At 36.6% G+C, this 214,549-nt stretch overlaps 11 protein-coding genes across 14 annotated transcripts; 7 read left to right on the top strand and 4 right to left on the bottom strand.

Moving 5' to 3' along the window:
- The first annotated feature begins 14,040 nt into the window (after positions 1 to 14,040).
- LOC137393529 (actin-15B-like) lies at positions 14,041 to 24,026 on the top strand. Its single transcript, XM_068080112.1, is given in 14 exon segments — positions 14,041 to 14,177; positions 14,629 to 15,007; positions 15,129 to 15,236; positions 16,221 to 16,412; positions 16,520 to 16,639; positions 16,846 to 17,043; positions 19,520 to 19,533; positions 21,745 to 21,885; positions 22,335 to 22,713; positions 22,835 to 22,942; positions 23,184 to 23,254; positions 23,256 to 23,376; positions 23,484 to 23,603; positions 23,804 to 24,026. Coding segments are annotated over 14 exon segments (2,235 nt in total). The 5' UTR covers positions 14,041 to 14,099; the 3' UTR covers positions 24,010 to 24,026.
- A 4,466-nt stretch (positions 24,027 to 28,492) lies between these two features.
- LOC137394084 (uncharacterized) lies at positions 28,493 to 29,269 on the top strand. The gene has a single exon (XM_068080803.1). It carries the CDS (start codon positions 28,493 to 28,495, stop codon positions 29,267 to 29,269), a length of 777 nt encoding a protein of 258 aa, XP_067936904.1.
- A 2,205-nt stretch (positions 29,270 to 31,474) lies between these two features.
- LOC137394083 (uncharacterized) lies at positions 31,475 to 32,343 on the top strand. Its single transcript, XM_068080802.1, has 2 exons — positions 31,475 to 31,538; positions 31,706 to 32,343. The coding sequence occupies exons 1-2, from the start codon at positions 31,475 to 31,477 to the stop codon at positions 32,341 to 32,343; spliced, it is 702 nt and encodes a 233-aa protein (XP_067936903.1).
- A 10,538-nt stretch (positions 32,344 to 42,881) lies between these two features.
- LOC137393283 (uncharacterized) lies at positions 42,882 to 50,420 on the top strand. Its single transcript, XM_068079767.1, has 7 exons — positions 42,882 to 43,021; positions 43,718 to 43,858; positions 44,020 to 44,389; positions 45,685 to 45,792; positions 46,207 to 46,398; positions 48,357 to 48,488; positions 49,891 to 50,420. The coding sequence occupies exons 1-7, from the start codon at positions 43,019 to 43,021 to the stop codon at positions 50,091 to 50,093; spliced, it is 1,149 nt and encodes a 382-aa protein (XP_067935868.1). The 5' UTR covers positions 42,882 to 43,018; the 3' UTR covers positions 50,094 to 50,420.
- A 1,507-nt stretch (positions 50,421 to 51,927) lies between these two features.
- Positions 51,928 to 55,293, top strand: LOC137394082 (uncharacterized). Its single transcript, XM_068080801.1, has 4 exons — positions 51,928 to 52,030; positions 52,346 to 52,434; positions 54,305 to 54,479; positions 55,070 to 55,293. Exons 1-4 carry the CDS (start codon positions 52,027 to 52,029, stop codon positions 55,291 to 55,293), a joined length of 492 nt encoding a protein of 163 aa, XP_067936902.1. The 5' UTR covers positions 51,928 to 52,026.
- A 117-nt stretch (positions 55,294 to 55,410) lies between these two features.
- On the bottom strand, positions 55,411 to 90,767 carry LOC137393202 (liprin-beta-1-like). Of its 3 annotated transcripts, XM_068079648.1 has the most exons (19): positions 90,720 to 90,767; positions 90,200 to 90,247; positions 89,587 to 89,698; positions 74,985 to 75,187; positions 69,157 to 69,273; positions 68,352 to 68,471; positions 65,567 to 65,698; positions 64,894 to 65,029; positions 64,732 to 64,782; positions 62,852 to 62,941; positions 62,480 to 62,677; positions 61,818 to 61,957; positions 61,102 to 61,274; positions 59,163 to 59,352; positions 58,731 to 58,896; positions 58,146 to 58,297; positions 57,098 to 57,370; positions 56,704 to 56,908; positions 55,411 to 56,047 (listed from the first exon to the last, which is right to left on the bottom strand). In XM_068079648.1, exons 3-19 carry the CDS (start codon positions 89,636 to 89,638, stop codon positions 55,905 to 55,907), a joined length of 2,541 nt encoding a protein of 846 aa, XP_067935749.1. In that variant the 5' UTR covers positions 89,639 to 89,698; positions 90,200 to 90,247; positions 90,720 to 90,767; the 3' UTR covers positions 55,411 to 55,904. The 3 variants fall into 3 exon arrangements, with proteins under 3 accessions (XP_067935749.1, XP_067935750.1, XP_067935751.1); XM_068079649.1 differs by lacking the exon at positions 64,732 to 64,782; XM_068079650.1 differs by lacking the exons at positions 68,352 to 68,471; positions 69,157 to 69,273; positions 74,985 to 75,187; ... (1 more) ...; positions 90,200 to 90,247; positions 90,720 to 90,767 and adding an exon at positions 67,719 to 67,775.
- A 2,734-nt stretch (positions 90,768 to 93,501) lies between these two features.
- Positions 93,502 to 129,357, bottom strand: LOC137393019 (integrator complex subunit 3-like). The gene is made up of 28 exons (XM_068079400.1): positions 129,175 to 129,357; positions 122,148 to 122,226; positions 121,836 to 121,919; positions 121,171 to 121,254; positions 120,947 to 121,060; positions 120,556 to 120,640; positions 119,289 to 119,355; positions 118,852 to 118,999; positions 117,092 to 117,221; positions 113,843 to 113,988; positions 113,217 to 113,360; positions 112,943 to 113,116; positions 110,770 to 110,861; positions 110,431 to 110,537; positions 109,957 to 110,127; positions 107,751 to 107,925; positions 107,305 to 107,359; positions 106,760 to 106,911; positions 106,335 to 106,454; positions 106,094 to 106,190; positions 105,724 to 105,928; positions 104,227 to 104,340; positions 102,278 to 102,326; positions 101,893 to 102,066; positions 99,231 to 99,310; positions 96,100 to 96,172; positions 94,430 to 94,595; positions 93,502 to 93,820 (listed from the first exon to the last, which is right to left on the bottom strand). Exons 2-28 carry the CDS (start codon positions 122,217 to 122,219, stop codon positions 93,752 to 93,754), a joined length of 3,147 nt encoding a protein of 1,048 aa, XP_067935501.1. The 5' UTR covers positions 122,220 to 122,226; positions 129,175 to 129,357; the 3' UTR covers positions 93,502 to 93,751.
- A 568-nt stretch (positions 129,358 to 129,925) lies between these two features.
- Positions 129,926 to 156,905, top strand: LOC137393442 (uncharacterized). Its single transcript, XM_068079995.1, has 10 exons — positions 129,926 to 130,021; positions 135,031 to 135,511; positions 137,139 to 137,384; positions 137,700 to 137,875; positions 138,548 to 138,691; positions 139,861 to 139,963; positions 141,206 to 141,336; positions 150,241 to 150,356; positions 151,911 to 151,988; positions 155,309 to 156,905. The coding sequence occupies exons 1-10, from the start codon at positions 129,926 to 129,928 to the stop codon at positions 155,499 to 155,501; spliced, it is 1,764 nt and encodes a 587-aa protein (XP_067936096.1). The 3' UTR covers positions 155,502 to 156,905.
- A 1,904-nt stretch (positions 156,906 to 158,809) lies between these two features.
- On the bottom strand, positions 158,810 to 160,651 carry LOC137393747 (uncharacterized). Its single transcript, XM_068080433.1, has 2 exons — positions 160,541 to 160,651; positions 158,810 to 160,344 (listed from the first exon to the last, which is right to left on the bottom strand). The coding sequence occupies exon 2, from the start codon at positions 160,325 to 160,327 to the stop codon at positions 159,017 to 159,019; it is 1,311 nt and encodes a 436-aa protein (XP_067936534.1). The 5' UTR covers positions 160,328 to 160,344; positions 160,541 to 160,651; the 3' UTR covers positions 158,810 to 159,016.
- A 10,472-nt stretch (positions 160,652 to 171,123) lies between these two features.
- LOC137393728 (ankyrin repeat domain-containing protein 50-like) lies at positions 171,124 to 185,464 on the bottom strand. Of its 2 annotated transcripts, none has more exons than XM_068080403.1 (11): positions 185,349 to 185,464; positions 182,365 to 182,527; positions 182,146 to 182,279; positions 180,730 to 180,886; positions 180,299 to 180,466; positions 178,881 to 179,090; positions 177,723 to 177,933; positions 177,385 to 177,592; positions 176,275 to 176,520; positions 175,132 to 175,308; positions 171,124 to 172,059 (listed from the first exon to the last, which is right to left on the bottom strand). In XM_068080403.1, the coding sequence occupies exons 2-11, from the start codon at positions 182,518 to 182,520 to the stop codon at positions 171,780 to 171,782; spliced, it is 1,947 nt and encodes a 648-aa protein (XP_067936504.1). In that variant the 5' UTR covers positions 182,521 to 182,527; positions 185,349 to 185,464; the 3' UTR covers positions 171,124 to 171,779. The 2 variants fall into 2 exon arrangements, with proteins under 2 accessions (XP_067936504.1, XP_067936505.1); XM_068080404.1 differs by having other exon boundaries at positions 171,124 to 172,029.
- Positions 185,465 to 188,434: 2,970 nt separating this feature from the next.
- On the top strand, positions 188,435 to 212,980 carry LOC137394081 (uncharacterized). Its single transcript, XM_068080800.1, has 7 exons — positions 188,435 to 188,652; positions 199,265 to 199,353; positions 200,579 to 200,798; positions 201,079 to 201,170; positions 201,275 to 201,658; positions 207,436 to 207,717; positions 212,883 to 212,980. The coding sequence occupies exons 1-7, from the start codon at positions 188,435 to 188,437 to the stop codon at positions 212,978 to 212,980; spliced, it is 1,383 nt and encodes a 460-aa protein (XP_067936901.1).
- The last annotated feature ends 1,569 nt before the right edge of the window (positions 212,981 to 214,549 follow it).

The following is a 214,549-nucleotide window of genomic DNA, read 5'->3' as shown; positions in this document are numbered from 1 at the left end:
TTAAAACAAAGCATATAAATAATACCTCACTGATTATCATTATTCTTGGACATACTTTATTGGTTACAAAGAAGATGAACTGAGATTTCTACTATAAAAGGCAACGGATACCCCTGCGCTATCTTTATAAAATTATAAGGGTTTTAGCAATTTTAGAATAATTATATGTTACATAATCAGACCTGCCAACGCAAGAATGGGGCAATGCGTGAGATTTGGTTTCGGGGCAATTGATGTATCAATGATAGTATATATAAAATTGTGGAAATTGGGGCAAAAATCTCACGCATTTTCATTTTTTCTTTGGGGTGATTGCGTGAGTCTCACGCCCAATGCGTGAGAGTTGGCAGGTATGTACATAATCCCACGACCAAACAAGAGTGAAACGATTGATTGGGAGAATTATGATAAATGCACATGTGCACACAACTCCCGAAAAATTATCCGTTAACGGCCGTCACCAAACCCTTGCAACGAAATCCTATCAACAAATTTACCTATTTTTCAGTAAAGTCGTTTAAGTATAATAATGATGATACAAAACGCCTATAAACCTATTTAAATATGTTACCAAGCCTTTGAAAGGTTGACGCAAATTCCTAAAACTAACTCATCTGATCGGATTATACATAAATAGACAGATTTATTAGGACGAAAATCGTCACAAAACGCTTGAAAATCTTCGTTTAATAAAAGTTAAGACCGGAAATTGAAATGCCGAGCGACAGAGAATAGAACGATAAAGTCTTGCCACAAATCGCCACAAAACGCTTGAACAGCTTGGTTTATTAATAGTTTCGACCGACCTACGAAACGCCAAAAAAGCCGTGCGACAGATAGTAGAACTGTTTACTGTGTACTGTTTGTCTACTGTTAGAGGCGTAGACCGATTTACAGGTACGAAAATGTGGTACACAGTTTATCAGCCTACGGTTTTGTCCAATTACCGAAGGTTTTTCAAATTATTTAGAACATCCGCCAGATTTCTTTACATCTTATCTAAAAGGTAGGGCGTTACTACAACGCCCTTTGATGACAAGAATATTTCTTTATTTCACTCCAGTTTGCATAAAACTTCCAGACGCGTAAATGCCAACGCTTGCTCTCTGTTACATATCGCTGTCAAAACCATTCTACATTCATCGCAACACAACCAACTTTCAAACTGTATATTACACATCAGTTTGCCGTTTAATATTGGATTTAGATTTACATTTGCAGAGATATAATAAACATATTTCTTTATTGTTGGCATTGTTGTTGTTAGTTAAATTACGTACAGTAGGTTAGGTCTACGGCTTGAATTAATGTTTATTTTATGATTGTAAAACATAAGTTTGAGATAGTTAAATATTTATTTAATTAATATTTATTTCTGTTACATATCGCTGTCAAAACCGTTCTACATTCAACACAACCAACTTTCAAGCCGTATATTACAATATATTTTACTTTTAACATTGCATTTCAGATATGTAATAAACATATTTGATTATTGCTGTTGTTAGTTTAATTACTTAAAGTAATTTAGGTCTACAGCTTGAATTAATATTTATTTTAACCACCAAACAACTTTCAAATTGTATATTACACGGCAGCTTGCCATTTACTTTTAATATTGCATTTCAATATAATAAGAGATATAATAAACATATATCATTATTGCTGTTGTTATTTAAATTACGTACGGTAGTTTGAGTCTACAGCTTGAATTAATATTTATTTTATTATTGTAAAACATAAGTTTGAAATAGTTAATTATTTATTTTATTAATATTTATTTCTGTTACATTTCTGTTGCGCCTTTTTAGAGTCGTGCTCCCTCAAATTTATTTTATATCATCTCAAACAAGTCTCATTTACATTATACTCTGTCAATTCCTGCTGAGAACTACTTTTTCGACAACCATCAGTACCCTTTCTTTTTCCCATTACTACTTTGGTCGTGGGCTTTATGACAGTGGAATTTCTAGTATTATATGTTACATGATAACAGAATTTACTGATCAAGGCCAACTTTTACCTTATGTGTTTTGTGTAATTTACTACGTTTAACAAAATATAAATTGTTTCTTACAACAGATAAATAGTCAAAACAATTTTTTCAAAACAAAAATGTTCCGTGCATCCTCATATAACCGAATATGGAGCCTTTTTCCAACTACATATTTTGCGAATTCGAATAAATATTTTGTGAATCGAATAAATAACGCCATTGCGAAAATGAGTGTGAAACGGACTCGCCACTGAAAACACTTAATCTCAATAAATCATCCAATCACGAGACACGTAGCGTTTGATTTGATTCGTTATCTAATGTGAGGGGTATTGCACATCCCCGCAATTGTGGCAATGCAGAAACAAGTGCACATTTAGAACACATGTCCTCGATTGTCATTGCTAATACCGTTGATATGTACTGTATCGCTAAAATATTTTAACCATGTAATTTATTTCTGTCGTTGTTCTATTACGTTCACGAAAAAACGAAGGGATCATTCGTTATTTCGTGACGAGACGTCATTTGATCGTTGTCGGCCATATTTATAGACAATTTTATCGTTAGTTAATTCTTTATTTCAAACAATCAACAAGAAAGAAAAATTAAAAATTGCCTCTATTTGCATGCCTGATATTACATATGATTTATGAAATAAATTTATGTTTACACTCACATATACTCTAAGCATATATTATTTCATTATGTATAGTTAGAGTATTACACTTCCTCTATCACTGTAAGGACTACAAAGTAGTCAGAACTCGCCCAAGTCCAGATGTAAACAACTGGCAAACAGTTATTGAATACATAAGTCTTACTAAAAGATTATCACCTTGACTAACCCCACATAGATGTGCCCTGGTCAGGCAAAAAAATGGACTATTACCTCCACCCTGGATTGGCTATCAGTGAAATCAGCTACATAGTCATGAACGGGTGCTTGAGGTTTGGGTATGCGGTGACTAGGGCCGCGGACACAGACCAATAAGAAGGACCTGAAATCTCATCAAAGACCCAAATACTCAACATAGTAGTAATATATATAGATACTCAAACCGAACAATTTCATTATATAGCTTTAGTGCAACAATATATTCATTTTTATTAGCATATTATATGACAATCACTTAGCGCATTTTCATCAAATGCCACATAGAGTAATACATTACAGTACAAATACTCATATATATTATATTATTATATAACAGTTTCTTTTTATCTTGCCTGCAAATAGAGGCGTTGTTGTTTTCTTAATTCTATATATAAAATAAAGATTTCTCTCTCTCATAGTTAGAGTATATACAGACCTGCCAACCCAAGAGTCGGGCAATGCGTGAGATTTGGTTTTGGGGCAGTTGATGTATCAATGATAATATATATAAAGTTGTGGAAATTGGGGCAAAAATCTCACGCATTTCTCATGCATTTTCATTTTTTCTTTGGGGTGATTGCGTGAGTCTCACGCCCAATGCGTGAGAGTTGGCAGGTATGAGTATATAGAGTATATTTATGTAGCACTATATAAGTGTATTGTCTTTACGTAAACGAGTTTTAATAGTATAGGCGTTCTGTTTTGTCGATGAATTTAATAACAGTGTCCAATTTCATAGTGTTTCGATGTATCTGTTGTCGAGGAGTATTATAGTCTGAGCATTGGTAGAGGTAGTGTATACTAGTTTCGTCAGTTCGTCTTCCAACAAACATGTGCTTGTAGGTGTATAAGTTGCTCCAATGGTAAATTGGAATAGTTGCAGCCGTAGAATTGTATAGTAAGTATACCTTTATAAGTATCTATCCAGGCTTAGTGCACGTCCGTACAAGTTAACCATCAGTATCGAAGCCCCCTCCATTGAGCATGCGCTGTCATTCCATATCCGGTTGACGTCACATCCGGGATATACTACATCCTCCCTTTAAGACCATTTTCCGTCTCTTCCACAGGTGCCAACACACCTGCTATACACAGAACAACAAACCGCAGCAGTATCATAATCCATCAATGAATGCATACGGTCTAAACTCATTACTTAAACGAGTCTGACAGTAATACACAACGTCATCTACTCAATTGTTCAATTTAACATAACGGACATAACAAATTGTCAAATCTAACACAACGCAATATACATTCATAACATTACGCTTTTTTTTCCTCTTTTTTTGAACTGTATGGCCACGCTATGTACAAGGTGTATGAGTAGTGCCTACACTCTCAATAGTACTAAATCTACAGTTTGTGTCCATACATATTAACTATATACAATCAGTGTCTGTGCACTATATTAATTACTATTTACAATGAGACTGGGTGTTTGATGCCCACACATCAATTACACAGACCTCCGTCGACTCTGACGATGACCATCTAGGTCTAGGGTTTCCTGATTGATCTGATTCACCCTAAGTATTTCTGATTTCCAGTCACTAACAATTCTGCTACTTGGATGTACTCCGTCTGTCAGAAAATCATCTCTAAATACATATATGAAATTTGTTAATACCATCTACTATAAGTTGAGTTTTTGTACTGGTTTAGATATCCTCCCAGACTTAGTACGCTTAGCCATATTTGCTGGTTCTGGACTTGTTGAAGGCGACGAGCTTTTACGTTGAGTGGTTGCAGGCAAAGAGTTTTTCCGTTGAACCGCCACTCTGCTCTGACTTGATACAACATTCTCTGATTGCGATGTCATAAGTGATGGCTCAACTTCTTTGTCTGTAACTGCTGGAGGAACTTCTGGAACTCCCTCAGTTTCACTTGCATTATCTTCCAACCTATCTTGCACTTTAGCTATTTGTGATCTATTTCTCCTAATTAGATTCTGTTGCTGATTTTCCACTACTACTTCCCGTCCTTGTGCAGCAACTACTAAAGCTGGTGTGGTTGCTTTCTGTGGTTCTCTCACCACTTCTTTCTGACCAATACATATCGGGCTTCTATCTCTAGCAGCATGTCGGCGGTTATAATTGAATGCTTGTTTTTCCCTCCTGTCTTGTTCAAATGTCTTCAATCTTTCCACATCAACTTGTTTTCCAGTCATCAATCCCATCGAATTCATCGATCTGCTGAATAGTAGTTGAGAAGGAGAGTATCCATTGGCAAGAGGTGTATCTCTATAAGCACACAGTGCTGCCTGTATATTGAGATTCTTTCTCATTAGATTTTTCACCGTTTGGACAGCCCTCTCCGCCTCTCCATTACTCTGGGGAAACACTCCGCCAACTTCTGCCTAACAACCTGTAAATCATATCCCTGAACCACATAGAGCTGAGACGACACTGGTACTCTATCTCACAGCGTTCTACCTTGGAGTAACTGCGCGGGAGAAGGCAAACCCTCATCCACTGGTTTATTTCTTATCGCTAACAAACCTTCCCAGCACTGACCCCGGGACTTCATCACTATTTTCATCATAGCCTTAACTGTGCCTATGCAATGTTCCACCTGTCCATTGCCGGATGGATGTAGCGGAGAACTGGTAGTGTGCTTAATGCCTTTGGACTTGAGAAACTCCTGGAATTTACGACTGGTCAGCTGTGTACCATTATCAGATATGATATGGCAAGGCACTCCAAAATCAGCAAACACTTCTCTCAAGGCCTGAATTAATGAGTCAGACCTCACAAACTCCAGCAACTTAACTACAGGCCATTTCGTCACGTAATCTACAACTGCTAGGTAGCTCTTACCGGAAATTTCAAAAGGATCGATACCTATTACTTCAAAAGAAAACTTGGGGATTGGCATGGAAATCAAGGGCTCTTTAGTGTTAGCCCGCTCTACACTAGCACAAGCCTCACAAGACATACACTTCTCCTCGAGTCTTTTTCGCAAGCCCGGCCAGTACACTGATGATCGGGCTCTTTGTAGAGTCTTAGTCACCCCTTGATGTCCTGAATGCAAACTTTCTATCAATTCTGACCGACAAGCGTTCGGCACCACTAGATGAGAACCATAGAAAAGAAGACCCTCAGCTACCGACAACAAATGCCTAATGCCCCAGTACGGTAGGGCACGTGTGGCACATCGTTTTCTCTCCTTAGGCCAGCCACTCTGAGTAAGTTTTGTAACCACAGACAACTCTTCATCCGCAGCTGTGTAATGCTTGTACTTCTCAGTGGTATCCTCAGAGCCAAAAACCTCACAAACAACAAAAGACATCGAATCTGTATCTACAACTGAATTACTCTGCTCGTGCTCCGGCAGACACGATCTAGAGAGGGTGTCCGCTAACACTAACTCCTTGCCAGGCTTGTACTCGAGAACAACACCAGGATACGCCATCGTCTGCAAACGCATTTTTGCTAGACGAGGAGTGAGGACCCTTACTTCCTTCTTCACAATACCCAAAAGCGGTTTATGATCCGTCTCAACTATTACCTCTGCACGACCCACAATTTAGAATTGAAAACGCTGACAAGCAAAAACTATAGCCAGGAACTCCTTTTCCACTTGAGAGTAATTCTGTTGACTTACAGACAGTGACTTCGCAACAAATTCTATAGGCCTACCATTCTGCATCAGCACTGCACCCAGAGCATGTGAGCTGGCATCACTCTGAACCGTTATAGGCAATGCAGAGTCATACAAAGCTAGCTCAGGCGACTTAGCAACAGCAACAACTCCGCCTGAGCCGACTCCCATATGAACTCTTTGTCCTTCTTACACACCTCCCTAAGTGGGTGAGTCAATTCAGAAAGATTGGGAATAAACTTGGCTAGGTAAGTAATGAAACCTAAATACCTGTGCACAGCCTCTTTGTCTGTCGGCACAACCATGTTCATAACTGCCTCCACTTTAGACCTCTGCGGCTGCACACCTGTACCTGTGAGCGTGTGACCTAAGAAATCAACCTTATCCTGCAAGAACACACTCTTCCTCCTGTTCATCGTTAGTCCTGCCTTCTGCAGCCTATCGAGAACCTGTCTAAGCCTTTGATTGTGCTCAGACACACTAGCACTATGAACTAGAACATCATCAATATAAACGCAAACTCTTGGAATACCCTTCAAGTTGTCAACCATGATCAGGTGAAACAACTCGGGCAAATTACATGTACCCATCGGCAGCCTCACGTACCTGTATTTGCCAAACGGTGTCACAAAACAGAGCAAACGAGAAGATGCCTCATCCAAACAAATCTGGTGAAACCCCTGTTTGGTATCAAGACAGCTAAAGAATTTGCTACCATGCACGTCAGCGAAAATCTCTGTTGTAGTAGGAATATGACACTGTGCTCTGATCAACTGTGTGTTTAGATATGCAGGATCAAGACAGATGCTAGTAGACCCATCTGGTTTTCCAACCAGGACCAGCAGGCATAGTTATTCCGAAAGCTCACTATCAGGCACAATAACACCTTGACTCACCAGACTGTCCAACTCAGCTTTCAGACTGGCTTTCTTGCTATGAGGTACAGATCTTGGTGGAACTGCCTTGGGAATTGCTGTGGACTTTAGATGCAGTTTCACTGGTTCTCTGAACTTGCCTAGGCCCTGAAACACTGATTCAAACTCCTCTAGAATCGAATCTACAGACTCTGAAACTTCAAAAACCCGATCAGGCTCAGAATCAACTATCTGTAGCTCACGAGTAGTATGTAATCCCAATAGAGTTATATCAGATGCCAAATACTCATCGTCTACTATATAGAAAGTAGCAGTAACTGTACAGTCGAGAATATCTGCGCGCGAAACTTTCAAAACGGTCTTACCAATGACTGGTATCTTATGACTTGTGAATCCTACCAATGACGATTAGGACTTTGTTGCTTCCCTCTGACCAATGGACTTCAGGACCGACTTGGGAATTACATTCACTTCAGCGCCTGTATCGATTCTTACAGAAACCAATGAGTCATTCACATACAAGGACTTACGCCACTCATTCTCGTTTACAGAAAAAACATAAAATTTGTCATCATTATCTTCAGACTCTACTACATTACAAGCATGTATTCTAGGTTTAGTACTGGGTTTACTACCACTAGATTTAGAGCTCTTACACACTTTAGCAAAATGATTGAAAGATTTACAGTTATTACAGCGTTTACCATACGCTGGGCACTGTCCATATACATGATCTCTGCCACAATACTTGCAGTTGGCAACACGTCTTGTCTCTTTACATTTTTCTTCACCCCACCCCTGACCAGGGACTTTTGACCAGACGGGTTAGTCTTGGTATAATACCCTTGATACTCGGTCTGCTTACAATTATTCACTGCAGCGACAGACTTCTCACCGTTGATTTCAATTCTTTGGTTTTTTAGAATTGTCTCTTTTGCTCGCATTTTTGTCTTAATAGTCTCTAGTGTGATGTTTGCATCTAACTGCAGCTCTCGTGAAAGTGCTTTGTCTTTCATTCCCGCTAATAGTCGCATCTTTATCAAAATATTGTGCTGGGCATTGTCAAAGTCGCACTTACTTCCCAGCTCATACAACTCGCGGATAAATTCCTCATTAGTCTGACCTGCTTTCTGCTCGCAGCCACTTAGAAGAATAGAGTAATGAAGAGAGTTGCTAGTCGGGTTGAAGTAGTTTGTGAACGCAATTACTGTGTTGTCATGCAGTACGTTAGCATTATCTGCTATCTGTTGCTCTGTTGGAGCTGTTATAGTTAACTGTGTATACACTTTCTCTGACTCTTCGCCCATTACATATATCAAAGTATCTATCTGCTGTTGCACTGGCTTTCCTGCCAGTCCACTGGCTGTTCTGTAGCGACTGAACCCCTTTATCCAGTCTCCCCAGGTCTCCTGGGCGTGAGAAAAGTTCAAGGGATTAGGTGGTTTTATGTCGGGCATTCTTACTCAGTTACTGTCTTTACTCCTGCTAAACTGCTTTATTGAACAGTTTAATATGTGTATTGTTAGTAATGCTGAATTATTTTTTGACTAATGGTTTTTACACAATCCTGCCTACGACGCCATGTCACAGCTTAGCTGGTATTAAGTTTTTATTTAGCAGATATGTCCATGCAACTTGCACGCGGTCAGCAAAAAATAAAAATACGCAGATCAACTCTGCTCCCACAAGGGTAAAGGTTATCTGCAGAATATTACTATGTATAGAAAAGGAGACAACTCCGATATGTAGCACAAGTATATAACATACAGTACATCTTATGGTGTAAAATGTTGAAAACATACTTTACCGAAGTATATCTCCGAATTTACGTAAGTTTTTCCTCATCTTGGAACGGATTAAAATCTATATAATTTTATTTTAATGGGAAAAATTGTTTGGATCTCGAAAAACTCGGTTTGCAACGCTAGAACAACCTAACACATAACGTAACCTAACAAGTAACACATAACAACCTTTTGGAACGATTATGTTCGATAACATAAACTACGCTATACGTCGCTGAAAGCTATGAACTTTTAAGTTTATAGTGGTTTGAAAACATTTACAGTTTTTTTATTTATTTTTAATTTATTTGTCCTGCACAAAACCTTTTCCTCATGATATGAAGTTTGAAAGTTACAGTTGTTTGAAAAATTTTGGAAACCTTTTCAGTTGTTTTTATTGTGTTAAATGTTATTCATTTTGTTAATTAGCGTTTATTTTAATAGCGATATAGTATAGTAACAAGCGATATTTCCTTTCCTCAACAGCCAAATGTTTTGTTCGTGAAATACGTGTTTCAAAAATATTTCTGTCAGTGCTCACTTTGTGTCTTAGCTTTCACATCTTTCCTTCTAAACCTAACCAATTAGTAATTCGTAATTATTTTCACATTTTACAAAAATCATTTGTAAGATTAATGTAAGATTATTTGTAAGATTTATCGTTAGTATCAGTTATTCCTCACTCTCTTATATTTACATACATTTACATACTTTGAGAAATATATATATAGGTAGATTTACATTCTCTTATTACATTTATAAACTTTGTATAACTTTTGAAGTTTATAATACAAGTTTTCACAATTTGTTACGTTATCGTTTTTATTGCAACTTGCATTTTTTAAACATAATTTGAGTTTAATATCTGTTTGAAGTTTAACTATTATTCATTGACCTATCACTGTTACCTATTCTTAGTTAGTTTCCAACCTATTAATATTAATTTTTGATTCAACCATTTTTGCAGACATTGTTCTAATAATATTTCAACCACAAAATACTACCATGTTCTGTCATATTTTTTTATTAACATGTATTATCAGAAGTTACAAATTGTCTAATACATCCAAAGAAAAGAACCTGCTCTGCACAAAATCATTCCCTCATGATATAAAGTTTGAAAGTTACAGTTTGACAAAGTTAAAAAACTTTTACAGACTTTGTTTTTTCTCCTAATTTATTTCAACTACAGAAGCACTTCTCTCATGTTATGTAGTTTGAAAGTTAGATTGGTAAATGTTGTTATCTGTTAAGGACAAATCAATTTTCTGTCCATAGACTTTTTATTACCCAGGCAACGCCGGGTGGTACAGCTAGTCTACTATATAAACGGCAATCGTTGTCAGTGTGTGTGTCCGCCTTATAGAGTACCGTACCTTTCGGACTATCAGCGGCTACTAGGTATCTAGGGCGCATTAACGGGAATCTCCGGTTAGTACACGCCTCTATACATAACCTATTCATCGTTTTTACACAAAAACACGTCATCTCCGGTTAGCACGTAGTAATTTACACACAATTAATATTTACTGCCAACGTGTACCGGGAAGGTCGCGTAAACGTTTGTTTCTTGCGGCCACTTGAAAAACGCAATTCTCACCTACTATATTTCCACATTAAAAAGGTAAGTGCTTCTTATTCAATATTGTATTGTCTATGAATTGCCACACTTTCAATACGTAACCCTTTCACGTGCGTCCATGTACAAATTTAGCTATCGGCCTACTGCCAGCCATTTTGCCGATATTGCTTCATATTTTTTCAGTTTGAATCTCTATCTAGAACGTTTGTTTTATCTGTGTAATCACAAAATTCTGAATCGGCTCTAATGTCATCAACATAAGTAGTTATTTGTTTTCTAATTCGGACACCTTTGATCGACTTACACAAAAATGTTCGTTTTTAAGTTGAAAATCCCCAAACTAAGATTAAAATATTAAACTTTAGGCTAATTTTATAGAGAAATCTTAAAACAACACTGTCACTACCATAAAAGTCCTAAAGGCCGTTGGTTATGTTATCAACGAATAATAAAATTCAGTTACTAGCAATTGCTGGTAAAGTCGCAAAATTTATCTACGGCGGTCGACCATAGAAAACGCATAAATGAGTCTACTTCAGTGAAAGGGTTAAAAACGTTGGATTTGCCACTGTTTGTGTTAGTAAACAAGTTCATTTCCTTCTGAGTTACTTTTACTTTTTCTCCAGCTACGAGTACTACAGAACTACGGCTACTACAGAACTTGCACGGGCACTCCGAGCGTTGCGATAGGCGACGGTGAGAAGAAAGCGAACAGTGTAAATTTCAAAAAAAAGCACACCATCTCATTCAATTTTAGAAATGCTTGAAGCAGTACAATGCCTTCCAAAAAGCCTACTGCCCAAACGCAAGAACAGATTGATTTCCGTAGAGAAAGAGACCGAATTCGCAAAGCAGCAGCTAGACGAGCAGAAACTGCAGAGAAAACACAGCTACGCCCGCAACGAAACGGAACTGCTACTGCAGCTGCTAGAAGTGCAGAAACTGCAGAGCAAACACAGCTACGCCTACAACGAAACAGAATAGCAGCTGCTAGAAGAGCAGAAACCGCTGAACAAACACAGGTACATTGAGAACAGGCCAAAATAGATGCTGCAGCCGCTAGAAGTGCAGAGACTACTGAACCAACCCAGCGGCAACTCAAACAGCTCAGAGCAGCCGCTACATCGGCCAGACGTGCAGAAGCCTCCGTGCAGATGCATCTGCGACAAGAACAGGATGCACTAGCTACAACAGCTGCTCGGCAAGCTGAAATTTCAGAACAGATGAAACGGCGACAACAGCGAGATGCACTAACTACAGCAGCTGCTACCAGGCGCCGTGTATGGACAGAAAACTTCGCACTTGGCTACAGTCCTGCAACACAGTATAGGGCCAAATTTTTCTATGGGACGAATGTCCAAAAATGCTTCAGATGTAATGCCTTACGTTGGAAAGGCGAGAGGCCATATATGTAGTTTATATAGTAGATTTTATTAATAATAAATTTTATCAACACGACCACATTACTGCTGCACAGTTTGTATATACCATGTCAAAACACAGGCTATAGACGAAAAACTGGTGAGTCATGATTAGTGTTTCAAGCATGTAGAAGTCTCAATTCAATAAATGCTGGCGATAGAAAAATGTTTTGTATAAGTTTTTAAAAGATGCAAAACTTTTCAATATTGTCAGTTTGAAGAACTTCAGTTTGTCTAGCAGTGTCAATTTCATTATCAATTTAGCTATCGGCCTACTGCCAGCCATTTTGCCGATAATGCGTCATATGTATACAATATTTTTTTCAATTTCAAACTCCATCTAGAACGTTTGTTTTGGTTATATATTTCCTTTTGCCAACGTGTTAACCAGCACTGCCATGCAAAAATTCATTGTATCTATACTCTGTGCATTGATAGAGCGATGTGAAGCTACAAAGCTAAAACGATCCTCTACAATGTTCCTTATTCTCGCAAAACCATTACATTCACCACCATGAGAGTCAGTGCTGCTATTGCTGTTTTAATTATTTGTTTAATCACACAAATGTGAATCGTCTATAATGTCATCAACATATGTAGTTATTTGTTTTCTAAGTCGGACGCATTTAATGAACTTGCACAAAAAATCTTCATTTTTAAGCTGGAAATTCTCAAACAAAAATTTAAAATTAAACTTTAGGCTAATTTTATGGACAAATCTCTGTACACAAATAGGGCAACTCTGATTTGAATGGTTTGAGACTGGTGCATTGTAGACTAGCTGTAAAACGTATTGCAGATTTCCATTGTTCTCCCCAACATTATTGACATATATGACTGCATATGTGTATACATAGTGTGATCAGGCCAAAAAGTTTCAGTAAACTGCATATTTGGAGTTGTTTTACAGTATGAAAGACAACTCTCAATAAACATCTTGCTGTACATGAATCTGTTCCCATGGACGGGTAATGCAGCTAGCGGTTTGGGGCCGTGGCGTCACTCGGGGATGCGTGAGAGACTTTTTTCACCCCGAGTGCAGCGAGAGTATCCAGGCGCGGCTTTCCGGATGAATGAGTTGACGAGTGCGAGGCGATTGATTGCGAAGTGGGTGTCGGTCGATTGATTGCGAAGCGATTGATTGGGAGGCGAGTGCAAGAGCGCGATAGTCAACTGCTCGGCGGGTAAAGACTGGTAAGCCAAGGCGGGGGCTCGGCGGCAGAAGTGCGCGATCGTCAACTGCAAATATAGACGGGTATGAACGGATGCATGAATCTAGACACATAAATCTAGAATATTTACTATATTTTACACGCATCTAGCTGTAAAACACATTGCAGATTTCCATTGTTCTCCCCAACATTATTGACACGTACATGTTTATGTTTATATTCAGGGCAACAATTTCAGTAGTCAATTTACATAATAATAAATCAGGGCAACAATTTCAGTACACTGCATATTTGGAATTGTTTTACAGTATGAAAGACAACTCTCAATAAACCTTATGCTGCACGTGAATTTGTTCCTGTAGGCGGGTAATGCAGCTAGTTCCTTTATAAGTTATAAAATAGCGCATAAGATAAAACTATTAATAGTTCAGGCTGGTGCATATAACTAGGAAGGCAGTTTACTGCAGAACAGAACACAGTCAAGCAGAGTTGGGGACAATGTACCAAAAGAATAACAATATTACAAAGGACGCCAATAATTTGTTCTATTATTTTGTATCTAACAGAACTTGAATAAAAAGGTAAAAAGTTGTTACATATACAACCATTGTTTTTTTGCTATATCTAAATATTGTTCAATTAGTTTATGTTGTTATATACTGTATATATTATAAATACTCACTATTGGCCTGTTAGCTGTAGGTTTTTTTTATTGGGCTATTGCAGATGGCAGACATAGATAACGAATCGGATGGAATCAATGGGTTGGTTATTGACAATGGATCCGGGATGGTAAAAGCAGGATTTGCAGGAGAAGATGCTCCTAGAGTAGTATTTCCCTCAATAGTAGGACGACCAAAGCGCTGGGTACATTCAACTTACCTGAAGACATCTCGTGAGATCTCATAGACATAGATAGCAGTCTGGTTATAATGACCTCACCTAGGAACAGCAACAATGTGTTTAGAGAATACATAGTGGAGCTCCTTTTACCGATGCTCAACTACCTGATGAACCTGTTAATATACAAGTAGATAAAATGTATCAAGTACAAGAATATGTGCTCATGGACCTGGTTCATCCTGTACGGGTTCTGAAATATCTTTTTAACCTCTTTACGATCTGACTAGCTCATGGTATTCACTCAGATTGTATTAGTTTCCTCCACTTCTCAGAAAATTACTTCTAGCTTCAAAAAATATTTTTACTAAATCTCTTGTAGCAAAATAGCAAAGCTTTTTGGCTTTACAAGTCATTTTATTTATATGCATGAATGGTGTGTTAGTCGATCATCTTTGACATGTCTTTTCCTACACAGATATGCATGCCTCCGATGGGAGCTAAAGACAGCTGGGTCGGAGATGAAGCGCAATCTAAAAGAGGAATATTAAGAATGAAATACCCGATAGAACATGGCATCGTCACTAATTGGGACGACATGGAAAAGATTTGGCATCACACATTCTACAATGAGCTGAGAGTCGATCCAGAGGAGCACCCAGTATTGCTAACGGAAGCTCCCCTCAATCCTAAGGCTAACCGAGAAAAGATGACACAGATTATGTTTGAGACGTTCAACACACCTGCGTTGTATGTCGCCATTCAAGCTGTCATGTCCTTATACAGCAGTGGCAGAACCACAGGCATTGTATTTGATGCTGGAGATGGGGTATCACACGTCGTGCCCATTTACAAGGGTGAGTTGCATTGACCGCAGTCTATTCACAGAAACTAACTACAAACCAAATTAATTTTTGTTTGCTTGTCAATCCTTACATAGTTTAAGTCATTCTTATACCTGCTGCCATCTTTACATAGGCTATGCTCTTCCTCATGCCATCAAGAGAGTTGATCTTGCTGGGAGAGATCTGACAGCTTACATGGCGAGGGTGCTTCATGAGAGAGGATATAGTTTCACTACTACAGGTACAAATTATAACTCTATTGTTTTTATATACAAAATATTGCATATCAAATAGTTAGTGGGGAATTCCTATTAGTAACATCTATATTGTCTAGCATTGTAACCTGTGCAAGTTGATGAAATAATCCTTTTTTTTAGTTTAGTATTTTCCAAAGATGTTTCAAACTTTATAAAGTACAATAGAGTTATGCTACATTTTAACTGAGTAAAATTCTAAAGATTTTTTATATTATGGACAACTTATTAACCCTTTGACAGGGGAAACGACCAGAATGTCGTTTACCGGTTGCGTGGGAAAACGACATTTATGTCTATTTCGGTACACGTTTATAAAGCTGTCATCTAGTAACGTTAAACAAAGGATATGAACACTAGTAAGTTTTAAATATTATCAACAAGATATCAGTCAATGATTTACAATATGAAACGATTATCTGAGAGGCGTTGCCTTGTGCTGAAAGCTAAACAAATCGCGATTCCTTGGAAAAGATTAAAAGTTGGAAAAACCAGTCAACATCGGCTCGACTTTCAAAACGGTAAAATAAAAGATTATTTTATCCTGCGATCGTTAGTGATTTTTTGTCTGATCAGAATAAAATTAATTCAAATAATAAAAGTGATGTAAACTTTTTTGGACTTTTAATATACTTGGAATATGCAGAGAAAACGATCGTTATGGTGGCTCGCACGGCTACGTTATAGCGTTTGACTTTACCGAAAAAGATGCTTCCAAGCATTTCATACAGGGACAATTGCACATGGTTGTAATTTTTTTTGAGTAGTAGATATGTGAATGAATGTATATGTACAAAAAGTTTTGTTCATTGAACTAAATTTAAGATTTGAGCTATGCATGTTCATAAAATATCGATTTTATTGAATTTTCGAAAATAAATTACACGAGTCTCGGTTGTTTTTGGGGTGGCTTATACCTGGTCAAAGGGTTAACTGTCTAAAATATTTAAAGAGTCATGTTGTGTTTTTAGCTGAGATGGAAATAGTGAGAGACATGAAGGAAAAACTCTGTTACACAGCTCTAGACTTTGAACAGGAGATGATAGCCTCTAGTACCTCCTCATCTACTGAGAAATCTTATGAGCTTCCGGATGGTTCCGTCATGACAGTAGGCAACGAGAGGTTCAGAGTTCCGGAGTGCATGTTCCAACCAGCTTTTACTGGTAAGTTTTCAGATCATTGGGTTGTAAGTGCATAACATTGTCAGACAAGAGTAAATGCACAGCATTGCAGCGGAACCGCGTCTAGACTGATATGGTTGGTATTACAGGTATGGAGGATGGAGGGATACATGAGATGATCTACAACAGCATAAGGGCTTGTGATGTTGACATAAGAAAAGACATGTACAACAGTATCGTACTTTCTGGTGGAAGTACGATGTACCCTGGTAAGTACGCTGTAGATCAACTTATCTTTATCTTTATATTTATGTTGGCAATCTTAGTGATATTATATATGTTCTAGCTAAATGTACCATGTTGAACATTAGTTGGAGTGAGTGACCATGTTTATGTTGTTTAATTGACACAAACAATAAATTTGAAACATTTTCAAGGATTCTTTTGAAGTCGCAATATTTGAAATATTTTTTAGGTTTTGGCGATCGGGTCAACAAGGAAATGACATCATTATGTCCGTCAACGATGAAAGTGAAAGTGATAGCGGCCCCTGATAGGAAATATTCAGCGTGGATTGGAGGCTCCATCTTGTCTTCTCTTTCTGCCTTCCAGCAAATGTGGATCAGCAAAGAGGAATATGATGAATGTGGACCTGGTATTGTCCACCGCAAGTGTTTCTAACCATCTTTAGTCACCTCTAATTCCTACTCGGTGTGAGCAGTTGACTCAAAGTATTATATTGTATATAGTTGACTCACGGGTTTACTCTGTGGATATAGGATACACTGTGTTACTAACATTCTATGGGTAATATTTGTGCATAACACTCAACAGCAAACTTAATGTTCTTGGAATTATTTGTTAACTTTCAATGGTGCTGTTATATTGTTAAATTATACATATTCAGTATTATATATGCATACATGTTATGCATACACACATTACATAATAATACATGTATTTTTATATACTTTTATACCTTTATACTGTTTTTGAGCATATTTTATCATTCCCAAAAGCATATAGCTCTGTTGTTAATAAATACTTGTTATCTATTGTTATAATCTTCCCTTGTGTTTTTCACAATTCAATATTGTTTAAATCCACCAAAGTAGCTTATATTCCTAGTAGCCTAAAAACTATCAAACAAGCATACACAATAGTAGGCGTAAAATAGAAGAAATACAAAACAGATTAAAAGAAATTATGCAAAAATTGCACAAATTTGGTCTGAAAAAAGATTAAGTAGCCAAATAAAATTTTTGTTGCATATTACCAATTTGTTAGCAGGTCTTTTTCAAATTCTTGCTTTTGTAATAATATGCCGTTTCAGGAGTTGTGTTCACTTTAGCACAGCAACGCATACACAGCAAACAAAAAATCCTTTTTACCTACAAACCCGCCTCCTTCAGTCTTAAGCAGTTGTCTTGTAGATTTTTCTATCACGACATTTCCTTTATATGAATGACTTCTACTAATAAGGGTAAATTTCAAGAATGGTAGCTCTAATAATAAACATACACTTACGATGCGCACGCTGATTTCATAGTCTGTTGTGGCTTAAAGAAGTCAATGCTATAAAAATTTATATTATATGTGCTAGTTATTGAATATGGCAACCACTACATACTTCACTAATAATCTAGTAACTTTGTGAATACCTCCTACTCTACCACCTATTCACAAATACATATTCACTGCTATGTGTTTAGCACACACCACTCACTCCTCTTACTCTGAACTTTATAGCAAACTGTCTACAGCTCAAACTCATGAATATACCTTCTCTGCGAGCAAGTTTATTAAGATGACAACTTTTAACACCAACTCCATTGTATCAGCAATGACTCACCTTAACTCTTGTTATATAGAACAGTATTTACCTAGTAATATTCCAACCTTCTGCTCCTCTTCAGTCAACTTCAGTCAATCTGCTGTCTGTAACAGCGCTATAATGATGATGGTTGTTCATATATATTATTAACCTTAAACTTATTAACCAGTAATAAATTCCATCCAGTTCTCTATTTGTAAAATCACAATATCTCAATAAAATATAAAACATGTTGTTGACTATTCTATGAATTGTGAGGGTATTTAGAGGGTAGGATGACCTAGTTAAAGAGTATGATGACCTATTTAGTGGGTGGGATGAACCAAAATTGTTTTCTTATTAGGTCTGCAACTGAAAGTGAGATGAGCTCTGAGCCAATAAAGTGGCAAATATTTAGCTGAAGAAAGTGGACTACTGTGTTAATCTTCAAGTCATCTCTCAATCAGTCTTCCTTAATAACTTTCTGAAAAACAGAGCCTAGATGAGCAAGCTCGATCATATTCTATTTTTCAGTGTTTTGATTGCTAAGATTGTATCCTAAAATTGCATCTTAAAGCTCCTCAGGTCCTCCATTAAACTCCTCATTTTTACGGAGTTGCTTGCTCACTCATTCTTCCTTGTTTACTACTGAGATTAAATATGCTTCAAGACACTTTCAACAATGCATCAAAGTGCTCTATTTCATTAGCTGAACAGAGTTTAGACTGCTTGTGGTATTTTCAATCAACCCAATAAGATAATATAGTGACCCCGACTAACTGTCAATAGCTACCAACTGTGTTTGATTGATTTGTATGTGTGAAATTTTGTATATGCTTTTGCATAGCTTCAGCTAAGCCATGATAACTGGCACTGCTAGGAATAGATATTCTACCTTTTTCTACATTTTCTTTCCTTTTCAGACACCGCTGAGACACCGATATATGACTATCTTACTTTTATGTTGGCTTTGAAAGGCTCGCAGGTGTCTCTACAAATAGGATAATATATACATTCACCTAGTAACTGCACACGCTTCCATCATATTTCTACAATTTTTATTAACTATTAAATTTATATTAATTTTACAATTAGCATTTTGCTAAAGCATCCAAACAAGGCTTGTGCTATTTCCAAAAATATAAAATCATCAATAAAATCCAACGCTTGAGAGCTGGTCAAGGGCTGTTGTTTTATTGTTTAAAGTCTATTGCTTGATGAGTGTTTTCAATCCTTCAATATTATATTATTTAATTATATTTATATTATTATGTTTAATATTACAGAGAGTAAAAAATTAACAATACTTATTATCTTGTTTAAAATAGAACTGTAGTGAGAGCTGTTTCTGTCATAACAAAAAGGACATGGTATTGCATGTTGATTAGAATAAATGCATGGCATATAGTGCACAGTGCACATTACATATTGTGTAGTGTATAATGTATAGCTTGATGTGTTCTCAGCCTAGACAGAGGGGGGAGAGGCATGAAGGAATTTAGTACATAAAATGTCATGCATAATGTACAGTTTGTAGTGTTTTTCAGCTGAGATGGATAGTTTGCATAGTGTGTGGTGAATCTACTACCCGGTATGTAGCGCTTAGCGTTTAGTGCTTAGGGTGTATTGTGTATCAGATAGTGCATAGTTCATAGTGCATTGTTTGTAATGTATTGTATACCATGTCACACAGTTTATACAGTGTATAGTGGGAGCTACCAAATGAACAAGTTGCAGCTTGCTAATAGTCAATAATAATAATATGCCAGTATTGAAAGCTATTCAGATACACTAGTTTTACAGATGCTTACACTGCAAGTAGCAATCCTTTCCTTACCTTATAAGGCAGTTGTTTATGATTGGCTATTGTAACAGTTGACTAGACTAGTGACAAGCAATGATGCAATAACTCAGCCCACTGCTAGTATTCATTCAACACAAGTACGCTTGATAAACTAAAGGAGTTGGGGACAGTTCACTTAAAAACTTTATTTAGAATTCTAATTTATTAAACAATACATAAATATTCATTGTCTACATTTTATTGACTAGACTCCAAATACAACAGAATGTTACACTTGATAGAATGCTGTGAGAACTTTAATTGATGGATGTAATAGATAGAGAAAACACCCATTTAGACTTCATCAGTTTCCTAAAAAAAATCTTAAATTCTCTCCTCTAATGCTAGTTACACGTATATGTGATTAGTTGTTGCGATGTGAACTCGGCAACTTCTTCATTCTCTAAAAATGTTTGATTCAAATTGTTTATCAGTAATTACACACAACTCTACAGTAAGGTTGAACAAGGATGTATTGCTTATTATAAAAATGTTTGACAAATGGTTGCTGGCAAAAGAATTTAGCTATTCTGGGTGTTATTTATACACAGAATACTATCATTATTCTTGGACATACTCTATTGGTTACAAAGAAGATGAACTGAGATTTCTACTATAAAAGGCAATAGAGTCATCTAACCCAACGATGACAGATATTTACCTCAAATGTGAAAAGTTGACAAATGAAAATGAAAAGAAATATACATACCCCTGCACTATATTTATAAAATTATAAGCGTTTTTAAAACTTTAGAATAATTACATGCTAAATTTAAATTAGGCTTCAAACAGTGAGACGCCAAAATTATTTTAAGAGTTAGCTATACTTCTGATAGACAGCAGATGGGAGCTTTTATGTCTAGTTTTCTTCCTGTAAACATTCTCTCAAGTCAAATAATCTATTGTCATAGACCAGGCAGCACTCTATTTCATGAAAATCACAGCCTCGGCCGTTAGAAGAATTCTAAATTAACAACTTAGCCCTTGAACAAACTACTAATCATTTCAACACTATCATAAGCTCCTATCATCAGTGTGGTATATAGTAACAGAGGCTACTCACTGCTTGTACAACAGAAATAATCTTTCCCTAATATTAACAGTTTAAAGAAACCTCTTCCATTCCTACAGCTACTGTATATTACCAAATAATGGTTGAATGATTAGGTGATTTTGAGTGTGACACATGCGCTTATGAAAGAGTGATTAATCCTGGCTCAGAGCCATTGCTTACATTGATAAGACAACGTACTGTTACAATCAATATGGTCAACAGTAATGTGATTGGTCCAGTGCTTGCATCACTGCGTGTCACTGATGTTATGATGCAGCCAAGCTAAGAGGCACCTCGCCAGGACATTCAAGGATTGCAACTTTACTAACTCCTTATAAGGTAGCGAATAAGATAAGACTATTAATAGTTCAGACTGGTGCATATAAATAGGGCCGCAGTTTTACTGAAGAACAGAACACAGCTAAGCAGAGTTGGGATCAACATACCAAAAGAATAACAATATTACAAAGGACTTCAACAATTTATTTTATTATTTTGTGTCTAACAGAACCTGAATAAAAAGGTAAGAAATTATAGCATATACAACCATTATTTTTTTGCTATATCTAAATATTGTTCAATTGGTTTACGTTGTTATATACATAATATAAATATTCACTATTGGCCTATTAGCTGTAAGGATTTTCTTACTCTGCTGTTGCAGATGGCAGACTTAGATTACGGATCGGATGGAATCAATGGGTTGGTTATCGACAATGGATCCGGGATGGTAAAAGCAGGATTTGCAGGAGAAGACGCTCCTAGAGCAGTATTTCCATCAATAGTAGGACGACCAAAGCACCAGGTACATTCAACTTACCTAAAGACATCTCATGATATCTCATAGACATAGACAATGGTCTGGTTATAATGACCTCACCTAGGAACAGCAACAGTGTGTTTAGAGAATACATAGTGGAGCTCCTTTTACCGATGCTCAACTACCTGATGAACCTTTTATTATACAAGTAGATAAAATGTGTCAAGTACAAGAATATGTGCTCATGGACCTGGTTCATCCTGTACCGGTTCTGAAATATCTTTTTAACCTCTACGATCTGACTAGCTCATGGTATTCACTCAGATTGTATTAATTTCGTTCACTTCTCAGAAAACTCCTTCGTTGCATAGAGATAATTTTATTAAATCTCTTATAGCAAATTAGCAGAGCCTTTTTGGCTTTACAAGTCATTTTATTTATATGCATGAATGGTGTGTTAGTCGATCACCTTTAACATGTCTTTTCTTACACAGATTGTCATGGCTGGGATGGGAGCTAAAGACAGCTATGTCGGAGATGAAGCGCAATCTAAAGGAGGAATCCTAACAATGAAATACCCGATAGAACATGGCATCGTCACTAATTGGGATGACATGGAAAAGATTTGGCATCACACATTCTACAATGAGTTGAGGATCGCGCCAGAGGAGCACCCAGTATTGCTGACGGAAGCTCCCCTCAACCCTAAGGCTAACCGAGAAAAGATGACTCAGATTATGTTTGAGACGTTCAACACACCTGCGATGTATGTTGCCATTCAAGCTGTTATGTCCTTATACAGCAGTGGCAGGACCACAGGCATTGTATTCGATGCTGGAGATGGGGTATCGCACGTCGTGCCCATCTACGAAGGTGAGTTACATTGACCTCAGTCTATTCACAGAAACTAACTACAAACCAAATTAATTTTTGTTTGTTTGTCAATCCTTACATAGTTTAAGTCATTCTTATACCTGCTGCCATCTTTACATAGGCTATGCACTTCCTCATGCCATCAAGAGAGTTGATCTTGCTGGGAGAGATCTGACAGCTTACATGGCGAGGGTGCTTCATGAGAGAGGATATAACTTTACTACTACAGGTAAATATTATAACTCTATTGTTTTTATATACAAAATATTGCATATCAAGTAGTTAGTGGTGAATTCCTGCTATTAACATCTATATCTTTTAGCATTGGAACCTGTGCAAGTTTGAGAAATAATCCATTTTTTTAGAGTTTAGTGTTTTTCAAAGATGTGAGTAAAATTCAAAAGGTTTTTTATATTATTGATAAATTATTACCTGTTTAAAATATTTAAAGAGTCATGTTGTGTTTTTAGCTGAGATGGAAATAGTGAGAGACATGAAGGAAAAACTCTGTTACACAGCTCTAGACTTTGAACAGGAGATGACAGCCTCTAGTACACTCCTCATCTACTGAGAAATCTTATGAGCTTCCGGATGGTTCCGTCGTGACAGTAGGCAATGAGAGGTTCAGAGTTCCGGAGTGCATGTTCCAACCAGCTTTTACTGGTAAGTTTTCAGATCATTGGGTTGTAAGTGCATAACATTGTCAGACAAGATTAAATGCACAGCATTGCAGTGGAACCGTATCTGGACTGATATGGTTGGTATTACAGGTATGGAGGATGGAGGGATACATGAGATGATCTACAACAGTATAATGGCTTGTGATGTTGACATAAGAAAAGACATGTACAACAGTATCGTACTTTCTGGTGGAAGTACGATGTACCCTGGTAAGTACACTGTAGATCAGCTTACCTTTATATTTATGTTGGCAATCTTAGTGATGTTATATATGTTCTAGCTAAATGTACCATGTTGAACATTAATTGGAGAGAGTGATCATTTTTATGTTGTTTAACTGACACAAACAATAAATTTGAAACATTCTCATGAATTCTTCTAGAGTCACAATATACGAACTATTTTTTAGGTTTTGGCGATCGGGTCACCAAGGAAGTGACATCATTATGTCCGTCAACGATGAAAGTGAAAGTGATAGCGGCCCCTGAAAGGAAATATTCAGTGTGGATTGGAGGCTCCATCTTGTCTTCTCTTTCTACCTTCCAGCAAATGTGGATCAGCAAGGCGGAATATGATGAATGTGGACCTGGTATTGTCCACCGCAAGTGTTTCTAACCATCTTCAATTACCTCTAATTCTTACTCGGTGTGAGCGGTTGACTCAAAGTATTATATTGTATATAGTTGACTCACGGGTTTACTCTGTGGATAGGATACACTGTGTTACTAGCATTCTATAGGTACTATTTGTGCATAACATTCAACAGGAAACTTTATGTTCTTGGAATTATTCGTTAACTTTCACTGTTGCTGTTATATTGTTATACATAAAAATTAAACGTATAATTATAATTTATATGTACATTAAAATATGTACATATAAATTATACATATTCAATATTATACATGCATACATGTTATGCATACACACATTACATATAATAATACATGTATTTTTATATACTTTTATATCTGTACACAGTTTCTGAGCATATTTTATCATTCCCAATAGCAGATAGCTCTGTTGTTTAATAAATACTTGTTATCTATCATTATCATCTCCTGTTGTGTTTTCCACAGTTCAATATTGTCTACATTAATCAAGGTATCTCAGATTTCTGGTACCCTAAAAACTATAAAACAAACATATAGGATTAAATACAAGAAATACAAAAATACATGAAATTAAGACCTTCTCCAGCAAATATAATTTAAGCAGCTAAATAAAAAGTCTTGCTCTCTTTTGACAATTTTGTTCTGTGTTTCTCCTTCGACATCACTTCCGTTGTGATATGCCATTTCAGGAGTTGTGTCCCCTTTCGCATGAAAAAGTGTACATCACAAACAAAAAGTCTTTTGTATCCGCCTAACCCCGCCTCCTTTCGTCTTGATCAAATCTTTTAGCTATACCCCGGCAGTTTCTACATAAGAAAAACTGATTATCTGTTAATAAGAGTAAATTTCAAGTAAGATAACTCTATTAATAAACCTAAACTCAAATGCTCACGTTGTTTCCTAGTCTGCTTTTGCCTAAAGAAGTCAATGCTATAAAAAATATACTGCATGCTCTAGTTAATAAATATGGCAACCATTACATATTAAAGTATGTAATGGTTGCCATATTTAATAACTAGAGCATGCAGTATATTTTTTATAACATTGACTTCTTTAGGCAAAAGCAGACTAGGAAACAACGTCTGCTTTTGCCTAAAGTAATAATCTAGTGACTTTGTAAATACCTCCTACTCTACCATCTATTCACAAATACACATTCACTGCTATGTGTTTAGCACACACCACTCACACCTCTTACTTTGAACTTCATAGCAAACTGTATGCAGCTCAAACTCATGAATATACCTTCTCTGCGAGCAAGTTGATTAAGATGACAACTCTTAACACCAACTCCATTGTATCAGCAATGACTCACCTTAATCCTTGTTATATAGAACAGTATTTACCTAGTAATATTCCAACCTTCTGTTCCTCTTCAGTCAACTTCTGCTGCCTGTCACAGCGCTATAATGGTGATGGTTCTTCATATATAGTAGACAGTTATACAGTACATGGTATAGTAAACAGTTATATAGTACATGGTGTACTAAAAAGTTATACAGTAAATGGTGTGCTAAACAGTTATAAAGTACATGGTCTAGTAGACAGTTATACAGTACAGAGTGTAGTAGACAGTTAAACAGTGCTTGGTGTAGAAGACAGTTATACAGTACATGGTGTAGTATACAGTTATACAGTACATGGTGTAGTAGACAGTTATACAGTACATGGTGTAGTGGACAGTTATACAGTACATGGTGTAGTATACAGTTATACAGTACATAGTGTAGTATACAGTTATACAGTACATGGTGTAGTCTACAGTTATACAGTACATGGTGTAGTATACAGTTATACAGTACATGGTGTAGTAGACACCATGTACGGTATAACTGTATCCTGGGAATAGGCCAATTAGCATAGTAATATGCAAGCCAGCTTTCATGGAAAGCTAATGGACTCACATAACACTGTATATAAGTATATGTAAGCCAGTGTATAATAGGATGGGTAAGAATAAGTAACGAAGGAAGATACACTAGTGAGACAGAAGTACAAAGAGCACGAGATACTGTCTACAAGCGACGAAACTATATATGGACATTTGTGGATTATTTGAACATCAACTCATTAACATGAACTGTGGAAAACATTGTAAAATATGACTACTGATTACCACAGTAAAGATTGCTCATATATAACTCATCTCTGTGCAGCTTTAGCTTGCGTAATAAAGAGCCATACTCATTCACCAGTCATCTTGCTTGCAACAATTATAGTTGTGCATGAGAGCTAATACTCATTCAGTATAAGACAACTTGTAACCAGAACCCACTTAGTAGTGATTGCAAGTGCCGTAAGTCGGTATATTAGCGAGAGGCAAGCGCAAAAATTCACTACGACTACGGGTATGCAATCGCTTACTAAACACTATTATAGTGTTTAGTATACTAGAAATTCCCCTGTCATACAGCCCACGACCAAAGTGATATTGGAAAAAAGAAAGGGTACTGATGGTTGAGAAATGCAATATTAGCAGTCAAATGGCACTGCAGTGTAATAGGATAACTGCAATGGTAGCTGTAATGTACTGGGTGTGGGTGTTATTATTTACAACAAACAGCAATAATGAAAGGAAAAGATTATGTTTATATCTTTCCCCCAGCAATAGGAGAAATGCATATTGGCCAATATTAGAAGTCAAATGCACTGATATTATTAGAATAACCAATATTATTAATATAGTAATAGTATAAAACCAATGCACAATTTTGTTTACATTTCAAAACGTCATAGCTAACAATATCAAGAAGTGATATTTATATAGATTTTTAGAAAATCTATTTAAAAAAGTGTTTGGTCATGACAAACAGCAATAATGAAAGGAAAAGATTATATGTTTATATCTCTCCCGCTGCAATAGGAGAAATGCAATATTGGAAGTAAAATGCACTAATATTATTAGAATAACCAATATTATTAATATAGTAATACAGTAATAATAGAAAACCAATGCACAATTTTGTTTACATTTCAAAACGTCATAGCTAACAATATCAAGAAGTATCAAGAATAATATCCAAACTTATAATGAAATATCGTAATCTCATAAAAATCGTTAAAAAAATATCATCGTCATTTCCTTTACTTACACTGCGTTGGACATCAGTTAGAATACCACAGTACTCGAATGTTTCTAAAAAGTCAGATACATGTACTTTGAAATCGGCAAAGATGAAACGATTTCAGTACTCCTACGTTAGTTACAGAAATCTTCGGCAATTCGAGAATGCTATTGACTGGTGAAATGTGCACATTTTTTTTTTGTGAACTGCGCATGACTTAATCGTTCTATTCTCTGTCGCTCGGCGTTTCAATTTCGGGTGAAAAGGGATAAAAGTGAGGCTTAGCAAGTTTTAATAACGATTTTCGGCCAGATGAATCTGTCTATTTGTGTATAATCCGATCAAATGGGTAAGTTTTAAGAAAAATTCGATAATTTACAAAGACTTGGTGACATATTTAAATAGGTTTGTATGTGTTTTGTATCGTTATTATACTTTAACTAATCTACAAAACGATGGTTAAATTTGTTGATGAAATTTTGATACAATGGTTCGTCTCAATGTTGATGAATAATTCTTGTAAGTTGTGTGCACATGCATTTATCATAAAAACTCTCAAACTTCGCTTCCGCTCGTTTGGTCGTGGGAATACTACACGTATGTACATGTAACGCAGAGGTAATGGAAACAGAAATTGTGGACGCCTATTTAAAGCTGTTTCAGATTTGGTTTGAAGCATTTACGGGATGGGAAAACCCGTGTCCTACAAAAATATGCGCTTTAATATTAACTACTAGCGAATCCATTAACTAAACCAGTACAAGATACTTTTTGTGCGTGATTTTCTATGTATAGTCTGTCGTCATTTAGCTGTTGAAGGAGGCTATCTCTAGTAATGTTTTCGTGCTATTTTGCTATTTTATGATAAAGATTTTATCTCAGGTGTTTTTATCAAAAAAATGCTTTGTTGTTTTCAAGGTATGACTATGAAACCGTTTTACAAATTTTCCGAGTTAAAAAACGCTGACAATATATCCGATGTAATGATTTGTTGTATGAGTTGAACGATTTACTGATTGACAATCAGTTTTACCATCTAATATGTTCTTAATTTGTATTTTATTGGTGCTGCAGGCTGTTGTGCCGAACTATTACCGACGCCAATATAGACTATGTTTTGCACATGCGTAAAAAGTCCATGCTCGATAAAATGGCAGCTTGACAAGTAGAGTATTTATTTAGGGATTTAGCCTGGCCAGGTTTATCATTAAGATTTTCATAGTCACACATATACTGCATACATATTCTACATAACTCAAACAGGTAAGACTCAACATGGTGTCTGAAGTGAACTGGTAATAGCCCACTGAATATACTACCAATATCCTGATGCAAACGAGTACGATGCTAATTTAAGCTAATGAAAATAAATAAATAAAAGATCTAGTCACAGAAGATCTAAAAGACTTATACTAAGCTATGGCTCGCAGGTTTGACCCTCCTAATGCACTGTTGTTAGATGAACATCGTGAAGAAACGTTTCGGGTGTTCAAGAAACAATGGGAGAGATATGCTATAGTAAGTAAATTAAGCAAGGAAGACGAGGACTACCGTTCTGCATTGTTACTATACACAGTTGGTGAACCTGCAGTAAAGCTAGTAGAATCTAGTGGAAAAGAACGCACGACTGTTACACAAATACTAGATATTCTTGAGTCACATTGTGTTGGAACAAAGAATGAGCTGTACCACGACTTTGTGTTTGGTACTGCTGACCAGAAGGAGGGAGAGGATTTCGACACTCTCTTAGCAAGACTGCGCAGTCTGGAAAAAGTGTGCAACTTTGAAGAGTTGAAGGATAGAATGCTGCGCAACAGACTTGTGTTAGGCATTCAAAACAATGACACAAGAAGAAAACTGCTGGCTTCTACTGAGCAAACACTTGAGTCTGTAATTAAGCTCTGTAAGAGTGAGAAACGTGCTACTACTACTCTTCAAAAAATACAAGCAGAGGAAGCAGTTAATGTGAATGAAATCTCAAAGAGAAGTCATCGTTCCTTTAAGGACACAAAATCGGCAACTAGGTCGGTGGATTGCAAATACTGTGGCAGAAGGCATGCTGCCAGGAAGGAATCTTGCAAAGCTTTTGGCAAGATTTGCAATTTTTGCAAGGCAGAAAATCATTTTGAAGCTGTCTGTCTTAAAAAGAAAGCTGGTGCGCATGCATCGACACATGCGATAGCAGGGGGAGACTAGTGATCATGAATCAATAGACCAGATCACAACAAAAAGCAGCTCTCAAAAGGTTTTCGCACGCTTGGTTTTCATAAACTCAGGCGCAGAGGCCAAGTTTCAGGTAGACAGTGGCTCGACTGCCAATATCTTGAGGCGGGATATGTTACCACAGGGGGTACCAATCACAGCAGACAAAACAATACTAACTTCATGGACCAACGATGTGCAGACAGTCTTGGGTACCGCTAGGATAATGGTTCGTAATCCCAAAAACAACAAAAAGTACAAAGTGACGTTTCATATTGTAGACAAAGAACGATCACTCATTTTAGGCTTAAGAGCTTCTGTGGCAATGGGCATGATAACCATTAACCAGGGAAATATCAATGCTATGAATACGAGCGGTCAGATTGACATCTTGAAAGAATTTCCAGGTGCTTTCGACGACAAGTTAGGTTCTCTACCTGGTGTTCAGCACTTGAAAGTGGCAGAAGTCAGACCACATGCCTCACCAGTGCGCCACGTGCCACATGCTATACACACAGAGGTTGAAGCTGAGCTAGATGCTATGGTGAAGAAAAGGGTCATTGAGGCTGTGGATACACCTACTCCTTGGGAAAGCAACATGGTAGTGGTAAAGAAGCCTAATGGCAAGCTGAGGATATGCATAGACCCACAGAGATTAAATGAAGCGTTGCAGAGGGAATCTTACCTTATGCCCACCTTGGAGGATGTACTTCCACAGTTCAAAAATGCTCGACTGTTCTCTGTAGTAGACTTGAAGGCTGGATACTGGCATGTGAATCTTGACGAAGAATCATCTCTACTGACATGCATGAACACACCTTTTGGTCGTTATAAATGGCTACGTCTGCCATTTGGTCTGAAAGTCTCTTCTGAGATATTTCAGAAACAACTTCATCGTGCACTGCAAGGTGTAGATGGTGTAGTCTGCGTAGCTGATGACATCGTAGTGATAGGCTGCGGCTCAGACGATGTAGAAGCGCGCATAAATCATGATGCAAGAATGAGATTGCTTCTTGAGAGCTGTGGGGATCTAGGAATTAAGCTAAACGCAGACAAAGTACAGTTATGTCAGAAATCGATCAAATGTCTAGGCCACATAGTAACAGACAAAGGGTTCCTGCATGATCCCATGAAAATCAAGAGTGTGGCAGAAATGAAAGAACCTCAAAATGAAAAGGAACTGAAAAGTTTCCTTGGTTTCCTTCAATATCTATCCAAGTTCCTCACCAACCTAGCAGAGATTGCAGTTCGTCTGCGAGAGGCAAACAATAAGGGAATTTGGAACTGGACCAAAGCTCAAAGTGAGGCCTGTTTGGAAGCCAAAGCACTAGTAGCAGCTGAGCCAGTGATGCTAAAATACTATGATCCAAAGAAAGAGTTGACTGTGCAGTGTGATGCTAGTGACAAGGCTATAGGAGCAACCTTACTACAGGATGATCAACCTCTTGAGTTTAGCAGTAGAGCTCTTCGAGATGCAGAGACCCGGTACGCTATCATCGAGAAAGAACTTCTTGCCATTGTGTGGGCAATTGAAAGGTATCATCAATACACATATGGCAGGCACACAACTGTACTTTCAGACCACAGATGTCTACAAAGAATCATGCTCAAACCTCTTAGAGATGTCCCTAAAAGACTGCAAGGTCTACGTATGCGGCTTCAGCAGTATGATGTTACTGTAACATACCACCCAGGAGCGCAGCAACATATTGCAGACATGCTTAGTAGACACGGATGTCACCTGAATGATCCAGCAGACAGTGCAAGGGAGAATGAAACAATAAACTGTCTCACAAAAACTGTTCAAGCCTTAACTGAAACAATAGCTTGTCCATGGAAAAAAGATCTAAAAATGGAAACTGCAAACTGTCCGATTCTACAAGCTGTTATGAAAGTTATAGCGAAGGGGTGGCCAGAAGAGAAAGAGAGAATAAACATGCTAGCAAAACCATTTCATAGCATGAGAGATGAAATGGCTGTGCATGATGGACTTGCCTACAGAGGGGAGAGAATTGTGATTCCCAGCTCACTGAGAGCTGAAGTAAAACAAGAACTACACTCATCCCATCAAGGGGTCAAGGCCATGTTGAGAAGAGCTAGAGAGTGTCTCTACTGGCCTGGAATGACGCTGAAATTGAAGACTTTATAGCCCAATGTGACATTTGTCAAAGATATAGTGCAAGACAACAGAACGAACCAATGATGAGGACAGACCTACCAGATCGTCCATGGCAGATTGTGTCTAGTGATCTCTTCACATGTGGTGAAAAAGAGTATATGATCACTGTTGACCACTAGAGCAACTTTATTGAAGTAGATAGAGTTGAGTCAAAAGACGCTAGAACTATAGTAAAGAAATTGAAAAGACACATGGCTCGATATGGTCTTACTGAAACTGTTATAACTGACCATGGCCCTAATTTACATCAGAATTAATTGAAAAGTTCACTCAAAAGTATGACATTAGACATCAAACCTCAAGTCCACATCATCAACAGGGGGATGGCAAGGCGGAATCAGCAGTCAAGACAGCAAAAAGACTAATAACTAAAGCTAACGAAGATGGGACTGATGCCTATTTAGCGCTACTAGCCCATAGAAACACACCTCAAGAAGGGCTTGATTACAGTCCAGCTCAGCGAATTTTTGGTCGTCGTTGCAGGACAAGGTTGCCAACTACTGCATCATTACTAAGCCCATCAAATCCAAATACTGATAGTGTAAAATCTGCACTTGAACAAAAACAATCTGTAGACAAGGCTGTGTATGACCAGCACACAAAGGAACTAAAACCTCTGCAGGATGGGGATGTAGTTCGACTTGGACCAGTGACCTTGGGTCAGAAAGTTTGGCGACGTGCTCAAGTCACACAACGTCTGGATGAACGATCTTATATGGTGCAACCAGAGAGAGGAGCTCCTGTTCGTAGGAACAGAGTGGATATTAGAAAAGTCACTCATCCAACAAAGTCTGAACCAAAAGTACTCAGCACTCCTGAAACAACAACATCAGAACCAGTGATAGACAACTCAACATCTACCAACACTAAAGAGAGGGAGGTACAGTAATACTTCAACTTTCGAGTGCTCCAACGTACGGGAAACTTGAGATACGAGCCAGCTTTTAAGCAAGTTTAGCACTAACATACGAGCCATGTTTGAGATACGAGCACGTGAGTCAGTTGCCAAGTATGCCGGAGGTGTTTTATGACAACAGCATCAATCTGTATTTTCAACTGCACAGGTTATACTTTTGTACCGTGTTTTTGTGCACGCTTTTCAGTGCAGAATTATGTGAATTAAAAGTACTGTGCGTAGACCGAAAGTTTGCCAGTAAAATGAAAAATAATGCAAAGAAAAAGCGAATGATAACAATTGATATTAAACGGAAAATTATTGAAAAATATGCGAAATGTGTATGCATGATTGAGCTAGCTCAGCAATATGACAGAAATACATCCACAATTATCAAACAGAAGGATTATATTCAGGGCATTTAGCTCGCAAAAGTGCTAACCGTAGTTTTTAAACGGCGCGGCGATCTTCACCACCGCTGATGGAGAGCCCGCTCAGGCATTGGATATAAGATAAACAATTGGCCGGTGACAGCGTAACTGAAACGACGCTATTTGAAAAGGCCGTTGCTATCTATCAAAACTATAAAAATAGACATTCGAACAAGTTGGCTAGTGACCACTAGCCAACTTGTCCGAATGGCTATTTTTATAGTTTTGATAGATAGCAACGGCCTTTTCAAATGTAGTGCATTAAACCAGTGGTGCATTAAATGTCGTGCATTAAACCTTTGTGACGACACCTGTGTTCGTCCTAATCGCGACATGTTGAAAGGGCGACAAAGGCAAACACCCTTAGATAGGTTCATCTTAAAACAGCCGGCTAGTTGTGAAAGCGAAACAAAGGAAAAATTAGCTAACTAGCAAGAAACTTCAAACTATGAATGCCGAAGAAATTTTAATTACTTTAAGTTAATAATGAAAGTTTGCTTTTAGATTTGCTTCTAAGTTTGTCTTTTAAGACTTTGATAAAATCCAAATTTATTAAAGTCAACTGTTGTAATGAAGGATAACTTATATATCTCTCTCTGGCAAATGCTAGCGTTAGCTGCTATTGTATGTATTTAATTTTACATTTTAATTTAACACATTTCCTTGCATTATTTTTTATTTGTTGCTTTTTGAAAGCATGTGGTAAGTCAGGACAATAACCAACATGTTCTTTCTGTTACAATATCTTGTTTTGAGTGTTTTATTTGCATTTTACAGAGTATGGAAACCAATAAATATATATTTAATTGTTCTATATATAAATAAATTGCACCAACATGCGAGTAAATTGACATACGAGCTCAGTCTCGGAACGCATTAAGCTCGTAAGTTGAAGTATGACTGTATCAGAGGCAACGCCTATCAGAATCACACGCTACGGAAGAACAATTAATCCTCATCGTCGCTACCTAGAGTAGCGGGCTGTCTTTTGGGACAGCACTGTACATACTATATTACTCTACTACTTACCTTACATATTATTACATCAATACTCACATCTTACTCAACTTGCTAATTACTAGCGTCGATCATATGGACAATCAACGGGGAACACAACAATCAACATATAAACAGTTCTCTACATAACAGATAGACTCAACACATTATTAAGAGAAGGGAGGATGTTGTGACGAACTATTACCGACGCCAATATAGACTATGTTTTGCACATGCGTAAAAAGTCCATGCTCGATAAAATGGCAACTTGACAAGTAGAGTATATATTTAGGGATTTAGCCTGGCCAGGTTTATCTTTAAGATTTTCATAGTCACACATATACTGCATACACATTCTACATAACTCAAACAGGTAAGACTCAACCAAGGCTGGGTAAATCGTGATCTTAACTTTTCTTACCCCTTTGGCAACAGAGGCCACGGCAATTAACTTGAAGGAAATGTTTCGATAATTTGTCAGTCTTGTGACTAATTTTTCTCAATAGGTAGTTAAAATTTACCATAGATGGAACTTTGGCAAAGCATTGGTTTTCAGCTTGTAGCACCTTTAAAGAAGTTTCAATTTACAGTTAGCTTTGTATTTTCTAAAGAAAAAATGATTTACTAATGAGTCTACAGGTAGAGGTGGAACGAGAAACGAGACGTCTCGAGTATCGACCTGTCTCGTATCTGTCTCGTCTCGACTTAACTATTGCCAAACTCGAGACAGGAAATAGAGCTAAAGCGCCTGGGCACGGTTGTTAAAACATGGCTTCTTGCGGTAGCAACAACTCCATATATTGTAATGGATTGCGGGCAACCTCCTTTAAAGTTATACCCGGTCCGTTACTACCTGTTGTTATTGATTATGTTGGCCGCTGAGTCTAATCATGTAGTCCGGACAACGGCCCTGTTATATTTTAGTTCGGTTCTGTGTCCTTAAAACATATACCGGGTCGTATCTAATTACTCTTCGGATAATCCAATTTAATAAATAAGACTTGCGGGTAAAATGTCTGTATTTTATCGTATCGTGTCTAAACACCAACTGTCCTTCATAAAATTCGGGCCTCTTTTGCGTATATACTACCAATCGCGGGTAAAACTTGCCCGGACACAGAGAAACGAACGAAAGGCCGTGTCGACCATAGTCCGTGTTCGGTTAACAATGACGTTTCGTTAGCTCCATATAAGAATATACATGTGCATGTATACAGTAATTAATATAATTTCATGAGTACAATTTAAATATAATTCACATACTATAGTTAATACACAAACAACACTTAACATTAATGAAACGATAAGAATGAAAGTGTTATCGTGTGTTCTTTTAGTTGCGGTATTTCTTTGTAGAGCGACGGCTATAGGTTTCATTACATTAAAAAGTAAGAACTATTCAATAGATGGTAAAAATATACATGTACAAAGCAACATGTTTATAATAATTATGATCAATCAAGCTCAAAATTCTTAGAATATATAACTTCGGTATTTTAGAGCTGTTTGTGTCACTTTTGTTTACAAAAACTACATGCATATCACTATTAAAATGTTCTATTTAAATCGTTTACACCAGGTGAAAATTCAATTTAAAAATAGTTTTATTAATTTTATATATACCAAGTAGCTAGTACTTGTGTAGTGAAATCATCACCAAATGCTCATTATTTTACTGTCTCGTGTCTCGAGTCTCGACTTTTTACAAGACAGAGTCTCGTCTCGAACCTAAAAAACCTGTCTCGTTCCACCTCTATCTACAGGTGCTGGTCATTTCATGCTTTTTTAAAATTGCGTGTATGTGAAATTTGTACATTTGCTTAGTATGAACGTTGACCAACTCACCTCTTCTTTTGAACACACAAGAGCAAATGCAAGGGTGTGCCTCTCAAGTTTAAGTTACTAGCCAACATTTAGTAGTTATATCGCAGTGGGGCTCACGACTGGGGTATAAGCTTAACCTTAAGCTATACTTTAAATAGTAGATGTCTTGTATAAGCCTTCAAAGCAGGTCCAGCAAGTTCACCATTCCTGGCAAGAAGCGCTTCGGCTATCTCCGTCAGTTATTGTCTAGCTTCGCCAGTACTTCGTGACTTTCCATTAGGGTCAATGCCTGATCTTACTATATCCTACACCTCCCCTTTAAGGACCCTTCCAGGGTGCCATCACACCCTCTCTACAACATAAATACAAACAGCCAGCCGTAACTTCTTTTTTTTAAATTTTATATATATATATGTACACCTCTATTTAGATGAACCTCTTCCTTAATTTTCCCATATTAATTTTGTTCACTCTCCTTATTTCTCTGGCCCAGTCTTTCGTTATATCTCTCGTTGGGTGAATACCATCCCTCAGCAGTTGTGGTCTGAATCTATACATGTGGTTCCTTCTAGTTTTTATCCTCCTATTCATATAGGGGGGTTGCCATATTTCTACCCATACTGAAATCCATTAGTCGGTTCTTGACCACAACCATCCTTCTCACCATCCTAGTACCACGTCCATTGTCATTTCTAACACTGCTGTCCCTACTTCTTGCCCTTAAAGCTAGATGATTGTTATAACTGGCAAAGTCCATGGGATAGATTGTACAAATAACTTTAGTAACGTCATTTTTGAACATCCATATATTATAAGGTTCATATATCTCATCCAAAGTACCATTATTGGGTCTATCTAAACTATATTGTCTTAAACTACCCAAATAATTAATCCTACTAAACCTTACAGGCTTTACATGAACATAGATAATAGAATTGCAAAACCTTCCAAAGTCTGATGTTATATATTGTAACGCCTCACTCCACGTCAGACGGGTATTGATATAGTCTCAAACGAGGAGTCCTCCAACTCCCTCACAATGCAGTTTCGCAGAACAAAAGTTTTCATGTTTACAACAAATTATATCAGTTATATAACAATGCATTTAAAACAACATTAAAAAAAAACCTGAGAAACTATCAAGATAAACCAAGGAAATCAGATAATTATAAATCAAACTTCTTTGGAGGTTTCAATTGCCTTTCTGATTTTGTGATGTACACTGGTTTGGGGTCGCTCTGTCATTTAGTAGATCTTCTTTTTCTAGGTGATGACTGTGTCTGTTGTTGTGGTTCCTCCCTTTCTTGTGGAGCTTGTTGTCTCTGAAGAATTAGACTCTGTTGTCTTGATGTGCATCTATTTACCGGACTGTTTCCTGTTGGTAACTCATTCTCCCGCCTGCTCTCACTAGTATATGTACTCGTTGTCTCCTGAGTAATTTCTCTATCATCCTCCTGTCCCCTTTTTGTATGTTCTTCATGTACTGGCCTTGACTCTTTAGGGCATCCTGCTGCTGTCTGTCCCCTTTCTCTGGTCAGTTCTGGAGAAGCCTGCACTTCTTCTGACTCCGTATTCACTTCACCTCTTCCTACTACAAGAGCCCGATTCTTCCTAAAAAGTATATCATTAGAACTTCTAGCTACTATTTTCCTTCCTCTAGTAGCAACTACTCGAGTTGGAACACTCTGACCTCCTAGATTTTTACAATAACTGGCTGATTTATAGTTAAATCTGATCTTGGTTTTGTCGCGTATCGTTTGTTATACCATGAGCTTCTTTTGGCTCGAATTTGTGCCTCTTTATCCTTCAGCTTTTTCAAGTCAATTCTCCCTTCGGGCATAATGCCCATCGAATTCATCGATCTGTTGAACAATAATTGTGCTGGTGAATAACCTTATGACAATAGTGTGTCCCTATACACACACAACGCTGCTTGCAACTTGTTCATCAGTCCTTTTACTGTTCCTACTGCCCTTTCGGCTTCACCATTGCTTCAGGGATAACTTGACGCACTCGTAATGTGTTCGATGTCCCATTTTCTGAAAATAAAATTTTATTCTTCTCGAAACAAACTGTGGACCATTGTCACTGACCATGGTGTTTGGAATCCCTATGGTATAAAATAGTTCTTCCAGAATCCTTATGACTACAGATGAGCTGGACGAGTCCTTCAACTCATGCACTGTAACAAATTTCCTAAAATAATCTATCAGCAACAGATATTATTTTTCATTTTTTTCAAATATATCCATTGCCAATCTCCACCAGGGTCTCTCTGGTATCGAAGTAGTTACCAATGGTTCCCTTGGTTTCAACCGAAACTGTTCGCATTTGTCACAATTCTCAACCATTGTTCTAATTTCTGCTGTCATACCCGGTCACCAGACTATCTCTGTTGCTCTTTGGATGCTTTTTGTTTCTCTTTGATGTCCTTTATGTATATCTTCTAACACTTTCTGCTTTTCCAGCAATGGAATAAATACACGATTGTTGTCTAGAACCATACCATCAATGTATGTCAGAAAATCCCTAAACGTGTAACACTGTTCAGCTACTTCCGGCAATCTCTTCAAGTCCGGCCATCCATCTGCGATTTATTTACGTAACAGCACTACTAATTCATCTTCTAGTAGTATTGCGTTGATTCTGTTTAATGTTCGTAGCAATTGGGATTGCTGCTATCATTTCAAATACCATCTTTGAGTCCTTCAACTCGTCTACGTCTTTTCCTATCTCTTCCACTAGACCCTTTGACAACGCATCAGTCAGCACTAACTTTTTACCAGGTGTATATGTGATCGAGTACCTATATGCCATCATTCGTAGTCGGAAACGTTGCACTTTAACTGGTAGCTTGGCCAGTTCCTTGTTACCTTGTACTGCTAGTAGTGGCTTGTGATCAGTTTCTATTGCAAAATCTTTCCTGTCACATAGTAGTTGAACTTGTCGCATGCCCAGGCTATAGCCAAGGCTTCCTTTTGTATTTGTGCATGGTGTTTTTCTGCCGAAGTGAGGGTCCTCGAAGCATAAGCTACAGGTCTCCACTCTTCCTCGATCTTTTGTAATACAGCTGCACCCAATCCAGAGGACGACGAGTCAGCGCTGATCATTGTGTCAGCAGACAGAGTACAGAACCAATACTGGGGTATTTGTTAAAATCTCTTTGACATTTTTAAACTGTTTATTTTGTAGTTCTCTCCACACCCAATTACAGGCTTTGCCTAATAGCTGATGTTAATGATGAGTCCTATCTGCTAATAGCGAAGTAAATTTTCCCAAGTAGTTGACCGTTCCAAAAAAACATTTTAATTCTGTTGTATTGGATGGCTTCGGAAAATTTGTCACGGCTTTGGTTTTTTCCGCATCAGTTCTTATTCCCTTTTCGTCAATTATGTGGCCTATAAATTTAGTTTTGTTCACTTCAAACTCACATATTTGAATTAAGTGTAATGTCTGCTTTTTCCAACCTATCGAGTACTTTTCTCAGTCTCGTACCATGTTCTTCTTTCGATGAGCAATGAACCAAGATGTCATCCATTTGACAAATAACTCCTTCAAGACCCATTAACACCTCCTGCATTTCTCTTTGGAATGTTTCTGGGACGGAACTTATTCCAAACGGCAATCTTTTACAAAAGATTCTGCCAAACGGTGTAATAAATGTTGTCATCTTCTGTGATTCAGGGTGTAATTCCAACTGCCAATAGCCACAATAGGCACCTCATTTACTGATCACTTTGGAGTTTCCTAGCTCTGCCAGTGTCTCCTCTGAAGTTGGAAGTGGGTGGTATTCTGTTCTTACTGCTCTGTTAAGGTTAGTGAAGTATATACAGACACAAAGCTTTCTATTTTTTTTGGGCACTGTGATGCAAGGGGCGCACCATTCTGTTGGCTCTTCAATTTTCTCAATTACTTTAAGTCGTTCCATTCTTCGCAGTTCTTCTTTCAATGGTTTTTTTTGCGCTGCTGCGACCCTTCGAGGGACCCTTGGTACGAATGGGTCAATCTTTTCATTTATTAATATTTTCACTTTAGTGTCTAATGATCCTAACCCTACAAACAGTTTAGAATACTCCTTTTTCCAATCACTTCCTTTCGCTTTTTCTACAGTTCCTACAAACTATCAACCTAACGTTGCTATTGCTGGCTTTCCCGACAATGGCGAAACTACATAGATTGTCTACAAAGTACACAGTTTTCTCAACTTGTCTACTTCCAGTAGACAACTTTACAACTGCCTGACCAATAACAACCAATTCATGGTTTATTGCTCCTCTCAATCTTTTATTCGAGTGTCTTGTATTGCTCACAACTTTTTAAATTCTGATAGAATAGCTGTTACTGCTGCTACAGTATCTATTTTAAATTTAATTTTTTAGGTATTTACCTTAATATCTGCTAACCAAGCTTTTGACGTTTCAGTTAGTGATTCAGACACTCCATCTAGTCCTTCGGAGTCGCCCAAAAATAGACCTTCTAGTTCATCACACTCAACGTCCTCAGCTCTATTTTTGTAGCCTACTTTACAGACCTTAGCCCTTGCCCAATGTCCACGACCTTTGCACATGTAACAAATTCCGGGCCGGATATCTATCTTTTGGATGAGCTGGTTTATTGCTAAAGTCACACTTGGCCATTATTTGGCATGGCCAAGTGTGACTTTCTTTACCATTATTTTGTCCTTGTCTTCTCTGACTACTAAATCTATCCTGACGATAATCATCATTTGACCTAGCTTGATATCCTGTCCTATATTGTCTAACAGAATCTAAGCTTTGGGACTGTTTGACTGTATCCAAATTTTTCATACCCAGCTCCTGACTTGTCATCTTTGATGCCTGAGCATGGTGGCTTACATACTGTTTAGCTTTGGTTATGCATTTATTCAGGTCTAAGTCCTCTACATCTATTAAATATTCCCTAATTTTATCGTCAGCAACTCCTACAACTATCCTATCCTTCACCATTTCATCACGAATTGTTCCATAGTCGCAGTTGTCTGCTTGTGACTGTATTTGTGTAATAAACTGATGGATAGACTGAGTTCCTTGCTTGATATTGTTAAACTTAACTCGTTCAAAAATAAAAAATTTTACCTGTTCAAAATGCCGATCAAATATGGCTATTACATTATCTAATGTCTTGGTTCTTCCTTCTTCCATAGCATGAAAGGTGAATTTGATTATATATCGGCACACTATCATATCCCATTAAGAGTAGCAAATTGGCAATCTGTTGATCAGGCTCTATTTCTGAATATTTTTTATCAATTTTCAATATTTCAAATTGAGCTTTAAAAACTTTCCAATTGAGTACTAAATTTTCACCTTTAAAATTTAATCTCTGCACAAAACGATCTTCTCTACTTTCAGTCATGTCAATTTCTTGCACAACCCCAATCAATATGATTTATTTGTACCAGAGTTCCTAAAAACTTGTTATAATTGAGTTCTTACAAATTCGCTACTAAGCACCTCAGCAGAAACAGTAGCAACTCAATACAATGTACCAATGTTAACAACAGAAGTTCCTACAAACTTTCTGATTATGATTCGTATCTTAAATATACCACGAATTCCTACAAATTCGCCAACTAGGCTTCTAGTAGTTCACTTCTGACACCATGTAGTATATGCTTAACCTTAAGCTATACCTTAAATAGTAGAAGTCTTGTATAAGCCTCCGAAGCATGTCCAGTAGGCTCACCATTCTAGACAAGAAGCGCTTCGGGTATCTCAGTCAGTTATCATCTAGCTTTGCCAGTACTTCGTGACTTTTCGTTATGGTCAATGCCGTTCTTACTATATCCTACAGTTAGGGGCAGTGTGTTAGAAATGTTAGTTTATGGATTATGTGCGGGGTTAAAAGATCTCTGATTTAAGTTCTCCAACGGTTTGTGCTAAGCAGCTGTTGTGGTAGGCAGATTTCTTGGTGTATATTGTATGTGGTTTTCTATTGACCATAGCTCTGGTGGAAACCATGGATGTCAATCGGCCTTGTATCAGATCATCATATGAATTTGACAGTGCAGTGTGTTTTTTTTCGTTAGATGGAATACGCAGTAGGAGGGTGTGTCTCGTTTTCTTGCGTCTTTCAGCAAGTGTGTCAATTTCAAAGACTTGTCTGATCATTTGTGCATGTAATTAACCTGGTTTGTAATTAATAGGAAGTTACATGTTAGAGAATAGTTTTCAATGGTTCCATTGTATCATTCATGAACATCTCCCTTTAATGAAATAGAAAATCAAAATAGTGAATGTATGATGCGATTTTTGTTAATTAGTGTAACAAAGTTACTGTATCAAAGTGATTTATCAGTTATTTGGTCATCTTGTATGCTCAGTACTTGAGTGGTAAGTGAGTGTTGTAGTTTGATATGGGACAAGATAGATTCATCAGGTTGTTGCTGCATGTGCAATTAGGGTTTTTGTTCAAATTTCATGATGTTGTCAGGATCAATGTAGGTATGGGGAACATCATCTGTAGTAGTAGTGTATCGTTTGTGTGGTATCATCAACCGTGGTATACGCCTCTGCCACAGATGGTTGGGTTTGATCGGCAATGGCATTGTTCACCATTTCATCTTTCATTTCCATTTGTTCTCATTTCATATCACTGTCACTGCTGGCATATTTGGTTCTGACATCAGCTCTCTCAGGTCAACTCAATTTTTTTCTAATTATGTTGCCTATTTTTTTGTTCAAAACAATGTGATTATGATCTTATGAAAAGTCAATAAGTTTCCCTTTTTCTGCCTATTTATCAATTCATTGGGAATTTTTGTTTTGTGAGACCCATTGATCGCAAAATTGAAACAACAATATAGGCCATTTGAGTTCTAGCAAAACTTAAGACGTTAAGAAAAGATAAATTACCATTTGCACTCTCATTGATTGTACTGAAAGTGCCACCTGAGGTATTTTGTCAATACCCTGCTTAACCATTTTTTAATTATACATGTATATGTTTTGGGGAAGGTTGTTTTAATAATCTGTCATACAGACTATTTTGGGCAGATATTTACGGAGTCATATTCCCACAAGACTCACACACTCTATCACTCAAAACGTTAATTTGACTCGTATCATACAGTCATATGTATGGTATTAGCCATCTACTCTATGATATACTTGAGCTTGCGTCAAACTGCAATAGCACATGTAATTTTCAGCACAAAGGCATGTTTAAAGATCTAATGTGCAATGATAATAAATGCACTGCATTGTGGGCAGGCATGAGTATTTACAACAGAGGTTAGTGGCACTTTTCAACCTCTTGTAGGTTTATAACTGTCTGATAAAAGTATTAGTGCATGGAGGTTGCTTACTGCCATTCTCTACTGTTACACAATCGGTGCTGACCAGGGGATATGAGAGGACTGGTACTGGCCACTTAGAGCTGATAGTTGCGAGAGAGTCATGGTAGGAAGTTTAGAAAGGGCAAGGCCATTGCTTTTAGCTCGTCATTATTTTGGATTTTTATGCACTAGGGCTACTCGCTCTAGAAGATGGTTAACATATTTAGCCATATTACTTTTATATTTATTTATATATTTAACATATAAAAGTGTGAAACCTAAAGAAAATTACATTGCAAGTTTGTATATGATTCACTAACGATTTGCAGTAAAAGATTCTTTGTGGTCAGCTAGTAAAATACAGTCTGGAATAGCTATTACTATTCCAGAATGGCAATAGCTAGCTATAGTAGAATAATTTAATTTCAAATCAAAATAAATGGAACTGATAATTTAGTAAATGTATTTTTAATAAGTAATTTGTTTAAAGCGAGAATAAATTCGAATAAAGTTGTACCACCAATAAATGTGCAAGGGCTCATAAATAACTATAGTTTGCTATTGGTTCACTAGCCGGGACGAGCATTTTCAAATCAACATTGACAGTGTCAGTTTAACAAATGATGTGATGTTAACGCCCGCAAACTTTTGTCATATGCATTATGGGACTGCCAAATCACTTAGAAAACTGCTTATTAAGCGCTTTTCAAACAGGGTAGCAGGTTTTTCACTCCACATTGTATTGATTCAATCTTCCTTCACATAATGAACCATGATGATGGCCACGGGAGCTGCCTTCCTATTTGCTTTCGTTTGTTAGAGCTTAGAAGATGCAGAAGAACCCCATGTCGTTCTTGATAATGGCTCTAGAAACATCAAGGCAGGCATGGCTGGTTTGGAAGCCCCCACTGTTCTCTTTCCTAATGTAGTTGGCAATGCTAGGACACTGAAGCAGGCTGAGGTGGGTGTCAAGGAAATGTATACTATAAAATAAAATTGCGTTTAGTTTCTAACAAACTTTTATAACGTGAGGGAAGGGTTGTGAAGTTTTTAATACACAAGTTTCATTCTCACTCCACTTCTACACACCGTAGATACTCTGATACTGTGCGTTGTACTCAGGGCATTGAAGCAGCAGCTGACCGGTATATTGGAGATCACGCTCAGTCACAGAGGCATATGTTGAGCCTTGCATATCCTATGGAACATGGTATTGTCAGAGACTGGTGCGCGATGGAAGAAGTTTGGAACTATCTGTACAATTCAAAGCTGCAGGTCTCTCCCTCAGAAGCCTCTCTCCTAATAACCGAACCGTCACTTAACCCCAGGTGTAACAGGGAGAAGATGTCAGAGGTGTTGTTTGAAAAATTCCAAGTACCCCGAATGGCTATAGCCAATCCGGGTATGCTGGCTGTGTATGCTGCTGGCAGGGTCTCGGCTGTGTCCCTTGAATGCGGTGATGGAGTGTGCCAGGTTGTACCTATCTATGAAGGTATGTCATAAATCAATCTTTTTATATTGATAGACCTTTAGTTGTTTGTTCAAGAGTTTCTAATAACTTCTGATTTAGAGATTCTGTGATCCAATAAGGCAGAGTCAGCAGAAGAAACTATGATACTTTAGAATTTAAAGTTTGATCTATTAACAGCTTCTCTGTGAGTGCCATACACTATATATATTGCTAGTTTGGCATGTGTAGTGAGTGCCATACACTATATATACTGCTAGTTTGGTATGTGTAGTGAGTGCCATACACTATATATACTGCTAGTTTGGTATGTGCAGTGAGTGCCATACACTATATATACTGCTAGTTTGGTATGTGTAGTGAGTGCCATACACTATATACACTGCTAGTTTGGTATGTGTAGTGAGCCCCATACACTATATATACTGCTAGTTTGGTATGTGTTGTGAGTGCCATACACTATATATACTGCTAGTTTGGTATGTGTAGTGAGCGCCATACACTATATATACTGCTAGTTTGGTATGTGTAGTGAGTGCCATACACTATATATACTGTTAGTTTGGTATGTGTAGTGAGTGCCATACACTATATATACTGCTAGTTTGGTATGTGTAGTGAGTGCCATACACTATATATACTGCTAGTTTGGTATGTGTAGGCTCCACAGATTTATACTGATCCACATGTTGTTACAGGTTATACTGGTATACGTATTGTTACAGGTTATACTGATCTACATATTGTTACAGGTTATACTGGTATACATCTTGTTACAGGTTATACTGGTATACGTATTGTTACAGGTTATACTGATATACATATTGTTACAAGTTATACTGATATACATGTTGTTACAGGTTATACTGATATACATATTGTTACAGGTTATGCTGATCAACATGCTGTTACAGGTTATACTGATATACATATTGTTACAGGTTATACTGGTATAAATATTGTTACAGGTTATACTGATATACAAGTTGTTACAGGTTATACTGATATACATATTGTTACAGGTTATGCTGATCAACATGCTGTTACAGGTTATACTGATATACATATTGTTACAGGTTATACTGGTATAAATATTGTTACAGGTTATACTGATATACACGTTGTTACAGGTTATACTAATATACATGCTGTTACAGGTTATACTGATCTACATGTTATTACAGGTTATACTGATCTACATGTTGTTACAGGTTATACTAATATACATGCTGTTACAGGTTCTACTGATCCACATGTTTTTACAGGTTGTACTGATCCACTTGTTGCTACAGGTTGTACTGATCCACTTGTTGTTACAGGTTATACTGATCCACACGCTATTAAGAGGTTTGACTTTGGAGGTAGAGATTTAACCACTCATCTCTCCACACTGCTGAGATCTAAGGGATTTACGTTTTCTACTACAGGTGAGTTTCACGTCTTTTTTGTGAACTGTCCTTCTGTTATTATTTGTTGTTCTGGAACATTCTTATGTGATGTAGCATGTGCACTGAGCTGATCCTGCCCATCAACATTGCTGTGGGATTTCACTTTTTATACAAGAGTGTTCATTAAAAGGCTTCTTATAGTTACAGACTATTTGTTATAATAAAATTAATTTTAATACAGCTAACGATATCGTTTTCACTAATGCTGTAACACCATGCAATCAGCTGAGATGGAAATAATGAGAAAATGAATAGAAATACAATAGAGTTATGCTATGTGTTCAACAGTTTAAAATACAATAATATTAGTTACAGTTAATATTAAAATACAGTTAATATTATGATATATTATTAACTGTCTAAAATATTTAAAGAGTCGTGTTGTGTTTTCAGCTGAGATGGAAATAGTGAGAGACATGAAGGAAAAACTCTGTTACACAGCTTTAGACTTTGAACAGGAAATGATAGCCTCTAGTACCTCCTCATCTACTGAGAAATCTTATGAGCTTCCGGATGGTTCCGTCGTGACAGTAGGCAACGAGAGGTTCAGGGTTCCAGAGTGCATGTTCCAGCCAGCTTTGCACAGTAAGTAAATCAAAGTAGTCACATTGTTAGTAGTTCTTTCTAGCAGCCTCCATAGAAGTCTATCCATTAGGTACTTATTAGAAACATACTTGACTACAGCGATTGCTGGCATCATGTGTGTGATTGCAGTTGGTATGTTAACATGAGTGTACTGCTATACAAGGTGTACACCTTCATCTCGGTTGTCTTGGTGCACTTGTTGGAGTGTTTAGACATGTCCTTATAGACCTATCAAACGGCACTCATCTGCGTGCTTGCTTATTTGTTTGCATGTGTATGGGTACAATTTGTATATCATTACGTGAATACCATAAAACCTCTTATTAAATGCCATGGCGCTCTATTTTTAACCCATCTGTCAAGGTGGCGGTCAAATAGTGGTGGCGTTCAATTGAACATTGTACGGTATGCTTGTTTGTGCTAAAACAAAGTGTGCTAAAACAATGTGACACGACATCTTGCATTGGTAAATTAAGTCTGGTCACTAACTTCCTGAGATCATACAACTACTGAGATTGTTTGTATGGAGTTATCACTTCTTGGATGAAAGTTATTGTATACTTGATTTATTGGCTAAATATCACCAGTAGGTGTGAAATAAGGGAAACTGTGGATCATTTCCTTCTATAAACTTTTGAACAATAAATGATGAAAAGCAGAGAGTCCATATGAAGTTGTACATAAAGCTTTTTACATCTTCACTTGAAACCCTGAAGCACCTCAAATGATGAGCACTGCTTTGGTAGAAATCATCATGCAAACATGTTTAGTTTTATACAGAACCCTGTTTAATTGTATCACAGAATTTAAGCCCTTCGAAAGGATTTATACTTGTTGATGAGCCTGAGGTGCATAATTATGAGTTTGAGATGAAGTTGGACCTTTCATTAGATATCACCTTGAAAACTAAAACTGGCACCTTGCAATCTGCAATAACAACATTCTTTTAGGTTTTTTTACTGTGAGTGACTTTCATAGATCAACAGAAATCTGGTCTGTGTGCAGTGAATAGCTTACCAGGTTGAAGAAACCAAACTTTAGTCACTCAGGTATATGACCTTGACCATGAGCGCTTCATCACAACTATTTTGTGTTGTGCTATACTCCATGCACCCGCATGTAGAGTGGACATATTCACTCTGTGAAATAATATACCAATTAGAAACCGTAGCATCTGGGCATTCAGATAAAATGCAAGAGTAACATGCAACTTGGAACATTGCAACTCCACTCGACTTGAGTGGACACGCCTTAACAAATGGTCGCAACTTGAGTGGACACGATAGGAGTGACATGCCTTAACAAATGGTCGCAACTTGAGTGGACACCATAGGAGTGACATGCCTTAACAAATGGTCGCAACTTGAGTGGACACGATAGGAGTGACATGCCTTAACAAATGGTCGCAACTTGAGTGGACACGACAGGAGTGACATGCCTTAACAAATGGCCGCAACTTGAGTGGACATGATAGGAGTGACATGCCTTAACAAATGGTCGCAACTTGAGTGGACATGATAGGAGTGACATGCCTTAACAAATGGTCGCAACTTGAGTGGACACGACAGGAGTGACATGCCTTAACAAATGGTCGCAACTTGAGTGGACATGATAGGAGTGACATGCCTTAACAAATGGTCGCAACTTGAGAGGACACGTATTACTTTCCAAAGAGATGAATTTATGGGAAAAGATGGAAAAAGGTTACCAGTAGTCTGTGATAAAGTTTTGTAACTTAAGGTCAAAGGGCATGAGCCTGGCTAATAAGTTTAAGATAACTCAATTCATTAAGATTCCTTTCATAAGGAACATAAACGCATAAAGACAGTAGTGCAGTTGAATGCTGTGTTCTCTGATAGAAATTATGGCCTTCCTTCCAATCCTTCCTCTTTATTTGCCAATGCATAGAGGAGTTGTACTAGGCATGAATTGATATATATGTTTGGTGCATTTTACAGGTCCAGAGGCCGGAGAGGCAGTCCTAGGTGTACATCAAATGGTATCCGCTTGTCTCCAAGACTGTGATATCGACATGAGACGTGATCTTTCCGTCAACATCATCGTGTCCGGGGGCGGTACTCTCTTTCCAGGTGAGCTTATAACTGGATCTCTGGCTTCGTAGTACTGCCCCTTATTATAGGGCTTTCAACTGTAATTTCCTGATAGCGCCTTAGCTCAACTATACCTTATCTAAACCTTATATAGCTCGCTGTTTGTTATTGGCAGCATTGACACGAGATAGAGGTGACTGGCTGTGAGTGTGAAATAGGTCTCGCTGTTTGTTATTGGCAGCATTGACACGAGATAGAGTTGACTGGCTGTGAGTGTGAAGTAGGTCTCGTTGTTTGTTATTGGCAGCATTGACACGAGATAGAGGTGACTGGCTGTGAGTGAGAAGTAGGTCTCGCTGTTTGTTATTGGCAGCATTGACACGAGATAGAGTTGACTGGCTGTGAGTGTGAAGTTGGTCTCGCTGTTTGTTATTGGCAGCATTGACACGAGATAGAGGTGACTGGCTGTGAGTGAGAAGTAGGTAGCACCAGTAGGTACTGGCCAGCTTCTGCACCAGAGTATAATATAGCCAGTGGCCAAGGAGTCGTTCACCTCTCTCATTGCATTCTCATAGATTATGAGTGCCTCGCTATTCCTCTTTGGCATAGATATTACTTATGTCTAAACATAAGGGTTCTTATGTCATTCATTACTTCTTATTGCTACAATTAAAGCTTTAGTCTGTAAAGTGGCGAGTTGGTAATAACGTTAAAATGCTGATTACATCATCTCTGAAAAGATAAATGCAAAAGTTTTACCACATTTGTCAATTTCAGTGCTTTCACAGTTAAGAGCTTCGTTCTTTTTTAATATAATTGTGTTGTGTAAATACAGATAATGGTTTCCATATTAATAAATGCCATTTTATCATTTTGCATGTGTGCATGCGTGTGTGTGCGTGCGTGCGTGCGTGTGTGTGTGTGTCCAATTAAACGCTGTGTTTCTTTTTTGGCCAATTTCATCCAAACTTCACACACATATACTCCGCCAGGTCGCTAAAAATACTTTATTTTAAAACTTTGTCTGGTTCCTAGAGAACTAGTCTGAAAATCCATCTGCTGGCTCTGATTGTGAAAATCCATCTGCCGGTTCTGATTGTGAAAATCCATCTGCTCTCTGATTGTGAAAATGAAAGCAATTTCAGGAATTGCTGGGCTTACTGCTAGTTTGTATAAAAGAGGAGTTGTTTTATCTTACTATCATCTAAATAGTACTTGAAGCAGTTTGTATATGACTGAAGCCATATTGGTTGCAGCCCATAAAACAGGTTCAGTAAATAATGCAAGTGTAAAAGCCTATAAATAAAATACTCAATAATAATAATAATGGTGTGTGGAAAACGCTGTGCGATGTGACATTGACTAATACTTGGCTTGTCTTTTTAAATGATCCTGTCATTCCTGCTATAATTTGATAAGGTTAGATTTGATTGAATTTTAGGGTTTGCTGAGCGGCTAGACATCGAGATAAGAAAACTCATGTTTGGAAAGCGGAGGCTTCGTGTTGTCGCTAGAGATGGAGCCTATTTGGTCTGGATTGGTGGTTCGGTGTTGGCCTCTCTGTCCGTGTTCCCCAACCTCTGCAGGACTAAAGCAGACTATGAGGAATATGGTCCGGTAGTCTTAGAACGGCAACTATTCTGATTGTATTTACTGAAGAGTATATATTATTCTCTATTATATATTATTCTATATTATTCCCTGTAAAGACTGTTAAAACTTTAGAGCTTAGATTACCCGAGTGAGATGCTTTATAGAGTTTGACAGGAGAGTTCTTGGGAGCTGCCACTTTACAATTGTTTTGCGGCTTTTCAAACGTGAGCCGTAATATTTATATATTTTTCGATTTACTATGACTTTTTTATTATTTTATGATATTTCCTGAATTATCATCTACTATAGAAAGCTTTGTATCGATGTTATTAAAAACCTACATATGTTTTTATGTTTTTGAAACTGTACAATATAGAACCGTGTCATCATACTTTTTCATTTTGCTAGTCAAGTATGGTAGGGCTATCGGCTTATTAGGTAAAGTCTATTTGAAGAAGCTTTGTGGCAGTATCAGCTATTTAGTTTCAACCCTTGTAAACCCCTATACAAGTATGTATGATCATCTTCCACCACTGGTTCAAGTGTATCTCAGCTGTCAGGTCAGAGAGGTTGTGTGCAACTTTATGCAATACTCTCTGTTGTCGGGGTTCAAACAGGGATCCAGTCACTGATGGTCAGGCTACAAAGGGTAGGTGTGGTTTGCCTGTTTCTTTCCTGTTCTTGTTCTGAGGAAAGAAGGGGTACTATATATACTGAAATAAATGGCAGTAGCTGCAATATAGTCAGCATTACGTCGGTTGATATATACATGTAGGTGTGCAGCAAACTTGAGATATGCTCATGACTATTGTTTCGAAGAATTTCACTGTACTACATAGCAGGGGTGAATATTCTATTATTAAAATGCATGTCTGCGTATGCCTGAGTGTGTTGAAGGATTCTACTGATTCAAACAATTGCATTTTAATCAATGGTTGAGAGTGTAGTTTAGTGGCACTGGGTCTTGTAGCTGCAGTGGGCACACATGGCACTCATAGCTAGCCGTGGGTATATACAGTACATACAGCCATCAGTGGGCATATACAGTACATACAGCTGTCAGTGGGCATATACAGTACTCATAGCTAGTGGTGAGCATATACAGTACATACATCTATCAGTGGGCATATACGGTATTCATAGCTAGTGGTGGGCATATACAGTACTCAGCTAACAGTGGGCACATACAGTATTGTGCTCATAACTAACAATGAACAGTTCACTCTAACTTAATCATTTGTTGACTTGCACAACATTAGTGAAACAAGAGGTCTTTAATATATACATTTATATATATATATGTATACACATTTATATATATGTGTATATGTATATATGTATGTATTTGATTGTGGTAATATGCAAAGGAGGTCAATTTTATTCTCCACTTGTAAGTGCATAAGATAAGCTTATTGGGACACTAAATATATAGCACTGTTTATAGTAATATTTCCTATAAGTTAAAGAGAAACCAAGTCATATAAATTTCATGTTATAGACATAGAACCCTCTAGAATTATTTAGGTACAGGATGTGCATCATCACTGATAAGCTGCTGGTTTAAAATTGCTTAAGCAAGTTGGAGCTGCAATGACAGGCCACAAACTTGATTTTATAGTTTTCCAGCAGTTCTGCAGGAATATACAGTACAGAATAAGACCGCTGCCTGTCACGCGCAGAACTTATCATGCTCAATGTATTGAATCTGGCTTACGTAAACAGTTACCATTGTATTATTCTATGATAAAACAAACTGTAAACATAAAGGGTTCAACAAACCATTCTCCTTAACTTTATCTCAACATAATTCGAGGTAAAATATAGTAATAGAATGCAGTAGCTAGAAGCATTCTATGACAAGACAGACCGTCGCATAAGGGTGCCAACGAGTACGAGCGATTTGTATATTTGGCGTGGATGTCCTCTGCAGGCGATCATCTGGTCACCAAAGCTGAGCAGAGACGGTTCTGATCTATTCTCCCTGATGGGTAAGCACATTTAACATACATGTAGGTATTTGAAATAACAAACTAGCTAAAGATAACATCCTAGAAACTTTAAAGCAGTCTATGCATTTACCACTTTTCTTAGGAGATAATTTGCTTTAGTTGCCAGGCCAATCAGATTCACATGCAGTAGGTAACAGTTTACTTTTTGTAATTACTGTAGTTGTTATTCTCACCTGCTATGTATGTACTATGTAGTCAAAAAACTTTTTATAGCCTTAGACCTCAAGCTTCAAATCATTTTAATTGACTTTAAAACTGTGACAGGCCCCTTACCATCATTTTTGTGTATTTTAGAGGAGACTTCAGCGATACGACAATCTTTCAGTATGGTGGCACATCTTATAGGTCCTACTAAGTGGATACAGCTAGCCAAGGAAATGCAGGTACTTGTTCCTAATGCTAACCTAATCCATAATAGTAGTTCAGTAAAGGCAGGTGCTTTTCCGTTAACGGCTGATAAACAGCTACCTGTTCATGCAGGAGATTGCTGCTAATTTATCAGTTTGGTATCAGCAGGAGATTGCTGCTAATTTATCAGTTTGGTATCAGCAGGAGATTGCTGCTAATTTATCAGTTTGGTATCAGCAGGAGATTGCTGCTAATTTATCAGTTTGGTATCAGCAGGAGATTGCTGCTAATTTATCAGTTTGGTATCAGCAGGAGATTGCTGCTAATTTATCAGTTTGGTATCAGCAGGAGATTGCTGCTAATAACTAACAACCATTTTATAATTTTTATATTTGTTATTATTTTGAAGCTTGAACGCTGATTATTATATTTTGTGTCTTTTGTCTAATAGCTTATGCAACACAATGTCCAAAACCTCATTTTCTATCTTTAGAATCCAAATTAAATTTTGAGAGAATTATTAAATTTAGAAAAACACCATATGACTTATAAGTGTACATAATATTAGGATATGAAGATAGATGTTTATTACAATAGATGTTTATTAGGATAGATATTTGTTAGGATAGATATTTACTAAGTTACATGTTTATTAGAATAGATATTTATTAGGATACTTGTTTATTAGGATACATGTTTATTAGGATACATGTTTATTAGGATACATGTTTATTACGATACATGTTTATTAGGATAGATCTATATTAGGATAGATGATCTGTCTATCTATGGTTATTAGGATAGGTGTTGATTTGGATACCCTCTAAAGTTGATAACTAGTGGGCTCGTCACAATCTTTTGGTAATCTCGCATACATGTATTCTCACATATTCTTGCTTTTTTAACCTGCCTAATGATAAGATTCCTACATACTCAATGTAAAAGGTAAAACTTGAATAAAACTTCTATTGGTCACCGCTCTCTAAATTTTTCGAACTTTCTCAGCCAGATGTGTTATAGTGTTACACATATATAAAATAAAAAAAATTAGTGTTTTCTCTTTTTGTAAACTCTAATGGGTTCACACAGCCTATGCTAAGATTTCCTACAGACACCTGGATTCGAGAGCACTCATTTTCAAATCTCAGTTGTTCACAACAATGTACGATTCTGCAACTAGTTTACATTAATCTCTGTGGGAACTTTCAAAAGTCACACTCATTGTGCAGGCTGCATGCAGTGAGATTGATAATGCTGGCCTCCTTTGATATCTGAGTGTTGATTTTGCTATGGGTTGTTTTGCTATGTAAATCTACATTATTTATGGCGATTATAGTAAATGTAGGCTACTTGTATGTCCAGAGTGTGTGACCTGCAGACAATAGATAATCATATGCATGGTCAAGTGCAGTTAAGTGCGCTAAGTCTTTCATATCCACTTCATTTGGGTAAAAAAATTTTAATATAATATATTGGTAACATGCGTTACATTCGCTATACATGTAGATATACGTGTAGATATACATGTAGATATACGTGTATACGCCAGATATATGTATCATCTCTCTAATTGTGCAGTCATAAGCAATCAAATACGGTCTGTTCTCTCGTGTGAGCTTCTATTTGGTGTTGTTATGTACTTATCTTTATTAAATTTATGATTAGCAATGAAAATCGTTGGTCTCGAGCTGGTAGCAGGTCGTTCAGGTGCTTCTCACTGCTGCCACACTCTACGGTCATTCCTAAGTGATTTTTAATCTACTCAATAAAAAGCATTATTTTACTTAACAAAGATCAATAAATTTACAATTGGTAATTTCCGACTCAAACAAATTACTGATCCGGCCTCTTATAAGCTCATTGACTAGTCTAAAAAAAATTATGATTCTTTATAAATATTAACAGATCTATGCCGACAAGGACTTTGATGAGGAAATCGGCAAATTAAAGAAGAGATATCGAAATACGCCTGACCGCATCTGGACCTGCCTTATGGATTGGAAACTCACTCTAGGCCGAAATGCAAAGATAGAATACCTCATATGCAGCTTGCATGCCATAGACATCCACTGGCTCGCAGGTAAATTTACTATACACCTTGCTTGCCATAGACATCTACTGGCTCGCAGGTGAATTTACTATGCGACATGGTTGGTGTAGACATCCACTGACTTGCAGGTAAATTTGCTAAACACCTTGCGTACCATAGACACCCGCAGGCTGCAGGTAAATTTGCAATACACCTTGCGTGCCATAGCCATTCGCAGGCTGCAGGTAAATTTTCTATACATCTTGCGTGCCACAGACATCCGCAGGCTGCAAGCAAGCTTACTATATACCTTGCCTGTCATAGACACCCATCAGTCCACGAGTTCACACGTAAACATAGCTTGCACATCACAAACAAGTTAGCTATGTATCTAACATGTCATATGCCTCCAACAGCTTGCAGGTAAAGTTGCTGACCAATTACTCGGTCTCCCAAATAAAAACAGGAAATTTTTAGCCATATAACTTGAAGGATTATTTAATCTCACATCATACGTACTGATTCACTCGCACTCAACCAGCCTACTAATAGCTGTTATTATTAATAGCATGCAATACTTATACCTAGCTGAAATTAACTTTCTTTCAACAACTGTACGTTACCTATATGGCTTGTTACAGGAAGCATCCACAGACATCTAGATGCAGCAGGCTATGCACTCAACAAATCGATGCTAGAGTTCAACTTGGCTCCTTCAATAAATATTGATGGAAGGGGTTCTGTTGATCATCCGTTTACCCACCCCTCTTCCACCCACCCCTCTTCCACCCACCCTTTTTCCACCCAACCCTCTTCCATCTGTGATGTAGACTATAGCGCCTATGAAGATGTTGGCTTACGATAATTTCAGCATGAGTAAGTGTGCCTAGCACTTATTATGCACGCTGTCTAGCTATCGATAATCCGAGGAATTAATTTTTTTCAATTTTAGGCAATAATAACAATATTTTTTTTATAAATGTATCGTGTATGTTTATTATTATTATTTGCATCACAAACTGTATTACAGATTGCTGATTGGTTGGGTATATAAACTTAAAAAACTATATGTTCATTCAAACTTGGATGAGTGACTACGTTGATATACATGTATGTTCAGAAAAACTGTATTTAGCAGGGATTGCTAGTCAGTAGAGAGAAATTAGGAGCAGATAACTACCATGTGCAGTCACTAGGGAAATGCACTTCTATTAGCTCACACGAGGATAACAAAGTCCAAACACTGTCATTTGTATAGAGATTATACAGTGCACTAATTTACCATTGTTAGGTCTAAAACCTATAGATCATGTTGAAACAGAAACATGTGTGGGCATTATGTGATAAAACATATACATTGTACATTGTACAGTAATATTAGCTTGTAAAATGTAGACTATCGTATTTTGTACAAGATGATGTAAGGGTAAAAATCTAAAGACTCTACATTTAAAATGTCAACAATATGATCAGTCATCAGACTTGGCGATCTGGCTTTTCAGTTTTGTTAAGTTCCTGTTTGTACATTGCAACAGCTTCCTTGATGCGTTTGTCCTCTGCTCTAGCATCTATCGGCTCAAGGTCAAGAGGGCAGAGATAGTCTGTAGTAGGTATGCGGCCTAAAAATTTGTGATTTTAAGACAATGAAAAGCAATGAATGTAAATGACATGAAAAGGCAGACATCTCCTGCATCATTTACTCCTACATAATTAAGCAACTTGTCTTTTTTACTGCTGCTCTCTCCGCTACAGATTGCAAATTAACTATAACGAATGCGACCACCCTAACGTGATTTTCCTAACAACTTTGTTTTTTTTAATCAATAGGGATTATATTTTTATTTAATCAATGCCTACTTTTAGTACATGGTGCTGGTTGAACTTCATGGTAGGCTGGATACTGATTTCGCCTATAAAGAAAATTATCAAAAACACCGCGAAGAATTTTAAAGTAATGCTTAGGAGTCGTCTGTCCATATTTACAAAATCAATTTGCACCTAATATCTATAGAACTTGTGTCAATACAAGCTGAAAATTGCAATAGGGCAAGGCAATTGCGAGGCAATAGTGGCAATAGCTATCATGAAATGTGCCACTTTCTTTATCTAAATTCCCATGGGATCTATTAAATGGGCTGGCTCATGCATTCCTACCAAACGCACAGTTCTGGCTCACATTAGCTTATATGAAGAAACATAACATATGACATATGAAACTTTTCAACATTTCAAAGGTACAAAATGAAACAGCCGGTATAAAATACTTGCACTTTACCTTTTTTGAAAATATTTTTCTTTGGTTTGATTTTCGTGTTGAGTTCAAGACGGAGACCATGTTCCGCCTCAGTCTTTTGGTCTTGCAGCTCTTTGGTGATGAGGTTGATAAAGTGTGCGGTAAGGTGTCGACGCAAAAGAGTTTTACTAGCTGGTATGTTGAGTATAGAGGCAAGGTGCTCTACCGTGAATTTGGGTTCCAATACCTTCAAATTGTACTCATATCACAGTAAGCTTGAAAACCAAATATTTTTAATAGCAGCAAGGAGATTTGATTAAGACCAACCAATGCATGAATATAAAATAATTCACTCTAAAAAAAGTTTTTTTTCAATTCATCAAGTTTAACACTTGAATAAAATGTCTCAGCACTCGCTCGGAAATGAGGAACTTACAATGAGAGCTCCATGCACACCGCTGCCTCTAAGGTTGGCTGCATATTCACTGAGGTCTACAGAACGCAGCCATTCCATCACTCGGTGGTTGGTCCATAGCATCACGTCCTCTACAGATGCTGAGTTAGTTTGTGTATCTGAGCTAGTACTGCCAGCGACGGGACGTCTCTTTAATGCCGACAAGTTGAAATTTTGCTTGCGCAGGACTTCGATACCCCGTCTGATACTTGAATGATGGATAGCGTTGGTGATTTTCATGTAGAGCAAGTCCTCCTATCAGAATAACAGCATTGGAATGTTATCTAATTATAGGGTAAAAGCTGGTTAATTTCCGGCCAGCCTCCGTGTATGCTACAAATAGACATCTGGTAGCCTTCCATCAACACAGTTGGGAGCAAACATCTTTAACCAAAGTTGTCAAAGACAAAACTTATCAATGTATACATTCAACCCAATTTACCTAATTGGCCTGTAAGCATTACATGTATTTTAATGGAGTCTAAGGGTAAAATAACAAGGATGGCACAGACGAAACTGCAAATAACAAATCTTTATTCTGTAGTTGTCTTTTTATTACAGTACATTTCATGTAATACAGTGTAGAACCTGAAATATCCATAAACATACATACTTCTAGATTTTGTTTAAAAACTCAAACATGCTGTAATATTTAAATGGCGCAGTGTGTTTGTGACGCAGTGTGTTTGTGACGCAGTGTTTGTGACGCAGTGTGTTTGTGATGCAATGCATTTGTGACGCAGTGTGTTTGTGACGCAATGCATTTGTGACGCAGTGTGTTTGTGACGCAATGCATTTGTGACGCAGTGTGTTTGTGACGCAATGCATTTGTGAAGCAGTGTGTTTGTGATGCAGTGTGTTTGTGACGCAATGCATTTGTGATGCAGTGTGTTTGTGATGCAGTGTGTTTGTGAGGCAGTGCGTTTGTGACGGGGTGTGTTTGTGACGCGATGTGTTTGTCACAAATCATCAGTATAAAAAGAGATACTTACTGCTGTTAGTAAGTAACTGGAAGTAGCCTAGTACATACCACAGTAATATAGTTGAGCATCCGAGAGTCAACTCGTGCCTGAAAGAACTGATCTTTGTACTGAGGTAGTCCGATGTCATCCAACCATTTGGACACCCAATCAGTTTGGAGATTGTAAAGCAGCTTGTCTTTTCTGCTGCCGCTTCTCTCCGCTACAGATTTGAAAGCTAATTGTAAACGACGCGACTACCAGCCTACACCAAAATGATATGAGTTTATGACTTTTTTCATGATCTTTAAAGCAAATTGGATATTTTCATTTTGTCAGTGCCTACTCTTAGTACATGCTACTGGCTAAACTTTCTCATGCACTGGCTACTAATTATGCTTATACAGAAAATTATTAGAACTACTTGAGTAAATGTGTCAGTTTTCCACAGTACGACTCTCAAACCTGGAGATGGAAGCAAACTTAAACATTTTAGACTTACATATGACACTTAAACATCAATAGTTAGATAGAAAACTACAATTTCTGGAGCCAAGGCTAAATGTAGCATGTACAGACTGATTGCAACGCAGTGACAGACAACTCTCGACCCAAAGCCAGAAAAATTAACCATTTTCTCTTGCACTAGAACCAACCTTCCAATGCCAGATGTAACTTCTTTCTGTGCAGAGGATTATGTATTCTAAGTTCTTTGTCTACTTCCTGGTGGTTTGCCTCCAGGAGTTGTTTACCCGTGCGGTTCCATCTTCGGCATTCTGCTGAGTAAAGACTCAGTCCCATGTTGTTTAGCCACCGTGCAACCTGAAATTTAGCAAAACATTTGTACTTAGAAAGGGAAGGCAATTACTCTTCTGTGATCATTCAGATACCACTCAAGGAAATAAGCTCAACCAGGGCCACTGCCAATAGCATGTGCACTCAGACTACAGCCATAGATTGTCATGTGCATATTTGATTCACTTTTCAGACTAAGATAGACATTTTATCGAGTAACCTAAAATTGCGTGTACATACACTTGGCTAGACACAAACGATGACATAGATATGCAGTATAATAGCTCTGGTACCTCCTCGCAGTCCCATTGATGAAAGGGAGTTCGTGGCTCCTCCACCCCTTGCGTACGTTGACCTGTGCTACGACTATGAGATCCCCAGCCAAGCCTCGGACCAGCGGTGGCTCTCGTACCTCCTCTCTTAAATGCATTGTTAGTTCCAGCCATTTCATCGAGCGCTTCCTGAGAAGAACTTCTCTTGAGTCTGATACAAGCGGAAGATGTGTATATAGATATATATATATATATCTATATATATATATATATAATAGAGAGAGAGAAGAGACAAAAACATAGAGATACTTAGAAAGAGGGAGTGATGACAACAGGAGAGAATGATAGGAAGTCAGTAACTATGAGTAATCACATGTACAGTGAAAAAGAAGAGATAATCATGTTATTATGTAACAGCTTAACATTGAATAGAAACGTACATATAACGTTTGCACAGCTAAAAGGTTAACTGACTGCACAAATTTTATTGCATTAACAGTAGCAGACAACATTACAGTCTGTTGTTTGAGTGATGCTTTTGTATAATTGCAACCGAATAACTAGGTTTTATCAAAATTTCCAAGTTGTGAAAATGAACAAAAATATTCATGATTTTTGCAAAATATTGTCCAGAAACAGTTGTGACGCTATATAATTGTAGTAAAATTCCTCATTTTTTGAAGGAGATTATTTAAAACTGGCATTCAAAATTCTTATTTATGAAAGCAATGCATGCGTTAATAGGTTTTACACAGATCACCTCAGAGAATAGCTAATTTTCATGGACAATTTTGTAAATTTCCCTATTATGTGGAAAAAGAATTTCTTGCTTGCATACACCACAAAATATATGTACAAGCCAATTGGTGTGATTCTATAATGAATAGTCAAAAATTAATGCGAGACGTATAAGTACAGCGTAGACTTTTTCAGTACATTTTTACGGCATCTGCTTCGACCTTGCATTATAATTATCTGCCATGTTGGGTCATAGAAAGTACATTAGAATAGCGGCCAACGAAAGCATTTTTGTTTTACATCGGTTAATCATCGGCACTGACATCCTAATTTATATGTCAATGTGCTTTGGCCAACAAAATGGCCTCATGTCAAAGCTGAGCGCTTCCAGCGCTTGAGCGCTGAGTGTTTTTGTCTCCAATACAGTTTTTTGTTCTTCTACCATCAAAATCATTTCTGAAAATGAAATTTCAAGATTATAATGGCATAAATAGATGTAATTTTAAAATTCTGTCAGTTAACCTTTAACAGACATGATTTAATAAATTGAGGAATAATAAAAAAAGATAAAACGTAAAAAAGAATACATGTTACTTAAGAAAAAAAGTCGCATATCCTTAAAATGGTTAGCGACAGAATATAAACATATGAGCAGTCTTAAACACAGGTCTTACGATCTTATACAGACACAGTCTTAATCACGAGTACAGACACATGAGAGTACAGACACATGAGAGTACAGACACACGAGAGTACAGACACACGAGAGTACAGATACACGAGAGGACAGAGACACGAGAGTACAGAGACACGAGAGTACAGAGACACGAGAGTACAGAGACAGGAGAGTACAGAGACAGGAGAGTACAGAGACAGGAGAGTACAGAGACAGGAGAGTACAAATACACGAGAGTACAAATACACGAGAGTACAGAGACACGAGAGTACAGAGACACGAGAGTACAGAGACACGAGAGTGAAGAGACACGAGAGTGCAAAGACACGAGAGTACAGAGACACGAGAGTACAGAGACACAAGAGTACAGAGACAAAGTGCAAGAGCAAGTAAGAAAGCACTTGACTCTTAAATAACCCCTGAAATCAGTGAGCTGAAAAACTCAAGGACTGTAATAAACGTGTCTGGCCTTCAATCAACCTTAACATTTAACTGTGTGAGAAAAGAAGAAGCCATGCAGCAACAAGCAATCAGATTATCACTCACTTGGCAAAGAACTTCCTGATGCCAGCCTTCTTTTTCTTATGGTCTTCCTTGTGGGCGTCGTCTTCGTCAGTAGAAGCCTCCGCTTCAGCGTTTCCATTGCATGCCTCCGGGGCATCCGCTATCACTGTTCTGTTCGCACTCACCTTCCTTATTGTCCCCGGAGTCCTTGCTAGCTGTAAGTCAGACGCTCCAAACTTCACAAGCATAATTATGGACTGTGAGCCAACTCTTGACAAGTGATGGATTAGATAAGCGACACACCGATTACAGATGACAACTGAGAAAACTCATGCTAATATATATGTAGGTAACGCATGCATAGATTTCTGGATAAGGCCTGGTTCCCATATCGAATGCGAGACCCCAGCGATAATCTCACACAGCAAAACACTTGCGGCGCTAGGCTCGGTGGCTAATGTTCACATAAAGCTGCGTCGCTAGTGATCGCGTAAAAATGGCCGCTAGTCATACCGTTTCGAAAGTGCTGACCTTCACCTGTACAGTGCATTTTGGGAAAGCTTTGCCTGCGGCTCTTTGCCGAAGTTGAACAGCGCTGACCTCTTGCTTTGACCTCCGGCAACTACCCGCGATACTCGGCGCATAGGTTCACATTTCACCGCTGATAGCCCTTGGGTGCTGTCGCCGGGGCTTGCGGCGTTTATGGGAACCAGGCTTTACTGACCAAATACCTCAAGAAAAATAAATAGCAAAATTACCGGCTTGTCTTCGATGATAACTTTGTGAAACCTGCCGGCATCATAACTGTTCGACCTTTTTACAGTGCTATTGCTTGGTGTGGGAGTAGATGTGATAGCAGAGATCTCTGTACCAGGATATTTACTCTGTCCTCCTGAGACTGCAAAACACCTGACATTGCGGATCTGTCTCACTGCTCTATAAACGTCTCTAGTATTTAGTTAATTATTTCCACTGCCAGACCAGCTCCTAATACTAAACAAACACTTGCAAGAATTTCCCAAAAAGTAATTTGATTAGCGCTCAAATAAACGTGGAAAGAAAGAGTCTTCCTATTTCACGAGCGCTTGTCACATAAAATGCCAGCTCTGTCTAATACGTGACAGTAACTCGCTGTCATAAGATAGGAATTTATAGGGAACATTTGATACAGCAGCTCCATGTGCGCATCATGTGTTAATATCTTGTAACCACGACCATGCTGAGAGAGATACATTCTATAATAAGTCTGAGTGGCGCTGCTTACGCTAGATGAAAGCTTTTGCAACTCGGACAACAGAGGTTCATCATAGCCTCTTCTTAAAAGAATGGGTCAATTTTAAACAAATAAAAAGCTAATCATCTTACAGCTGATACAATGAATGACATGCTTCACATAGATTAATCTAACTGCTGCAGTCACCTGGAGTGCTTGTCATAGCTGGCTGGCCATTAGGTTTACCACTATTCATCTGCCTTTCAACAATTCCACCCGGTGGTCTCTCAGTCGCCTCCTTGATGACTCTATCATTGCTTGAACCGCATGACTCACTCCCCGAAGAGCGTGGCCGGCCCTGCGACTGAAGAATTATCTCCTCGACCCTTTGATAAGTGCTGACAGCTAATACAAACAGAAAAGCATATAATCTAGTGATCATTGCTTCTTTTAAAACATTGACCTGTGACAAGGTTCAATGACTAGATGCTACTTCGCTCGCTGACAACAGCTGACAGGTGACAGACTGATATACAAAGAGGTAGAGGTCAAAGACCGTATATCTGCAGCGGTACCCACCTTTCCTGAGCTCTGTAATCTTTCTGTCCTTCTCATGACCAGCGGTTAACAGCTCATTGACCATCTTCTTCAACTTCTGCACCTCGGCGTCTACAATCGTGGTAAAAATTTTAAGCTTTGCTTTACCAAGGCTGTATTTCACCATTCATCAATCACACAAGTGACTAGTACATGCGCTTGGCAAGAGAGTGCATGCAGAAACTATGCTAAGCTACACATCAAACCAACAGACACAATATCTACAAAAGAAGTTTATGGCAGCCTATAGTTTATAGTCAGCCTATAAGAAACAGCTTACTACATTGGTCAGTTTAAAGTCCTATCAAACATGAGCCCCATTATGTAGAGAATGGTTAGTATTACTGTTTCTTATCTCCTATCAATTCTCGATCGAATGTGGCGAAATTTTAGAGTTATCAGCCACCTGTGATTTATTATTAAATTACTTCAGCAACAATATTGGACTCGCCTACATATGTATATTAACTGTTATAATATATTTCCACTGTACTCCGTTAATATGGTTGACGATGCAGAAACTATTACCGCCAGAATAGACCGAGGCAATACTCTCCTCATCTATCCAGACAATCAGTCATAATTTTTACTATAATAAGAGACATATTATCTTTCATATTACTTGGATGGAAGTTAAAAAAATAATTACATCATGTGGGATTCAACGTCGCAACAATTTTCTTGGCAGCTCGGCACTCCACCATCTGCACAAATCATTCACCTTCATGAATTTTTGAGCAGTTGTGCACATACTTATTCTCTGTGCTTTATCGGCACTCCTGACGATCTCTCACACAGCACACCAGACTACCAGGGTACTGGTAAACAATAACACACCTGACAATCTCTGACACAGCACACCGGACTACCAAGGTACTGGTGAACAATAGCAGACCTGACAATCTCTGACACAGCACACCGGACTACCAGGGCACTGGTAAACAATAGCACACCTGACAATCTCTGACACAGCACACCGGACTACCAGGGTACTGGTAAACAATAGCACTCCCGACAATCTCTCACACAGCACACCGGACTACCAGGGTACTGGTAAACAATAGCACTCCTGACAATCTCTCACATAGCACACCGGACTACCAGGGTACTGGTAAACAATAGCACACCTGACAGCCTCTGACACAGCACACCGGACTACCAGGGTACCGGTAAACAATAGCACACCTAACAATCTCTGACACAGCACACCGGACTACCAGGGTACTGGTAAACAATAGCACTCCCGACAATCTCTTACACAGCACACCGGACTACCAGGGTACTGGTAAACAATAGCACACCTGACAATCTCTCACACAGCACAGCAGACTACCAGGGTACTGGTAAACAATAGCACTCCCGACAATCTCTCACACAGCACACCGGACCACCAGGGTACTGGTAAACAATAGCACACCTGACAATCTCTCACACAGCACACTGGACTACCAGGGTACCGGTAAACAATAGCACTCCTGACAATCTTTCACACAGCAAACCAGACTACCAGGGTACTGGTAAACAATAGCACACCTGACAATCTCTGACACAGCACACCAGATTACCAGGGTACTGGTAAACAACAGCACACCTGACAATCTCTCACACAGCACACCGGACTACCAGGGTACCGGTAAACAATAGCACTCCTGACAATCTTTCACACAGCAAACCAGACTACCAGGGTACCGGTAAACAATAGCACACCTGACAATCTCTGACACAGCACACCGGACTACCAGGGTACTGGTAAAGGATAAGTATCAAATAGGGAATGAGAAATGAAGTGACTAAACTATAAACAGCACCCAATGAGCTGGTGATGACAAGTCTAACAAAAACAGCATGCGGTGTGACCTTACTTTGACGCCTAAGTCTCAAGCCTTCCCTGTCGAGACTTCTCACGTAGGCCCCTGTACACACCAACAGTTAACATGGCGAATAGCTTAATATCACGCAAAGCAAACATTTCCGTATACACTCTTCAGCATCGACTCAAATTTAAACATGGCCTTAGCTTCTACCTGAAAGGGCGTCAGCAGAAGGGTGGTGAGAACCACCATTCATGTGTTGGTAACCATTCCTGTTGAGCTGAGTCCGCAGTTCAGATATCTCTCGCTCTCTTTGTAGTAGTTTCTCATGCAATTCCTGAATTTGGTTCTACAGATTTGACAATGTTTACATAAGATGAAGGCGCTGGAGTGCGTGAAATCCAATACACAAACAAACACGCTTTTATTGCTATTGGATTTAAAAGTAAGAGGTGAAATCCTCAGTCTTTCAATATTTTTACCAAGTTCAGTTTAAGACAGATTTGGTTTTATCAGCAACATGATAAATGTGGCAGCATGCCAACAGCACAGTCAACCGAATACAAAGTTGAAAATTCAAAGCTAGCTATGACTAGCGCCCTTGCCCTTCCACCGACTGACCCAATGAGCTGACAAAAGAAGTGAAACATAAACAAACTGGGCGGGTAACCAAACTTGCTGCTAGTAATGCTCTAACAATATTGATTGTTTGGTTTCGTCTGTGAAGGCGACAGCGATATGGCTGCAATGCTTACTTTAAAAAAATTCAATTCAACTTTCCTGCCTGGTAGTTGAACACGCGTTTTGTTCAAGTTTAAGATTAACACTGAGAAGTCAGCTTTCCCAAGGAAAGGAATACCCTGCAGAGTGTAGCCAGGGGTCTCACCTGCAGACCCTCATATCTATCCTTGTACTGTATACGTTCCCCATCTGTAGTCTGTAACCTCAGTCTAAGCTCAGCAACTTCAGCCATCAAGTCTAACTTGTGGGATTCCATGTACGTCTTGTTCACCTGCTCCTATAGATACACAATGACACCTGTCAAACACAATCTCTCCTGTAACTTCCTGTCACCTACATACTTTAAAACTACTTCTTCAGAGGAGTTGGTTTGTGCAAAGAGGAAACTTTGGCAGCCATGTCTCACGCATGGTGAATATTCCAGCCACACATGGTGCGTGCACTGGTCACATGAGGTACACACTACACTGTTCATAGTATGCGCATTACACTGGTGACATGTAGTGCGTATACTTGTCACATGTGCCATGTACACTGCTCACACGTAGTTTGTACACTGCTTACGTGTAGTGCGTACACAGCTCACATATGGTAGCATGCCCTGTTCATATGTACTGCATGCAAGCTAGTGAAAGAAGTTATTAACTACAAAAAAAATAAAGGTCGTGTCATACATTTTTTAAATACTTCTAGTAAATTAAGAGAATTGGAATAAAAAAAGACTTGACTATTCGATGCTTTTCCATCTCAGCAACATAAATTCAGCAAATAACCTACTAGCTGCGGGCTTGACGTAATAGTAACCTCTCTCCTCAATGCCTCTGTAAAGGCTTAGATAGCTTGGAGATGCGTGCACACAAAAGGCCTGATGGAGCAAATGTTACCATGAAAGCAGTTGAGTAAATGGTCATAGCTCATAATCGGCGGCCATGTAATAGGCAATTACGAGCTACGAGCGCCTCGCTAGCAAGATATGTGGCCATTATTCATCTCTAACTGTGCCCTCAGCTACTCGATGACTACGCTGAACACACTGAGTGGACTTAAAGAGGTACTAGTTCAAACAGCTATTATCAACATTTGCTTTGCCACAAATGGACAATCAGGAGTGTCCATTATCAATTCACCAGTGTATTCTTAGGGTGAGTGACTGTAGATTAAAAGCACTCGCTACTACTTGTCACTCGCGCGGGCATTGATACTGAGAGTGTATACATGTAGTTGATTCAAACCTCAATACGCTATTGGCTACACCAATGCTACATGTAGCCCTATGCTGCCAAAGACAGCCAACATATCCAGATTATTATCATTGGTGAAGAGAATAGCTGTGATGAGCAGAGAAACAAGACAACAATAAGACTGTGTAAGAGAATGGAGCAAGAGTGTCTATGACACTGTAGATTAATAAAGCTTCAGCATGATTACCCACACATTACATGAATTCTAATAACATTATTTCAAATAAGCATAGGAGAAACACCACTGAAACATGCATGGCAGATACCTGAAAATTCATTTATGTGGATTGAATTGAAAAACACAAAGTGCTGAATAGGACATCAAGAATTTCTGACCAGCAGATGGCGCTGCGAAATGCTTACCAAAGCCTCCACTAGCCAACCAACCAGTAATCATGATAGAATTAGGATGCTCATCTGTTTACCTATTCAGAACACTCTTAGGGAGAAAGTGAAGCCTACCTCGTATTTCTGAGCGACTCCTTGTAGAGATATGAACGCTATAGAAAGATCTTTCAATCATAGACAAATATGCAATGCTGGCATGAGCCGAGCTTGAACACAATGTAACACGAAACTAGCAACCCCACTCGTACTACTCACCTTTTGCTTGCACTCTTATTGTCTTTTTATGAACCCATAACGAGCTCTCGGCTTTGTCTCGCTACGAACATTGATTTGCTTTGTAGACCCGCGGATGTAACAATGACATCAAATGGCGCAAAGAAGGCGCGAGTTAAGCAATGATAACTGTTTCTCCGGCATGAGGCTTATTATTCGGTTCAGTAACAGTGCAGATGATAACGACTGATATAGATTAGCTCAAATAGACCGAGTGCTGTAAGAAAGACAGAGGGCACACGTGACAGCTTGTCAACCTGGCCGTATCTGACTCACCTCTCTCATATGTTTACATAAACTAATAAGCATTAGTCAGCTGACAAAGCCGGCCCCTCAGAAATTGGTATGATTAGGATAAACATTAGATATTGCTAACGACAACTCGTTTATGTTTAGAATCCAGTACAGGTTATAGAGATGAAATAGGGAACCCACCTGACTTGCAACTGTCAGTAGAAGAAGATTCGCTACACTCATGCAGAGGTGTAATGCCCACCCTTGAGCTTAAGAAAAAACATTCTCCTGTTTAGGTAGTTATGGAGTCGAGAAGGGCTGTAGATCAGCCGTGCCCATTAGCTAACAGCTGCTCAGTCTATATCGTGGCTACGTAAAAAGGCAGCACCAGCTTGACATAAGTGCAATTATCAATGGCCTAGCGTGCCAACAATCCTTCAACCACCCTTTTCTACGCTGCTTGTGTTGTTGTTTACAACGTTGTTGGCCAGTAATTGTCCAGTGCACTAATTGAAACTGTGCAACATAAAGGACCCGGAGTGGCCTAGAATTGGGAATGTCCCCAGCTGACCTCAAGAGGGTGCCAGACAACAAACTGAGTCTGTCCCTCTATGAATAGCAAGAAGTGAAATCAACTTTTGCAGTACTCTCACTATTTCCAGGTTCACATAGAGGATGAAGTCAAATACTCAGCAAGTCAATACAGGTATGGCTAGCATGGCTAAGCCTAGCCTGTGCCACAGCATTACCCTCATTACAAAAAACCCTCATTAGAAACATCTAGCAAGGCGGAGGCATTCAAGTATCTTAGCCTACTTATCCAGCCACACCAACCTTATGCAATCGATCTTCTGCCTTCATTAGCTTCTCATTGCTGTTGGCGAGCCTCGTTTCAATGACCTTGAGTTGACCTTTATTGTCCTGTATCTGAGACTGTAGTGACCAAATTTGCCTCTGCAACATGCAAATTGTCTGTTGACCAAACTGCTCTGATAATTGACCTCATGTTAGCCTCAAGTTATCATCTCTCATGTGTTTGTCTGTTATTCTTGCTAATCAGTCAATTTGCTCATTGACCGAATTCCTTCATCAACTTTAAAGTTGAACCTACACCATTGAAGTGATGCAAATTAAAATAATATCGGTATAAAGCTAAGACGTCAAGCTTTAGTTCGATGCAATTTTTGTCTTTGCCAACCTATCCAGTCCAGAGATACACACGTAATAGTTAAAACGAGATCCTTTCTTGGAATGCTCAGATTCAAGTGGATGTATGATTATGTTTATAGTTGCACTTTGGCCAAGAGACGACAGAATAGGGACGCGTAATGCTACACCCTGAATGTACCGTAATAGCTGATAGCAATAACGAGCGACAGACAGCCCGGTGAAGGCGACTAGGGAAGTCAATTTGGTGAATTTTTTTCTTCTAATCATTTTAACCTAAGAACAACAACAACCTCAAATGATAGAAAAATACCGATACTTTCTAATAAAATTTACTAAAGTTTTGTGTCAGTACATCTTTAAACATCAAGATGATATATACGGTAGCCGCCGTGAGTGGGAATACCATAGGACCAGACAGTACGTTAAAAATTTTTGCAAGTATGGGAGTGGAATGAGTAGCGTAGCATACCTTGAGGTTATCATTGTCCGACTCAAGCTGTTTCATGTCTGCACTCGAGGAACTGGAGTGGTTGCTCGAAGCGTATCCTGTCTCATCGCTATACTGCCCACCATAAACCAAATTCATCTGAAAATACATAGAGTTATCAGTTGGTGCCTTCATATAATGATCTGAACAAATACTCATTGAGTGAAAGAAAGCATAGTATGATGATGAAAGAGGAGACAACTCCTGTGGCAATCGCCGCCTAGCAGGTGATATTAAAGAAAACAGCATCCAATTGCTCTAGCTGCTACTTTGTGCATAAGAGATCACTAATATCAACTACATGTTGTTATAATTGTAAAATAAGCGTAGGCACAAAAGGCAGAGCTCGCAAAACAATTTAATAACACCTCGTCTCTCGTTCTAAGGAACTTCTAACACATCTATTATACTCAGACTCCGCGTCGAGAAAAAGGATGACCAGAAGATCTATGACAATAGCAGTTGGTCAATGAAAGGATCACAGTCTATTCTATTGAGTAGCTCACTAAGAGCAGGTGGCTGGTCATGAAATTTGGCTAAAGCTAACACCTGGTCTCCTGCTAAATTGCTAGTGACAGATGAAGCAGCTGCACAATATCAGGCGATAACCAGGTTTGTCCACCTCGGACTATGACCAACCATGATGTCAATCTATAGCCGAACTGTCAAGACCTCAGGGCGTGTGCCTGCTAATCCTTATTATTTCATCATATACAATAATTACTGCCAGAAACAATCTCCAGATGTAGCAACTACCTGGATCTATCTTCCTCTGACAGGCTTCATGAGTTAACACTAAGAGCTATACCAGGGTGACCAGCCGAGTAGCGCACAGGTGCAGGCCGGGTAGCCCTACACCCTACCTATTCTAATATTCATAGTCTAGCGAAACAACATTAGCACCATGCATTAAAATTTTATTTAAAATAGCAATTAAAAATTTTCTACTTAAAACCTAACATTTCGAAAATAACAGTAAATATGTAATTAACCAACACGGTATATCTGTAACAGTAGGTCGTGTACCAATGCTTTTCCTATAAATGAGATGACACAGTGAAGGTGAGTGTGTTTATTGGTGGTGTGTGTATATTATACAGTCTTCAAGCCATAGTTACAGCGCGTATAATAATGATAAAGACTTAGTATTTATTGTATATAATAAAGCTAATATATGGTACCTCTATGGTATGAGGTGAATCCATTTGAATGCTGCTCAATAGAACGCAACATGAAAGCAGAGTAAAACTAGTTGCTGCTCCCACATTGGTGGACGACTCACTGTTACAAAATCTGTAATTACATTTTAATTTAATTTTATAAACAAACTTTCGTAACCAAAAATTGCTGCGTACTTGCAACTGGCCTGATGCAGAGACTGAGTTCATGACCTTCAGAAAGGCCTGATGCAGAGACTGAGTTCATGACCTTCAGAAAGGCCTGATGCAGAGACTGAGTTCATGACCTTCAGAAAGGCCTGATACAGAGACTGAGTTCATGACCTTCAGAAAGGCCTGATACACAGTGTCGTATAGTTTCACAGAGTTCCGTGACCAAGAGCCGGAAACAAAAACGCTTGATTCCAAACAAACCCGATCGACATACTGATCTCTAATGGAATATTCTTACCGCGCTCTCAACATCTCACTCTTTTGCATTTACTTCACTTTAATACAAAAAATCACTGGTAGTTTCTTGTAAAGAATTTTGTTTTTTTTCAAATGGTGTATAATACAACAATCAATCTCATAGCGACTGCCAATGGGAGTAATTTTTGTTGGTTAGTGTTGGGGCTTCTCCATTATAACTTATATAAAACAATAGTGGGCGCAGCTTATTTGTTTGGAGCCGTGCGAGCTCCGATATGCGCATCCGTTAGCGGCGAAACTCTGTGAAGTTATACAGCTCTGTACTTGCAAAGTCATATAGCTTTAAAAAGTCTCGCGACCAAAACCGGAAACAAAAACGTCGGATTCCAAACAAACCCGATCGACATACTGATCTCTAATGGAATATTCATACCTTGCACTCAATACCGCGCTTTTTTGCATTTACTTTACGTTTTTACAAAAACGTTATTAGCAGCTTTTTGTAGGAGATTTTGTTTTCTTTCAAATGGTTCATGATACAACAATCAATTTTAAAGTGACTGCTAATGGGAGTAGTTTTTGTTGATTAATGTTGCGACCTCTCCATTATAACTTATATAAAAATAGTAGGCGCGGCCTGTTTGTTTGGAATCGAGCGAGCTCCCGTATACGCTTCTGTTAGTCGCGGGACTCTGTGAAACTATACGGCTCTCCTGATACAGAGACTGAGTTCATGACCTTCAGAAAGCTGACAAAGATATCTACATTTAAGCCTGGTTTCCATATGACAGCGCAATGATCGTGAGTGGCCCCAGTGATCGTGCGCAATGCATTGCTTGGGCTGCGATACAGTGTTTCCATAGCGCGCATAGGCGCCATGCTTGCATTGGACATGGTGGTTAATTTCCTTACGCTTTCGTACGGAAGACCGATTTCTTTAGCGAACAGCTTTCCGTTTGAATTGTGGGATAGGTTAAAAAGGTCGAGCTGTGTATTGTGAGATACATCATCGCACGCACCCGTCGCAAGGATCCATTCTGTTGGATCCTTGCGATCAGCGTACACACGTCGCGTGATCGTAGTGCGTTGACGTCTCCACATCACAGCCGGCTTACGCATGACGTCGTGCGCCTTGTTACGCACTTTGCACGGTCATATGGAAACCAGGCTTTACCAGCAAGTGTAAGTGAGGAGTTGTCCTATTTACAGACGATTACTGACCTTTCGACGTGACATGAACCGCGGTGAAAGAAGCCCCTCAGCAACAGATCCCTTCTCACATTTAACTGGTCTAGCCGAAAAAGCGGCCATCTCGCTCAGACGATTTACTAAATAAGCCTCAAATTGTGCCGACCCACTACAAGCTCACCGACCCAATATGAACTGCATATTGCCAAAATGCTGTCACTCAGGATGAGAACTATACCCGAAGCCTGAAATTCTACCACCAAATGCTAGTGATGCCGGGAGTCTTTCCCCACCCCGAACCAGAAGATAATATCTTGAGACCTCCGACAACTATCGCAGATCCGATTGCAAGTAAAACATACAAAATGAGTACCTGTTTGTTTGTAACTCGTCCAGAAGACAAGTGCTTAATCCTTATCCGTGCGCCGGAGTCAGCCATTATGAGCCCGAGCATATACATTCACGCCTGCGTATCTACTGAACAACTTGAATGCGTGGAGTTCGAAATGAGAGGAGTCGTCTGACTTTAGAGCATGTCGAGGGTAGAAGACGTCGATAGTCTCCCACATACGCATGACCTTTTACTGTAACCACCTCAATACCTTCTGACCAGCACACGTATCTAGGGTTCGACTAGTTACATATGCAGCGATGAACAGCTGCATGTAGACGCCGCTGTAGAGAGCTTTGCAGCGTATAATTGCTGGCATTCACTCGAGGCCCTCAGAGCTCATACCTTTTGTAACTTATTTCATCCCTTTGTTTCAACCAACTCAACTGTGTAAAGATCATGTAATGAGAGAATCAAGAGGCTAGATTAAAATTCTCCGCCAATGAACTATAATCAGTTCCATCCTTTTTACTAGCTAATGCTATGACGTAATGCTATGACGTAAAGCAATGCGGAAAAAGAAAGCAACGCAGCCATTTCAGAACAAGCAGTTTAGTTTTAATCACATACAGAGTTCATGACCTTAATGGAAATCATCAGGATCACATATAGGAACAATGTTACCATATACGACACAAACACCGGTGGCAGGATCGCGGCGATGAAATGGGAACCTACACGCAGAGTACTGCCGGTAGTTATCGACAGTCAACGCAAGAGTTTAGCGGTATTCAACTTTCGCAAGGAGCCGCAGGCAAAACCTTCCCAAAATGCCCTGTACAGGTGAAGGAAGGTCGGCACCTTCGAAACAGAAAGGCGAGCGGCCATTTTTATGCGATCATCAACTACGCAGCTTCATGTGAACATTAGCCTGCAAGCGTGTTGCGCGAGATTACTCTCGGGATTCCAAAATAGGACTGGGGCCGATATGGGAATCACGCTTTAGAGGAACACTTTGTGATATAAAATGGAGGCACCCATTTATATATATTGGATAGTCCAGCTAGTATATATATTGGATGACTCCTCATACTGATGTGTAAACTAATAAATTGCAGCCACCAGATGGAGTTCAGCAGACAAACATGAGGTGTTAAAAGGCTTAGGAGTGTTCATCGAGATAAGAAACGTTTCCCAAGGTGATAAAAATTGTTAGCTTTTGGAAGTATCCATTTAAAGATGAACTTGCACCAAACCTTGAGTAAACGTTAGCAAAAAGTATTGATATTTCTCTATCAGTTGCGATTGTTTTTCATGTTTGAGATGATTTGATTGTCAGGATTAAAATTTATAAAATGCTCAGATCAAGTGAAAGTGCTAATATGATGTCTGTAGTAGCAAAGAGATGACAGAATACAGACGTATAATGCTTCAACTTGAACACAATAGCCGATAGCTATTATCGCAATGATAACAGCTAATGATGTAATTTCGTATCTATTTTTTTCTGAGTGTTATAATTATGATCAAGATTTATCAATTTTAATTTTGAAACATCCTGGCAGTCAGATCATCTCAAACATAAAAACAATTACAAATGATAGAAAAATACTGATACTTTCTGATAAAATCTATTAAAATTTTGTGTAAGTTCATCTTAAAAGGTTGACTTACAACAAAATTCACATTACAGTTATTTGGTATCAAAATGTTTACCATGTCTCACTCTGTTGTGTTGTAGCTGCAAAATATATGGAAATGTGATTACAAACTCTTGAAAGCTAAAAAATGAACAGTTAATCGCTGCCGTAGGTTGAAATCTCTCTCAAAACGGCTGAAATATACCGTAGTTGAACACAATCGCTTCTGTTTGCACTTTCATGCAATCTCATTCGTCGAAATACTTTCATAAATTTACTTCACGCATTCAATAAAACCATGTCTATTGTCCTTATGCGTCAATGTCAATTTAATTAGCATTGTAATGCTGTCATGTTGAGCACTGATATCCCAAAACCTTGCTTAAAAATTAGTTTGATTTTGTAACCTTAGCTCGAAAAGGGGCATATCATCCTCTGATAAGCATGAGGGAGCCTGTTGGTCACCTGCGATGGTCGAAAAATGCTGCAAAAATTGTTCGCGCCATTTGATGGAAAATATGGGTCACGCGATCAGATTATGACTAGATGATTAGACCAAGCTGAAACGAAACTGCAAAGTAGCGAGCATCTTTCCGGTAAAACCTGAAGTATTTGTCATAAACTAGTGCTACAAGAAGTGTTATATTGAGCCTTTTATTGGCTTTTCATTTCACGTGATAACATTACGTGTCACAACAATAATCACCTCGAGTTGAGTATGTCATCAAAATAAAGGGATTCTAACCTACAGCAGTTTTTTTTAGCTTTTAAGAGCTTGTAATCACATTTCCACATATTTTGCACCCATAATACAGCAGAGTAAGACATGGTGAACCTTTTGATACCAAATAACTCTAATGTAAATTTTGTTGCAAGTGAACCTTTAAACAGCACAGATATTTGGTTGTCTAAGGGTTGTCTTCTCATTCCCCATAAGGTGCTGGGTGTTTATGAGTTCATTGCTTGACTAAATATAAAGGACTCAACGATGTAATTTATAGCAGCATCGGTGAAGGCTCTTAATGTTCTTATGGACACTCTGCTAAAACAAAAATGTATTACCTCGCCATTGCTGCCATGAACTGATGAGCTGTTTCGCTGACCAGGGAGAAGCCAGGACTTGAGATAGAGGATGGTAGGAGCAGGGAGTCTTTCGAGAGCCCTCTGGGCGTTATTACAGCTTTTGAGCTGCTTAAGCAAATCATCAGTATGACCTTTGACCCGCGTGTAACATTCTTCGTCTTGCTCACTCCCATCAAAGCTGACTGCGAGTTATAAAAAATAGTGGTACCTAAGGAACATCCAACAAAGTAAGCACGACTCTGAATTAGTAACATTTAGGGTGACCCCTTTATATTTTAAGGTTTCAAACAAAGAGGGGCTAATGCTAAACAGTAGCATTTTCTAATGATACTTTTAGCATCAGAATAATATAATGCTGTAACAACAGTAAAACAATACATTCCCAATAAAGGGTTGAGTGTTGCAGTAGACCTGACCATCTGATAAATGGTCTTGGCTCACCACCGCCATATACAGTTTCATCAAACATTCCAGAGCCACAATGAATCATCACACAATTTCTACTTGAAGTTCCTATTCTGTGGAATGGGGATAATATGATGTGATGATACCTACATGATCACAAATTCTAGGAAAAGGTGGGAGTTGAAGAGTACTCAAAGCGATGAAACTATGCAATCCAATCATGCAACTGAGTGAGCTTGGATACTCGCTACAACTACAACTCCAATTCTGGATACTACATACTACCAGTCCCAAGCCATGAGAGCACAACTACTGACTTATAACGCAACACGCAACTGCATTACAAGGCACTAAACGGGATATTGACATTGACAACACACCTAAGGGGATAGCGAGGAGGTAGTGAGTCTAAAGGGCGCAAGTTCATATTATAACTATTTATCATGCCCGGCAATGTTACCATATGTTTTAGCTAAAAGACATACATATATAAAACGTATATATAATCAGCGATATAATGAGGAAAAGAGTGGAGGCAATGCTCAATCAGGAACATTTACCAGCAATGGCTTCTCAACGTCTTCCTTCCGAATTATCATGCCAGGAAATGATTATATTTAAATTTGCCAAAAGGAGTGTTAAGTATGGGTAGCCAGGGATTGACAGGAAGTGACTTGTAACTATTTGTCATCAAGACAGTGTTCTTTAAGCAGAGTCAACAATCAGAAACTCATGTTGGCCAGCTATACGCATGCATACGATATGGCTATGAAAGATAAGCTAAAATGATCAGACACTCATCGACTCCTTTTACTATAACATGTACAATATCAGGTATATCTATAAACAATAGCTATAGACAATTATGTTACTACATCACTATTAGGTGAGGATGAGGATGTACAGGGTCTGCCGTGCAAAGGCATCTCAAATCTGCCATAAATGAGAGAAAACAAGAACCACTTGAAATTTACACACAAGAAACTACAGAGAAAACAAGTGTGACAAGCATCAAACATGCACTACAGCTCACTACCACATCTCTATTCTACCTATCCACAGTGATACAACATGCACTACAGCTCACTACCACATCTCTAATCTACCTACCCACAGTGATACAACATGCACTACAGCTCACTACCACATCTCTAACCTACCTACCCACAGTGATACAACATGCACTACAGCTCACTACCACATCTCTGATCTACCTACCCACAGTGATACAACATGCACTACAGCTTACTACCACATCTCTAATCTACCTACCCACAGTAATACAACATGCGCATACTTACATGGTACCCAAGCGTATACTTACACTCTGTTGGGGAACAAATTAAAGGTGTAAAATAAAAAACACTTGTGTCGTATTTAATTCTAATACAAATAGAAGTTATACAAACGATGAAACAGAGTAAAATAAGGAATAAGATCAGAAAAAAATCAGGAATAAGATATTAACTCTAATAGCCTCCTCTTGAGATATTACTACATAATTGTATGTATCCTAATAAGGAATGTCTAGCCTGTCTCGAAGAAAGCCAAGGTTCTGCAGGTGACTATTAGCATCCATTAGCGGAGTCGCTAGACAAAGGCCATATAGGAAACTATGACCTTTGTTCTGTCACATACATGAACTACAGTCTGCCCCTCTTGAGTTGATGGCTTGTCTGATATATTTGTGTTTTATAATACTGCACTTATAAATTATAATGGATACTAGCAATCCTAGTTCGTGCCTATATATAAGAATTGTTTCCACCATAACGTTATTATGACCAAATAAATAATAGCAAAATAATTTTATCTGGAGTATTAAAATACATATTGTAAAAGCAGGCTAAGGGGCAGCTCACACACTCGCGTACAGCCGACCAAAGCCTGTATGCTACACAATTCGGAGATACACATTTGGCAGTAAGATTCGGAGATACACATTTGGCAGTAAGATCTTATGGAAAAATCACAAAACAAGTAGACTCGTGATTCAGCTGATTGTATGAACCATTTGAGAAGCAATTTGTTCAATTTTTGACATTGGCCGGCAGATTTCAACATAGAAACCACCGAAGGTAACAAGAATAAGACTACCAATAGTAATCAGAGAGTTACTGCTCGGCCGATTGATTATAAGTCCGTAATACTCGTGAACAGAAACAGGATTATGATAATACTGATTAATAAGAAAGGTCTAGCTGTCTAGCGGCATTGCAACAAATTGCTTCAATTGGATAGCGGTAGGTGGGCGTCCCTTCATTTACTGATTACGTGGAGACCTTGCAAGGAGTGAACTGTAGCCGTAAACCAACCACCTAGTTTAACTACCCTAATAAACTGTTATACGGCCTAATAGCCTGTTAGTGACGTCAAAGCGGGACAACTCCCAATCAAGCGAAGACAAAAGTAGAACAAATTACGAGTGAAAAGTGTTTACAGAAGTGAATTTCTCAAAGAGAAGTGTGTGTTTATCTATAACATGCCAGTCATCATGTGTGACATGTTGCCTGTTTGACACCTGCCTACACTACGGTTGTTGACATGTCTAATCCTAGTGCCTCTGAGCCAAGGATTAATCTACTCCGTGAGGGTCATTGCCGTTTGACAACTGTACAAACTGCAAAGTGTAGCCATGAGCAGTACACTAGAAAGTTAACAGCCTGTGAACTTTGAATCATTCCTCAGATTTCGAATGTAGGATGACCATATGAGAGAAGGAGCAGTATGCTCCATCATATCTTAGAACTTGCAATATTGCTGAGACCGGAAACGGAATTGTAAAATGGTGTATGGATAATAACATAACGCCTTTGTTAGAGAGCTTTCAAATTGCTTCCACCTATGGAGTATGTACATGGGTAGCCTGTCTTGACAAACTGTTGTTTTTGCGGAGTTGTCCACCGGCGAGCGGGGCGAGCAAAACAACAGCTTGTCACAAGACGTACCGCACCTGATGCATCAGCTGCACTGAAAAGGAGTTGTTCTCTACTGTTTATGTGGCTTGGCTGCGATGTTATGTTGGTAGCTCCATAGGTAATCATAACGGATTTAGAGCAAAAATGTATGTAGAAAAAAATAAGATAGCATCGTTTAACCAGAGACCAGTCTCTGCGGTAAACTTAGTAGAACTTAAAAACTTAGGCAACAACAGCACCTGAACATGTTATTTGTGCGTTCACTCAGTTGTATTTGTATGTCTGTATCAGTCAGTTTTATTTGTTCCAATTGATTTTTTTTTTTAAATTTATTTTATTTTCAAGTTTTCCGCAGAGACTGGTCTCTGGTTAAACGTTGTCATCTTATTTTTTTTTACAAAAATTTTTGAGCGAAATCCGTTATGATTACCAATGGAACAACCGACATAACATCGCAACCAAGCCGCATAGACAGAAGAGAACAACTCCCTTTCAGTGCAACGGATGGATCAGGTGCAGTGCGTCTTGTGACAAGCTGTTGTTTTGCTCACTCCGCTCAATGGGGGCTCACTCCGCTCAACGGTGGACAACTCCGCAAAAACAACAGTTTGTCAAGACAGGCTAGTATACGGGGTACGCTTACACCATATGCATACCACGTATGCATATGGGCACACATACCCCATATCTTGTATGCATATGTGGTGTGCATATGGGTATGCATGCCTCATATGCATATGGAGTTTAGCATTAGGTAGGTGCCTACCCTCGACATAACTGCGGACTGAGATCTAAATAAACAGCTATTAATATTTGGAGGTTAACATAACAGCCAGCTTTCCACATAGCAAACAGGTTCGATGAACAATAAAAATATTTTCTTTGGATCCATCGAAAGTTATCTGCACATCGATGGAGTGATTACCATGGTAATCATTAATCATTCAATGTGGTGTATAGATAATTCCAAATTTATAAATACGCATAGGCCTAAACAACAGCTACCTTTGAAAGTGACACGAGAAGACAATCACGAGATAAAGGATACTCGCGCACTTACACGATTATTTATTGTGTAACGAAGGTGAAACGAGGGTTTACAACAAAATTAATATCAAAAGAACTTACAAAAACAAGGAACCGCTGGCCAACAAGCATAAAGGAGCGTTTTGCAAGAAACCAAATATGTATGCTATGATTCAGCATAACGACTTATATTATAATGCAAATCCTGTGTGAATATAGCTGATATACCGAATATAGCTTATATACCGAATATAGCTTATATACCGAATATAGCTTATATACCGAATATAGCTTATATACCGAATATAGCTTATATGCCGAATATAACTTATATATCGAATATAGCTTATATATCGAATATAGCTTATATACCGAATATAGCTTATATACCGAATATAGCTTATATACCGAATATAGCTTATATACCGAATATAGCTTATATACCGAATATAGCTTATATACCGAATATAGCTTATATACCGAATATAGCTTGTATACTGAATATAGCTTGTATACCGAATATAGCTTGTATACTGAATATAGCTGAATATATACTGAATACATTTGACGTGACAGAATTAGAACATCCCACAATAATGAATCAATATACTGTATCTGACATGCAGGCGGATATCGGCTGGGACATCTTGGGGAGATTGTGTATAGCCATATGATAGCTCAATTTTGTGCAGCATGTTTGCGAAGAAATTTAATCATTGAAGACATTTTTAGCTCTGAATGTATCTTATAAGTGGTGGAACAGTTTAAATATTAGTCTGTTCAATTCCCTTTCAGCTGAAGAACACTTGTACCCCATAGACAACTGCTAACCTCTCAGGGTTCAATTACCAATATACTCTGATGGCCATAGTTACTGCTTGGTCCGAGTATTTGGCCTTACATACTGAGTGTTCAGATTAAAAGAATAGAAATAGCTTTATGAACTGAATTGGTAGAGATGGGAGCTCCTAGAGATGGCAACTGCCCAGTGGCGACACACTCATTCATGAATTTAGGGCTATGCACTGTTTTAAGACTTGTAGCTAAACAGTCACACATCTATTATAGAAATTTTCCGGAGACGTAGATGTTGTGCAAGGCATAACTGTGAATAATCCATTTTTTATCTTCAGGGTGTCGATGTGGCAACTAGCCATGAAGCTGTATTCAAATTGAACGTCTGGTTGCAATGGCCATACGGTATATCGCAACTTATCTCAACTCTACTGTGTGATGACAAGCATGAAATAAAGCGGGAGTGGTCGTGCTGGTCATCAAGAGATAAGAGTGAGGAAATTCCTTCGACATCAAACATAAAATAGGAAAAGACCCACTCCAATACCAAAGTTTAAATTATTGACTGAGTGCCAGAGCTTTTGGTTTTTTAATAGAGTACCTAGTTTACGAGTGTCAAATGAATGAGGTCATCTAGATATACAGGTAATCTGGATATATGTCATTAAAATATATAGGTCATCTAGATATACAGGTCATCTAGATATACAGGTCATCTAGATATATAGGTCATCCAGATATACAGGTCATCTTAATACTGTAAAACCTCTAATTGAACACCATGGCGCTCTATTTTTCGACCCTTGCTCTCTAGTGGTGGTCAATTGGAGATGGCACTAAATTAGAAGCTGGCAGTTTATTTTTCTAATGGCTCGTCAGAATTTTGGGAAAATAACTTTAGCCATTTTATGGGCGAAGCAAATGTCGCCTATATTTTGCCCTCTTGTTCCGATAGAGCGATGTTAACCCCTTTGTATGCAATAAATCGGCTAACTTACCTCCAACTTGTCAAATATCTGTAAATAAAATATGCATTGCGAAACTGAGAAATATATAGCCTATACCAGTTGTTATTTATGGCTTGCAATTAATCTGCGATGATATTATCACCTGTACCTTGCTTTGCAATTTGTTGAAGCTTTCAATTTTTTATTTCATTCTAAATTTGAAGACATATCTTTATTTTATATATAGACTAGTTGTGCCTCCCGGCGTTGCCCGGGTATTAAAAATCGGCTTATAAACAATGACAAGTGATGAGAGTTGCCTACCACTTGCTATTAGCCTGGCACATTGCCAATGGAAAATTCCAATAAGCTAGTTAATAAGCGCTAGGCTTGTAATGTCAGTAAGACATGATGTTGTGTCAGCGTTGTCCAGCTAAAGCTATTCTAATAATAGCTAGAGCTGGAGGGACACACATACTTTCACATTTATATATATATAGATTTAACAATGCCGAATAAAAGCTCATAGCATTCATTGATATTTTTGCTACAGTTTGCAGCCAAAGCTGGCAATTTATGTGCTATAGAAGAGGAGTTATGAGCGTCGATCCATTGTAAGACTGTATTACGATAACCGCAAGGATGCTATTAACTAATATGCAAATTTATAAATTGCTTTCGATGGAACGAGCTTCTTCTGGTTGTCCAATACCTTTCACAATGTCTTCCAACCTCAACCCTTCTTCTGTACTGCCGAATTAGTCGATACTAGCGTCAAAACCATTTTTGGCAGATCTATAGTTTTAATCGTTGCGCTTAGAACAAATGTAACGCGTAAAAGTTTTGCTCACTAAACGCAACCTTCACCCTAAAGCTAGTCGTTCATCTACCATTGTAAATGTAAATCATTTTTTTTATACAGTACATGTGCAGCGGAAACTCGGTTTTCGACCAAAATCTGTTCCAGGTTGGTCGAAAACTGAGTTGTTTGAGATCCGAAACAGGTTTTCCCATTAGAATTAATATATGTAAGTTTTAATCCGTTCCAAGACGATTTAACAACTTCAGTAAAGTATTTTTTAACATTTTACACCATAAACTGTACTGTATACTGCATACTATAAAAACGGGTAGATATAGATCGTGTTTAACTTTAATAAAGGATTTTTCATCTATGATGATGAAAAAGAAAACAAAGTAAACATTCAAGGTTACGATAAAATACCAAAAATCGCAAAAATTTTATAATGAAGCAGCAAAAAAAATGCAACAGATCAGTTACATCAACATCGTGTAAAAAAGAAAATAGAAACAGCAATGGCACGTTTATTTCATTCATATCTTTGAAGAAGAATCCTCCTCCAAAACAATTTAGGGTAACTCGACTGGAGGAGTTGTGTCCATAGAAAGTCTCTTCGGTAGAGGCGACGTCCTCCTAAATGGTTCCTTTTTGTAAACAATTAATGACGCGAAACTTCTCCCTTTTTTGAGAACCTTCCGCAAGTGGCTCATAACAACGTAGATAAACGTATAAACATGCTGTTTCCGGAGCTGCTCCGAATGTTTAATTCAAATGCGCATGTTCCGGTTTGGTCGAGAATCGAATTTATAGTCAAGATCCGAGACGAACAAATCTCTAATATTTTGGTTGAAAACCGAGTTGGTCGAGGACTGAAGCATTCAAGAACTGAGGTTCCACTGTACTTTGAAGTATCAAGACAGTGTTAACAAGGAACTACTATTAGCCTGAGACAGTTATTAATTATTTCTATGGTGTTGCTTTCAAAGTTTTTATTAAAAAAACAAAGCTTTGGAATTGGACAACGAGAAAATTAATTGTTGTTGATGTGAACAATCGTTCACATTAATACGATTTTGTGGATACTTTTCAACTGATCAATTGATATTATGAGCTCGTGAAAAAGAAATAATGTCAAAGTGGTAATTAAAAGGAAGTAGAGTTCAATTAGAGAGTGGCGCTTTATTTTTCAACCCTTCTCTCAGGATGGCAGTGAAATAGAGGTGACGTTCAAATAGAGGTTTTACGGTATTTAGGAAAAAGTAAAACAGTGACATCCATTCTTAGTTCGTAATCTGCAAGTTTTCATACAAAGGGAAAGTTTAACCACGCTAAAAGGACACTGGATATATTCCCAACCCATTTATACTAGATATACTCACAACCAGTTTATACTGGATATATTCACAACCAGTTTATATTGGATACATTCACAACCAGTTCATACTGGATATATTCACAACCAGTTTATAGTAGATATATTCACAACCAGTTTATAGTAGATATATTCACAACCAGTTTATACCGGATGTATTCACAACCAGTTCATACTGGATATATTCAAAACCAGTTTATACTGGATATATTCACTACCAGTTTATACTAGATATATTCATAACCAGCTTACCCTGCATATAATAACAACCAGTTTATACTAGAGATATTCACAAACAATCCAAGCAGGATATCCAAACTGCTAACTTACAATACAACAGCCATAGTAACTGTTTTCTGAACAGCAAAGGAAACACTTGACAAATGTTTAAAATAACTTAGTTCAAAGCAGCCGACTGGGCAGGCTCTTCTAAAGTGTTGTAATCATTATACACATACAACGATGCGTTAGACATCACTGCTTTAGCAGCCTACCACACATAGCAATGCCTAAACACACTTGTCTGCAAATATTGGTCGTAATTCCCCACATCATAAGACCCAGTGCAATATTACCAGCTGGTATTACCAGCGCAATACCTAGAACCTTTGAGTTATTTCATAGTCATACAGATGTGGAAGGTGGGAGTTTTCTGCCATTGAAAAGAACAATTGTGCAACATACTTTTAAAAATATTAGATACATTTTTAAAAGTATATCTAACCATACACCAACCCATATATCATATACCTAACCATATATCATATATCTAACCATATATCATATACCTAACTATATACCTATACCTAACCATATACCCTATACCATATATCCAACTTTTAACCTCATTACGCGCATCTAAGTTTTTATTTCTGTTTAGTCATTTTAGTTTGAGGGTTCCAACTGAGCTCTTCAGTAGGCTACATAAAAGATACAATTGTCCCGAAGGTAACCAACACAGATGGCGGCATACAGATCAGCTTAAGATTGTTGAAGCCTCTCTTAAGGGGTGAGATCACCACAGATTCTTGTAACTGATCCATGGACTAAATGGCAGTGATGCTCAGTTCATTAGACACACTTATAATTGCTTGAACTAGTGACAGCTTTACCAATAGGGAGGATTAGCTAAATCTGACCAATGAGCTATTGTTAGTGGCCACACTGAAACCAGTATGTTCCGTGGCATGGCAACGACTGGGGTATTGAGAAATATTATATTAAGTACAAGAATGAATGGACAAGCTATAGATTTGAAAAGTTTAGTAGTGGTACAAAATGAGCCATTAAAATGATAAATGAAATCGTACCTGAAATGACAAGAATACCACCTGCTTGTTCATTATACAGGTGTACCTCTTTGGTTTTTACGGTGAATTCTTTTCAGTCTGATAATGCGTTTTTCAATCATTTGTTCATAGCATGCTTTATTCTATTAAAGATAGAAACCGACAATTTCAAATGACCCTATTATTTGTCGGTACTCAACTTGTGCCAGCACTGACGAAAACTTGTTACTAATTACTGTTCCGAAGCTTTGAGGAATGGCCTTTGGTAGCATCATTCCATACTTAGAAATCACCAAGATTTGAATTTTCAAAGAACATATTTTTATGACAGTCCTCAAAGAATTGATCCTATGAAGAAATCTTCAACAAATGAAAGTAGTAATCTTCAAAACTTCCGACTACATTGAGTGACATTGACTACATCTAGTTTATATAAAATAGCGAGTGTTATCATTTCTGTTCTGACCAGTCATATATTGTTGATGTGATAATAGAAAACAATCTAATTTAATTTCAAGCTAAAACTAAAAATTGAAAAAAAAGTTTCTAACAAACTTTTAAACATAAAAAATTGTTAACATTTCGAATTAATGGCGATAAATGACCGGGAAATGTGAACAACTACATGTACATAAAATGCTGTATATTAGTTCCTGAGTCTATTAAACTTTTCTATTAATTTTATAGAATTCTGCTTGTCTATGATCTGCTAATTGTATAAAAATCTAAGTATAATTGCTGCTTTAAACTAATAAAAAAATTTTACGAAGGATATCTTCAAAGCATAGAAAAGCAACGCATATAAGAAACGAACCAAGCATGGCTGTCATCAAGTGTCACTTAGTATAGACGATATTTTATATGAAAGACTACAGCATTAGCTGGATGAACCAACTCTACAAAAATGCTGGTGATACACCATAATAAATATAATACTGCAATCACCATAGCTCTAGATATGACATTTTTGATCATAACATGGGTCCTTGTTGTCCCCATTCTACTCACCAGACCTGATGTTGAACCATAGCTGTACTATATGTACCCAACCAGATACCTAAATGTTGGGTCAGCTAATATGATTGTCATACAAACTAATTCCATCGAGACAGTAAAATTCTTGCTTTGTCTTTCAAAAAAAATGTATTCGCCATAAAAGTGCTAAAGCTGGTTACATAATACTTTGGTTTTACAGGAAAAACAAAATGATATAAATTGATATACAAAAAGAAAACATGTTTACATGTGGGCTCATATTTTGTGGGCTAAAATACACATGAGCCCACATGTGGGCTTATGTGTTTACATGTAGGCTTAGATGTTTACATGTAGGCTTAGATGTTTACATGTGGGCTTATGTGTTTACATGTGCACTTATGTGTTTACATGTGGGCTCATTTTACATGTGGGCTTATATGTTTACATGTGGGCTTATATGTTTACAGATGGGCTTATATGTTTACAGGTAGGCTTATATGTTTAAAGTTGGGCTGATATGTTTACAGGTGGCCTGATATGTTTACAGGTGGGCTTATATGTTTAAAGTTGGGCTTACCATGAAACCTCTATTTGAATGCCGTGGCACTCTATTTTACAACCCTCCCCTATAGTGGCGGGCAAATGGAGGTGGCGGTCAAATGGATGTGGCGGTCAAATGGATGTGGCGGTCAAATGGATGTGGCGGTCAAATGGAGGTGGCGGTCAAATGGAGGTGGCGTTGTATTTTTCAAATGGCTTGTCAAACTTCGGGAAGAATTACGCCTGCGTATTAAGACCGCATTAAACAAGGAGCTACTATTAGCCTGATACAGTTATCACGTATTTTTTATGGTGCTGCTTTCAAAGTTTTAACAAAAAACTGAAAAGCTTTGAAGTTGGCAAACAGACTTTGATACGAACAGAAACAAGGTAAGAATTAATTGTTATTGCTGTAACCGAGTCATTATTAGTACAATTTTGTGGACACTTTTCCACTGATGACTTGCTATTATGGGTTTGTAAATATCAAAGAGTGTCAAGATGGCAGTCAAATGGAGGTGGCGCAAAGGGTTTCGCTCTATTTGTCAATTCTTCTCCTATAGTGGCGTTCAAATGGAGGTGAAGGCCAAATAGAGGTGATCAAATAAAGGCGACGTTCAAATAAAGGTTTTATGGTATATGTTTAAAGATGTGCTGATATGTTTAAAGATGGGCTTATATGTTCAAAAATTCACTGGTATGTTCCAAAGTGAACATATATGTTCAAAGGCCGGCTCATGCACTAGAGCAGGGGTTCCCAACCTGGGGTACAAGTACCCCTGGGGGTACATTTTAGAAATTTCGGGGTACAATACAAGTTAGAAACCTAATAAATTTTTGGTTAGTTTGGCTTTAATTATTAATAACTTTGCTGAAACCACTACTATAGAGCGATTATTGGTATCATTTTAAAACCAATTAGTTTTGCCATTCAGGCAAACTTAAGCATGAATGGTACAATGCTTATTATGATTGTAAGTAGACAAAGGGTAGATCTTTGTGTCATGGCATAATTTCCAGCTGCGTATCAAGTTGCACCCCAAAAGTGGTAGGCTGGCAGTTTACTCTTAAGGCTCCTGGTGATCGGTGAGTTTACTAACAGCTCTGGCCTTTTACTAGTGGTAATATTGTTACATTCTATTGAACCCAACTCACAGTATTTACCAGCAGTTTCTGTATTAAAATTGAAGATTAGTAAATAAATTTTTAGATTCATTTTCAATTTTTAGATTTGACGATACAACACAATGCCAGCAAAGAAACGTTCGTATCACACCGAGTACATGAAATACGGTTTCACAGAGTTTGAAAGACAAGGGAAGCAATTGCCACAGTGTGTTTAGTGTCTGAAGATCTTTTCTGAATCTAGTATGAAACCGAGCTTTCTTAAACGCCGTCTAGAAACAAGACACGCTGACAAGGCCAAAAAGGATATTGCATATTTTCAGAGACACGAACAAAGCGCTAAAATGGCCCGCTTGGATGAGTCAGGTCATTTTGCTTAGGAATACAGGACAGCGGTACATGCTTCCTATCTAGTGGGGCTCAGGGTGGCAAAAAAAGAAGCCACATACAATTGGGTAGAGATTAATATTACCCTGTTGTAAGGATATAGTTCTTTGTATTATTGGAGATAGTGCTGAAGCCAAACTAAATAAATTGTCACTATCAAAGGCTATCACTATCAGAGTTTCATTATCTCTTACTGAACAGGACCTCAAACAGCTCACTGATGTGAAGCAGGCACAGCCTTCCCATTAGACTGGCCAAAATAAGTGGGAAAGTAACAAAACACTACGATGTATAAAAGTTGTACAGCATAGTTATCATTATTCTAATAAAATAGCAATTTCATACAAGACCATATTTCTTCACCTGTTTAAGTGACACATTTTAATAATGCACACTTGTCATATTAATAAAGTTAAACCAATAATACCCTTGATTGAACTGTGTTTTCGAAAGGGGTACATTTTTTGCCATATGACTCCCAAGGGGTACCTAGGTCAAAAAAGGTTAGGAACCCCTGCACTAGAATGAGGCTGAAATCTACGCTTCAGGATGCACAGATGAAATCTTCACTGCCTTAGAACGTCACAAAGTTGTTAAGTGAAGAAATCAGTGCCCCCTGAGACTGAGCAGGTGAAACACTAACAATGAGCATCATGATAAACACAACAAGTCAGTCTCAATCGTGAAGGGTGAATGTTTCATAGATATAGTAAACCCATAGATATAGTAAGAGTTTACTATATCTATGGTTTGTTCTAATTTCGAATGAAGAGGAACAACATTTTAACCGTAGTTTCCTGATAACTTCCATATGCCACAGCAAACAACTTTTAAAGTTTACCAATGGCTGTAGTAGTTCGCATCTGTTAGGCAGAGGTTCCAGAAACATAAGACAGGTCTGTGCTAGTTGAACACAAATTCTCAAGTCTGCAAGGAAAGTTAGCATGCAAACACCCGCTGACAGTTAAAATTAATTACATACCATCCAAAACAATGCTAGTGGAAATACTCCAACACTTATGATAACAATAATAAATTTGTTAGAGTTCATACTGTGTTGTATTATAAAACTCTGACAAATTAGCGACCAACGGTTTCAATGAATTATCCGGTTAAAAACTATCACAATCTGCAGATTGGTCAATTGTCTATAAACAGCTATTGTAGCCCAACACCAGTTGACAGCAGGAGATTATTAAGCCCACAGTGCAGTCAACCAGATTTGAAGCTAGGAGTTCATATAGCAAACGATTTGAGCCACTAAAGTTACTGTCAAGATGGCCTAGCAAAGTATAGAAGCTATCCTATGTCTGCTGTTACATGCAAATACTATTGGATCAGGGATTCCTCCATGGCCGGTCACAAAACCACTTCCATGGCTTGTTACATGGACATCTCCGTGGCTTGTCACAAAAACAGCTTCAAAGCAAGTCAGATTAGCCCTTGCTAATTAGTAAGCCATGCCAGAATTGTTTTATAAAATGCTCTTAGAGTGTTCCAGCCATCTAAAGTGCATTAGAATGGGTGAACCGCTAGTGGTCCCCACATATGAGGAAAGAAAAGGCAATCTTATTATAGGCAATTATAAGGCAATCTTTTCAAAAGCTGCAGGACTGTTTCTGCTAGCAATCATGATAAAAGGACAAAATACATGTATGCCAAAAGTGCAAGAAATAATAAACATAATAATACTATGTTATTACAACTGAAAACAAAAAAGTATATTGCACTGTACATACTACCTCACCTTCATATGAATAATAATACCTCTATTTCATTTACGCTGCTCACCTAGAATTTAATAGTACCCATATCATATAAGAGTTTCCTCATTAGAAAGATGGTTAGGAATAATGGCTAGCAGGCGAGCCTCAGTATTCTTTGTAGCAATGGGAATAGTCACTCTGTTGCCTAATTTCCAGACAAATAACTTGAAAGACTCAAATAAAAAATTACTGTCAAATGTATTCTAAATTACGAAAAATAGGATAACAAACCTTTCATGATGTCATCCATCTCCTGCAGCGCGGCTCGCAGCTTTTCATCCATTTTGTTACTCTGGTTGGCAGCTTGAGCAGCTGTACGCCAAGATAGGCCAGGTGTACCGATCTGCAATAAAAAGATTCATTGACAAAAGGTATGGTACAGAGATAAGCCGTCAGACGAAATGCTGCAAGCTGGAGCAGGTGCTTGTATGCAGTAGCTTTGGCATTGTGTTGTGACAGGTTGACATGACTGAACTGAGATTGCTACGTATTAGAGATAATGTACACATGTGTGACTGGTCTTAGCCTTAGTTCCTAAAAGAGAAAGGCTAAAAAAGTGTTATATTAGTTTAATAAGTATGGACAAACTATGGTCCAAAATTGTATAATCTTTGTTGCAATTGATATCGATGGTTAAGTGTTCTTATTGTTGAAAGCAATCTAATGACGGAAGCGATTACTTGACGAGCTGTTGGAGCCTGGCCTATATTTAAATGCGCCGTAATTAACAGTTTCAACGAGAGCTCGCAGCGTGTAGGATTAACTGCGAAGTGCTCGAGTCTGACTGAGTGGCTACGCTGGGAGTGTTCAGTACCTAAAAGCAGAATAAAAGCTAAAGACTCACCTGTTCCTTTCTTTCGAATGACTCCGCAATACTAATCAACTTGTAAATCTATAATGAAGAATACAAAAACAAATTAACGTATCAATTTATGCGGGAGTCCAATACAAACAAATCGCGCACACAAGGCTCGAGGTTCCACAGAGCACACTCCTTGTCAGTCTCCATGAACAATGAGCCAAAACAATTAGAGTGGCAAACACTCAATAATAGGAGATACAATAAAACAAACGTTCAAGTACAAAGGAAACTACAGGTTGTCTTTGGTCACACAGTGCAGATGATGGTCAAATAGCTAGAGTCCAGCCAGGAGTGTGATATGATTAAGCGATTGTCAAAGACTGGTGTCAGACTACAGGACGCCACCACGGTGGAGACTTACAGCAGTGAGTAGAACTAAATGTGCTCTCTATGAATAGAGGAGCAAGTTATAAATGGTCATCCCAAGCAATTTTTCCCGTAATGTCAAAAAACCTTTGCCAGCAATGTGTTTAATACAACTGTATCAGTTCAATAAACTTACAAGAGAGTGGAGAAGCGAACGAAATATGAGCGAACTGACAGAACCAACACAGATCAACCAAGTGAACCAGAGATCTAAGAACGTGGCTAGTCACACTCCAGTAAACAGGACCCACCTCCAGTCTAACTTAAAGCAACTATGATTTATGTCAGGGAGCCCTGCAGGATCAAGAGAAAGGAACCTTTACAAGTATTGGCTAATTATTGTTTACCAGCTGCTTGTAGGACAACATAATGAGACGGCTGAGAGTGATACATGACATAATATAAGCCAATTTGCAGCCACTTTGGCTGGCAAGTAGTGAGTGGGATGTTGTGAGAATGTTGGGTTTCATAAAACATAATAATAAAATGTGATATTCTACGCATACTTCATATGTCTGGCGCCACACATTTCAATCATGGAAATGCTCAAAAGAAAGGTAGTTTTTGTGCACTGCTCCAAACTTATAATCAAAGTTAAACCTACAACACCAGCTGGAAGGCGGATGATGTTTAAAAGATTTTCCCAAGTTGACCTCACTAAAGTTTTTTGGCATCTTGCGACAATCAAGTTGACGAAAAGTTTGATCTTTAGCGATTTTGCCAGTAATTGACCTGAAGGTCGGTGTCAAACGAGAGCATGTAGTGGACATGATAAGGGAACCAAGGATTGATTATTAACCTATCGGACTTGTTCTCTGGTTCAACGCAAAATGTGTTACGCGTGTTGCCTTATCTCTCGTAGAAGCTCATGCACATAGTCCACTCACATAAAGACTCATTTTTAAAAGCTATCAGCAAATGCTGTTTTTAAGCAATTAGCACCGATACGATGCCAATTAGAGCGCCAGAACAAACTTACAAATGCCAGAACAACTCTCTCCTCTCTAATGGCCCGACAAAGGATAGATATCTGTCAATGAGCAGCCTGCTATGACCCAAGACTGCTTGTATATAGTCTTAGCCAATATATAAACATAAGCGTAAATAGCTCATCAATATATATTTGAGAGGATGCAATGGCTAGACTTTGTCTGCAGTTAGATAAACTTGAGCCATTATACCAATTATGAGCGCATAGCACTGAGTTGTCCTGAGTGATAAACTGGTGCTGCAATAGCGCGACTTCAGTGATGATCATCCGACACATTGTTGAACTACTTTCCTCTTCTTTAATGATAGTACCACACGCGTAGTTGGAAGACCAATATTCTTAAAAGCAACACAATATACTGCAATTCTAAATCAGAATGATTCTTGTACTGACAACAAGAGTAACACAGACCAGCCACAATAAAATCGGTACAATGATGATAACATAGTAGAATGGCAGGACACTTAGTCATTCTATCTAACGCGCCTCAAAAGCTTTGTTACAATGAAATATAAAATAAAACTACCTCATTGAAGTGAAAGCGGTAAAGTCACACTTTTAAACATCCCAAATGTTTACAATTAACTACTTTATCTCAGTTTAGTATCTCAGTCAAGGTAGAACTTTCGAGCAACTCATTTCCAAGTCTTAGGGAAGACTCTAGCTTGTTAAAACTGTTTTACGACAAATTGCGCATGTGTAGCAATACATGATTGTTCAGGGCTTTCCATAAACTGGTTGGCGTTTCAGATAATGAATAGTGGCCCAATAGTGCAAGAAAGAAAGCTTTGATAAAAATGTATTTGTTTGTGGTCAAGTATATCAAAATCATTTTCGTATGATTCATGCACTGATAATGATGCAAAGTTATCTGCAAACTGCAAAAAAACATGATGCAGACGCCTTGAATGCAATATACATATACAGGTACAAAAAATTGACGCAAGAAAATTGAAGCACTGAAACTCTACGCAAACCAACATTGCTGCACGGAGTTGAATTATTTTTTCAAACAACGATTTTGCTATTTGTGTCATTATTAGTTATGACGTAAATGCAAAAGATAAAACGTAAAAAATCTTAAAATGCTATAAAAATTCAAATTGCAATTAGATTAATGGAACAGACTGGACATAAAAAAATTTGTAAAGTATTACAAGCAGAACCAGAAAAAAAACAATACAGTACTATACACCTGCTTTAACAAAAAAAATGTATAACAAATCTTCTCTGAGTAAATAATCTATTTTTAGATTCTTACCTGCAGTGGTTACAAACTGTAGAGTCTGTATAGAGTGTCTACGACCACCAACTTCTATAATTTCTCGTGGCATGGAAACACTAGTATTTCACGAGGAACGAACAAAATTGAAATGAAACCGAAAGCGCGCATATGGAGCTATATAAACCATGTTCTATACGGACGTACATTATTGTTGATTAAATATACTGTTAATCAAAGCTATTTTTACGTGAAGAAAAGCTAACGTTAACTGGCGAGTCCAGCAAATTATTTGTAAATGTAAATAAGAGAACGGACAACTCCTTAATTATGATGTTACGACAAATAACAAAAGGTTATGGAGCGATGGCGGGTGACAAGCATCGGGTTGTTGTGAACACCTCATCTCCAATTACTCACCTACTTTACTGTAGGTGAGTAATTTAACGTGAGGTGTGCATAAATAATAATAAAACAATAACACGCTTGTGCATATACAATACCTGTTTACCACGATTCCGTCAGATATGTTGCCCTATACTCAATGGAGCAAAAAGCTCAGAGTGAAACACAGCAGGGTAAACAAAATTTTTGATAGCAATCTAATGAGTGTTTAAAGAAAATTATATTCAAATGCACTTAATGCTTTAACTTGTAAACAGCACCAACTAAAAACTTGAGATTTTAAAGCAAGATAACATGAGAGATCTTTCACAATATTTGTATTACTCTTTACAGGCAGCATAATTATGTACATCATGTACAGTTCCATAGGTAACAAGACATTGCTCTCACGACCACTCCATATATACATTATATAAAATATATATCATCCTTTGCACATAAGCACTCCAAAAAGAAATTATATCGAGAAATCAGACTCGAGTAACTCAGATGTCATACACAGACATCTGCAACAGTACCACATATGCTGACGGAGTTGCATAATTTACCATCAGTCACTGTCATCTAGCTCTATAACAGATGTCTTTTTCTTTTTTTTAGCCGGCACTCTCAAGTCTTCCTGCAATTAATTCAACACCTTAAAAACTCAAAGCTGAGGAGGATGTTATAAACCTACCGAGTGATTGATAATGCATGAGTGGGTTTGCAAAGAAGTAAGAAAGCCCTGTCAGGGGCTTTTTCACTCACCATTGGGCTTTACAGAGAGTAAAAGCCGGCTTATACTCACCGGCTTAAAATCTGGTGAGTATAAGTCAGAGTAAATTTTACTTTCGAAAAAGTGAGTAAAAGTATTTACTTTTACTCAGTATTTACTCAGTAAATGCTGAGTAAATACTGATTTTTGTAGCTGTAATGCAACAGACACAACTGGTCAATGCTAAGAAGAAATTGCGATAAAAAACAAAGTTTATGCAAAGCGAAATACTGATTTACTCAGTATTTACAGAGTAAGTACTTACTTACTCAGTAAGCGAGTACAAGTGAGTAAAAATTAGAACACAGGCCAATTTGGCAAACGATGTCACAAAAAAGAGCAACAAAGTTTGCAGTAACTAAAACACTGAATTGCCAGGCTTTCTTATCATTAAGTGCAACTCTAAAGATGTTATCATATAAAAATCATTATTCATGTAAAAAGTACTAATAGCTTTAGTAGCCGCCTGCTTACATCTTCAGAGTCGCTGGAAGAGCTGCTCTGCCTTCGCCTCCGATCATTCGGTAACTTTGGACTAGCATTGTTGGCTCTCCTGGCAGCTGTTTGTCGCAAGTTCCTTTTTGAAGGAACTTCCTCCTCATCTTCATCATCCATAATGAGAGCAAACAACTCAGAAAATCTACAGCCAGATGGGTGGTCACATAGGAGTGTCTGCTACACGTACTCACAGACTACCCCCTTATCAGGAACATTGCTAACTTCGAGAAAGTCTCTGTAATTTGCCTTAACTCTTTCGCTACCAAATAATTAATTTCTTTACCGGGACATAATTGCTATTTGGTAAAACCTAATATTTGATAAGAGCGCGTATATATATATCGTCATAACTTGTGAACCAAACAATTTATAAAAAATGTTTTGATACCAAAGTAATCAGCGTAAAATTTTACAGCAGCTGATGCCATAAAAATGTCACAAATCTGTTGCAAAATGAGCTCAGATAAGTTTTCTGCCATTTTTGCTCTGACTGTGAGCGTGTTCAAGTCAAGTTTATTAATGTTCTTACAACCTACGGCATTATTATTACTACTAAAACGAAAAATAATCACTCTCAGTAGTACTATTGTTCAATAAAAATCACCCAGAGTCCATAAATCTACAATTAGTGAAGGCTGTAATGCATCTGACACAACTGGTCAATGCTACGAAGAAACTGCGATAAAAAACCAAGTTTATGCAAAGCGAAACTACACCCAGGATGGGCTGTGAACATATTTTCTATTGGCTCAACGCATGCAGAGATCGTTTCTTTTTATTTACATACAGATATGATAGGCTAATTAATTAACTACTTGCTAATCAGAAGCGTTGTGTACAAAGCCTACTAGAGCTGCATCATGCGGCTTTTGGTTATATGCAAACGCTTTGCCAAGCCATACTTTGCGGCTCATGATAGCGAAAGAGTTAACATTTCAACAAAAGAGCTAACCACACCAATGTAAAAAGCTGACCGAAGAACAGAACAAAGCGCTTGGATCAAAAGCCACTGTGGATGAATAACTCCTCGTTTATCATGTTGAAAAAAGCCAAAATATTTAACTAAAGGGCGACTTATTGATTGACTTTCCAAGCTGCTGATGTCAGACGCAGTAAACAGTAACGATAAAGACGTGATCTTTGGCACAAACTTTTGAACAAACAAAATTTTATTGGCACTCTTAAACGCAATAAATAATTTAGTTGACAAATAGTAATTATTGGCCAAATACGAATAAAGAATCAATAAAAATAAGTCAACAAGTCACATGGTCAAGGGATGACTTATTTATAGCATCTAGCAACTAAATCATTAATTTAGGTAATATAATTATTACATGACTGTCATTCTCAGACTACTCAGTTACGAGATCTCCCGCATCACCACATAAACATCAAGTGTGTGACCAACACTTTTGGCATGCGCTATTTTTAACAGGGAAAAATGGGGGTAAATGAACATTGAAAAGGGTGGCATACATACTCTACAAGTAAGAATTATATGCATAAACAACTACAATCACACAAGCCCTAAATCGCCAGTGCATTCACTGCAACATATCCGCTTGACTCTAGACAAAAGCAAGCTTGCCAAATGTACAACTTATTGGTATGTAGCCAGCCAAGAGCAGACAATTGCAAATTACCTTTGTCTTTGTTGCTCCGAGCTTGTTTGTTGTACTTGCTGAAGAGACGTCTGGATTGAATCATTTGTTAGAACTAAAAAGTAAAACTTTCTAACTCATCAAAAGATAGTAACATACTTTAGACTTTATAACTCATCATAAGATAGTAACATACTTTAGACTTTATAACACATCATAAGACAGTAACATACTTTAGACTTTATAACTCATCATAAGATAGTAACATACTTTAGACTTTATAACTCATCATAAGATAGTAACATACTTTAGACTTTATAACTCATCATAAGACAGTTACATACTTTAGACTTTATAACTCATCATAAGATAGTAACATACTTTAGACTTTATAACTCATCATAAGACAGTAACATACTTTAGACTTTATAACTCATCATAAGATAGTAACATACTTTAGACTTTATAACTAATGATAAGACAGTAACAAACTTTAGACTTTATAACACATCATAAGATAGTAACATACTTTAGACTTTATAACTCATCATAAGACAGTAACATACTTTAGACTTTATAACACATCATAAGACAGTAACATACTTTAGACTTTATAACTAATCATAAGACAGTAACAAACTTTAGACTTTATAACTCATCATAAGATAGTAACAAACTTTAGACTTTATAACTAATCATAAGATAGTAACATACTTTAGACTTTATAACTCATCATAAGATAGTAACATACTTTAGACTTTATAATTCGTCATAAGACAGTAACAAACTTTAGACTTTATAACACATCATAAGACAGTAACATACTTTAGACTTTATAACTCATCATAAGACAGTAACATACTTTAGACTTTATAACTCATCATAAGATAGTAACATACTTTAGACTTTATAACTCATCATAAGATAGTAACATACTTTATACGTTATAACTAATCATAAGATAGTAACATACTTTATACGTTATAACTAATCATAAGATAGTAACATACTTTAGACTTTATAACTCATCATAAGATAGTAACAAACTTTAGACTTTATAACTCATCATAAGATAGTAACATACTTTAGACTTTATAACTCATCATAAGATAGTAACAAACTTTATACGTTATAACTAATCATAAGATAGTAACATACTTTAGATTTTATAACTCATCATAAGATAGTAACATACTTTAGACTTTATAATTCGTCATAAGACAGTAACATACTTTATACGTTATAACTAATCATAAGATAGTAACATACTTTAGACTTTATAACTCATCATAAGATAGTAACAAACTTTAGACTTTATAACTCATCATAAGATAGTAACATACTTTAGACTTTATAACTCATCATAAGATAGTAACAAACTTTATACGTTATAACTAATCATAAGATAGTAACATACTTTAGACTTTATAACTCATCATAAGATAGTAACATACTTTAGACTTTATAATTCGTCATAAGACAGTAACAAACTTTAGACTTTATAACACATCATAAGACAGTAACATACTTTAGACTTTATAACTCATCATAAGACAGTAACATAGTTTAGACTTTATAACACATCATAAGACAGTAACATACTTTAGACTTTATAACTAATCATAAGACAGTAACAAACTTTAGACTTTATAACTCATCATAAGATAGTAACAAACTTTAGACTTTATAACACATCATAAGACAGTAACATACTTTAGACTGGATAACTCATCATAAGACAGTAACATAGTTTAGACTTTATAACACATCATAAGACAGTAACATACTTTAGACTTTATAACTAATCATAAGACAGTAACAAACTTTAGACTTTATAACTCATCATAAGATAGTAACAAACTTTAGACTTTATAACTAACCATAAGATAGTAACATACTTTAGACTTTATAACTCATCATAAGATAGTAACATACTTTAGACTTTATAATTCGTCATAAGACAGTAACAAACTTTAGACTTTATAACACATCATAAGACAGTAACATACTTTAGACTTTATAACTCATCATAAGACAGTAACATACTTTAGACTTTATAACTCATCATAAGATAGTAACAAACTTTAGACTTTATAACTCATCATAAGATAGTAACATACTTTATACGTTATAACTCATCATAAGATAGTAACATACTTTATACGTTATAACTAATCATAAGATAGTAACATACTTTAGACTTTATAACTCATCATAAGATAGTAACAAACTTTAGACTTTATAACTCATCATAAGATAGTAACATACTTTATACGTTATAACTCATCATAAGATAGTAACATACTTTATACGTTATAACTAATCATAAAAAGATAGTAACCTACTTTAGACTTTATAACTCATCATAAGATAGTAACAAACTTTAGACTTTATAACTCATCATAAGATAGTAACATACTTTAGACTTTATAACTCATCATAAGATAGTAACAAACTTTATACGTTATAACTAATCATAAGATAGTAACATACTTTAGACTTTATAACTCATCATAAGATAGTAACATACTTTAGACTTTATAATTCGTCATAAGACAGTAACATACTTTATACGTTATAACTAATCATAAGATAGTAACATACTTTAGACTTTATAACTCATCATAAGATAGTAACAAACTTTAGACTTTATAACTCATCATAAGATAGTAACATACTTTAGACTTTATAACTCATCATAAGATAGTAACAAACTTTATACGTTATAACTAATCATAAGATAGTAACATACTTTAGACTTTATAACTCATCATAAGATAGTAACATACTTTAGACTTTATAATTCGTCATAAGACAGTAACAAACTTTAGACTTTATAACACATCATAAGACAGTAACATACTTTAGACTTTATAACTCATCATAAGACAGTAACATAGTTTAGACTTTATAACTCATCATAAGACAGTAACATACTTTAGACTTTATAACTCATCATAAGATAGTAACATACTTTAGACTTTACAACTCATCATAAGATAGTAACATACTTTAGACTTTATAACTCATCATAAGACAGCAACATACTTTAGACTTTATAACTCATCATATAACAGTAACATACTTTAGACTTTATAACTCATCATAAGACAGTAACAACCTTTCGAGCCCAATGAAATTAGAGCGAATATAAGGCATGTGAAATTTCTTACAAGAAATATTTTTGCATAGTTGCCTCATTATGTCCAGGTGAGTGAGAATGTTATCTGTGCTAGGCATTTCCTTTTTGGACCTGTTGATAGGAGAAGAGAATAAAGAGTAACAATAGAGAGAAAATACAGATCAACATATTACACACTTTACACACGAGATTCCACTGTAGCATGTAGAGCTGAAAACTACTACATCAGTTATTTTAAAAATAAATCAGTATTTAGGAGAAAAATTTCCCAGTGATTACAGTAGACGCTCCAATGACGTATACCTCCTATAACGCAACTTCCAGATCACATAAAGAATTCATGTGAAGTTTTTGCTTTGTACTACGTAAAAAATTCCATATAACGTAAAGTGTGAAGTCGGGCGAGTTTTCAAATTCGATGTGAATTTTAATCCATCTCGCCGCACTTGCAAAAGAAAAAATGACAAACATCTAGCATTATATCTATTATAAAAACAACTTTCGCGACATATTAGTTCGTCATGATAGATCATCGAACAAATAGATCATTTTCTCGATCGTGTCGAGAAAATATAGAATAGGTAGCTGAGTAATTGTTCCTAAATACTTGAAGGCGATCGATTGGTGCAGGTGTTACAGCGTCGAACTACCAAACTGAATGTGATGAGTTGGAGTATCGTCGATAGTTCATTTTTATCCTAACCTCGACCACTGGGTATGGATAGACTACGAACAGGTGGTACCACTTTTTATAATAAAAAAATTTTGTTGTTTTGCTTTATTGTAGACGTATAAAATATTTGTCATTAGTTTTACTTTGAAGAATAGACTGCTATTTAAAAAAAATAAGCAAATCGTTGTAAATGAACTTCAAAGATGTGCGCTCTCATCAACTTATTATAAGAATTATCACAATCATGGCTTATAAAATCAATGGGATTCATCAGAAGAAGGTGTCGATGCAAACTAATAATACTGCAGTTATGATGCAGCCCACAAATTAAAAGAGTTAAGTCAAGCTTTTTTTGCATTGCCAAAAGGGTGAATTTGGAAAGATCTTGGAACAGATTAGGCAATTTACATGTATTTTACTGTCCATTTAATGTAAAATCCCTACAACGCAAATGTTCCTGGAATGGATTATTTATGTTGTAAGAGCGCCTACTGTATTTACCAAATAGAGCTTTTAGCTTGTGTACTACCCTAGGACACTTAGGTATTCGCCTCATCTAACTTTTGCGTTCTCGCGGTGTCATCCTCTCGCGAAAATTTCATGTGTGAAACTAAACTATCATAACAAACGAGCAAAAAAGCAAAACTAAATATCTTTGTTCATTGATACTGTAGAATGGAATTTTATAACGACATTTATTTTAACGTTTTTAACGACCACTATAGCATCGTTAAAATATAAACCAACAAAATAATTTGACTGTCAAAATCTATAACGTTATTATTTTGCAATTAATTATGATTATTTTCCCATTAAGAATGATTTATAATGATAGGAATTTGATGTCAATGCACACGCTTTAGTAGCGTTATCGTTTGTTGGGGACATCAATCAATGCAGTGACCACCGTGTGTTGAAAGAAAATAAGACACACTGACACTCACAGTACTACACAAGCAGCATGGCTCTGGAAAGGTTTGGATTCACCGCTGACACCTCTTCAATAACTTGTAATTGTTTGAGATTTATTTTGTTTTAGGTGATGTGACTGACGAGACGTTTTTAAATTAAAATAGGCAAAACTTGACCGCAGTTAAAACGCTCAGAAAAAAGACATCTTTTTCTTTTGAGCGTTTTAACAAAGATCAATTTTGCAGATTTTATTTTAAGTTCATTCGGAGGCTTTTACGCTTTCGATGGGACATGGCCAAGCGGATGTTTGATAAAACTTAATCTTTTGCAAACCTTTATAAAAGTCGTTAACAAAAATATTTTGCCTCTGATGATAATAATGATGCCTAAGAACTACTAGAAGTTGATGTTTGTCTCTATGGCTTGGAATGAAGTGATATTCTACAGCGATAAAAACCGTGTCCATGGCCGTTGGGCAAATAACTTTTCGAATAAATTATGTTGAGGTCGAGTTATCTGAAACAATTTATCATTGCGTTGGAACTGACCAAACAAATCCGTTCGAGTTAACCTTGTGTTTGAGATGAAATGTTACATTTTATCCGAGGGCGAGTTATCCGAGTTGGACTGTACTTACCGTAAAAAATTCCCAAAAAGTTGGGGCGGCTCAGCTGGCCAGTCGCCCCAGTGAAAACGGGCCTGTTGATAGTCCAAGAAACAAATGGCAGCAAGCGATCAAATTGCATTATCGACCTTGCCCACACCATTCTACCTGCGGTTCACAATTACAAACTAGTCGCAAATTGAATTTTTTTTTATCGGTGAACTGAACCTGAGGAATCTAATTATGTTTGTTCCACTGCATTTATTTTCACATCACTATATTTTTGCACTCATCAGAGCTGCGAAATTAAGTTGCTGCGAAATTTTATTCTGTGAGCTACTCACGAAACTAAATACTAGCGAAATATAAGTTTCCTAGGGTAGCTTAAGAAAAATAATTCCATGATGAAGGGGCATCGGTTTGTTTACAATCTTCAATAGACATGGATTAAACAAATGATCTGAGGATTCTGGTGCAGATTTTGTGTACGGCTCAAGCACTAACCTAGCTTTTGTAGTCTTCTTAGGAGTGGCGAGGTTGTGCGAGATGAAGTGGGCAAGGCTCTCAGCTGTCTTGTCCTCATCCTCATGCGCCCAGTGCTTAATGATAGAGGTTGTGAAAAGATCAAATTTGGAGGGGCGCCGACACAGTACTAGCCTCATCATGTCATTGTTGGGACTGAAAGGTGTATAGCAAACACCCAGTAAGATATGTACAGCAAACACCCAGTAGATATAGCTGAGAATATAGGGAACATGAGAAGGTGACTACATGTCAACTATACTACCATTATAAAGATAGAACATAGTATTTATATGAAGTGAACATACAATCCCACAACCATCATTGTACTGCAAGACTGCAATAAGAAAGCTAAGAAGCTGGTTACCTTTTCTGTTTGAGAAGACCTAGTAAGCTTGTGATTGCCTCTGCATGTTCTGAAACAACAGATGACATTAGGTATAAGGGTCAGATTCGTAGTTCACTGTAACAACTATACTTGAGTGAAAAGCAACAATACAGTGCAATTCTCCACAGAAATGGCCCTTTTTCAAGTACATGTAAATCAAGTTAATATGGTCAGCCAGAAAATGTAAAAACATACTTGGTACTGAACAATGAAATCCAAAGACAGCTAGAGTCAAAGTTCATCAATATATGAAATACCTGAATCTGAAATACCTGAGTCTGATATACCTAAATCTGAAATACCCAAGCATGATATACCCGAGTCTGATATACCCGAGTCTGATATACCTGATATGACATACCCGAGTCTGATATACCCGAGCCTGATATACCCGAGCCTGATATACCCGAGCCTGATATACCCGAGCCTGATATACCCGAGTCTGATATACCCGAGTCTGATATACCCGAGTCTGATATACCCGAGTCTGATATGCCCGAGTCTGATATGCCCGAGTCTGATATACCTAATATATACATCCACAAATACTAAACAGTTGTGGATAATATATTTCTAATACATATCCACAAATATATACAATTTCTAATTGGGTTTTTTAAGGGTTTGGGGTGCTAAATTAATGTCACACTTCCGTGCCTTATTGCCTTTAGCACATAATCAAGTAAGATAATAAAAAGACAATGTTTGCACTGCATTAGTGTTTTTAAAGCAGCGTGTCCACAAGTGATTACTCTGTTCCAACTATCAACATTCTCAAGCTGCACACCTTGACCAATGAAGTCATTGATCCACTACTAAATAAGATCTCAAGCCGTTACTAATCAGCTCAACAAACCAAGCGTGCAAGTAGATAGAGTAGAATAAAGTAGAATAAAGAGTTGATGTAGTAGCAATGTCAACTATTATCATCTTATCATAATCATTCACTCTCTGAGCAGCAGCATAATAAAATACCATTCCAGGTCACGATTACCCTGTTATACAGCTCTTTGCCTTACAATGTGGAACACCATGTTTTTTACCCCGCCATATGAAATCAACAAACATTTCTCTTGAAATTTTAATTTGGCAGTCGGCGTGCTGAATATATCGGAATAATAAAAATGCCGATATGCTATTCGCCGAAATTCTTCCCACAACGCCTGAAAAAGGTACAATGCTCGCTCTCGCTTTCAGTTCAACGTTATTCGTTATATATACGTTATAGTGAAAACGAAACCAAAAACAGATAGGTAATAAAATTTTAGCCGACGACAAAGTTGAAGTTTAGTAAAATACGTACTAAAACTTAGCTGTAAGTATGTTTAGTAATCTAAATTCATTAAAGTTAAATTCAACATTTATGTTATACATCTGTCTCAAAGGTAAGAACTTTCTACGGTATGTACCGCACATAGTACACATGATGTTACATTTTATAGCAGATCAAAACCGCGAAATACACTAAAGTTACTGTAGGTAACTATAGTTACCAAGGTTAACATACTATTTTGTTACTAATTTTTAATATGTACAGAATATATATAACATTTTGATATTTTCTATCAGGAGCGTTGGCATTAGATAATTACTATGATTTTTTATACCCATCTATACAACATTTTTATCTTACGACGCCCTGAAATGAATGAATGTCGTATAGCGACAGTTCACTGTATTGTAAACCATCATTTTTAATGAAAATAGTGATGGTTGGTTGATTGGTTAATTGGTTGATTGGTTAATTCAATTAGAAACTTCACACATACCTGCTAAAGGAGAATGTGCAACAGGAGACGACCAGTATAATGGGGTGACATCATAACTAGCTCAAGGTACCTCTCACGAGCAAATCCACTATAATAAGGTAAGGTGTTTGGCAAATTCATTAACCATTTTATAGCCATAATATTAGCTAGCAAACTCACTGGGAAATTCTAGTTTGGATAGAATAGGTAGAATGTGTTCCGCTGGTAAGTCATGGGAGATGAGGAGCTGCCATAAGAAGTACTGTTCTATTGTCTCCCACTCTAAGCTATGATCTGCCATACAAAGACAAAAAACATATTCTGGAATATACATGTATGTATTCATATCCCACTTATTTCGATAATTCTATTAATAAAGCTAGATTGATCTATTTTGCCAAAGCTATGATAAAGTTCTTAGTCTACAAAATCTTTGAACAAAATTTTCAAAATATCCAAAGCTATTTCAATGCATAAAAGCTGACATTATAAATTCATAGTTTAACAATGGAACATTGAAGAATTGTCTTCTCCAGACAGCTAAATGAAACTAACTGTATCTTTGTTGCTATATATATTAGGATGATAACTTCTTTACGTACAGTCAAACCTCAACTTACTATTGCCCTAGCATACATTTTTCCATCATACGATGGAACAATTTCATCAAATGCGTTACTCTACACCCAATATAATTTTCAGCATACGGCTTTGGGCGCTTCTCAAAGCACTATAGCCTCACAAGTAAAAATGCAAAAATGTTTGAAAAAAACAATTTTAAATACAAAAAATATTAAAACATATTTTGGTTAAGTTAGTTCAAACTTGACTTAGTCCACGGTAGAATGAGTTGCACAACAAACCGTTATCATCACATTCAGCTCTGAACTCATGTATAGCCAACCGTTATCATCACATTCAGCTCTGAACTCATGTATAGCCAACCGTTATCATCACATTCAGCTCTGAACTCATGTATAGCCAACCGTTATCATCACATTCAGCTCTGAACCCATGTATAGCCAAACTTACACTTCCATTCATCTGGCTCGAAGGTAGAGTAGCAAGTAAGGTCTCTTATTATTGATTATTACTGCAGTAATGTAAGTTTTACATATAATTTAGTTTATTATATTAAATTGTCTACATAGTTTTATATAACATTATTGTTTCAATATTGGGTGTAATTACCTGCAGTATTATTACCTGCAGTATTATTACCTGCAGTATTATTACCTGCAGTATTATTACCTGCAGTATTATTACCTGCAGTATGTATTTATTAAGGATCCTGAAATGTGAAATGAAATTATATTGTTATATTACAGAAATATTTCTCCAACAGATGACGGCCGGTTTTAACCTAAGAAGCGTGTATCGGAACACATTAAGTTCATGCATAGAGGTCTGACTGCACATGACTTGGATTGTGGTGCAATAGCCGATGTCACAATATAACAATATTTATCAATATTCAGGATGAAGTAGTAAATCTATCAATCATAGCATGTTAATGACATGTAAACACAGCTAGCCATCATTACATAGTTTGTATAGCCTAAGGATGGATGCTAAGGAAAGGTGCTAGCTTGGCCCTACCATGGCGACTATAACATGGTGATGAACTATTGCCCTCCCAACATGGCTAATCAGCAGATAACACTCAACTAGACTCACTCAGCACAGCAAGAATAGAGTCTTTGCGGAACATGAGAAGATGACCCTGTAGGATCTGGCACATGAAAGAGAGGAGCTGTGTGCCATCTATTGTTGAACATATGAGTAGCATAAGCTCGGGGTTGGTCACAGTCGCTGAGAGGAAGTTATTGTACACATCTGGCACAAGGTATGTGAACATGCGCATATCATCCTCTTGACAGAGCTGGATAATTGAAAGAGTGTGCCCAATTAGTACATCGAATATAGTTTTTAGGACTATGAGAGTGGAGCGGATACTCCAGAGCAATCAGTCAATGCATAACCATATTGAGTGACATGAAGCCCATTGGACAGATAGTTTCCTAAACATAGATAGAACAGGTCGTACCTTCAAATCGTCAAGTATAAAAGTTTTAAAATCTTTTTCATCGGCAGCAAAGTGTGCCATATTTTTGTAAGTCAGCATCTTTTCATCAGTTGACTTGCTACAACAGATACATTCACCTGCTAAACTATATATACATCCTAGCAGTTGACTTGCTACAACAGATATGTTCACCTGCTAAACTATATACACATCATAGCAGTGTGATGAATGATCATAACATAAAACAGTTGATTGAAATTACCTGACTTTGAGATAATAAAGGAGGAGATATCCGACACGAGGCTCAAACGCGTGCATCACGTAGAGGAAGTAGGTGAGATCTTCTCGACTCGGCTCATCCATTGGAAGAGAGCAAATATTTCTAAAAGCATGAATTACAATGATTGGCCCTGGTTGTTTTTGTCTGCTGCAATAAATGTCTAGTCGCAAGCTGTGTTAGCGAGTTACAGACAGCATGACATGCATGGCAGATACAGTACACAGGGCAGATACAGTATACAGGGCAGATACAGTATACAGGGCAAATACAGTATGCGGAGACTGACCAACCGTCAGACTAATACATGATAGAATAGCACAAGCAAGTTAATAGTGCCTTACAAAGAGAAACTTCAAAACACACAAAGATCCAACATATGAACTCACTCTCACCAAGGGAAGACTTACCTGAATATAACAAAAAGAGGAGAGACAATGGAATCTTCCAGTGTCTCCTCGTTGATTTCTTGAGGCAATGAAACAGAAGTGAAGATTGGACCAAACATTGTACAGAGCGCAGAGGCCACGGCGGGAGCTAAAGGATCATCAAAGTCCTCAGTCTAAATTTGAACCAAATTAATGTAGCAAAACAAAACTTTGGTTAACGCAAAGTGGCAGCCAAGTGAATATATCGCGTTTTCAATTAGATAATACAAGCGAACATATACTGAGCTAAAAATTTCTACATAAATTTGTACTAATATACAAATTAATCTGATACTTCAATGACGCTAAAACAACTCATATCATTTATTACGACTTGGATTGCAAACGAAATTGCTTTCAGACCCAACAGACTATGTTTCCACTTATCAGCATTTGTAAGTTATCCACATATCCCAGTGTAGATCTAGGAATCTAAGGCTAAGAAAGGATTCAGCATAGAACATTATCAAGCGAATAAAACAGGTCTATTGACCATAAAACAATGAATAGACAGATATACACCGCACCTCGTCTATGCACTGCAGCAACTTCTCAGTCAATTCACACTTCTTTTCATCATCACTACAAACAAAGACTCGCACTATGAAGCATCAACATAACACCACTAGTTCACTTAGACTGGAGTTACACTCAGTTACAGTAGAGTACATGCAGCTCCTATAGACAAACTACACCGTGTGGGTAATAAATAAATATACATGGCTAATCAAGTTTATGATCAACTCTCCATATATAACGTCTGCCTAACTGAATGATAACAGAAATACACAACTCTTGCAAACAGGTTTACTTTGATCAACAAAAGTTGCCTAACTTAGAACACAGGCTTCTAAATATGATCAAGATAATTATTCAGTAGAATAAAGGCTACGGAGAAATACATTACATAAAGAGTGTAGAGGTGAATATCTTTTATACAGACTGCCTAGTTTTATTAAGAGAATTACTTAACCTTTCATTTTTGAGCTGCTCGAGGACTGTTTTAAAGTCACCAGTAATTTTGTTCATGTAGTCATCGAGAGTCTCACGAGGCCGCTCCGTCAATGACGACAACCTCCGAGTCCTGGGTACCTCTATGGGCTTGAAGACCAATGGTGAGACGTCAGTATTATTGGCATTTGCTAGCTCTATAATGACATAAGCATGAAGTTACGATCAACAACTGAGAGACTGACACCTTCAACCCCTAGTCATGATAATCATCCATAAAATATTTTAACTAAATTTATTGAAAAAGATACGATGTAGATAGCTGGATACAAATGAAATAAGGTATGACAACAAAACTTACAAAGAAACAATAACTGACACATTTCATTATTTCATATGCTGAAATTGGAAATCAAACAAAGACCGCACATGCTGATTGGTGCATTCAAAAGCTACCAGCAGCAAATTATTAAAGCTCATGAAATGATTACACAATGCTATGTTGAAAATTTGATATTCAATTTTATGATGTTTTCTACGCAAAGAAAATAAAAAACTTTAAAAATTAGTGGAAATAAACTGTGCCGATTAGTGGAATGCTGAAAGAAAATATGACATGGTTTGCAATGGTATGTGCAAACATAAACCTAAACTCCTAAGCTTTGCCAAAGTACTCACAACTTGTAGAAAATATTGCATATGATAATGAGATAGAAATAGGCGCCCATCAGCTGTGGTAAACACAACAGTGGCATTTTGGTCCTACACTCATGAGAAAGCAAACTGTTTGAGGTATATCAAAGGATATCATTCCAAATCACTAATCAAGTCAGTTTCCCACACTCTGCTATAACTAATGCTAGATAACGATTCGAGTGCATCCAGTTTTGCGAGAGTTGTTCTCTCTCGGTTCACCAATTCAGAAGGAGAAGACAACTGCATATAAACCGAATTGTATATCACGATTGAATTCAGTGTTTGCGCATGCCCGCACAGCAGCTTTCCGAGCAAATTTTCGTGATATCATTGATCGGTCAGCAAATGTGTTTAGATTTCTTTTTCATCCAAATTGTAGCAATAGTCTTGACTCTTGCCAAATTAACTCATGTGATGTTTTGTAGTTAAGAGAATTATATTTATAATATCTTATTATGGCATTAATCTTCATTGATTGTATTTGTTCTTAGCATATTGTAATTTTTTTCATTTATATTTATTCAATTTTTTTAAATCAATTAATTTGATCTTGATTCATTAAATTTTAAAGAGGATAACATTTTTCAAATTGTATTGGTTAATATTAATATAATTGAAAATGTCACCATAACTTAATCATTTTTTGCAAATATTAATTATTAGTTTATTATTTATTAATAAATATACAAATCTCGGTTCGATGCGGTCCACAATGCCCATCTGAGTAAACCGAAGTAACAAATGAAGATTCAATTTCATTCAGTTTTCGGAAGAAAACAACTCTGAAATTGAATGCATAGTGCAGGTAGACATTGAACAGCTCTAGCTATATCACCTTTTTGTGGTTCATATATAAGAAGCCTAAAAAGCAATCTCTCGAGTCAGCTTAAAGTAAGCTGCCTCGACAGATCATGCCTTAGAAGCCATAAAGTAACTATCACTATGTTTCCATGACTCGCATAATCCGCATGATTCACATAATTCGAACGATCCGCAAGTTGAGTTACTTAGCAATCGAGCGTTTCCATGAACACCTGGCGATGCGGATTTAACACCAGTACTTGACCCCATAGGTCAAGTATTAGCCTAATTAAGGACTCAATAAATAGCTAAGCAGTCTTGTCACGCTTAGCTTAGCAGCGATCGTTCGGAACCTTGGCGCATTGAGACTGCTGAAATCGAAATAAAAACGACTGAAGCGTGAAAATGTTGTTAATGTAATAGCCAACGATATTGTAATGCGCATTAATTCGAAAGCACGATGGATTCGATAAAGTTTTGCGGATCGCAAAACTCGCTTAGCTTGCGAATTTATGCGGATAGCTTGCGGATTTATGCCGTTTCGATGACGCGGATAACTTGCGGATTGGCTCTAATTTGCGAATTATGCGGGTCATGGAAACGCAGTGAATGAAGCATTCTCGAAAGCTGCTCTGCTCTACTTGAAGGCTTAGAACTTGGTAAGACATAAAAATAAAACTATACAGTGCCTCAAGTAATGATAGAACAATGGGAGGAACAAGTGACCCTACCAGTTTCATCATCGCTAAATGTTGAGGCCGTGTCTGTAGGTGAGAGAGGGCGATCAGATGGGTAGTTGAGTATTGCAGCTGGAGACAACTCTACTGGACTTGTGGGAGGCATGAGAAGGTCAAGGGGTGTCTCCAACTTGTTTGGATCCTTCTTTATTAGCTGTGGTGGGCCTGAAAGAAGGTTACTGTTACAGGTGTTGTACTTACTCTAATTTAGTGCTAATTAGGTGCTACTCTGAAGAGAAGGAATAAAAACTGGTAAGAATAGGCAAGACAATTTGTGGCATTGAGACCATGGCCGGTAGGAGTTGTGTACTCATGATCCGCATGTCTATAACGCAGTGCACGGGGAACAAACAGCAATCACAGCCACTTAAACAGATATGGTTGATTTCAGGTGTCAAGACCCTTCCAGAGAACAACAACTAGATGTAACATTCAGATCTCCACAATATTATTAGAAGTAGTGCCAACCTTCTGTAGGAGTGCTGGGTTGAATGCAGAATTGTGGGAACGCCTCTCGTAGGTGTCCTCTCAGTTCTCGGTCTAAACGGGCACTGTCAAACAATGCTGACAGGGACCTAAAAAATGATATAAAATCAACAGAGAATCACATGATTAGTAACTATCTACTAAGCATTTGTAGCATTGCCACTAAACGAAAAGCAGATCTAGTACTATCATTACACTAGTAACAGATCTAGTACTATCATTACACTAGTAACAGATCTAGTACTATCATTACACTAGTAACAGATCTAGTACTATCATTACACTAGTAATATACTTTATGTATGTTAACCAAGTACTTACGGAAGAACCTTCTTGCTAGCAATGTCAGCAAGAGCCGCATGTATTCCTGCTCTCACATTAGACTTCAAGGGAGGACAGAATGCTGGAATTATCTGGAGTAAAATCAATACAATTCATCCAGGCAATCAGGTACTCAAGGTGATGAGCCAGATGACAACACAACACGTAATCAGGAGACTATTTGGTGTATCATACCACTGGCTGTTACTAAGGGCAAGATAGGCACCACCTAACAAGATTTACACAGTAGTCTGCTGACGAGAAGTGTTGCATCACCTGACAGGGGATAAACCCGTGGCAGCTCAGCAACCGATTTCAAGCGATTTTAAGCACGGCTCAAACCTAAGCACGGGTCAAACCATCAACATGGGTCAAAACTAAACTCAATGAATTAATGCCACTCTATTTCCTGTCAGATGGTTGCGCGATTCCATATGTTGCATTTTGGATAAACATTGAATAAAGTGTTTGTAGAGAAATAAAATTAATAACGCAAATGCTGATAACATATTGTTACGCCTGCGGCAGGTGTCGGCTATGTCTAGTCAAACAGAACTGAGCGTTACCGAAGTTGTTCATCTGCAAACTGTTAGGCTTCTGTTACTTCTCATGTCTCGTCCAACTGAACCTTTCAATGTCAAAAGATACGGTTGTCCGCACCCTAGCGTATCGTATGGATCAAACAACCTAGGTGATTGGCCGATTAGATAGCGGCAGGGGAGATAACCTCAGTGACATAGAATATTGCTGAATACTAAGGAATTAGAAGAAAGATGACTAGAGTCGGGTGCTTCAAAAATGTTTTTGCAGCATTTTCATGTGTTTATGGATGATAAATAATTTACTTTAATATGTGCAAACAATCAATAATTTTATCTCTGAAATAAGAAACTACTAATTTAAAAAATACTTGCGAGATGTTAAAACTGAAGTTCAACCTGCTGGATTTCATGGCAACAAAATGTATATAATTATGGGAGTCTAACAATAGTAAGTATTGTAAGACGGGGTATAGTGAGTGTTTCACATGTGCAGATGTGTGTGTGTGTGTGTGCGTGTGTGTGTGTGTGCGTGCGTTTTATAAGACAGTCTATAGCAAGTACAGACACTCCCAAACTTACGAACGAGTTACGTTCCAAACGATCGTTTGTAAAGTGAATTTGTTCGTAAGTTGCTTCAGTGCTATATTTTGTATTATAATTTATGTTTAAGGCCTATATAAGTATATTGAAGGTTTATATAAGTATGTTTAAGGCTTGTATAAGTAACCTGTAGTGGTTTGAACTGAACAAATATTTAATAAAATGGAGATAATACTGTGGTGGACGCCGGGCCATGACACTGCATTTCTTATTTATTGTATGTGTTGTCCTTTTTATTATATCGTTGTTTTAATCGTTATGCTATCACTTATCGTTGTTGTCTTATTTTTTTGTATGTGTTGTCTTTTTATTATATCGTTGTTTCAGTCGTTATGCTATTGTTATATCTGATATCCCGTCATAACACTATCACTTATCGTCACTTATATTGTTGTCATACCAACGCGCTAGTGGTCCTATTTATTCACCTTGTTAGCCGGTGTTCTTACCGTTTGCCGTTAGCTGGAACGGTTGATATTATTGTATATAAAGGAGCGCGCTCACTTAGTTGAGCAGAGCAGATAGCCGTACGCTCCTCAGCTAGTGAAATTTCCTTCGCTAATAAAAAGCTGAATGAAACTACACGCACTCTTTTCTCTTTATTTATTAGTCTAGATCAAGCCAAGTAAAGACCGGCAAATTCCTTTACAATACGTACAAAATAAAAAAGTTCTTTGCGCACTGGAGATTTGTTCACGCACTTATGCACTGCAACGAACTGGGCAGAGGAAGGTGGATGCTGGGTGGTGCTTCTGAGTAGTGCCTTTTTCCGCCGCTACTACATTGGTAATACCGTCACTAATAGCTTCATTAGTAATACCGTCACTAATAGCGTCGGACATACGTGCAGACATGTTCGTATGTACCGTTGTTCGTAACTCGAATGTTCGTAAATAGGGGAGCGTCTGTACTGCACTATAGCTGCAGATGCGTATGCTATATTAGACCGTGTATAGCAAGGGCTATAGGTGCAGAAGCGTATGCTATATTAGAGAGTTTACAGCGAGTACTACCTGTGTGTAAGGTCTTACCCTAACAAGAAAGTCTAGGAGACTGACAGTGATCTGTAAGTGAGGTTTCATGGAGTGCTGCATGACGAGGATGGCTGGCTCTATGTTCATTATGCTGCTATTGTCTGCCTTCTTCTCATAAAACAACCAATCCCAGAAGAGAGCCAACTTGGCAGTGGAAGCAGCAACATTAGACTACAACAAAACCAGAATGACTAAATTCGACTGAACTAACTAACACCTGCTTCAACGCCATATGACATATGAATTCAGGATAGCTGTAGAGGTGACCTACTGTACAAGTGGTGAGGAGCCAGCCAATCACAGCCCACCTAGGGATGATCTCAGATTGAAGCATATCATTGCTCGGATGTATGACAGCACAGATGAATCTAATAAGGTCATTCCTTAGAGACTGACTCTCCGGAGTCGACAGGTACTGCAATGTGAGAATTATAGACAAGCATAGCATCTGATGCCTCAGACCATGCCCTGACAATTTTAATACTCATTAAAAGAATGCTTCACGATCTTCCTCATATAGGAGCATTAACAACACTACGTATCTAAACTGGCAGCACTAAAACAGCTAGGCGCTTCTAAAACAGATGAACATAACAAATTCACTTTGTTATGTTCATCTGTTTGCCAGCCTTATGTTGCCTTCTTTGGATATGAAAATTTACTAACACCGGAGACCATTTGTATCCTTGATTAACAAGAACATGTTCATCAAGAAAGTATTTAATGATAGAGCGTTCAACAATAGAGCGTCCAACAATAGAGCTATCTTGACTCAAGAACAAGAGGAAATATGGCACTACTACCTGCATATCTCTCACAATAACAAACACTGACATCTCATCGTAAGGACAATCAAACAAGTATGATTGGCAGGAAATACAGTCATAGCTAAGGTACCTGCCGCTGAAACCAGTCCTGGTACCGTTTGTGATTGCCAAACTTGACCTTAGTCGTGAGGTAGACGAGCTTGTTCTCCATTTCAGGGGTTAGCCTCAATACCAGAAATCTCTTTGGAGTTTTGAGAGCCATGATTTGAGGAAGACCTGCATCAATAGGAACTATGGAGTTACCAAGTGTAGCTAATTGGTTAACAGGAACTATCTGCTTACGAAAGGTGTACCTGATTGGTTAACAGGAACTAACCACTTACGAAAGGTGTGCCTGATTGGTTAACAGGAACTATCCGCTTACGAAAGGTGTGCCTGATTGGTTAACAGGAACTATCCACTTACGAAAGGTGTGCCTGATTGGTTAACAAGAACTATCCGCTTACGAAAGGTGTGCCTGATTGGTTAACAGGAACTATCCGCTTATAAAAGGTGTGCCTGATTGATTAACAGGAACTATCCACTTACAAACAGTGTGCCTGATTGATTAACAGGAACTATCCACTTACGAACAGTGTGCCTGATTGATTAACAGGAACTATCCACTTACGAACAGTGTGCCTGATTGGTTAACAGGAACTATCCACTTACGAAAGGTGTGCCTGATCGATTAACCTCAATATGGGTACGTGACTAGTTAGCTTTGGTAAATATGCAGTTTTGATATTTTATTTCTTAATCTCGGAAAATATGTGTATACAGTCCAACCTCTACTGAAGATCTCTGACAGAGTATGTATTTTTCAACATATGATGTAAAAATTGATTTAATATTTGTCTCTACTCCACCATTGGATGTCTGAAGTACATTGAGTCATTATAGTTTCACAGCAAGTAAAAATTGAAAGTAAAATATAAACAGCAGAAATTATACTATATGGTAAGTTAGTTAAAACTCAATCTATTCTGTGCTACAAGGTATACCCTGTATCTCAACCACACCCTCAAACACCCTCACCTACAAACACTGAGCCAACAAAGTCAATTGCATGTCTCTAAAGTAACAATAAAAATCTTTACATATATAAAACTCAAAGCTTGTATGTGATTCGGTTTGTCCAGTTATAGCTATTAAAATTATGGAATGAAAAATCCGTATCGCGAAAGATTTGATCTCAGAATCTCTCGTACCCAAACGATATGCTAAACCATTGAGCTACGTGAGATCGATGGATTCATTGGGCGATAGGAGTCCATATCTGGGTGAAAATACAAATAGCGATATGCGTTACGCAGGTCATTAAAGCTTACTCTCACGGCTCTTATTAGTAAGTTACTAGCTTACTCAAATTAGCCATTGGCAATGTGACAGGCTAATGGCAAGCAACTACATTACCCGTTACTGTCTATAAATTGATTTTTAATACCGGTGCAACGCCGACCATTCCACTAGTTTTTTTTATATTGTTTCTTTAAAGACTCGCCGATCAAATTGTGCATGGAACGATAAAATTCAAACTAATCTATCATATATTAATGCTACATTAATTTAATTTTTAATATATAATTTCTCATGAATTTAATTATTTACATAGTCTAATACATGAAATGTCTTAAAACTAAAATGTTAGCGTTTAATACGGCTACTATGATACCGCTGCTACGATCTGCTACTACGATACCGCTACTACGATACCGTTACTACGATACCGCTACTACGATACCGCTACTACGATACTGCTGCTACGATACCGCTACTACGATACCGCTGCTACGATACCGCTACTACGATACTGCTACTACGATACCGCTACAATGATACCGCTACAATGATACCGCTACAATGATACCGCTACTACGATACTGCTACTACGATACTGCTACTATGAGTGTAATACTACAACACCAGGAGTTACTTCCAATAAAACCTGATTAAGGTTAATTATAATTTAGCATCATGCAGAGAACTAATCAAGCCCAAGCTATGGTTACATGTAATGTAATCAAACTTTTTTAAGTGAAACTGCATCCAAATGTTTACCAGCAGACAAGGTGTATTAAGGCAGCTACACACAGGGTGCCAGTTAAATTAAGTTTCAGTTTACGCGAGTAAAAAGTAATGTTCTCATGCACACCTCTTGAGGTAGCATTGCGGGGTCTTCTATGTCCTGCATAGTCTTAGCATCACCAAAACTCTGTCTATAGCAGCAGGCCAGGATGAATAAAGGGACTTCAATATTTTAGGTTAATTACTTTTGCTCATGACCAAAACTTAGATTCACACTTTCACACTATGAAAGTGGGAATGTAAGTTCACACTATGGATTCACCTTATGGAGATTGTAGATACGAACTTTGTAAAAAAACAGACAGTTACATAGACAGAATTAATCAATCTGATTAGATTTATTGAAGATTTGAGATATATTGAAAGATGTTATTTTATATTTAAGCTATATTTTTGAAATCTACAAAAATATGAATCTATTCGCACTCCTTTATGAATAGTACTCCCAGTTCAAACTGTTTCTATGATCAAAATATAGAAAAATAAAAACTATTAACATAGTGATAATGAATTGAAACCTTGAATGTTTGGAGAGATTGAAATTCATTTCAAGGTAGCAGATATGATGTAACTAGTGAAAGAGCTGCAGTTTGACACTATCAATGTTTACATACATGTAGGTATAACCGCGTAGAAAATTTTATTCATGCCAGACAATCATGTTTACAATGTAGGACAGATGTACATTTAATACACAATTAAGTATCGTTAGTAAACCAACAGTACAGAATTTGAAAGATATCAGCCGGCACATGCAATGTTTTAATGTCAAACCAGTGGGCAAGGCAGCAAGTAAGTCTCCTAATGTTCACTCTACACGTAAGCATACACGCCGTAAGGGCTTATATGAAATTATGCTTAAAACCAACTTTTTTCAATTTGTACAAGTGACATTGATATCAAATAGACCACATGTTCCAACAAAATCTACTGTAAGTTAACTACAGTCATGTATTATGATGGAATGAAATTTATTTTTATAATTTATCAAAAAATAATCTATTCATCTAAATCAATTGTTTTTTCCACTTTTAAATACTTTAAGCGTAGTGTCTATGAGAGGAGGAAAAGTACAACATACCATGGTGAATGAATCAAAAAAGACAACAACTCCTTCATTAGATTGTATGTTGCATTTACGCTTTCTAAAAACGTGACACAGAGAGCTCCCTGTAAAAGCTAAACTGTAATCATAGAAGCTACGTGATTGTTAAACCTGAGATGTTCATATGACAACCGAATAAAAGCATACCTTTAAAGCTGGGGTCAAGCTTGGCAGGGTCTGTTAGAATCAGTTTCCAGACGGGCTCCATGTCTGGTATTTTACAGACAGCCTGGAGCAGCCTGATAAGGTCTCTGCCTATGACCATACACTCTGACCACTACAACGGAGGGCTACTTGTTAACTTGGTACGCCGACAACTGCAGTGGAGGTCCTAAGGCTAAACCAGATCTAATAAGACTAAACTAAAACATTTGAGGATATGCAAGGGCCATTCAATAGATAAGGTGAATTGGTTTATAAAAAGTGTTGTATTGTAAGTAAAAGCTTACAATTTGTTTTTATTATTCAACATAATCACTATGCTATGATACAGACTTTCGTAATCGAGGTACCAGCTCTTCAATGTCTTCAGCATAGAAATCTTTAGACTGATTTTTTAAAAAGTCGCCGCAATTTCAACCTCGTCTTCTCTGTGCGGTCGACTCAGAAACTCCTTAACAGGCCCAAATAGGTAGAAATCAGATGGTGCAAGATGAGGACTGCAGGGAGGATGGGGTAGAAATTCCAAATAAAAATTTGTTGTGTCTATTGTTTTGGCATCTGTATGGGTCCTCGCATTGTTGTGATGAAAGATGAACCCAGCTGAATGTAAATCTTGCCATTTATGAAATCTTTGTAAATAAAATGTTTGTTTTTTACATCCATTTTAACCTGCTTTAAAAATTGACAGTAGGCGGTACTGTTGAAAATAGCACCTTTTTAAAGATAGGAAGTACTCATGGGCCCTTGCATGTCCCAAAAACAGCAAGCATGATTTTATGGGTAGACCGTCGTGACCAAAACCTTTTCTTGACAAGTCTTCACCATGTTTTCACTGCCTCGAGTGACGCTTGGATTCTGGTTCATAGTGCCAAATCCAGGTATCATCACAAGAGACAGCTTTTCTCGAGAATTATTGTCTTCCCTTTTATATCCGAAAAGGTTTGGTTGACATTTCTCAACCCTCTTCTGTCTGTGCACAGACAGAAGAGGGTTGACACATCTCAACCCTCTTCTGTCTGTGCACAGACAGAAGAGGGTTGAGTTGAAAAGAGGACCAACTGTTTGGGAACCCAGCGACAGCCAACTTTAGAGGAAGCCAGGTTCTCAGGAATAATTTTTGTGGGCTGTAATTTTTGTGGCTGGAATAATTTTTATCCTTCTCTCAGACTAAACCAGCTCATCAACAGCTTCAATCATGTGAGAGATTCTCACATCAACAAGACTATCTGATATCTCTTTATAACCAATATTTGTCCTGTCGTCTCTAACCAACTATGCCCATTTGTGGACATTTTTTGGCTAAAACTGTCTTCTGCATAAACATTTCCCATTCTCCAGCAAATCTTAATGGGTTTACACCCTTCAGCTAGCAGAAATCTGATAAATGATCTCTGTTCAATTCTAGAGCATGTGTCTTGGTCGGCCATTTTTGAAAACCTTACAAAAAGGATCACACGACCATATAATGAGTCATCAGTAGAGATTATATAAACTTTCAAAAACAATTAGGCTTCTACTGATAATAGAACTAATTTTTATAAATACATTTACCTTATTTATTGAATGGCCGTCGTATGAGAATCCTAAAGTTACGTAGCCTAATCCATAAAGCTAGTGCTAAAGCTAGGGTTTGAAAAAGTGCGCTAAAGCCCCTAGAAATATGCCAGCGTCTCAAAGGCTATGCTAGAGCTTCTAAACTAGTTGTAATGCTCCAACACATAAATCCATAGAGAGATCTCACTCACTCTGTTCATGAGTATGGATGAGCAGAAGGTCACCTCCTTCATTCGAAGATTGGATAGACTGGGATCCAAATGGTCTGCTAGGACTCGTAGAAATGTGTAAACAGCCATAGCATTGGCATTCATTGCCGCTTGTTTATCCAGCCATGCTCTGCAACAAAAAATGGCCAAATGAAGCCACCCCAACACGCCGCTAGCCTCTGGCTAAGGAATTACTGTAATAGTTGAATTGAAAAACTTTAGTGCGCAAAATAACAAAATAAAGGAAATACATATAACTGAGTGCACATAAAACATGCCTATCATAAATACACCTACAAACTAGACCCAGCTAGTCTCTTATATTACATATAAAGCATGCCACAGACTTATATTACATATACTACAAACAATTTGGTCCAGTACGTCTATGGCTTCCAAAACTCTTGTACTTTGCCAACCTGTTTTCTGATAAGATATCCAGGAGTCTGTCAATCAAGGTCAGGTTTTTTGGGCTGACATCTCCTCCTAGGAAAATATGATAGGAGAGAGTTGTAATGCTGAGCATGAACATAGGTTTATACTCACACAACCAGGGCAAATCAGAGCCTCTAATTATTTAGATCATGAAAGAAAACACCGAAAGGAAAAGCAAGTAGAAAAAGAGGAAAAGGGAGCTCAACACATTTGTATGAAGCAAATCAAAGACATTTTTAGTAACATTATTACTCCCTAGCCTGTCTGCTGCAGTACACCTTATCATGTAAATAGTGTGTCAATTGAACACTTGATCATGGAAATAGTGTGTCTACTGTTTACTTGATCATGGAAATAGTGTGTCTACTGTACACTTGATCATGAAAATAGTGCGTCCACTTGATCAAAGAAATAGTGTGTCAATTGTACACTTGATCATAGAAATAGTGTGTCTACTGTACATTTGATCATGGAAATAGTGTGTCTACTGTACACTTGATTATGGAAACAGTGTGTCTACTGTACACTGGATTATGGAAATAGTGTGTCAACTGTACACTGGATTATGGAAACAGTGAGTCTACTGTACACCTTATTATGGAAATAGTGTGTCTACTGTACACGTGATTATGGAAACAGTGTGTCTACTGTACACTGGATTATGGAAATAGTGTGTCTACTGTACACTTGATTATGGAAATAATGTGTCTACTGTACATTTGATCATAGAAATAGTGTGCCTACTGTACATTTGATTATGGAAATAATGTGTCTACTGTACACTTGATTATGGGAATAATGTGTCTACTGTACATTTGATTATGGGAATAATGTGTCTACTGTACACTTGATTATGGAAATAATGTGTCTACTGTACACTTGATTATGGGAATAATGTGTCTACTGTACACTTGATTATGGGAATAATGTGTCTACTGTACACTTGATTATGGGAATAGTCTTTCTATTATACACTTGATTATGACCTTCCCTATTGGATTTTGTAAGTCAAATAAATAGAAAACTCACAATAGCATGTACTTTTCTTGCCATTCCTTCATATGCAGCTCAATGTCATTATTGTTGCCATAAAATATCCTCTTAGGGCGTAAGTGGTATGCAACAACAATCAAGGAAAAGATATAAGAGTATGAAGGAAGACCTCACATGAACTGACACACTTAGCAGGTGTAGCAAGCACCTGGTATAAAATGTCTGAAAATGACTGTGAACCTAAAAGGACGAACTCACCAGCCACCTGCCTGAGAAGAACATGATATACAGGCTCAATGCCAGGAACTGAGCTGTTCACCATCTGTCTGAATAGCCAGAGACACTACAATACAAGCACATTAGTGTATGGAGCAGTTCAGTTATACACCTTTCGGAAGCTATCTCAGCTGAATGTACATTAGTTTCATCTTTTTCTATTCTCCAGTCATGCACGCATCGACTAGGAGCCACTTTTTAAAGGCATAGCTAGAGCCATCTCTTTAAAATCATGGATCGTGAAAGCTAGTTTATATTCCTTCTCAGACATGAGCAGTGTAAATTGGAAGTAAACTATAAGCTATGCCTAACAAACATCACAGATAAACAGAGCAAAATATAATAGTCATAATGCAATGAATCAATTGCTGACCCTTGCGTGAGAAAGTTCAGTGAGACGGGTCCACTTTTCAGTTGTAATAAGATGGAGCCTAGATGTGACAAGAACATGTCCATCTCTGCACACAGAAGTCATGTGCTTGTAGTACTGCAAACACAAAGGGGAACATTTACAGACAAATTCAAATCTATCGAAAAATCACTAAAATAGTAACCTCAAGAAAATGGGTTTTTAAAATGACGAAACGTGTGACCAACCATGTGCTCAGAGTTTGGTGTTGGGTCGACGAGAATGCCGAAGAGAAGTCCTAGCTGTATTACTTCATGATTACCAGAGTGTGTCTAAAACATGAGGAACGATAGTCTACACAACAGACTATAAACATGAGAGGGAGGTACTCTACATGACATACTATAAACATGAGGAGAGAGATAGTCTACATGACAGACTATAAACATGAGGAGAGAGATAGTCTACATGACAGACTATAAACATGAGGAGAGATAGTCTACATGACAGACTATAAACATGAGGAGAGAGATAGTCTACATGACATACTATAAACATGAGAGAGAGGTACTCTACATGACATACTATAAACATGAGGAGAGAGATAGTCTACATGACAGACTATAAACATGAGGAGAGAGATAGTCTACATGACAGACTATAAACATGAGGAGAGATAGTCTACATGACAGACTATAAACATGAGGAGAGAGATAGTCTACATGACAGACTATAAACATGAGGAGAGAGATAGTCTACATGACAGACTATAAACATGAGGAGAGAGATAGTCTACATGACAGACTATAAACATGAGAAAGATAGTTTATATGACATACAATAAACGTGAGGGAGAGATAGTTTATATATCAGACTGAAAAAAAGTGAATTGACATAAGTAAGCTTCACCAACCTGTTTAGAGAGAGTGTCATTGATCTCCCTGTCAGATAAACCATTCATTGATTCTTTTACATGTAGATAATTTTTCAGCATTTTCTATAAATGTTAAATAAAATTGGCTGAGTTAAGTCATTAATACATATTTAGAAGCTATCACACTAAACCGCAAAGGCAGAAACAGCAATAAAATAAATTAGTACATGGCAAATGTTACGCAGCTCATGAGGTCCAAACATAACAGTTTAATAATAATGTTGATATGACTTTTTACAGGTTATGATCAGCAGTAGACAATAGATTTAGTATGGAACTGTTATATTATACCTCTTCTATCTCATCCTTCATTTCAATCCCAGAGTTCATCAACATTCTTGGGCCGGATTGTAGAGCTGCCATTTCGAGTCTGTTAAAAACAAATACCTGTATTTCCTCAGAAGTTACAGTTACATACTTAGCACATAAATGCATAGTGTTGCATTCTCCAAATGAATGTTGTAACTGTACTAGAAAATTAGTGGTTTTCTACTTAATCACACACGGAAGTACATACAATATATAATTATAGTTTTAATTCCTTCCAGTGTTGGCACGGTGAAACAAAAATGTCTCATAGATTGGTATAGAAACTCATAGTAATGTGGGTATGCAATGTGGGTATGCAATGTGGGTATGCAATGTGGGTATGGTAATGGGTATCTAATGCAAACACCCCCTGGTAAAAAACATGAAAAAGTTTATATATTTACTTCGAATATTAAAAGTTAGTAGCAAAATAGCTTGTTAACCTTAATAAATATAGTTACATACAGTAACTTTAGTGTATTTAGTGGTTATGATCTGCAATAAAATGTAACATTACAATGTACTTCGTGCAGTATGTACCGCAGAGAGTTCTTACATTCGAGACGGGCATATAAAATAAAGGTTGAATTTAGCTTACTAAACACATACTTTCAGCTAAGCTTTAGTATGTTTTTACTAAACTAAATTTCAACTTTGTCATTTTTTAAAATTGTATTTGTTTCCGGTTTCGTTTTCACTATAACTTGTAACGAATAACGCTGCACTGAGAGAGAGAGAGTGAGCATTGTATCTTTTTGAAGTGTTGTGAGAGAAATTGCGGCGAATATTATATTATTATTATTATTATTCTGACGCATTCGGCGGATCGACTGCCAAATTTTAATTTTGAGTAAAATCTTTGTTGATATCGCACGGCGAAAAACATGTCGAATGATGGGGAGGAAAAAAACATGCTCCAAATCGTAAGGTGAAACAATCGTACAACAGGAACATCGTAACCCGGAGGCGCACTGTATATGATACTTTTAAATTCTCTGTGTCATGCATCAATAATTAATATGTTAATAATGAGTGAATGACAACGATAAGCTTATAAGTGTACATAAGTCTGTTTATTGATGTAATATTGAGGGAGAGCCGTATACATAAGTCTGTTTATTGATGTAATATTGAGATAGAGCCGTACAAATGTCAATAATGTACTTACTTAGTGCTAAGGTTTTCCAATAGCCAAGTGAATTCTAACAAAAATTATTGTTTTCACAGAAAAGAATGTTCACAAATATTGCAGTTGATGGAAAACCAAATGCAATGAGCAAACTTTTTTAAGACTGCACAACAAAATATGCATTCACACGAGTCCTGCTTTAATTTTTATATGTTCAATAATCAGTCATAAATCTGCTTAGCAAGCATTGTTGTTATCTTGTAGGTTAAGCTACTTTTGATCAGTTACAGGGTTTATTTACCGAGGGTTGAAGATGTTAGATCACATGATACTGTAGTACAAACTTGGAGCTGTTTTAGAAAGGTATATGGAAGAAAATAGATGACCATTTACTATGTACTGTCTATTTACACAACACAACAGTGTAAAAACTGAAACTGGACAAACATTTACTCATAATTAGTAGCTTAATTTATTTCAGAAAGGAGATAAAAAGAATTCAAACTAGGTGCAGCCAATTGTTGCTGGTTTACAAATTTGAGACAGTGAAATAAGCAGCGATTAAAAACTTTCATTTTCATATTGTTTGAGTTTTATAGGATGATTAAATAATTCTACATAAATATAAAATTTTGTAGATTTTAGGAGTTTTCCAGATTAAACTTAATTCCTTACAAAAATTAGTTCCATGAAACTTCTTTGACTGTCCAAATGAGTAGAAAAATGTGAGAGCATTGGCTTTTTCATGGAGCTCTATGGAATTCCTTTGTAAAAAGCAGCTGGAGTGTTAACCATAGATCATTAATGCTACTCACTGCTCAGTGTTTGTAAATGACCAAATGGTTAATGTAATACTGGAGGTGTTTAGCATCATAGCAGCTTGTAGCTACAAGCTTTGTCTTCATGGTCATTGTATCACTATGCTTCGTATCATAAGTGCATCGTATTAAATATACAGACCACATAGTCATCAACTAAGAGACCAATTACTTATGGTGTTATTTGTTGCACACAGCCATATAGACTAATCACTATGGAAAAAAGAAGCAGTTATTTTATCGTATCGCGAAACAATTTAAATTACTAACTTTTTAAAATTGCATTGCCATTTGAGATATAAATTTTTTGCTTGGCTGTAGATAACCTGGTCTTGCAACCTTTTTAAAAGTAAAAACACTTTTTAGACAATTTGACTTTAAAGTTAATGATGTGCTGCAAGCAGATTTTAATGCAATCTGCTTTAGTGGTGAGTTGGTGTATAGAACAATATGTTACCAATAGTGTGCATATGCTTCTTGTCTAGATATTAATGTATTTATTTAAAGGCTCTGTATGGTATTTAAATTTATAATACCCAACCTGATGCAATAGTAATTAATTGTGAGTGACAGTAGAGCTATATATTGTACTGAAATGGACTCTAATGAAAACATTCATGATGTTTTATTCAAATACATTTGAACAGTTGCTTTGGTTAGCCAAATTTATGTTGATTTGACAAATCTTCATCTCCAATTTAAAAGAAAATTTTAATTTCTTAAGGTTTGATTATATCATTGATGCATGAAGTTATCAGTTGCTGTGAACTTTTGGTGATATCGTGAGATGTACCTCTACAATGGGCATTTACTAAATAAATTTGACGAAATTATATATTTAATGTTTATATTATTTCACTCCAAATAATAATTGAGCATAGAGCTTTCTAATGAACTTGTAAAACTGAAAAAATCTGTGAGTTGTACAAAATTAATTTGCACCACCAACCACACCACACAAGGTACAGATATGATAATATAGCTATAGAATTGCACATTATTATTATTATTTTCACAATCCATCATTGTGGCTTCAATCATCTTTTCATTTACAAAACTTTTATCTTTAGAATTCACCAACAAAAGGTTATACTTTAATTGGTTTGGGAAATGATTTGGATTGCACTGAACTTTTGTCAAATATTTGATTGTATGGTATTTGATACAATAAATTATCATGATTACAATGCGTTAGATTATGCCAACATGTCCGAGACTCCAGGTTCTACGCTAGTAGCTAGACTCATTAGTACTCTTCATGCTTAAATTTGAGAAAACCTATTCCAATACTCAGCATTCTCAGTTATGATCTCAAGAGCATAGTTCTTTATAGCATTATTATTTTAGTGATGATCAACTATAACTATCATAAATCATAGAATGATAAACAAGCAAATTCCTGACAATCAGTGCAATATGGTACGCTATTAAAGTGAATAAATACCCTTTTTTCGCAACTATGACGACTTAGTGTCTATGTTATATATGCATGTATGTGTTTCGTATTTGATTGGTCATGCCTCAAAGTATGTGGACCTATTATAGGAGCCCGATGTCTGCACAGGCTTGGACGCCCAAATCAAATACAGTAGACCCCGACCAAATGGCATTAATTCGTTTCAGTGTTGACATAAGCGAAAACGCCATATAGAAGTACTATAGAGTTTCTATACGGCGTATAGAAACTCATAGTACTGTAAAATCTGTATTTGAACGTCACCTTTATTTGAACATCTCCTCTATTTGAGAGCCACTACAAGAGAAGGGTTGAAAAATAAAGCGCCACCCTTTAATTTAACACCGCTTACTTTTAAATGCCACGTCTATTTGACCGATACTATTTGACATTCTTAATGTTCGGGAACCCATAATAGCAGGTGATTAGAAGAAAAGTGTCCACAAAACCGTACTAATAATGACTTGATTACACCGATAACAATTCGTTAGTTTTTTCTGTTTGTGTCGAAGTCCCTTTTCCAACCCTTTAGGTCTTTTTGAAGAAACCAAGTCTAGGTTTTTGTGACAGTTAAATCAGAATGCGATCGTATGTATTTCTTTCTCACTACTACCCAACTCTCAACCCCTCAGACACCGTTATCACGTAACATCCAGCTATTCAAGTGAGTTAACAATAACCTAATAGAGGAAAAAATAACACTAGTAACTTAACCATGAAAATAGTAGAAAACCAGTATTTACAAATAATATAATGAATGTCATATAAACGAGGGATAATCCATAGCCAGTTTTTCGTTGGAAACAAATTGCATCACCATAGAAATAGTTAGTAATTGTATCAGGCTAATAGTAGTTCCTTTTTTAGAGTGGTATTGATACTTTGATGTATGTGGGGGTAAAGCTTTCGCATTTACCATGGAAATGTGCCACTACGTATTTTGAGGCTAACATTCGAAGCTATTTGTATTACACACAGTTTCTCTCTATTCTCGCCAGAAGTCTATTTAAATGGCTTCCTGTGAGCTCAGCTGTGCAGAAGAGTAGTTGAAGTCAGAAGACACTGAGTAAGGTAGTGAACAGCCAAAAAAATATGAAAGGGCTTCAAACAGAGGCAACAATCGGTATGTAACTGGCTTGGCAAACGATGCTAATATTTTTGTTTTAAAAATATTAAAATTTGTTTTGAAATGTCAATTTTTGTTGTCGCATGTATTATATTTATGGTTTGTTTATGTCACTTGTTTTTTAATATACATTTGTAGCACTTAAAAGATTATTATTAATGGAAAACTTATCAATTTGCATATTTATAGCATATTATTTGATAGTATGATTGCGGTAATCTAAACTCAGCTTACAATGGCTCGACGCTCGTAACTCCTGTTCTATTGCACATAAAAAGCCAGTTGTGGCCACGAATTGTAGCAAACATATCGATGATTGCAATGAGCTTTATACAGCCTTGTTAAATATAATTATAAAATGAAAATATAATTTAAAATGGAAAAAAAAACTTGAATGCTCCAACAAATTGCAACGCAGGCTATAAGATCATCATTGGTTAGTTGCAAGCAAGATATATCAACCGGTAAAGACATGTATCAGCTTCCTCGTGCATATTTATTGTAAAAGAACCTATGACAAGTTGGAGGTAAGTTAGCAAATTTCTTGCCTCCAAAAGGGTTAATGTCGCACTGCCCAAAGGAGAGTCCAAAATATGGCGACATTCAATTCGCCTGCGAAAGGGTTAAATTTATCTACTCAACATCCTGACGAAGTGTTTAAAAAATACAACGCCAATCTTAATTTGAACGTCACCTCAAATAAAGCATCACTCGAAGAGAAAGGTTGGAGTGGTTTCTAAAGAGAAAAATGGAGCGCCATGGCGTTCCAATAAAGTTTTTACAGTAAGTAACTCATGTAAACACCCCCTAGTGAAAAAACATCAAAATTTTATATACGTCCTGTACATATTAAAAATTAATAACCAAATAGTATATTAATCTTAGTAACTATAGTTACTAAGAGAAAACTTTAGTGCATTTAGTGGTTATGATCTGCAAATAAATGTAACACTACTATGTACAGTATGTACCGTATGGAGCTTTTACCTTCGAAACAGATGTATAACATAACTTTGAATGTAACTTAAATGGATTTAGCTACTAAACACGCACACACAGCTAATTTTTGCTATGTATTTTACAAAACCAAACTAATTTTGTCCTCGTCTTAATCTTTATTACCTGTTTCTGGTTTCAGAAACAGATTTGCAGAAAGCGATGGGCAGCTAAAACTGTCTATGAGAGGAATCTGGCTAGGCGTGAGGAAGAAAAAAACAACCTTTTTTCTACTGACAGCAAAAGGGACAGGCAGACATAACAGGCCCTGGAGCGCCTAGCCAAGATGATGAGCACCATATGAGGTCCCAGTATGACTGTCAGCAGTGAGGAAGAGAGTGAAGCTAGTTGGAACATTGGTAAAGCAGTTATGGTCACCAAGATACTGCAAGTGGCAACACTAGCAGAAGTAGAAGCACACCCCCTAAATTGGAGAGCGCTGATGAGGTCAAGGCTATCCATGATTCGAACACAGGTAAGGGACCGGCTCATTCAGGGAAGTTGAGGCCATAGAATCATTTGCTGCTGGTAGCAGCAGCAAACTGTATGCGGCACCAGTTCAGAGTCTTTCACACCGGAGAGAGTATGGTGAAGACAAGGCCTATGGGGCTGAGCTTTGGCGATGCTGCTATTTCAAGTCATGAGAATCTACTAGAGGAGTTCCAAGGCTTCTACTCTGATGCCTCATGGAAGGCACTTGAACAAGCGAGATTAGGAGCAGTGAAAGAATACAGCCTTTAAAGATCTGTTGGAATGATCTTGGAAAAAATCAACAATGAAAAAGATGTTTATTTGCATTTGTTGTCTTGGAAATAAATCGATCCACTGTGTTTATTGGTGTACGAGGTGTTTTATTACACCAGTTTAAATGACTAAAAGAAGAAAGGGCATGTTATATATGCATGTGTCTGTTGCGTGCTTGATTGAGTTGCAGGAACTTGAGTTTAAAATGCCAGGTGGGCATTGGGAGGTCATCACTCTATGTACATCAACCTATAGGAGTCTGATGCCTGTACAGATTTGGGCGCCCGAATCAAATATATGTGGCGGTGTATTTAGAAACCTTATATCTAATTGAGTTGAGTGCTTATATAACCGTTCAACCACTTATGAGAGGTAGACAAATTAGTAAAAGTTGATAAAACTAGATAATTCAGAACCATTTTTTTAAAAGTATGTACATTGTACCATTATTTATCCCCAGAAAATATATCAATCAGTTAAAAAAAACATACAAAACTCGATATAACAAGTTTAGCGAGTAGGCCTACATAAAAAACAAATATTTTTGGTTGGATAACTAGGCTGTTGAACTGTGATGTGAAAATAGGTGAATACTTGCTACATATGATATCGTTAAAATGAAAGTGCATCGACGGAAAATTATATAAATGTTAACTAAAACTAACACAATGCTGTAATAATTTACACCAAGTTCTGACCAATAAATGAAGTGCATAAAATTAAACATTTTGATAGGACACCTTGTTCATGTAGGATGTGAAGCTTGTGAGTGACAGCTATGAGCCTTCGGATTAAAATATGTGACATGCAATCTAAATCAATTAAATTGCATGTCTTGAGAAAAACAACAATCTAACATGGAGGTGTTGGAATCATTGGTCGAGACATCCAGAATAGGCAGACATGCACACTACTTAATCTAACGTAACATAACCGTTTGAGCCCGAGTTAGGTTTTACGTGCACATGAAGTACTGGCTTAATAATCTAGTTACTTGAAAACATAATTTGTACAATTTTTTTAATTAATTTAGCAATTAAAAAAATAAAACTGTTATTAGGTATTAAAAACAAATACTTTTATTAAAACTTGCAGTTGTATATGCACATATAATATCCTTGACACCTAGCAACATTTTCGATGCCTAAGATAAAAAAATATTGTACGGGTTTCGCCAGTGACGCTAGGTCGGAAGGAGCGTTTTTCATGGAGGACGTCAACACGCTTCACTAGATTAACCATAACTTCGTTTCTGTAAGTGTCTACGTCTATGTTAGTGTCTGGCTCGAGTGAACTCTGGCCGCCTATTTTTAGTCTACCTTTATAATGTATTGACGACGTTCGTTCTATCAGAATCGACGTATGTGTTTGACGACGCTCAGTAAAACTTTGTTAAAATACTGACCCTTATTGCATTCTGATGTGGAACTTCGACTACAAAGGGGCTTGTTGGCCAAATATATTGGTGCTTTGACCGTTAAATAGATAGTAATGGGAAGTAGTGAATCCGCTATACCGAGAAGACATGAATCCAATAGTAAAGTGCTAGACATAAGTCGACATGTTTCTCATAAGGCATTTGTCAAGGTATGCATAATCATTGGCCTGTTGTTTCAGTTAAGTAAACGATTTATTGTTGAAATTTGATCGGCCTTTTTATTGTTAAATGATCCAACTCATTAGAAATTGACTTTGCTTAATTTGTTGTATATTTTCTTATATACACAGCAGTAGCTAACAGTATTTTTAACTACATGCTTCCGTATTGATTATTTTCAAATCATGTTAATTATCAGTCACGGTTTTTTATGGAGCCAAGTTCTGTTTTTTTATTTATTGTTTTGCAGGTATTGACTGTTTTATTACTATAAATTAAAAAGCAGTTTTGGACTGGTTTGTTGCAAGACCAACTTGCACAGTTGATTGCTTTATCACAAAAATTTTTGTGATAAAGCCAACCTTTATGACCTGCAAATGTGTAAAGCTGTTATGTTCTTTTTGTTGCTTCTAAACCTTGATCGATATTGACATTGAGCCAACTACAAAGTAACATATGCTAGTCAGAGCACTGTTTCTCTTACCATACTAGTAGGTAATAACTTGAACTTTTTCAGAAAGTTGACATTTAGATTATGACCAGTTTTTGAAAACTATGTATTTTTTGTTTGTATTTAAGGCCTGTTGCTTATTTTTCATACTGCTAGTAAACTTTAAACAAACACGCGGTAAATAGAAATTTAGCCAAATAGATAATGGCTGAAACCATTGTTGCCGACAGACTTAGTCGAATGCTTGGATTATTAGTCGAAATTGGAGACTGCCAAACATCCTTGTTTTATAACACTATCATTTTGCTACAATTTCTAAAAAAGTGCACATGTAGCCCATGGGCTCGCCTAGTCTCACACTCAAAGATTTCCGCCACATCCACTAATCCCCACACCCACAAAACACGCAACACACACAAAACATGCAATACGAACAAACAAGTTGTTTGTGTTGCGTGTTTTGTGGGGGTGGGTGTGGCGAAAAACCTTGAGTGCGAGACTAGACTAGTCCATGATGTAGCCATAACATGAATATTATGTCATCTCAAAAGATTTCACTATATAGCCTATATAAAGATATATCTACAAATGTATATATAAATCTCAAAGTTTGTCTGTCGCCTGTCCAGCTATAGCGATTAAAATCTAGGAGTGAAAAATGCACTTCGTATTAGATTTGAACTCACAAAGATTGCAACTGCAAGTTTGTATACAAGTGCATTTAACCAACAGCCTAAGACATTCTTACCATTCTCAATGCACTTTTACCATATACTGTACAAGTATATCCTTTTCTCCATTGCACATGCTAAATTATTAATTAATACAGTGTGCCCACGCGTTACGTTGCCCCTGTTATAAGATTTTTTTGCCTTACTCCATGAAACACGATGCTTTTTCATCCTTGCCATACTAGAGCAAATTTGTTTGCCGCCATATGATATCAACAAAATTTTCTATTGAATTTAACATTTGGCAGTCGGTGTATTGATTACGACCAAAATGCCGATATGCTGTTCACCGAAATTCTTCCCACAACGTCTGAAAAAGATTCACGATGCTCATTATTTCAGTTTAGCGTTATTTGTTATGTTTTAGTAAAAATGAATTCGAAAACAAATAAGTGATAAAATTTTAGCCCATGACAAAGTTGAAGTTTAGTTTAGTAAAATACTTACTATAACCAATGATATAAACCTCCATGATATAAATGATATGAAGTGGGGTTGTATATCATTGCTAAAACTTAGCTTCAAGTATGTATTTAGGAAGCTAAATTCATTTAAGTTAATTAAATGTTTATGTAATACGTCTGTCTCAAAGGTAAAACCTCCCAACGGTATGTACTGCACGTAGTACATTGTAATGTTACATTTTTTTACAGATCATAACCACTAAATACACTAAAAAGTTAATGTACGTAATTACAATAACTGTAGGTAACTACAGTAACACATTTAAGCACATTTGCAGCTGTTTTATTTTTTCTCCTAATTGATTTCGACAAAACATTTTCTCATGATATGAAGTTTGAAAATGAGAATGGTAACTGTGATTAGGTAAAAATAAATCTACTATCCAAAGAATTTTTTATCACCCGAGCAATGTCGGGTATTTATATATATATATATATATATATATATATATATATATATATGCTAGGTGAATGCTCGGCGTTGCCAAGGTAATAAAAAAGTCTTTGCACAAAAAACTTAATTTTTATTTCACATTTAACAACAATTACCATTTTAACTTTCAAACATCATACGGTATCATGAAGAAAGTGTTTTGTGCAGTTAAAATAATGTAAGAGATAAAATAAGACAACTGTAAACATGTTGAAATGTAGATGTGAAATAGTTAGCAAGTAATGGCTAAATGAAATCTATTTTGCTGCGATTACAATAAAAATGATTTGGTATATAATTATGTGGTTTTAGTGTTGGCGTCGTATGACAAAAATTTTGTATAGAGAGATATAGAAACTTATAGTAAATATCTAAAGCAAACACTCTCTGGTAAAAATCGTCAAAAATTTTATATACACTACATACCATATTTTTAAAAAGTGCATGTATAGTAAAAATTACTAACAAAATAATATGTTAACCGTAGTAACTATAGTTACCTACAGCGACTTTATTGTATTTAGTGGTTATGATCTGGAATAAAGTGTAATATTACCATGTACTACGTTCAATACATACTGTAGAGAGTTCTTACCTTTGAAACAAACGTATAACATAAACCTTGAATTTAACTTAAATGAATTTAATTTACTAAACACATACTTGAAGCTAAGGTTTAGTATGTAGTTTACTAAACTTCAACTTTCTCAACGGCTAAATTTTTATCACCTAACTGTTTTCGGTTTCGTTTTCACTATAACTTATAATGAATAACGGTGAGCTGAACTGTGATAGAGAGAGCGGGCATCGTATTACTTTCAGGCGTTGTGAGTAGGATATCGGCGAATAACTTATCGGCATCATCGTTATTTCGACATAATCAGCACACCGACTACCACATTTTAATTTCGAGACAATTTCTTGTTGATATTGTATGGCGGAAAACAGTCGAACAAAATTTTCGCTTTCATATGGCAAGGTTGACGAGAAGTTGTTTTCCACTTACTAAGGCAAAAAATAAATAAAGGTAATAAATATTACACATTTAGTGTTGCGACTGTGTAAACGCAGTGTGTAAACACACTGCACACACTAAATGTGCTCAAAAGGAAATGGGTTTACTGTATATACTTTTTACACATGTTTAGTGTGTGAAAGCATCTACAGTATATGGTAAAAGCCATGGCTGTGATAAGAACGGCGAAGCCTTATGGTTAGGCGCGCTTGTGAGTAGACTTGCGATTTGAATGTCGCGAGGTCAAATCCAGTAGGTCATTTTTCGCTACTAAAACTTTATTGCTTCAACTGAACAAACGAATAACAAAGACTTGTATATAAATAATCTATATTTCTCAATAATATAAACAAACTTTGAGAAATACGTTCGTCGTCTGTTTTGGTATATCCAGCTATTGCTATTATTAGTCTTGAAATGAAGAATCTGTACTTAAATATCGCTATTGTTTTAATAAATATTTGAGACTACCAGCTTATGACGTAAGTTAGTCAAATTTCTTGGGTAATCATTTTATTACTCGTGCAATACAGCGCATTCACCTAGTATATATTTATATACTAGGTGAATGCCCTGAATTGAACGAGTAATAAACAAACCGCTTATAAACATTACATTACCTACATTCCCTTACCTACTACATTACCTTTACACTACATTACCTGCAATCGTTTATAAGCCGTTTTTATTACCTTTGCAACACCAGGCGTTTGCTTAATGAGGCTAGCTGGTCATTGTTAGGTGTTATCGCAACATCGTTATTGGTATTTTAACCGATGTATTGAGTATGTTCACTTTTCTTAATCTCCATGCTTAGTTGACCATGTAGTCTAATGGAGAAGTCTTGGTTCCGAGTTCAAATCCTCTGCAAAACGGATATGTTGTTCTTAAAACTTGTTACTGTAACTGGACAGACAGCGGGACACTGAGATATAAATAGATACTGTACATAAATGTAAGATATATATATAGCTTGTTGAACAAGTAAACATGCATGTCGGTAAAGTTTGTTCAGCTTTCAACAAGTCAAATTTTGCATAAAAACTGGAATCTTTAATCAAAGGAACACACAATATGTTGTCTATGTATATATTATTACAGTCATGTGTTTCCAAATGACATAAAAATGATTTGCATGCTTATCAACAAAATTATCTATGTGAAATATTTTACCGGTACATCAATTATAACATAGCATATGTTTAGCTGTTAGAGTTTGCAGAAAACTATAAAGCTAAACTAACGCTAAGCTAAATATAAATTTAAGTAACAGGTAAAAATTTAATATTAACATAATAATATTTTTGTCCAATATTATTTTTTTTGTCTAAATGGTTTGAGTTTCTGACTAATAGCCTAAATTTTTCAAAAGGCTTTAATTTCAACAAACGCCATTTCGGAAAATGTATATTTTGATCAATAAACTCTCAGTAAAATAACCATAAACCAAACCCAGGCACTCAACTGATCATAAATACATTCTTGAGGAAATATTTTGAATATGGTGACTCGTCTTATGCAGCTCTCTTTATAAGTTCTGTTTAGGCGAGGAAAAGGTCAAACTCGCCTTTTAACCCTGTTAACTTGCAATTTATTGGTATTTAGTGTTTTTGTTTCAAAACATACCGGCATATGTGGAAATGAATTTCACTATTTTATCTGGCACTGTTGGTTATGTTAAGATTAAGTCTATAATATCTCTGCATTATTACTGCCATCTGTCCACAATATTATGTAGTTCTGTTGATCTTCTTGCATATCTGTCTAATGTTTCTTATGTAGATAGATTGATTATGGCTTGCTAGTGTATTTATTGATAGTTAACCCGCAGTAAAGCATACGCAAGTGAATTCATTGTGATTGAAAAATTTTCTTTACCAAATAATGTATCTGTTATGGCTACAGCATTCACGAGGGGAGATAAACTATAATTGTCTCACCGAAATTCCTTGGGACCTGAGAGACAGCACAACCATGTATGAGAAAATTGATGCATCATTTAACCACATCAGTGATATCCCCGAGGAGGTCCCACTCAGGATTCCTCATCTTACTCAACTGATTTTAAGTTACAACAAAATCTCTTCACTTCCAGAAACTTTCGCACTGTTTTTTCACCTGCAAGAGCTGCGCTTGGACCACAATGAACTGGATGCTGTGCCTATATCTGTAACTAAGCTTGTCACTCTAGAAAAATTAGACCTATCAGACAATCTTATAAAGGAGTTGCCGGAAGAGATTGGTGAGATGAACTCATTGGCTAGGCTTAATCTCTGTAATAATAGATTACGACAGCTTCCTGTAGAATTGGCACAATGTCCTCTACAAGTCATTCTTGTACAAAACAATCGTTTACAGAAGCCTTCTCAAGAGGTTTGTGATTTGGGTGAGTACAGTTGAAAAAGCTTAACTAATACTGCTACGTGGCATGTGAGAGCACTATTACATAACATGAGCTAATACTGAGTGAGTGTACATTTTTACAGTCATGTGATCTTAGTTGATATTGGTGGATACTTTGAAATGACACCAATGAGTGCTTCTCTACTATGATTTAAATAGTTATAGTGTACACAGACTATACGAATAGATTTATCTATATAAATCTCCAAGTTTGTCATTGTCTGTTCAGATGTCTGTCTGTTCAGATGTCTGCCTGTCCAGTTATAGCTATTAAAATCTGTGATTGAAGAGCTCGCTGACTGCTGGATTTGAACTCACAGAGATTACAACCGCAAAATTCAAACCACATATTTAACCACTGAGCTATACAATGCTCAGCATTCTATCATATACCGTATGCCCACTCTTACGGTGCAAAATTGCATGCTAAATGTGCACTTTTGATTATCAACCAATATTAGCTTTTGAATTTGTTATTGTTTTAAATTGTTTAAAAACTAATTTTTAGCTACTACCACCTATTTTTTTAATTTTGTAGTTTTTAAATGTGCCGTTACAATTTCAAATGTGGCATTACATTTTTATTTCTGGTTTTCGCAAGGTCTGATAGCTACATCGGTAAAAGCTAATACATTTCATGTGGACAATTGTATTATCTCGAGTAGGAATAGCCTCTACATTCTCTCTCCATTCGGTCAGACAAAGTACCAGACAAAGAAACTCCGATATCTTATTTTTGCATTTGTACCAGTGTCAAGAGGTACCAGTATCATCGTATTCAAAGTTTTGATGGATAGCTTTTGCTGGAACAGTAATTATACACACATTTTTATGCACGATTTGTTATGATTAATTCAACATATTTAGGATTTTTATTTTGTTTTTTCAGTTCGTATTAATCGTATCATTACCAAATCATCTTTTATTGTAATTGTAGCAAAACAGGCTTAATTTAGCCATTACTTGCTAATCATTTCACATTTACATTTAAACCCTTTTATCTTTGTTTATTTTGTTTCTTAATTTATTTGACCTGCACAAAACATTTTCCTCATGATATGAAGTTTGAAAGGTACAGTTGCTTGACAAAGTTTAAAAACCTTGACAGTTGTTTTATTTTTTCTCTTAATTCATTTAAACTGCACGAAACACTTTTCTCATGATATGAAGTTTGAAGGTGAGAATGGGAACTATTGTTATATGTTAAATAAAAATAAATTTTCTGTGCACAGACTTATTACCTGGGCAATGCCAGGCATTCATTTAGTAAATACAGTATATGAAAACCAAAATGTTTTTCAATGAGTGTTAGTAGCAGTGCTTTGAGAGGTACAATAAAAAATTGTCGTTTGTTGATTCAACACTTGCTTTTTAGCTGTAGCAGAAATGTAATATCGATGTGTATGACAGAAGTGCTGTACTGCCATCAGCTTTAAAATTGTTTAGATTTATTCGCAAATCCTAATTCTTAAGCTAGCAAGCAGGCTCTAACAGGCTGACAGCAGGATCTAAATTTTTATATTGGTTTTATTGCATTTTCACCTGAAGCGATTCAGTTATTAAAAAAGCTATCAACTTATAGTGTAAATTAAAGTACAATATATTTGCAGGAAGTTGGAAGACAATTGAAGCATTGAGGTCAATGTCAAGCGGTCTTCCCACTCAACAAGTGACATATACTCTCGAGTTTCCTAGGATACTGAGTCCACATTTGCTTATGTCCAGCCACAACGCTAGTGTTAGGAATCTTGAATATTCCCAGCTGCAAATATTCCCTGATAAAGTTAAGACACCCTTAATACCACCTATTGGTTCATCTACTCTCGTCGCAGCAGATCTTAGAGACAGAATTGTCGGCAAGTAATTTTTTCTCATATTTTCAATTTTTTTGTCAACTATTCGCTGTTGCCTTGTCTTACTAATCAGTGCCAAGGTCAAGGTTGAGAAAAACTATTTTCAATATATTATGAGATTTTCCTCTGTGACTTCAACAGAGTTAGGGTGAACCAGCATCTTTTCTAGTCAATGGTTATTCTACTTATGATGGTGTTGATAAAGCAGGCACGCATAGACGTAGCTAGCATAGACGTGTTTATCGTAGCTGATAAATAGGAGATAAATCCTGTGACTGTCTGCAGACGAAAATAATGTTGGAACGCTTATTTGTTCAGGTTTGATATATGGAGCTGCTATTGGTGATGCATTAGCCTTAGCTACGGAACAATTATCAGTGGATGAGTGTCTTTTTCACTACAAGCCTTTGACACTGTGCTACGATGATATAATCAGAGATGAGCACAGGACACACTGGAAGAAGGGGGATTGGACTACTGCCTTTGATCAAATGGTGAGAGTTACTCAACTATTAAAATACAGACAGATGTAATAAAGAGTTGAGCATATTGTAATAAAGCATTTTTAATTAATATGGCGGTGGCTTGTCATGTTGTACAAAGATTTTAATCTCCCTAATGCTGTTTTCTGCCATCTAATCTAATAAAAAGAGGCAGACATTTGCTGAGTCATCTTAATCTATTTATTTCTTTTCTACTTTTCTTTATTTTCTTTTTCTAAGTAGTCTTTTTTTAGTTGTAGTATTTATTTATGTCACAAGCAAAGCAAGACACCCTTATTTGAATAAGGTTGATATTTTGGATTTGTCCTCTCTCTTCTACTCCAAAATTATAGTCAACACATTTGGTATGCCGCAATCTATTCGAATGAAATAATGAGAAACTGATTTTCTTATTAAATTCTATAGATGGGTTACATTGATGTTTGCAGTGAGTAATGAAGCATCAATAGATGCACTGTGTAATAGTAACTCTATAATCATCATCTTAATGTAATAAACCTACCATTTCTGGTTCTCACTGCCAGTCTTAGGTGAAAAACAAGAGTGCACTTTCTTTTCTTTGAGGAGCGGAATGTGCAGACTACTAGTCTTTTATTTGAGGAGTGGAATGTGCAGGTTACTAGTCAGCCTTTGTAGCTCTATTATTTTCTGTTGTTTGCGCAGGCTTTGGTTATGGATGGCATCATTCAGTGGGCAGGTGTGGTGGATGAACTCGAGTTTGCCAAGAGACTCTTAGCCTGGCGTTATTCGGGGTTCCCTGAGCTTGGCGATAAGCATGGCTTCTGTCTGTCCAAATCAACGGATGAGGTACAAATATTTATTCATTAGTGCTTTGCTTTCACAGGCTAGGCATTAATGTTTACAGACAAGATAAAAGGCAGATATCTTTCATCTACCAAAGTAACCAAAGTAGCTGTCTAGTATTTTGGCATTGAGTGATTTTTGTGTATATTCATTGCTTACATGAAGAATAAACTAAAATACTGTAATTGAATACTACTATTAAATAAGAGTTGCTCCAGCGTGTACTCCGTATTCATATCTTCTTGTCATCTTCTCTTCTCTTGCACGCATGCTAGAGTCATCTTCTCTTGCACGCATGCTAGAATCAGTCATCTGCTTTAAACAGAAAGGGTAATTTTATTTAGAGCTTTTAGCTTTTCCAAATAAATGATCAATGAATATTTATCAAGTAAATATTCTTATAAAGAATTAATTTTAGGAAGCTGTAGTTTCACAGCAGATGCATTTTATTTTTTATGGTTTAGCATCGTATTGCATGTGAGACGCATTGAAATTCTGTAAGATAAATCATCGTTCATTTTAGTTAACAATTTCTATTTTATGATACACATTGTGCTTCATCTTTGCCAGAATTATAAATGAATTTGTGCTCACATGAAGTGAGGGGCGTGATGACAATAGCCAGTGCTCCTAATGATAGTTTGTGGTGAGAATGGATTGAGATCTTAGCGGTATATGAGCTAAGAATGAACTTACTACTTTGTCTGACGCTCGTAGTTAAGTTGTAACATCTATAATTTTTCTGTTTTATCACTGCAATCTGTTCACAATATTATATAATTCTATTGATCTGCTTGCATATCTGTCAAATGTCGTCTGGAATATACCTTTTTTGGATGAGTTAGTTATGGCTTGCTTACGTACATGTATTTATCAATATTTAACCTGCAGTAAAGCATACGCAGGTAAGTTCATTGTGATTAACCAACTCTTTTTATCAAATAATGTATATGTTATGGCTACAGCATTTACGGGCATGTCATGAATGCTGTAGCCAAGATCCTAGCAAGACGGCATACTAAGCATAGCCGAGTTGCTCATGGAAGAATAAGCTAAGAATGAATTTATTTTTTATAAAAGTAGAAAAGGTGCTAAAAGTGATTGATATGTTGTATTGAACACGTGGTAATTCTCTGCTTTGCTTTAATATTTAATTTGCCGGTCTTCTTAAGATAATGTGTGATTCTGAGTTTACCACCGACCCCCATCGTGTTGCTGCCAGTCAAGATTCTGAGGTTGAAGATGATGTTGCCCTTGTACGAGCGCTCATTACAGGTTGGAATAATGGAAAATATATTTTACAAGCTCATCAAGTATGCCAGCACCTTGCATACCATTTCTGAGCTGGAGCAAGTGTAGTTGCATATCCTCATATATAATATAGACTGTTTAGAAACTGTCTCATATCCAAGATGGTCCTGTCCCAGTACCATCTTGCAACCTTTCCGCGCATATTCTCAGGGCCTGCTTTAAATAGTTTAATTTGCACGAAGCATCATTTGTAACGACGAGTGTTTGACATGCGTGTAACTGTGTTCAAGGTATGAACACACTAGTAAGTTTTTGCTAACACTTTGTGTTAGCCATTGCTCTCCCGCATGTCAAAAATATGCTCATGTAAAACCACGTTTGAGACATATTGATATGCTTCTATTTGAAATCAACCAAGTCATCAATCTACTTCGACATGCGTACCTCGCAAAAAATAAATTAATTGTGCTTTTATTTGTTACCGCGCAGCGAGCATCAAGAAAAGGAGCACAGAAAGTTCGAAATACAAAAATACATAAAATATTACACAAATTAGGCAGTAAAAGATGGCAAATTAGTATAATGAATAAGATAACTTGTTGGTTTTTAGCATTTCTGGTTGTTAGAAAAACATTTTTCAGAAAGATGAGTTTAAAATACGGTTTTTCCTTCTTTGCTACGTGACTTCATCGCATATTTAATTAACCGAGTATTTAATTAAATATTCATCTGTTTTACACACTGTTTCTATTAATCAAATTTCCTACTAATGTGTCACCCGTCCCAGGGTCTTTGTGCATTTTTATCATTTAGCTTATCCCTTTAAAGATCCGCCTGTGACTTTTTTGCAGTCTAAAAATGCTTTGAAAATGATAGACAGATGCTTGATGTCACTATATCAGTGATATTAAGTCTGGACGGCTCAACTAAACACACTCTTATACTCTGTATAGCTGCTGTCACTATCTAACATCATTAGTTTTATTTCAAGTGCATGCACGATTTACTAGGCAAACCTTTTTTTATCATCTACAGTTGTCTACTCCTGCGAATACTACACTTGCTCAATATCAGTCGGCAGCTATTTGTTAAAAATGTTAAACTGCTGCTTGGTGCTGCTGCCCAATGATAAGCTAAGCTGTCAAATATTCCTTTTACTTAGAAAATGGACTGTGCTACTGCACGAACGTCAGACCCCCGTAAATAGCATTACCTCTCGAGTTCCTTGCTCTAAATAGATGAAGTTTGGATTGTTTCTAACACCAGGTATTCCTCACTTTCACGATTTGGAGGAAGTGATGGCAAACTCAGTCAGACTTTGTAAAGTGACTCACAGTTCTTCCACATGCGTCACAGCTTCTGCTTTTCTCTCAGGGATTGTTGCTCTCCTTCTGCAGGTACGACGCATTTACCTTTTCGAAAAATGTGAACAAAGTGTGAGCTCTCTCTAGAAGGCAAATAAAGTTCACTGACCGTCTGCTGGTTTGAATACAATACACGGTCTATATATCTTTGATGCAATCAAAGTGATTGATGTCCTAGCCAGCTAGCTGCATGCTAATAATCGCCTCAAACGGTATCCGATGGTACATCCGCATTCTCAAATGTTTCCAGGTGTAATCTGAGGTTAGCACATCCGTAATACCTGTATCATTTATTTTGCGTGCGATGTAAGGTTGAAGAAAAATTGATGTGTGTACCTGAAGTGTACCTGAAGTGTACTTGCGTATACCTGAAGTGTACCTGTGTGTACCTGAAGTGTACCTGCGTGCACCTGAAGTGTACCTGTACATGTGGGTAAGTGAAGGCGCGCCAATGCTGTGTGAAACACTCTCATAGAACTGATCTTCAGTTATCTTCACTTTCTACCTGCTTTTTGTGTCTACATCGGTTTCCTATTCCTACACATATGTTACGGTCGAAGTTGCAGATAGACCAATTTTCAACACAAGAATATATATCGTTGGACCAGAGATACTTTGCAGAGTATAAATAGACATGGTGTAACTCCGCTAAAAACTTGTCTACTGTCTAGTCTTTGCTTTCGTTTCTTTTTGGAGTTTTGCATCTTCAAAAGACGTTATTATAGTAACTTACACTCTACTTTTGTAAAAACATAAAACAATTTATCTATTGTGGAATAATTATAAATGTTGTTCATTTTAATTTATTTATTATGGCGCATGCTTGGTACAGGCCAGTGTTGGGTTTTATATTTAAGCTAATTTATTGTGTAATCTCATTTAATTTCCTAATCAATATTCATCCATAATCAATAATTCATAATCTAGTATATAAATATTTCTATTTAGTCTATTTTATGTGCGCTCATTGAGAAGCTTGTTTCACCAAAAAAGCAGCTCAATTTGTTAATAATTACAGTAGTATAGTAATCTTAATAGCAATAACACTGATTGAAAATGGTTCACAGGAAATCAGTTAATTGAGGTCGATGAGTTCATTGTACGAACAGATATGATGCGGTGCTTTACATCTGAAGTCATAAATGTTTTGAGTTATATAATGTATTTAAAAACTTCAGAACTCAATAAAAGTGACTAACACTACAAAGTGGAGATGACAATGTATCGATCAGACAGAGAATATTCCATTGAGATCACTTTTCACTGTTGCTTTTTGACAGATAATAATTCTGACTAGTTGCTAGATCAAATTGTTAATAAAACATTAAGTATATTAACATCTACATCAATTTACGCTGATATCATAAAAATGTTCTACTCACAAAAATGTATTAACCAGCAGTCGGTATAAACATTTTAATATTGTTCTCTCTCTGCCAATGACATACATGAACTTAGACATCTCTCTTTAGCGATTCCCACACGATGTTAAGCTGATAGAGAAATTTTATACCTGCTCACTGAAACATTGAATCCAATGACTATCAGTTCATCAGTTTAACAAGCATTCATAATAGTTTGATGTCAAATATGACATATTTTGTTGTCTACTTTTTGTTTAAATTACAAGAAAAGATAACTCTTACTTTTTGTACTTCATATCTGGTAATGCACTGTTTGTGTAGCATTCTCAACCCATTTACCAAACGGCTAAAACATAGATAATACATGTGAAGAACATTTTTTTCTAATGAACTATGGACCAACTCTCAGAAACAACATCATTCAAAATACTAGAAGACTAGTTTCAATTTAAATTTATTGAAAGCTATAGCCAAACATGTTTAAAAGCAAAGCAGCCATTGGTATGAAAGATAGGCGTGCCGTCATAGCGCTTACGTCACTAACTGCTGAAATTCAAAGTATGTAATGATTCATCATGCACTTCAGTCTCAGACAATAACATCACAATATAATTCTGTACTTGTTCCAAAGGAATGTTCAAAATCTACAAAACACTAATCTGATGACCTCAAAATCTTCTCTCAAGGCTTGTCAGATCAATTAAACAATTGATGAATATAGCGAAATCTCTCCGTTTGTAGATTGATAGTGTCCCTAACTCCGCAGCATTAACTCTCTTAACTCCGCAGCATTAACTCTCTTAATTCCGCTGCATTAACTCTCTTAATTCCGCGGCATTAACTCTCTTAACTCCGCAGCATTAACTCTTTTAACTCCGCAGCATTAACTCTCTTAACTCCGCGGCATTAACTCTCTTAACTCCGCGGCATTAACTCTCTTAACTCCGCAGCATTAACTCTTTTAACTCCGCAGCATTAACTCTCTTAACTCCGCTGCATTAACTCTCTTAACTCCCGCGGCATTAACTCCCTTAACTCCGCAGCATTAACTCTCTTAACTCCGCTGCATTAACTCTCTTAACTCCCGCGGCATTAACTCTCTTAACTCCGCAGCATTAACTCTCTTAACTCCGCGGCATTAGCTCTCTTAACTCCCGCGGCATTAACTCTCTTAACTCCGCAGCATTAACTCTCTTAACTCCGCGGCATTAACTCTTTTAACTCCGCAGCATTAACTCTCTTAACTCCGCGGCATTAGCTCTCTTAACTCCGCGGCATTAACTCTCTTAACTCCGCAGCATTAACTCTCTCAACTCCGCGGCATTAACTCTCTTAACTCCGCGGCATTAACTCTCTTAACTCCGCGGCATTAGCTCTCTTAACTCCCGCGGCATTAACTCTCTTAACTCCGCAGCATTAACTCTCTTAACTCCCGCGGCATTAACTCTTTTAACTCTGTAGCATTAACTCTCTTAACTCCGCGGCATTAACTCTCTTAACTCCGCAGCATTAACTCTCTTAACTCCGCAGCATTAACTCTCTTAACTCCGCAGCATTAACTCTCTTAACTCCGCAGCATTAACTTTCTTAACTCCGCAGCATTAACTCTCTTAACTCCGCAGCATTAACTCTCTTAACTCCGCAGCATTAGCTCTCTTAACTCCCGCGGCATTAACTCTCTTAACTCCGCAGCATTAACTCTCTTAACTCCCGCGGCATTAACTCTTTTAACTCTGTAGCATTAACTCTCTTAACTCCGCGGCATTAACTCTCTTAACTCCGCAGCATTAACTCTCTTAACTCCGCGGCATTAACTCTTTTAACTCTGTAGCATTAACTCTCTTAACTCCGCGGCATTAACTCTCTTAACTCCGCAGCATTAACTCTCTTAACTCCGCAGCATTAACTCTCTTAACTCCGCAGCATTACCTCTCTTAACTCCGCTGCATTAACTCTCTTAACTCCGCGGCATTAACTCTCTTAACTCCGCAGCATTAACTCTCTTAACTCCGCAGCATTAACTCTCTTAACTCCGCGGCATTAACTCTCTTAACTCCGCGGCATTAACTCTCTTAACTCCGCTGCATTAACTCTCTTAACTCCCGCGGCATTAACTCTTTTAACTCTGTAGCATTAACTCTCTTAACTCCGCAGCATTAACTCTTTTAACTCCGCAGCATTAACTCTCTTAACTCCGCGGCATTAGCTCTCTTAACTCCCGCGGCATTAACTCTCTTAACTCCGCAGCATTAACTCTCTTAACTCCCGCGGCATTAACTCTTTTAACTCTGTAGCATTAACTCTCTTAACTCCGCGGCATTAACTCTCTTAACTCCGCAGCATTAACTCTCTTAACTCCGCAGCATTAACTCTCTTAACTCCGCAGCATTAACTCTCTTAACTCCGCAGCATTAACTCTCTTAACTCCGCTGCATTAACTCTCTTAACTCCCGCGGCATTAACTCTTTTAACTCTGTAGCATTAACTCTCTTAACTCCGCAGCATTAACTCTTTTAACTCCGCAGCATTAACTCTCTTAACTCCGCGGCATTAGCTCTCTTAACTCTGTAGCATTAACTCTCTTAACTCCGCAGCATTAACTCTCTTAACTCCGCTGCATTAACTCTCTTAACTCCGCAGCATTAACTCTCTTAACTCTGTAGCATTAACTCTCTTAACTCCGCAGCATTAACTCTTTTAACTCCGCAGCATTAAGTCTCTTAACTCCGCGGCATTAGCTCTCTTAACTCTGTAGCATTAACTCTTTTAACTCCGCAGTATTAACTCTCTTAACTCCGCGGCATTAGCTCTCTTAACTCTGTAGCATTAACTCTCTTAACTCCGCAGCATTAACTCTCTTAACTCCGCTGCATTAACTCTCTTAACTCCGCAGCATTAACTCTCTTAACTCCGCAGCATTAACTCTCTTAACTCCGCAGCATTAACTCTCTTAACTCCGCTGCATTAACTCTCTTAACTCCGCAGCATTAACTCTCTTAACTCCGCAGCATTAACTCTCTTAACTCCGCAGCATTAACTCTCTTAACTCCGCTGCATTAACTCTCTTAACTCCGCAGCATTAACTCTCTTAACTCCGCAGCATTAACTCTCTTAACTCCGCAGCATTAACTCTCTTAATTCCGCAGCATTAACTCTCTTAACTCCGCAGCATTAACTCTCTTAACTCCGCTGCATTAACTCTCTTAACTCCGCAGCATTAACTCTCTTAACTCCGCGGCATTAACTCTCTTAACTCCCGCGGCATTAACTTTCTTAACTCCGCGGCATTAACTCTCTTAACTCCGCAGCATTAACTCTCTTAACTCCGCAGCATTAACTCTCTTAATTCCGCAGCATTAACTCTCTTAACTCCGCAGCATTAACTCTCTTAACTCCGCTGCATTAACTCTCTTAATTCCGCAGCATTAACTCTCTTAACTCCGCAGCATTAACTCTCTTAACTCCGCTGCATTAACTCTCTTAACTCCGCAGCATTAACTCTCTTAACTCCGCAGCATTAACTCTCTTAACTCCGCGGCATTAACTCTCTTAACTCTGCAGCATTAACTCTCTTAATTCCGCAGCATTAACTCTCTTAACTCCGCAGCATTAACTCTCTTAACTCCGCTGCATTAACTCTCTTAATTCCGCAGCATTAACTCTCTTAACTCCGCAGCATTAACTCTCTTAACTCCGCTGCATTAACTCTCTTAACTCCGCAGCATTAACTCTCTTAACTCCGCAGCATTAACTCTCTTAACTCCGCGGCATTAACTCTTTTAACTCTGTAGCATTAACTCTCTTAACTCCGCAGCATTAACTCTCTTAACTCCGCTGCATTAACTCTCTTAACTCCGCTGCATTAACTCTCTTAACTCCGCAGCATTAACTCTCTTAACTCCGCAGCATTAACTCTCTTAACTCCGCGGCATTAACTCTTTTAACTCTGTAGCATTAACTCTCTTAACTCCGCAGCATTAACTCTCTTAACTCCGCTGCATTAACTCTCTTAACTCCGCTGCATTAACTCTCTTAATTCCGCAGCATTAACTCTCTTAACTCCGCAGCATTAACTCTCTTAATTCCGCAGCATTAACTCTCTTAACTCCGCAGCATTAACTCTCTTAACTCCGCTGCATTAACTCTCTTAATTCCGCAGCATTAACTCTCTTAACTCCGCAGCATTAACTCTCTTAACTCCGCTGCATTAACTCTCTTAACTCCGCAGCATTAACTCTCTTAACTCCGCAGCATTAACTCTCTTAACTCCGCAGCATTAACTCTCTTAACTCCGCAGCATTAACTCTCTTAATTCCGCGGCATTAACTCTCTTAACTCCGCGGCATTAACTCTCTTAACTCCGCAGCATTAACTCTCTTAACTCCGCAGCATTAACTCTCTTAACTCCGTGGCATTAACTCTCTTAATTCCGCAGCATTAACTCTCTTAACTCCGCGGCATTAACTCTCTTAACTCCGCAGCATTAACTCTCTTAACTCCGCAGCATTAACTCTCTTAACTCCGTGGCATTAACTCTCTTAACTCCGCAGCATTATCCAGTTACATAAGCGGGGTTGTCAGCCTTCTTACTAAGTGATTTTATAGAATATCTAGTCAAACGTCAAGTTAATATATTCTGATATTTACCTGATACGTACATGTGTGTCAAAACTGGCATAGTTCGCAGCAAATGTGCGTTTAAGAAGGAATTGTATTTTGATAATTCACTTTAGAGCTTAAAAAATAATGATCAGTAGTACTTGAAGTAAAAATGTATATAGTATTATATTATATATAATAAAATATAAATTTTATTAAATATGATATAATAAGTTTATATAATTTTTATATATTTATTTCATTTTATAAAATAAAAAGAAGTAAATATATATAGTACTAACTGAATACCCAGCGTTGCCCGAGTAATAAAAAATTCTTTGGACAGAAAATTTATATTTATTTAACATATACAACAATTACCATTCTAGCTTTTAAACTTCATATCATGAGAAAAGTGTTTTTGTGCAGTTCAAATGAATTAAGCAAAATAAACCACTGTAAAGGTTTTCAAACTTTTTCAAACAACTGTAACTTTTAAATTTCTTATCCTGAGAATAGTGTTTTGTTGAAATAAATTAGGAGGAGAAATAAAGCCGTAAAGGAATTAAAATGCAAATGAGAAATCATTAGCAAATAATGGCTAAATACGGTCTATTTTGCTATGACTACAATGAAAATTTATTTGGTATACAACTATATGATTTTAGTTTGTTTCAACGTTGGCATCACAAGGCGAAAATATCACATAGACATACAGAGTGGTATAGAAACCCATAGTGATTATCTAATGCGATTACATCCTGGTAAAAATCATCAAAATCATCATCATTAAAAAGTAGTAACAAAACAATATGTTAACCTTGATAACTATAGTTACCTACAATAGCTTGAGTGCATTTTGTCGTTATGGTCTGCAAGCAGATGTAACATTACAATGTACTACATGCAGAGTTCTTACCTTCAAGACATATGTGTAACATAAACGCTGTATCTAACTTAAATGAATTTAGCTCACTAAAAACATACTTGAAGGAAGTTTTAGTATGTATTTTAGTAATCTTCTAATTTTTAACTAAAATGTTATCACTTATTTGTTAGCGAATACGTTCAGAACCGTAACGCTGAACTGAGATAGCGGAAAAATAGCATATCGACATTTTTGTTATTTTATCATAATAAGTGCAACAATTGCCAAATTTTAATTTCGAAAGAAATTATTGTTGATATCGTATGATGGAAAACAAATTCGCCCCATTATGGCGAGGACAGAAAGCATCGTGTTTCATAGCGTCAGGCAAAAAATATTTTTTAACAGGGGCATTGTAACCCGTGGCGCAATGTATCAATTATTAAATCATTTATTTAGCTGGTGCAGTCGCGTAAAGGGTGTACCGTATATAATTAGAGCGATAGTATTTTTAAGAACTGTGTAGATCAGTGGTTAAAGGCGTGGTTAGAAACTTGTGGTTGCAATCTCTGTGAGTTCAAATCTAGTATGTAGTGAGCTTTTCACTCCAAGATTTTAATAGCTACAACTGGACTGAAAAATAATTATAATATAAGCATAAATATGGATACAAACTAAATTAAGTATAAATTAGTAAAATGAATTTTTGGGGGTTTCATTGAGACACAATAATCATAGCAACTTTGGAAATAGAGTGGATGGTAAAAACAGAAACTGTAACTTACTTTAGCTTACACTGTAAATACTTTAAATCAATTTAATTTATACGTTTTTATAGCTTTCATATTTAGTTTTTACCACCCTTTTAACTTGCAATTTAATATTTTTTGAAAAGTTTTGAATGTCACATGTTGGAAATTACTATCCGTATCGAGACAAATATTTCCTTAGATTTTGTATCATATGTTAAGAAATCAATATGGAATGGTGTTCATCATGAGGCCAAGCTTGACTGTAACTTCTTCTGGTTCTGATTTGGTCACTGATGACACAATTGAGATGTGTCCACACATAAAACATTTTTATTCAAAACTATCATGTTTTAATTCTAAAAGGTATCTCAAATCTAAAGTAATATCAAGCTTAAAATTGGTACTTTTTGTGACTAAATTAACCAAAATTATATACGATTATCATTTACAATTGTCACTTGACAGCAAAAACCAAATAATTTGTGATGCATTCTGAATTCCTTTTTAATATTCTATAAAATACTCCCAAAATTGCTGTTAACATTTCCGAACATTGGCCAACGAACTTTTCTACTACAAATGGTCATTTCACTGATCTCTGGTCTCTATGCTGATTGGTCAATTAATACAGAGAGGTGCTGATTCTGGATGACGAGCAAGTCATAGTATTCCATTACTTACAGAACCACTACTTGCTCAGCCCTCATTATTTACTGCTGTAGTAATCATATGCCGGAGCATGTGCAGGGATGACACGGGTCGTCATTTCTCTACTCAACGCTTGCTATAGCCATGAATTATTTATGCATTTTGGGTGCTTCCACTTGAGGCATTGTATGCTAAGTTGTAGTTCCTTTCTACATCGGCACCTTATTTTACATATGCACTTCTTTTTGAGTAAACTCCTTGGTGTCTTTAGCTTGTAAAATACATCTGAAATTTTCTCCTAAAGTTACTGATTGAATGTTGTGAATATATATGTAAAATCATTGCTGTAAATATGGCAGTATGGAGGCAGACAGGTTGTTTTCTAACGCTGAAAGAGTTTTTTGGTTCCTCACTGCACAAAATTACCTACATAGTTAAGCATGCAGTGACCTGGTTTGGTACACGGTGACCTAGTTTAGCATGACCTGGTTTGGTACATGGTGACCTAGTTTAGCATGACCTGTTTTGGTACATGGTGACCTAGTTTAGCATGACCTGGTTTGGTACATGGTGACCTAGTTTAGCATGACCTGGTTTGGTAAACGGTGACCTAATTTAGCATGACCTGGTTTGGTATATGGTGACCTAGTTTACCAGAGCTGTCTTTGGCTCCTGTAAATTTTGATCTATTATATTATGTTGTTAGGGAACTAACTGCCAACCAGATCATTTGGCCAAGGAGGCATTCATAGCAGCACAACAATATTTACCCAACGAAGAAAGTAGGAATAAATTTGCAGCCATTTTCGAGAATCCAGCCAAGTAAGCATTGTATTTGTGTGGATACACTCATAAAAAGTATTTGTTCATAAATTTACCTCCTCTCTCATATTTCTTTTCTGCCTTTTCATTTTTTGTTACTTAGATTTATTTTCCGATCTCACTCAACCACCTTGCCGCTACCTCCAGTCTTCCCTGATTGTTTAGCTTTCAAAATTGATCCTTCTCACATTCACAGTATTTCACACTCATAAAAGACGAAATTCAACGTAAAATGAAGCATTTCACTACACTCAACTTTTGCCAATCTTCGTTGACCTAGTTAGTAAACACAGGAAGTCAATAAAAAACTTGCTGCTCATTTACCATGCCTTCTGGTTATTTATTTGTCTTCGGAGTGGAGCGTATGAAAGACTTAGTTTCTTCACAAGCCTATTCTAACGATGAGGGAGGTGTTATATTCTATTCGTAAGTTATCTGTAATGAGAACTGTTTATGGGCTAAGAATGACCCAGTAGACTAGGAACATGATGGACTGACTGCTCTATTCCTGATATTTGTTGCTCTTAGCTGAACTCTATCTTAGTCAAGATACGCATGGCTTAGCGACAAATAATAGCACTTCCTATTGACTACATAGCCAATGGTAACACAGATCTGATATCATGGTAGATTGACACTCATTAGCAGATATTTTAGTTTTAGTTGAGACCTATTTGTTTATTAAGGGAATATGCATTCCTACTTACCACTGGCTTTAATGTACCAAACCTCTATTTAGACTTAGGCCCATTTTAACTGCACTCATAACTGCAGCCTGTAAGGTTTGATGCAGGGTGTAAGGGCTAAGAAGGCTAATGTGAGTAAAAAAGAAAGACAATAAGGAAAATGAAAGAGGGAATTTAGATTATTAATAGAATAAAAAGGCCAGAGCTAAAGCTGCCAATAGCATAGTCTTACATCTTACAGCAAAGTATGGTTCCACAAATATCTTCATCACCTCTCTTTCCCCCTTCTCTCACCTTTTTGTTCTCTCCTTCCCTCCTCATATTCAACACCCCTTTCTATCACTCTCACCACACCCTCTTCTCGCTTTTGGTGTGCACAAAATTCTGTCCCAAGCAGCCATTTTGAATCCCTTGTCTATCAAAACACGACTGACCAGGGGAGGCTCTGACCTGTCTCATTGTCACCTGCTATGGATATCCTAACGCTACTAGCTCTGGACGGTGTAATGTTAGTTTCCTTCATTTTTGCTGTAAATCCTAACAAAAGTTTTGATAATCTCAGCCCGAAAACTATAATTAGCTGCGTTATTTTTAGGTTACTAGCGAACCTTTCTGGGAGGCATTATAAATATGTAGCGATGACACACTTAAACCTCTAGCCTCAGTTCCCTTAATCCTCTGAGCACTCGTATAGGACTACACCTTCTCTAATAGTAACAGTTACTCCGCATGTCATTTTATTTTGTTGTATTATCATGCCACAGCAGCCAACAGACCAGTCTGTGCTCGAAAGGCAGTGCTGGTCATACGTGACTAATTTCTTTTTTATGTTAAGTTGCGACCACAGATGTTGTGTTATTATTTGAAGGGGAATGGAAGAGAAAGAGGGATGTATGAAAGCATTGCGTGTGGCGCTGCAGTCTCTGAGATGGGGTAGAGATTTCAGGTGAATATTCTTGCCTTACTATTAATGGCAGGATTTCAAGTTGAGCCACATTTTATTTCTGGCCATACCCCTTATGAAGAAGAGTGTTGGCTTAGCTCGCTGCAAATGAAGTCAGGCGGAGGTGTCAAATATATACCTGATGAAATACCAGATGAATAGGGTATCACCTCTTGTGCTTGCTCTTCTACTTGCGCCTGTACTTCTACCTGCGTGCACCCACACCAGTGTTCGCACATCTACACCGACATAAGTATCTATGTTTATCAATGGACTGTACCAGCTTCATATCACTGTATCACTGCTTCATATATCTGTATCACTTCATAGACTTATGCCTATTGCTTGTTCGTGTAGACCCATTTTTGTCTTGATTGGCACCTCTATCTGACTTAGTGATACACATACGTGTGCCGGCACCAGCTGTCATACTTGTATCTGTACTCTGTGTGAGATCAGGAGAGGTACTAGTACTTCTCCTGATCTATTCAATACTTCTACAGGCTAGATAATGTACTGAGTTATTAATAATTACTCACTTGGTGTTAGCTTAGTAGTGGCTTTAGCATTTTTAGGTCAAACATGTCAGCTTATGTGGTGGTCTCATATTGAAAACAAGGTCTGGCCTGATCTGACGTCAATGTGAACATTAAGCTGGCACTTATATATCATCAAATTAGTCTCTCAGGAGTTTTTATGGATAAACATTGAGTGCTGAATCGTCCAACCGAATTATACTTAATAGTTAGACTACCGTCACACAACCAGTTTGTCAGATGGTTTACTTTTAGCTCTGAATCTTCCTGCTGTGATTTTTGAAAACATCTGCTAAAATCTGTTGTGCATCTGCTGGCTCTCTGTCGACCAGCTATAGTTGTGAATTTAAAAATATTTATATGATGTTTGGAAAGGCCCGTTTCACTCTGACCTTGGGCTGTTTTAGAGGTTGTCGTAATCTGGTTTGCTGGGGATGTATTCGGTGGTTCACACTAGCGCGTCTGTCTTTCTTGGAAATTTCTCATACTTTGGTCTATATTCCCTTCCTCTCTTAATGCATCTCTCAGATACATTTTATCAACTTTAACCTTTGTCCTGATTAGTAAGATGGTTAGAAACATCAAATGCTAGTTGATAGCACTGGTTGGTTATGACAGCAATAAACATAACATTTATGTTGCCGTATATCCCTGTTTCAACGTGAAATAGCATACCGATGGTAAGTAAGGCGGACACTCTTCTTTGTGTTTTATTGTCTTAAAAAGTATTTTTTATTGTGCCACTTCTATTTCCTTCCCTATTGTTTATAAAAGTATTGGGTGATAAATCAATAGCCAAATTATTATGAGTAGGCCTAGTTGTTGGATGTATTGGCATGATCAACAAATGAAACTTGTAAAAACATCCCCCAACATATAGGTCATTTTATTCGAGACGCTATCTGTTACAGACACCAGTTCTTATCAAGCCTTCATTTAAAAGGTATCCTCCCAGGACTGTGGGCGAGAATGTCATAATTTTAGGTGTAGATGATATACTTGTGATCTGTTTGGTCAGGAGAAACAGGTTTACACTTAGCCGGAACTATTAGCCTGATGCTCTGACCATTCTAGAGATTGTTAGAAGTCTCGAGATATACATGTTGGGTGTGTTTCTATCTTCCTTGAAGTGCTATATCTATTTTTAACATATCTTCTATGACACGTCATAGAAAGTGACAGACCTATTGTGTTTTAATAGATGACAAAAGAGAGAGTGGGCGGAGTTTCAGATTAGTGTATGTGGGTGTGTCATTCACGTATGTGGGTGTGTCTTTCACGCAGTTATATTGCACTCCTTCCAGCCATCCAACTCAACCATACTGTAATGCCAGAGCTGAGTGATTATCTAGCTTGGTTCACATTTGATTAAACAAACCAAATCAAAGTACAGAATGGATTTCATACTGAGTATAGACAACTCCACATGCTAATCATTATCTTCTAGATTTGAACTTCATATCAAGTTCCGCACATCAATTGTACCATCTTACATGTCCTTGCTTCAAGGACAAAACTATTTGATAGTTATTTAATCAGTGAGGGCGTTTCCTGCTCCACCCCACCAGTGCCAATCATGTGAACTTAAACTATCTTCAGCATTAAAAGTACTGCTTGCTACTGAAGTGTATAGTGTGGTTGGTGTAGATGGCTTGCTGGTCGATAAGACACAGTTTATATCTGTAGTTGAGAACTCTTTTGTGTCGGAGTGAAAGTTTCTGAAGGATGGCATCATAGAATGTAAAATTTTTGATGAGATCAGAATTTTGGTGTTTTGGTGATTGATATCACCAAGAATTGTTATTTTTGGTGATATCACAATATCAAAAGATTTTTAATAAAGTCATGACATGCAAAACAACCATTAATAGTTGCAGTCATGCATGAAGTATGAGTGCAACAAGGATGTTCTCTGTTTTTATATCAGATTCAGCAAAGTATTATAAGCTAATGCTCCTCGGCATTCATTGCCTTCATGTAGCAGTGGAAGAGCTGCATCGATTGGACAAGTGCTATATCTTGGAGGCACACTTTCCTTTAATGGCCGTAAAAGTCAGAAATCGAATATGGTACTACTTTATGACGATGCATGAGGCTATTTTTTTATTTTTCCTACATTGTTTAAATTGTCTCAGATTTAGTTTCTAGTTTTGAAGTTTAAAATGGTAAACCAAAAGCCAATAGCATTGTACATGTACTTGCAAAAACTGTTATCGACAGTATGGACTCAATCTCGTTTCTTGGAAAATACAATTCCTTGGCGAATCTCTAAAACACAATGAAAGCCCAAGATTTGATCCGCTCTTTATTTTAAAAGGCTTCTTTGGTCAAACCATAGCTGATAGTGGCTCACGCCAAGTTTGTTTATCATTCTAAAATATGCAGCCTCATTAGGAGTAAGTTGAATCAGACAAATGTTGGCAAACTTTATGTTTTGCTTCATTTTTGGTAAAAGAAATGTAATTATGTTGCTAACTTTTGCCTTTCATGTCAGAAAATAGCATTTTGTAGAAAACTTAGAAGTTGGTGTTCAACCGTCTAGAATCTCTAAACGGAAAAATAACACGTAAAAATAATGATTGCTAGCAGCTACCGTAATGATCAATAGCAATTTTTGTCAAAAAGATTCTTTTGTAAAATTTAATCTTGGTTAGTTGGCTTAGAATAAATTAACACAACATGTAACACGATATTTAATCAAACCACTTGTGAGGTGATTTCTATATAGGCTAATGATGTAGGCTTTCATCAGTGGCTAGACATTGCATACATTTGCTGGCTATGTAGGCTGACTATGATGAAAGTTGTGATGGCTGGAGGAGACTGCAAGGCAGCGGCTACTATTACAGGTGCCGTTCATGGTGGTCTCACAGGCTACAGCCATCTGCCACGAGATTATGTTCTCCAATTACTTCCTCAACAGACTGATTGGCTCAATGTGAAAATTAATCACCTCCTTGACCTTATGGCCATCCCCTGAGTTTACTCGTTGCAGACTAGAAAACACCATAATGCTCTTTAATTTTACATTTGTTACCACTAGCCATATATCGTGTCATTTGTGGGCATTTCCAGAGACCTACTTACAATTCTGGTTTTTACTGATGGTCGTTGCCCCGTCATGACAACTACCAGCGAGTGAAACATCCTGTATGTCCCTACGCTTGTAACTTGGGACTTATCATGTGACACTCATTGGTGCTTGAGACTGAATATTTATTGAGTTTATATGTATTCTGAAACCTGACTGCATACAGACACCTTGTATACTTCTCTCTCACTAATACTTGTACTAACAGAACATTTTAGGTAGGCACAAAATGCTGACAGCCCTTACTGGGGAAGTTCTAGTGCTCAGGATATCTACGATACTTATAAAACTGTGTTAAGTATTATAAATATATCCTATTGAGTATCCATTTATATCTTTAGTATAAATATTAATTCTGTCTGGCAAAGCTTTTTTTGAAAACTCTAACATTCCTTTGAAATAGTCACAATTATTATGCCTAATTATATAATATAATTAATATGCTTGTGATTAGCTTCTCATCAATATTTCAAGTTTAAACCATATTTCAGTCTTGCATATCTCATATTAGATTTTAGTGTTTATTCTCCATTTCTTGCTCAAGATTTCCGATTTCTCTGGAACGTAACTAACTGTGCAATTTCTTTGGGTGTATTTCGTTCTTTCTTGATAGTGGCTTATGACTCATGTTTTATTTCAAGTCGTGTTTGTATTGTTATGATATTATCAACATCAATTTTTATAACGGAATTCATGCGTCTGTTGCTCTTTATTGTAAAGTGTAAGATTCCAGTGACAAACTCAAACATTTGGAGTAAAGCTAGGTGTTCGATGTTTCACAGATCATAACGAATGGCGAAAAATATACCAAGATGAATTGTCCTTAAGTTTAGTTTTGTTTAATTATGTATAGGACTATCTTTTGAACATAAAACAGTGTATTTCATTATTTCTAGCATATGCTATAGACACCTGTCAAATCATTCCAGTAGTAGAAAGTGACTGAAATATGAATGAAAACAATCTGAGTCCACTTGAGAGTTGTGACTAACTTGTCACCTAACATTTACTCTTATCTATAGCAAATGTTCCTGGTTCATTCCCTTTGTTTGAATTATGCATTTGAGGCACTTTCTTGTTTTTTCAATTATTTTTATTATTATCAAGCAGTGCAATTCGATCTTAGTTATACATTTATGTAATTGTCTTGCCATTTATTGATTGAATATGCAAATAGCAACATATTGCCATGTTCGAATATCTTTTTCTCTTCTCGCCATTCAGCATGACTTGTTTTATCAAAGACATTTTTTGTACTGAACAGATTGTTACAACGCTGAATTACTGAATAAATGTGAAATACTAAAGAATAACTCTTACATGATTGTCAAGTTTGAGTTGAACTTATTTTACACCCAACCCGACACATTTTACACATGCAATAAAATTTCTGCGCTGATAATAATAATAATAACGTTAACAATAATAGTCTGGTCCGCTCATCCATCCATATAATAGTTCACATTTCTGTAGGGTACTTGAAGGTGATACACACTAACCTTGACAGGTAACTGTTGAGTAGAGAATGACCTACATTTCTCACTCTAGGAAGTAGCTAGAAGAGGTAGGAACCTGCAAGACAAGCTTTTTAAAGTGGTTCTTGTGATACTAGCTGGTTGGTTTAAACATGAAGAATAACACTTCATCTAGAGTACCCTTAATGTATATCTGAGGTGGTTAAATTTATCAAGCCAGCAGGTGGAAACTGAAGTTAATACGTGATTGGTATTGCTCTGTCGTGCGACGTGGATACTGAGATAATGGTACTATACACTATAATTGTAGCAGAGCTAGTTGACAGAACACAAACTACATATATATGTATATGAAAGCATAGATGTTTCCGATAAACATTTAGATGTGTATGACAATTAATGAACTAAGACCTTCACCATGAGTATGTAACTGATGGACATAGAATCGTGTTTTTAAATATGTGACAGATCGGTGTGTAAATATTGTAGTGGAGATGAAATGTAGTGGCCAAGAGAGAGTAGGGCAAAGTAGTCCATTCTTGTCTGTATAAAAAAAGCAGTAAATAGTTTATAAATTTTAAGTAGAATATTTGACAGTTTACAACAACAATACCTGTCAAGCAAAGTTATCTTATTTGGCCTAAGTTACGGACATTCTACATACTTAGTTCTGTATTTCTGATTGGCAGTCACACGCTTATGCCATTGAAGTAAGCACTTGAAATTGAAAACACTGCAGCAAATAACGGCTAATGGCTATAAAAGTTTTCCTGGTCAAACTTCTAATTTATTCAACAAAGTATTTGGTAGACCTCAAATGTGTGCTGGCTGCAATGAATGGGCAGAAGGGAAGGAAATCTGGCAACAGGCTAACTAGTGGACAAGCTGTAATCAGCATCTAGGCCGTGCATTTGACAATGCATAGTACAACATATCAGTTGGCAAATAGCAGTTGGCTTGTACATGGTACATCTCTCTGGTGGAGGAACACAGTGGTTGGTGTATAGTATGACGCCATAGAAGAAAGTAAAGCTAGGAAAATATGTACAGTACTACGAGCACCGCATGTTCTAAATGTGTCCAACACTTCCATTACCAAATGTATTAAATGTGTACAACACTTCCATCACCACGTGTATTAAATGTGTATAGCACTTCCATCACCACGTGTATTAAATGTGTACAGCCCTTCCATCACCACATGTATTAAATGTGTACAGCGCTTCCATCACCACGTGTATTAAATGTGTACAGCGCTTCCATGACCATATGTATTAAATGTGTACAGCCCTTCCATCACCACGTGTATTAAATGTTTACAGCGCTTCCATCACCATGTGTATTAAATGTGTATTAAAATGATATTCGCTGTAGAAAACTTTTATAAAGACTTGTTTACTTTTCCTGAAGCGTCTGCAGAAAGTTATTAGTAACTATCATCAGTTTTGATTTGAAGTGTTTTAAAGGATTAGATGGTGATTGAATAATCATTTTTAAGCATGGTTTATGTTGGCCACTGCATATACATAAAGCCAGGGAAACATGAGTACATTGACTTAAAAGACACATGACACAAATGAAAATGTTTGGCTTTATCAAACTTTTTCATCCCGCTTGGCCGATGTGAATCATGACTGCGAGTGGACAAAGTAGCAGAATGATCAATGTGACACAGCCAATACAGACTGCAGGGAGAACCAAGCTGTCTAGAAAGTCATGCAATTCCACGAAAAACCTCCAGATTATATTTAGTAATGAGTAAGCAGTACAGACATATATACATAAGAAAATATACATTTCTCTAAACTTTAGATGTATAACACCAATAAAACCAACATTGTAAATGGGCTCATACCAAGAGGAATAGCTAAATAAGTGAAACAAAATATAGAGCATTTAGTTTCTCGCTATTTAGGGGATACTCATGCGCTAGTACCTAGTAACTGTTAAATCTAGTGGAATGTTTGGGTCCTGGTGATAAACTGTGTAACAAAAGAGAGATTGGTTCATGTGCTGTCGCTGTTGGTAGCCCATCTGGGGCTGACTGTGTTGCGACTGGTTCGCTAGTGGGTTTGGTGCCATATGCTGAGAGTAGAACTGAATAGGTGACAAAAATGGGGGTGAGAATGCTGTCGGCTGCGCAGGCGGTTGAGACATATAGGCAGACTTGTGAAAGTTCATCAAATGTTCATTGCTGTTGTACGCAGTATCCAAGCTTGAGGGTTCGGGAAGAAAGACAGGAGAAGGCTCATCAGAGACGTTTAAGTTCTTCATAGCCTCAAGTGTTGTTAAAGGGTTTGGGTCACTCGCTCTAAAGAATTGGCAGTTATTAGTATACATCTCACTACTAGTGGTATACCGCTGTACTGGTTTCCTTCGTGACACACCGGTGACACTACCACAACAAATAAATCTGCAGATGTAGTTATTTGGTAGGTCTGAAGCATCTGTTTCAGCCGTGTGAGTTTTGGTAGATTTTTTGGATGAGCTCCTTCTTCTTCCAGTTGATTTGGGTTGTGCGGCTTTGTAGCCAGGTATGGAGGTTGCTGTTTTTTTGGTTGGTGTTGGTGAGGTAAGTTTGACCGGTGTGTTATCAGTGGCAGTGGGTGTCTGACAGATAGCAGATACAAGAAGTTCGGCTTCTTCAGCTATCTGCAACTTATTCGCTTTGTGAAACATGTCGATGTGATCCATCAATTTGCCTCGTTTCCGAAAAAATGCATCACACCAAAAACATCGGTAGCGCTTTTCTGTAAGTTTTATTGATGCTGATGAGACCTTAACAGTTTCGCTGCTGCCAGGGATGGAAAGCTCTTTTTGTGAATTTTTCTCAAGGACATTGAGCAAATCATTAACTATACTTGAGTTATTGGCTTTGGAGCTGCTACCTCTGCTTTCCTCTTCACGTAAGTGTCCAAATAGCCTTCGGTCTGAATCATTTTCTACTCTAATGACCTTCAGTTCTGGTTCCACAGCTGACTCTTCATCTTCTTCTTGGTGTTCTACTGTCAGGTGATGTACTAGCTTCTTGCTTGTTCCGCAATCGAGCGAGCAAAATGGACACTTTGCTATTGGCACATAGTTGTTCGAAGCTCTCTTAGCTTCATAGGAACTCTCTTTGCTGCGATCAATCTTCATCTGAGTGTCTTCAACGAACGATGAATGTGCTTTTCTCATATGCTGTACCATTTTCCCCGACGTCTGAAACTTCTCATCGCACTTGAAACATTTATGTGTCATGTTGCTCCAAATTGTACCTGCAACAGATACATGCTGAGTTTAAAGCGAAGAATGAATGAGATTCAACGCCAATCTACAATCTAGTACATGTGTCATGAGCTACATTTTCAAATATAGTTGGAAACCAACGCGAGCAACACATGTGGAACTAGTAAGAAGAGGTACTGCTTCTAAAATGCAAAACATCGCTGCAAGCATTATTCTTTCACTTACCTGTAAGTTCTTTGATGAACTAATTTTTTAGCTCGATGCGCAGTGTTGCTAGTGAGTCTCTCGTTACAGAGCTGGCTGCAACTGAACCATGCTCTGGTAGGTTTAACCTAGTGATGACATCTCTCTGTTGGAGAATGCATAAATATATTCACATATCTGTCATATAGAACCACATTTGATTGATAGGTGTTGGCGTCATAGACTCTACTCTGGCATAGCAAACATTGTGCCTTGATTTTTGGTTATGACTCAGTTGTCAACGTCATGCTTTTGTGACCCAAATTCAGCTCATTGTGTGGCACTTACCAAGGTCATGTTAGACCTGTTTGTTCTTTTTATGCCGTTCATATTTTTCCATGATAAATATATCGCTAGTTGTAACCGACTGCTAAATTCATGCCAAGATTTGAATCAACTATTATACATAAGTTCTATGTTTTTGAATTGACCACAAACTTATCTATCTTGACTATATGGATATTCTAATAATTACTGCATGGTATTCTAAACTCAAAAACATTGCTGTTTATGTCCTCAATGAAGTGGGCTGGCCAGTAACAAGAAGATTTATAATATACTAAAAAACCATAACGTCTGGTGAGACAACAAGGTCAAGTCATGCTCCAGTAGCGAATCACGAAGTTTTCTGGAATAACGTCACTTCAACACGTGACATCATCACTCAGGCGCCGTATTCTAGGTGATGGGTTTGACCTCCAACCATACCTGCCTAGCTCTGTGGTCGCTTAGAATTATGGTGGTTATCAATCGATCGATCGCAAGGATGTAACAGAGTTCAACACGTCTGCTGTTATGATTCATAGTGTTTTTATGATTTCACACCTGTTCTGCTTGTTGACATTCGAATATCAAAATCTTTAACGTTTGCTGTTAAATTTTAATGCATCCTAACTTAAATAGCTCCTTTTATCACTGAACTGTTCATTATTTTTGAAAAATAAAACTTTTCTATCCTTTATTCAAGTTTCTACCTCTTCGGACTTACCTTTTCTTTTCTAGCGTAAAACAGTATGTACTGGTATATAATAAGAATAATGATAATATATATAACTGCACACAAATTTTGTAAGTTCAATAAGATAGTAAATGTTTTTTGAAATGAAAAAATCATTTTTACAAAAAACAATTACTAGTATGAAAAACCTGATACAAGTTTTAAAAAATAGTTTTGTTTATAAAATTAGCCTGAATGTTTGCTTCTAAAATCATTTCTCAGGAACAACAAAGAAAGCAACAGATTAAAAAATTAACTATGATGTTAGTTATAAATAATTTCTTGATACATTGTAAATGTAATAATATATTTGGTTAGTTAGAAATGTCAGAAATAAATAAATTTAATTGTTCAAATAGACTTGTTTTGCTTCAGAAGGGCCAGCCATATCTGCCAAAATTTGTGAAACAGTTGGTAATAGGAAAGTAGCAAAGAATGTTGCTGATCTCTAATCATAATATATTTATTTGTACAAAAAGGAGGTGTGGCAGAGTATTTTTATTATTTTTAAAAGTATATTTTGCTTAATCCTTTTAGTTTATAGTAAACTAAAATTAGTGTTTGTCCTCTCTTGGTCTTTTGAAACAATCCTACAATGCCAACTAAACATTCTTTTAGCTGCCTTTACCATAGTTTAACTCTGAAAGTAACCAGATTCAGCTAATATAGAAGTTCTACAATTTTAATCTGAGTTACATTTAATCATTCGCTGATGATATTAAATATTCATGTCTTTCATAAAACAACATAATTAATAATAGTTACATTTCACTGACTTTTAAAATGTACTTTATTTAGTTCAAGTTTAACGAGTACATAATAATGAAGACATTGAGCATAGAAATATAGTGTGGTTGTTCGCACAGACCATGATCCAATGACCTGAATAACCTCAACCTCATGACCTTGTTTTATAAGTAAATTATTCTTTATTAAAATTAGGCTGTCTGATCTGCATCTTTTTGTTGTTGTGTTAATAATATGGCACAGTTCCTTTAATAGTGTATAAAACATCAGCTTCCTTCTATATAATGTATATATTATATATATATACATATATATATATTATACTAACATATCTCTATTCTGTACATATATTATACCAACATCTTCTTCCTTCTGTACAAATATTATACTAACATCTCTATCTTTTGTGCATAGATTATACCAATATCTTCTCCCTTATATACACGTATTATACAACATCTTCTTTCTTATGTACATATATTATACTAACGCCCCACTAACGTCTCCCTTATGTACATATAGTATATCAAAACCTTCTCTCTCCTGTACATGTATTATACCAACAGCTTTTCTCTTCGGTACATATACTAAACCAACAACTTCTTCTTTTTGATTATATACTATACCTACATATTGTTTTTTCTTGCATATCTTATACTAACAACCTTATCCTAAATCTTCACTATAACGAGAGCAGTGTCCGTCTTAAGAGTGTTGGGAAGGAAATATTGCTTCGTACAAGAATTGAACCTGGGGTATCAGATGCAGAGGAAAACACACTACAACTACATCACTCAATCACCTTTCTGCTTCATGGCACAATTCTCTATATACTGATTACTCATGACGATCTCTCACAGTGCACTACTAGTATACAATAAGAGCGTCAAGCAAAATTCATTCAAGTTGCTAAACTGAGAGGAAAGGTAACAGACGGAGGGTGTTGTTTTTACACTAATATATTGTATGTGACAGGTTTCAATTTAGCTAATTAATTTGATGGCCATTAACAGAGGGATATGCAGTTGTTTTCACCTATAATGATCTAGTCTCTCTTGTTATGCATAGACAAGTGATGATGTCACTTTAAAACCATCTTCTATCTTGTGTTGATCAATGTGGAAAAGTTGGCCGACTCTAGCAAAGCTGAGTCCTTTTTACAGGCGCAGCCAAATGTCTTGTTCATAGAAGATACCCAAAGAGTATGCGGATGTCTCTTTTCAATTCTCAATCATGTGACCCGCACAATTGTAGTGAAACTCCCATTATTTTAGGCATTGATTGGACTACATGAGAGTAAGTGATAACTGAGTCAGGGTAGGGATCATTTGGGCATTGATTGGGTACATAAAGGTAAGTGATAACTGTGTCAGGGTAGGGATCCTTTGGGCATTGAGTGGGTACATGAAGGTAAGTGATAACTGTGTCAGGGTAAGGATCATTTGGGCATTGATCAGCGTACCTGAGGGTAAAAGATAACTGAGTCAAGACAAAGCCATTGAGAGTAGATTAGCTTGAGATATTTATACACTTTTGTAAGTTTTGCCAGCAGGATGTTACCCTTGTAACAAATGTGTTTTATGTTTGACAAAGAAGGTTTTTATTGCATTCATTTGCGCTAATTCCTTAAATTGATGGCACCATTACCACGTCGGTAATAAATCTTTGAAAGCAGCCTGAAAAGAATAACTCTAAGTTTATGGAGAAGCGTGTGTGTGTAAATAAATTCATAGTGCCTGCCCCTTTTAATAATAGATACTTTCCGATACTTTATCACTCAAGCTCCTCTGAGGTACATGTGTATGCGGAGGTATTGAAAGTACTCTACATAAATGAAACACAGTATTCCCTAATAAATAAGTTGAGAAAAATGCATTGTATATATGCAGTTACATAATCAAAATCTTATTTCAAGATATAATAAACCTTTGTTCCGGATATAATAAAACTAATGTCATCATAATCTCAGCCCTGTGAACACAGTTACTGCTCCATCAAATAAGACATTTAAAGCCTAGCCGGTATTACCAGTCTAGAATTGCGCAATGTAGCTGTGTGCCCTCTATGGCCCTGGGCTATAGAGGGTCCTGTGCTCACTGTACCCCTGTTGGTTTTGCATTTTTGTGCTTCCTGCACCTTTGTATTTTTCTGAGTCTCAATATCATTCATACCCTTTTTGTCTCTACTACTGTTTCCTCTATACCATTGGGTCATCTATACCCCTGTATCATCTATACCACTGAATCTTCTATACCACTGTATCCTCTATACCACTGTATCATCTATACCACTGAATCTTCTATACCACTGTATCCTCTATACCATTGGGTCATCTATACCCCTGTATCATCTATACAACTGTATCATCTATACCACTATATCCCCTATACCACTGTCACCTTTATAACACTGTATCTTCTATACAACTGTATCATCTATACCACTATATCCTCTATACCACTGTGACCTTTATAACACTGTATCTTCTATAAAACTGTATCATCTATACCACTGTGTCCTCTAGACTACTGCGCCCTCTGTACCACTGTGTCCTCCATTCTACTCTATCCTTTGAACTCCTTGGCCTTCCATGCTACCTGTAGGCCTATACCCATACTTATTGAACTTACGTCACCTCCTAGTCCTAGAAATCATCCAGTTCCTTGTGTAGCCTCCATCTTCCTGCATTCAATGTTGCTATTTTCTCTACATGGAAGAACACGGGTATTTTTTTCAACCAGCATTTGTCAGTAGAGATTCTCTGCATGGGCTGTTAAACCTTTATATCTATGATCACCTGTGAATACACAGTGTATAATACATACCGTATATACTGTATAATATACAATGTGTATACAGTGTACAATACATACCGTATATACTGTATAATATACAATGTGTATACAGTGTATAATACATACCATATATACTGTATAATATACAATGTGTATACAGTGTATAATACATACCGTATATACTGTATAATATACAATGTGTATACAGTGTGTATACAGTGTATAATACATACCATCCAGCACTTATACTTTGCAACACACGAAGTAATTTTCAAAATATGAGTTATATGACTTGCCAAAGTATAGCAGATTTGCCAGCAAAAATATAAAATATGTTAAAAAAAATTAACTGTTAAAACAGAATAAACATTAAAAAAGCTGATTTGATAAATATCTGATATAAGCTATGCTACATATTTTATCACTTTACTACAGAACCTGCATATTTTCTTGAATGTTACATTATTATTTTTTACATTCAAATCATATTATTACATTTAGCTTTTGAATTAGTTCTATAAAATTTACTTGTTTAATGAAATACGTAATTTAGTTACAATATTTATTGTTTATCAGTGTCTGGATTGATTTGATCAATTACGATGTAGCCTATTCTTATACGAATAGTACTTAAATAAATAAAACTTATAGTTTCAACATGCCAGTCAATTACTGGAACATATCAACTTGATATGTTGTGGTTTGGTTGTAGTTATAATCACTGCTAGCCGCTGTGAATTTTGGGTAAAAGTCTCTTGAAACAAACAAAAAAATTTGACATTACTTGCTACTTGTTTTACCATTTAGATGGCAGCATTTTTTGATAAAAGACGTTAATAAATCACTCCCAGTTTAAACATACGGTATAACACAAATGTCGCTGATTTGTTAAAAGCTAAAAAGGAGTCAAATGAAATTTATGGAGCAAGTGATAGTTGGCTCTGACTAAGTGCTATGCATTTAGACTGAAATATTTGAACAAAATTAAAAATTTTATGCGAAATATTTAATCATTCAGAAATCAATTATTGGGCTCTAAAGTCATTACGCCATAACAAAAATATCATAGAATTTTTGATAGTCAGTACAAAAGCAAAAGCATGACAAATTTAACACTTTTATATAATCTCTGTTGATACGGATTTGCTTCTTAGATCCGTCTCAGGTCAGCTCAATTGTTTTAAAGTTTTTTTAATTGACTTGAATGTATAATGTTATTGATTACAGTTTGTGTTTTACGTAACACATGTGGAAAACTGGTGAATATAGACAAATACGCATAGGAACTACAGGTATTTGAGTACTTTAAATGGCTTTATTACTAAAGCTTTACTATGACTTAAAAATCAACACAACGTAAAGTAAACCAAAATAGTTCACTCAAAAAATATTCTAGCAAACAGATTCCAATTACAAACACTCTACCACGGTTGTTCAGCCATGTATCACAAGTATAGCAAAGCTATAGTACGTATGCGCTAGCATTATATTAATGCTATGAAATATAGGTATGCTATATCACTATATCACTGCTAAAGCGATAGCGCATGGCAGAGCATTAAATTGACTGGAAGGAGAAAATGTACTCTTTTCTCACAGCTCTGTAGGTTTGTCGTATCTAATTTGATTATACATGATTATGGGTGTGCTGCTTCACAGTTTCATCTTTTTTTAAACATGCTCCAACAGGATTTTTTGAGTGGCATAGCGACTCGACGCAGTTTCAACTATAGGCTCCTTGCTTTCGGAGTGGAACTAATTTTAACTTTGAGATCGATATTGCGATCTCAAAGGTAAGATATCACCCCTAATTCCAAAGAGTAGCCACAACTTCTGCGGTAATTGCTACAACTCCTAGTGATTGCTATAATGATTGCTATAACGATTGCTATAGCGATCACTATAACGATTGCTAAGCACTCGTAGCAAATAGACCTATGAACAATAAAAGAATGAAGAACCACCTGTTTTAATGGGACTTTGAATGTTTCTTAGCACTATTTAAGTACTTACGGTACAACAAATACTGGATGTGCAGCGATTTACATGGATGTAGGCACTAGATTATTAGGACTATATAACTAAATAGAGAAAGCTTGTTGTACACTTCGGACCAAATTCAACCTACATGTAGTTCATTCGCTATCCTCAGTGTCAGCTATTTCGTAGTCAATGCAAAATAAGCTTAGATAAGTAAGAACTGTGTAGCCACGGCATATACTAAACAGGGTGAATCTCATAATACCAACAGGCTATGGTATGCACAATCTAATTACCAGTGGGTTACCACATTTGACAGAGGATGGAGCCTTCCACCTCTCCAATGATTTATTGAATGCAGTCAAGCATAAAAGTGATGTCACGTTAAACATGGTCTAACTTTCTGAAGGTTTGATAGGATTAGCTGCTAGATTTGACTAGCAAAAAATTAGTTAATTTGCAATTAACGGCAAATTGTTCAAATGCAATGAAATCAATAACTTACATTCAGAGAACGTAAATCCAGAAAGGAAATGTATTGAAGGATCTCTTAACAATTACCATTACTGAAGCTAAAGACAGGCTAACTTTCAGTCTATTATCTCTATGATTGGATTAGCATTACCCATAATTCAGTTTTGCTCTCAATCTCAATGGAAGGATAGGAGAGAAAGGACAATAATATGCTTAGATGATTGCATTTACCGAAAAACTTGTCAATGTTTTATTATTTACAGAGTTCAGTCTGTTTTGCGTAATCCATGAATAACTAGGCATATAAGATGATTAGCAAAATTTAAACAATTTGTTTTTTTTATTCTTGTAACATGAAGCGAAAACCTTTTGTTCAAATTAATACTACTCTGGTTTGCCTCTAAAACACTGCTTTAAACTTGGTTATAAACTTTTAAAATACTACCATCTTTGATCTATAACAACGTATGGTTTAATGTAGTACAATAATCATTTACAATATGATACGTTATGATTCAATAAGGTATAACAATTAAAAAAAAAACTATAATATTGCACGATTGAAAACACATCGATAATAGATAATAGGCCTACATGAAAGAATAGTCAGTGTCAAAATAGAAGGAGGTTGCTTTATTACTTTAGAGGAACTCTTTCAAAACCTGAGCTGTGAGATGTTAACACATTTCTGTGCATCAGGCCACTGGCCAAGGTAGTTGACTTATGGGGGTCCTACCACACAAAGCTGTCGTCAGAATAGTCACTTTTAAAATCACTGTCGTCACTTTTAAAATCACTGTCGTCACTTTTAAAATCACTGTCACCTTTTTCAAATTGGTAACCAAAACAACCTCTTTCTTCACATTCGTTATTTTAATACAAATATCTATACTGGTGGCACTGGGTTGCGTTAAAAATCTGAAACACGCTCAGTTTGAACTTCTGCTAACCAAAAGCATGGCTCAACCAGCGACCTTCACAAACATATTAGTGATGTTTGGGAGCGTTGCTGATTACTCCGCGAAGAGTGACAGCCGTCTTAGGTTTTTAGATCTATATTTCTTGTACTGAAAATAGACCGAGATTGCCTTTAATAATCACTGTCAGTCACAGACTTGGAAACTGATTTGCTGTCAATGTCGTGGCATTTCATTGCTTTAATTATTTGGCAGTCTATAAATGCTGGGCCAGATGCTTCAAACCAAAACTAGTGAAGTTTCGGTTGACCGTGGTGATTTATGAACAAATAATAAGTTAGTAACGGTACGGCAACACGTAACAAAATTTCCGTTGGTTCTAACCAAAATCACGAAATGATTGAAACACACAGAATTATTCTGTGCTGCTAGAATCGTGCTAGCGAGCACGATCTCAGCAGCTTTTGCAATTAGTATAGTCCAAGAGACGTATAATGACACACGAAAGTAAAAGTATAAGTGCAAATCAACATAGTACACACGATGCAACTGCTTAGATTGCGTTATTGAATGTATTTATTGTTTGGACGCTATAGCTACAATTTGTTTATTTTTTTAATTATTTTTCCTTTTTAGCAGCAAAAGTTTTGTGGTAGAGAATGTCGACATTTCTAGCGCAAACAAGTCAGTTGCATCGTATTTACTATGATAACTTTCTGTAATAATTTTCTTGTGTGTCGCATTATGTTTTCGGACTACATATATCTTAAAATTTGCTAAAGTCGTGTTTGCTAACTAATAATAGCGCGACTTAGATAGTTTTATCGTGTGTTCTATGTTCAAATGCTTTCGTATTTTTATTGTGTGTCACGGTACATGTCTTGGACTATACTAATTACTAAGGCCGCTAGAATCGTGCTCGCTAATAATTTGTTTAATCTGTTAAAAGCGTTCGTCGACGAACTCGGTGGGCATGCACAGCTCAAATAATTCTGTGAATTTTGACCGATTAATTCTGCGTTTTTCGTGATTTCGGCCAGAACTCCGAACCAACGAAAAATTCGTTACGTGCAGCCGTACCTTTAGTAATCCTATTTACGCAATCCTCGTCACCTACATTGGTAAATGGTCGTCTCGTCTGTCACTTTTTAAATATCCCTGTCGTCGGGTCGTCAGAATCGTCACAAAACATGGGAGGACCCCCACTTATATGATGTAATAGTTGCTAGGAGAAACTAGATGGACATGGTAATCGTGATAGAGGTGAGTTGATCAAGCATGACTGATATGCAGATGCATAAGAAGCAGAAGAGTACAGATGGGGTCAAAGACTATTCAATATTCCAGTCGTACACAGACTGACACAGACCAGTGGTTGCTATGAAACGTGTTGGGGAATCGTCCTTATCCCTCTCTATTAGACTTATATTGGTTTGAACTCTATATGTCCTGCATCTATTAATAGCTTGGCTACAGCATAGAGGATGAGCAACTGTGCGATTCCTATAGAGGGAGTTGTGCTCCTTTTCTCTCTTGCCAGCTAGTTGATGTCAATCACTTGTGTATAAAAAGTCGGAGTCATTTTCATAAAGCCACACTATCAATTTTTAACTGGACGAAACCTAAATTGACAGTAATTAATTTTATACTAGGCTCACTATATTTTGTAAATTCACCAATATCCAAACTGTATGCATACACATTTTATGAATGCGGTCATGGAATTTCTGAACTATTTAATATACGTACTTCATGTTTTTTAGTTTTGCATAATAAAGTTCAGCTTTAGTTGTTGCTAGGCAACTGTTTAAGTGACACATGACCTTCATGTTTATTTGTTCTAAAGAGCCTATAGCCAGCAAACAAACAAACTGTCATGCGACTTTTATTTTCAAGCACTTTTTGAAAAATTACAAATCTTTTAGTGGTCATATGAACATAGCCGTACATACATGTATGTATGTTTTGCTACTGTCGTGAAAAACTGTAGCAGGCATGTGATGTTAAACACATGTGGTTGCTATACATTGTCGTTAAACCAAGTAAGTATAACACATATAATCAGAAGCAGTTTGGTCTTTGCAAAAGAATATTTCTATAGCTAACCATCGAGCATTACTAAGCGTAATCACATTGCTAGTCTTTATAGCATATTAAGACAACCTTTATACGTTTCAATTCTTTTTTCATCGAAATGAATGCTTCCTATAATCATATTTCAACATTTCTATGGACGTTAAAATAGTAGTGATGGGAAACCGATTAGACAGATGTCTCACCTCAAGTTCTTGGTTCACCTTAAGATTGGCAAGTTCTTCTCTGGTAAAGAAAGATTATCACCGAAAAGTTATTACAGTAAATATTCAACACCGAATTTGACGATGAGTAAAATATTCACCGCAAAGGGTGAGGGTACATCTGATTTAAAAGCAATGCTTATTTCTTGTTGGTTAAAATATGTCATCTTCACACATAGATGCTAGCAAGTGGAATTGATGGGTTAGTGTGACATATTTGAGGGAACTTTAATGCGCGCTGGAGAAAGCAGGAGAAGATAACAGCTAATTGAACTACACTACTGGTATAATCCCTGAATGGGTGTAGCTGTAGTAAAATGCATGAATGCGGAATAAAGCATAGGAATACGAATTGTTTTGCAAAATATATATTCAAAGATTAGCACCACTCATGAGACAAAAAGCCAGATGACCAAGCAATAACTATTAGCATTACCAATAACATGCATGAACACTTGCCAAGTAAAACAGTTCTGGCTTGTATTAATGCTTTACACTTCATGATGAATATGCTTAGAGTAATACATGGTAAATAGAGTTATTTCAAGAGATTGTCAAACTGCACAACCCACAGCAAACCTTTCACTTAACTTCAATATAATAAAAAATAATTGCAATATAGAATTGGGAGAGATAGCAGAAAACTGCCAAATGCTACAAAAACATTGAGATACATTGTTTTAATGATATGAGAAGTTTTCTCACCTCGTTTTTAATCTCTTTGTGAACCTAATTTACATAAGAGCCGCAATCCACAATCAAGGGTGAATGCAACAAAAAAGCTAAACAGCAATAGCTTATGCAATTAGTTGGGTGAAAAATTTTCATAGATATTCTCTCACAGGTTTTGAGCTTCCAGTATCAACACTCATTCTGTCATGCAAAATAGAAGTACTGAATTGTATAAACTAAAAAACCATATTTAATGAGGGTGTAAAAAAGGAGGGATGAAAGCAAAGACATTAAGCGAGGTTGGCTCGCAGTAAAAATCGATCATTCCTGAAAGCCAGACATTTAGCGTACGATGTCAGAAGTTGGAACATTAATAAATGCTACAAAGTCCTTCATGGATGTTGGTAGTTGCAGAGAATATATTGATTCTTTCACTTTTCCAGGAGAAACTGCTACGAGAATTGTTGATCTAATGACATTACGACAGCACATGGTGAGTGGTAGAGGAGCAAATGCTGACTCAATATCAGCCAGAAGACGCCTCCTGTAGTCTGAGAGTCCATCCGCCATAGAAAGACTAGAGTCAGAGTCACTATCCTCTTCAGATACTGTGATGGCTACCCTGCAGTAGTTATCAGTAACATGATGGCTACCCTGCAGTAGTTATCAGTAACATGATGGCTACCCTGCAGCAGTTATCAGTAACATGATGGCTACCCTGCAGTAGTTATCAGTAACATGATGGCTACCCTGCAGTAGTTATCAGTAACATGATGGCTACCCTGCAGTAGTTATCAGTAACATGATGGCTACCCTGCAGTAGTTATCAGTAACATGATGGCTACCCTGCAGTAGTTATCAGTAACATGATGGCTACCCTGCAGTAGTTATCAGTAACATGATGGCTACCCTGCAGTATTTATCAGTAACATTGAAAAAGATCTACATGTAGAAAAATAAGTAAAGGCATGACTCAGACGAATTAAACAATTAAATTATTGGTAATACAAATAAAAAATTGTATTGAGCATCAGCTGCTTTTGTTGTATCAGACCAACAACAGCCATAATAACGCAATGTAAATTATCATTATGATGCCTTCTAAAAAATGCTAAAACTCCGGCAGTTTGCTCTGGCATATTAGTGAGTTGCAAAAACCGATCATAACTAACCAGAAGCCTCTTATAGATAACCTAGGATGAATCTTGAGAACAAATATTAATGCTGTTTTAGAATTATTTTATATAGATAGAATATAATATATTTATCAAAATTTCAAGACAAATTTAGAGACAAATCTATATTGCGATGAATCAGTTTGAGATCATCACCTTACAAACAAGTTTATTAACACAACGAACAAATTAAATGCACACGTGGCTACACAACTACCATAATGATAGATGGATATTTAGTTTTATTTTAGAAAAGAAACCATGGGTGACAATTTGAGAATTTCCCAGTACCGCTCCAAGTTTATTGTTTCATTAACCATCAATTACTAGAACACAAATATGAGTTAATAGAGGCCTACAAATCTTATGGCTCAGAAGTAACCTGATTAATTTCTAAATTTATACAATGCTGACGAAAACCAAGCAATCTACATGTATATACATGTATATATAAATCTTAAAGCTTGTCTTCAGTCATTCAGTCTGTCCAGCTACAGCGATTAGTAACTTTCAATGAAAAATCCCCATTGCAGTAGATTTGACCTCGAAACCTCCCATCCACCAGGTGATAACCCAGCCTATTGAGCTACCCGAAATGGAACAGTTTTATTGGGCAATATGAGTCACTATCTGGGTTACAATACGCGTAGCGACTCTGCGTTATGTGCAATGTCACAAAAGCTTGCTCTTACGGCTCTTATTACTAAGTTTAGCAATGCGAATATGTACTAACATACTCAAATTAGCCATTGGCAATGTGCCAGGCTAATGGCAAGTGGCAGGCAACTACATTACCCGCCATTGTCTATAAGCAGTTTTTTAATACCTGTGCAATGCTGGGCATTTGTACAGTTATAAATAAAGTACAAGTTTTTGCTGTGAGCTTTGGTTTTGTAGGTGTCTTGCATAAGAGACAAAGGCAGACACGTACGTTTATAAAAGAGCCTAACATACCATTTAAAACTGAAAGGGAATGGCAATTTTCAATTTCAGACAGTTTTAAATAGTCTTTAAGATATTGGTCATCGTTGTTCACAAAAAACCTTATACATGTCAAAAGACTAGCTATAAACATGTATATATAAATCACAGTGGTTGTTTGTCGGTCGTCTGTCTTTAGAAAAGTTTTAGAAAAAAACCGCTTTGCAATAGAATTGAACCTGGAAACTCCAGTTCTGGAGACAGGCACCACATGTACTACGGAATATTTGTGCACATACTTGATACACCTGCCTATCTTTAACGAGGATTGATTAAAATACCTGCGCATCATCTAACACGCTTGAACTAACATACTGAGAAAAATTTTACTTAAAGAAAAGTATGTGCGCAGACTTACCCACAATGTTATAAATATATGTATATATATACAGTGCGCAGACTTACCCACAATGTTATAAATATATGTATATATATACAGTGCGCAGACTTACCCACAATGTTATAAATATATGTATATATATACAGTGTGCAGACTTACCCACAATGTTATAAATATATGTACATATATACAGTGTGCAGACTTACCCACAATGTTATAAATATATGTACATATATACAGTGTGCAGACTTACCCACAATGTTATAAATATATGTATATATATACAGTGTGCAGACTTACCCACAATGTTATAAATATATGTACATATATACAGCATGAACTTAGTCAAACTTATAACACACAAAATAAACAAACACCTTCATTTTAAGTTATAATGGTATATGGTGATTAAAAATAAATTTGCTGTACAAAAACTAATTTTTTATTACCCGTGCCATGCCGTGCAATTACCTAGAAAAAAAATATAACGTGCCATTGTCGGGCTGCCAAGAAACCGTGATCATTACTAGTTGAAACACCAGGAAGACAATGAAGGTAATAAAAACCCTTTTTTACTAACATTTTGTACACAAGTAGTTCAGTAATCTCGCTACAACGCAAAGTTGTCATTCCTAAAAGCGGACAACCTCCGAAATAAATACACATTGGTGAAACTTCTTGACAAATTATTTCTGCTAGGTTATCAAATTACTAAAGTCTAGAGAAAACCATTCCAGCCTAGTATAAGAATAAATTTATATGACAGGACTTCCTGCCTTACGAGAAACCGAATGTGCTAACCAACGGCTGTAGGCCTGTCAGCTTACTACAAGCCATTTTGGGTCTCCAAGCGTGATCTATTACACAGCTCTAAACGCAATGACAAGTGATATAAGAGTAAGGAAAAGGGAGCAAACAGCGATTCCTTTCACAATATGAAAACATTACAACATTTTTACAGTAAAACATGCAAGTTTGTTTAAATTTTTATGCATTATTAAATTTGTATTTTTAAAGATAACATTTTTGTTAATATGGCTATAGATACTGGTAAACTATTCAAATGTTTTTACTTTAAAAAAAACCATGAAATAAATGTATGAAGTTTGACGCTTAAGCTAATGTTAGCAGAGAATGTAGCGTTTAATATGCAAGAATTCAATAAATTAATCAAGAAATCAAAGAAAAAACCACCAACCTATCAGCTACCAAGGAATCCCTCCATAAAGCTGTCTGCCGACTTAAAGAGGCTCCACAGTTGAGTAAATAAATAAACTGAGCAGTGCAGCCGACTGTTTCTACATCCTCTTCAAAGGCAGATATAAAAGCTCTTTGAAGGGGTGACAACTTCTCGTCCTCATTATCAGAGACGTAACTGTAAGGTTAGCGAAACATGAACTTTTTGCATTAAACGATCTCGCATTAGATAGAGAGGCCTGTTAGTCATCTCTAAAATTCATCTCAAACTTGAGAGCCACCTTAATTTTTACTAATACTGTCGTTATTATATTCGAAGATAACCGTATGTGATGTCCAACTGCTAACTACTTCTAAATAACTGCAATCTTGTACAATAGTAAATTATGGAAAAATCTATGGCAGGCTTGAGATGAAAGCCTTAATATTTTCTGTTTATTAATGAGAACTTGATAGCCTTCCAGCCAGAACAATATTCAACAAATTCATTCAATTTTGGGTCCGCATCAATTACTGTCCACGAGTCATCAATTACTGTCCACGAGTCATCAATTACTGTCCACGAGTCATCAATTACTGTCCACGAGTGTCATCACGCCACAACAAACAGACAAATTTCAAAAATTCTGTGTCAAACAAAACCAAATATCTTTGCAGCATCCTATTTAAAATCATTTGAGAATAAAAGGGTTTAACTAAACATTTCCTAATACAAAACACAACAGCACCTTTGACTGGAAATACAGACACCCTGCAACCCAATTCAAATACTGTTCGAGAGATAATGAGAAATCTCAATAGCATATGGGAGGTGTAATATTGATAAGTATGATAAGATGGCCTAGTGACTGGAAATACATGATTATTACACCTTTCTACAGCAGGGGGTCCTTCCGGTGTTGGCTTTGGGATAGTTTTTGCTCAAGGTTAAGGTCAGACCTATAGTCGGGTAGCAGTTCAATGATAATAGAGCCAATCATTCATAGCTGTGCTAAAGGGCATTTCGCAAAAGCATCACAACAAATAACTCTATGACTAGTTCTTTGCAGCATCAAAGTTCCCTCATACCTTTATGATAAAACCTTTTCTAAGTTTTAAGGCACAGCCTATCAGTAACTCCTTAGATAGGAATATGTTTACCTACACTCGATTAATATCAGCTCCGTACTGCATGAGCAGCCGTATCGCCTCCCAGTACTTGCTGAGACCAGCGCAAGAAGCAAGCATAGTGTTACCATCTCCTGACAGCGAATCAGGGTCAAGACCATTTTTAAGGAGCACCTCAAAGCTGGCTGGGTAAAACTTGACCGCATTTGTGTGAAGGATTTTATGGCCTTGCTCACTCCTCACATTGATATCTAACCCTCTGTCAATCAAGTACTGGAGGTGCCTGAAACAGGAGGAACCAACTACTAATACAAGAAAACATGACAATATAACTAGTATACACCGTTCTATAAATCAACTTGTAGCTGAGGGAACGATGCGGGTGTTTCTATTTTTACAAAAAAAGTTTGTAAAAATTCAAACTATCATCAGCTAGATGGAAATTATTAGTTTGATGGAAGTAGAGGCAAGTCCGGCTATATCAAACCCCAGAGAGTTATCTAAAACACTAGTTATAGGGCTAGTGAGCTATTATTAAACTTAATATACGTCAACCTGATTAATACAATGACTTATTGTGTCCATAAATATAGTAAGTCGTCAACAACTAATAGTAGCTTTATCAAAATATGTGGTTCATTATGACTAAACCCTTCATATGTTCACTTACACAACGTAATAGAATAGGACTTGATGAACGTACAACGTAGCGATGCGTTGAAAATAGCCATGTCACCTATAGCAATGTCCACTATAGCAATGTCCACTATAGGAATGGCCACTATAATAGGAATGTCCACTATAATAGCAATGGCCACTATAGCAATGTCCACTATAACAATGTCCAATATAACTATGTCCACTACAATAGCAATGTTCACTATAGCCATGTCCACTGTAATAGCAATTTCCACTATAGCAATGTCTGATATAGCCATGTCACCTATAGCAATGTAACTTATAACCATCTAACCTATATACATGGCACACTGCAAATAAAGAGCACTTGAAAAGGCATATCGTATGATAGGTGTGTCAACGTGCCATACATACACAGGCTATGTTAATGGTGCTAATTCTAAAACTTTACATCACAGCACACTTATTGGTTTAGTCTGTGGAATAGATAAGGTGACACCTGACATACCTAGTCCAGGGGAAGGCAGCATGAAGGTATTGCCAAGAGCTGATGTCATAACTGATATGCTGCTCATCCATTGCATCCACCACATAGTGCAACAAACCAATTGAGAGTCCATTGGAAAGACAAGGCATGATGGGACAGCGGCCGGCATGGTCAAGAGATGACAACTCAGCGCCATACTTGATCAACAGCTCAAGCATATCTTTGTTCCCTGTGAACATTTGAGGAGGAAGTTACAGATTGACTCTACCTGATAAGGAGAAGTGTGATTTACACAAAGGAGGCGTGAAACTGATATGCCTGATAAGCAATTTCTCAACTGAATAGACACAGCTTACTACCGTTTTCTATAGCAGCGAATAAGGGCTTGCAAGGACCCTTCCGACGATGGCTCCGAGATATGGTTTCCTCAAAGTTAGGGTCAGCCCCGTAATCGAGTAGCAGTTGAATGATCTCAGATTGATCATAAAGTCTATCATTGATGGCCTTGCTCAAGGGTGTATCGCAAAACACATTTCCTATGTCTGATTTAGCGCCATAGCTCAGCAACAGCTACAATAGTAATACAAGCGAATAGTACAAGATGTGAACTTCTCTAAGCATGTGAGTAAGCTTCCTACTACCCATCTGCAACACAATCACTTTAATAAAGTGACTAAGTCAACCGCTTTTCATGATGTCCAAGTTATAGACCTTGAAGATCAGACCAAAGCAATAATTCTCCAACTGATTCCTTGTTAACGCTGCACCTTGATACAGCATTTAATCAAATGAATTTTACTTGTCTGTTATGAACAATCACATTAAACAGTTTGTTTATTTTACAGGGAAAGTATGTGATGATGCAACGAATAAATACAAAGAAATTAGGCATTGATTTTTAAGAATATGCAAGGAATATGTGTACTGAAAGTAATCTTATTAAACTACTGACAATTTTCAAGGAGAGCGATAGAGCTGATGAATAAAGCCTATGAGGTATGACACAAGATGCTCAGAGTTGCAAATACAAACAGCCATAACTAAGGAATGTTGCAGTCAACGCTTGACATTTGAAAATAATCTGCCCTTATATTTGCTTCATAGGTCAAAATCCTCAAAATTGGAGCAAATACTATAACAAAAATACATTGCATTTGTTTAATTCGTTCCATAGCTCAAAACAATAAGTGCTTCAAGTAAAAAGCATTAAGTGAGTTAGCATTAAGCATTTAAGTAACATAGCATTAAAAAATGTTTATCGAAAACTGCGTAGAAAAAATTAAATGTAAAAACCTAAATTACGTGGAAAACCAAACTGATAAAATAAAAAACAAGAAAAAAGGGTTTTATTATAACTTGACCTTAAATCTGAATTTTTATAAAAAGCCTCTGTTATGTCTATTTGTATCCTTGTGAAAAAGCGAACATTAATAAATTTGACAATATAGTCTTAAATATAACCATGCACAGGCTGCATATATGAATCTGCAGTATGAAATGAAAAAAAACTCACGTACCTCTACGATGTCCTTATCACAAATGGCCACAGCCAGATTGAGAGCAGTGTTTCTCTCTACCGGATTCTGCTTGTTGATGTCCAGTTTGCGATCATCAGATGAAGATTCCTTGTCCAGCTCCAGAAGGATGCTCGTAGCATGGCAACAATGGGCCAAAGTGAGTTGGTGGAGAAGGTGACCATTGGACAAAGGGCCCACCATGACATTTACCTGAAATATTTACTTATCATTGTTTACTATTTCATACAGACACATAGATATAATAAACCCTTACCATATCTATGGTGTCTACCATAGATATAATAAACCCTTATTATATCTATGGTAGACACATAGATATAATAAACCCTTACTACATGTATATCTATGGTAGACACATAGATATAATAAACCCTTACTATATCTATGGTGGACACATAGATATAATAAACCCTTACTACATGTATATCTATGGTAGACACATAGATATAATAAACCCTTACTATATCTATGGTAAACCCTTACTACATGTACATGTATATCTATGGTAGACACATAGATATAATAAACCCTTACCATAGATATAATAAACCCTTACTACATGTATATCTATGGCAGACACATACACATCGACAGTAGTGTGCTTTAATAGCGTGAGTTGAAGAAATATGAAGTTCGTAAATTGGACACTAGCCAAATTATTTACACGAACAAACTAATGTGGATTCACTATAAATACCAAAAATGTACTTTCAACGAAGAAGAAAATATTTTTCTTACATCTGCTAACAATATCTACTTCTACGTTGATTTGAGAGCAGGAAATATCAACAAAAACAACTACTATTAACGACTATTATAAGCAACAAACTACTTTTAAACCAGTCAAAAGAATTAATATTTTGGTTCACGAAACCTGCATCCAACAAAAGTTAGCCTCAAGAAACATGTAAGATAGCAGTTCTAAAACCTTTGAATGTCTGTTAATTTCTGTTTGATGAGAAGTTATAGCCACCTGCTTCGAGATGGCCATACCTTGTACCTAATGACACTTTTTATTGCGGTTACGAGCACTTAGCATCTGTGTTTGTTAGCTAGTTGTTGATATCATGGGAATACAGATGGATCTAAAAAACAGATGCTAACTGCTCGTAACCGCAATAAAAACTGTCATTAAGTACAAGGTATGGCCATCTCGAAGCGCGTGGCTATAACTTCTCATCAAACAGAAATTAACAGACATTCAAAAGTTTTAGAACCTTAAAAACAACTAAAGTAGTTGATATGATTTTGATATGATTTACGCATCAACTTGACCAGCTTGCGAGAGAATGCTACAAAAGCATTCACAAAGCAATACAACCGCTTTGAAATACCACTGTGAGCTCGACAAAATCTCTAGACGCTCATAAGACTAGCCGCTCAAGAATCTCACGTACATCAGCACCAGATTTGTACAGAATTTTAATTAGCTCTGCCTTGAGCTGTCGATCTTCAGCTGTGGCAAACTCTCTTTCTGGTAGTAGACAGGCGTGAGCAAGTGGTGTGAGGTTGCTGCTGTCTCTTATGTCCACTTGGCACCTGTGAGCCAACATGCTGTTCACCACCTGCACATGATAAGCAATAGGGAATTTATAACGAGTAATTGCCTGATGAAAAAATATTTACCACTACCTGTAGCGCGAAATAATTAAAAAAGGTCTAAACCTGCAGGTCGGTATTGTAACAAATTTTTGCAACGACGGGAAATGATTGCAATACCTCCTGAAACACTAAACATTTCCAACCAGATTTATACAACTGATGAATCTCTGGTTTGTCTAATTATCCTTGTCCTAGTATACTAAAGCAATATAAGAATACTAAACACCTGGATGTTCTTCTGTTCAACAGCAGTGGCGAGATAAGATATGTTGCTCACAGGGTCCAGTCGATCAAGAGCACAACCTTTAGATATCAGGTAAAGACTAATATCATAAAATGGCTTCCTCAATGACAGAGAAAATGCTGTTTCACCATCATAGTCTCTGCAATTCACCATAATCAAGATATGAAGAGGCAACTAAAACGTGATGTCTTTGGAAAGAAATGCCTCACCCAAGCCTAGGAAGCAAACAAATATATGGAGAACTCATTTGACAATGTGCTAGCTGCAAATGTGTGTAACAGAAATGAAATAGCTTAACCGATGCAAACATTGCAGATGCTAACGTAATCCTATCGCTATTGCATCTAATCATATGAAGGTTTATATTTAGAAATAGCAATATGTTAGACGCTCCTAAAGCGTATACCTTTTATAATGCAAATTCCAATTAACATAAAAATTTATGTAACGATTTTGATTTGAATTATGTAAAAAAGTTCCATGTAATGTAAAGCATCAAATTAGTGCAAGCTCTCACATTCTATTTGAATAATGAAAATCTTATAGGTAGCCTTAAAAAACCATTTTCTCTGAGAAAAAAATGTACATGTATATGGGTATCTCTATTGTATATACATGTACTAGTATCCTGGTAGTCTGGTGTCCCAAAAGAGTTGGTCAGGTGTGTCGATAAAGCACAAATAATAAGAAGCTGCATGACCATTCAAAAACTCAAAAAAGCGGCTGATTTGCGCAGTAAGAGTGCCAGTTTACCAAGCTAAATGTCATGAGTTCGAGTCTCGTTGACAGTGATGTTTTATCCTAATTTTTAACCCGAGTTTTAAACAGATTGACCAAGACCTAACTATAGTAATTACTATAGCTATATCATTACTATATTACTAGAATAATGATAAATTTTTGTTCTACTATATTTCAGACACATACAATTTTTTTTTCTACACCTTCCTGAGTAAAAAAGTGAAATAAATTAAAATTGACATTGAAGATGTACGCTACCATTGAATATGTACGCTACCATTGAAGATGTACGCTACCATGAAGATGTATGCTACCATTGAAGATGTATGCTACCATTGAAGATGTACACTACCATGAAGATGTACACTACCATTGAAGATGTATGCTACCATTGAAGATGTACACTACCATGAAGATGTACGCTACCATTGAAGATGTGCGCTACAATTGACTTGACATAAAATTACCTAGTAATCATGAAGTGAATGTGAAATGCCAAGTGAAAGTGATGAGAAAAAAAGTTGTCGACACAAATCAATAACACCACAGTTACTGAACCAAAATAAAAAGCCAAGTTTAATAAAGGCACCTCATCACTCTAATCAAAGAAAAACAAACACATAAATATTATGTAATAGAATCCTCATCAACACTTACGTTGAGTTAATCTGACACGACGTGAGTGATGTAAGCAACTTGACCAGCTCTAGATTGCCTTCTCTCACTGCTACGCTTAGTGGAGTCCCAAATATGGTTGCCTGGTTTATATCTTCACCCGCACTCAATAACTCCTATATAAGGACAGATGGAAAACAGCTGCGAAGTAGAGAAAAAATTTGATTGGAGAACCTGCTGAGACAACTGTGAGTTACTCACCTCAACCTTAGAGGTATTCCCTGCCTTGATTGCATCAATGAGATGTGAGGAAGTAAGATTGTTCCTAGTGGAATCCCCTGGAGTATGAAAAAAGGTCTTGGTAGAACTAGGAGTAGGTGGCGGAGGAGGAGGAGGAATCATGACTTCATACACCATGAACTTCCTAGACATTTTTACATCAAAATCAAGTTTAAGATAAATTTGACAAAAACTGCATGTAAAACTACATTTATCTGACATAACAACTGTGCCACATTTTCGAAACAAGTAAATATAATAAAGTTCCTCAACTGTGATGCTAGCTTATAACTTGACACTATAGCCTACAGCTAGTACAATCATCTAGACATCCGGAATATGTACCTAAAATGAGTAAGATCTTCCATAAAAATTTTGCAGGTTTCATTACTTGACAGGTTCATAAGATACAGAGGATTTGTAAAACAACTCTTCAATTTTCATTTTATTTAAGAAGTATGTAGGCAGATCGTTTAATACTCATTAACAAGTATTACGGTATATTGATGTCAAACATACATTGAGTAGCTATAAATCTATTAAATATTTTTTTCAGGATTGAGAGTAATTGGTTTATATTGCTGACATGGGCTCAAATACACAAATAGGAAACAAAATCTTTGAATACAAATAAAATTACTAGTAACTAGTAATTTATCTTTTTCTGAAATATAATGGATAATGGCATACTGAGCATAAAGTACATACAGTACAAACCAAGCTTATAACAAGTTGTCATATTTTTTTAACAATAGGTTTATTATTTGATAACCTTTGTTGCTAATACACTGAACATTGGCAACAGTTCAATTATACAAATGAGGAATTCTGGCTTTTTTATCGACAGATAAATAATATCATGCAGAAAAGCTTGAAATAAAGCTATTGTGTTAGCCAAAGTACCGTAATAAACTAAATTGACAAACTAGATAGCCAGCAGATAAAAAATCAAAACGAGTTATTGGTTTCAAAGTAACTTATGAAATTAAGTAAACAAACCTCTAACTGTTTTACAACAAAGCAGGGAGACAAGCCGTAAGAAGTAGTTGTATAATTTTACAGTGCCTGTTTGCATCTGTTAAGCTATCAATATCATGTATCTATGCTGGTAAGCACATAACATATTGAGTTGAACTAGAGTTTATTAGGGGATAACTCATTTGTAACCAATATAGTGAACTTATTGTCTGACAGAGGACACTTCTATTATACCATGCATGTGTGGAACTTCATAAAAATTTAATAGTCCAATAGTAGGGTGAGTGATGTGTGCAATGGTAGTCCTTTCAGTGTTGGCAGGTAAACACTGCCAATGCAGCAATTGTGTGATGCGCATGCCATACATGTGTACACCTAAATTGGTGTTGGGGGTTTACATTTTAGATCTATGTTAATGTACACATTATAAAAAGATTTCTAGTCACTTAATATAATGTGGTATAGCGCACAACTGTACAATGTACTGCACACAAATTATTATATATAAAACAGAAAAGGTAAGTGTACAATAAACGTCTTTTGCAAACATTTTTGTTATTGCAACAACTGCCCTTTTCCCTAGGTTGTTGTTTGTATTACGATTTTCAGATACAACTATTACAATTAATTTAATGGCAACAATTAATTTGCTGCATGCTTTAACATTTACAAAAAAAGCTCCTAACTGAAAATATTGGTTTCAAAACTGCAAATCGTTTTCGCAAAAACTCATCGTATAGATCATTTTTGCAACATATAATCATACTTATAATTGCTTCAACTGGATTGTGTCACTGTGCATTGCAGTATCTTGCTGCACATAAAATTTACACATTTTATGTGCAGCGCGTATTCTGCCATTGTTTATAACAAAAAGAGACTGTTCATAAAAGCTTCACTGTATTATGAAGTCGTTTCTTGAGTCTGAAGGCAAAGGAAACTTGATGCCCATAAATATTTGTGGAAAAGAGATGGAAAAGTGTAAGTTATACCAGCTCTAGTTTTGCTTTTGACTAATATAAACTTATTTTAAAATCATTAATAGAATAAATAATTTTACTGAACAAATTAATTCAGTCAAAACAGCCAAAGTTTTTTTAATTAACTCATCTACGAGCGGAGTTAATCAGACAAACTTATCCAAACTATTTCACTTTTCAATCCAATTTAGAATGATGTTACTTACTCCATAAAAATTAGAACAAAAGTTACAAAGCAAAATATATTTTTAAAAATTATATCCAATCCTGATTTATATAAAATACACAAAACTACGCATGTGAAGCGTTTGTATTAATTAATAACAATGTACATGTATTTTGATGGATTTACCAAGCTGAGCTTTTCTAATTATTATAAGTGTTCAGCTATTCTCGGATTACCCCTGTAATTTAAAAGCCAGCTTGCGTGGAAAGCCCATGGATTAACACCCAGCCCTTGCTATATAAGCAAAAGAGCTCCAGGGTGAAAGGGGAGAACAAAGAGCACAGAGCAAGGAATACGAAATACGAGCGACAAAACTATAAGACTAAGAATTACGTTCTTAATCATGAATAAGAACAGCGTGGTAACGTTAACTTTTCTATGTGCAGCTTAGTGTACACGTATATATTGACATTCTTATATTTACAAGTGTAACTGATTGAGTTTTTATTATTTGTGAACTCATTTCAGGATTACGCTTGATTGTATTGAATTGTATCTAATTGTTCCGTCTTTTCATGCTTATAGAGCTAGTGTAATAAAGAACTACACTCATTCGCCAGTCGCCTTGCTTGCAACAATTACAGTTGTGCATGAGAGCTATTACTCATTTCATGAAAACAACTTGTACGCAAAGCCAATTTGCAAGTGGCTAGTCAACACTGACTTCCACAACAGCATTCTTTAATACTCTAACTTAGGATGCTGCTACATTTGTGTTGTAAACCTTATATGGGCGTTGATTTTGTGTCACACATGGTGAGAGAAAAATTTACCTTATTAACCTGGCTTATCAAAACTCAATTTTCAATTAACTGCTATGTAACTAGAAAGCTGAACTGGTGGTAAAAACGTTAGACTAAGCTAGATGAATGTATGGCAAATCATAGTAGCACAAATCGTCCATAATTGCGCGATAATGAGTAAATGAAAATAACTGGCTCGGCTACATGCGAAGGCGGGTGTTATGCTACATCTAAGACTAAGTTCATTGGCCTATAGAAGTAGATTAATAAAGTTCATCTGCCCCAGAGCCATCGAGTGTAACACTCAGTGTAACAGTGTTACACTCGATGGCTCTGATCTGCCCCATATCTACCTCTATGATGCGACCGTAAATTGATCGCCGACCTTCATGGAATTATTTTTGGCTGTTTTTTTCAGCACGGGGTTTCCCCTACCTGCTGTAGCTGTACATTTTCTTAGATAACCTTAATGCGCTGCGTCAGTTTCTTTTTGTGAGCTGGGCAGCATGCTGTTGCTTATAACACTTGTGTAACATATCGTTAATAATTTTAGATATTTAATATCAAGAGAATATATTGGTTTTATTTTTGAAGTCTGTGTTAAATATCGTTTGTTACTAATCCTTGTTTTTTTGACATCCTTTACCAGCTAGGTGCGAGTGCAAGTTTTCTTTCAATGTGGGTTTGATATTTGTACGCTTAATTAAACTTAACAAACCTTAATTTAACAAATCATAAATGTTTGAAGAGATGTGTACAATTTCTATCAAGCACAAAATAATGTAAAATCCTTTGTATCGTTTTCTGGTCATCGCCCTCAATTTAGACAAAAGCGAGCTAGTCCTTGAATGTATATTTACAAGTATATTTGCTTATGTCTAAAAGCAACTGACTCAGAAGTATTTAATAAATAAATAGTAGCGATAATATACATATAAATGTAGTTAGTTACCAAGACTGCGCAAGTGTTGCAGAATACATGACTTGGATTGCGTTTATACATTACTATTATACGGTTAAGGTACTGATGAAAAAAACTTTCTAAAATCAGCATGCTGTAGTCATAATAAGTAGAAATACATTATGTACCTGTGTTGCAATGATGCTACAAACGACGAACACAGGCTTGCAGCGACATCATTGCATACATAAATGCGTATAATTTTTCCCATTCATCCCATGTTTAGTGAGTTTTCGTTGATAATGGTATCCGCATCAAGTACAGATGTGGTGTTTGTAGAATATATTGGCTTCGTATAAATGTTAACTACATTTTATTCAAAACTATTTTAATATTAAACAAATCGTCTTACTGCATCCGGTTTGCGCGCGTACTGTACCGTCTGCTCATTAAATACCTAAGTAATGTAAAACAAGATAGTTATAATCCTGGACTCATTTAACAAATAAAATAATATATGCAACGGTATGTACAGAGACACATAGTGTTTGATAGCTGTCGCACGAGTTCAGTTTATTGTTACATGTATTATTAAACGCGATGTTAATTAATTATGTTAATAATTATGTTATTTACTAAAACGCACAATATTCGTGTTTTGTGTACGTGTCAACTCTTTCCAAGCTGGTGGCAAAGACAAAGATGTCGTTATAAAACTAGAAGCTGAAAAAATAGAAAATAGACTGTGATGACCAATGATAGGAAATAGTACAATGCAACCTTACATGATTTTTAGCCTGTTTAAACAAAAGTATTGTTTAACCCTTTCGCAAGTATATTAAGTAATTGAACCTTTGTGTACAGAGTGAATATATTTGCAAAACGACTAGCAATTTGTACATAAGGATACATAAAACGTCATAACTTTTTTATTTACAGGAAAATTTTAAAATTTTTAAAAATTTAAAATTTTTTCATTTACATAAAATTTAAAATACACGTAACTCATACACATAGAAATCACTACATTTAATATTTTTTGAAGCAGCCACCTTTGCATAACCCCACCATCGTCGTGGATCATGACCGTCGGCACGTTCAGATTCATCACTATCGGTTTCTGACTCTACATCGAATTCATTGGCATCAATATCGCTTTCACTGGAACAAGATTCATCAGTTTCAACCACATAATCAGCAATATGTTCCTCGTAGTTGGTTCTAGTAGCAATTTTTTGACGCGGGCGTTTCGTTTGACTTGCCATTGTTTCGTTTCGATAGTAGTTTTAATCGTAGTAGTAGTTCGCGATAGAAGATGTCTCGGTGGTAGTTGATTGCCGTAGTGACCATTTGACCATAGTGACTTTGTTCTTTTGTTAGGTTTGACTCACTATTATAGCGAACACAATAATATTATGTTTACTAATATAAAACTGAAAGAATATCTGAAGAACTAAACAAAAATAGCCAATAACAAAACGGCTGACGGATAACGGCTTTTGGGATTTCCTAAACGACATAAATTTCTCTTTGCTCAAAACTCCGGGGGACATTAATGTCGCATCACTTACGAAAGGATTAAACATGAGTTTTGATATTTTTACAACCATTTCCGGGAGCTCAAAATAATCTCCTAACCTTGTTATATCAGTGAAAATAACATAGCTTCTGTTAGAAAATTACAATGTACTACACAAACCACTAATCATATATTTTAATGACAATTTTACTATATTTAGCTATAGAGCTTTTCAACACACTTTTATGAAACTAATGCCTTGTTTGCTGTTAAAGCCAAATTGCTATCACGCCTCTGATTATATAGGTGGGATATATTTTTATCATTTCATTTTGCCCCCAGTTCAGCATCCTAATAAAAACTAGTATATGAGAGAATACAACATAATTGGCGACAAGGATATTTCAACAGCACATTTCTACACAACTACATTACATTCAGATACAGTTATCTTACCATGGTGTATTGAAACATGGCCACTTTAACTGATTAACTGATTTAGCTGCTCACTGAACAGATGGCACTGCAGAAGAAACAGATGGAGCAGCCGAGGAACATATAGAGCAGCAGAAGGACCAGATGGAGCAGCACAAGGACCAGATGGAGCAGCAGAAGGACTAGATGGAGCAGCAGAAGGACTAGATGGAGCAGCAGAAGGACCAGATGGAGCAGCAGAAAGATTAGATGGAGCAGCAGAAAGATTAGATGGAGCAGGAGAAAGAACAGATGGAGCAGCAGAAAGAACAGATAGAGCAGCAGATGGAGGAGACTAGACAGCTGATGGAAATAGTAATACAATCAATGGAGAATAAAGGAGTAGCTACTCCTAGTTTTACTGCTTTTGATTTAAACATAGACATGTGGACAGATTACTTTTTACGATTCAAGACATTTACAGGAGCTAATTTTTCACTGATGACAAAGTACTACAGATTTTTATGCCTAGTCAAACAAACGTTATTTACAAACAGTGAACTGATTGGTCAGATCAACAGACCCTTAAGAAAGAAGTCAAACTTTCAATGGATGGTATTGAGGAATGCATGATGACTCAATACAACCCAAGTACATTTGTCATTAGAGACTGAGATCGTTACTGGAACAATATGAAAAGGAATCTAGGAGAGAATTCAAGAACTGGCAGCAGGAATTAGACATGATGCTACAATTTGTGACTTCTCGACCAATATCGATGCCCAAGATGAAGCTTTGCGTACAAGATTCATCTGATCAGTTGAAAATGAAACAATTTCGGTCTCTTTTTATTGTAAAACTTCTAATTGAACACCATGGTGCTCTATTTTTTAACCTTTCCTATATAGTGGCGGTCAATTAAAAGCAGCATTCAAATAGAGGCCTGTAGTGTCATTTTCATATAGCTTCTCAGAAATTTCAGAAGATAAATTTAGCCCTTTTACTGGCGAAGCAAATGTTGCTTATCTTTTGTGGACACTTCTACTGGTCAATTGATATTATGGACTCGTAAAAATCAAATAATGTCAAAGTGGCGGTCAAATGGTGGTGGCGTTCAATTGGAGAGTGGCGATTGATTTTTCAACCCTTCTCTCAGGGTGGCGGTCAATTGGAGTTACGTTCAATTAGAGATTTTAAGGTAAATTTTACTCATTTCTACCAAAGATGTTGACATTGCTATGGAAACGGAAAAAGCAGCCAAGATGGTAAACAGAACAGTTTATCATTCAACTAATCCTGTTAAAGTTGTAATCAAGAAGACTTACAAGAAGCCTACATATGCTTATGTGGATAAAAAAGTATGCTACAAACGTGGAAAACCAAATGCCAATCGAATCACAAGTCAACCGAATGCAGATACAAGAACATTACTTGCTATATCTGTAACTTATAAAACATATAGAAATAGACTGCCGAAAGAAGCAGAAGAGCGCTGAGCCTCTAAAATTGGTTAAGGCAGTACAAGCTGTTGATACCAAATACACAGATACTAGAGGACCTCAGTTTACAAGAACATCCGATGACTTTGGATGTGGATACCTGAACAGGAGATAACTTCCTATTACTTAGCAACTGAAAAAGAATGGCAAGTCCAACATTCACCACTTCCAAAATTCATTGAGTCTGTAACTGAAAACGAGATTGACATCTTAGCAGTTTGTCCTGTCAACAAAAAGATCTGTGCGCATCTCATGAGAGGGGGCTAACGTTTGTTGGGAGCAATGTTCTGAATCTTTCCCTTCACGGGAAGAAATGGTATATGACAACTTGGAACCGCAGTTGAAGGTCTGATATGGGAACAACAATCACAGGGAGTTAGGCAGGTAGGAGGTTTGACACAGTATAGAAGCACACCCTTGTCTTATGGATACTCACCTAGTGAACTGTACAATGGTAGACAGTTCAGGACCCAGATTGACATGTTGTTGCCGTCTCCAACTTGAATGGTGCAGGGCAAACAGATGAAACATAAACAATCTACCAAAGTACTTCATTACGCAGTTAGAACACAATGCTACGCTTTATACTGTGAACCATGAAGAGACCAACAACTTATATGGGTAGCAGCTGTTGTATTCAAGGTATTCCGCAGCAGAATGGTGAAGGTATGAGTTCATTCTTGAGGACCAACCTGGAAAAGACACCTGGATCAGCTCTGCTCTAGATAATCATCAACAGAAGATATAGAACCACCTTTCAACATAACTATCACTTTAAACAGCAGTCGACCTGGTCCACAACCATTAGCAGAACCACCTGAATGCAAACAGTAGCAGAGCCCAAACTACCTAAACCATGACATAGAAACTCTAGATTACCTGATGCTAATGAACACAACAGAAAATGCCAGACGCTCAAAGAAGACTAAAAAATGGCTGAAGTACAGTTGAACCTTAGTTCTCGAACATAATCTCTTCCAGAAGAATGTTCGAAAACCGAGTTGTTCGAGATCTGAAACAATTATTCCCATTAGAAATAATGTGTGTAAATTTTAATCCGTTTCAAGTCGAAAAAACAACTTCGTTAACTTATTTTTTTAACATTTTACACCATAAACTGTTTTGTGTACTACACACTATAAATAAAAACGGGTAGATATAGATTGTGTCTATTTTTAATGAAAGATTTTCTATGATAAAGAAAACAGAGTACAAATTTTGTATGTTTTGCTCTTAAAACATCGAAATCATTCTAGGTTAAGATACAACACTAAAATTGCAGAAATTGATAATGAAACAACATAAAACACAACAGATCAGTTACATCAGAAATCATGTGAAAAAGAAAATATAAACAGCAATGGCACGTTTACTTCACATCTTAGAAGGAGAATCCTCCTCCAAAACAATTTAGGGTAACTCGACTGGAGGAGTTGTCTCCCTAGCAAATCTCTTCGGTAGAGGCATGTCATCCCAAACTTTTTCCTTTTTAATTTACTATGCGTATCTTGCTTTTCTCCGTGTTAACGAATGCTTCCATACTGTTTTTGGAGTTGTTCTGAACGTTTAATTATAATGCGCATCTCCTGTTTGGCGGAGAACCAAATTTATGTTTGAGATCCGAGATGAACTAATCTCAATCTTCTTGTTCGAAAACCGAAGCGTTCAAGAACCGAGGTTTCACTGTACTAATAACAACAACAAGCTAGCAGAGGGGTGTTAGGACATTACTATGTACTACACAAACAACCTAACATGTATTTTAATGGTAAGTTTACTATATTCTGGTCACTATACTAAAAGCTTTCTAACACGCTTTTACACGAAACTAATGCTTTTTTCCTAATAAAGCCAAATAACTATCAATACTTCTGATTATATAAATGGGTCATCTCTTCATCATTTCAGTTCAGTGTACTAATATATACCAGTATCTGGGAGAAGTTTTTAAACTCACACATACTGTCGACAACTGAATCAATATTTTGTTGACAAAGTAAGGTGTACAGTACATTCCCCAACCTAGTCTAGTTAATTAATTTTTTACGAGCCGATCACTATATTTTACATATTTGCTCTCTTATTACCTGCGTATACAGTTTATGGTATAAAGTACAATGAAAAAAATTATTTTGTATTTTGAACAAATCACCCTTTGAACTGAGTTTTCTGGAATGGATTATGATCGGAAACCAAACATTGAATGTATTGTATTTTTTCATTTAAAACAAAGTCTACATATAGTACTTGTTGCTTTGTTTATATCGGTGAGTAGGGTTTGACTATAGCATAGTCAAACCCTACTCACCAACAAATACTTAACGAATTTGGTAAGATATTATTAAGTTCAAGTGCCAGTATTTTTGTAATAAAAGAAATAATGAATAGGTGTTAAATTTCAAATGAAAAATTAACAGTAACACTTAATGAAATACAAATGATGTACGACAGCAAGTAAAAAAAATGAGCCTTGTTAACATTAAATATTTTGTGTATCTGTACCTATTTTGGTTAACTGAGTCAAGTTCCCCTCAACGATCAACAAACTCTATGATTCACACTTGTTACCAGTTCTATAGCAACTATAAATAGTGGCAAAATTAGTAGTTGGTTTGAATCAGAATTAGTAGAAAGAATACAACAGACTTATAATAGTAATGCACCAAAACAACAAAAAACAATAAAAAAACAATAATTTGTATGATGGTTGCATGTGTAACAATGACAGTAGTAGGCTACTGGTATTTGAGGCAATTCCGGATGTACGTATCATTGCCTTATCCTTCTTATTTGATATGATGTGTTCATATAATTCTTATGCATAACACTTTAGGAAGTAGACTGAATATGGTGTTGTTATACAACTAGTTCAACTGCGAGAAGTCATCAGTACATTTGCTCATGCAATGAAAATGATACTTCATGCCATATCTTGAGAGCTGCCCTAAAGAAATCTGCTATCTTTTATTCTAGAACAAAATGGAAGAAGACGTAATTTTTTGTTTAAAATGCCAAGAACAGCTTATCCGGAAAGCAAAAGGTTTTCCAAATTTTTGTTCAGAATGTGGCACTAGAACACCTTTGCTTCGTTGCCCCAAGTGCAAAGCTGAAAGAGCAATAAAGCAAGGAGTCGTGGCCAAGTATTGCCATGAATGTGGTTATGGGTTTCCTCCAGGTAATGTTACCCTTTACAGTCCTGCATACGTATATGCGAGGTTGCACAACATGCAGCTACAGCATTTACACTTTTCAGTTCCATCAACGGTTTTCATAAAGCTAAGTATCTAAGGCAGTCAGATAAATCCACCATCCGTTGCTGTCATACATGTCACTTGTTAATCAACCATTTCCATATCTCTGCTAGGGATGTCTGCTTATAATTCTGTCAATCTGTCAATGGATTCGACTGCAAATAATTCATAATCTGGTAGTCATTATTGTGTTCATCTTTACTAGCCGAATTCCCGTCGTTGCATGGGTATTACAAACAGTTTATAAACAGTGGCAGGTAATGTAGTTTGCCATTTTCCATTAGCCTGGCACATTGCCAAAGACTAATTTAAGTACGCTACTATCCGTATTGCCAAACTTACCAATATGTGCCGTGATAGAAAGCTTTAGTTGCGTTGCCTGACGCTGAATGCTATGCCTATTTTAAGCGACATAATGGCTCATATTGCTTAATACAGCTTAATTGGTAAGATATTTGCATGGTGAAGGGGAGGTTCCGAGATTATATCCATCATGAAACGGATATATCGTTCCGATATTTTGATAGCTATAGCTGGACATTCCAAAACACACACACATACACACAAACTTTATGTATATTTATAGATTGTTAAAAATGTTGTGGAGAAAATAACTACAAGTTTGTGGTCACGCATAGGCCTTGTTCATTCATTCAAAAATTCAATTAGTAATTTTTCTATGTGTCCAAAGGGATACCAGTAATCCGTGCTTATTGATGTGACCAGACAATTTTGTCTTGCAAACATGCTGTTTCCTGTTTCATTTAGTATGCTTGGGCAAAATGCGTGCACTTTTTAATATGCTCGCATGTTAAAAGCATGTTTATGATGCTATCTGTTCGAGAGTGCTCTTGTGACATGTATGTTTTTATACGTGAGTGACTTGTTCAAAAGCTATAACCATTGACCACACTCAATGCAATTCAAAGGCGAATATAAAGTCGATGCCACATCTAATGCATAGATCAATTTGACATACGCCTGCTGTATAAGGACTTACAACAAAGCAATAATCTTTTACTGAGGGGATTTCCCTTTAGTTGAGCATTTTGGCTGAAAAATTTTTGTAAAATTACATGGTCACGAATAGTCAATCTAGAGGTCGTCAATAGTCAATAGATATCTTTAGATATGTTTAGTTTTTTCCATACATGGGATGATTTTGTTTAAACAACTGAAACTTCATCACGTATTCAGCAATACAAAAATGAATAATGATAATACCGAGAAGTATACATGTATTGGACGAACTTATGCCTGTGGTATAACAATATATTTAGTCCTAATTGGAGAAAATCTAGAAAAACAAAAGGGGAATCCCCTCTAATTGAAGAACTCCTTTGAATTTAGAGACTGCTCTATCGCATCACAGAAAATTTTGTAAAAAAGTTGACAGCAAGTGAGTAAGGCAACCACATACTGCCACAGAGAACTGTTTTGTTGAGCTTTATTGCACCATCGCATCATTACATGTTTGGTCATGCATAATCAAAAACATGTATTTTTAAAGTTCATATTTTTATGGCGATATATAGCAACCCCACCCCTGCTGAATTATGTGAGAGCGCTTGGCCTGTGTTTCACGATATCCTCCTTATGATTGACTGTTTTCAATAATACTATCATCTGATTTGGAGTTGTCATATGCTGTTTAAGATATATACGTGTATTACCTTTCAGCTACTGCTAACCCATCTCCTGCCATTGCTCAGACTACTGCACCTCAGGATGATGCGTCACTTGCAGGTGACCTTGGATCAACCAGGTAGGAATCTAGTCTACTAATCTGTGGCTAAAATGCAAACACCGATACTGAAATAACAGACATTCTTTTACAAACATATTACTCCAGCCAGTGTACTCTTGTCTTATAAAAACTTATTTGATGTATTCAAAAAATGCTATTTTCAATTTTTTGTGTAATTACCATGTTAGCCATGTCCTAGAAAGTAGCAAGTTTATGGATACGTGTAGTACTAAACCAAAGCCTATTTGATGGTAGCTGTTCTTTGATATTTTGTTGGATTACATGAGCTGAAACACTGAAATCACTTATGTATTACTATCTCACCATTCTTTATATTTTTTATAGAATACTGCCTAAAATCGTCATATCAGTCAAGCATATTTTTGCCACTGTTTAATATTAACAACCAGTGTATAGTGTATTGTGATATTCCATAAGTCAGCAGTTTATTGCTATTCAATTTCACCTTCTTTTCAATTTTATTTTTGGTAAATATTATGAAAAACAAAAAGTATGAAATTTCCTACTTTTAGTATTGCCTAGTATTTCTTTCGTTTTTAATCAGATAACCTGCAGCGCGTGTGTCGATTGTCAATGCAAGTTGCTACACTGCTTTTACGACAATAATCCATTGAGGGAATTGTCCTTGATGCATGCAAAGGCACATTTTTGAGTTTCTAATCAGATATATTGCGATGCATGTTCAGTGCATTTTTTCGCTATCGCCATATGACATTTTCTCGCCATACACTATCAACAAAAGTTTCTTTCGAAATTCAAGTTTGGCAGTCGGTGTGCTGAGTACATGGGAGTAACGAAGATGCCGAAATGCTATACGCCGAAATCTCTCGTACAATGCATGAAAGAGATACGACGCTCTTTCAGTTCAGCATTAGTCATTAGTTATAGTTATTAGTTATAGTTATTAGTTATAGTTATTAGTTATAGTGCAGACGAAACTGCAAACAAATAAATAATAAAATTTTACCCGATTGCGAAGTAGAAGTTTAGTAAAATACATACTTAGCTTTAAGCATGCGTTTAGTAAGCTACATTCGTTTACGTTAAATTCACTGTTTATGATATACGTCTGTCTGAAAAGGAAAAACTCTCTAGGGTACATGCTGCACATGGTACATTGTAATGTTACATTTTATTGCCGATCATCACCACTTAATACACTAAATACACTAATGTTACTGTAGGTAACCATAGTTAATAAGATTAACATATTGTGTTGTTACCAATTTTTAATACATGTAGTACGTATATAATATTTTGATGATTTTTTTTGGGAATTGTTTGCATTAGATAATTACTATGGGCTTCTATACTCAATATGACATTTTCGCTATACGATGCCAACACTGGAACGAATTAAAATAGTATGGCGCGACTAAACTGTATGTGGAAAACAAAATTTCTGTGATAGCCAATTGAGCCAAACATTTTTAATGAAAAAAAGCGAAAAGCTTTGAAATAAAACATCAATAGAATTAACTGTTGTTAACTGTTATATTAACTGTTGTTGATGTAAATGATTCATCGTTAATACAGTTTTGTGGACACTTTTCTACTAATCGTTACTGAAACAATATGAAAAGGAATCTAGGAGAGACAATTCAAGAACTGGCAGCAGGAATTAGACATGATGCTACAATTTGTGACTTTTCGACCAATATCGATGCCCAAGATGAAGCTTTGTGTACAAGATTCATCTGATCAGTTGAAAATGAAGCAATTTCAGTCTCTTTTTATCGTAAAACTTCTAATTGAACACCATGGTGCTCTATTTTTCAACCTTTCCTATATAGTGGCGGTCAATTGAATGCGGCGTTCAAATAGAGGCTGGTAGTGTCATTTTCATATAGCTTCTCAGAAATTTCGGAAGATAAATTTAGCCCTTTTACTGGCGAAGCAAATGTTGCCTATCTTTTGTGGACACTTCTACTAATCGATTGATATTATAGACTCGTAAAAATCAAATGTCAAAGTGGCGGTCAAATTAAGGTATCGTTCAATTGTAGAGTGGCGCTTTATTTTTCAACCTTTCTGTCAGAATAGCGGTCAATTTGAGGTTCAATTAGAGAGTTTACGGTATATGATTTCAATTGGTTTTAGTGTTGTAGCGAAAGTATTGTGGTATAAAAACCCATAGTAACTATCTAATGCAAACACCCCGTGGTAAAAATCATCAAAGTTTTATATACATACTGCACGTATTGAAAATTAGTAACAAAACAATATGTTAACGTTAACAATATGTTAGCGGTCTGGTGTGGCTGCGATTAACTGTTCGTTTTTGAGCTTTTAAGAGCTTGTAATCACATCTCCACATATTTTGCACCTACAACACAACAGAGCAAGACATGGTGAATCTTTTGATATCAAATAACTGTAATGTGAATTTTTTTGCAAGTCAACCTTTAAAGTGGCAGTCCTATAGAGGTGACGTTCAATTAAAGAGACGCGCTGTTTTTTCAACCTTTCTCCTATAGTGAAGTTCCAAATAAATGTGGCATTCGATGAGAACGCCACATTTATTCGAACGTCTACTTTATTTTTCTATAGGTTGAAATAAAACTAGAATATAAACAGAAGAGTACCTACAAGTAAAGGACCAAGATCAATGTGATATTATACAAAAACTGCTAAATTACAAAAATGTAATATAATTAATACCAAAACAACTTGATATTTAAACTAAGACCAGATTTGCCAATAGTATCCTGGAGGTATCCTGGCTTGTAAAACATCCTACATTTTAATATTTGCAGTTTTATGTAGAAGCTTCTAAACAAATCTTTCTTTACTAACAGAAAGCCAGATTAGAAACAAAAACATTTCATGTTTCGCTGAGAGTTATACTTTAAATTAGTACATGAAAGTAGTTCTTGCTGTTCATTTGAACCAACTAAAAATTCTCATTAAGCGCTCCTGGTGTGCTTTAAATAGTACTCGTATTGTGTAGCGCCTACAGCCATATCTGCAGTTATAAAAAGGTTTATGTATAATTTCTCATAGGAAGGTTGAAACAATAGTGGCATAATAAACTCACTCTTTGGCTTTGTATGGCCGTTAACTGCAATAACACAATTATTTCAAAGTAGTCTACATGTATATTTTAGGTGCTGGGAGCAGATAAACATTGAGCTGAAACTTTTTGAGACGATCTCTCTAATTTTTAATAAATTTAGCATAATAACCTGAGTAGAATTTGAATATCCAAGCGTAGTTGCTATTTAATTCATCATGTACGTACCATAACTCTGTCATTACATCTACCACATCCAAGGTGTTCACATTTAAAGATATAAATCAGAAACAACAGAATATTAACCTTCAATGTAAGGCTAATCCTAGTGCAGTGTGATGTGTAGTCTTTTCCTTGGATACAAGTTCTTAACCCTTTCGCGGGCAGAGCGACGTTTTTGTCGCTTTGCGATACGGCTGCTAATGGGCAGTGCGACGTTTTTGTCGGTTCGGTAACGTATTTTATTATTGCAGTTTCTGGTTAGCTAAATGCCGTTTTTTATTTAATTTTTTTACCAATAGCAAGCTACGATATCGTAGTTTCGGTTAGCCTCAAAAATTGACTTTAAAATTGTGAAAAAAACGATCGTTTTTAGCAGTGATGAACAAATAAACTTTCGAAAAAAGTTAGAAAATTGTTCTAAATAATTTATCAACTTTTATTTTTCTTGGTTCGGTTTTAGCTTTTATTTACTGCATTTTTCAAGAGTTTGAATTTAGTTTACCGTCATGGCGACTTCTAAAAGAACCTCCCGAGATTATTCTAATAAAGCAAGTACTAGTACCGAAATTACTAGAAGATTCAGAGCTGACAGTGACTTTTTAGATTTAGTAGCAAGAGATGACAGTGAATCAGGTTCGGATTTTGATTGGAATGACTTTACATCTGGAAGTGACAGTGAATAAAAGGCTGGTAGCAGTAATAATGAGGATGTGAGTAGGAGTGATGCCAGTGCCTGGAAGAATATAAACAACATAAACAGAGATAAATCTCCTACAATTTAGCAGTTTATAGCAGTGACAGGCCCAGTATTTACTCCAGTAGATGCTCAACCAGTAGAGTATTTTGAAAAGTTTTTTGAGCCTGTCAATCCAGGAAGTACATCTTTGTGGGAGCTCTTTGTTACACGAATAAGTACATGATGCAAAGACTGTGATGTGGGCCTTTGTAAAGGAGAATGCTTTCGAAAATAACATTCGTAAATAGACAATTATTATGAAAAGCATATATTTTATGTTATACATTTTTATTTATTTATAATATATATATTTGCCTATGGACATATACATGTATACATATGCACCTTTAAACATAGATATATACACATAATAACGCACAGAAAAGTGTATGAACCTTTGAAGAAAAATTGATTTTTTGGAAAATTAATTCGCCCATGGGAGTCTGATTTAGTTTTGAAAATTCGCCCGCGAAAGGGTTAAGCAATGATGTAAACTAAGCTGCTGTTACTCTAAAATCGAGTATTTAATCCCAATCTAAAAGTGGATTTGACAAAATATAATTTTTTATCTAGTGCAATACTTCAATATTATCTTAATATTGCATTTTTAATACTTATATTAATCTTCTCAGGCCTGGCAGTACTGCAGTAGGTTCTCAGTCAACTATGGTCAATTTTGCGGAGGCTGCTAACAAAAGTTCAAACCCACAACACCATCAAGGTAATCTATCAACTCATTAAATTATGTTCGATTAATGGAATTTGGTCACTTTTAGCTGTTTTTTAGAACTAAATAGAATAGATAGAATAAACTAGATAGAATAAACAGGTCTATCTGCCTGCGGAAGCCACTTGTAAGGCCATGTCTGCTCAATTATGCGGTTTAGAGCTTGTATGCCATTCGACTTAATCACACGGCCATCTTCAGAGTGCAGTCTTTTTTCCTTTCCACTTACTTCCTTTCCGCCATACGCTGTGCCGTCTCTTCTTATGGGTTTTGGGTAGACAGAAGGGCCATAAGGATAACATATTCATGCGTTCCAAATCTTGATCCATTTACTGACAAAACTAATTTTCAGCTAGAGACCGAAAATTTCATATTGTGATATACTTAGCTCAAATGTGGTACTTCAACCTTTGGAAATTCTTCTCATTTTAGTTGCGTTTTAAAAAAACTCCAGTTTTACAGGCAATTGTTGATACAAGCAACATTTTGAGATTTGATATTCAGGGTAGCATGGCTCATACAGATCAGTAAAAGATTTTGATCTATCATAAGCTGCTCATGTCAGCATCTACTAGTGGAACTGTTTATAATGGTCTAGGAAAATACTATGTTAAAACATTATAAACTCATTCATAGTGAATTTATTATAACTTTTGTAAAGCTCTCACTCCTTTGGCAGGTAACTTGCCTTCTTGCAGCTTCATAGGTACTAGTTATTTTATACTCATGTTTGTTGCTCATGACATGAACACTGTTATTGTCATGTTGCAAGACTAATAGTAGTCATCTTTTTCTGATCACCCAGGTCAGGTCGTCAAGCTATTGCTCTGTGTGCAGAAGAATGCAAAAGGGAAGGCGTTTATTGTGTAGTCAGGAATTAGATTTTCAGTACAACAAAACTGTGTGAGCTCTTTTTGGCACAAAATCTACAAAACTTCCCTAACCGGCTTATTGATTTAGGCAAAAGTTTCCTAAAGTAGCATTATATATTATATTATATATTGTTTCATGGTACCTGTTTTTCGAATTAATTCTCATTTGATTTTGCACTTATGTTTATGGTTAAGCTGATGGCCCACAGCCTCAAACCCATATCGCTTTGTTTTGTCCGTGCTAAATTCTGTTCAGTAAAAAAGAAATCATAGCAGCCACTAGATATTAACAGCCTCATGTCTTCATAATACTTGCTAAGAAATTATCTTGAATGTGTATCATACAGAGTACGAAACTAAATTGGAGGATCGACCGATCAGCACACCCTCCGCGCAAACCGGAGAGTTCAGTGGAGCAGACACGAATCACCAAAGACCTCCCACCGCAGCTCCCAGAAAGCCTTTTACTGAAGGACATACTCCTCAACAATTAGTACTGCCAACATCTGGCACAATGACACCTGCCCAGTCTTCAAACCCGCATCACTCAGCAGAACAACCTAACATGTTAGTTTATTCCAGTAGTTTTGAAATTTTGATTGCATGTATCATTGACCACTGTTTTTAATCCCTGTTTTATATACTTTTTATATTTTGCAAACAGCCCCAGGTGTGACTGGTTAAAATTTTTAGATATTGGTGAAAGATTCGTGCCGCACCTTCATGTTAAACACTGTTGGATGCTTTCACAAGGCGATGTTGTCTGGATGCGATTTTCTGTAGCATTCTCATTTATTTTCATGAAAGCTGTTGGATAAGTGATTGACAGATATGCTTTGTATTTCAGAGTTTGTGGTGAGCAAACAACTTTTTCACATGTGAGCAAGAGACCAGCTCCAAAAATGGCTGAGAAAGCTTCTTCATCTCACGGCCAAGATGGTATGTCATTGACTTTTGTTTTTATATTTAATCCATGTTTATACTGCGATTGTAAAATTAGTCCAAAAGTTTTTTAGTGTTTATAGTTTATTCGCGATTATTAGATAACGATGTATCACCAAAGTATAAAAAAACGGAGGTCGATGGCTCGTCTATCCCATACCCTCCTGATGTACATCAAACATCCTTGACCCAGACTGAAATGCAGGAAGCTTCTCCATCTGACATTGCATTGACTGACACCAAAAATGACTCCCAAGCTCAGGTAGCTCTTAACACTGACCCTACAGCGGATGGTGCCGCCCGGTATGTAACACATATCAACTTGGCCGGTCGTAGGCTAAACTCTCCTGACCATCCATCAACTATGCAAACTTCAGACCCTACTCTTCCAAGGACAAGCACGGTTTCATCTACAACTAGTCAGGTGACTAACAACAGCGACTATGAACTTGAGAGTGAATTTGGTGGCAGCAGCAAACTGCAGGGTTAGTATTACCTTTGTTTTGCTTATCTGCATGAGTGCACACGTAGCACAGATGGGATCTAGGTCATCTTTGGCAGCAGGATTTACCTGCCTGCTGAGTTAGTGTTTTTAATAGCCTGTTGCTGGACAATGCTGTTATGAAGCATCTCATATCATATTTAATTTAATACACATAATTTTGACCGTTTTTTTATTTTACACCTAATTTTGAGCGTTCATCTCAACGTCTTAGCTATTCTAGCAATGTACTTTTCATCACCTGCTTGATGTTAATCTCTGCAAGCCTATTTGTTGTGCAGATATTGCAGAACTCCTATGATTACTGATATAAGTGTTACTTTTTAATGTTTCTCTTTTGGGTGAAACATTTGTACTTTATCCTTCTCACTCGCGCCTTCTCTTCCATCTTTTGTAGTAAGGTACAATCTGGTAGTATTTAAATCTGTGTTAAATTTGCTATGAATGGTTTACAACTTGTGTTGTGTTATACCTACATACTTATTGATAAATTCTTCAGTTCACTTAATTGAACTGATGACTTGAATTGTTGACTAGTTTTGTGTAACATAGAGTTGATTTTGCAGGATCCGCAAACACTTTTTGTTTATTCCTTCTAGTAAGGGCATGTTTGTTTCTTGATAATTATATATCGCGATAATCACAAAGGGGGTGATAATATAATAATTTTATTGTCATATCTAATTGCTTGTATCATGGAAATTAAATCTAGTACAAATCCGAACTCTCAAATTTTTTAGCTCAATAATGGGCCAGTGAATGGTTGTTGCAAATGGTTACACTTTTATCTGGTAACCATCTTTAAAACTTGCGGAAGAGCACCAGAACTTCTTGCTTCACTTTCTGGAAAGTTTTTATACTTGGAACTCGTGTAATCACGCTCATGTCAGTTGTCCTCATGAAGTCATGAAAACTTACACCTTCTGTAGTAAATGTCAAAACGGTTAAATTAAACTAAATGATCAATGATACACTTTCGATAATATACACCTAGAACGCTTATGTCGATGCCTTTGCTTTCAGGAGGGCTTGTTCGGAATCAGACACCATATCAAGACAAAGAACAACATAATCGCCAAAATAGTTCACAAGGTGATGTAATTATAGAGTAGGTCTAATTATTTCTATTTTCCTAAGTGAATGAGTTTCAAGGAATCTAGGTTTGGAATAAAGTAAATTTACAGTGAAACCTCTACTTACAATCGTCTCAACATATAAATTTTTCTACATATGACTCATGGTAAATATTTATGTCGACATGAACCATGGATTCTAAAACGATTGGTTTGAGCGGTAGTGGTGGGGAGACAAGGCAATACTTTTTTTAGAATTGGAGCAGGAAATTATTGTAAAAAACTGATCATAGATCTTGGGATCAATTATCTAGAAAATCTCTGATGTAATTATCCCAAGAAAACATATGAGAGTGGTGCGAAATGAAGAGCCTGGAAAGAGTAGAAGTGGAGAAGTGTACTGTGCAATAATTAAAAATCAAGTTTTGAAAAATATTGAGTATAAAAAAATAAAAGCAAACACTTTTATGTTAGTTGTGTTGATGTGAAGTTTACGTAGTCATAGATAGACTAACTCTTAAGCTTAATCATGCCTTCAACTTATATACCACTGATCCTACACCTCAATTCACTTGTCTTTGTCTTGATGTGCCGATGAAAAACTCTTTTCATTAATTATTAGTCTATATATTTAGTTTCTTGTGTATAACTATTTTTGATTCTTCTGCATAGTTTTAATGCTATATGTAAGTACCATAAAGCGTTTATTATTACTTCTTTGGGCTGTTCACAAAATTAAATGATTCACAAAGTATACTTGTAAGAGTATTTGCTCCAACATGCGGAGGTTTTGACATTAAAGCAAATTTTTGAACAGATTAACATTGTGGTTCAAAATTAGTGTACATGTACATTGTCACTGATGATCCCATTGCAATTTGAAAACACAAGTCTTGGAACAAATTAAAGCATTATGTAATACATGTAGTTTAGCTTTATTTCATTTGCCGATGACCATTTTTAAAGCCATAGCTCAACATAGACTTTACAAGCAATCCTTACAAAAACGGAAATTAATGTCGTGCAAAAGATCTTGCTGTGGTAGGACATGAGACAGCTCAAACATAACTAATTTTTCAAGTTAGAAAAAGTGATATGTTGCAGCAAATGTTCGTATAAGAGTAAGCTGTAATTCATTTAATTCCTTTTATAGCCTGAAAATATTTAACTTTATATTAAACTCAAAAGAGGTTTACACAGCATTATAACAAATACATTATATGAAACTATGTGAGAAAGAATATTCCAAAACACCATTGAGTGTAAGAAACAATTTAACACTAATTTATACACGTAAGTTTCTGTATCAATAGTGAAATCAATGTATCATATCAAACAGTGAATCAACATTAAAAAGGTTGATTGGACAATAAAAAGGATTTTGTATTTCACCTTACAGACATACAAATGGCAGTGTAGACTCAGCCATAAGTAAGTTTAAGTGGATGGGGTGATATGCGGTGTAACTCGCTGTTAATTAGGTTAGGTTTTAGCTAAGCTCATCCGTTTCTGTGTGCTATATTTTGCTTTTTTATCCAATCACTGCAATCCAAGCTGAAACGTTTTGAGAACCATTCAACGTAATATTTCAGAGTGTAGAGTCAATTATTACTACGAATTTCACATTTGTTTATGGAAAAATAGGTTGGTTAATGTGATTGTGAATCAAGGTTTGATAGTATTTGGGTTTTCACATTCAGGGTTTTCATTATCGTTCAGAATAAAAGTCGTTCATATTTTGGCTGTATATCAAAGACTCAATCTGTCGAATACATTTTTGGTGAACATCACAGCTACATGTAAATCTGTACTCCTGCTCACCTCAACATTCGAATTTTTAACATGCGGTACAAAATTTGGCCAAATATTCCACTCCACATCTGCGATAGTTAGCCGTATCCAATCTTGGAAGTTCCTTGAAACATTGCAGTTTTACAAGGAGATTAGAGAGACTGGTAGAAATGGAGAACACAATAAAAATATATAATCTTAATTTAGACCTTAGCTAGTTAAACTTAGCCATATCACGTATATTATTCCTTATGCCCCACTGTGCTTCCATTTGCATATTTCCAAGGTTATCTCGAAATTGAGTGACTAGCGATGTATACTTTTAGCGGTATTTGCCCCAACATATGACGATTTTAACATGGAACTCATCTCAAAACTAATCAATTTTATACATAGATATTTAACTGTATTAGCAGTGCATAAACAACAAGCAGACTTTATAATTTGTTGACAGACACTTTTTCATGAGTTATGTCCTTTTTTGCATTTGATTATTTTGATAATTTTATTGTTATGCACTAAATTAATTGCTATTCCTCAATGTTGAAAGAAATCATGATTTTTTTCTCAGAAAAATCGGAATTTTTATTTGAATCGATTTTTTTCGATGTTTATGAATTTTTTTTCATTTTAACTTATGTAAATTGTCTCTGTATTGCATTGCACATCAGAATGCTAGTGAACCCACTTTTCAATATTAATGGTTTACAAATACTTACATTTCTTGCATTCAGCAGTCATTGTACGTTATAATTTAATGTTGATTCACTGTTTGATATGAATTCACTATTGATACGCTAACTTATGTGTAGTTTGCGCATTAAAATTTAATAATTACGTGAAATGTAAGTTATTGGAGTAGAGCTACTAGGAGTTTCGCACAAAGTCCAAATGAAAGCCAAAGACATAGAAAGGCATGATGAAATATTTAAGCGCATTCTTTTCGATTGCGATTGATGTTGTTGGTCATGCGAAATATAAATACCAGCTGCCGGCTTTCCCAGTACCTAGCTAGTTTTTATTTTAGAATAAATGAAACGTAAGGTGGAAATTACTCTTTTGATGCTTGCATTTGAGCTGATTGTAGTAAAGAGTTTGGTGTCCTGTCATTATTAAAAAGAGTAGTAGTGAGGGGTAAAACTGTACCAGTTACAGTGCCATTTCATGGTTAATTCTGCTTTAAGGTTTTCTAATTGAACTCGTAGGTCTGAGCTTCAAAGGTCTTTCAATCGTCAAAAGAAGATTGTTTGTCAAAACACTGATTTTGTAAAATTATAACAAAAATAAAAAAAACTTGTGATTTCATGAAAAAATGACTTGCTGATATAAATCAATGACTTATTTCAATAATTTAAATCATTTGATTTTTGTGTCAACCCAAAGGTGCTATGCACACGTAAAGAACTCGATTGAGTTCTTCTACATGCTCCACAAGAAAACTAACCACTCGCGTGCAAGGCAACAAATGTATATATACATTTGTTGCCTTGCACGCGAGTGGTATATATTTCACCAATATATTATACAGTCAAGAGTAACGAGCATACAAATGAACTGCATGGGATGAGACTTCCGGGTGCTCTGCTCTTTGCTCTTCGTCGCTTCAGTCACTTCTTTTATATTCTTCTCGATTGGCTCCACCCCAAGGTAGCACAGTCGACTCGACAGCCGATTTTTTGGCTGACTGGAAGTATTACCAGTAGTTATGTCGCTTGCTGATTCGAGCCTCGGCCAGGTTGTGGCGTCAATTGCCTCCTTAATATTTGCTCGGCAACCGGCTCTGGCCACTGCGATCTTCCGCCACACTTAAGTAATAGCAACTTAGCATTTCGTCAAGTCTTCTAAAATGCTCTGACAAAATTGTTGTGTAAAAGATGTACTCTTAGCCAACTCTTTAACTGCTTGAAAAATTGCCAATAATTGTAGCCGATTATCAAGAAACCTTAATTCTTATCTACATTTACTGTAGAACAATTCGTGAACAATATCCAGTATCAAATTGCTAATGCTTAGCTTGCAGATGATTCCTCTGTAATAATACGAAATCAGAAAAGACCCTAACTGGTGTGGTTTCAGATCAGTAAGAAAATTAAATATAAAATATGAAGCGATGATATTTGACGTAAACCTTACTGCAGTCCTTAAAAGCTTATTGCACTATAGTTTAAATTTTATGCATTATATACAGTAGTATGTCAATTTATAAATACAAAATAATAAAAAAATAAAAAAGGTTGTTCAAAGTATTTCCTTGTTAGTGTGTTAGTCATTGAGAAGAAAATGTGACATGAAGTCATTTGCACTTTGTGGTTAATTGGTTAACATGATGATATTGTGAAAGGGCCATAGTTACTCATTTCAAGATGTTAAGCATTTTTATGTGAATAAATTGTATAATAAATTTAAAACATGCAATTTTTAATAATGAGTTTCCTTGCTGTGCATTGAAATATTTTTCGTAAGCGTTTTCTAATATGAACAACTAATTTTGTATGTTATGATTTGCAAAACTTAGAACATCTTTAAATCGTGTTTAACATGTTTAAAAAATTGCTATGTTTGCATAAAATGCCATAAACCATAAAAATAATGCTACTTATGTGATGAAAATATGATTCCCAAATTATTACTTGAATGCTCTATTGATTTTTGGCTGGGAACTCAAAACAACTGGTGCCTGTTTAGGCATGCCATGCAACAGTAGCTAGCTTGAAGAAGGCTTTTAAAAATGATCTGAGCTCTACTGGAGATGTTTTACTTGCTGCATACAAAGCATTCTGATCTCAATCAAAGTACATCACTTGGGCAATATGCATATATAGCAAATGCAAAGTAATACAAACATATCAAAAGATTCTTGGTTGTTTACTTACCACAACAATTGATTCTCTTACAGATGATCCTGGGCCCAGTCAGCGTTCTGGTGATAACAATCAGGGTTCTGGTGATAACAATCAGGGTTCTGGTGATGACAATCAGGATTCTGGTGATAACAATCAGGGTTCTGGTGATAGCAATCAGGGTTCTGGTGATAACAATCAGGGTTCTGGTGATAGCAATCAGGGTTCTGGTGATAACAATCAGGGTTCTGGTGATAACATTCAGGATGTGACAGAAAATGTCTCAAAAGGATGTCTCAAAGATTCGCATCCTATCCAAGCAACAGGTGAAGATGGAGGTGAGTTAAATAAGCCCAGCTGCACAGCATTGGACAATTCAATGCTCAGTTACACCAGTAGATTTGGAATGCTGACTTGCAGTTGACTTTTTGCTTGCGTTGAAATTTTTAATATATTATGCATAAAGTATTGTAGAATTGTAGTATTGTATTATTAGAATAGCTTATATGTTCACATTGTAAAAGCTATTAATTTTAGAACTATGAATGAGAATTTCAAAGAAGCAAGGTATACTATCAGCTAAGCGAAGTTTTGCACTGACTCTATGTCTCTAATTAGCCTGTCTTGACAAACTGTTGTTTTTGCAGAGTTGTCCCCCGTCGAGCGGGTGAGCAACACAACAGCTTGTCACAAGACGTACTGCACCTGATGCATCAGCTGCACTTATAGGGAGTTGTTCTCTTCCGTCTATGCGGCTTGGTTGCGATGTTATGTCGGTCGCTCCACGGGTAATCATAACTGATTTCGCGCAAAAATGTATGTATAAAAAAATAAGATTACAGCGTTTAACCAAAGACTGTTGGTTGTTTACAACTCCGCTGCAAACTTTAGTAGAACTTGAGAATAAAATAAATTGAAAATAAAATCCATAAGAACAAATAAAACTGACTGATACAAAAACAGAAATTAAACTGACTGAGCGCACAAATAACGACATGTTTAGTCGCTGTTGTTGCCTAAGTTCTCAAGTTCTACAAAAGTTTACCGCAGAGACTGGTTACTGGTTAGACGTTGTAATCTTTTTTTTACATAAATTTTTACGTGAAATTCGTTATGATTACCGATGGAGCGACTGACATAACATCGTAACCAAGCTGCATAGCCGCAAGAGAACAACTCCTTATAAGTGCAGCTGACGCATCAGGTGCAGTACGTCTTGTGACAAGCTGTTGTGTTGCTCGCCCGCTCGACGGGGGACAACTCCACAAAAACAACAGTTTGTCAAGACAGGCTAGTATGTAATGTATGTATGAAATTGTTAACGAAGTCTGACATTTACACGCTTCGAAGATCTTTTGAAGCAAAAGTATTGTATCTAGAGCAGAGTGCTGCTGAATACAGGAAGCTACTTAAACATGATAAATTAGTGGACTCAATGATAATGCTGCAGCATAAAGGAACTTTTGCTATTTTTCTTGAGCTATGACTATCCGGTTTTTCATCTAAATTAACACAAAATAGCTATAAAACACAAATCTACTAAAATTTATCTTTTGTTACCACGCAAAGCTTCTGCATTGTCTCATCTATAAGAGAAAGTTTGAGACATGACAAATGCGTAGTAAAAACTCATCTAATGGAATTCTAATGGGCGTATTGCCACAAATACTATGCTGCTGGACAACATTTAAATAAAACTTGACATCCTTAATCTGCAAACTAGACAGAAATGATTGCTCATGTTGTTCTTATAACCACCAAAAAGTGGAGAATAAATTAATATGCTCACAACAGCATTTATTTTTATTATATATCAACTCAATTTATGTTACAATGTAAATCAGTAGATTTTTTGGTATTTATGCTGCAACTAGAACAAACTAAACAAACTCAATGAATTTAAGTAACTTACTTGGTAAGCTAGTAACTTAAGTTAGTCTGAATCCTTACTATACTAAGAGCCGTGTCTAAAGCCAACTTAATAGTCGTTACATGATGCTTAATGATATCTCATGCAATCACAATCTGGAAGTGTGCTAGTAGTAATAGTAACCAATGGTATCTTCCCAGCCTATCTTAACTGATGATATAAATGTGTCCACAATTATTCCTTTGTATAGCAGTTTAGTCATGTGGTTTAGTGGGTTAGCTCTCCTGTCTCTAGAACTGGAGGTGTTCAAATACAGTGCGAAATAGATTTTTCGTTCTTAAAATTTTATCACTATAACAGGACACACGAATGACAGACCACCCAACAGAGCAACAGACAAGTACAAACTGTGAAATTTATGCATTTACATGTAGATGTGAATCAGTAGAGTAAGCGCCATCGCAGAAAACAGGTTGGGAGATAGATTGTCACCCTTTAATTGAACACCACATCTATTTGAAAGCCACTATTTGACATTCTTGATCTTTACAAACTCATAATAGCAAATGATCAGTTGGAAAGTGTCCACAAAACCGTGAATTAATAATGACTCGATTACATCAGTAACAATTAATTAGTTGATTGTTTTTGTTCATATTGAAGTCTGTTTTCCAACTCCACATGTATGGTTTTTTTCATTAAAACTGAACGCAGCACCATAGAAATAAATAGTTACTGTATCAGGCTAATAATAGTTCTTTTTTTTAACACGGTCCTGATACACCGATGTATGTGAAAAAAGGTTTTTGCGCATTTACGATGGAATCTGTGCTACTATGCATTTTGAGGCCAAAATTTTGAGACTATTTTGATTACAAGCGATTTCTCTTTATTTGCGCGATAAGTATAAATTGCATCACGCAAAAGTTTTGCTCAGCTAAAAAATTGTTTGCACGCTAATATCGACTAGTTCAACAGTGTAGAAAATTAGTTGAAGTCAGAAGACACTGGAAAGTATTTAACAGCCAGAAAAATATGAAATGGTTTCAAACAAAAGCACCAATCAGAATGCAACTGGCTGAGCAAGCAATGCTATTAATTTTGTTTTAAAAATGTTAGTTTTTCATTTCTGAATGTATTGTAAGTACTTGCTCTTGAATATATATTTGTAGCATTTGATAGATTATTGTTATATAACTTATAAGCTTGCGAGTTTATAGCGTATTATTTGATAGCACCATTGTGGTTATATAAACTTGGCTCACAATGGATCCACACTCATAACTCTCCTTTTATTGCACATAAAAAGACAGTTTTGGCTGCAAACTGTAGAAAACATATCAATGAGTGCGATGAGCTTTTATGCAACCTTGGTAAATATAATATGGTCATAAAATGGAAATGTGTTTTCAAATTTGAAATGAAGTAAAAAATTTAAAGCTCCAACGAATTGCAAAGGACACAGGCTATAATATTACTGTATGTTAATTGCAAGCAATATATATCAACTGGTAAAGACAGGTATCAGCTTTCCCGTGCATATTTATTTATTTTGATTTGGAGGTAAGTTAGCCAATTCCTTGCATCCAAAAGGATTAATGTCGCTGTGCCCGAACGAGAGTGCTAAATATAGGCAACATTTGTTTCTACCGTGAAAGGGTTAAATTTATCTTCCAAAAATTAGAACGAGGTGTTTGAAAACTACAATACCATCTTTATTTGAATTTCACCCCTATTAAAGCGTCACCATAGTGTGCCATGGTGTTCAAATAAGGTTTTACGGTATCTTACAATGTGAATCAGTGGAGTGAGTTGTATTTATGTTACAACTACTAAATGCCCGGGGTTGGTCGAGTAATCAAAAAGTCTGAACAGAAAATTTATTTTTATTTAACATATACAACATTTACCATCACAACTTATAAACTTCATATGATGAGAAAAGTGTTTTTGCAGTTCCAATAAATTAAGAGAAAAACTAAAATAACTGTAAAGGTGTTTAAATGTGAAATCATTAGCAAGTAATGACGCGATAAAGTATGCGTTGTTACGATGATATCAATGAAAAATGATTTAATACTGATGCAATTAAAATGAACTAATAAAACAAAATGAAAATCACGAATATGATTTAATAATAACAAAGACTACATAGAAGTGTGTGTTTAAAAAGGTTACCATTGCTGCAGAAGCTATCCATCAAAATTTTGAATACAACAAAACTGGCACCTCTCGATAGTCGATACTGGCACAGACATAAAAATGAGACATTGTAATTAAATATAGTACCCGCTACTGCAATGAATATTATCCGTTTCAGGACATTTACATTATAGGAATTTCACATAAAAACATACATGCAAATTGCTTAATCTATTCCAAGATCTTTTTAAACTTTAAACTCCTCTGGGTCATACAAAAAGGATAAACTATACTTAACTTTGTAATTTGTCGGCTGTATCGAAACTGCAGTATCACTAGTTTGGTCGACAAATTTTTTCTTCTTCTGCTCAATTTCACCGGTTTTATAGACTATGAATGCGGTAATTTTTCAATAAGTTGATGGGGACGCACATCTTCGATGTCTATTCACAGTGATTTGTTTATGTTTTGCAGACAGCAAAGTCTATTCTGCAAAGTAGAACTAATAATGAATATTTTATACGTCTACAATAAAGCAATACAAAAATAAATTTTTTACTGTAAAAAGAGTGTCTACCTATTCTTCATCTATCTGTATATACACCATGTGACTCATTATTAAAGGCAGATGTCATGTAGTTTCAAATTGTATAGCGATATGGTTGGTAAATATACTTGTGATAACAATGCGCATTTAGCTATTTTTAGTAGCCTATTCTCACTGTTTTACATCTAAGTGTATATGGTACCTAAATCACATTTTTACCAAGTAATATGATTTTTATGGTTTCATATTTTTATTTATGTATTTTTTAGTTAGTATCAGTTTTTTTATGAGCATATATACAAACATTTTAATTCTCTTACTGAGACAATTACACACACACAATTTAAACACTTTAAACAAAGTTTTTCTAAGTCCTCGGCTAGTGACACCATAATAGTGTGCTGCCCTTAGCATTATATTATTTAAGTTGGCTGAGTAGAGAGTTGGCTGTATAGCCATAATCGACTATACTTTGCGTTTGTCATTTACCTGTGCTACTTGCATGTATGCATAACAAACAATTATAAATATATTTGAGGAAATTATTTTTGACTAGTACGCTTGCCGGTCCCGTGCACCGTGAGCGTAAACAATCAGTACGTGAATAATTATTCCAGGAAGTGGTAAGGAGTAGTGTTACAGTAGGTGTAGCCACTTGCCTGTGCATTTGATGCCCTGGGTTTGATTCCCGTGTGAGGCAATCATTTTTTCTAATGCTCTTAGCATGGCTTTGGACACACAGACAGACACTGCTCTTATTATAGTAAAGATTAAATAAGTAGTATGTACTCAGTTATGTATGTAATCAGTTGGAGTTTTGCAAAATGTGTTAACTGCTGCTACACTTCTGTCAGGCACAATTAGCGAGCTTTTAGTAAATAAGTTAATTTCATGGTCTCCTGAAATTTTCTCCAGAATTTCTATCTCTCATTCCGTTTGTCTAGATGAGAGACCAATGCAAAGTGATGAGGGTGGTGAACCTGATAAAGAAGAAACCTCAACCTCTAGAAAACCTGCAAAGCCAGGTAACATTCAAATATAACATTGAACACTCATTTCCATTGGTGACTCAAAAAGTTCATAGATCATTTATATTTATTTTTATCATCCGTCATTGTTTTGACTTGAACACTTTTCGAAACAGGTAAATAGATTGTAGCATGACTTGCTCACCGTACCAACAACATTTACATATGCCAACTTTTATACATGTACATGTATTAACAAATAATACTGCCAACACACATATTCCAACTTTTATACATGTACATATATTAACAACTAATACTGCCAACACACATATTCTAACTTTTTGTAATATAGCTAAATCTTTTTTTCAAAATGCAAAGGCTTTGTGTTAAAAAGTAAAGCGTGTCAGCCTTCTCTTGATTTTCATAAGAATTTCGCCCTGACATTTGTTGATGGGCTTAACAGTGAAATTTATATCAAATATATTTTTGTTTTGTGGTTAGGTTAGTTGAATCCCCAGCGTTACACAGGTGATAAAAGATTTTGCGCAGAAAATTCATTTTTAATCGACAACACGTACCGTTCCAAATTTGTGTGTGCCATGAGTTGAATTAGGTTTATGCTATGTATACATATATTTATAGGACTTTGGGAAAGTCTGGGCACATATTTTGGTAGTACACTACCAGTCCTATGCTCCATTTAAGATGGGCAGGTTAACTATAACTGTACATCTGTTGTATGTCTGGTTATAGTTTTTGCTATAACTGGACATACAACAGATTAACTAACAACAGAACACTTAGATTCATATATATACTAGAGTCAACTGTAGACCACCCACAAACGAAGTAGACCACCCACAAACAAGAGTAGGCCACCCATAAACAAGGATAGGTCACCTTGAACAAGAATAGGCTACCCACAAGCAAGAGTGGGCCACCCACAAGCAAGGGTGGGCCACCCACAAGCAAGGGTGGGCCATCTACAAGCAAGGGTGGGCCATCCACAAGCAAGGGTTGGCCACCCACAAACAATGATTGGTCACCCACATTCAAGTTTTAAAAAATCAACATTTAGGGAGGTAAACGCAACAGCCTTTAGAACTTTTCAACACCTGGTTTTCACACTTTTCAACACTTTTTCACACTTTACAACACATACCACAATTCCTTTTGGATTTAAATATCAAAACTCTTCTGTGAGTTGTGTTTTTGTTTTGATGCTTTAGCTTTTTAAAGAAACTGAAGAATTGTGGAAGTTCTCTGCAACCCTTAGACCCGGGGCTACAATAATTACTGCATCAGTGTTGATGCAATAAAAAGCATTGAAAAGCCCATTATCATATTAGCTCTCATCTGACAGACCGAACAGTTGGCACACACATTATTTTGCTTGAATAAGGTCTAGTATGCCAAAAAGTCAATCATGACTTTTTCAATCATGAATCACTCAAACGGTACGATACCTCATTTTTACATTTGTATCAGTATCGAGAGGTGAAAATGAGATACCAGACTGTTTTTGTCTGGTACTTTGTCTGACCGAACTGAGAGAGAATGTGCAGGCTATTCCTACTCGAGATAATACAATTGTCCACGTGAAAAGTATTAGCCTTTACCGATTTAGAAATTGAGCCTTA

This window comes from Watersipora subatra, chromosome 4 (assembly GCF_963576615.1).
Source record: "Watersipora subatra chromosome 4, tzWatSuba1.1, whole genome shotgun sequence".
Classification (NCBI taxonomy): Eukaryota; Metazoa; Bryozoa; class Gymnolaemata; order Cheilostomatida; family Watersiporidae; genus Watersipora; species Watersipora subatra.
Note: the sequence above shows the minus strand (reverse complement) of the source record. Positions and strands in the feature narration are given on the sequence as shown.

Bases quoted from the DNA above. Each gene is read 5' to 3' on its own strand.
- LOC137393202 (XM_068079648.1), bottom strand. From the start codon at position 89,638: ATGGATGAAAAGCTGCGAGCCGCGCTGCAGGAGATGGATGACATCATG. The intron at 64,783-64,893 runs GTAGAAGCTAAG...TGGTGTGTACAG, and splicing joins TTCTGCTGACGCCCTTTCAG to GGGCCTACGTGAGAAGTCTC. The intron at 58,897-59,162 runs GTACCAGAGCTA...GCTAAATTTCAG, and splicing joins ATCAATGGGACTGCGAGGAG to GTTGCACGGTGGCTAAACAA.
- LOC137393019 (XM_068079400.1), bottom strand. From the start codon at position 122,219: ATGGCAGCTCTACAATCCGGCCCAAGAATGTTGATGAACTCTGGGATT. The intron at 113,989-117,091 runs GTATGCTTTTAT...CTATTGATGCAG, and splicing joins GCTTGACCCCAGCTTTAAAG to GTCTTCCTCAAATCATGGCT. The intron at 107,926-109,956 runs GTAGGGTCACTT...ATGTCATTATAG, and splicing joins ATTTAGCGATGATGAAACTG to AGCTAGCAAATGCCAATAAT.
- LOC137393442 (XM_068079995.1), top strand. From the start codon at position 129,926: ATGGGAAGTAGTGAATCCGCTATACCGAGAAGACATGAATCCAATAGT. The intron at 137,876-138,547 runs GTGAGAGTTACT...TTGTTTGCGCAG, and splicing joins CTACTGCCTTTGATCAAATG to GCTTTGGTTATGGATGGCAT. The intron at 150,357-151,910 runs GTAAGCATTGTA...TATTATTTGAAG, and splicing joins ATTTTCGAGAATCCAGCCAA to GGGAATGGAAGAGAAAGAGG.
- LOC137394082 (XM_068080801.1), top strand. The intron at 52,435-54,304 runs GTACTTGTTCCT...AAATATTAACAG, and splicing joins AGCTAGCCAAGGAAATGCAG to ATCTATGCCGACAAGGACTT. The intron at 54,480-55,069 runs GTAAATTTACTA...GGCTTGTTACAG, and splicing joins AGACATCCACTGGCTCGCAG to GAAGCATCCACAGACATCTA.
- LOC137394081 (XM_068080800.1), top strand. From the start codon at position 188,435: ATGGAGCAGGAGAAAGAACAGATGGAGCAGCAGAAAGAACAGATAGAG. The intron at 199,354-200,578 runs GTAATCTATCAA...TGTATCATACAG, and splicing joins AAACCCACAACACCATCAAG to AGTACGAAACTAAATTGGAG. The intron at 201,659-207,435 runs GTTAGTATTACC...ATTCTCTTACAG, and splicing joins TGGCAGCAGCAAACTGCAGG to ATGATCCTGGGCCCAGTCAG.
- LOC137393728 (XM_068080403.1), bottom strand. From the start codon at position 182,520: ATGGTGTATGAAGTCATGATTCCTCCTCCTCCTCCGCCACCTACTCCT. The intron at 179,091-180,298 runs GTACGTGAGATT...TAAATATTTCAG, and splicing joins TGTACAAATCTGGTGCTGAT to GTAAATGTCATGGTGGGCCC. The intron at 177,593-177,722 runs GTAGTAAGCTGT...AAATGTTCACAG, and splicing joins ATTCGCTGCTATAGAAAACG to GGAACAAAGATATGCTTGAG.
- LOC137393283 (XM_068079767.1), top strand. The intron at 43,859-44,019 runs GTGGGTGTCAAG...CGTTGTACTCAG, and splicing joins GGACACTGAAGCAGGCTGAG to GGCATTGAAGCAGCAGCTGA. The intron at 44,390-45,684 runs GTATGTCATAAA...TTGTTGTTACAG, and splicing joins GGTTGTACCTATCTATGAAG to GTTATACTGATCCACACGCT.
- LOC137394084 (XM_068080803.1), top strand. From the start codon at position 28,493: ATGGCTCGCAGGTTTGACCCTCCTAATGCACTGTTGTTAGATGAACAT.
- LOC137394083 (XM_068080802.1), top strand. From the start codon at position 31,475: ATGATGAGGACAGACCTACCAGATCGTCCATGGCAGATTGTGTCTAGT. The intron at 31,539-31,705 runs GTGAAAAAGAGT...AATTTACATCAG, and splicing joins TAGTGATCTCTTCACATGTG to AATTAATTGAAAAGTTCACT.
- LOC137393747 (XM_068080433.1), bottom strand. From the start codon at position 160,327: ATGACACATAAATGTTTCAAGTGCGATGAGAAGTTTCAGACGTCGGGG.